This window comes from Pinus tabuliformis, chromosome Q (assembly GCF_031772625.1).
Source record: "Pinus tabuliformis cultivar Carrire ecotype Pingquan chromosome Q, CPIR1, whole genome shotgun sequence".
In the NCBI taxonomy this organism is placed as follows: domain Eukaryota; kingdom Viridiplantae; phylum Streptophyta; class Pinopsida; order Pinales; family Pinaceae; genus Pinus; species Pinus tabuliformis.
Window position 1 is genome coordinate 1,228,592,204 of NC_142296.1, and position 288,358 is coordinate 1,228,880,561.

At 39.2% G+C, this 288,358-nt stretch overlaps 2 protein-coding genes and 1 long non-coding RNA gene across 6 annotated transcripts; all 3 read right to left on the bottom strand.

Moving 5' to 3' along the window:
- Nucleotides 1–5,795: 5,795 nt before the first annotated feature.
- Nucleotides 5,796–193,510, bottom strand: WEB1 (WEAK CHLOROPLAST MOVEMENT UNDER BLUE LIGHT-like protein (DUF827)). Of its 3 annotated transcripts, none has more exons than XM_089386050.1 (4): nucleotides 193,121–193,510; nucleotides 173,597–173,907; nucleotides 83,443–84,084; nucleotides 5,796–7,768 (listed from the first exon to the last, which is right to left on the bottom strand). In XM_089386050.1, the coding sequence occupies exons 3-4, from the start codon at nucleotides 84,079–84,081 to the stop codon at nucleotides 5,828–5,830; spliced, it is 2,580 nt and encodes an 859-aa protein (XP_089242176.1). In that variant the 5' UTR covers nucleotides 84,082–84,084; nucleotides 173,597–173,907; nucleotides 193,121–193,510; the 3' UTR covers nucleotides 5,796–5,827. The 3 variants fall into 3 exon arrangements, with proteins under 3 accessions (XP_089242176.1, XP_089242175.1, XP_089242174.1); XM_089386049.1 differs by lacking the exon at nucleotides 173,597–173,907 and adding an exon at nucleotides 192,319–192,526; XM_089386048.1 differs by lacking the exon at nucleotides 173,597–173,907.
- LOC149224242 (uncharacterized) lies at nucleotides 180,767–181,653 on the bottom strand. 2 transcript variants are annotated; one of them, XR_016249054.1, is made up of 4 exons: nucleotides 181,589–181,653; nucleotides 181,402–181,459; nucleotides 181,163–181,296; nucleotides 180,767–181,051 (listed from the first exon to the last, which is right to left on the bottom strand). It is a non-coding gene; the product is annotated as an uncharacterized LOC149224242 (long non-coding RNA). The 2 variants fall into 2 exon arrangements; XR_016249053.1 differs by having other exon boundaries at nucleotides 180,767–181,296.
- A 17,677-nt stretch (nucleotides 193,511–211,187) lies between the features above and the next one.
- Nucleotides 211,188–211,925, bottom strand: LOC149224243 (uncharacterized). Its single transcript, XM_089388127.1, has one exon. The coding sequence runs from the start codon at nucleotides 211,923–211,925 to the stop codon at nucleotides 211,188–211,190; it is 738 nt and encodes a 245-aa protein (XP_089244253.1).
- Between the last annotated feature and the right edge of the window lie 76,433 nt (nucleotides 211,926–288,358).

Genomic DNA, 288,358 nt, shown 5'->3' on the forward strand with positions numbered 1-288,358 from the left:
AAGTCTGAAAAAGAAGAAGACCCTCGACAATGGATAACTTTGGGAGATGTGTTAACATGTATGTAGGATGTTGATACCCACATGAAGATGTCAAGATGAAGAGCCATCTCGTAAGGTACTATATGATTTAATGTTATGCTTTCATTTCTTGAATAATATCTGGATGAATTCATGCAGGGCCACTGGAACAAGAGTTATAAGTACAAGTAAACTAGCATTCATGTGGTGGATGAAAATCCTTCAAAAGAAACAATGATGAAGAAGTAGCCATATGACGAAGGTTCTAGATATGTATCAAGAAGGCCAGTTTCCATAAAGAAAGGAATGGCATGACAAACCACGAAGGAAAGTGATGGATGGCCTATGCCCTACAAGAAAGAAGCTCAACTGAATTTTATGCCATCAAGGAAAGAAGTTGATCAAGCAGTTGAAGGACCCATGAAGAAGAAGTTGTTGATGAAAAGGAGAATCCCTTGGTAAGAGGGAGCTCTGACAAGTCCCTGATCAAGAGGAGTTTGAATTAAGATCACCCCTAATTACAAAGGAGTGACAATTGTGTTTTTCCATGGCATGTGTCATGCACTAGACAAGGACTAATAGTCATAAGTCTAGATGAAGGCCATGAATGGAAATGTAGACATATGGTAGACACAACATTCTTGTCTTCACTTAGGAAGAAAGAATGGGAGGATTGGGTAATCATCTGCCATCTGATACTCTTTGAGGATGTGTAGGGCATCCACGACAAGAGTAGGCAAGAGGACCGATATTCTTTGAGGGCTAGGAACCCAAGATAAGAATAGTCTTAGAAGGTCATACTCAGTGAACTCCCGGGTGGGTATGTACCTTGAGAGACAATTATAAAGGTGCCTATAAATCATTGGTCTCACTAGCATTGTATCTCATGGTCTCATGGAGAGATGGAGTCGTTAGTCAAGGCCTTGCACTATGACAATGCTGATTGATATGATGCTATACAGATGGGGTTACCAATCTGATTCTTCTTATGAGAAATTCTTAAGATTGAGAATAACCAAGTACCATTATAAATACCTCCCTAGTTAAGAGGGAGTATTGAAGAAAGTATAACTAGGTTTGGTATTTAAAAATGTAACTTTGATCTTTGTACTTGTCAAGAAAAAGAAATATTATTTTTGTAAATTAAATGAGTGAGTTTCTTGCTCATTTCATAGGTCTAGAAAAGTCAAAGAGCCAAAGTCATATGTAAAGGAGCTCTTCTTGAGCCTTCATGTAATATATATGGGAGAACCAAATGTATAAGAATAGCCCTCCAAGACCAACACAATCCTCTTGAAGACAAGCAAGTAAAAACGTTGAAAAACACAGTCACATCGGCGAGCAAAAATGAATTTAAAGTCATGTCGATTCACCTGGTAATGTCGGCTTATTATGGAGGCACAACACCTATAAATAGGCGGCTAGGGTCATCACAGAACTGCGGTTTTACAGAAGTGCAGATTACAGAAGTGCGGATTACAGAGGTGTAGGATTGCTCTGAACTTTCAGTAACACAAAAATCGGGCAAGCACAATTCATGATCTCAGAGGTCTCTAAAGTTTCGTATGGAGTGCAAGGGTACACCATTTCGGATGAGCACACAGTGCTGTATTTCGGATGGGTACAAATCAACAACTTTGTGTGTTTCGAATGGGTACTCCAAAAGGAGAAAACACAGCCATGATATATTTGAAGATCCCTCAATGATGTACTCTCGGCATACTTCTGTCTTAGTATACATGTCTCGAATCACCGTCTCGAATTAATTATGATTCAACAGTGATATACTCTTGACATAACTAGACACAATGGAAACCATGGAATCAAGGTCAAGGTCCCAATGAAGATCCAAGTGAAGACAAGGTGATGATCTCAGTGAGAGTGCAGGTTATGATCTTGGTGAAGGTATATCTATAATAACACAACCATGATCTCGGAGGATCTAGATGCAGATCTCCTTCATAAATATATATATGGAGAACTTGTTCAAGAAGACCCTGGTGAAGGTGCAGAAATGGTGTTGTAACAGTAATGAAGATTTTGGTAGTGCAGTAGTGATGGCCTCAGTGGTGCAACAATGATGACGATCTTAGCAGTGACAAAGAGGAGGATTGGTGTCTTGGTCTTGGAGTGGCTAAGCAGGTCAAAGGTCATGGTCTTGGTGTTCGTCAATTGGAATCTCTATAAGAAGAATTACGTGTAGGTTTTCCTCTCCAAGAGGGAGAGGTTTTGGCCCTGGAAGAATGCCAACTCCTTTTGTTCTTATCTCTTTGTTTTGGTAGCAGTTTGATGAAGCAAACACACACACTAATAAGAAGAAGAAGGTCAAGCTAAGATAAATTGCAAAAGCACTTCACAAATTGTTATCAAGTCTAGAAAAATCACATTAATCCCACTTGCCCTAGATTCTTCAACAGGGAAAACTTGGGTTAATTGAAAATTACTCTTTGTCTATGTGGGTATTTTCAAAATGATGTGAAAATGAGCTTATCTTGCTAAAACCCTGATCAAGATGAGCACTTTATATACCACTTCAAAAGATGGTTAGTATTCTATTTTGATTCGGTCTTACCATACATTTTCAAACACTACATGTTGATCCATAGTCTAAAGAGGAAACGAATGTGTTATTGTCCTTTGGGCCATGGTGGTTAATGATAACTTAGGTAAATGATTACTTAGCATGTTCATAATCATCGTGGCCAATACAACAATAACACCTTGTGTTTGGTTACCGGAGTTGGGAAAAAAATTCTTGTCAAGTAAAAGCAGTGATTGCAACACCCTTTGTCCATCCATGTATTTTATCTACGTGAAAATACGTTGGATCAATGTAGTGTCTAAATACACTAACGTAGATCCATATTGTACCATATTTATTGAATAGTGAAAGGCTCGAGTTAGCAAAAATATTTTGATTTGTTTATTTTATATATTCATGGAGCTTTATTTTATTTTGAGTTGTTTTGATTGATCCTACTGGCATCTTCAAGCTAACATGAAATCAGAATGGTGTTTAGAGAACATAGCATAGATCCTAGACTTTTTTAGTTCACTAGTATCAAAATTATTTTGAAGTTCAAACCTATTTTTTTCCTTCATTCTTTGCAATGTGCTTTCCATTTAAGCTAAAATACCTTTACTAACATTGGAATTAGTAAACACTAGTTGGATTAAAGTTGTGGGAACCCTCAATGGTATTTCTGGATCTCTTTTATCACATGTTTACGTTAATTAAGTAGTTAATTTATTATTATTATTATTATTATTTTGCATTCTACTATATATATACTCCTCTTAACTATGGTAAACACTCATTGGGATAAAAGTTGTGGGAAACCTGATGCTCAATGATATTTCGGGAGCTCTTTTATCGTGTGTTTATGATATATATATATATATATATATATATATACCTCTTCTTGAAAGTAATTTACCTTAATCTTGATCCAAAGATAAGTTTAAAATGAGATTATGTTTTATTGGAATGGATTATTATCCAATCTTGTTTATGTTCATGTTTGATCTTACTCACAGATTATATATTCAAAGTTAACATTGATAGATCCAAGGTTGTTAAACTTGATATATAAAATTATATATTTTTATAACAATAATGTTTAGTATGTCATTTAATGTGTTAATAAACAGCAATAGCATCAGATTCAAAGTTAACATTGATAGATCCAAGGTTGTTAAAATTGATATATAAAATTATATATTTTTTTAACAATAATGTTTAGTATGTCATTTAAAGTGTTAATGAACAGAAATAGCATCAGATTATATTGACATTTCATTTTCACCCTAAATCTAAGTTAACATTGATAGATCCAAGGTTGTTAAAATTGATATATAAAATTATATATTTTTATAACAATACTGTTTAGTGTGTCATTTAAAGTGTTAATAAACAGAAATAGCATCAGATTATATTGACATTTCATTTTCACCCTAAACCTACGGTGCATTGTGATAGATAAAACAGTAAAGTTAATGATGAAAAGCTAATATTGATCAAATTTAAAGCTAATACACTTTATTTAATATGTTATTTAGTATGATAATATTGAACATTTAATTTGTTAGATAAAACAGTAAATTTAATGATTAAAAGCTAATATTGATCAAATTTAAAGCTAATATACTTTATTTAATATGTTATTTAGTATAATAATATTTAACATTTAACTTGTTATTTAAAGTGCTAACGGATACAAATTTACATTGATATATTTAAAGTTAATGTATTTTTACAATACCAATATTTAATATTTAGCATTTTATATAAAGTGTTAATGAATAGATATAACATCATTTTAAATTAATATTTTAGTATTACTTTGAATTTACTAGATTTTATGAGATAAAATATTAAAATTAATATTATTAGATTTGACATTGTAGATGTAAAATTAATATTGATAAATTTAAAATTAATGATTAATATATATTTTATAATAATATATGTAATGTTTAATTTGTTCTTTAAATAAATTAACAAAATAGACCTAACATTAAATTAGATTGACATTTTATTTTAACTTTTAACTCTATTCAGTTTTGAGAAAAATCAAATAATTTAAATATAACTATTTTGAATTTTCATAATCATATAATTATAAATTGCTTTCTAGTATTGAAAATGATAGTTTATATTTATTTATTTTATTGCACCAAGAGGCAGTATGATAAAGATGATGTAATATAATGTCATGTTTAACATTTTGACTTCGTCAAAAATAATAATAATAATAATAATTAAACGAGTCTAAATCCATCTTAACTCCGCATCTACCATGCACCCAGAGGGATCAAATGTCTTGAGATATAAATCTCTTTTAAAGTGAACAGAGATTTGATCCCTCTTGACGCTTGATAGATCCGGAGTTAGGATAGATCTAGGCTGGTTTACATACAATTGAGCACTACGAATTCAAATAAAGTGTATGCAAATTCAATGTTGTGAAAGCTTCCAATCAAGTGTTTTTATCGTGTACCAATAACATATGTGAACGACAAAACAGTATTACAGTAAAAAAATGTCTCCTAACACCCAAGGCAAAAATTGCAAAATTTGACAGTACAAAAATTGCATCAACTGCATCTTCAATAGGATTTTGAAAATGAAATCATAGTCACCATACTGATGAGTATGACTCACGCATACTTGTATGTATGGCCTTGTGATAAGTACTAGCTCAATACTCAGCCAAGTAGCATTGATTGAGTATTGGCCAGTCAATACTCACCATACATGCAGGTATTGGGGAGTATTGGCTGAGATGCCAAGAATCCCCAGTCCATACTCACCATACTCATGAGCAATATCTCCTGCAGTTGAACTTTTTTGTTTTTTGTTTACTGCAGCATGCCAAGTCACTTGCCTCAGCGATGAGTCAAAAATGAATATCGTAATTATGCATGAAAGTAAGCTTTTAACTCAACTATCCAAAAAATTGAGGAAAAATAGAAAACAACTTTCTTTCAAAGCCACAATCTCTTCCATAAAAATTCCACAAACAATTTGCATACTTATTGGAACCAATGATAGTGTACAGGATAGTTTACAAGTTTCGAAACTGAAACTAAACAAAAGGCTTCCCTATGTTGTTACCTCAAGTTACAAATGTGTCAGAGGCTCAACTACAAGACGTTACAATCTCAATGTATTACAAGCAAAACCAATAAATACTTCACCTTTTATTCACAATACAAAAGCAAAAATATAAACGCTCTATGGAAGGAAAAATATCACTTTAAACATGCATACTTACAAGTTATTTTTGAGGTTTCAGGTTACCATATTTCACTTTGCAATATCAGACTGCTTTAATAACTGGTTTTTTTTCCTCATCAAAAACATGACAATACGAGGAAAAAGAGATTTCTTCTTCCTCTTTGTAGCAAATTGACTATCTTGAGATTCTGTGTTTTCAAGCTTTTCTGCTGGCAAACTCTTTATGCTTTCCATCTGACTTGGTGAACCCAAGCTGACCTTTTGAGTGCCACCCTCTTCTTTAGTGTTAATCTGATCATTTTTATTCAAAGCTGTGAAATCTTTTCCATCATTGACTGGACTCCGCTGTCCAACAGAGTTTTTCACCCCAGCAACTGCATCACCAGTTTTCCTGCGCTGCTCGTGTTCTGCTCTCCATTTTCTAAGCTCATCCTCAACAGCCAATTTTCCTGCCTTGGCTTCACTTGCCTTTTTTAAGGCATCCTGCAATGCATCCTTCCTTGCATTTATTTCTTTGTTTGCATCCTCCAAGTTCTTCATAACCTTCCCTTGATTTTCCTTTGCAGCATCTACTTGGGCCATAGCAGCTGCCACTCGGCTGTTAGCAAGTTCCTCAGCTTCATGTGCCTTTTTGCTTAAGGCATAGTACTCTTCTAAAGTAAGTGTCACTCCGGATGGATTCTTTAACTCAGAAGATCCTCCTGCTGACTCACTTTCATTTAAAGCTTTGATTGCTTTAAGAGCTATTGTTTCTGAAGCCCGAGCAGCTTCTGTCTCCTTTATAGCTGCTTGCAACCTACTCTCAGCAGTGCTCACAGCAGCCTTAGCTTGTTCTGTTTCCTCCCTACATTTGCGCATATTCTCTCTAGCTGCTTCAGCTGCAATCTTGGCTTCCTCTGCCTCAGCAGCAGCATGTTGTAAAGCCTTTGGAAGCTCTGCCATGGTTTCCTTGGCCTGCCTTTCTCCAGCTTGCACTGATTCCAGTTCTTCATTTGCTTTCTTCAATTCAGCTTCCAAAGCTGCAACAGTTACAGATGCCATCCCTTCCCTTTGTCGCATTGTTGCCAATGCTGCCTTCTCTCTTTCCAATGCTTCTCTTAGAGATTCAACAGAAATTGTCAATTGAGATACATCTTCTGTGGCTTTTTTTAGACTTGCCTTCACCTCCTCCAGTTCTGCTTCAACTGGATCCAGAGTTGCAACTGCTTTTCCCTCTGCTATTTTGGCTTGTTCTAAGTCATCCATTGCTTTTGCAAGGCTTTCTTCAGCTTCAACCGAGTCTGCTGCTAATTTTGATTCACCTTCCTCATGAGAAGCAAGTTCCACTTTTAAGCTCTGCAACAAAGACTCTGCAGTTTGAAGCTTTGAGTTCAGGCTTTTGGCAAAAGAAAGGTGTTGTTGCAGCCTCTCAAGTTCCTCCTTTGCAATCTTCATTTCCTTAGCTCTCTCCTCAACCTCTCGCTCTTTGGCCATTGAAGCAGCCAATCGATGTTCCTCTGCCTCTTGGTGTGTAGCATGAGCCATATCCAAAGAGTCCTTTGTTGCAATCAGCTCTAGGGTGAGCTCATCAACCATTTTCTCTGTTTCTTCAGATGCATATAAGGCCTCCTCTGCTTTTTTTATCGCAATGTCTCTGGCCTTCATCAAATGCAAGTATTCTTCTTTCATGTTTTCTAATTCATTCTTCACAGCTTGCAATTCTGCAACAGCTGCTGCATGCCTCCCTTTTGCAACTTCCAGTTGTGTCTTCCAAGCAACACTTACTTCATCTGTCACACCTTTCTCCATCTCCTCAACTCTCAACCTTGCAAGTTCAGAGTCTTGTGTTGCTTGCTGTTCTGCAGTCTCTGCTCTCTCCAAATTCAGTATTAAATCATCTATGAGCTTCTTCTTGCTGTCCAGCTCCTTCAGAACTTCTGCCTTTGCATCTTCTGCTGCACTAAGTTGTTGTTTCAATTCAGGGAGCTCTTTTTGCAGCCTCTGAAGCTCAGCCTCAACAAACTGACGTTTCTATAGAAATAGATTCCATGTTAGTTTTCCAAATTGAAAACCCCAATACTGAGTTCCATTCTCTGTAAGCTGAGTACATACGGACAAATACATCCACCAAATAGATATAAAAATTTGGAAATCTACCCTTCAATAATTAATTAATGAATGCACAAAATACCCTTCCTTGAGAAAACATAAAATGAATTGTCACTCCCTCAAGAAATGGGAAATAAAAAAGGTTTTCCAATTTACAAGACATACAATCACGGATGCAAGAAAGTAGTAAACAGTCTAAAAGCTTCGAATAAATGAATGAGGTGAGCAAAATGCCTTTCCTTGAGAAAATATAAAATGAATTACCACTTCCCTCAAGAAATGGATAAAAAGGCTTTCCAATTTACAGGAACATAATCAAGGATGCAAGAAAGTAGCACACAGTCTAACAAAGCTTGTAAAATTAAGACAGATGAAAATGGGAACAATTTTTAAGACAGTCAAACAGAGATAAAGCTTGATAGATATTTAATAATAGATTCTCGCAGATTTACCTCTAAAGAAAAAGCAAGGGATTAATCTCCACACGTAATATATAGTGATTAACATTTGGGTAAGTACAATCAGCATAAATTTGTACTAAATTCAGACTTGCAAAAGGTAAGTTGTTTTCTCTAAATTCATTGGCAAATCCTTGTGATATGAGACAGAACATTCTGAGAGAAGATGCTGCATACAAACTTATCTGCATAATCATGCTAAATTTTATTGACTGGTGAAATCTCAGAAACAAAGTTACCAAAACTCAGAAGCAAAGTGAGGCAGTTTGATAGAGCTGAGAGAATTTATAATCGTTTAGCATCTAGATAGGTAAAATTAGGACCTTTCAACAGTGTATAAATAAACATTAGCAATTACTCACTACATATAAAAATAAAAATAGAAAATTACGGCCTAACAGATACGAAATTAATCAGGTTAACAGACTCAGAGTCATGGGATCAACATACGTCACGCTATCATAGATACAAAAAAAATGCAACCAGGTAAAGTAGAGGTGGAATAAGTTCCCAGCAGGGTTCATTGTTTAAATTAAATTATTAACATAATAGATTTACAGTTTTAGGTTAAGAAGGGTAAAGGTTTAGAAAAAGGAGAAAAATTAAAATAAAACAAGATGAAATAAGGAATTGACGAATTATTATATAGAACAAAATAGCATTTAATTAGAGGAGAATCAAGAGAGAATAAAAGTAAACGAGAAAGATCAAAAAAAGACGCGGGAGCGAGGGGGTTGAATAGATGGTAATAGGTATTAAACCAGAATTTAAGGGATGTGAAACTAGAATAGGCTAGGCTAGCAATAAACTATTAGATTAGAGTATTATAACAACAGTTATAATTAGAGGTAGTTTTAATTAAAATTAGGTAAGATTAGAGAAGGTGAGGAAGGGAGAGGAAACTAGGAGGATTACTGGGGGTAGGGGGGGGTTGTTTGGTGATGGGTAAGGGGGGCAAGGGGTATGGGGCTTAGAGGTCAGAAAATGGATCATGGGTTTCCAGGAATGGAGTGTTTTTCGATTTCTAAAGCTTCTCTAATGATATGGTTTGAGTGGAAGGGGCCGGAGGACAAGATTCAGGTTTTATCAAAACAAATTAAATGCTTGGTATTGTGGAAGTGCTTAGCAATGGCAGATTTGATGATGCGGTTATGGTAGGTGTCAACCATGTGCTCCTTAAGGTGGGCTTCGAAGGACCTCCCAGTTTGACCTATGTAAGACATTCCACAGGAACAGGGGATCTCATAGACATATGGACCTAGCATAGGGTCATTCTTGTCTTTTTCTGACCTAAAGAGCAGGCTAAGGGTAGTTTGGGGTTTGAACAAGGTTTTAATGTTCCTTTTTGAAAGGATTTTGGAAATATGATCGGTAAATCCTTGAATGTAGGGAAGGGAAATTTTGGCTAAGGGAAGATTGCTGGAAGGATTTTTAGGCTTAGGGTGGAGAGAAAAATGGAAAGCCTTTTTAATCTAAGATGAAGAGTAACCATTGGCTTTAAGGGCTTTGGTGAGATGAGATTTTTCGTTGGAAAAAGATTGAGAGGATGAAATTCGAATGGCACAAGTAACAGGGGTTTTAAGAACAATCGATTTTTTAGAAGGGTGGTGGTGAGAATTGGCATGGAGTTATCTATCGGTATGAGCCTTCTTACAAAAAACTTGGTGGGTAAGAGAGCCATCAAGGAGGTGAGAGACAAGAACGTCAAGAAAGGGAAGGGCTTGGTTAGCTTAAAGTTCCATAGTGAATAGGATGTGGGGGGAGATGTGATTAAGATGGGTGCGGAATCCCTGGAGTTCAAGCATACCATGGGACCAAATGACGAAGCTATCATCGATAAAACCATTTCCAGAATTTAGGCTTTAATTGGAAGCTTTCAAGTGTTAAGGTTTCAAAAGTGTTCCATAAAAATGTTGGCACTCACCTCATTCCTCTCTTCTCTCTTGTCACTCCTCTATCATTCTTTCTCAACCAAATTTTCCTGCAACCCTCCCCTCTTCCTCTCTCGTGGGCACCAGTAATAGCATCATCTTTGCGGTTCTCCCCTCTAGCTCTCATGTGGATACATGTAATAATACCTTTGCGCCCTCGTCTCTGTCTTTCACCCTCTTTTCTGCCTGTAACACTAAGACTCTTGTGCTTAATTCTCCTGGCTTAATCTCCTCGTTAGTGGAAGAGTCAACCATATCTCCTCCTTCAATCGACACCCCTCCCATTTCCTCACCATCCACATTGACCCCCATACCATTATCGATGGCCCCCAGACTCTTACCAATGGGTCCCTCGTTGGAGTGCTCGCTGCCCCCTTCCCCTCCGTTGACTTGTCCCCCACAAGCATCAATTCTTCCACTGTTGAAACATTGACCAATTCCCTTTCCTCAGTCAACTCTCCTCCAACCTACAATGTAGACATCCAACCTCTTATTGGTTGGTCCCTTCCCCTCAATCCGTGTGTTTCCCCCTCCCCCTCTGGTGACTTTCCTTCCCTCAATGTGAATGTTCATTCGCCAAACTCTATCGCTAACCCTTCCCCTGATCATTCTTCTCCATCCAGTAATGAAGCCCTTTTAACCCCCATCCTCAATTCTCCCTCTTCTAATTCTATTACTTCTCATCTTGAAACCTCAGCCCTTTCTATTTCGTATTCAATGTTCAATTCTAATTTTAATTCCAAATCTAACTCTTTTTCCCATTCCTTATCCCAACCCTCTAGCCCTTAAATTCATCCGTCCATCTCATTCCAATCCTAATCACATATCTTTCTCCTCTCCCAACCCCCATTCATCCATTCCCCCACCTCCTCCTCTTCCCCTCAATGCCAAAGTGGTCAACCTTTCTTCCATTGATCTTGATGGTCCTTCTTTAAGCCTTTTGGAAAAAGGATTCAACTATTCTCTTGTTCCTCGCAACATAGCCTATGAGGATATTATATGCTCCATTGAATCCATTTTCCACCACCACCCCTCCCATGTGACAGAGGAGCTTCGACTAGAATGTGGCCGCATTCTCCAGAGCTCCAAGCTCCCCAAGCCTAACCTTTCTAAAGATGAATTTATGGCCCTTTGTTAACTTAATTCCAACCCCAACATTCTCATTTTAAAAGTTGATAAAGGCAATGCGTTTGTCATTATGACTTCCTATGATTACCATTTTAAGATGCTTGATCTCCTTTCCTCTTCCTCATACAAACCCTTAACCAAGAACCCCCTAAAATCTATTACCACTAAAGTCACTAATGCCATTAAATCATCCTCCCTGGACCCTTCTATCGAAAAACTTCTTATCCCCCTTAACCCCATCACCCCTTGAATCAATGGTCAACCTAAAATCCACAAGAAGGATACCCTCCTTAGACCTATCATGAGCGCTATTGGTGGTCCCACCCATGCCCTTTCCCGCTTCCTTGCCAAAAAGCTTCGTCCCTTTTCTGACCACTCCTTCATTAAAGTCTCCCTTGATTTCATTGAGTCAATTAAGAACCTTAAGCTTGACGAAAATGGCATCATGGTCAGCTTTAATGTCATTTCCCTTTACACCAAGATCCTTGTCTTGAAAGCCATCGACATTATTTCCAAACTTGTTGACTCCAAAACCCTCAACCTTATCAAAACATGCCCGACCACCATCTTTCTCACCTTTCTATGAGCAAACTGAGGTCACAACCATGGGTTCCTCCAAGTCCCCCATTGTTGCCAACATTTTTATGACACCTATCATAACCACATCACCAAATCTGCCATTGCTGAGCGCTCCCATAATACCAAGCATTTAAATTGTTTTGATAAAACCAGAATCTTGACTTCTAACCTCTTCCACTCAAACTGTATCATTAGAGATGCTTTAGGAATCGAAAAGCACCCTATAACTTTAATTGGGAAGATGGATATCAATTAAGTCATTCTTGGAAACCCATATTCATTTTTTGACCTCTAAATCCTTCCTCGCCTTCTCTATTCTTATCCCTATTTCTAATCAAATATAATATAAAAAAAATTGGTTCTAATTTTATAATATTTTTACCTAATTTTAAATAAAACTAACTCTAATTATAATTGTTGCAATAAAACTCTAATCTAATAGTTTATTGCTAACCTATTCTAATTTCACATCCCTTAATTTCTGATTTAATACCAATTACGCTTTATTCAACCTTACACACCCCCCAACATTTTGTATTAAGATCCTCTAATCTCCCCCATCCTTTTTCATCTTTCTCATTTACTTTTATTCTCTCTTAATTCTCCTTTAATTAAATGCTATTTTGTTCTATATAATGATTCGTCAAATACTTATTTCATCTTGTTTTATTTTGATTTGTCGCCTTTTTCTAACTCTTTAACCTAACACTATAATCTATTATGTTAATAATTTATATTTTTCTTCTCAATAATTTAATTTAAACAATGAACACCCCCCTCCCCCCTGACGTTTTTCCTATTTATTTCAATTTATTATTTTATTTTATTATTTTATCCTTCTAAACAATTTAATAATCCTGATTTAATTAATTTCATTAATTTTCTTTTTAAGTCAATCTTTTTTAACTAATTAAACTTAAGCTCACTTTTCCCCTCCCTTAGTTTCTATTATTGTTATTTAATTATTACTTTATAATATATAATGACCTTAACATTCTCATTCTCAATGGTCATTTCTTTCCAAACTAAAAATTATTATTAAATTGTCATTTTAATATTTTAAATCTTCACTGGTCTCAGTCTCATTTCCTTTCCTAACGGCCATTTCCTCTCTCTATTTTTATGTGGTCTAGCACTCTTTGTATCATCATTCGAAGCTTTCTGTCCCTAAAGATGAGTTAAGTGTTCACCCGAAATGTCAGACCCCTCAATAATCTTACACAGTATTCCAAAAGTTCTCATCACTATATCACTAACTGTGAAAATCTACATGCTAAAATAACAAGTCATTTTTTGTTTTTCCCAGCATACTGTTTGACCTATTCGTCTATGGAAAAAAACACTCCAAAATATTCAATATTTCAATCTGATGAAAAATCACTTTTTAAAGTGCTATTCAGAAAAAATCAAATAGAGACACGTGCAATTCATGATGTTTTTATAAGGAAAAGCACCCAGTTATTAGAATTAACCAAAATATGGTAAAATTTGTTACACATTCAAAGTTATAACAGAAGCCAATTGCTATACTGACTGCTGCTATACCTCAAGTGCTATGCTTAGATACAGCAGCCGGTCAGCCTATCAGAACCAAGATGCTTCTGGGTCTGACCCATCCAGCTGACAGGTTTCACACTGAACTGGCCAGTTCGGCATCTGAACCTCCTGGTTCATGCCAGTTCAGTAGCTGAACTGGCCTTGGGAAGGTGCTATACCTGCTGCTGCTATGCATGTTATTATGTCAAATATCAATTGCTTGCAGGAAGAGATAAAAAAAGAGAGATTTTTCCATAAACAGAAATTACTTGAGTAGTGATCCCATATTCTGATTCATCATCTCTGTTGGGCTCACTACCCATTTTCCTTTGTCAGTCAGCAGCTGACACCAATCATTGCCAGGATGGACTGATCATGATTCTCGAGTCAATTGTGATGGTCTCAATTGATGGCAACATTGATAGCATCTTCTCTTGTTCCACTCACAAGGTCATTTCCTCTCCCTTATGATCAATCTCATTGCATTGTTGCATGAGAGCCTTAATTCACTACATTTTTTCAAGCATCAGATCCCAAATTTTATTGTCCTTGACGAGTTTTAGTTTAAGGACCTAAGCCAGGACAGAAATCTTCTTTCCATCTTCCTCCTTACTCTTAGTGTTTTCTTTCACCATACCCACCACCATATCTCTTACTACTCATTCCAAGCCCATGACTGCTTTAAAGACATTTTTCTTCCTTTGGCATTCTTCAGATCAATTGGTAAGAAGAAATAGGGGCATCCTGATCCTTCACTCTAGACATAGCTTTCTCTTCAGCTCCCATCCTAGATTCTTCTACTTTTGCACTTACAAAGGGAGGATGATGTTCCATATATGCAGATCTCTGAGCTTCCACTCGCTCGACAATCTTTTCTTTCACCACTGCCACCAATCATATAGCTTATTATACATTGTGAGCCTGTGACTGCTTTAAAGACATTCTTCTTGCTTCTGGTAAGATTCAGGTCCATTGTGAGTCTGTGACTGCTTTAAAGACATTCTTCTTGCTTCTGGTAAGATTCAAGTCCATAGTAAGAAGATATAGGAGCCTCCTGATCCTTCACCTCTAGACAAGGCACTCTTCAGTTCCCATCCTCCTGATTTCCTGGACCTTTTTTCTTACAATATATGCAGATCTGTGAGCTTCCACTCATTCAACATATCTTATACAAGGTGGCCCTTTTCTATCCTTCACTGGAATATTTCTTCCACTCTGAGACATCAGTCACATTTTCTTTGTCGAAGTTGGTCAATCCCCTCCAGCCACTCCTTAACACCATGGACAACTATATTCCCTGCCTATGCATCTAGGGCAACCTCTACCCAGAGGTCTCACCATTGATTCCTTGAAGGCAACTAGTGTTATTTCTCCCCAAATTAACTATCCAGGTCACATACCACTTGCCTCCCCTACGCCTCAACAACTGAGTATATTCACTCTATCAGTGTCAAATCTTAATATAACCTAGCTTTACATCTAATTGTATCACAACATTGTTTTGCCAGTTACAGGTGTTACCCCTTATACTAGCAGGGGTACCTATGCATTCATGCAGCATTTTTGCACCATTATAAGCCCAAAGTCACAAGTCAAAAGCCATGTAACTACCATGTGAGGCAATATGTCTGTATGTATCCTAGACCTTGTGTCATATTGTGTCAATGTCTTGGTTGGACCATGGCCGATCCCTTTGATTTCATCTCTGGTTCCTTTTGTCTTGGATAGGATTGGAGGACCTTTGATGGGCTTATATGAGGACTCATGGTTTTAGAGGAGCCTTGTTTTGTAGAGTTGATCATCAGTGTAGGGGGCAGTCTAGCACACATTGGGTGCACATATGTCGTACCACATGGTTATGAGTATATCGAGTATGTAGGTGGCCTTGCCTTTGGTGTAGTATCCCTCAAATATTTCTCAAACATGGTAGGCTCAGAGTCAATGACATTTCATGCTTCCCAATGCAAAGTGGTCCCGAAAATCAAAAAGTCAACAAGGTCTTAGATCGCAGAGCTTGACAAGAGGATGGCACTCTGGGTGGAATTTTTCCATTTGGATGAAACATTCTCAAGATATCACTGGTCAAAGCTAATCAAGCATCTGACACAAGTTTCCAAGGGGCAAATCAGGTGGAGCATTTGTTGAGAAATCTAGAGCATCAAGATTAGGTGATTTCTCTATAATGATAACTACTTGTGAATGCTTTTTCCTTCTTTAGATTAGGATCTTCTCTTTACTTAGATTATTATTGTGTTCTTCTTTATCAAACAGCTACCAATGCACAAACAATAAAGAGACGAAAGACACAAAATGTAGGCGATCATCCAAGGCCAAAACCTCTCCAACTTGAGAGGAAAACCCCAACGAATTTTTCTTCTTATAGAGACTTCAATTCACGAATACCAAGACCAAGACCCTTGACCTATTTTACCTCTCCAAGACCAAGTCACAAGGTTTCCTTGATGAGTTTCTTCTTCCTTGAGTCAATGATAGTCAAACTCCTTGCTTCTTCCTCCTTCACGGTTATCCTTCAAAATTTCGGTCCCTTGGAATAGATCTACAACTTTTGGCCTTAATTCAAAAACCCTAGATGAGGTATATGAGAGAGAGAAACATAGTGATACCCTTCACTCTAGATGGAGACCTTCTCTCCTTCAACTCGGCTTGAGAATCACTTTGTTTTTCTCCCAAAACTAGCCCCTCACTATGACTGTGGTATCTTGGTCCTCCTTGCAATAGACAGCCTTGGATCTTCGCATGTGTGGAGAGTACTAGCCCAAAAACAGATCAGAAGAACACTTTGGTGATGATCTTCCTTACTTCGTTTGGTGATGAGACACTTACTTGAGATCCTCGCACTTTTGTTCTCTTCTTCTTGCTTGACCGAAAATCTTGTCCTCAAATGGAGGTCGAGTTGCCCTATTTATAGTGTTTCATCCATCAATATAAGCCGACTTGAGAGATTTCTAGGCCGACATGACATTTGGTGTAGCTTCATTGCTCCATTTAAGGCCGACTTGTTGGAGGTTCTTGAGCTTGGTCTTGGAGGGTCTTTTGACTCTTTCAATGACTCACATACATATGTAACATGCCCAAGAAGGGTCTTTCATACATGACATTGACTCAATTGACTTTATGACCAATCCTAAGAGCTCACAATGGGAGCCTTAACTAAAAATAAAATTCCTTGCTCAGGAAACCCATGAGACAAGCATTACAAAAATAAATTTATTTTCTTCTTTTCGTCGATTACATAAAATCATAACTACACATGTCATTATGAAGACTGAACCTAGTTACACTTTTTAAAACTCCCTTTTAACTAGGTAGGTATTCATAATCCATACAAGGTACTTGGACATTCTCAATCTAAGGAATTCTCATAAGAAGAGTCAGATTGGTAACCCATTTGTATAGCATCATATCAACCAGCATTGTCACATAGCAAGTCCTTGACTAACAGCACTATCTCTCCACAAGTTCAGAGCTCAATGCTGGCGAGACCAATGATGTATGGACACCCTCATCATTGTCTCTCTCTAAACATACCTTACCCGGGTTCTCAGAGTGTGTTCCACCAAGACTATTCTTATCTTGGATTCCCAATCCTCAAAGACTATTGATCCTCTACGACTACTCTTATCTTGGATGCCCTAACTCATCCTCAAAGAGTATCGGATGTCAGATCCAATCCTCCATTCTATCTTCCCAACTGAAGACAAGAATGATGTGTTTATCTCTCCCTCTTAATTAGGGAGGATATATATATTCCAATGAAGGAATATACTCATTCCTATGGAAGGAATGTACCTAAGCACCCTCTCGGCTTAAAAATTTGCTTCCAAGTTTCTACCAAGTTAGAAACTTGTTTCCGGCCTCCCTCTTAATTAGCGACCTACAATAGCTCTTGAGGTGGAGATGATGGGACAACCAGCTACCTGAAGAACTACTCCTCACGATGTCATGAACTTCTTTTCTTTATTCAGGAATCTTCATGTTTTTGAGACTTCTTTGTAGGGCACAAACCATCCATCACTTTCATCCATGAGTCAGTCGTGTCATTATTCCTTTCATCAGAAAGTGATCCATCAGTTCCTATTTGGCCTTCCTTCATGCCATGTTGCCTTCTCATGCCATGTTTCCTTAAGGATCCTTCATCCTACCACATGGACATCGGAAGATATCCATTTCTCTTCCCTTGGCATCCTTGCATAAGCCCATCCAAATATCATTCAAAAATAAGGAATGAACAATAAATCAAAATTACCTTTGTGATGGTCTTTCATCATGACATCTTCTAGTTTGCATCAGCGTCTTGTATACACATTGACACATCTCCAAAAGATATACATTGTCAAGGGTCTCTTTCCTTTTCAGACTTCATCAAAGTCTTCATATCTTTCATGGAGATATCTGTGAAAATTCTGAAAACCGGAATCCTATTGCAGCAACTGGAAATTATTCTCCTAATTGTTAATTTAATTTAACAATTTATTTATTGTTTGCTACAGCAAATACTAAATAAATAACACTGCAACCTACACAAATAAAACTGCGGAAGAATAAACGTTGGAAGAAATGCTATAACACACATAAAATAACACAATTATTTTTGGACCAATGTCCTCGGAAAACCCCAACTTGGGAAAACAGGTGCAACAACTGAGGGTTTTAATATTAAAAAGCAATGAAAAATCTGAGTACAACTGGATGCTGAAACTGGTAATCCTACAGAGAAATATTGGCAAGAAAAACCTATAGGAAAATTCCTCACTCCACAAGCAAATCCAGGCTTTGGCCTCAACTCAAATTGAGTCGTCCAAACTGGCTCTGCGCAGCTACTGCATCACCCTAGCGCAATCCCTTCTGCACTCAGTTCAAACCAGCTTCTCCTCAAGTCGTCTGGTTTGTTGTTGTCTAGGAAAATGTCTCTTTTCGCCTTTGGAACCTCAGCCCAACTTCTGGCACTATAACTCATCTTTCCCCACCAAATTCGAAATTGCCTCTAGAGGCTATTGTGCTATTCTGCGTCAGCCTCACTGTGGCTCACTTGCCTCTCTACAAATGCACTCACTGGATCTGGAATCCTTTCTCCGGCTTCACTGTCTCTGCCCCAGTGTTACAGGAGTCTCCAATCACTCACGAGTACTCATGATTCTGACTCTGAACTTCAACCAAACGAGCCAATTTGAATCCCGGCGAGTCAAATTTGTGTTGACTGAGTTTGACTTGTGGTCAACACGCGTTTGACTTGCAATCTCGGCAATTTGTAGAGGACTTGGGGAGCCACTCGGATTCTTAGGTTAAAAGTTCGTGGGGTTTTATTTTGTGGTTCCGCTTTCACTTCTTGCCGCCAGTTGCGCTTGGAGTTTGCTTTCATTTCTTCTCGCCGCCCACCTATCAAGAGGCGCAGTGGGTCAAACGACACCATTGTCATATTTTTCCCTTGCTGCTCGCACTTTGGCTTCGATAAACCGGAACCCTTTCTCTAATTCGTCAAGGTCACGATGGGTTTTGTTGGTTAGCTTCATGTATACAGTGTTAGGTAGCCAGCTTCATGTATGAAGTAGCGGCTTTACCACTGGTCGGCTGACTTGACTTACTAGACTACACTACTTTCTCGGTTTTCTATGCCTTAGGTCTAGACACGCCACCCATCCCCCACCCAAAGAGCCACCTAAGTGAACTACGAGTCTGCTTACCAAACACAAACTACTTGCCCCGGTGCTCATGCCAATAGCTATTGACATGGTTGGTATAAGTACATATTTGTGGCTACTCCCTGATGGTCTAGCAACGTTTTTTCCTTTAAAAATATCATTTTGAATAAAAGAAATTGGTTGTAACATGTTAAAGTTCTATATTGTTTTGAATAAAAGCAAATCGCTATAGAATGTTGGAACTTTACAAGGACCTACAATAATGAAACAATTCCTTAAATTCATTTGTTGTCGCAGAGTGTATAAGTGATATACCAATGGGTATAATGCATTACCAATCCAAACTTAACCTAATTTAGAAGTCATGCTACTATAACCCCAAGTAAGATTTCAGCAGGTCCGCAGTGTTGGTTGACAAAAACTTGGAAGTTCCTTATCTTGTTCGAATCTTTGTACCTGTTTTTTAATGTTTTCCAATACTAAATATATTTTATACTTGAAGTATACACATTGTCCTCATGATTTTTTGCACATCTATTGATATTATGCTTTTTTTGGACATGGCTTTATTGAATATCAGTGAAAATTGTTTTTTAATTCAATATATTGTGTATATCTTTATTTATTGTATTCACCGATTTTTTCTCGATCCAATTAAAACTCTCTGCTCTTTTGCCTCGTCGATGTATTGCCAATTTTGAGTCTAGTAACATTGCTCTACCCCTCTCTCACTACTTCAATCTCACTAGCTCTCTCTCCGGCAACTAACTGTTGCTATTTTGGAAATCGAACTACTCAAGTGTATTCTCCATGTGCCCATTGACTTCTCCTTATAATCCTTTGTTGGGACTCCAACGGCCAAGATTAAATCTTAATCAATGGCTAGGATTAACTTAAATTCGATCCGTGTCACACCTTGACTTAATTAATACTGATTAATTAACCATATTCCTTAAGTTTAGACTTAGGAAATATTTAAAAACTGGCTAATAATCTAATTAAGTCATTTCTAGGCGGAATTTCCATAAACGATTTCTGGGTTTTGAAGATCTCATGTATTCTAGCCTCTCCACAAAATTTTGTGGCTAGAAAACACCAGATGCTACAAAAACTAACAATATCCTAGTCAAAACTCACAGTCCTTGGATGTTGATAGCCTTTTCCATAGTTGCATATTACATGATCTCTTCCTTTCTTTCTTCACACATTTCTTTCTAGTAACTTCCATTCATAGTTCCTCCAATTTTGTCAACCACCTCATATATCATATGAGAACATATTATGTTGATTTCATCTAGGCAATGTGTGACCCATGCCTTCCTGCATCCTTTCAAAGGAGGAGATCCTTTCTTTTGATCATGCTCTCGAGATAGAGCATTTATCCATGTTACCTGCAACCATATGACATGACTCTACAATATCGAATACAAGCATACATACTTCATTTTCCTTTATGTCATCTTAGACTTCCTTCAGCAGCTTCCTTGATTGAAAGAACTTCAATCCCTTGATCTGCTTCACCTCTTTTGTCATCATACCATCATCCCATGAATTCCCACAAGTTGGAATTCTTGATGAAACACTTGCTTCCTTTTGATTGGTGAACCTTCTGTTGAAAATTCCAATAGCGGATCTTGAGTATCCTCACCCAGCAGGTGTTTCCCTTTGACTGATGTATCATGAGCTTTGTATTAGATGATTTTTTCTTCTTTTTCCCATAATTACTACTTATGCTTCTAATGAGGTTACCAAAAGCTATATCTTTCCATGGGCGGTTGTCATAGACTTCTATTTCAGCAATTTTTCTCTATGATCACGAGCTCTTGCTTTTAATGCTTCTATGATGCCATGATGCTTCTTATCATTTTTCTTAGTGAATCATGATAGCCATATCTTACAACAGAAAAACTTGAAAAGAACTAAGTGAGGAAGACTATCTCAATCATAGTGGAGATCTCTTACTTCCTCTTTCTTGGACTTCTTTTCAGCTTCCTCCACTTCTTCGGTGATATGTGCTTCTTCTCTACCTCTTTTGTTATTGTCCTTCTTAAGCTTAGGACAATCTCTTTTGTAATGTCCATATTCTTGACATCCATAGCATTGAACCTTAGCCGAGTTCTTCATCTTTTTCTAATGACCAAATTTCCCAAACTTTATGTTTCTCTTTGTCATAATAGCATATGCTTGATTTTTCTCACTTGATCCCACATCAGTTTTAGCCTTCAGCCTGGTTTCTTCAATCTTGCATAGTGACCATAGATCCTGGAATGGAGTAGCTTCTTTCTTCCCATAAATACTTGAAGTAAAGTTACCCCACTCCTCTGGTAGTGCATTTAGTACTACAGTGGTCATCTCCTTGTCAGACATTATTTCACCCAAATCTTGAAGTTGATCCCTTATTTCAGATATCCTCATAAAGTATGAGGTTATCCCTTCTTCTTTTGATATCCTTAGCTTGTAGAGTTCTTGCCTTAGAGAGATAAATTCTCCTGTAATGCTTACAGAAAATAACTCTACCAATTTGTCATATATTTCTTTTGAGGTGTCGAGTTTAGATACATATGGAATGAGGGGATCCTTGATGGATTCTATGAGAATCCTTTGAGCCCTCACTTCCCCTTTCATAAACTTTGCAAGTGCTTGAGCATCTTCTTTTGCTGGTTTGGTGATAGATCCTTTGACATGATCCATAACCTTATTTTCAATGAGATTCAGATCTATCCTCTTCTTCCATGCAAGATAGTTTGAAGCCCCAACCAATTTGTTGCTTTCCTTGCAAAAAGATATTTTGATAGATTCAGACATAAATATACTTACTTGTGAAGATGCTTCTTCCACTTGTTGCCTCCTTGAATTTGATGATAATATAGATGATAGAGAACTTCTCCTTGATGAAGATAGATCTCTTCAAGAGTGATCCTTGACTCCACAAAGAAGGAGATCACTTTAGATCCTTTGATAGTGATGTCCTTGTTGATAATGATGACTTCTTGATGATCTTCTTCAAAGGTAAGGTCCTTGGTTCAACGAGAAGAAATTGCCTTAGAACTTTTGAAGATGGTGACAACATCCTTGATCTTGCTTCTCTAGGATGAATAGTCTTCAAGAAACTTGATTTATAAGTCCCTTTAACTTGAGTAGGGTCTTTGTGGTCTCTTGAGGATCCCAAGGCTTCTTCTGATGTAGACTTCTTCTTTGCTCTAGGGTTTTGACACTTCTTGACTTCACTTTGATATCCTTCAAGATTTTGATCCTTGAGTGCTTGTGTGTCCCTTGATGAGATGCCCTTTCCTTGAATTGTCACCTTAGCTTTGATACCATGTTGAGAAATATAGGGCATCAAGATTAGGTGATTTCTCTATAATGATAACTACTTGTGAATGCTTTTTACTTCTTTAGATTAGGATCTTCTCTTTACTTAGTTTATTATTGTGTTCTTCTTTATCAAACAACTACCAATGCATAAACAATAAAGAGACACAATATCTAGGCGATCAACCAAGGCCAAGACCTCTCCAACTTGAGAGGAAAACCCAAACGAATTCTTCTTCTTATAGAGACTTCAATTGACGAATACCAAGACCAAGACCATTGACCTATTTCACCTCTCCAAGACCAAGTCACAAGTTTTCCTTGATGAGTTTCTTCTTTCTTGAGTCAATGATAGTCAAACTCCTTGCTTCTTCCTCCTTCTTGGCTATCCTTCAGAATTTCAATCCCTTGGAACAAATCTGCAACTTTCGGCCCTAATTCAGAGACCCTAGTTGAGGTATATGAGAGAGAGAAACACCTTGATTCCCTTCACTCTAGATGGAGACCATCTCTCCTTCAACTCGACTTGAGAATCACTTTTTTTTCTCCCAAAACTGCCCTCTCACTATGACTCTAGTATCTTGGTCTTTCTTGTAGTAAACAACCTTGGATATTCGCACATGTGGAGAGTACTAGCCTGAAAACAGATCAGAAAAACACTTCGGTGATGATCTTCCTTACTTTGCTTGGTAATGAGACACTTACTTGAGAGTTCATTCTACCACCGGAATTGGAGCTCCCACGCACCTGCACCTCTGCATCCTGCGGCCCCTCGCAGGCCTATCGCCTGGCAGCGCTTGCTGTTGGGCCTTCCTCTGCCCTACCCGCCCCCTGCAGTCGGCCCCCCCCTGCTCAAGACCCCTCGCGCCTCTGTTTATTTCACCTCCTGCGGCCCTCCGCAGGGTTCCTACCTGGCAGCCCCCGCTGCTGGGCTCCCCTCCTTTCTCTTCGACTCCCCCGCTTTTGGACCCCGCCCCTCCTTTGGCCAGTGCCGAGACTAGCTCCCCCCAGTTCTTCTCATGGCTGGGCTCGATCCTTCTCAGTTGCAAGACAACGAAGACCAGGCTGAGATCTTCACCTCTCTTATTTCCGAAAATGCAACCTCTAGAATCAAACCTTCAGCCTCAAAGTTTGTTAAGAAGCTGGCCGACATTCCAGAAATCTCGCTTCCTCCTAGCCTTCCAAGGAAAGCAGCGATCTCTCTAGCTGAGAGAGGTCTGGTCGGACAATTTACTGGCCTATGGCCCTCTCCTAGAGTCGTTCAGAAATGGGTGGAGCGTAACTGGAACGCGAATATCCAAGGGAAAATCGCCATAAGATTTTGCGGAAGGGGTTACTATACTTTCCTCTTTGAAACCAAAGAAGACCGAAATCTCATCTTCAAAAATGGACCCTACTTCATGGACTCAAGAGGTCTCTACTTGAACAGATGGTCACCTAACTTCGACCCAGAAATGGATATCCCAAATGCAATCCCGGTCTGGGTTCACTTGCCTCACCTCCCTCTCCATTGCTGGGGAGATGAATCAGTTAAAGCCATTGGGAACGCTGTGGGAAAATACATTGACAGATGCAAACCAAAGGATAACATGCATGCTTGCGCAAGGATCTGTGTTGAAGTCAACCTAGGGAAGGGCCTACCGGAAGCCATCAAGATCAAAGTGGACCAATGGACCCATATTCAGCAGCTGGACTACGAACAAATCCCGTTCAAATGTAAGGTATGCCATGAATATGGTCATTTTGCTAATAGATGTAGTAAACTTAAAGAAAATGAAATGAGTGAAAACGCTGAAGCCAGTGAAGACACATGGGAGCAAGTAAAAAAAAAGAAAACAAACCCCAACCAGTCTGGCCCTAAACCAAAGCCTCCCCCTGTTTCTCAAGCCACTCCCCCACCCCTCCCTCCCATCTTGACTCAGCCCTTCCCTTCTTCAAACCCCTTCGAATCCCTAGTAGATGAGGACCCTTCCTCCCCCCCTTCTTCTCCCTCAGCCACTGCTCTAGCAGTCATTCACTCCCTTTCTCAAATCCTCCCCTCACCCCCCCACCATAGATCGTATCCTAACAAGAAACAAACTCAAAGAAGCAAGCACCAACTCAGAGCCACCAAAAAAAGCAGGCAGGAAATCAAATAAAGAAATAACAGATGAAACAGCAGCTAAAGAAATGGCCACAAGCACTCAACAACCGATGAACTCCTTTCTGGCCAAGCAAAGAGGAAGTGGGGAAAAGACAAAGGAGAAGAGCGGGGCTCACCAAAAACCCAGTAAGCAATGATTGTGGTCTCTTGGAACAGTAGGGGCCTGGGCTCCCCTCTAAAATCCAACGCAGCCTGGGATATAATCAGTCAAGAGCAGCCAGACTTTTTCTTGATCTAAGAGACCAAAATGTCCAACCAAGACTTTCAAAAAACTACAAAAAGATACAAAAGCTATGCAAGAACAACAACAGACTCTCACGGTGCCTCAGGAGGAATAGGCACATTGTGGAATAAGAGAAAATGGGACCTTATCAGTCAAAACTCAACTTACTGGTGGGTCAGAACTGACTTCAAAAATAAAACCACAAAAGAAGAATTTACTGTGCTCAACATTTATGCCCCAAATCATTACAGGGACAAAGCACATTGTTGGAATTCTATCAATTCAGAGCTGCAGACATGTCAAAATAGGAACAAAATTCTAGGTGGTGATCTGAACTTACTAAGAAACATAGAAGAAAAAATAGGAGGAAAATACCTTGCTGACCCTTCAAGAGATGCTCTGGAAGAAATAATTGAAACTCACAAGCTCATCGACATCCCCCCATGCAATGGGAAATTCACATGGAGTAATAAGAGAGCAGGAACACACAACATCAAAGAAAGACTCGACAGGATTTTAATCCATGAAGGTATAGCAGCATGCTTCTCCTCAATATAAAGTAAGATAGTCCATGCCACAGCTTCAGATCACAAGCCAGTGGTCTTGATCCTTGATAAAATAGGAAATCTCGGCCCAATCCCATTTAAATACAATAAAGCATGGGACAGCAAGGAGGACTTCCGCAAGATCATCAAAGAAAGTTGGGAGATGGAAGTCTTTGGATCCCCCCACTATGTCTGGGAATCCAAATTAAAATCAGCAAGATTAGCAATCAAAAAGTGGGCAAAAGAGAACGCAACAATAGAGAAAAATAAAAAAATTGAGCTACATAGAAAAATGGAACCAGGAAAAAGAGGATCAACAAACTTCAAAGGAAGAGCAATCTCAGGAAAACGAAATATTCAGGGAGATGTACAAGCAGAACAGAGTTGAGGAAGAGGAGCTACGACAAAAATTGAGGTGCCTCTAGCTCAATGCAGGAGACAAAAACACCTCTTTCTTCCACAACAACCTTAAGCTCAGAAAAGTTGGAAATCAAATCGACAAAATCACTGTTGAGGGTAAAGAATTAAGAGAACAAGAGGAAATCAAAGAAGTTGCCCATAATCACTTCAAATCTCTCTTAACCGCTGACTCCTAGTATATGGATAGCGTGGATTTCCTTCAACCAGTAGAATGTAAAATTAATGAGCAGCAAAACAGCGAGCTGGATCAGGAAGTCTCAGGGGAAGAAATCAGAGAAGCTGTGTACAGTATGCAGCTGGACAAGGCTCCCGAACTTGATGGCTTCACAATTGCATTCTACAAGACTCATTGGGATCTAATAAAGAAAAACTTCATCAGGATGGTCAAAAATATTTTCAAAAAAACCAAGATGGGAGAAAATACAAAAACTTCCCATTTGGCGCTTATCCCCAAGGAACCAAACCCCCTCTCCTTTGACCGCTACAGGCCCATCTCCCTCTGCAATGTCTCCTACAAAATAGTCACCAAAATCTTGGCAAATAGACTCAAAAAGCTCTTGCCCACTCTCATCTCAAAGAATCAAGGAGGATTTGTCCCTAAAAGACAAATTATGAACAATGTCATTCTAGTCCAAGAAGCAATTCACAGCAGTTTACATAGAAATGAAAGAGGTATGATCATAAAACTCGACATGGCAAATGCCTTCGATAGGGTCAACCACAAATTCCTAGCAACTATTCTTCGGAAGTTTGGAATATCCAACAAATTTATAAACATCATTATGGAATGCATATCAAACCCTTGGACAGCCCCCCTAATCAATGGCAGGCCCAGTTGCTACTTCAAAAGCTCCAGAGGTTTGAGACAAGGCTGCCCCCTCTCACCCTTCCTTTACATCATCATGGCGGAAACCTTGAGCATACATCTGGAAAATCTAAGGAAGCAAAAGGAGATAACAAGTATAAGCATAGCGAGAGGAATAAAAGAAATAAATCATTCGCTCTTTGCCGATGACACTCTCTTAATAGGAGGAGCCTCGAGCTTAATTGCAAGGAGATTCAAGAGAATCCTGGACTCTTTCCTGGCTGTCTCAGGGGATTCGCTTAACAACAAAAAGTGCAGAATTTACACATGGAATGTCTCACTCCAAGTAATGCAAAGAATTTCTATAATCATGGACATCCCAGTCCAAAGAAACTGGAGCCACTTCTCCTACCTGGGCCTTCCCTTGGCAAAAGAAGTTGTCAAGTCTGAGATTTGGAACAAACAGATTGAAAAAATGAGAGGGCTTCTTCAAAGTTGGGAGCTGTCATGGCTAAACCTAGCGGGTAGGACCATCCTCATAAAGGCTCTCCTTTCAGCCCTCCCCATTTATCAGTATGTTGTCACTTTGACCCCAGCAAGTATTCACAAACAATTGGAGTTAATTATGAGAGGCTTTCTCTGGCAGGGAGGGAAACAAGACACAAAAAAAATCAGTTTGGTTTGATGGGAACAGGTGATCCTCCCCTTCGAAAAAGTTGGCCTATCCATCAAAATTCCAAGCCTAACTAACAAAGCGATGGGCTTCAAACTTGTGTGGAGAATGCTAATGGAAAAAGGCAGCTGGTGGGTTGAGGCTCTCAAACAAAAATACCTCAATGGGCAGCACTCCAAGGTTCTCAATGATTTGATTGTGGAAAGATCATGCACTCCGGCATGGAGACTCATTAAAAAAATCATCCCCCAAATCAAAAACCATATCTCAAAGTCCCCTGGAAATGGAAAAGATATAAATATCTAGACAGATCGAATTATGGGATTGGAGCCAAGAAACCTTTTTCAGCAATTCAGTGCTCTGAAAACCTGGATGGAGACTAAAAGCATTCATTCCTTATTTGACATCTCGGCTTGGGATCACAACAGTTGGTCTGATTGGAGGGACCTTCCTCTTCCAATCCACCTTAGAAATCAGTGGGCAGATCTAAAGAAAACGTTGATGGGAGCAGCTCCAACAAATAAATACACTCAAGACAGCTTCGTCTGGGACCCAAGCGGTGGAAAGTTCACTGTGAAAGCTGGGTATCAACTCCTCCAATCTAGCAACAATCTAGATAACTGGAATCTTCGGTCAGCAGTGTGGAAGAATGAATGCCTCCCAAAGATAAAAAAATTTGCGTGGACCCTCCTCAAAGGGAAGATCCTCACTGCTGAAAATCTCAAAAAAAAGGGATTCAAAGTCCTTCAATTTGCTGCCACTTCTGCTTGGAGGAGAGCAGCCAACATTTATTCCTCGATTGCCCCTTCGCTCAACACTGCTGGTCCCAAATTACCAGCCCTTTGAGGCTTCCCAGAGAAAACTTCGATCAGCTCACAACTCTCAACAGAAACTGGGAAAAAAGCTACCCCCATGCAAGAAAAGGCAAAGCCAACATTACTCGATTATGGAAATGCATCCCTTCTGCTCTATGTTGGCAAATTTGGCTCTCCAGGAACAATTGCATCTTCAAAAACCAGAAACCTAACCCAGCTCGCACTCTGGCCAAAACTCTGGGTCTAGTAGCAGAAATGATAAGTGCCAACACTATATCAAAAACCGACCACTCCAATTGGCAGAAAGCTGAGGAAGAATGGTACAATAAATTTCAGTTGGTCTATTCAAACGAAAAACAATCTCCAACAAAGTCAGGTAAGGGGAAAAAATGGAAACTCAGGGGAACTCAACAAGAAATAGACCAGTGGATTCAAGAGCAAAAGACTTTCACTCTCCAGTTCGACGGCGTTTCTAAAAACAACCACGGCCAAGCAGGGGCAGGGGGAATAATCACAGACCAAAATGGGCAAGTCATCACCACTTATGAATAGGGATTGGGAAATATGACAAACAATATAGCGGAGGCCTATAGCATTCTCTTAGGTACCTAGATCCTGAAAAACTTCAAGCCAAAAATCCAGTCATAATTGGCGACTCGGCAATTGTGATTGCAGCTATGGTTTCAGGGGGTGACTTCAAAAATCAGGCCCTCAACAGAATCAAGCATAGGATCAAGGACAATTCTAATCAGCTGGGGACCATCCAATTCAAACATGTCATGAGAAACCACAATAGCAAGGCAGATTCTCTAGCCAATAGTGCAGTCACCAGACCCTCTGAGCAGGTCCGTGAGAACGACAATACTTATGATAAATCAATCCCATAAGACGCCCCTCATCCCTGTCGGGCTCGTGATCCAAGGCCCCAACAGTCATCTCAATAACAAGTCAGCCTCTCCCTCCATCTATTTCTGGATATCTGATCCCCTCCCCTCTGACAGCATCCTCTTCCTCATCATACCCTCTGTCAAAGAAATCCTCAGGCTTAAGGAGAATCTGTACCAGACTATGGAACAGGAAGAGTCTCGTGATAATATCACTCAGAAGTTAGGCTCCAGTCATTTCCCAATCCCCAGTGGCTGCTCAAGAAATCTCAGAAATGACATCCGGGACAGGATTCCCTCTGAGCAGCACGATCCGCATTCAGAGGCCCCGATGCTTGAGTGGGCTTATAAACAGCCCGAGGTCCTTCAGTTCAACCAGTTCAGTCCTTCAGTTGCGCTCTGCTCTCCTGGTAAAGGCTCGTGCTCCAGTTTCATTCAGCTCGTGGTTCTTTGGGTTAACAAGTTCAGCGCTGCAGTGGTCCCCTGCTTCCTTGTCAAAGGCTCGAAATCGCGTTGTTCGCTCACGGTGCTCATCAGTCGAAGAAGCTCAACAAAGCCTGCTTGGCGAGGTATAGATTGTGTCTGTCGGAATTATATTTTCTTTCACTCTAACATTCCTGTTGTTCTTGTGAATCAACTCCTCTCAACTTTGTTGGCCACTGTCACGCAGATCTCGGTTTCCCATTCCCTCTGTTCCTATCCTCGCGCTCTTCCCTCTGCTCCTATCTCCAGAAGTTGTTTTCTCCCTCTCTCTGCCACCCCCAACATCCCGCCCCCTCCCCGTGGAGTCCCGATCCTCTCTTCTCTGATCTGCTCCCCTCCTTCAACTCTCTGATCTGCCTGCCTCCTTCCTCCAATCTTCCAGTCAATCTTTTCTCTCTCCTCTGTAGCAATCTAACCAAGCTCTGCCTCAAGATCACCAAGACTACTCAAGACTCGACAACAATGTCTGAAAACCCTCTGGAACGTGTCATCTCCAACAACAGCTGCACCCTCTGCAAGGCGCATTGTTTCATGATTGCCCGCTTCATCAAGCACTTCAACGATCTCAAAGAAGAAGTTCATGCAGAGAATAAATCCAAGAAGAAGAAGCTAGAAAAACAGAGGGTGGAAATTGAAGGCCTCAAAGAAAAATGCAACCACTTGGAAGAAGCCATCAACCACATTAGATCTATGAATCAAAGCGTGCAAGGGGAGGCCTCAACAAAGAACAGTGACAAAAAAGAGCAGCCGCTTGATGATTCAGTAAACCAGTTCTAGTAAAGCCGTCTTATGCATTGTAAATGTTGTTTGCTCCTAGGTCAGTTCATACGGCAATATAGCCGTTATGCCTTCCAAGTTTTAAACTTCAAGCCTAGTGAATTGGATCGAGGGACTGCTTGCCCATTTTGGATCAATTCTGCTTCGCTTCCTCTACTATCTGTAACAGAACTTGTCTCTCTGCGGAAGTTTTTATAATATATCAGTATTCGATCGTGTTAAGAAAAAAAAAATGAGACACTTGAGATCCTCGCACTTTTGTTCTCTTGTTCTTGCTTGAGCGAAAATCTCATCCTCAAATGGAGGCCGAGCTACCCTATTTATATTGTTTCGTGTTGAAAAGTGTAACTAGGTTCGGTCTTCATAATGACATGTATAATTGTGATTTTATGTGATTGATGTAAACAAGAAAAATAAAATTATTATTGCAATCCATGTCTCATGGGTTTCATGAGCAAGGAATTTTATATTTAGTGATGGCTCCAATTGTGATCCTTTAAGATTTTTCATCTAGTCATAAAAGTCTATGTCATGTATGAAGGACCCTTCTTGGGCAAGTTACACATTTGTATAAGTCATTAAAAGAGTCAAAAGACCCTCCAAGACACGTACCAACATCTCCTAGCATGTCGGCTTCAAGATGGAATTAATAAACTCCTCCAACAGACATGTTGGCTCACCCTCTTCAAGTTGTTGAAATTTCTACGTTTAACCCGTTAGAAATCCCTACTGCATCCTCTGGTTTAAATTCTCCTACTTGTTTATTACATTTACAAGTTATTTATAAATATAAATACTGAAAATAAAAACACAGATGCAGCCTTAACTCATATACAGATCAGCAACTGAAATACTAGACCAACACACAAGGGACACTGTTATTTTTGGACAATCGTCCCCGGAAAAACCCAACTTGGGAAAACTGGTGCAGTAATTGTTAGGGTTTTATTATTAAGCAGCTTTCTTGAGTACAACTAGGGTGCCAAATTGGTTCACCCAACAGAGATATCTATCTAGTAGTAATACGGTAATACCTCTCTTCGAAAGCAAATATTCAGCAAGTCTACTCCACGAAAATCCTTCCAACACTTTTCTGAAGCTCTGTGTCAGCCCTCCTAGCCTCTGCGTAGCTCTGAAACCCCTTGCGTCAACCCTCTGTTGCTCTGCGTTGGCTCTCTGGCCTTCTGCGTCACCCACGCAGGCCCTACCACTCTCTGCGCAGTCTCTCTGGCCCTCTGCGTGGCTCCTGCTAGCTCTGTGTAGCCTCCTCAATCATTGCATTGATCCTCCAGCACTATCTCTACCTCTCTGTTATGCACTCACTGCCCCTCGCTGCAACTCAAATCACTTGTTCAAATTTTCTCAGCAAGCCCCGCTTGACTGATCAATCTTGGTGTATCTCCAACTGACCCTCAAGCCTCCTCTTATACTTTTTTTATTGAATCTTCAACGGTCGAGATTAAATCTCTAGTCAACGACTAAGATTAGATTTGGCTTGATCCATGTCATTTAGAACATTCTCACCCAGTTTTATATTAATACCCACTAATATTTTAATTTTCCTAAGTTTAGACTTAGGAACTCCATTAAAAATATTAATTGTTTTAATATCTCTCTAACCGGGTGGAATTTCCCCAAACCATTTATGGGTCTTGGAGATTTCTTATGCTTTAGGCTCTCCACCAATTTTCATGGCTAGAGCACATCCGATGCCACCCCAAATCAATACTCCCTCTTAGCAAGGAATGTGCTCTAGTAATGCTCCACCACTGAACATTACCCTGATCATCCAACACCGGTACTTGTGTTGATGCTTGCCCTGCTGCCCAACATCCTCTACAGTGCTGCCTCATGTATTGTTGCCAATGGCTCTACCACTGCCACTGCTACATCTATATTGCATCGCCCTCTGCATCTGTGCTACTGTTGATCCTTCCTCCTAACATTGCATTTGCACTACAGTTCTCTCTCATCATGCTACATCGTGTTGCCCATAGCACTACCACTGCTAATTGTTGCACTGCAACTCAGTTACTGAGAAGTAAGTAACTGATCTACCCAATTACTGACATCCTTGTCAAGTTAGAAGCCCCCCGATGCTGAAGCTACCTCTGCTGCTATCTTGTGCTCCCTCTGCTGCCTCTGTGCTGCTACAACATCTATGTGCCTCTCGCACTGCTGCAACCGTCTTTGTGCCTTTTTGCACTGTTGCAACCACCTTTGTGCCTCTCACACCGCTACAACCCTCACTGCGCTGCCAAAGACCACTGTCGTCTATCACTGCCTTGTCGCACCATCCGCATCTTGCTTCTACCGACATTCGTCATCCTGCTACTGTCTCTTGGGGCTCCAGTAGCCGTATATGATCCAAGAGTTTGGGTACCTCAAGGATCCTGCTCCACATCTTCTGTAGTCTTCCTGACTACAGCTCGATGTCTCCCCACCTCTTCTCTAGAGGTGCATGAGCGCTCGTGGCATAGTCGTCATCCGTCTCGACTTCTTTTTCCGCCTTAGCCACAACTACCTTGGAGTCAGAATCCTCTCCCTTGGTCTTCTTCCTGTGACACTAGGTTGCATAATGACCCAGCTCCCCACAATGGAAGCACTTTATCTTGGAGATGTCCTTCTTCTTTCTCTTCCCCTATTGTCCCGCAGATGCCAGAGCTGCATCCTCCTCCTCTTTCTTGATTCGACCTCCTTTGCTGCTACTCCCCGCCTTAGTCAGCCGTCTAATCTCTTCTTGGTGAAGAGTTGCCCACATCTCTTCCCATCCTGGAAGAGTCATTCCGCCCAAAATGCTTTGGACAAATGTCTCCCAATCCTCGCAGAATGCATTTAGGGCAGTCCTCACCATGAACTCCTGATTCGGTGTGGACCCTATGGAAGTAAGTTGGTCCCCAATCTCTTGCACCCTGTTGAGGTATAGATCTATCTTCTCCCCCTTCTGCATCTAATACGACTACAGTTGATTCTCTAGTAGCATCTTCCTCTGCATGGAAGTGCCCTGATACAATGTCGTCAAGGTATCCCACATCTCCTTTGTTGTGTTCTTCTCGACAATATGTTGTACTACATTATCCTTGACCGCATCAAGGATTATGCACCTTGCCTTGGCCATTGCATCCTCATACCTTTCATTATCAGCTAGGTTGACTGGGATAGCCACGATTCTCAAGGCGAAGCCCTTGATGCGATGCCTATCCAGAAGATACAGGATCCTGACCTTCCACATGACAAAGTTAGAGGCCCTGTCCAACCTGTCCTGGTCCTTGAATCTGTTCATTTCCATCTCCGCTCTTCTTCTCGACTCCCTCTGAGTCTCGACTTCCCTCCTAGAAGTTCTCTCCTAGACTCGCTCTGAGCCTTGATTTCCCTCCTGGAAATCCTCCTGCCAACTGTCGAACTGCTCCTCTCTGATCCTCTATGCACCTACAACATGGATCTGGATTTCTTGGCTAGAAATCCCTAAAGGCAGCGGCTCCCTCTACCTTGGTTTTGTCCCGTTAGGTACTGTTCTGCTTCAACAACGACAACACCCCACCAGCTTCCCAATCCACAATTCCAATGCTACCCCAAATCAACACAAGTCGGCTACTTTGAGGGGGAAACCGTTATAAATAGGCAACTCGGCTTTAGTTCAAAAGATAGATTTTTGGACAAGTGTAAGATTGCAGTAAGAAGTGCAAAGGGATCAAAGAAGAAGCCTCCCAACCAACGAAGTAAGAAGAAGGAAGAGTGAAGTCCTTAGGGTTATTTTTGAGTATATTTTAAGGGATGTAAACCTCCATACGTGCAAAGAAGAAAGAGGTTTGCTGCAGCAGTGGAAGCCGAGGAGAATTGCAGTCCTCCTAAGGAGTCGAAGTGAAAGTAGAGCTAGTCAAAAGAGAAGCCGAGACAAGACAAGAGGATACTCTATCATAAGCAAGGGTATCAAAGATATTTCTCTAGAAGAAGGTTCTGAATTAAGGTTAACGATTGTAGACCTAATTCAAGAAGGCCGAAGGTCTGAAGCAAAAGGAAGTCGAGGTTGAAGAAGAAGCCAAGAAGGAGGAAGGAGCAGAAGGTTGACTATCATTGACTAAGGATCTCAATGGAACTTGTGTCTTGGTCTTGGAGTGGAAAATAGGTCAAGGGTCTTGGTCTTCGTATTCGTCAATTGAAGTCTCTATAAAAAGAAGAATTTGTTCGGGTTTTCCTCTCAAGTGGGAAAGGTTTTGGCCCTGGCTAATATCCTATATTCTATGTCTCTTGTCTCTTTATGGTTGATGCATTGGTCATTGTTTGATGAAGAAGAACACTAATAATCTAAGAAGGAGAAGATCCTAATCTAAGAAAGTAAAAAGCATTCACACGCAGTTACCATAAGAAGAGAAATCACCTAACACTTGATGCCCTAGATTTCTTAACATTTTGTCCATCAATATAAGCCGACTTGAGAGAGTTCTAGGATGACATGACATTTGGTGTAACTTCATTGCTCCATTTAAGGCTGACTTGATGGAGGTTCTTAAGCTTGGTCTTGGAGGGTCTTTTGACTCTTTCAATGACTTACATATGTAACATGCCCAAGAAGTGTCTTTCATACATGGCATTGACTCAATTGACTTTATGACCAATCCTAAGAGCTCACAATGGGAGCCTTAACTAAAAATAAAATTCCTTGCTCATGAAACCCATAAGACCAGCATTACAAAAATAATTTTATTTGTTCTTTTCATCAATTACATAAAATCATAATTACACGTCATTATGAAAATTAAACCTAGGTACACTTTTCAATGACATTAAAGTGTTTTGGACATGCATTATGTCCAAAGTGGTCTACTTAGAAGAAAAGCCATTTCCTGGTTTTCATACTTCCTCAAGGGTGTTAGAGATACTCAGTTTAACCATGACTTATGGGGTTTAACGAAACTTATGTGGCAATTTTGTGGACTTTTAGAGTTGACAGATCATACTATAGGGCATGGTGTGGAAAATACTACGTATTTCAATGGAACACTTGACCAAGTAAGCAAGGGTGTTGGAGCAAGAGAGAAAGGTGGTAATTTCGACCTTCTTTGTGTCGAAAAGTGAAATCAAAGAAGAAATAACTGTTGGAAAATCAAGCTAGCCAATAGAGGTGTCTATTATCAAGAATATGAGGATAATGACGAAAAGAATCATTGTAAAGGCAAGTGATTAGTCTCCTTCAAGTGGAGTGAGTTCCCAAGGTGATCAAGCTCATTCCCAAGGCAAGTCGAGTTATGAAGGTGGACATTGAAGGCTTAAAGAAGGACGTTGGGAGAGATAAAGCTATTATTCATTAGTATGTGACCTTCCAGACCATTTAGCATTAGAATGTTGGACTTCCTAGGATATGGAAGTCAAGTCAAACCACCTTTGTGGGCAAACACTTTGTAATAAAATATTATTTTTCCATGAGATTGATTTAGTCTCCAAGTTTAATGTGGATGACAAATCAAGTTATTATTATTTTAATGAAAGGAGGAAACCAACCGTTAGCAATGAAAATTAAAAATCGCTAGCTCCTCCTCCCATTTGAGGTTGTATATGAGATCATTTGATGTCATACAATAATGAAACTAATTTGCAAAATGTTCTTGTGTACTGGAGTTGATTCTTCTATAGTTTTCCTTCGTCAATTTTTCCTATATTTAATGCATTATAGAACTTATCTACAAGCACATTTTTATCATCACAATGCTACCATAGCAATCCATCGAGGGACAGATGGTCACATGGAAGGGAAAACCAAGACCCAAGCCTTTAACTCACCCTTAGCTAGTGTCCAAAAATACACTTTCCAAGTGTTGGACAAGCCCTCTAGGGGGATCTCCAACCAAATTGTGAGCTATGGGTAGTGTTACCGCTCAAACTAGCAGGGGGTCCTAGAGAGGCACTTGCTAGGTCAAGAGTAACAATGAAGCTAAAGCCCACTGTCACCACAGCTAAAGCTTCCTAATCTTTACAAAGTTTCAGCGATGGGAGGAGACCCGATATATAGAGAATCACTTATAAAGGATAGATCAACTAAGATGGGTGTGAAGTGATCTCGAGGACCCTTTATTAGGGGAGGCTCAAGAATGGGATTTTACTTGCTCCTTAAGCAAGGTACAAAGCCTTCCAGGATAAGGGGATGGAGTTAAGGGCTAGGTTCAAGGAGTGTGAATTGTAAAGGAGCTTCCAAAACCCTAAAATCCTTATTGAACATGGTTTCCCAAGTGGGTTTTGAAGAATTGATTTTTCAAAGGTATGTGACCACACAGGACCAAGTAGACGTAGGTTAGGTTAAGGGGAGGGAGTTTAGCAACCAATGATGATCTTAACCTTAAAAAGGAAGGGGAAAGGATCAAAAAAAGGTGCCAAAATTGATCTTACGAGGTGCTAGCCTAGGAAACATCAGGGTAAAGTTTGGTCTCAGGACTAGGACTTGGGATATCTCACAATCCCACTGTCGGAATTTCTTCAAATTTGGAGGATACCTTGAGGACACACCAACGCTTTAGAGATCCGGAGCTCGAACATTTTCTATGGCTACTTCGTCGGGAAAAAAGATTCCCTAGGTAGCCCAATGTGGCTAAACCTAGAAAAGAGAGAAAAAGGTGAAGAAAAAGAGGTTTTAAGGTGATAATCTTATGGTGGATCAGTGCCTAATTCCTTTAGGGATATGGAGTCAAGTAGAATTATGAGAATGTATCTCGTTTCTAGCTCAAAGAGGCTTTAAGGGCAACTTCGTTTAGCATTAGGGAAAAAGGAGAGTGACCTTAAAGCGTTTATACTTCGTTTTGCAAATCAAGATGGCTTATCAAGATAACTTCAATCTCTAGGAAAATCCGTTCAACAAGCATGGCCCATACATCAATGTATGTGACAAAGTAATAGAAAATAGCATCAAATTTGTACTTACATGTAAGAGAATATCCAACCATCAATACATTTTCCATTTAAGAAGCTCCAAGATAAGAAAATGCAATCCAAACATCAAAATTCATCCATGTTCCAATTTCATCCACAAAGAAGGAAATGCGAAATTCTCAAGAGAGAATAAGCCAATACAAGTGATGATGAGAAATGAACTCTCATCATTTGTATTTATACAATCCTAATGAGTCCAATTTAGCTACTTGGGCCTATATTAGCCCCTAAAATAAAAATAATGTGCAAATAACTAGCTTTTGGTGACAAGCCCACCAAACTAGCTCATAAACAAAATAACAAGCCTCTCAAGAAGTCGAATGATCAATAAATTATAATACATGTCATTGGGCCCTTTAAGAAACCCGATGAAGTCCATAAGTGCAATAATCACGAATAGGACTCTCAAAAGTAATGGAAAAGGGCTGACCCCTTGATCTCCACATAATAAACCTGTGGTGCTCCTAATGGGTGTGAGGGCACACAAGTGACCTCATGGGTCTCCAAATAAGTCGAAGATGCATGTAGACCATATGCAAGGGCTTAGATGATGGTGTAAGTGATGCCACATCAGCATACAATTCCTAGGTCATATGCCAAGTGCATGGTACCACTGTGGGGTCAGTTGGGCAAAAGTCAACCAGGTGCATCTTCCTCTTCCAATAGGTGAATCTCGAGCAATCTCTGAAAATCTCTAGGGATCCATGGACTATGTCCACTACTATGGAGGCCTGTGGCTCTCAACACACACCCTACATGTGTCAATGTAGCCCTTTGGAGGGTTACGATCCCGTATAGGGAGACAAAACCCAAAATGAAGACCACCTGCAATCTTGCATAAGATCCAAAGCATCCCCTAGCCCTCCAGTACAACAAGTAATCAAGGAAATCGAGTAAAAAAGCTTACAAACCATAAACAACAGGTGGGCACTTCATAATGGCATGCCCCTTCCATAGTGGTCTTTGGCATGTGCTAATGTCTCCAAGCTCCAAATGGGGTTAACCAAGTATCCTATTAGGTGGTTTCTACTTCTAAAAGGGATATAGCATGTCCAAGGTACATCCTTTAAATGGTGGTGGCATGTGATAAAGAGATGAATGGAATAGGGGATGAAAAAGGGCATCCTTGGGCCACATGTTGGGGTACAAGAGTAGCTAATAAAAGAGAAGCCCACACTTGGGTATATAATGTATAAGAGGGAGAAATCATGGTACATGACTTGCCCCGACCTTGGTTTTTCCACCCTTCTTTATATGTCTTCTGCCTTTTCTGATTTTTCTTTAATTGACCGCTTGGGGCTCAAGAGATAAGAGCATGATGAGTGAGATATAGCAGTGGATACCCCCTTTAAGGTAGGGTGGTTCATTGCCCACCAGGGGTTGAGACAATCATGAGTTCCTGAATGAAAAAGGAGGCTCATCTAGGGCCTGTAGAAACCAAGGTGATGGCCACGATGATGGGGTAGAGCTCATGTATTAGATTTTGTCCACGTGCTAAATGTGTTTGTCTCGACCATCTTTTGCATTTTGTGATACATTTTCCTCTTGAATGTGGCCAATTATGCTTTTACTTTTGTTTTCAGTTGCATCAACCTCTGGGGTATCATTCCAAGCCTGACCCAAAGTGTGGGCAAGAGGAAGGGGAACGCTAAACCTATGTGGACCCAGTGGAGGAACGTGGACCCAGGTGGGAGAAATGAAGAATGGGGTTATAATGAGTGGAAGGGGAGTAATATATGTGGATAAGGGAGCAGGACCACGCAACCAAAATCAGGGTTTCCCATGTAGTACCATCCCTAAATCCCAAGGGTCAATAAAAGAGATACCACGGGACTAGGGTCCAAGGTTAACATCCAAAAGAGGTCTAGGGGACAAGAGCACAAACCTAGCCCACACTTTCCGCCAAACCCCCCATTAATCCATGCCCATAAGTGTCCAAGATAAGCAAACTACAATACTCAATTACCAAATGACAAGGCATGTCTTTAAATTCGAGAAGCCCACCTTCAAACATATGATCATAACAGATGGGTGATGGACAACATGGATGGCTCAGGTGGCGGACAGATGGCACAACGAGCTAGTTGGTGGCTAGAAGGGGTTGTTGGCTACCTACTGAGCACCATCTTGGAGAAAAAAATTATCCTAGGGATATCACCCACAAAATGGTGGGTAACATTTGGCTCCAACTAGGACGTGATCTCTCGAAGAAGTGCACGAGGCTACTCGAACGATAGGTCACGAGAACTCTAGCAATCTCTCGGTTACCGTAGACCTGTTACCTGCAAATATAATAGATGGGAAAAAAACATGGGGCAGCATGCTTTCACGACATCTCATGATCGCACATGCTTGGATTAGACCCATAAAATCGACTCATAGAAATAAACTTTCAAATGCAGTTTTTAAATCTAAGTGCAACTAATCTATCATGAGAAATATCATATGACATTAGTTCTAATGAAAAAATCAACATGCAATGCATCCTATCCTAACATGCATATAGTAAGGGAAATACTAAGTGTAATCATAAAGCCAGTGCAACCAACATATCATGATATCACTATACATATGCCTGCCAGTATGATTACTCATGAAACAAAACTCAAAGTGAATGTGGACATAATCACATGGAGGGTGAAGTGGGTGGGAGGTGGGAAAACATGATCTCCATTTGATGTAAAAGGAAGCCCTAAGAGCAGGGGGATAGGTCAATCTAGAAGTGCAGGGCTTTCCCTCTAAGTACACAATGATGGAATGAAAGATCACTCTCAAGAACTCCTTATCACAATCATTGCTTGTAATATCATGCTTTGAAGATGTCACAAGGTTGTGATGAGAGGGGAACGAAGGGTGAGGGAAAGAAGGAGTGCAACAAATAGGTTGCCTAATGTGATGGTCACATCGGAGAGGCGAAGTCATTGAATGATCAAAACCCTGAGGGTGTTTCCAAGAAGGTAAAGTATAATCAATGAGGGGTTCTTCCTCGACATTATACTTGGAAGGGGGAAGGGTTCACATTCACTTCAGGTCATATGACAAGGGGTGAGGGAATCAATTGATGACGAACAATAGAAATGGAAAAAGGGGAAGCTGAAATTTCAACGGGTTCCTGAAAATCCAACTCTAGAGGCTCAAGTGATTTGAATATACTCCTGAAATCATAAGGTAGGTAGGAGCCTTGATGCTTTCCTCATTATAAGCATCAAAGGTCGGGTTTCCCTTAAAAGGAGAATCGATTATTTCCAACTTTGTTTCTTCATGTAAGAGAAAATAATAATTTTCCGTCCCAGGGGTATTGATGGATATGTCATCACAAGTAATGCCTGGAAGAAAGGGAAAACTACTCTCAGCCTCATCCTCTTTGTCGATATCATAAATGGGAGCATAATCAAATTGAGGCCCAACAATTTCCCAATTCTCCTTCTCAATGCAGATATAGTCTCCATTGTCATCTTTCAAGGAGCCCATGGGATCACCTTCCTAACGGTTCTCAAAAGGCGAGTCGTCAGGAGTGATATCCTTAAGAAAGGTAAGGTCAACCTCAACTTTACTTTCTATAGCCTCATCATCACCACCACACGTGTTCTCAAAATCATCTCGTTCATCATGTGGACCTAACAAGGACTCATCTTCTTGCTTATCAAACAGTTCCTCAAGGGTATCTTCATCTTGGTTGGTTGACAAGCGGGGCGTCTCTTCTTCCCTCTTCTCTTGAAGAACAACTACTAAGGTATTTGTTACATGATTTTGGTAATATACTTCTTAGAGGAGAGTATTAGTCGGGTTTTCTTTATATTCACATTTCATCTTATGAAGCTTCACCTCTTCTTCATGCAAACAAAAGAATACTTCATTAGAATTACATTCCCTTACTAACCCCCTGCATGACCTACTATATTCATCCATTCTTTCTTGTGTGATTTGGAGGCTTAGAAGATCCAACTCTTCATCATCAGAGGAGATGTTCCTCTTCTCATTGACATAGTCTTTCAATTCTGATATTTGATCATCAACCTCACCCACAATTGAGCTTTCTTCAATGTCATCCAATTGATTACTCATTGTGGGACTTTGCGGTTGGCTATGACATTTATCATTGATTAGGTCAGCCAGAATATTCAAAGCATAGGTTAGGTGAGCAAGGTCAAAGAGGTGACTAGGATACTGCTTATAGAAATCCCTCGTTATGTCGAGTTGCACTTGTTGTGATCTATAAAACTCGAGCATGAGTTCCATATCCATACCTTCCAATACATTTTGATAAGATTCTGCATATTTATTCCCATTCTTTTGCAGTTCTCAAATGTCTTGGTCAGAGAGTTTTGCAAATGTAGAACCAAGATCAATCTTTCTTTTACTATAGTCCATTTTCTATGATCTTGCATATTAGGATTTGAAATGGAGTCGCCAGGGTGAATTAAAGTTCGTTGATAGTTGCTTCACCCTACAAGCATTAACCTTAAAGCTTGATGAAGAACTAGGGCTCCATTCTTCCAACGAATCGCCAATAATGATATGTCAATATGTCGTATAGGGAACACATGTTTTGTGTCCCCAGCAACAGCACCAAAATGTTACCGCTCAAACCAGCAGGGGGTCCTGGAGGGGCACTTGCTATGTCAAGAGCAACAATGAAGCTAAAGCCCACCGTCACCACAGCTAAAGCTTCCTACTCTTTATGGACTTTCACTGATGGGAGGAGACCCAATATATAGAGAATCACTTATAACGGATAGATCAACTAAGATGATGGGTGTGAAGTGATCTCGGGGACCCTTTCTTAGGGGAGGCTCAAGAATGGGATTTTGCTTGCTTCTTAAGCAAGGTACAAAGCCTTCTAGGATAAGGGGATGAGGATTTAAGGGCTAGGTTCAAAGAGTGTGAATTGCAAAGGAGCTTCCAAAACCCTAAAATCGTTATTGAACTTGATTTCCCAAGTGGCTTTTGAAGAATTGATTTTTCAAAGGTATGGGACCACATGAGACCAAGTGGACCCAAGTTAGATAAAAGGGAGGTAATTTAGCAACCAGTAATGATCTTAACCTAAAAAAGGAAGGGGAAAGGATCAAAACAAGAGTTCCACTTAGAGATGCCACATTGATCCTATGAGATGCTAGCCTAGGGAACATCAGGGCAACATTTGGTCTCAGGGCTAGGGCTTGGGATATCTCACAATCCCACCGTTGGAATTTCTTCAAATTTGGAAGAGACCTTGAGGACATACCAATGCATTAGAGGCCAAGAGATCGAAATTTTTCTATGCCTACTTTGTCGAGAAAATGATGACCTCGGTGGCCCAACGTGGCTAGAACTAGAAAAGAGGGAAAAGGTGAAGAAAAAGAGGTTTTAAGGTGATCACCTTATGGTGGATTAGTGCCTAATTCCTTTGGGGATATGGAGTCAAGTAGATGTATGAGAATGGATCTCGTTTCTAGCTCAAGGAGGCTTTAAGGGCAACTTCGTTTAGCATTAGGGCAAAAGGAGAGTGACCTTAAAGCGTTTATACTTCGTTTTGCAAATCAAGATGGCTTATCAAGATAACTTCAATCTCAAGGAAAATTCGTTAGACAAACATGGCCCATAGATAGAGATATGCTATATAAAAACATAATTCCACAATGAAGCAGTAAATGCATGCAACAATTAGCCCTAAAATAGCGAAAATCCAATGATCAATGTATGTGACAAAGTAAAAGAAAATAGCATCAAAATTGTACTTACATGTAAGAGAATATATCCAACCATCGATACTTTGCCAATTAAGAAGCTCCAAGATAAGAAAATGCAATCCAAACATCAAAATTCATCCATGCTTCAATTTCGTCTACCAAGGAAATGTGAAATTCTCAAGAAAGAGAATAATGCCATCCAAGTGATGATGAGAAATAAACTATCCCATGGCTCTCAACACAAACCCTACATGTGCCAATGTAGCCCTCTGGAGGTTTAGGACCCCGTATAGGGAGACCAAACCCAAAATGGAGACCACCTGCAATCCTGCATAAGATCCAATGCGACCCTAGCCCTCCAGTACAACAAGCAATCAAGGAAATCAAGTAAAAGAGCTTACAAACCATAGACAACAGGTGGGCACTTCATAATGGCATGCCCTTCCATAGTGGGCTTTGGCATGTGCTAATGTCTCCAAGCTCCAAATGGGGTTAACCAAGTATCCTATTAGGTGGTTTCTACTTCTAAAAGGGATAGTATGTCCAAGGTACATCCTTTAAATGGTGGTGGCATGTGATAAAGAGATGAATGGAATAGGGGATGAAAAGGGGAAGCCTTAGGCCACATGTTGGGATACAAGGGTAGCTTAAAAAAGGAAAGCCCACACTTGGGTATATAATGTATAGGAGGGAGCAATTGTGGTACATGAGGTGCCCCGACCTTGATTTTTCTACCCTTCTTTATATGCCTTCTTCCTTTTATGATTTTCTTTAATTGACTACTTGGGTCTCAGGGGATAAGAGCATGATGTGTGAGATATAGCAATGGATACCCCCTTTAAGGTAAGGTGGTTTATTGCCCACCAGGGGTTGGGGCATTCATGAGTTCCTGAATGAAAAAAGAGGCTCATCTAAGGCTTGTAGGAACAAGGGTGATGGCCATGATGATGGGGTTGAGCTCATGTATTGGCTTTTGCCCAAGTGTTAAATGTGTTTGTCCCAACCATCTTCTGCATTTTGTGGTACATTTTCTTGTTGAATTTTGTCAATTATGCTTTTACTTTTCTTTTCAGCTACATCAACCTCTGAGGTATCATTCTAGGCCCGATCCAAGGTGTGGGCAAGGGGAAGGGGAAAGCTAACCCTATGTGGACCCAGTGGAGGAATGTGGACCCAAGTGGGAGAAATGATGAATGGGGTTATAATAAGTTTAAGGGGAGTGATATATGTGGATGAAGAAGCAGGACCACACAACCAAAATCAGGGTTTCCCATGTAGTACCATCCCTAAAGCCCAAGGGTCTATAAAAGAGATCCCACAGGACTAGGGTCTAAGATTAACATCTAAAAGAGGTCTAGGGGGCAAGAGTACAAACCTAGCCCACTCTTTCCACCAAATCCCCCCATTAATCCATGCCCAGAAGTGTCCATGATAAGCAAACTACAATACTCAATTACCAAATGACAAGGCATACCTTTAGCTTCTAGAAGCCCACCTTCAAACATACAATCATAACAGATGGCTGAGGGACCACATGGTTGGCTCAAGTGGCAGAGAGATGCCACAATGAGCTAGTTCGTGTCTGCAAGGGGCTATCAGCTGAGGACCATCTTGGAGAAAAAAATTCTCCTAGGGATATCACCCACAAAATGGTGGGTAACAGGTAGTATGTTTGTTATAGTAATTGGGGCACCTTGAATGAGAAGATCCTTTTAGTTGTTGATGTTGATAGCTCGAACAAGTGCTTTTGCATGGGCTAGGTATCGAGCATGCAGAATGTTGAAGCGTGTGGTAACTTCGAAAGGTCTTTTGCATAGGCTTGGTGTCTTAGCATATAGAGGATGAGTTATTGCCTCTTTAGGTGCTTGCTTGGAGTAACTAATTTATGCCTTTTCTCCTCAGTTTAACTTAGGAAAAGTCAAATAATTATTGTGGACAATTAAGTCAATTTCCAAGGATAAATAATGAAATTAATTAAATGACTTAGAAATTATTTCAATCGTTGATCTCCTAGATCTTTTAGAAGGGAGATTAGGGTTGGGGATTTGGGCTAGATGAAGATTGTAAAATGATCCTAAGGGCAAGGTGAAGGCGCACAAGTGGAGAAAGCAATTTTCTCTAGAGCAAGATGCTCAGCTAGACTGTAGCGCGGAGGATGAAAAGTGTAGGTGGATTCAAGAGCATTCCCATGAGGCCAAATTGTTGGAGATTGTAGGGTAGAATTGCTAAAATGAGGAGGTCGAATTGTTGGAGCAATCAATTGTCAAGGCTGAATTTCTTGAGGCACAGAGGCTGTGTGAGGGGAAGGCGCAATGCCGAGTTGTTGGTGAGAGGTCGGCCAAAACTCTCCAAGCCAAATTTCTTTAGTGGCTAATTTCTAGTGGGTCGAATTCATCCAGTGGGGTTGAGTTACAAGTTCCATTCAATGCATATTTCCTTGTAATTTCTCTATACGTCAAAACCCTAATTTTCCTAAGATCAATTAATGGAGAATTTTTGTGAACATTTATCTGTTGTAATGTGTGATTGATCTCTCTCTGATTTTATTTTCACTCCACATAAATTTCCAGAAGTTAAAATACCAACGATTATATTTTTCAACAATTCGGAATTTATTTGGATAATAGAATAAATTTCTAGGAATAAATCATTGTTACGAGAAAATAAATTCGAGTTGGTTTTAGGAGATTTAACATGGCATCAGAGCTCTATAAAACTTTAAAGGAGAGATCCAAGATCACTAGGGCTTGCAGCTACGAATTTCTTCTTTTTACAGCAGCATAATTATTTTTTAATTTTGTAGTTGAGGTCTTTTGGCCAAGTTAACAACTCAACTTGTGAGATGGCATCAATGAGTAGTTTGAGATATGAAGACAGGTTGGATGGGACTACTAACATCAATCCCTGAAAGGAGTGGATAACCATAGTTTTAAAAACGAATGGTTTGTAAAAAAAAATTGAACAAAAATATCCAGGTTCTTTCAAATCCAAATCAAGCAACCAAGCACAATCAAAAGGATTTGAAGGTGATGGGTATAATTCCAGATGGTAAGGGATGTTATAATTCCTCACATATTAAGAAAGGGCACATCACATCAGATGTGGGTAGCCCTAACCGGTCTTTATCAAAGTACAAATGAAAACCGGAAGATGGTATTGCAGGAAAACTTAAACATCATCAACATGAACAAATCAGAGACCGTAACATATTAGGCCACAAGGATCGAGCGGGCTCATGATGAACTTTCAGTTGTTAGGGAAGGGTTGTGAATGATTCAGAGATTGTGAAAGTATCTCTGAAAGGATCTGCCAAGCATTGGACCACCTTTGTGGATGGAATCCTAGCTAGGCAACAGCTTCCTGATTGGGGCCTGTTGTGGGATGATTTCATGCAGAAGGAGATCTAGGAGAATCCATTAACCAGAGGACAACATAGGAATGGTGATGAGAAAGAGGAAATTGCTCTTGTTGCACAAGCGAAAAAAGAGCAAAGGGAAGGCCAAGCAAAACTAGAATAGAGGGAGATCTTCACTGATAAAAAGGAGGACATGAGAAAAGTCAAGTGTTTCCCATGTCACAAGTTTGGGCATTTTGCCAGTTAGTGTCCAAATAGGAAGAAGGGAAAGAGAAAGACAGCAACTACAACCATTGCACAAGTGGACGAGTTGGTTAAAAAGTTGACGAACAACTATGTCTTGGTATTATGTCATTTTGGGACCATCACAAAAGGTGTTTGCTTTGTGGACAATGGAGCATCTCGTCACATGACGGGATCTCGAGACATTTTCACCAACATGACTAAAAAGCCTAAAGGTATGAATGTTGAGCTTGGCGATAATACCAAGTATGCAGTTAAGGGCATTAGTAGCATTGAGTTTCAGATGGACTCAAGAGATATTATGGAGGTGAATGAAGTGTTTTTTGTACCAAATTTGGAGAAGAATCTAATATCAGTTTTGGCCATGGAGGACAGGGGACTAGAGGTTAGCTTCATGGGAGGTGAAGCAGTTGTCGAGCCAAAAGGAATTGATCCCCACAAGAGTCGAGTAATTGGGAGAAGAGAGAAGAATCTCTATCAGCTGAGAGGACATCTGGTGAAGGTTCTCATACATGAGAGTGATAACCAGAGCGAGCTTTGGCATAGGAGGATGGGACACCTACACTATAGGACTCTTCCTATGTTTCAAAGAATGGCTCTAGGTTTTCCAGAGATTAAGGTGGAGCAAAAGGGAGCGTACATGGGCTGCGCTTGGCAAGTACGCCAAGGTTGTGTTTCCCAACAACGAAACCAGATCCAAGGGTGTGTTGGACTTGGTGCATTCAGACATTTGTGGTCCTATGTCAGTTGAATCAATCACAAGGTCATTGTCCTTTGCGACATCATACATGATTTTTCTAAGAAGACTTGGATCTACTTCCTGAAGATAAAGGTGAGGCCTTCAGTCAATTTCATGAGTTTAAAGCTCCCAAGGAGAACCAGACTAGGAAGAGGATTAAGGTGTTGAGATCGAATAATGAGTTCTACGATTTTTGTAGGGAAACAAGCTCATCGTACCTTGAACCCTTAGCCAAATGGGTTGCAGAGAGGAAAAACAAGACAATAATGGAGGCAGCAAAGGCAATGACGTATGATTAGGAATCACCTATGTTTTTGTGGGTGGAGACCTACAATAAAGTTGTGTACCTACTGAATAGAAGTCCTCACATAGTGATGGAGGATATGACTCATGAGGAGATGTTCATAGGAGTGAAGCCAAAGGTAAGTCATCTACGCATCTTTGCTAGTCCAATTTATGTTCACACTCCTACGAAGAAAAGGACTAAGTTGGAGCCCATCAGAAAAGGGCATTTTTGTGGCCTATAGTGAGGTATCAAAGACCCACCAAGTCTACATTCCAGGACAAAACAGAGTTATCGCCAATCGGGATGTCATATTTGAGGAGGGCATGAACTTTGGGAGGTCTCATGAGAGACAACCATCAGGGATGGAGAATGGACCCTAAGGTTGGGCATGGACCAATAGCACAAACAGCAAGGACGCAACCTACAAATTTGGAGGCGCAAGATGTTCCTTCAAGCTCTACAAGAGACGGTCGAGATGGGCCAAGCAAACCTTGAGAGATGTTGAGGAGCATGTGGAATATTAAATCTCCTAATACCAACCCAGATTTATTTTCTCGCAACAATCATTTATTCCCAAAAATTTAATTTATTATCCAAATAAATTATGAATTGTTGAAAAATAAAATCACTGGTATTTTAAGTTTTAACTTCTAGAAATTTATATGCAGCGGAATGAAATCAAAGAAAGATCAATCACACATTACAATAGATAAACACCCACAACAATTTTCCTTCATTAATTATTGTCAGGAAAACCAGGGTTTCGATCCACAGAGAAATTAAAAGGACATACGCATTGATTGGAACTTGTAACTCAACCCCACCAGAAGAATTCGGGTGTACGAATTTCGGCCCACTGGAAATTAGCCACTAAAGAAAGAAATTTGCCCTGGAAATTTTCAGCCCACCTCTCACCAGCAACACAACCCTGTGCCTTTCCCTTAAATAACCTCTACACCTCAAGAAATTCAACCCTAGGAAATCAACCTCTCCAACAATTTGACCTCCTTGCTTCAACGATTAAGCCTTCCAATCTCCAACAAATCAACCTCATGGAAATACTCGTAAATCCATATGCACTCTTCCTCCTCTAAACTACAGTCTAGTTGGTCCTCTCACTCTAGAGAAAATCGCTTTCTCCATTTGTGCGTCTTCACCTCTACCTTATGCTTATTTTATAATCTTCATCAAGCTTAAATCCATAACCCTAATCTCCCCTCCAGATCTAAGAGATCAACAATTGAGATCATTTCTAAGTCATTTAAATAATTTAATTATTTATCCTTAGAAATTGACTTAATAGTCCACAATAATTAATTGACTTTACTTAATGTACTTTTCTTGAGTTAGACTTAGGAAAAAAGACATAAATCACTTACCCCATCAAGCAAGCACCAAAGAGGCAACAAATCATCTTCTACATGCTAAGACACCAAACCTATGTAGAAGACCTTTCAAAGCTACCACAAACTTCAACACTCCCTCGTAGCAAGGAAGGGATTCTCCACTACCCCCATCTTGTCTTTGTACTTCACAAACTTCCATTTCACTATAGGCTTTGTGAGAATATCTACAACTTGTGTTGAGAAATGCAGCAAGAAAGTCTCAATTTGACTTTGCCTTGGTCAAATTGAGAAAATTAGAATTTCCACATCAGTAGACAACTTGGATGTCGTTAACTTGTGTGACATGGCTCTTGTCACTCATTTAGCTCAGTGAATTCAAGTTAGAGGGCTTGGAGTTCAATTAAACATGTGTGATTGCTAAATTTTAGTAATCTAGTTCAGTTATATCTAGTTTTGTTTAGTTAAACTAGTTCTAACAGTTGGAGGAACTAGTGGAAGGTCAGTTGTGCAGTGGGACAACAATCTAACTCAGTTATCTAGTTAACTAATCAATTAGCATAAAATAACTAATGCATGCAAATAATTCGAGTTCCCAGTTGCAGTGGAGATTCCAAGGCAGTGTAACAAGTAGTTGTAAACTAGTTTGAGTGTACATGTGTTGCATGCAAGCAGATGATCAAACCTTGGGAATTGCGCAATCAATTGGAGGAAAATTCCTAAAAAATAGGGGCTAATTCTCTAGGAATTGTGCAAGGAAATAGGGGCTCAAGCAGAGGCAAAAATTGACTAAGTCTGGGTCAGAGATTCTCATTGAGCAGAGAGATAGGTTATTCACTTGCAGGTTGAGCTCAAACTGAGCTAGCAATTGTAATACATCTCTATTCATTTGATTAATGCAAAGAGGCTTGAGGGGTTTTTCCCAGTTGGGTTCCCCTAGAAAAAATATTGTGCATGTGTGTTATTTCTTATTGCATGTCTGAGATTGTTGTTCTAAATTGTGAATTGAATTCCGCAGATCAATAGAGTAGAATTGTGTCTCTTGATTTAGATTAAATTTCTTGAGCAATTGCAATTCTATCACCAAATTTCTACAACCTGCTCCTCTATGGAAATGTACTACAAGCTCACATTACCTCTCTAGACTTTGTATCTGATGAAGTGATATACGATCTTTGATATTCTTGGATTGATCATGAAACACAGGATTCCCAGAGAGCTTAATTGCAACTCTGATTGTCACAATGAAACATTGTTTGTCCCATCTCCAAACCAAATGATCCTACAAGCATCTTGTGAAGCCATACTGCCTCACAACTCACCATACTCGTTGCCATATACTCTCCTCTCCAAAACTAAGTGCCATTGGTTGTTGCTTCTTATTGTACCATGACATCATGGTTGATCCCAAGTTGAAAAAACATCCAAACATGGATTTTCTATCCACAACACTCCCAACTCAATTAGAATTTGTGTATCCCTGCAACTCCACTCAACCAACTTAAACATATATGAGCCCAAAGTCCAATGTTCATTGTAGGTATCTCAACACATGCTTTGTTGCCACCCAATGAACTTGTCTCAGCTCCACCATGAATTGGTTGTGTTCACAACAAAATAGATATATGGAGTCGTGTTGACCAGATACATCAAGGAACCCATCAATTGCCTATACAGTGTGGGATCCACCAACTCGCCCTCAAAAGCACTCAGCTTCTTTAATTTGGTGATCATAGGTGTAGACGTAGGCCTACAATCCTCCAAAGATATCAACTACAAACTTGCCCTACCCTAGAAAAATCTCTCTTGGTTATTGCCACACCTCCAATACCAAAAAGTAGTGCATCAAGCCGATGTCCTTCATTTCGAACTCCAAAACAAGATCCTCCTTGCACATCACTATGAGCTTCTCTGATACCATAAAAAAAATATCGTCAACATAAAGGACCAAGATGAGTGGCTCACCCTCAACAAGTGCATAATACAAGTTGGAGTCCACCTCACTCTTGGTGAAGCCCAAACCAAGAAGATATCCATCACTCCTGGTATACCATGTGCGCACAACCTGCTTCAGCTCATAAAGGGCCTTCTTCAATCTACACACATGAGACTCTCTCCCATACCTCAATGTCCTGAGGCTGCTCAACATACACCTCCTCCTCAATCACCACATTAAGGAAAGCAATCTTCACATCCATCTGATGTATCCTCCACCCCATCTTCGAAGCAATGGACATGACCGCTAGGATGGATGCATATATGGCGACAAGTGTGAATGTCTCCTCATAGTCCACTCCTTATGGGAGAACCCTCTCGCCACAAACTTCACTTTGTATTTCTTAACACTGCCATCAATTGCAAGTTTTATCACATAGATCCATCAAGAAGTGACCATTCATTTTCCCTTTGGCCTCGGTACTATTTCCCACACATCATTCCTCATAATGGAGATATACTCCATCATGGCATCCCTCCAGACCTGCTCATTTGCAACATCTTCACAAGTAGAAGGCTCATACTCACTTGATGTTGCTTGACAAGGCCAAATCCCTAGAAAATATCGTTGGTGGTATACTCTACCTAAAAGTGTTGCTAGTGACCTCCACATGCTCCTCAACATCTATCAAGGTTTTCTCAACCCATCTCAACTTGCTCCTGGTAGAGCTTGAAGGAACATCTCGCTCCTCTTGATCTACAGGTTGTATCTATACTATTGGTGTTGTTAGTCCATGCCCAACCTTAGGAGCCTCTCGCCCTAATCCTCTACCCCTGTTGGCTCTCTAACATGAGACCTCCTAAAGGTCTTTCCCTCATCGAATATGACATCCCAACTAATGATAACTCTCCTCTTAACTGGAATGTAAACTCGATAGGCCTTTGAGACCTCACTGTACCCCACAAATGTGTCGCTTTCTAATAAGGAGTCCAGATTAGTCCTTTTCTCCATAGGAGTGTGAACATAAACTAGACTACCAAAGATGTGCAAATGACTTACCTTTGGCTTCACTCCTGTGAACATATCCTCAGGAGTTATATCCTCCAACACTCTTTGAGGAGTTCTCTTTTATAGATACATAGATGTATTGCCCACAAAAACATAGGCAATTCCTAGTCATACATCACTACCCTCACTGCCTCCATTATGATTGTGTTTTTCCTCTCGACAACCCCATTCTATTAAGGGTTGTAAGGTAATGAGCTCCTTCTTGATTCTTGTTTCCCTGCAAAAATCCTAGAACTTGTTGGAGGTATACTCGCCCCATTATCCGATCTTGGCATCTTAATCCTCTTCTCAATCTAGTTCACCACAAGGACTTTAAACTCTTGAAAACGACAAAAGAACTAATCTTTGGTCTTCAGGAAGTAGATCCAAGACTTCCTAGAAGAATCATATATGAATGTCACAAAGTGCAATGACCTTGTGATTGATTCCACTAACATACGACAACAAATGTCTAAATGCACCAAGTCCAACACACCCTTGGACCTAGTTTCGCTGCGAGGAAACACAGCGTTGGCATACTTGCCAAGTGCACACCCCATGCACACTCCCTCTTGTTGCACCCTGATCTCCCTCTTGTTGCACCTTGATCTCCGAAAAACATGTAACCATTCTCTGTGACACAGGAAGAGTCTTGTAGTGTAGGTGTCCCACCCTCTTGTGCCAAAGCTCACTCTAGTTATCGCTGTCATGTATGAGAGCCTTCACCAATTGTCCTCTCAATAGATAAATATTCTTCTCCCTTCTCCCAGATACTCACCTCATGCTAGGATTAGCTCCTTTCGACACAATAGCCACTTCACCTTCACCTCCCATGAAGCTAAAGCTCTAGTCCTCTGGTTTCCATGGCTAAAACTAATAGGAGATTCTTCTCCAAACCCAGTACAAACAGCACTTATTCACCTCCATGATACCTCCTGAGTCCATCTAAAACTCAATGTTACTAATGCCCATTATTGCATACTTTGCATTATAACCAAGCACTACATGTATATCTCTAGGCTCCTTGGTCATGTTGGTGAAATGTCTCGAGATCTCAACATATGATGAGATGCTCAATTGTCTACAAACTATACACCTCTCGTGACAGTTCCAGAAAGGCATAATACCAAGGTGAAGTTCCTCTTCAACTTCTCATCCAACTCATCCATTTGTGCAATGGCTATCATGGATGTATTTCCTTTGCCCTTCTTCTAGTTTGGACACTAACTGGAAAAATGCTTGAACTTATGACATGCATAGCACTTGACTTTGCTCATGTTCTTCTCCTTTCCCTATGAATATCCACCTCCACTCTAGTTCTGGTTGCCCTTCACTTTGCCCTTTTTTGTGTGTGCAACAAGAGCAACCTCCTCTTTCTCCTCACCACTCCTTTGTCCTCCGACTAATGAATTATCCTAGATCTCCTTCTAGATGAAATCATCCCACAATCGGCCCCACTCACGAAGTTGTTTCCAAGCTGGGATTCCATCAACAAATGTGGTCCAATGCTTGTTGCATCCTTTCAAAGCTACTTTCACAAATCTCTTAATTATTCACAGCCTCCCCAACAGTTGTTAGCTCATTATGACCCTGTTGGATCCTTGTGAGGTAAGATGTTACGATCTCTGCTTTGTTCATCATGTTGTTTAATTTTTCCCCGCAGCACCATCTTCTTGTTTTCATTTGTGCTCTAATAAAGACCGTTTAGGGATACCCACATCTGATGTGTTATGTTATTCCCATATATGTGAGGTATTATATGATCCCTCACACGATCCAAAATTATCCCCATCACTTTCAAATCCTTCTGATTGTGCTCGGCTGCTTGATTTGGATCTAAAGGAACCTAGATATCTATATTCACAAAATTCCACAAAACCATTCGTTTTCAAAACTATGGTTATCCACTCCTTCCAGGGACTAAAGTTAGCAGCCCATCCAACCTGTCTTCATATCTCAAACTACACAGTGATGCCATCTCACAAATCGACCTGGTAACTTGGCCACAAAATCCCAACAAAAAAATTTTAAAAATAATTTTGTTGTCGTAAACTAAAAAAAAAAAATCAGCATTGCAATCCTTATTGATCTCAGATCTCTCCCTCAAAGTTTTCTAGAGCTATGATACCATGTTAAATATCCTATTACCAACCCAAATTTATTTTCTCGTGTTAAAATTGGCAACTAGGGCCAAAATCCATGTGGGTCATCTTATTCATGGCTGATAATATTTTTATTAGATTCCTCTCGTTGAGAGGTGTAGGGTTAATCTAAAGATCATCCAATTTCGATAAGTATTTGTGGAGATATGAATTTATTTTGATTATGGAATAATTATCAAGCCGACCTACAACTCATGTAGGCTTAGAAACACAACAGTCGCATCTATTCAAACATCAACAGATGTGTATAAATACAAGAGGACTTTTCCTCATTTGCAATCACTCATCTCATAACATCTCTCTCTCTCCTGTGCAGAAAAGAGGCTCTTCTCTACTGTGCAGAAAAGAGACTCTCTCACACATGTGGAAGGAAGCTACTGAACCTGAAGCTGCAACTACAGTCCTAAGTTTGACCAGCATTGACCATCAGATCTCCTCCTTTGAACTGCGTTGTAGGTCCATCTGGACCTCCTCTTAAGGCTGCATTTTTTGGTGGTGGAATCAAGCCGATCCGACGGTCGGTTTGCGAAATATCGACTGCCCTAGTTTTGAATGAAGCCACTAATACTGATGTTGCTGATCTAGGGTTTGCCACTGCTGATATAAATCAAATTTATTGTACTATTTCTCTCTGCTGAATTATTGAAGATAAAAGAAGATTTGATCAAAGGGTTTCCCCACACATTGTGGGGTTTGTCCCTGGCTAGCCGCCACATCTTGTGTCTCTTGTCTTGGCTTGTTTTCTGTTGATCGTTTAATGTTCTATCTGCACTTTACTTATGCACATGTGATTGCTAATATATGAATGAGAAAAGTAAATTGCTCAAGCATAAAACATATCATAACTTAACATGGTATCAGAACTGAGGTGAAGACAAATCCTGAGCAAGAGCAAGAGCAATCATCGAAGAGAAGATTGACAAGGCTATCCTAAAAGAACAATGGGGTCCTCAACACTCTTCCCTGCTGAAGACAAGCTCCGTGAGAAAGCTGACTATCACGGATGGAAGATTTCTATCGATCTAACCTTGGAAGATCAAGGAGTGTTGGACCATGTGAGAGGAGAGGCAATATTGTTGAGCCTCCATCAAATGCATCCGCTATTGCCAGGAACAAATGGAAAACCGGAGAAGTCAAAACAAAGAAGATCATCCAGGACTCTATCGACAAGCACTTGGTGGCCTACATCTCCGATCGGCACCCTTCCAAGGAAATCTATGATAGACTGGTGAGTTTATTTAAAGTTAATGATGCAAAACAAGTTTTGTTTCTGAGAAATAAGCAAGGTGAATATTATCTACCAGTTGCTCTATCTACCTCTGCTCCTTCGGATTCAATGGGAATTTGGCTCATTGATAGTGGTGCCTCAAGGCACTTCACTAGTTACAAAGAAGTCCTCCATACTCTGATAGAGAAAGAAACTAACTTGGAAATTTTTATTGGAGATAATATGAAATATCCCATGAAAGGTGTAAGCAATGTCTCTATCAAATTGAATCAAGGTAATACAATCCACTTATAGGATGTATTATATGTACCTGACCTCAAAAAGAACCTAGTGTCCATCTCGGCAATGGAAGACAAAGGCTACAAGGTAACCTTCAGCGATGGCAAGGTACGTATATGGAAAAATAATGTTAAAGATGCCTTCACTCTTGGGTTTCGAGTTGATTCATTATATCAGGTCAATGGAAGTCCGCTGGGTGTCATGTCTTGTGACACATCTCTTTAGTCCAAACTTTGGCATCAGAGGTTTGCCCACCTTCATTACAAAGCTCTACCCGATGTAAGACAAATGGTAACAGGGATGCCCGAATTCTGAGTAGAGAAAGAAGGTGTATGTCCAGCATTTGCCGAAGGAAAGCTCAAAAGGGGACCATTCCCCTCAAGCCAAAGCAAGACCTTCGATATATTACAACTAGTTCACTCAGATATCTGGTATGATGCCTGTGAACTCCTTAAGAGGATATCCATATTACCTTACTTTTACAAATGACTATTCTCGAAAGACGTGGATATACTTCTTGAAAAAGAAGGATGAAGTGTTCTCTTGGTTTCGACACTTCAAAGCCTTGATCGAGAATCAAACCGAAAAGAAGATCCAAATCTTAAGGACTGATAATGGGACTGAATATGAATCTAACAATTTCCATGATTTTTGTAAAGAGGTTGGCATCAAGAGGGAGACTACTACACCATATACTCCTGAACAAAATGGTGTGGCGGAAAGGAAGAACCGTACGATTGTGGAAGCGGTCCATGCCATGCTCCATGATCAAAGACTTCCAAAGTTTCTATGGGCCGACGCTGCAAACACCGTCGTATATGTACAAAACGGATGCCCTCATCAAGCATTGGGTTCCAAGACTCTTGAAGAAATGTTCACCGGTAAGAAACTTGACATATCTCATTTTAGAATTTTTGGAAGCCCTGTATATTTTCATGTGCCGAAAGAGAAAAGGAATAAATTGGGTGCATCTGGAAAGAAAGGAATCTTCGTGGGCTATGGAGAAAATACTAAGGGCTATAGAATCTATGTAGCCGGTCAAAGGGAAGTCGTGATTAGTCATGATGTCACCTTTGACGAAGATATGGCTCTCACCAAGGTGGACAATCTTTCGACTTTGAGGAGCTCCCAAGAAGCCAACACTAGGGAACCGAAAGAAAAGGATGATGAAACAATGCCTGATGTGGAAGAACCCATGGATCCAATTGATCCTCCTCCACATGAGCCTTCCTCTTCTAGGAAGAGGCCTTCATGGCTTAGGGGGCTACTTGATGATGCTGAAGGACATGCTGCACCCCAAGGAACGTTCCGTGAAAGTAAGAAACCTAACAGGTATCAGGGATACCTGATCATCATGAGCACGATCATACAAAATGAGCCTTCATCATTCTCAGATGCCGTCAAGCATCAAGTATGGAAGGATGCTATGACCGAAGAATATGAGTCTATTATGAAGAATGATGTCTGGGAAGTAGTTCCCAGACCCCAGGACAAGACAGTCGTCACTTCTAAATGGCTTTACAAGATAAAGCATGCAGCAGATGGAAGTACGGAAAAGTATAATGCTCGTTTTGTTGCTCGTGGCTTCTCCCAGAAGGAAGGTATAGACTATGATGAGATATTTGCACCTGTTGCCAGATATACGACCATCTGCTCGATCATAGCCCTTGCGGCTTCACAAGGTTGGAACCTACATCAGATGGATGTCAAGACTGCGTTCTTGCATGGTTTGATCAAAGAAGAGGTCTACATGGAGCAACCCGAAGGCTTTGAGATTTATGATCGAAAATCTCCTGTATGCAGGTTGAAGAAGGCTCTCTATGGGCTGAAGCAAGCACCCCGAGCATGGTATGAGAGAATTGATAGCTACTTGATGAAGTTGGGATTCACTAGGAGTGAAGCCGATCCTAACCTTTACTTTAAGGTTGAAGATGACAAACCTCTCATACTGGTGTTGTATGTGGATGACCTCTTTCTAACAGGTGCAGACCCTCTCATTCACAAATGTAAGAGGGAATTGGCTTCTGAATTTGAAATGAAGGACCTAGGACCGATGCACTATTCCCTAGGACTTGAAGTGTGGCAGAAGCCAGAGGAAATTTTCCTATCTCAAGGAAAATATGTGGTTAAGATATTGGAAAGATTAGGTATGGTGGACTGCAAGCTTGTAACTACCCCGATGGAGCTTGACTTCAAGAAGTTAAGCGGTAGTGTTGCTGGACCTGTTTTACGAAATGCTACAGAGTATCGGCAACTCGTCGGAGCATTAATTTTCTTAGTGAACTCTCGTCCAGATATATGCTTCGCAGTCAACATATGGTTGAACCTCACCACATACATTGGATTGGTGCCAAGAATCTGTTGAGATATCTTCGTGGCACAATTACTTATGGGTTAAGATACACTGCCGGAGATGTGAGACTACTTGGATACACTGATGCTAATTGGGCAGGCAATGTGGAGGACCGTAAGAGCACTTCCGGGTGTTGTTTCTCCTTGGGATCTGCTTCGATATCCTGGATGAGCAGGAAGCAGAAGTCAGTGGCTTTGAGCACCGCCGAAGCAGAGTATATTACTGCTAGCATGGCCTCCTGTGAGGCAATCTAGTTGCGAAAGCTCTTCAGTGAGCTATTTGGATTTACATTGGATACCACCGTGATCCTATGTGACAACCAAAGTGGGATTCGTTTGTCAGAGAATCTCGTATTTCATGATCGCTCCAAGCATATCGATATCATGTATCACTATATTCGAGATATGGTGCAGCAGGGAGCTATAAGGCTCCAACATATTGGTACAGATGAACAGGTCACCGACATTCTGACAAAGCCCCGAGGGAAAGTCAAATTCCTGACTTTCTGAGAACAACTTGGTGTTGTTCAAAGACCCTCTGATGAGGGTCCTGTATGATGGGAGCTCCGAGGGGATGTGGGGTACTTCTTGGAGCGACATATGACCATAGGGTGATTCACCATCCCCTGGTGGTATACATGTACACCCCGTGGTGACTATGTAGCAGGATGATTGGTCTGGATGATGTGTTCTACATGACAATTGTGTAGCAGGATGAATGGTTCTCCTGTGAGGTCTGGATGATGTGTTCTCCATGACAACTATGTAGCAGGTTGATTAGTTCTCCTGAGAGGCCTAGATGATGTGTTCTCCATGGTGTTTATGTAGCAGGATGATTAGTTCTTTTGTGAGGACAGCATTGATTAAGTTCTCCTATCAAGGCATCCTACCCATGCAGTGTGGGACTCATGGGAAGTACCTCTCATCTGATCAATGAGAAGGGAAATGAAGTTAGGGACCATAGTAGTACCGATGGACGCATCATTGTATCTACCGTACTCCCTACGCTAGGATGACCTTCATTGATTTGGGATCAATGACACTGGTCTGGGACCAGTGGTAGGAGTTGTACCCACTATGACGCTGACTTCGGGGCGGTTGAGACTGGTCTGGGACCAGTGGTACATACTCTGAGACTGACCTCGAGTCAGTGCAGGACTGGTCTGGGACCAGTGAGAGTGGTACATACTATGACACTGACTTCGGGTCGGTTGAGGTTGGTCTGGGACCAGTGGTACACTCTCTGAAACTGCGATACTGGTCTGGGACCAGTGGTAGGAGTGGTACATACTATGATGCTGACTTCGGGTCGGTTGAGACTGGTCTGGGACCAGTTGTACACACTCTGAGACTGACTTAGAATCAGTGGAGGATGATACTGGTCTGGGACCAGTGGTAGGAATTGTACTCACTATGACGCTGACTTCAGGTTGGTTGAGACTGGTCTGGGACTAGTGGTACATACTTTGAGATTGACTTTGAGTCAGTATGATACATCCTCGATCATTTCTTCTTCTTCATAATTTGGACAAAAGCAGAGCAGAACAGAACAAAGCAAAGCAGAGCAGTACAGATCAGTACAGGGCAGAACAAGACAAAGCAAAACAGGCAGAACAAAGCAGAGCAGTACAAATCAGTACAGGGCAGAACAAGACAAAGAAGAACAAGCAGAATAAAGCAGAGTAGAGCAAGGGTCAAGCCGTATAGGGCAATGGATTTGATGGATGAATAGTAGCGACCGACAGACAGATTGCAGATGGAGTTCTCCCTAGTTGAGAGGGAGTGTTAAAATTAGCAACTTAGGCCAAACTCCACGTGGGTCATCTTATTCATGGTTGATAATATTTTTATTAGATTCCTCTCGTTGAGAGATGTAGGATTGATCTAAAGATCATCCGATTCCGATAAGTATTTATGGAGATTTGAATTTATTTTGATTATGGAATAATATCAAGTCGGCCTACAACTCATGTAGGCTCAGAAGCCCAACAGTCGCATCTATTCAAACATCAACAGCTGTGTATAAATACAGGACTTTTCCTCATTTGCACTCACTCATCTCATCACATCTCTCTCTCTCTCTCCTGTGCAGAAAAGAGGCTCTTCTCTACTGCGCAGAAAAGAGACTCTCTCTCACACATGTGGAAGGAAGCTACTGAACCTGAAGCAGCAACTGCAGATCCTAAGTTTGACCAGCGTTGAGCATCAGATCTCTTCCTCTGAACTGCGTTGTAGGTCCATCTGGACCTCCTCTGAAGGCTACATTTTTTGGTGGTGGAATCAAGCCGATCCAACGGTCGGTTTGCGAGATATCGATTGCCCTAGTTTTAATGATGAAGCCGCTAACGTTGATGTTGCTGATCTAGGGTTTGCCACTGCTGATATAAATCAGATTTATTGTACTATTTCTCTCTGCTGAATTATTGAAGATAAAAGAAGATTTGATCAAAGGGTTTCCCCACATTATGGGGTTTGTCCCTAGCTAGCCGCCACATCTTGTGTCTCTTGTCTTGGCTTGTTTTCTATTAATCGTTTAATGTTCTATCTACGCTTTACTTATGCACATGTGATTGCTAATCTATGAATAATAATAAGAAAGAAAGTAAATTGCTCTAAGCATAGAACATACCATAACTTAGCATCTCGCAACAATTATTTATTCCTAAAAATTTATACTTTATCCAAATAAATTAGGAATTGTTGAAAAATAAAATCATTAGTATTTTAACTTCTAGAAATTTATATGCAACAGAAATAAAACAAGAGAGAGATCAAGCACACATTACAACAAATAAACACCCACAAAAATTCTCCTTCATTACTTATCCTCAGAAAAATCAGGGTTTCAACCCACAAAGAAATTGAAAGAAAATATGTATTGACTAGAACATGTAATTTGGCCCCACTGGAAGAATTTAGCCCTAGGAATTTCAGCCCACAAGAAATTAGCCACTGAAGGAATTTGGACTGAAGATTTTTGGCCCACTTATCACCAGTGACTCGACCCTGCAATTTCCCTTCAAACAACCTCTATGCCTTAGGAAATTCGGAGCAGGTAAGTCAGCCTATCCAACAATTTGACCTCCTTCTTGCTTCAGCAATTTGACCCTACAATCTCCAACAATTCAGCCTCCTAGAAAAGCTCTTGAATCCACCAGTACCCTTCCTCCCCTATGCTATAGTCTAGCTGAGCCTCTCGCTCTAGAGAAAATTGCTTTCTCCACTTGTGTGTCTCATCTCTCCCTTTGGCTTATTTATAATCTTCATCAAGCCCAAATCCTAACCCTAATTTCTCTTCTAAAAGATATAGGAGATCAATAGTTGAGATCATTTCGAAGTCACTTAAATAATTTCACTACATCCTTAGAAATTGACTTAATTGTCCACAATAATTCTTTAATTATTGTACTTTTCCTAAGTTAGACTTGGGAAAGGGCATAAATCACTTACTCCATCAGGCTTGCACCTAAAGAGGCAATGAATCATCTTCTACATGCTAAGACACCAAGACTATGTAGAAGACCTTCCGAAGCTACCACAAACTTCAACATGGAGGCACCTAGCAGCGCTTTCAGGCAAAGTAGACCACCAACAAAATTTTCTAGTTATTTGGCCTTGTCGAGGAGCATCAATCATTCCAAGCCTTCTACTGTTGAGGAGGTTGTAGATGAGTAGGTCTGGAGGGATGCCATGGTGGATAAGTATAGCTTCATCATGAGGAATGATGTGTGGGGACATAGTTTCGAGGCCAGAGGGAAAATCACTGGTCACTTCTTGACAGATCTATAAGATCAAACATGCAACCGATGGTAGTGTCGAGAAGTATAAAGTGAGGTTCCTGGCAAGAGAGTTCTCCCTAGAGGGAGTGGATTATGAAGAGATATTTGTTGTTGTCACCAAATCTGCATCTATTAGGGTGGTCATATCTATTACTTCAAAGATGAAGTGAAGGATAAATCAAATAGATGTGAAGACTGCTTTCCTCAATAGGGTGATTGAGGAAAGTCAAGTAAAAGGACCCTCCAAAACCTTGTCTAAGTGCTACAAAGAAGTCGACCTTCACAAAGGAGCAACTAGCCTATCAAAAGGACATGTCGACCTAAGGAAAAGGTCAAGACTGTTGAGAAATCTAGGGCATAGCATTTAAGTGATTTCTCTTCAATTAGTAACTACTTGTGAGTGCTTTTTACTTCTTCAGATTAGGATCTTCTTTTACTTAGGTTATTAATGTTCTTCTTCATCAAACAGTTACTAATGCATAAACCATAAAGAGATTAGAGACACAAAATATAGGCTATCAGCTAGGGCCAAAACCTCTCACTCTTTGAGAGGAAAACCCGAACAAATTCTTCTTATAGATATTCCAATTGACGAATACCAAGACCATGAACTAGACCCTTGACCAAAATGACCTCTCCAAGACAAAGTCAACTTCCTACAATTTAGCCTTCACTTCTCCAACTCAAATCTGAACTTTTCGGTCTCCTTGACTGTAGTCTTCGGCGTGCTGTAGTAGACTCTTCTTTCTTGCACATGTGACTGATAAAGGTTGAGTTTTGTCCCTTAATTCTTCGCTTTGGCTAGAGAGAGGCTTTATATTAACTTGAAATGCATCATAGACATCATACCTACCTTAACTGGGATTCTTATCTTCTGCAATATTGATATTTTTGCTCTCTCTTTTCCACGCACATGTCACAAACCTTGCCCACAAAACAGTCCTAAAATATCTTCAATCTTTCCTTCATTTGGATGTGAGGTTGCTATAGACCCTTAGATCGAACTCTTTACTACCTCTTCTTGAATTACCTTCTCTAAAATATTCACCGAAAATCTTGCTCTGAAATGACAGTCGAACTACCTATTTATAGTTGTTTCCTGTCAATATAATCTAATATGACTTGGCTGTGAGCCGACATGTCACTTGAGGAGATCATTTAATTCATCTTGAAGATGACTTGCATGAGGAGACTTTGCTTGGTCTTGGAGGGTTGTTTACACTTATCTGATGACTCATACAAATTATAGCATGCCCAAGAAGGGTCCTTCATACATGACATCGACTCAATTAGACTTTTATGACTACATGACTCAATCCTAAAGGCTTACAATGGGAGCCATCACTAAAATAAAATTCCTTACTCATGAAACCCATGAGACAAGCATTACAATAATAATTTTATTTTACTTCTTGTCATAAATTACATTTGTCATTATGAAGACCTAACCTAGTTACTTTTCAAGGGAGGTATTCATAAGGGTACTTGGTCATTCTCAATCTGAAGAATTTCTCATAAGAAGAATCGGATTGGTAAGCCATCTGTATAGCATCATATCAACCAGCATTGTCACATAGCAAGGCCTTGACTAACAGCTCTATCTCTCCATAAGATTTGAGCTCAATGCTAGTGAGAACAATATTTATAGACACCCTAATCATTGTCTCTCCTGGAACATACCCCACCCGGGTTCTCATGGTGTGTTCCACCAGGATTATTATTATCTTGGATTCCCATTCCTCAAATAATATCGGTCCTCTACAACTACTCTTATCTTGGATGCCCTAATACATCATCTAAGTGCATCGGATGTCAGATGCTTACTCAAACCTCCATTCTATCTTCCCAAGTGAAGACAAGAATGATGTGCCTATCTCTCCCTCTTAATTAGGAAGGACATATCTATTCCAATAAAGGGATGTACTCATTCCTATAGAAGGAATGCACCTAAGCTACCTCTTGGCTTAGGAATTTCCAAGTTTCTTCCAAGTAAGAAACTTGATTCCAGGCTCCCTCTTAATAGGGACCCACAGCAGCTCCTTAGGTGGAGATGATGGGACAACCAGCTGCTTAAGGAACACCTCCTCAAGATGTCATGAACTGCTTTTCGTTATCTAAGAATCTTCATGTTTGGGACTTCTACATAGGGAACCAACCATCCATCACTTTCAGCCGTGAGTCAGTTATGTCATCATTGGAAAGTGATCCATCAGTCCATATATGGCCTTTCTTTATGCTAAGCTACCTTCTTCATGCCATGTTTACTTAAGGATCTTTCATCCTACTACATGTGCATCGGTGGTGGAAGATATCCATAGATCTTCCATTGGTAGCCCTGCATAAACCCATCCAGATATTCAAAAATAAAGGAATGAACATTAAAATCAACATTATTTGTGAGGGTCTTTCATCATGACATCTTCTGGTTTGCATCAGCGTCTTGCATAGATATCGACACATCTCCCAAAGATATATATATTGTCAACAGTCTCTTTCTTTTTCAAACTCCATCAAAGTCTTCATATCTTCCGTGGAGATACTCTAGTCAAGTTTTCTTGGTCTTTCGGATGTTGATTGCCTTTACCATGGTTGCATATTCCATGATCTCTTATTTTCTTCACACATTTCATTCCCAGGAGCTTCCAATCAGATTTCCTCAATTGTAGTCAACCACCTCATACTTCATATGAGGACAGATTATGTTGATTTCACCTAGTGAATGCGTGACCCATGCATTCCTGCATCCCTTTGAGGGAGGAGATCCTTTCTTTTCATCATGCTCTCAAGATAGAGCATTGATCCATGTTACCTGCAACCATATGACATGACTTTTCAATATAGACTGTAAGCATACATACCTCATTTTTCCTTTGGGTCATCCAGACTTCCTGCAGCAGCTTCCTTTATTGAAAGAGCTTCAATCACTTGATCTACTTCTCCTTTGATGTCGTCATACCATCATCCCATGAATTCCACAAGTCTGGAATTCTAGATGAAACGCTTGCTTCCCCTCATGATCGATGAAACTTTCAATGAAGATTCAATCAGAGAATCTGGAGGATCTAAAGTATCCCCATCAACATATGTATGATAAACTTTGTACCAGATGACCTTGCCACTTATGTTTTCAATGAGATTCCCAAGAGCTATATTCTAACCATCTTCCATGCTTCTCTATGATGATGTCCCGAGCTCTTGCTTTCAATGCTTTTATGATGCCTTGATGCATCCCATTTAGCGAATCATGATAGCCATATCTTACAAAAGAAGATTTAGGAACTTGAAAAGAACTTAGGTGAGAAATATTATCTCAATAATGGAGATCTATTACTTCCTCCTCGAATTTCTTCTTTTCAACTTCCTCCACTCCTTCGGTGATATGAGCTTCTTCTCTTCCTCTTTTGTTATTGTCCTTCTTGAGCTTAGGACAGTCTCTTTTGTAGTGTCCATATTCTTGACATCCATAGCATTGGATTTTGGCCATGTTCTTTTTCTTTTTCTAAGGACCAAACTTTCCCCTCATGATCGGTGAACCTTTCAATGAAGATTCCATCAGAGAATCTAGAGGATCTAAAGTATTCCCATCAGCAGATGTATGATAAACTTTGTACTAGATGACCTTGCCACTTATGTTTTCAATGAGATTCCCAAGAGCTATATTCTAACCATCTTCCATGCTTCTCTATGATGATGTCCCAAGCTCTTGCTTTCAATGCTTTTATGATGCCTTGATGCATCCCATTTAGCGAATCATGATAGCCATATCTTACAACAGAAGACTTAGGAACTCAAAAAGAACTTAGGTGAGGAAGATTATCTCAATAGTGGAGATCTATTACTTCCTCCTTGAATTTGCTCTTTTCAACTTCCTCCACTTCTTCGGTGATATGAGCTTCTTCTCTTCCTCTTTTGTTATTGTCCTTCTTGAGGTTAGGACAGTCTCTTTTGTAATGTCCATATTCTTGACATCCATAGCATTGGATTCTCTGAGGACCAAACTTTCCAAATTTTCCCTTTCTTCTTGTCATTGCAGCATAAGCTTGATTTTTCTCACCTGCTCCCACATTAAATTTGGCTTTTAGTCTAGATTATTCAATCTTGCATAGTCACCTAGATCCTGGAATGGAGTAGCTTCTTTCTTCCCATAAATACTTGAAGTAAAGTTACCCCATTCCTCTGGTAGTGCATTTAATACCATTGTAGTCATTTCACTATCAAACATGACTTCTCCCAGTTCTAGTAGTTGATCCCAAATCTCAAATATCCTCATAAAGTATGAGGTTATTCCATCTTCCCCAGACATCTTCAGCTTGTAGAGTTCTTGCCTTCATGAGATGACTTCTCCAACAGTGCTTATGGAATACAACTCTACCAGTTTGTTATTGATTTCTTTTGAAGATTCGAGTTTAGATACATATGGGATGAGGGGATCCTTCATGGATTCTATGAGAATCCTTTGAGCCCTAACTTCCCCTTTCATATACTTGGCAAGAGCTTGAGCATCTTCCTCTCCAGGTTTTGTGATAGATCCTTTGACGTGATCCATGACTTCATTTTCAATGAGATTTAGATATGTCCTTTTCTTCCATGCAAGACAGTTTGAAACCCCAACCAATTTGTGCTTTCCTTGCAAAAAGACATTTTGACAGATTCAGATAAGGTCATATACTTACTTGATAGGATGCTCCTTTCTCCTTTCTGCTTTCTTGATGATGATAATGATATAAACAGTAGAAAACTTCTCATTAATGAAGGTAGTTTTCTTCAAGAATGATCCTTTGATGAAGATCAATGATGACTTCTTGGTGATGTCTTTAATGGTAAGGACCTTGATTCGTAGATCTCTTCAACTTGTCCTTCTTTTCTTGATGATGATCCCAATACTTCTTTGTAGACTTCTTTGATCTAGGGTTATGATGCTTCCTTTGACTTCAATATAATCTTTGCTTTGATGCCTTCCTTGAGATTTGATCCTTGAGTGTCCCTTGATAAGATGCCCTTCCTTGACTTGCCACCTTAGCTCTGATACCATGTTGGGAAACCTAGGGCATAGCATTTAAGTGATTTCTCTTCAATTAGTAACTGCTTGTGAGTGCTTTTTACTTCTTTAGATTAGGATCTTCTTTTACTTAGGTTATTAATGCTCTTCTTCATCAAACAGCTACCAATGCATAAACCATAAAGAGACAAGAGACACAGAATATAGGCTCTCAGCCAGGGCCAAAACCTCTCACTCTTTGAGAGGAAAACCCGAACAAAATCTTCTTCTTACATATATTCCAATTGACGAATACCAAGACCATGACCTAGACCCTTAACCAAGATGACCTCTCCAAGACCAAGTCAACTTCCTGCAATTTAGCCTTCACTTCTCCAACTCATATTTGAACTTTTCAGTCTCCTTGAATGTAGTCTTCGGCCTGCTAAAGTAGACTCTTCTTTCTTGCACATGCGACTGATAAGGGTTGAGTTATGTCTCGTACTTCTTCGCTTTGACTAGAGAGAGGCTCTATATTAACTCAGCATGTAGCATAGACATCATACCTACCTTAACTCAAATTCTTATCTTCTGCAATACTAATATTTATGCTCTTGCTTTTCCACGCACATGTGACAGACCTTGCCCAGAAAACAGTCCTGAAATATCTTCGATCTTTCCTTCAAACTTGTTCTCTTTCCTTCGCTTGGATGTGAGGTTGCTATAGACCCTTAGATCGAACTCTTTCCTACCTCTTCTCGAATTACCTTCTCTGAAATCTTCACCGAAAATCTTGCTCTGAAATGACAGTCGAGTTGCCTATTTATAGTTGTTTCCTGTCAATATAAGCCAACTTGACTTGGGTGTGAGTCGACATGTCACTTGAGGAGATCATTTAATTCATCTTGAAGCCGACTTGCATGAGGAGACTTTGCTTGGTCTTGGAGGGTTGTTTACACTTATCTAATGACTCATACAAATTATAACATGCCCAAGAAGGGTCCTTCATACATGACATAGACTCAATTAGACTTTTATGACTAGATGACTCAATCCTAAAGGCTCACAATGGGAGCCATCACTAAAATAAAATTCCTTGCTCATGAAACCCATGAGACAAGCGTTACAATAATAATTTTAATTTACTTCTTTTCATCAATCACATAAAATCACAATTACATATATCATTATGAAGACCGAACCTAGTTACTTTTCAACAAAGTCGGCCTATTTGCATGGGAGAGTAGACTATATAAAGGAGGTCTCGACCTCACTTGAAGCAGCATCGATCAAATATCAAGATAAAATTTGAAAAACGAAGAGGAAAGACAAGATGCCTATTAGACAGCAAAGAAGAAGAATCAAAAAGTTCGGAAATTGTTTTTGGGCCTCCTACTCTTCACATGTGTGAGGACTTTCAGAGCTGCAATCTGCTGTAAGGAATTTAAGTTGCAATGTTATCAAAGAATCAAGTGTTAATGCTAATAAGAATTGTTTTCAAGGACCGAGTTCACTAAAAAGGAGAAGAAGGTCAAGCAAACACAGATCTCACCATTTTCGTCATACTCATATGGTCTAGGGTTTCTGGGACAAGGGCCGAAAATTGTAGAAGCTTCAAATAGACCGAAATTGCAGTAAGAAGAAGTCAAAGTTTCAGTCAAGGTGTTGCAGTGTCAAAGTTGAAGGCAAGAAGAAGTTGTTTTGTTGACTTTACAAAACAAGGCAAGGTTTGACTTGGTCTTGGCGAAGTCTTGGTCAAGGATCTAGGTCTTGGAAATCATCAAATGAAGATTCTATAAGAAGAAGAATTTGTGTGGGTTTTCCACTCAATTGGGAGAGGTTTTGGCCCTGGCTGATCGCCTATAGCTTGTGTCATTTGTCTTATTGTTCTTTATGGTTTGGTAGTTGTTTGATGAAGAAAACACTAATAAGAATCAAATAAATGAAGAAGCTAAGAAAGGTAAAAATACATTACAAACAGCTATCATTATAAGAGAAATCACCTAAACTTGTTGCCCCCTGATTTCTCAACATGGTATCAGAGCTAAGGTGACATGTCAAGGAAGGGCAACTCAATAAAAGCACATTCAAGAACCAAAGCACGAATAGATCATCAAGGCACATCAATCAAGCATTGCAGAAATTCGATCAAGGGGCAAGAAAGAGCCTCATACCCTAGCAAAGGAAGGAGAAACATAAAAGAAGGAAAAACAAGAATTGTTTGAATCTATTTTGGGTATTCTCTCTCACACGTGCGGACTGTTGCTTGAGCACACTTCCAGCGACAGAAGAACGAAATCACAATCAAATCTAGAAGGTGTAATGAAGGTCAGAAAGCTTGAAATTGCAAGCCGAGTTGTTGTAATAGGAGCCTATATTCAAGCGAAGGAAAGAGGAGAAGAATTTGTCCATCTTCCAGTAACCTAGGGTTTCTGCAGTAGGGTTATATCAAAGCTTGAAGGAAGCCAACATAAGGGTCAAGAAGGAAGCATCAATCCAAAATTCATTAAGGATCACAATACCTGATCTAGGCATACTTAGATCAGATACTCATCTCTGTAAAATTTGAATTCATAAACAATATCACCCTCCAAACATACATATGGTTGCTTTCTGCCAAAAATTCAAAATTGCTAAAAGGTTGAAGAACAGATCACTCTATCTCTGTGATAGCATAGATCTCATCTTCAAGACATGTCCATATGACATCGCTACTCTACTCTACTTACAAGTTCAAAACCTGTGGACTGTTTGATTACAAATTTGGATTTTCTTTTGGACAGAATTGTGAGAGTGGGCTATCTACCATTGTGAGCTATCTTTTGAATAGAGCAGTGAGAGTGAGCTATCTACCATTGTGGATTATCTTTTGAACAGATCAGTGAGTGTGGACTATGGAGAGCTACAGTAACTTTGGTTGGGTGCATATATCATAATATAGTTGGTGTGGCAGTGAAAACTATGACCAATTTTTAAGAAGCAGATGTGAAGAAACCCTCACAGAGAAGGATTGGTGTCCTTGGGGTAGGTACCACTAAACTCAAGGCTGGAGCCTTGGTGAAGATAGGGTCGAAGCCCTAGAGGTCGAAGCCTCATCAAAACCAAGTTGGTTCTTGGGAATAATTATCATACATTGTATTTATCCTTTTATACTCAATAAAATTATTCTTATATGTTTCTCTGATTAAATTGTGAAGAATCTAACTGGTAATAATAACAATTGGAAGAAAATACTGATTCACCCCCCTCTCAGTATACCCAAACATCAAGTCATATAGTTACAGATAACAGGGATAGATATTCTACCCCATGAGTATGATCAAATAAAAATGGGTCTATTTCATTGAAAGAATGCATGAAGGCATGGGTCACATATTGTTTAAATGAAATCAACATAATATGTCCTCATATGGAATATGAGGTGGTTGACAAAGATGAAGGAACTATGATTAGGAGTTCGTGGGAAGCAATATGTGAAGAAAGTAAGAAGAGATCATGGAAAATGCAACTATGATCACATAAGAAGGTAATCAACATCCAATGACTAGAAGAACAGATTACGATATCTCCATGAGAATGATATGAAGCCAGTAATGTAGTTTGGAAAGAATGGAAACCCTTGACATTGAATATCTTGGAGATGTGTCAATATGAATGCAGGATGTTGATATTGCAACAAGCAGATGTCATGATGAAGGGCCATCACAAAAGGTAATTTTTTATTTGATGTTCATTTCTGATTTTTGAATAATATCTAGATGGGCTAATACAAGGCTACCTAAAGAGAAGTGTGGATGTCATCTACAATTGATACTCATGTGGAAGGATGGAAGATCCTGAAGGATACATGATGTGGAAAAGGTAGTTGTATGAGGAAAAGCCAGATATGGTCCAATGGATCACTCTCTGAGGAAAGGAAGGATGACATGACTGCCCTGATTCAAGAAGGAAAGTGATGGATGGCCAATGCCCTACATAGAAATCCCAAAGATGAAGACTCCATAATATTAAAAATGAAATTCATGACATCGAATGGAGGAGCTATACAAGCAGTTGAAGGTCCCATGATCTCCACCAATGAATAAAATAATTGTTGTTGGGAATAGGTCCCTAGTTAAGAGGGAGCCTGGAAGCAAGTTTCTGATTTAGTAGAAACTTGGAAGCAAGTCCCTAAGCTAAGAGGGAGCTTGGACAAGTCCCTGGTTAAGAGGGAGCTTAGGTACATTCCTTTTATAGGAATGGGTACATTCCTTCATTGGAATGGGTATATCCTCCCTAGTTGAGAGGGAGAGATAGACACATCATTCTTGTCTTCACTTGGGAAGAAAAGAATGGAGGATTGGGTAAGCATTTGGCATCTGATACTCTTTAAGGATGTGACAGGGCATCCAAGATAAGAGTAGTCGTAAAGGACCGATATTCTTTGAGGATTGGGAATCCAAGATAAGAATAGTCCTAGAAGGACATACCCTGTGAACACCCAGGTGGGGTATGTTCCTTGAGAGACAATGATAAAAGTGTCTATAAATCATTGGTCTCGCCAGCGTTGTGCTCTAATCTTGTGGAGAGATAGAGTTGTTAGTCAAGGCCTTGCTATGTGAAAATGCTAGATGATATGATGCTAAACAGATGGGTTACCAATCCAACTCTTCTTATGAGAATTCTTTAGATTGAGAATGTCCAAGTACCTTGTATGGATTATGAATACCTCCCTAGTTAAGAGGGAGTGTTGAAATATGTAACTAGGTTCGATCTTCATAATGACAGATGTAACCATGACTCTATTTAATAAAAAAAGAAAAATAAATTTATTATTGTAAGTCTTGAGGCATGGGTTTCATGCTCGAGAATTTATTTTTATAGGTCAAACACCCATTGAGTGCTTTTAGGTTTGTCATAAAGTCATTGAGTCATTGTCATGTATGAGAGACCCTTTTGGGAAAGTTACATATTGTATAAGGAAGATTATTTCAGTCAAAGTCAAGTAAAAGGACCCTCCAAGACCTTGTCTAAGTGCTACAAAGAAGTCAGCCTTCACAAAGGAGCAGCCAGCCTATCAAAAGGACATGTGAGCCTAAGGAAAAGGTCAAGTCAGCCTATTTGCACAGGAGAGTAGACTATATAAAGGAGGTCTCAGCCTCACTTGAAGCAGCATCGATCAAGCATCAAGATCAAACTAGAAGAACAAAGAAGAAAGACAAGAGACCTATTAGATAGCAAAGAAGAAGAACTGAAAAGTTTGGAAATTGTTTTTGGGCCTCCTACTCTTCACACATGCGAGGAATTTCAAAGATACAATCTACTATAAGGAATCAGAGTTACAGTATTATCAAAGAATCAAGTGTTAATGCTAATAAGAATTGTTTTCAAGGACCAAGTTCACTAGAAAGGAGAAGAAAGTCAAGCAAAGTCAGATCTCACCATTTTCATCATACTCATATGGTCTAGGGTTTTTGGGACAAAGGTCGAAAATTGTAGAAGCTTCAGATAGACCAAAGTTGCAGTAAGAAGAAGTCAAAGTTTCAGTCAAGGTGTTGCACTGTCAAAGTTGAAGGAAAGAAGAAGTTGTTCTGTTGACTTTACAAAATAAGGCAAGGTTTGACTTGGTCTTGGAGGAGTCTTGGTCAAGGGTCTATGTCTTGGAATTCGTCAATATCCAAGAAAGAGTTGGTAAACGTGCAAAGTTGAAGGAGGCTAAAAGGAGTGCGAGTTTGGTCAAGCAGGAAGGGAAGGACAAAATCAAAGTTTTGGGATCTCTCTCTCTCTCTCTCTCTCTCTCGTGTGGCCTACTTTAGGAGATCATCAAACAACTACCAAACCATAAAGAACAATGAGACAAAGTACACAAGATGTAGGCGATCAGCGAGGGCCAAAACCTCTCCAACTTGAGAGGAAAACCCACTAGAATTTTTCTTCTTATAGAATCTTCAATTGACAAATTCCAAGACCTAGACCCTTGACCACGAAGCCCTCCAAGACCAAGTCAATGAGTCCTCTTTAAATAGCTTCTCCTTTCAGCAACTTCGACCTACTCTGCAACTGCAACTTCAACTTGCCCAAAGACTGCAACTTCGACTTGTCCAGAAACTGCAACTTCGACTTGCCCAGAAACTGCAACTTCGACTTGCCCAGAAACTGCAATTTCAACTAGCCCAAAAACTGCAACTTCGACTGCAACTTTGACTTGCCTAGAAACTGCAACTTCTCTTCTTTGTCTGCGTAGATTCTCTCTCCTAGAGAACTCGGCTTCCAAAACAACTCTTCTAACTTCACTTTTGCAACTTGGTTTCACTGTGGCATGTTCTTTTGTTTCTTCATCTGATGAGTTATCCCCTCGATTGACACAAGGCGATGAGGTTGTCCATGATGAAATTGAAAATAGCCTAATCATAGAGTATCCTTCCCATTCCCCGTCATCTCTTCTTTTGCATGAAGACAAATCTTCAAATTAGCTTGCTCATGAGATCCGACCAATGCATTTATCTTTGAATGTGATATCAAAAGAGCCTCTTCAATTGAGTAATCCGATTGTTGTTCAAGCTGAAAAATCTGGTGAAACTTGTGACAGAGATGGTTGCCATCCAGAGAGCAGTTTTGAAATTAGCAACAGCAGCCACCCTCAAACCATGCATGATCTGGTTCAAGCTTCAAAATGTGATTCTACAATTCTGGAAAGTTTTGGGACCTGCCAGGGAGTCGAGGCACTTCAACTTCCGTTGATGGTTATGTCAGGATCTCACGACTCTAGTAAGCCCCCCGAACTAAATCAGATCTGGTTTCTCTAGCACAATTTGTCTATCTGAATGGTTTCATTCGATGTGAATGCCCGTGTAAAAAATGTTTGGTATTTCGGGTGTGATCTCTCAAATTTTCAAAATTTCACTTATGATCGAACTCAAAAATCTGTTACAGTTCATTCATCTTCATGCAAATCTCTCATATCAAACTCGGGTTGGGAATGTCCATCTCTCATGAAGTCATGGAATTGTGAAGTTGATCATCTCAAGAACTATCTTTGCCCGCAAGAATCATACTTATTGAATTTCCCCCTTAATGGTCAGCTCCTCGGTCTTCTTATGAATCTTGTATTGCAAATATGTCCTCTCATCACACCGAAATTCTCCCTGTGTGATAATGAACGAACAAGTTGTCACATGAATCAAGTTCTTCTCCACTCACCATGCCTCAACTAGTTTCATTCATTCGCAACGCAAGCATCCTTTTTGAACTCGTTTGATGGCTATGATGCTTGTACAATTGGTCACCAGTTGCAGGAAAGTGGTTTGTGAAAATTCCTAAACACGGAATCCCTATTGCAGCAAAATGATGTTACTTTTCCTACTTGTTAATCCATACAAGTTATTTATTGTGTTCTACAGTAAATATAGAAGTAAATACAACTGCAACATTCACTATTTTAAAATAATATGCCGAAACAAGAAATTGAACAAGAAAAAGATACAACACAATGACACAGTTGTTTTTGGACAAATGTCCCCGAAAAAAACCAATGTGGCAAAACTGATGCAGCAGATCTTAGGGTTTTATTATTATGCAATAGTAATTTCTGAATACAAACTCTGGATGCCTTGTTGGCTATCCAGTACAGAGAATATCACTTGGCAAAAGAAATTAGCGAGATTACCTCACTCTACAATGCAAGTCCCAATTGATACGGCAACTGAAACAATGAGTCCGCGACTACTCTGCGTCGTCCCTACGCAATCACTATGTGGGCCTACGCAACTGCCTATAAGGAACTGCGTCACTTCCTCTACTGGATCAATTTGCTCTCAGGAGCCTCGACTTCATCCCTCCTGACTCAGAACATCAAACTCCCAGCTAAATTTTGGACTTCTGCACTAAAGACACTGCGCTGCTCTGCGTGAGCCCTTCGTGGCTCTGCGTCACCCTCACTGGGCATTGCCTCCTCTGTGTCTTTCTATGCCTCTCTGTTGTGTATTCTTGGCTCAGGAGAAGATTCTCCAACCAAAACTATCTTTGCCCCTCTCTGCATGATCACCACGAAATCACTGCGCTACTCTAGCCTCAGCAATTCGATCTGACTGAGCAACTCTTTGTGTGTTCTCCAAGTGACAATCAAGCCTTCTCTTATAATCCTCTCGTTGATCAATTAATGGCTCAGATTAGATTCTAATCAATGGCTAGGATCATATAGACTTGATCTTCACCTTCTTCTAGAAGTTACACCCACAGTTTAGATTAATACCCATTAATTATTTTAATTTCCTAAGTTTACACTGAGGGTCCCATTAGAAATAATTAATTATTTTAATAAAATTGTCTCCAGTTGGAATTTCCCAAAATGATTTATGGGTATTGGAGAATACGTGTCTAAGCTTCCCTGCAAAATTTGAGACTTAGAGCACATCTGATGCCATCAGAAATCAACACCAATGGCAGTTGCTTCACACTCTGATCTTTATTGTTTAACATCTCTCTTTGGATTTTCGTCAAGCAGGTGAGGCACTTCAACCTTCGCTGATGGTTATCACAGATCCTCACTGTCTTGGCATGACTGCTGAGAATGATCAAATCCATTTTCCCATACAATATTCCCAGCGTGATCCCATCTCTCGAATCGAAAATTCATCCTTTCAAAGATCACGAGGCTTTCAAGACGACCATCATGAATTTTACGATCCAATCACTGAATGGTTGGAACAATCTTACTTGGCAAGCTCTGTTGCAGGCAGCAAGTTTCAATCCTTCCTCGCGCTTGCTAAGAAGCTCGGTGCAGATGAGGACACACTCACAAGAGGCTTCCAAGGTTTGTTGAAAAGTGGTATCCATCAAAAAGGTAAGCATGTGAATTGGGTGAGAATAGTGGTTATGACACATCTTTCTGCCCACAGGCAAGACCTTCCTTTCCTTGTGCAAGTTTTTCAAGTTTTTATATCTTATTTTGCACATCATTTTTTATCTGTTTTAATCCTTCGTATCTTTGTGGATGCAAGTCGGGAACGACTATGGTGGCTTTATTGGAAATTTCATTATACGTAACCCCGACCTTCTATATGTAAGGTTAGGAGTAGGATTAGCTGCATCATTAGCTTTCCCTGTCGTGCACTCATTCTGCACTCATTTTTCGTAGTCTGTTCTTGTTCCTTTGTCCTGATTCTACATCATGTTTGTTTTAGTCATTTTTTTCTCCTACCTTTTGATTTGGTTTCCTGGTTCTATGTCTTCTTTCTTTTTGATTTGTTTCCTTCCTTGTTGAGTTTTCCTTTCATTTCCATTACACGAATAAGTGTTGTGCCTGGACCTGTTGTGGCTTCCAAGTGTGTATGTGGCTGAAGTTCAAAGAGTCTTGTGACACTTCAACATTTGGCTAGTCCTGTCCGGCTTCCTTGTAATTGGTTGTATCTTTTGTTCGATGAAGTTCTGAAGGAAAATACGATCAATTCGTAAGGAGAACTTTGGTCCAACCATCAACCTGTGTCAAGTCTAGGAAACTCATGCCTAAACTCAATTTTCTGCTTTAGTGTTTTCAAGCTTATCCAACTAGTAGAAATGGAGAAGGGGAAAATCTAAATGAGAAAACCTAAATTAGAGGTCTCTATATGCTTCTCTGAAGGAACAACCTCTCCTACGCAAAGAGGTGAAGCACACAACTCCACCGGGGTACTGTCCAGGCTCGCTAGCAGTGGAGCAATGCTTGTGTTCCTACATGACTCCGTCGAAGTACTGTCCAGACCTGCTGGCAACAGAGCAACACCATAGATGAAAAACTATACTCTGAAAATCTTAATCTCGCGAGCTAAACCACCCTTCCCAATTCAAAACACTGTGATCCAGTTGAATCTTATGTTGTGTTCAACCGAGAAGGTACAAAGGGGACCATGACTGCCCATGGGGTAAGTGGGTTAAGACGAAGTAATCTGCACGATGAACCAATACTCCCTGAAGGACCAAGGCCCTGCACTAAAATGAACCAGGACAGAGAAGTTGGTATTCAACCAGTGTGTTGCCAAGTGTTGTAGCGGCTGCAACGCCCTCCAAAATTTTGGCCCACACTTAAATTTCAGAGCCTACTGCCGATCCAGTGATCGTTCGTTCCTTGGTCACTTATTGGTAAGATGATGATATCAAGCTCCCCTCTTCAATCTTAAGAGTCGTTTACGCTTTTATCCTTATATAGAATGCGTCATCTTTGGGCATGCGGATTATCACCTATCATGCAAAGGTAAGTTTGTTCTGCTTCAAGGGGAAATATTTGTGAGAATGGGTTGTCCTCATCACATAGACATGTTTCACACTCATTTCACGCACTCTTGCACAGGTGTCACCTTTATCCTCCCAAAGGCTATCATCGGAGTTGCAATTGTTGTAAGCTGCCACAAAGGTTGTTGCATTAAGCAAAGTATATGTTATATGTTTTGGATGGTCTATGTTGTATCACGAAGTGTTCAAGTGTGTGATCATAGTTAAGTTTTATCATTGTCTACATCAGTTCCACTGATCCCACATTTAACCAAATTCTGGAGTTCCCCTAGCAAACTAGCCTCATCGAGCTTTCCTGAATTGCGCACTTTGCATTTGCAACCCTCAAGCTTTTCCCTTGCCTGTTGGAACTGCGCAATGCGCAGAAAGCCCAGCCTCCCTTGGCATCCAAAACTGCACAGTGGCTTCCTCCAGTGTCCTTCCCTCAGCCGGAACCCACTGTCTCCAAAAAATGCGCAGTTTTGTCCCTCAGGCATCTCAGCTACCCAATCTACCTTGCATCCTGAAAATACGTAGATGTGTCCTCCCAGGGCCTCATCCCGCAGCATTCACTGCCCGCTTAAATTGCGCAATTGTCTCTTAGTGGCCACGAAGAAGGATGACATGCTAGATGACTCTCAAGGAGTTGAGGAGAAAGATAAGAAGACCAAGGAACCCAAGGTAAGATAAAAGATCGGACTGCATGAAGACTCCATCTGTTGCATAACCCTTTGGAGGGTAGGTATGGAAAACAAAGCACATCTTTTGAAATATGCCTCTTAGCATAGCTTGAAGGACCGCTTATCATTGTCATATCATTTTTTCTTCAAGGACATGCATGGTTGCAAGCAATGACAGTCATTACATGTGTTTCCTCTAAGTGCCTTGCTCCCTTTCGCTTGTTGGATCAATTGTCGTCTTTTGGCCTGTTTGGTTGTTGTGTCATGTTTGCGAGCCTTTCTGGTGACCTCGAATGTTGCTCTTTATGTATACAAGTTGTCCTAGCCATGTAAACATTTGTCACATTCATACAAAGTTTTAAGCATTGTCGCACAAGTGTCGTCACGATCGTCCTAAGGTCTGTCTCAAGTGTCGCACTTGTCACTTTTAGTTCTACACAGTCTCACAAATGTAATGCTTTATCTTGTTCTCCCAGTGGTCTACGTTGTCGGGTCGTCGAAGTATGCTAAGTGTGTGATCCCAATGTCAAGTTCCTCACAAGTTCACTTGCCACACACACTTAGCCATTTTCCTGACAAGCCTTTCGACCAGACAACTCTCTCTCACCAAAACCCGACTGAGCTACACACTGCATAGTCTTAGCCCTCAGTGATGTTGATCTGCTGCCTGGAACTGCACAGTGCACAGAGACTGTCCCCCAGGGCAGTTGCACTACGCAATCCCAAAGTTGAGCAGACTGCCTTCCTCCCCAGAATTACGTAGAAGATGCCTCAAGCCTGACCTGAACTACGCATTTCGCAAGATCATTCATCAAACCTCCTCCCTGCCTTCTGGAACCTCGCAATGCGCAGAGACCTAAACCTGCCTTGCCTCCCAGAACTACGTAGAGGTGTCCCCCCAGTGTCCTCCCTCAGCCAAGACCCACTAATCCCAAAACCTGCACAGATCTGTCCTCTCAGGTCCCTCTGCTACCCAGTCCTACCTTCCCTTGGAAAACTGTGTAGACCTGCCTCCCAGGGTCTCACCTTGCAGCTGCCACTGATGATCTCAACTGCGCAATCTTGCCTCCCAGTGGCCTCTACACAATTTTTCCCGATAGTGAAGACTGTGCTCAGGAGTTCCTCAACCAAGCCTGAGTTGCGCTCTGTGTAGTCTTAGTGACCAGTCTCCCTCCCTGTCAACTAGAACTGCGTAATGCACAGTTATTGGGCCCTCTTTCCCAGCCTATCACCTGTCCCGGGCTCAGTCCATGGATAACAGTGCATCATCTTAGACTAGGGAGTTTTTGGATTTGATGTCGTCCCGTCATGAGTGAATGTAGGAACAGGTACACTGTTAGATCATGGCGAGACGATGAAGAAGGAGGAGGAGCGAACATGCTAGAAGACTCACTTACAACTGGACGAACAAAGAAGCTTATCAAGCACAAGCAAAGAGAACACATGCATGCAACCACCACTCAAGACCAAAGATCATTGAAGACCCTGCATCATTAAGCTATGCGAAGGGGAAGAGAAAGCGCATCCAAGAGCACATCTATCATTCAGCAGCAATCGCAGGTTGATATCGCCACCTCAGCAAGCTAGTCATGTCAACAGTGTCATGTCAAGTCGTGTCATGAGTTGTCAAAGGCCACATCACTATTATGGGCCATGTCTATTGTAAATCAAATGTAATGTAAAGTGGAAGTCCAATGGACACACATGAATATGAAGAGTCATGTCAGTTGAAAAGTCATAGGAAGTTGAATAGTCATGAGGGTAGTCAAAGAGTCACAAGGGTCAAGCATCACCCTTGGTTATATATACCCCCTCATTGTATGAGCAAGGGACTTTTCACCTTGGCTCCTCCCACGAAGCATAGAGAGTTTTCAGTTAGTTCTTTGAGGAGCGAGGAGTGGCTCCAATGTCCCACTACTGGGGCTAGAGATGCATGATGTACATATGTGTCTTGGATCCTTTGCTTAATACAGAAGGTTGTTCAGGCCAACATGTTTTCATGCATGTCTTGTGGATGTTTGTAAGACTATTCTTTCGGCATTTGTAATTCATGTTTGTTTCACATGTACTAAGATAATTGAACTATTTCAGTTGTTTTAGTACTTACCTTGTTGGGAATGTGTTGTATTGGTTATCACTATTGTCTCATCCTTGTGGACTACTCCGCAGGATACTAGACAGACCTTCCTCGCTTATTGGTTATAACGACCATCACATTCGTTGTGGACTACTCCGTTGGATTGTGGACGGGTCTTCCCTTATACTTTGGTTTTAACGGCTTCCACATCTGTTGTGGACTATTTTGCTGGATGTTGGACAGGCATTCCTAGTTCGCGTGTCTCTTCCTGGGTGGTACTATTACCTCTCACTTAGAGGCTCACTTTTCTTCCTTTTTTTTGCAGTAAGAGAACCTTGACACAATTACGTTATGCACTCACCAAGCACACTTACCTTGTTGTTTGAAGATACCAGTGTAACACTCTCATGTGCTGACAGCTAGAGCCAACGCAGATCTCTAAGTATATGGCAACCGGGCCTTTACACTGCACAGGACTCCTACACCAAATGGTGTGAGGTCTAGTTGGGACTTCATATCAGGGAGGTCCCCTTGGTTGACGGATTTCCAGCACCGTCAACAAACTAATAAGAACTGTGTTTTGGGGCTGAAATTTTGTGTTTACTGCGCATGATCCAATAGCTGCTTTTAAAAGTTCCGTTGTGCTAAATTTGTTTCTGGTTAGACACAGCAGTGTGTTTCAGTTCATCAGCTGTGCAAAGTTAATAGGAAGCTGTTCCCAGATCTGGTCTGTCAGTGTGCACTAGGCCTAGTGCCCAAAATCTAATATTCTATTCTTTGCACTCAAGGAAAACCCACTTTGGTTATTGTCTTCAAGGGCTACCACCTCATCTTGCTTTCAACAATCACTGCCTACTGCCAGAATTAACAGTTCCTACTTGCAACACAAATACTCTTGAGCTGACTCAATACCACAGCGAACATTCTTAACCAACTAGACTTTTTACAACCAGTTTTTATGTTTTTGTGCCAACACATAAACATACATCTCCAATTTTTTTCATTTTGTTATAAATGCTGGTATGATTTTCATTTTCAAATAATTGCCCTGCCAATAATTCCTCCATCATTGCAATTTCACTCTATGATTTTTATGTATACAAAATTGTAATCAATACACTTATAAAACATTTTTTGCATGTTCAACAAAAAATGAATGTTACAACTCATTGGTCAGGATGCCCTGTTTCATTTCATGGCTGATGTTATCTCTTAAAGCTTGTTGATGACAAATGAAGATCGATGTTATAGTTATCATTTGATGACAATACTAAGTTATATAACTGCTATATATTTGACATTATTTGTGTACTAAATGGTTGATGCTTTAATGATTATCATTGATCTACTACAAAGATCTTTGTTTTAATATTTTCTACAACAAATTCAACATTTTGCATGTTTTTTTTAATATATATGCATTAAAATATATAAAAATATATATTATATGAAAAACACTCCGGAATGCTGTGCTCTCAGACTTTTGGAAACTAGTGTTTCATGGTCCTGCTTCCCACTTCACAATCCTGCTTCGCTCTCACCCTAAACAGACATGGTCTGAGCCTACCATGCCCTAGACATCTGATATGCCTCTCTTTCTAGTTTTATTCCGGGTATATTTTTGAATGAGTCAATTGTCTCAATGATGTTTTCTCCAAGTTAACCAAATGCATATTGTCTGGGTTTTGCAGGAGAAGCATCAGACTGAGTAGATCATGTTGCTTAGTCACTGTATCAACCACTGAGGGCTCCTTCTATTCTGGGTATATTGTTGAATGAGTCAACTGTCTCAATGATGTTTTTTCCAAGTTCACCAAATCCATGTCAGGGTTTTACAGGAGAAGCATCAGACTGAGAAGATCATGTTGCTTAGTCATTGTATCAACCATCGAACGTTCCTTCTTATCATGAGCATCCTCTGTTTTCTGCAAACAACTTTCTAGGGCATGCTTTCCAGTCTAAAAATTATTGCCCAACTGGATATGAACATCTGGTATGTTTTGCACATCTTACCTTTGTTGTCTGGTCGGTATCTCTTCCATCTATTCAGCATCAAGTCTTTTTTGTTTCCTACTCTAAGCATCACTGTAGACAGCCTTAGTTCTGACTTATTTATTTCTGATTGTTGGACTGAATCATTGGGATTTGAATATGCAAGGGTGCAGTCCCTTTTCTTGTACCCTCACTATGCTCAAGACATATGCAACAGCACAACCTACAGACGCATTCTAGCATGAACATCTGCATATACAGGCTCTGTTGTCAAAATCATGTCTTTGCCCAGGCATATGTTTTGTTGGGCCTTTCATTCACACAGATATCTGGGTTTCTTATTTCTTGCCTGATATTGTCTCTGCCTGGATTTGCTTCAATATATCTTTGATGTCTTCTAGTATATGAAGGGGTGCAATCCAAGCTCCAGGTCTCTTCAAATTCTTCAAAGTATTACACTTTAGAGCTGAAATCTTTGTATAAACTTTCCATATTTAACCTTTAAAAACATTTACAGTCGGCACCTTTTCAAAAGAATATTTTGCCCATACAAATTAATTAAATACTCAAACGGACTTGCCTTTTTATTTTTTCGTCTCTCCTTGGTAGGACCACTCCCAGGTGCAGTTGTCGATGACTCGATGCAAACACCCATTTAATGCTGGACTTTGTCAGCAGACATAGGCTCTAAACCAATATCGCTCTGATACCATGCTCATTTTTATCAATGCACCCATATTGATAGGACTACATAATTGGAGTGAATATGCAGCAAACATCACAAAAGGAGCTATCTTGAGGTTGGCCATCTGTGTACATCCCCGTGCACATCATGTCATAATACAATAACTAACACCATATGCCACTTAACCTTTAACCTTATCATGTTATAGTGGTAACATGTCACTAACCACTAACATTAAGAGTGGTCATATGAGATTGACACATAAGATAGGAACTTGTTTTCCCCTCGAACAATTTGTAATCAGCCCAGATACACCTTTACATCAAAAAATCTAGAACCAAGCCTATTGTATGATATATTGTTCTGTCAGTTTACATGCATTTCTTGTTCAAAGATGCAAGGATCTTGACTAGGATTGAAGGAAAGGGCAAATTCGAACAACATTTCCTTGCCATCTATGACCCTTTTAGATACTGGGCTGGCTGATGTAGCATGAAAGAGGATATCGTTCAGTGGACCTTTCTTTTTAATTTTTCTTATATTTGGGAACCAAAATTGTCTTTTTAACTCAGGTTCAACTTCTTGTTTGAGTGTTATTGCTGTTTACAAAGAACCTAGTAGCAATGAAAGACCTCTTGAAAGTTGACACAATCAAAAGTGCTCTCTAAAAAATGAGAATTTTAAGTTGACCAAGTTTGTTCAAAATCTCATTAACTGATTGGAGAGTAATACAAGTATTCACAGAAGAGCAGCCAACCTCAATCAACCACGATGCCCCAAGTCTAACTGGGGAAGGAGATAGCAAGGGATAACCAACAAGATATAGAACTAGACCTGGATAAGACCATGACCCCATTCCATTATTTGCGAGCTTAAACATTTTCATTTACCCTTTTTTACCACAATATTATTCCTTTTATGCAATCTTTCTTTTACCTGCAATTCTTCACTTTTCTCTTCTTCTAATATTTTATTCATTTTATTGATTTCTCCTTTAAAAAGATATTTGGTCTTGGGACCCATGAACAGAGCTGTTTTACAGTTCATCACTTGATAGTGTTATTATTTTTTACCTTTTCTGGAGCCTACCCACCAGAATTCAAACATAGGTCATCATTAAGATAAGCACTTAAATTTGACATGATATTCATTTATTGAACTTTTAACATGAACCACTGAGGGAAAAGTCCAAACAGTCAGAGAGAAAATTAAGTGTTCACAATTAAAACTCACAAAGTGTATGACATACCTCCATGTTCAAAATTCTTTGTGCTTTCCAATCAACTATTCCTCCAAACATGGTAACTGCCTCTTTGACTGATTCAAACGGTGCTGCAGTGTCTATTTCAGCTCTGTTTATGATCACAGTCTCTTCTGCATGATCATGCTGGGGAGGACCATTTTTCCCTTTTTCAGGCAGCACAGTTACTCTCTGTGTTTGAGAAACACTGGGTTGAGCAGTAACCAGCTCAACGTTATCTACTCCACCACTCTTTGTTTCATTCAGTGATGTGAATGGCTTAGCACTGTCCATCTGAGAATTTTGTACCTCAGTAATGATCTCTTCAATTTTAAGTTGTCTAGTGGCACCCATATCTGTAATATCATGGCTGATAGTTTCAACTCCATCAGATGAATTGGGGATAGAGCCAGGATCAGTATCTGTATTCTGAGATCCATTGATCATTACCTCCTTCAAAGACACATTTTCAAACTCTTTGCTTACATCTGATGGCAATACAGAGCTTGTTTCTGATACTTCCAAAGTATTCCCTTCTGATGATGAAGAAACATCAGGTACTAATGGCGACCCAACATCTACTTCATTTATGTTGCTTTCTTGAGAAGGTAAAGAAGATGAAGGTACAGTGGTCTCAGCCCCTTCCATATCCTGCACATACAGCATTAAATCTTTTTGAAATTTATACATTTTTTTGGAATGAAATCTAACAAGAGAAAAACAAAATCAAGGGAAAGAGAAGTAAAAATTAAAAATTGCAACATGATAATTATAGAAACAAAGGCACACTGGTTTAACAATTCACGTCCCCACTACATAACCATGTGTGTTAAGGAAAAAAAAAATAACAGGCAATAACACATATATCTCAAATGTCAAGCTACCAAACATCTCAAACAAACTAAGAGGGAAACTATTCTAATTATCATATAGTCTATTCAGGTTCTAAACCAAAAAGGATAAAAATCATATCACCTTTTGTAACCTCTAATCAGAAGATTTAGTTTAAAAAATGGCAGAAATACATTACCACTGGTCTATACTCCAAAACCAACCTTAATGACTAGAAAAAGCTGTCAGTAAAATTACCATCGATTAGCTGATCAGCATGTACATAACCTACTGCAATTAAAAGTTTGACCTATCATTCCATTCTGAAATACAGTTCCACATTTCCTCTATACACACTATAGTTTGTCATGTTATTATAAAGAGCTGCTATTCTTGAAGTCAATTTTTGTACATATACCTTGAAAGGAGCTGGTCTAGAATATGTCAGTGAAAAGGGCAGCCAAATCCCTGAGACTGTTTGTCATTGAAAAATGACTAAATACCTCCACTGCAATTTAATTGTTCATGTATGTGTACCTAAGAAAGAATAAGGAAGATCATCATATTTGCCCAATGTGTTAGTTTTTGATGGATATGGTAACATCAAACAAGTGTTCTAGTCTCAGATGATGCTAAGAGGCTAAGGAACACGAGATCTTCAAAATCTAGAAAGAGTTTCGCGAGATAAGATTTGGAAACACCTTAATTGAATTAATTTGCCATATTTAAAATATTTTCTAAATCTAACTAAGGAAAGGCAGTACATTAAAGTTAATTAATTAAGGATGTTCGAGATTGCTCTAGACTCTAGAGACTTCTATTGATGAAGTCTAATTAATCTTAGCCGTCGATGGAGATTAAATCGTGGTCGTCGACACTCCAACAAGAGACTATAAGAGCAGGTTGAAGGGCTTGGACATAGCATCAATGTGATCATTGTGAGCAAGACCGATCGAGCTACCCAGTTTGCAGTTTTCAGTGAGGGTGTAGTTCGAGCTAGGGAAAGAGCATCAGAGAGAGGAGGCAGTAGATATTTGGGAAAAGCAGGATTCCAAAGAGTTTCCCAATGATTTTCTAGTGTCATAGTGACAAGAGAAGGGAGGTCAAATTATTTGCAGAGAGGGCTGCTAAAGCTAGTCCAAATAGCCAGAAACCCGAGTGTGAGTTGTCGGAAGAGGATTTGCTCAGTTGTTGAAGGCCAAATCCAGTTCCAAAATGCAGAGTGAATTCATTTGAGAGGCAATGGGAGGTAGGACGGCTCACCCAGAATCACATTCCAAGTTGTACGAATTTCCCTTTAGCCAATAGTGTGCGTTTCAAGTGGCCAATGCACAAAGTCCGAGCAGGCCAAGGGAGACCGAGTTGATGGCAGAAGGAGATTTTATCTCTAGATATTTTTCAGTGCATTGACAAAGGATACTCAGTTGGGCATCCAATTGTAAATCTCTCAAATTGTTGCATATTAAAATAAACCCTCATCTACTCACCGGTTTTCCCCTCGAGGTTTTTCCAGGGACAATTGTCCAAAAATGACAGTGTCATTTTTATTGTGTGTGCGCTTTTATTTCTCAGTTCCTGTTTTATTCCCACAGCATAATTTTGTTGTGCAGAATTACAATGTGAATTATTCGCTATTTGTCATTAATAATCTAACAGAATACAAATAAACTTTTAAAGTTAGGAGAATAATTTCCAATTGCTGTAGTTCAAGGATTTTTCACACAATGGTACATTACAAAAAAAATGAATACTACAACTCAAAAGCTAACGACATTGACGAGTCCATCTGCATGCTTCCCATATCAATTTCCAAACATAGCAAGAGTTAACCTCCGGTTTGTCTTGATAGTGCTGTAAACTAGCGTCAATATTTATTTACATTTCATGGAATTCTCTACCTAAATGAAGATCACAGTAACTAATTATCAGTCAAGCACAACCCTTATAAGACTCTTGAAGACTAACAAGTCTTCACGAGTCAAATGCTAAAAAAGAGGCCAAGATCCTCCCATAAAACTCAGACCCTCCTAGACTCGTCCAAACTCTTCAAGACCCATGGACACGCATAAGACCCTCATAAGACTCGTATCGGACTTGTGGCAGACCAGTGCAGACCGAAATTTGATTTTTATAAATTTTTCTTTTTTTTTTTTAGACTCGGTGGAGGGAAAGGGAAATGGAGGGAATGAAATGCTTAATAAGCACCTCCCTCCCTCTCATTTCTCATTCACTTGTCATTTGACTCATTTTTCATTCATTGAGTGTTGACTGAAGGAGTTGAGTGACTCCATTGCACAATGAAGAAGCTCTTGCACGATGCTGAAGGAGGCTAAAGGAGGCTTCATCAGACCTAGCTTCATCACAACTGGGTAGGCCTTCATGAAGTTTGATTATTCATTTCAAAAAAAAACTGTTTTCATTTCAAATTTGTTTTGTTTCACTTTCAATTTTTTTTTGTTTCAGTTTCAAATTACAAAAACAACTGCAGCCAAAGGATCTAGATCCAATTTTATTGGATAGTATTGATTTAGAGTCTGGCGGTGTTGTGGAGTATTGATTTAGAGTCTGGCGGTGTTGTGGAGGAGTGTTGGGTCCCTATAATACTAGTGATTACCCCATTACTATTGTAGTTATACCCCTTATTTATATTGTTGTGCCCCTATTACCCCCATATTGTTATTTCTGTGCCCCATAGAATCCCTCTATTGTTATTTTTGTGGCTTTATATTATTATTGTTAGGTCGGCTGGATTATATTGTGACTCCTTAGACTCCTATATATAGAAAGGAGGTTTTGTCATTTATTCATTTATCATCCAAGAATTGTTCATTTATGTAATGTAAAGGAGGTTGCCCCCTCGAAGAGGCTGAATTCTAAGGCGTTGATCTATCTTTTCTATCTTTTCTTGAGCTGGTTTCATAACAAGGAGTCCCCTGATTTGAATTGGCCTGATGAAGAGATTGAAGATCTATCTAGTTTTCCATCTCAAATGGAAACTCCAAATACTCCTGCACACAGTTGTTTCAGCCTTCCCATGTTGGCACTAGCTCTTGAAGGGCTTATTATAGGTGTAGTCGTGCATGAGACTCAAGGTTGTTATGAGACTATGACTTATCATTTATGACATATGTATTTGAATTTTGAACTTGCTGCCATTTTTTATTTTGATTATGGAATCACGATTCCTTTTCCTATTCACTATCTAATTTTTTTGCTTACAAAAGTCGAATATGTTATGTTGTACTATTATAGCTATGAGATGATGTTATAAATTATTGCATATAATGTGGTTTTATAACTTATAAGGATTGGAAATGTCATTAATTTATCTTTTGTGCTTAAAATTTACCATATTATAATTTTTTTCTCCGAGTCTCATACGAGTCGTTCCTAATTCTTATATGAGTCATTCCTGATTCTTATACGAGTCGTCAAGTCAATAGCCAGACAACTCTTATACGAATTTGAGTCGCGCAACATTGCTAATGGTAGAAACTATTTTTAAGTTAACCATGGATGTTGAGCATGGATTTTGTTAGTTGTAAATTCAAGACACTGAGATCAACAGCAATTAAATCATTTAAACAGTACAAGAAAACAACCTAGTATGCACAAATTTCTTCATTGATAGAAGCACAGCATATACATACAAAATCTATGCCTAAACACTAGAATGACATATATGATACCCAATGCCATAATGAATCCAATGTTTTCTATGGAACCTCTATAAAATCTTCATCTAATGCCTCTTCACAATGGTTGAAGCCTTAGGGAAACTACCAACCAACTACCGGCTACGTCATCCTAATCAAACTTGTTAGTTTTTGTAGCATCGGAAGTGTTCTAGTCTTGAAACTTTGAGGAGAGGCTAAAACACAGGAGTTCTCCATAACCCATAAATCGTTTTTGGAAATTCCACCTAAAAATGTCTCAATTAGATTATTAACCAATTTTTAAATTTTTCCTAAATTTAGGAAAACTGGTTAATTAATCAGTATTAATTGAGAAAGGTGAGAATTCTCTAGAAACTCACACAGATCGACTAGGAAATAATCCCATTGATTAAGTTTTAATCTTGGTCGTTGGAGTCAAGAGGTCGATGGGTAGATGGAGAATACACCAATGCAAATACTCAGTGATCTAAACAGTTCGACTTTCAAATGCAAGTGATTCAGCAAGAGAGATCAAGTCAGAGATCGAGTAGCAGGTGGCAGATGAGTGAGGCAGCATTCTAGTGGAGGTTTCCAGAGTCAGAAGGGTCAGTTTGAGGGAGTGTGAATTTGCCCACATAGTGGTTACGCACGCAGCATGCAAAGGAAAATCGATCTAGCCAGAGGAGAGTTTGATTCGGTTGTTGGAGGTCGGGAGAATTTCGAAAGGGGCTAGCGAATCATCTCTAGAGGTTGAGACAGCAGCAGTGACAACAAACAACTGTTTCTGGAGGCAGAGCAAAAGGGCTTGGACAAGGCTTGCACAAAGGCTGGCGCAGGGGCTAAGAGGATGGCCTATAGAGCTCGTTTCGGGAGTCAATTTATGTCGTGGGGAGAGGAAAATTCCTCCCAAGAATTTTGCTAGTGATTCTCTCAGATTGGATCGATAGTTTGGCGTCCAATTTTTTGTACTCAGATTTATTACAACATAACAATAATAAAACCCTCATCCGTTGCACCAGTTTTCCTACATTTGGCTTTTTTGGGGACAATTGTCCAAAAATAATGGTGTCACTTTTATGTGTGTGTGCTAGTATTTCTCAATTTCTAGCGCTTTTATTTTTCTATAGTTTTATGTTGAAAAATTGCAGTGTGATTTATTCGTTATTTGTCGTAGCAAATAAACTGCATAATTATTTTACAGTTAGAACAATAAATTTCCAGTTGCTGCAATTAGACTTGTAAATTTTTACATGGTATCAGAGCGATTTTGATCAAACGGGGAAGCTCAGAAGCAGAGGAAGAAATTCATTATTCAGAGGGAGCAACAAGATGAATTTTTGGGGGTTGTGCAGAGCCTAAGCCAAGCAGCGCGAATTGTTGGGCAGTTCGATTTTTTAGTGCAAGATTGGCAGAAAAATTTGGCTTGTCAGTTCAAGTGATTCCAACAAGTAGAGGGAGCAGAAGTTCAGTATTTTTGCTAGGCAGATTCCTTGTTTGGGCACAGAAGGGTTTTGCAGCAATTGTTAGAGCAGAATTAGTGTCGAGTGGAAGAGAAAGCGCACACACAGAGGGAGATTTCTCTCAGAGGGTTTCTAGCCTAGAAATCCAAAATTCAAGTTGCAACCGACAGTAGCTGCAAGCAAATTTTCTCACTCCAAAAGGGAGTGTGAATAGCAAACTCAGCAATCGAACAGGTGAAAGAGGGAACTTTCCATTTCAGTTTCAAAAATGGCCACAGTTGGGCTTAGAGATTAGGATAGGTTGGAGGGGGCCTCCAACTATATTATCTGGAAGGTCAAGATGTCCTTCCTATTCAACCTGAAGACCTATGCAGATAATGTTGTGGTAGTAATGACTGATGCGGATCAGCTTTGAGAGTACAAGAAAGAGATGGCAAAAACAAAGCAGACGATTCTGGATGGAGTCTGGGACCATATAGCCTCGCATATATCTGGCAAAAACATTGCTAAAAAGAAGTGGGACACTCTCGCTCAACTACATCAAAATCCTTCTAAGTAGCGGAAGATGTTCCTGAAGGAGAAGCTGAGAAACCTCAGGATGTATAAGGGTGAAGACACTGATCCCTTTCTCACCAGAATTCAGAAGATCCAAGATCGGCTTGCTGCAATTGGGGAAGCACCACAGGACAGAGAGCTTGTACGTTTGGCACTAGACAATGTCTCAAAGGACTGGGGGATCTTCGTCCAAGGCATTTTGGGGTGAGATACCCTATCTAAGTGGGAGAAGATGTGGTCAGACTTGCAGCGGGAGGAAGTGAGGGGAGCACTTGTGAAGACCTCCATCAGCAGAAGTAGCAGTAAGGGTTCGAAGGGAGAAAAGGAGGAAGAGAATGTAGCCCTTGCATCAAAGGGTCCTAGTCGACGACAGGGGGAGAAAAAGAAAAAGAAGCACCTATCTAAGGTCAATTGCTTTAGGTGTGTCGAGTTTGGCCACTATAGTACTCAGTGTCCTCTCAAGAAGAAGGACAAGCGGGAGAAGCAAGATTGCGTAGCAGCATCCGCAGAGATAGACAAATTGTCCTCGAGGATAGAGGAATACTTTGTCGTGTTTGCAGCTATACCTCTAGGAGTGAGGTGGGGCGATGTGGAGCTATAGTCCCAAAGTTGTGCAGATTTGGATAGGGTCCATTGAGGTATCTTCCTCATGGATCATTGCCTTGCTACGGGGCCCACAATATTCAATAGCAGGATGGATCACTGTCAGTTGATGCAATCAGATTCCAGAGAGACAGTTGCAAACTAGTTGCAATCAGGCGTTGAGGAGCGCAGAGTAGAGTTGACAGCAGAGTAGGAGGCTCAGCAGCAGAGTCAGCAGCAGCGCAGATTCCCTAGTGGACAGTGTAGTGGCTAGTAGTAGTCAAATACTCAAGAGACATATGCAATATAGAGACAGTTGATTAAGTATTTCAAATGCTTCTCAATTGCAGTGGTTGCATTGGTAGCAGCAACAGATGAGAGGGAGTTGCAGTGCAGATGCAGAGTTGGTAGCAGTATAGTAGTGTCAGCAGCAGCACAGATGCAGTATCATAGTTGTGCAGTAGTTGGTGGGTAGTGGCAGGCAATCACAGTGGCTAGACATCAGCAGACGGTGATGCAGAGACAGGGTGTTGTAGCAATAGTGTGTTGATTTGGGGTAGCATCGGATGTGCTCTAGCCTCGAAAATTGGTGGAGAGGCTAAGGCACATGAGATCTCCAATACCCAGAAATGGTTTGGGCGGATTCTAAACAGTTTGAGAGATATTAAAATAAGTAATATTTTTAATGGAGTCCCCAAGTCTAAACTTAGGGAAAATAAAATATTAATATGAATTAATATAAACTGTGTTAGAAGGGTCCAAAAGTCATGGATCAAGCCAGATCTAATATTAGCCGTTGATTAGGGACTTAATCTCGGCCGTTGAATTGTCAATGAGAAAAGTATAAAAGGAGGCTTGAGGGTCACTTGGACAACACACCGAGTTGATCAAGATTTCCATTTTCTGGGGCAGGGTTTGCTAAGTAAGTCGAAAGAGTGATCAAAGTTGCAGCTGAGGGGCAGTGAATACAGAAGCAAAGAGGCAGAGATAGCACCAGGAGGATCAGCGCATAAGCTGGGAGAGAGGGACCTCGAGCCAACTAGAGGCTCACGCAGAGCCAGCCAAGGCCCACGCAAAGCCAGCCAGGAGCTGCACAGTGCCTCAGAAAGTCAGCATGGGTGACGCAAAGGCTCTAATGGTTGACGCAATGCCACCAGAGGCTGACGCAGGGCAAGCTAGGGTGACGGTGGGCTAAAAAGGGCTAACGCAGTCCCTAGAGGCTGACGTTGGGGATTTCGTGGGGCAGATTAGAGCTGGAAGTTGTCAGAGTGTTTATCTGGGGCTTCAGCTGGAATATCTGCTTCCGAGTAGAGCGGTACTACTGCCGAGATTATTCTCTGTTGGGTGAGACGATTTTGGCACCCAGATTGTATTCAAAACCCTCAGATAGCTACACCAGTTTTCCCGCATTGGGTTTTTCAAGGGACATTGGTCTAAAAACAGCAATGTCACTTGTGTGCTTGTTTTGTTTCCTTCAGTTGATGATCTGTAATGTGTTGAACATGTACTTGTATTTATTTTTAGTATTTACATGGTAAATAACTTGTTAATTAATCAGAACAAGTAGGCAGAAATAAATCAGAAAAGTACATGAAGGGTTTCTAACAGTTAGACTTAGAAATTCCAACATAGTGCAGCACTAGAACACCTTCGTCACTAAGAGGGAGTGTTGGTTTTTCTAGCATCAAAGGTGTTCTAGTCTTGAAAGTTTGAGGAGAGGCTAAAACACATGAGTTCTACATAACCCAAAAATCGTTTTTGAAAATTCCACCTAAAAATGTCTCAATTAGATTATTAACCAATTTTTAAATTCTAAACTTAGGAAAATTGGTTAATTAATCAGTATTAATTTTAATTGAGAAAAGTGAGAATTCTCTAGAAACTCACACGAGTCGACTAGGAAATAATCTCAGCTATTGATTAAGTTTTAATCTTGGCCGTTGGAATACCACAGGGAGATTATAAGAAGAGGTCAATGGGTAGATGGAGAATACACCAGTATAGATACTCAGTGATCTAAACAGTTCGATTTCCAGTGCAAGTGATTCAGCAGGAGAGATCAAGTCGGAGATCAAGTAGCAGGGGGCAGAGGAGTAAGGCAATATTCCGATGGAGGTTTCTAGAGCCGAAAGAGTCAGTTTGAAGGAATGTGAATTTGCCCACAGAGTGGTTGCGCATGCAACACACAAGGCAGTTTGATCTACCCAGAGGAGGGTTCAATTCAGTTGTTGGAAGCCAGGATAATTCCAAAGGGGCTAGCGAATCATCTCCAGAGGCTGAGACAGCAACAGCGACAGCAAACAATAGTTTCTAGAGGCAGAGCAGAAGGGCCTGCACAAAGGTTGACACATGGGCTGAGAGCACAGCCTGTAGAGACAATTTGGGAGTTGATTTCTGTCGTGGGGTGAGGGAAATTCCTCACAAGAATTTTGCCAGTGATTCTCTCAAATTGGATCGCTAGTTTGGAGCCCAAATTTTTGTCTCAGATTTATTGATGCATAATAATAAAACCCTCATATGTTGCACTAGTTTTCCTACATTGGGTTTTTTTGGGGACAATTGTCTAAAAATAAGTGTCATTTTTATGTGTGTGTGCTAGTATTTCTCAATTTCCAACGCTTTTATTTTTCCATAGTTTTATGGTGAAAAATTAAAATGTGATTTATTCGTTATTTGTCGTAGCAAATAAACTGCACAATTAATTTACAGTTAGAAGAATAAATTTCCAGTTGCTGCAATTAGACTTCTAAATTTTCACAAAACTTAGGAGGAACAAATAAAAAGGGCTTAGATTGTAATCAAATGCCAATAACTCTGTATAACATAAAATAAGTTATAGTAGATGACAAAACCTATATGGAAAAAACGAAAATCTTGACAAAACCTTGGACTAACAATGCCTCTGACATTATTCTTAAACATCCTGCGCAAAATTTGTGTTCCCCTACTAAAGTTCTAGACCCCTCGCTGAACTCAGAGATATCTTGCAGCACCAAGGCTTCCACCTATAATGGTGATATCCACTGCTGCATAAAAGATAAAGCTTACTACAATGAGTCTCACATTACCTCCTTTAGCTTCTTCTGCAAACTCTTTCTAGCATCATCCACCACCCCTGCTAGCCTTTGATGTTTCTTCTACTGTGCCAAGTTATCCATTGTAATACTATGTTTCTTTGTCCAATTTCTCTTTCATTGCCTTCTACCAGTAATGTTCTGCAGTTCTTCCTTAGTGACTTACAATCATATGAAGCTTCCTGAATCCTTACTCTATTTTTTCCATTGTTTTTGTTTTTTGTTTCATGTTCTTCCCAAACCTTTTCTCACTGGACATGCACCAACTGTGTATCAGAACTTGAGAAGGAAGAATATTCAGTTGAAAACTACAATATTCCCACCATGAGTTGGACATCCAGGAGGCATCATTGAAAGAAGCAACGCAGATTGACAATGAAATAACAAAAGTTTTTGATATAAAATTAAATAATGAACTTAAGGAAATTAAAAAACCCAAAAGGCCACTACTAAGAAGAATACTCTTAGAATTATTTGCAGATACAATTAAGAACCTGCCATCTCTGGAAAGTGTGAAAATTTATGAATCTAACACATCAGAAACCCCTACTGCATTTTTTGGTTTACTATCTCCTACTTGTTCTTTGCATTGACAAGTTATTTAAATGCATAAATAATGAAGTAAACACAAATGCAACGTTCACAAATATACAGATAAACAACTGAAATAACTGAGACAACACAAGGGACATCGTTAATTTTGGACGATCGTTCCCGGAAAAACCTAATGCAGAAAATTGGTGCAGCATATAGAGAGTTTTATTATTAAGCAGATTATGAATACAACTAGGGTACTAGAAATGGCTCACCCTTCAGAGAATTTCCTTAGCAGTAGAACCTCTCTCCGGAGACAGATATTCTAGCAAATCAGCAGCTGGATGAACAACCCAACAGTGATTCTGACTATTCCTTGTGCTGGACAGCGAAAGCTGCTCCACGCACTCCTCTAGAACTGCGTCACCCTCTCTGGAATTGCATCACCCTCTCCTGGCTAATCTGCTCTTAGTCTACCCCACAGACTTCCTCACCGCAGCCTCTTCAGCCCAGCGTTAGCCTCTACAGCCCTTTGCGCTATCTGCATTAGCCTCTGCGGCTTTTTGCGTCAACTTCTGCGTCCTCTGCGTCTGCCTCTGCAGCTTCTGCGTCCTTTGTGTTGGCCTCCATAGCCTCTGCGTCAGCGCTCTGAGCCTCTGCTCTAGCCTCCTTAGCCTCTGCATCAGCCCTCCGAGGCTCTGCACTGCCTCTCCTGGCTCTTTGTTGCCTCTCTGATATGTATTCTTCGACCTCCTTCCGAACTGCCCCTCACTGCAACTGATCACTTGTTCGATATCCTCAGCGAACCTTGCACCAGAAAATCGAACTGAGTGATCTCTCTTGGTATGTCTCCAACTGACCCTCAAGCCTCCTCTTATATTTTTCCTGTTGATGAATCAACGGCCGAAATTAAGTCCCTAATCAATGGCTAAGATTAGAACTAGCTTGATCCTCGTCACTTAGAACTTTCCCACCCATATTTTATTAATACACATTAATATTTTTATTTTCCTAAGTTTAGACTTAGGAGCCCATTAAAGATATTAATTATTTTAATATCACTTCATCCAGGTGGGATTTCTCCAAACGATTTCTGGATCTTGGAGATCTCATGTGCCTTAGCCTCTCCACCAAATTTCATGGCTAGAGCACATCAAATGCTACCCAAAATCAACAGAAAGAAGATCTTAACCATAACCATCCATTACTTAGTAGACGAGCTGGAACTTGGAAGATTGAATTTTGGGGGCCAGTGCGACTAGTGTTAAAACCAAATTGGTTAAGGTAATGTTATACATAGAATCTCAAACTAATAAATCCAGTTTTAATCAAATCCCTAAGGCAGAGACCATATTGCCAAGAGAGAATGTGTATAGTGAGTAGACTGGTAAAATAAGGCCAAGACATGACCCACACCCAAGAGAGCAGGATGTGTGGTGTGTTACCTCTCATGCTGTATGAGTTCTTACAAAAGAACAGTGATTTTCATCACAACCCAGTTCTATTTATGATCCTCATCTCACAACCAAAATTTGCAAGATGACAATTATGGAGTACTTGATAGATACAGGGGCATTATTATAGATGCACACAATTTCCCTGGCACTGCCCTTATGGCTTGTCTGACCATCACCAACAGTGGGTGTGCGGTGTTGTTGAAAATGGTACCAAGGAGGTGTTTCCTAGGCATTTCTCCTTTTGGCCTAGGGAGACACATAAATCACATTTTATCTAAGTGATATTATCAGTTTATTAATATCAAGGGGGCTAATGTACTTTTTATGTGGAGATCTACTAGGTACTTTAAGTTATTAAAGTCGCATGTGTTTTAAAAATCACTTTATGTGACAAAGTACTAAGTACACTTTAATAAGTGACTTTTATATTCTTAAAGTGACTTTATGAAGAAAAAGTGACCATGGTACTAAAACATTAAAAGTACTAGGAGTCTAATTAATAGAAAGGGGGACCACATGAGGAGGGTCAAGTAGGACTAATCTCCACCCTTGATCTAAATGGTTTGAGATTAAATCTCAACCATTAGATCTTACTATCTTAGGGATGGGGTTCCCATCTTATGGTGAAGACAAAAGGGACGAAAAAGGAGGAAGAGGCTCATTATTCTCATGAGTACGTTGAGAAGAGGAGAGGCCAGCAGCTTGAGAAAGGAGGAGAGCTTTGTGAAGAAATATTACAGCAGAGGCTAAGGAACTAAGGCTACTGTAGTTCGAACTTCTTAAAGGCCGAGCTGAAGACTTAAGGAGGGCACGAATTTTACTGTAGGTGCTACTGTCACCTGCACAAAGGTCGATATGATTTCAGATCTGCGTTTTGTCAAAAATCAGAGCTCAAGTAACTCTTCTTCCTACAGCCTATCACACTAAACCCGAGTTTCTCAGGCCTGATTTTTCGGGCTGTTCTGTGAGTAACCAGCAAGATTCTTGGGCCAGTTAGTAGTGTATGCTACAGCCAATTGTTAAGGAAGGAAACATTTATTACAGGTGTGTGTAATACCTGTTGTTTAGACTGAGTTGCAAGGCAGAGATAGTAACTGTTCAAGAGATTCGAATCCCTGTATATAAGGAGCAGCCCTTAGTCCGAGATTTTCACAGGCAGGAGAGAAAGGACTGTGTTAAGTGATTATAAGTTCAAAATTCCAGTGAAAAACGGACTTCAGAAAAGGCTTCTGCAAGGGAGAGATAAGTAGAATCTTTTATGTATTTTTTTGTTGTAAAATTTCCTTTAAAAGAAAAACAAAACTCCTCCTTAGAAGACTGGTTTTCCCCAAAATACTTGTGTCAAAATTGTGTGTGCTTGTTATCTTTCTTTAGTATCAGTTAGACAAAAATAAATAGTAGAAGCACTCTTTAAAAGTTTCAAATGATTGCTCAGAAAATTTATTAGCATGTCAAAATATGTGGGTTGGGCTTGAAAAACCTTTGCAAAATTTGTAAACTGGGAAAGGGTGCAGATCATTAAATTTTTCTACAAGTGTCTAGAGGAGAGTTGTGTTTGCACACCTATTTTCTTATTACCCTATGACATATCAGTAGGAGCAGCCCTTTCAGTGGATTATTATGGTACATCTTGGCCTGGTGATATTTATGTTCTTCATTGGTGGTTTAATGATAATGTTGTGAAAATTGCGAGCGGGATTAAATCGGCGCGGGGAGCGAATCGGAAAAAATCGGAAAAATCGAGAAAAAAGCGGAAAAAAGCTGGAAAAAATCGTTTGGTACAAAAATATTCATTTTTTTCAATTTTTTTAATATCTAAACCATCTACAACATAAAATAAATACATTGACACATAAATATGATAAAAAAACTAATATATAAGATGTTTAATATCATTTCTCGCGCTAAAATCACACATAACATTGAATAATGTCCTGAATAGTAAGTCCTGACTCCTGAGTCACAACTCAGCCTCAAAATATCAACAAAAAATATGATAATGTATCTCATCATGTCATAATGTCATATGCAATAAAATGAGGTCTAATCCTATTGATTTCCTATGCCCCTCTTGCGAGAAAATACCACAGCTTTCCCTTTCCCTCTAGATGTAGATGCTGGTGCCTGTGCTGGTGGAGATGGCAGTGGAGTCTGATGTGCTCTAGAAGCTGAAGAACTAGAAGTAGGAGCTATAGGAGGTAGACCACGTCCTCTACTGGTGGCAGGGGTAGCCCGAGCAGGTGGTGTCACCTAGAAACATTACAATCTCCCAATCCTGAAATCCTGAAAAACTGATAAGCCTGTTGGATTTGAAATGAAATCTAAAATTCTACTTTCTCCATATGAGATCCAATGAGGCTAGAACCACTCTCAAACATCCTGAGTCATTTCATGGTAATGTTAAAAATTTAAGTGAAAGGATGAAAATGAAGATTAAGGAGAATGTCACTTTTACTTTAAGAATTTAACATTACCATGAATAGCATATCCATACTAGGGCCTAGACTTGATCATTAAGCTGCCCCACTCAAAAATTATTTGTTTCTTTCAAAAAAAATTGCATGAAAAAACCCAAATGACCAAATGAAAAACCAAAATTTTTTTTATAAAATCGTGCTGTCCCGGCAACCACGAGCTTTTTTTGGGAAAAATCGCGCTTTTTTCGAAAAAAGCACGCTTTTTTCGGAAAAAAAAATCGGCAAAAAAATAGCCGATTTTTTCGTGTAAAAAGCGCAATTAAATCGACGCGGGGAAAAAAGAGCGATTTTTTCAAAAAAGCGCGATTTAATCGCGCTTTTCACAACACTCTTTAATCATCATGGTTAATGGTTGGTTCAGTTTAGAGCTATATGTATACACTACTTGTTGTCTAGCTTATCAAAGCCTATGGTAATACATTCATTGTTCTTCAATGGGGCAAATGCCCAAAGTGACTTCAGTAGTTTGGTACTAGCATGGCATCATTTGTATGAGTATTGATGAGATTGTCTAGAGTGTTCCCCTTTATGGACGTTGTTTCAGACATTTGGAGGCATATCAATATCATACATTGCATTTTTCCCTTTGGCACAAGTTTCCATGAGGAGGTAGCTAGCACCCTTGGACATGTGGATTCTTCTATTACTGGGATAGCACATGTGGCATGTATGCTCATCATTTGTGTTGAGCACTCTCCTCTATTTGGCACACAACTTGATAGTATATCCCTCCCAACAGCTACATCATGGATTTTTTACGTATATTCTCTAATGGATAGTAGTGCACCTTAGATCCCTATGCCCATTTTCAACCTTGGGATATCATCTTTGACTTAATTGGCATCTTATACTATGGAGCACTCCGTTGTTTCTTGCTGATGGTATATATATGGAGGTCCTTGTGTACACATGGCAGATTTTGAAGGGGCAGTCCCCTTACTCTTAGGATCTAGATCTTGTTTGATGATATGGTACGTGGATCCTTGCTGGCATATTGTTTTGTTGGTTCCCTATCCTATGGATCCAAAGTTTGTACCTTGTTTCACGGTGATTATACCTTGGATATTGAGCCTGTGCCCACAGTGAGGAGGTAAATGTAGCAGTTACACTATAGAATGGTTGGAATTTCACATTATTTTATGCACTTTATTGTTTGAACACTCCCTCCTTTGACCTATCCTTGCAGACATGTTGAGGTTGAACCCTAGGAGAAGGGTTTCAATGTTTGATTTGGACATTTATACTTGGTCAACCTTTCTGAGCAGGCATCCCATTGAGATATCGTGACAAGTGGCATTCCCACTTTGTCTTGCACATTGTTTACTATGTTTTCAACTTGTCATGTAGGTGTTAGTTGCTAGAAATTATTTGCTTATGGTTTTCTTGGAGGGACCCAGGATCTTATTTTGGATATTAATATTTTATGCAAAGGAAGCTCGAACTTGATCTCTATAAAATGGCAGTTCCTCCTATTTTAATTGTTCTTGGAATTTTTGAAGACACACTAGACTATCGCTTGTGATATTTTGGAGCTTATGGCTTGAGTATTGGACATCATTTGCTGAATACAGATGCTGAAAATTCAATTTCGTCAAGTACGCAATAAGGGCTTGATCTGAGTGACATGGTTCCTACTCTAGAAGAATTAATTTGTGGCTGATTTCCCTTTTAGTTTTTTTATGTTCGATGCTGGAAAATGTCAAAGAAAAACATGTTTTTTGATTAGGACTTGCCAGAAATTACTCCTTTTTTAAGTTGCAAGCATACCCTTATGCATACTTCTTAGTATTCCTTCATTAGGATCTGTATCATCATATTTTTGTGTTCCTAAACAAACATACAAGATTGTTGTAGCATGTTCATTTCAGCCATAGCACTGTCTTAATATTTGAGAAGAAAGCTCATAAGACCTAGCCATGTAGGCCCCATAAGCCCAATGGCATTAAAGCGCCTTTCTCACTTTCCAACTACCTAAAAATTCATAAAACCAATCTTTTCCTTTTGCTGTTACAAATCTGAAACTAATCCCACAGCTAAATCAGAATTCAGATTTGTAAACCCAGTCCTTTTCATTCCTTGCAATTATCTTTTAGCTGTTGTAGGGTTTCTTAGAGATACTCCCCTTGTGCTGGAGAAAAGCCGGCCACAAGTGTGTGAAGGTGTTATCATGGGTAAATTTGGTAGCCCTTCTTTAGTGGCCCTAGGGTCTTGCTTGAGCTTAGAACTTTCATCTCAAGAAGCAAGGGTTTGGTGGGAACATCATGTGAAGGACAACTCCAAACCCAAGAGAATTAAAAGCAATAAAAACAACCATGAACATGCAAAAAAAACAGCTATGACATCTGATTGCCAATTGAGGCAGAGATATAGTATTAAAGCTCTTCCATCAATCATCAAAATGGGGAAAATACATGATGGTACAACCAGCAAGGATGCAGAAATTGACAAATCAAATGTTCTAAGAAGCATTGTAAGACAAAATCATGTTCACTAGATGACTATATATTTAAAAGAGCAAACAAAATGTATATACAAGTATTTTATACAAATGCACCACTTGGTTACAGAAATAGTTGACCTTCCATAACAATCTTGGCAAATTGTTGGCATTTCATGTGACTATTGGCATTCCTAGTTATGGGAACACACACAGAACTATAAAGATCCCAGGCATGCACTGCAATTCGATGCACCAAACATTGTAGAGGTTTTATGGCGATAGAAGCCTTGCCCCTTCAATCCCCAGAGGAGCTCTACCCCTCAAACCCACCTAGCAACGACAACAAGATACCCCCAAGGGTACTCTCCCTTGGAACCTAAGCGGCACTACAATCTTGGGTTAGTCTAGACAGCTAGAGACAATGAGGTGGTCCATGCACAGTCGATTGGATCTACACTTAAATCATTCACCCCTTCTTCCAAAGAAGTGATCCCCATTGCATCACACATCGATAGTGGAAATTGTGCCTAGCATGGCTCAATGCATGTTTGTTAACTTAATTTGCATACTATCTGGCCTTGACAAAATTGAAATAGAAGGTGAGTTCCCTAGCGCATGCATGTCAAAGTCTAATCAATGATGGCATCCTTTGGCACAAGGGTCAAATGCTTAGGCGCCTAGTATGTTGAATGTGTGATTATCAATGGTTCAAGTAAACATGGTATGTAAGGCTTTAGTGACTCGATGTTGAACATTGGATGCACACCTAATTATGTAGGAAGACCAAGCACAAAAGTATTTTCTCCTGCTAATGGTAATATGGTATAAGGACGGTTACCCACCAAAATGTGGGTAACCCAATAGGAGAAAACTTTTCTCCTTCTTTGGACAACCAGACAGCCAACAGCCCTACGCTGCTCAGTACATGATATTATGCCACGATCCTCCACCATTTGCACCGATTAGACACCTTTCACCATCTAGCATTCCTCTTGATGGAAGGTGGGTAATCATTCGGCAGGTACTTTAACCATCTTGCAATCATGTGCTCTCACTTAATGTTATGGGCATTCTAACATGGATTAAGGGGTGATCTAGATGATTAACCGATCTTGAGTGTAAAATTGTTATCTCGCTTTACTAGGGAGGTTAGTTTTTTACACTAGTCCAGTGGGACCTCCTCAAAGACCTTAGCGTTAAAGGAGGGGCACTACTTAGGAGACTTGGATTGAAGTAGCCTGTCCATGACATTCCATACTTGCCACTTTCCATCATTTCCTAGTCTCCACTCTTCAAGCTTGTGGTCATTGGTTCATTGGGATTGGGCACCCTTTCATCCTCATCCTTGAGTCTAGGCTGAAAATGTTTCCTTGGAGGTTGATGCAACTAAAAGAATATTAAAAACATAAAATGGTCACAATGAAAGAAAAGAAAGTTAAAATGCAAAAGATGGCTAGGACAATAATTAGCGCATGGGAAAAATCATAGGATAAGCTCTACAACCTTCATTATCCATCACCTGGTTCCTTGAGCACTTTATGCTCCATCACATAATAAAGGAACTCTTGCAAGTTCCAACCCTAATGAGCGAGAAACTGACACATCATTAAGGGTAAATAAAATAAATCATTAAAAGCATGCTTGGTCTCCTAAGTTATGTTCTCATTCATAGTATTATCAAAAATAAGTAACAGGCACACCAGAGAGGTGGAAAAAGCAAACCAAAAAAAGGGGTAACTTATGCCTCCATGACTGCTCCCTCCTTACATCTATACACTTAGGATGATAGACCTCCATCAGCTAATACCATGGTCCAAGACCTATCACTTCCGCTTAAGGACTAGAAACAACTAATAGGATTGACCATCTAGCCATCCCTAACACAAGTACGGAACACTTTTAAAGGACTTGGTCTAGTTAGATATTTGAAGGTGATCTCATTTTGAAGTGTTATTATGCCCTTTACAATTAAGTATGGTCCACTATGATGCATCTATGGTCATTGTCCTAATGATTGGTAACTCTCATTTGATTTTGAGATGGTTTTGTCAAGTGGTTCTTCACACAGCAACAAAGACCTTTGAGGGAACCTTATATGGCTCCACTGCACAACATTGACTAAGCCATTTTTCACCATACAAAGAGCAGTGATGACCTCACAAATGCAGTGTTGCCCCTCAAGAGCAGAGCATTGGGCACTTTGACGGTTCCATATGATGAATGACACCTCGGAGTACCCCTAGATATTGAAACATTGACCCTAGATATTGAAACATTGAGCTCCTCTTGCCTGGTGTTGTATTTACTTGATATTGTACCTAGCGGACCCGAGACGCCCCCAGGCTAGCCTTGACACTATTTGATGGGTGTTGCTTGTTTCGAAGTCCAAATAATGATGGTCATCCCTGTTGATTTCTGGTAACATCGGATGTGCTCTAAGCCTCAAAATTTGCAGGGAGGCTACGACACATGTATTCTAGATTACCCATAAATTGTTTTGGGAAATTCCACCCAGAGACAGTTTTATTAAAATAATTAATTATTTTGAATGGATGCCTAAGTCTAAACTTAGGAAATTAAAATAATTAAAGGTATTAATTAAACTAGGGCTGAAACTTCTAGAAGAAGACGAGGATCAAGCAAAATGATCTGTAAAATCTAATCTTGCACGTTGATTAATCAACGAGAGGATTAAAAGAAGAGGCTTGATGAGCATTTGGAAGATACATCGGATAAGAGATCAGAGATTGATTTTCTCAAGAGAGCAGCGCAGCAGTTGCCGAAGAAGGTGATCGAGGAGATTTCTTGCAGTGAGGGGCAGGGATAATTTTCCAAAGGAAGTTTTCCTGATCCAGAGAGTGCAAGGCAGAGAGGGCAGAGAGTAGTCCGGAGAGGCAGCGCTGGGCCACGCAAAGGCAGTGTAGAGCTACGTTGTGGCAGCGCAGAGCTTCAAAAGGAGTCTGTATTTCTGCTACAGAACAGTCGAGATCTAGTGTCGGAGTCGGGGTGTGAGATCGGGAAGGCAGAGGGCCGAAATTTCCAGCAAGCATAGGATCAAGAGGAGGTGCAACACAGTCCGAGCAGCAGTGACGCAATAACTACGTGGGTGTGACGCAATACTGCAAAGAGACAGCGCAAAGCCTCATCTCCAGCGCAAATTAGTGTTGGATTTCCTAGTGACATGGTGAGATCATCTCACTATCTTTTTGTCCAATTAGATCTCTGTATAAGATTGCCAGTTTGGGCATCGAAGAATTGTACTCATAAATTACTGCATAATAATCCAAACCCTCAGCTGTTGCACTGGTTTTCCCACATTGGGTTTTTCCGATGACATTTGTCCAAAGCAACAGTGTCACTTGTGTGTGTTATTTCTTTCTTGCTCAATTCTTGTTTCAGCATATTATTTAGTTTTTGAAGGTCGCAGTTGTATTTATTTCGATGTTTACCATAAAATATTGTAAATAACTTAATTCAGTAGGAGAAATATAATTAGTTGTTGCAATAGTGATTCGGGGATTCCGAATTTTCACATGGTATCAAAGTGCAGGTAAACCAAGAGAGCAGATCAAAAGAGCCCAGCGTTGAAGAGGAGGGAGATTGAAGTGCTGCATAGGCAGCAAATCCAACCCCCAGAGGGATTCCGCAGTCCAGGCCAGGAGGGCAAGATTCTCGAGGAAAATCTCTCTCTGAGTGAGTTGACAAAGAAGTAAGATTTCCAGATCGAGAATTGTCAGCGGCAAAGGGAGCAGCGCAGAGCATTGTTCAGGTGAGACACAGTGTTCTGCAACAGTTGTTGGGGCAAAAAAACATCAGAAGAAGCAAGGAGACACTTTTTGAGGGAATTTCTTCCTTGGAGAATTCCGGGCCAGGGAATTTGATTTCTCAATTGCTGAGCAGTTGTAGAGAGGAGCAGATCTACTAACTCCAACAGGGACTGTGTAGGCCAACCTAGCAGCAGCGCAGAGGAGAGAGGAGGCAGTTCGACATTTTATTCGCAAAGATGGCAACTAATGGGTTGAGAGATCAAGATCGGTTGGATTGAGCATCCAACTATGTGATCTGGAAGGCTAGGATCTCTTGCCTTCGGGATGAGCATAATCTCAAGGTCTATGTCGATAGTGTGGTAGCTGATCCTGCAGATGCAGATCAACTCAAGAAGTACAAGGTTGAAATGGCGAAGGCCAAGCGGTTGATCCTCGATGGAATGAGGGATCATGTTGTATGTCACATTGCTGGCAGAGGGACTGCCAAGGACATGTGGGATGCTTTGGCTACGTTGTATCAAGGATCTTCCGGGTAGCGGAAGATGTACTTGGAGGAGAAAATGAGATCCACGATGATGCAGAAGGGGGAATGCATTGATTCGTTCCTATTGAAGCTTCAGGAGGTCCAAGACTCATTGGAAACTATAGGATCAGTGCCTCAGCCTACCGAGATGGTGAGGTTGGCCCTGAATTCAGTCTCAGAAGAATGGCAAGTGTTTGTCCAGAGTATCCTGGGCAGAGAGAGATTGTCGGATTGGGAAGGGATGTGGGTCGCTCTTCAGCAGGAAGAGATGAGGCGAGACTTAGTCAAGTGCAAACTTGATAGCAACAGCAGCAATGGGACGAAGCCCAAGGAGGAGGAAGAGAATGCAGCCCTTGCATCAAAGGGGCAGCAGGAGCAACGAAGGCAAAAGAAGGACATTTCAAATATCAAATGTTTCTGATGTGGTGAATTTGGTCACTACGCTACACAGTGTCCTCTCAAGAAGGACAAGGATGAGAAACATGATCTGTAGGCTACAACTGCAAAGATCGAGGAGGAGGAGTTTGCCATGATTGCCCAGATACCTCCAGGGGAGAGGTGGGGTGATCTAGTACTATAGTTCAAAACAATTGCAGATGGGCAAGATCATTGACGAGTCCACCTCTTGGATCAATACCTTGCAACGGAAGCCCATATCATAAGTAGCAGGATAGACTAGTGTCAGTTTGTGCAGAGGAGTGTCAGAGTGAGTTGCAGTGGCTAGGAGCGCTAGAGACTGAGCAGGACAGAGCAGAGTTGACAACAATGCAGTTGGCACAGTGCAAAGTCAGTAGTAACACAGAGGCTTCAGAGGGTCAGCGCAGAGACTAGCAGCAGTCAGAACTCCAACAATAGATGCATCAGGCTGGCCGCTGAACACTTGTTCAGTATTTTGGATGTTTTTCCATTGCAGTTGTTGCAGAAGGCAGTAACAGCAATTGGAGCAAAGTTGTAGTGCAGATGCAGTTGGCAACAACATGCAGAGTCAGCAGCAGCACGGATGCAACATTTGCGCAGTAGTTGGTGGGCATTGATATCAGACGTCAACAGTGCAGAGGGAGATGCTACAGAGTCAGGGTGATGCTTCAGCAAGTTGCATTACTAGAGCACATCCCTCGCTAAGAGGGAGTATTGATTTCTGGTAGCACCGAATGTGCTCTAAGCCTCAAAATTTGCAAGGAGGCTAGGACACATGTATTCCAGATTACCCAGAAATCGTTTTGGGAAATTCCACCCAAAGACAGCTTTATTAAAATAATTAATTATTTTTAATGGATGCGTAAGTCTTAACTTAGGAAATTAAAATAATTGAAGGGTATTAATTAAACTGGGGGTGAAACTTCTAGAAGAAGACGAGGATCAAGCCAAAATGATTTGAGCCATTGATTAGAATCTAATCTGGGCCATTGGAATAAATACAATAAGAAAACTGGGTGCTGAAGACTGAACTTACAATTTCATTGAAATGTAATATATATATATATATATATATATATATTAATCATTTTTGGATGCTTACAAGGCTATGGCAATGCTCCATAAATAGGAGTTGACTAGCCATGCCCATTCATAGAGACATGTCCGTTGGGACTGTTGTCTCTTCATTTAGAACAACTAATTTAATGATTCAAAATTAATTATTCATTTATTATTGCATTAATTAAAATAATATTTAAATATCTAATTTTTATGAATTTTAAATTCATAACATTGCCTTCCCCTTAAAAATGCTTTGTCCTCAAAGCATGGGTAATGCCGGGTGTTGTTGAAGAAAACGTTCTGACTCCCAGGACGAATCTTCCTCTAGTAATTTCTTCCATTTAATGAGGTACTCCTTTATTATCTTGGACTATAGTGCTTTCTCTCTGGTAGCGAGTATACCTTCAGGTTCTAAGATGATTCTTCCTTCTTCATCAGTCACTGGTATCTCATTTTGAGCTATTTGGTTTTGCCCTAGTACTTTCTTGAGATTCGATACATGGAAGGTATTATGAATTCAACACTTATCTCGCAGCTTCAATCCATAGGCTACAGTACTTATTTTTTTGATTATTTGATATGACCCATAATATTTAGGTGATATTTTTTTTTCCCTTGTTGTTTTAATGATAATTGCTTATAGGGTTGGAGTCTGACAAAGACCCAATCTCCTTCGAACTCTCTTTCAATGCGATGTCGACCGGCCTGTTGTTTCAATCTATTATGCGCCATCGTTAGATTTTCTTTTAATAAGTTAATGATTCTTTGGTTTTTTTCCAAGTGGTTTTTGACTGCTAGAACCCTAGAATCGAGCAGAGCCGAATCCTTCCATCTGGGTGGTTCATAACCATATAGAGCTTGGAAAGGTGTCATTTTAGCCGACGTATGGTAGGCAGTGTTATACCACCACTCCGTCATGTGTAGCCACTGGGTCCATTTATTTTGCTTATCAGTGACGAAGCAATGAAGATATGTTTCCAAGCATTTGTTTATGACTTCAGTTTGACCATATGTCTGGGGATGATAGGTTGTACTCATGTTGAGGGATATTCCTGCCTGGTGGCAAAATTCTCTCCAAAAATTGCCTTTGAACCTTGCGTCTCTATCACTTACTATGACCTTGGGAAACCCATGTAGTTTGTATATGCTTTTACAAAACATTTCCACAATTTGCTTGGCTGTGTCAGTTTTTTTGATAGCCATAAAATGGGCATATTTAGTGAGTCTATTGACTACAACAAATATCTTATCCTTACTATCAGATACAGGTAATCCTTCTATGAAATCCATCGAAATCTCTTCCCATTTTTGTTCGGTATGTGTAGCGGGTGTAACAACCCTGGGGTTGGGACTTTTTCACTCTTATTCCTTTGACACATATCACAATCTGCAACATACTTTTGAATTTTCTTGCTCATGCCCTTCCAATAGAATGATTGTTGAATGTTGTAGTAAGTCTTGTAGAATCTGACATGTCCAGCTGCAGGCGAGGTGTGAGATTCTTTTAGAAATTTCAACTTAAATTTGGATGCTAGTGTTAGGTAAATTCTACCTTTGTACCACATTATGTCATTCTTCCAATCAAAATTGGTATATTGATTGATATTCTTAATCATGGAATCACAATCCTCATCCTTGGCATACTCTGCTCGTATTTCGTCCAACCATTCCGGAACAATTATAATGGCGGCACATGTTAAAATTTTCAACTCAAATTTGGATGCTACTGTTAGGTAAATTCTACCTTTGTACCACATTATGTCATTCTTCCAATCAAAATTGGTATATTGATTGATATTCTTAATCATGGAATCACAATCCTCATCCTGGGCATACTCTGCTCGTATTTCATCCAACCATTCCGGAATAATTATCATGGCGCCACATGTTGTGTTGTCGTCATCCTTACGTGAGAGTGCATCAGCTACGACATTCTCCTTTCCTTTCTTCTGCAATATTCCTAGGTCGAAAACTAACAGCTTCTCCATCCACTTATGTTGTTCTATTGATAATGCATTTTGTTGAAGTAAGTATTGAAGACTGTTGTGGTCAGTTCGGATTGAAAATTTACTCCCAAGCAAGTATTGGTGCCACTTTGTTAAAGCATGTATGATGGCGAGCATCTCCTTTTGATATGTTGATTTCAAGTTTTCTCGTTTATTAAGTTTTCTGCTTTCAAATGCTATAGGGTGGTTGTCCTGCATTAACACGACTCCAATTCCAAACCCCAAAGCATCACATTCAACTATAAACGATTTGGAGAAGTCAGGAGTCGCTAGCACTGGCGTGGTTGACATTACTTCCTTTAAATTCTTAAAACACTTGTCTACTTGGTCATTCCACTGAAAAGCATTCTTCTTTTACAAACTGGTCAAGGGTGCTATCAGATGTGCATAGTTTTTTATAAATCTTTTGTAATACCTGGTTAGCCCTAGAAATCCTCTTAGCTTGGATACGTTCTTGGGTTTGGGCCATTCTTTGATTGCCTTGATTTTGTTGGGATCCACTTTGACTCCTTCCCTAGATATAACATGTCCTAGGTATACAACTTCCTTTTGCCCAAAGGTACAATTTGATAACTTGGCATATCATTGATTCTTCTTCAATACATGTAATACTTCTTCCAGATGCTTGAGATGTTCTTTCCATGTCTTACTGTAAACAAGAATATCATCAAAGAAAACTAATACAAACTTCCGCAAATATGGGTGAAAAAGTTCATTCATGGTTGCTTGGAAGGTGGTTGGCGCATTTGTTAATCCAAATGGCATAACTTTAAACTCATAATGCCCTTCGTGAGTTCTGAATGTTGTCTTTTCAATGTCTTCTAGTCTTACCCGTATTTGGTAGTACCTTGATCTTAGATCTAACTTTGAGAAGTATTCTGCACCGTGTAGTTCATCTAGCATTTCATCAATGAACAGAATCGGAAACTTATGTTTGATAGTGATTTTGTTTAAACCTCTGTAATCTATACACAAACAGAAAGACCCATCCTTCTTCCTAACCAATACTACGGGTGCAGCGTATGGACTTCTACTTTTCGTAATGATTCCATGCTTCAGCAGGTCTTGTATTAATCGCTCTACTTTGTCTTGTGGTGATGGGGATAACGATATGGTTTAACGTTTACTAGTGTCGAGTCTGGTTTGACTTCGATAATGTGTTCAATTTGCCTTTCAAGGGGTAATTTCATTGGTAGATCTTGAAAAACCTTCTCGTATTTCTGGATCAAGGATGAGATTTTTGAGTGTTGGTGAGTCCCTTCTATCAATAATAACTCCAATTGTTGACATTGTGTGACAAATGTTGGGGCTCCCTTGCGAATAAGTTTCTTCATCTACTGAGCGGAGATGACTTGAGTCGGTGAAGCTTGAAACCCAAATAGCTTATATTTCCTTCCATCCAATTTAAATTCAATGAACTGCTTCTGGTGATTTATTGAATACGTGCCTAGTGTTTGCAACCATTCTATCCCTAAAACGACGTCTACTCCCACTAGGGGGACTGTATAGAAACTGGACTCCATTTCATATTCATTTAGTTGCAACTTGACTTTATGGCACTTGCCTATTCCATCTATTCATTACCCATCTGCTAACATGAATTTTAAATATGCTGTGGGGTAGACAAAAATGTTAAAGTCTTTTCACAACATTGATATCTACGAAGTTGTGCGTACTCCCTAAGTCTATTAGAACGATAATGTTTTTCCTTTTCATGTGACCTTAAGCTTTAGTGTTTGCAGTTGAGCTATCCCTGTGATGGCTGCCAGAGAAATTCGTGGAATCGTGGCATATCCTCTTATGGTTCTAGATTAGGGTTTTCATTTTCTTCATTGTTTTCTTCGTCAGAGTTGTCTTCTAAAGATTCTTCTTCTTGTTCTACTTCGCAATTGTAAAGTATTTGCGTAGTGCATCTGTGTCCTGCATAATACTTGTCTCCGCATTTCCAGCATTTGCTATCCTTTTTTCTTTCAACACTAGTCTGTTGTCTCCCTTCATTGCGCATTGGTGGCAGAACGTACTTGCTAGTGTTCCCTGACGATGGTTTACCTGACTTCTCCTTGGAGTAGTTGTTTGTTTTCTCGTTATTGGCATATGGTGCCTTATGGAGTTTACATTTTCGTTCAATAATTATAGTTGTGTGTCTGGCATCTTCAATGTGTAGGAATTTACAGGGTAAGTTCCACAGAAGAATACCAAAAGGACACCGCTCACAACCAGATCTCAAATCAATACACCAGTATTTTTGACGTGGTTAAAACCCTCAGAGTGCAAGGAGGGAAACAGTCCACGGCCTGTCCCAACGTGGGTACAGACAATTTATTAATCAAAGAATGAAAATTTACATAAGCTTCTCTCATGCACGGATTACCCGAACAATGACCCTCCATGCGCTTTAAATAGAACTCATGGACCAATCGGGTGTCAAGCCACGGATCAAGTGTCGGTAATACCGAGGTGAGAGTGAACCGTCGGATCACTACATATCGTGACCGTCGGATTGTAAGTTACAAAATGTACAACGGTAAAGAAACACACTTTACCTAACTCTAACCTAACTCTATACTAGACCAAGTTGAACTTAACTATATCCTATGTGTCGGAATATCCTAACATCCCCCCTTAAGAACAACTTGGGATAGGATTGAAGGATTTACAAATATGACACAATAGGAGAAGGAAGGAGGCACTAGAGCCTATCCCCCCTTAGTGACAACTTCCTGAACTCCAAGCATATATCGAAGTTTAGTGAACTTCGCCTCTGTGAGAGCCTTTGTGAAGATGTCTGCAACCTGATCATCCGTTGGACAATATTGCACTTCAAGAACATGGTCAAGAATGAGCTTTCTGATGAAGTGCATGTGTAGTTCAATGTGTTTGCTGCGCTGATGCTGGACTGGATCTTTGCATAGCTGAATGGCACTTTGATTATCACACCAAAGTGTGGTTGGATGCTGCTGCTCAAAGCCAAACTCTGATAGGATCTGACGAAGCCACAAGGCTTCCTTACTAGCTTCCACGGCACCACGATACTCTGCTTCTGCTGACGAAAGAGAAATGGCAGCCTGTTTCTTACAAGCCCATGTAATAGGTCCTGAACCAAGAGTGAAGACATAACCGGCAGTAGACTTCCGATCATCAAGGTCACCAGCCCAATCAGAATCAGTGAAACCAACTAACAGAGGAGCTGCTTTGGCACTGTAATGAATCCCAAACTGTATTGTACCTCGAACATAACGAAGTATTCTTTTAGCTGCTTTCCAATGACTTTCACGGGGGTTTTGCATAAAACGAGCAACAAGGCCAACAACAAAGGAAAGATCAGGACGAGTATGGGTTAAATACAAGAGTTTTCCGACAAGTTGACGGTATAAGGTAGCATCAACTTCAGGAGAAGTACAAGAGACTGAAAGTTTGACTCCAGACTGAAAGGGAGAAGGGGCTGGCTTACAGTCTTCCATGTGAAAATGACGAAGAATATCACAAGCATACTTGGACTGGGAAAGGAAAATACCCTCTTGGGATTGCAAGACTTGAAGACCGAGAAAATAGTGTAAGTGTCCTAAGTCTGTCATTTCAAATTTCTTTTTAAGGTTGGACTTCACATGGTTTATAAGGTTGGGATCACTACCAGTAAGAATAAGATCATCAACATAAAGAACAAGGATGATGAGAGAGTTGCCCACTTTCTTGGTGTAGACAGTATTGTCAGAATGACACCTAGAAAAGCCAGATTCTAAAAGAAAGCTATCCATTTTGGCATACCAAGCTCGAGGAGCTTGCTTGAGGCCATAAAGGGATTTCTTAAGGCGACAAACGAGGCTGGAGTCTGTTTGTATGAAGCCAATGGGTTGTTCCATATAGATTTCTTCCTGCAAGTCCCCATGCAAGAAGGCAGATTTAACATCCATTTGATGTACTTCCCATTTTAAAGAGGCAGCAAGGGAAAGAACAAGGCGGATAGAGTTCATTTTGGCAACTGGAGAGAAGGTTTCAGTGTAGTCAATGCCTTCAACCTGTGAAAAGCCCTTAGCAACTAGACGAGCTTTATGTTTGTCAACTTTCCCATCTGGTCCATACTTGGTTCTGTAAACCCATTTGCATCTAACAAGTTTGCGTCCCTTTGGTAGAGGAACAAGATCCCATGTATCATTTGTCATCAATGAATGATATTCTTCATTCATAGCTGTTTCCCAATGTGGATGGCCTGAAGCTTCTGCAAAAGTGTCAGGATCATGATTCACTGGAGCTTGAGCCAGTAAAGAAGAGGCTCTTTCAAACTGAGAACGTGTACGTCGCTGATCTGTAGGATCACCGGCAAGATCACCTGCTGCATCCCGAGTAGCACGGACCCATCTTGGAAGTTGAGGATCCTGAGAAGGTGGGGAAGGATTATCATCCTCGCTTTCATCATCAGAAGAAGAAATGTTCTCAAAGATAGAAGAGATGGGAAGAGGTGGCACATCCGCCGGACTAGGCTCGCAGGCCGATTTATTTTCATCAAATTTTACATCTCTTCTAATGATAACATTTTTGGACTTAAATGGAATAAGTCTATAGCCTTTTACATCTTCAGAATATCCAACAAAAGTACATTTCTCACTCTTAGGTTCTAAGGCTTTATGCTTTTCATCTGGAATATGGGCCCATGCTTCACTTCCAAACACACGAAAGTGACTTACATCTGGTTTAATGGAACTCCAAGCTTCTTCTGGAGTGATATTTTCTAGAACCTTAGTAGGAGTGCGATTGATTATATAATTTGCACAATTAATTGCTTCGGCCCAAAAACTAAGACTGAGTCCTTTAGATTGCAGCATACAATTAGCCATTTCCTTTAAAGTGCGATTTTTCCTTTCAGCTACACCATTTTGTTGTGGAGTGTATGGAACAGTATGTTGCATTTGAATGCCATTTTCGGTGCAAAAGGTGATGAATGCATTTTTAACATATTCTCCACCATTATCAGTTCTTAGCTTAAGAATTTGATGTCCAGATTGTTTTTCAACGAATGCTTTGAAGGCCAAAAAGGTGGTAAATACTTCGCTCTTGAGTTTTAAGAAGTATACCCAAGTGCGTCTAGAGAAATCATCAATGAAAGTTAAGAAGTACTTGCAGCCAGAGAATGAAGCAACAGGAAGAGGACCACATAAATCACTGTGCACAAGCTGTAAAGGGGCTGAGGCGTGCCAAGAGGCACGTTTGTCAAAACTGTCCCGATGATGTTTTCCGAGTACACATCCGGAACAAACACCATCTTTGCAAGATACCATAGGAAGACCTGTCACCATGTTTTCTTTACATAGATGCTGAAGGGAGCGATAGTTTAAGTGACCATACCGCTCATGCCAAAGTTTGCTCACTTCATCATTATGAGCAACAAATACTGAGGGAAGATGGGATGACCCAAAGTTGTGAAACTTATACAACCTTTTGGAATCATCAGCAAGACCAGTAGCTAGAATCTGTTTAGGATCTTTTAGATCCTTGATTACAACATCATGAGGTGAAAATTCAACGATTTTACCTTCACCTGAATGAGTTATCTGATAGACAGATAGAAGGTTGCAGGATAAGTTTGGAACACATAATACATCATTGAACTGACCATTGTCTAGATGAACAGTTCCAGTCCCTACAACATTAAGAGATCTATCATCACCAACATATATATTTTTGGTGTTACAATCATTTAAAGAAGAAAACATGGCTTGGTTTTTGGCCATGTGACAAGAGGCTCCAGAATCAATGAGCCACTCATGAGAATGAGAAGAAGAAGAAGATACATTTAATGCATAACTAGACTGAGATGATTGACGATGACATGCAGAAAATGCCGTTCCGGAAGTTGAAGTTGAAGTAGGCTCCAGATGGATGTTATGTTTCTTCATTGCGGCTTCCAAGGCTTCCATCTTCTTAAAGCATTTAGATTCTAAGTGGCCATCTCGATTACAAAAGTTACAATGTCTTTCAGTCTTCTTCCATTTGTTTTTATTGGGCTTATCATATTGCTGAAATGATCTTTCATCTTGAGGCTGAGTTGGTTTAGGACCATTCCTTTGAGGATAAGACTTCTTAGGATTCTTTGAATTTGGATACTGCTGGGCGGCTAACGCTTTTGTGGAAGAGTTTCCAAGATTAAGAAGACCAAGGTGTAAGAGTTTTTCTTGTTCTCTTATTAAGGAATCACAAAAGGAGTCAAAGGAAGGGGGCTTGTAGTCTTTGCCTTGACAAATGAAAGCTTCCCTGGTAGAATGGAAAGTGGAAACAAATACAGAGTAGGCTGGCCCTAACTTAGTGAGGATGGAATAAATAAGGTTACCATCATCTTTCTTAACTTTAACACCTTCCAAGAGATATCTAAGGTTCTTGAATTTTGACAAGAAATCTTCAATGCAAGAAAAATTATTAGGATCCAAAGTAAGCAGCTCATTTTCAAGTTGATGGGATCTAATTTCATTTTTAATCCCAAAAACTTTAGCAAGTTTTTCTAATGCTTCATGAGGAGTTTCAATTTCTGCAATGTGGAATCTAAGATCAGGAGAAACAGACATTCCTATCAAGCCACGTGCTTGATCTTGTCGATTTTCCCATTTTTCGGCCTTGTCTTCATCTTTGGGTTTCTTCTCTTGGTCTGTGGCTATTCTGAAGAGACCTTTACTTCTAAGTAAATCTCCCATGTAGGCAACCCATTGGAAGTAGTTAGTGCTGTCAAGAATGACTTGGCATGGACTTTCCATTTTTGAAAAACAACTGAAGCTGAAGATGCTGAAAGTGAGTGGTCCAATGGATAGATCTCGAAAAAATAGGCGGTTTTAAAAAAAACGGCTCTGAAAAAGGCTTCCGGATGAAGAAGTTATGGCTTTTTGAAAAAAAATTGTTGACGTTGCCGGCAAAGTGCGCGAATGTGCGGGAATGAAAAAATCCGCCCCCACAAAATGGAGACTTGAACCCAAGACCTCTACTCTCTTAAAAGGTCTTTGAACCAATTGATCTATACAAAAGATTTGAGAGAGAGAGAGAGAGAGAGAGAGAGAGAGAGAGAGGGGGGGGGGGCCTCGATTTGCGTGCTTGCCTTAGGAAGACTCTTTTCCCCTACAAAACACAAAACACAAAACCCAACACGAATATCCAAAGAAAAACGAACCTTACGGCTCGAAGTTAGCTTTAGCCAAAAAACTAAATATTTTCCTCAATGTTTCTGATTTTCCGAGATCACACTAAGGTGCAGGGAAAAGAGCATACGCATGAGAAAAATCCTTTCTTTCTGTTTCTGATTTGCCCAGATCGCACAGAGTCGCAGGGCAAAGAGCATACGCAGAAATGAAAGGTATAGATCCGGGAAAAAAAAAAAAAAAAAAAAAAGGCTAAATAAACCGAAACCGAAATAAGCAGAGAGAAAATGACAGTAAACTGCAAAAAAAAAACACTGTATACCTCCCGATCTGAAAAATGACGCAGCTAGGGCTACCGGAAACCTTTTCGCGTGAAACGAAAGGGGTTCCTCACTGAAACAGATGCTCCGAATGCAACAGAGCAGTCCTCTCGGCCCGAAAGCAGTCAGAAACAGCAGATCTAGGAAACGACAGCCGCATGCAGTTCTACCGGCTTCAGATTTGGATCACCAACGGACGCGGCCCTCAAATAGCTTTGATACCATGTAGGAATTTACAGGGTAAGTTCCACAGAAGAATACCAAAAGGACACCGCTCACAACCAGATCTCAAATCAATACACCAGTATTTTTGACGTGGTTAAAACCCTCAGAGTGCAAGGAGGGAAACAGTCCACGGCCTGTCCCAACGTGGGTACAGACAATTTATTAATCAAAGAATGAAAATTTACATAAGCTTCTCTCATGCACGGATTACCCGAACAATGACCCTCCATGCGCTTTAAATAGAACTCATGGACCAATCGGGTGTCAAGCCACGGATCAAGTGTCGGTAATACCGAGGTGAGAGTGAACCGTCGGATCACTACATATCGTGACCGTCGGATTGTAAGTTACAAAATGTACAACGGTAAAGAAACACACTTTACCTAACTCTAACCTAACTCTATACTAGACCAAGTTGAACTTAACTATATCCTATGTGTCGGAATATCCTAACACAATGCTCTTGGGTTTATGTAATTTTAATTCCTCTCCAATATAATCTTTAAGGCCACAACGATACATTTTTAATAGTTCTTCATCTAAAAATCTTCTTTGCCTTGCCGCCAACACTTCCCATTCGTGAGTGTATTCACTCACCGTTCCTTTCTGTTTGAGGTGAATGAATCTCTCCTATACATCATCCTCTTCCTCAACATGAAATCTTTTCAACAAGGCATTTTTAAAGTTTTGCCAATTGAACGAGCAACATGTACATTTAGAAGACCACCATAGAAACCAATCATACGCTTCTACTTCTAGGTAGTTAGATGCAGTCATGACCCTTTCTTGCTTGCCGAGTGGTGGATTTGCAAAAAAAATGGCATCCATCTTATTTACCCATAATACGGTGCCTTTATGGTTCTTACCATCATACTTAGGTAATTTGTTTTTAATTTTAAGATGGTTCCTTCCGAAAGACATAGTATAATACTAGCTTCCTTCGAAGTGCAATTCTGGTATTCTCGGTTGCTTGTGCCTCAAGAATCCAAGGTTTGGAGAATTTTTGTCTTCTGGGGTCCAAGGACTTTGCGTGGCTGAGGGTGGATTGGCTCCTCTATTAGACTGGCTCACCATGTCTTTTATGGCTCGGATATTCTGTGCCATGTCGTTTTCAGTCTTCCCAAAATTATCTTGATTCCTTTCAACATCGTCAAGGTGTTTCTACAACCCGTCGAGTTCTTGAATTTTTTTCCAACTATCATCATGACCCAATTTGTTCTTTTTCTTCCTAGTGGACCCAATTTTTAATAATAATATTTTTTTTAATTTAAATAATTATATATAGATATATATATATATATATATATATATATATTAAATAAAATAATTATTATTATTTTTTAATTAAATAATTATTTTTTAATTAATTATATAATTATAAATTATATAAAATTTAACTATTTAACGCATTGTTGATAATATCGACGATATTCGAAAATATCGCGATATTTTCGGCAAAACGAAATATCGCCGAGAAAATATCACGATATTTTCTGTTTTCAAAATATCGGGATATATATATATATATATATATATTTGCCCACGGGACTTTGGATTGATGGTGAATGGGTGCACTATTAAGGCACTCCTTGAGATAGGTCACTGGTTCTAATCCCCCATGGGTGCTTATCTACCAAAAAAAAGAAACACGATATTTTCAAAATATCGGCTATGTTTAAAAATTTGAAAAAATTATTTTTTATACTTGCCGATATTTGCTAATATTTTGTCGATATTGCCGATAAGATGTTTTCTGGACCCTCGCCGATATTTTGCCAATACCGATATTTTCAACACTAGTTTAACGTATATCGACATATCAACTTGATTCGTAACGTTGTATACGTCACGACGTAACCTTTGATCTGTCTAATGTGGCAGTTGACCGTAACGTGAAAAGGGAGCTTCGGTCAAGCCTGGAACTCTAAGAACGTAGAGTCTGTGGTCTGGCAGCGTCGGGTGGCAGCTTGTTTAGTGAGCACGGTGGCGGTTTGTTTAGTTAGCATGAGCAGCGATCAACAACAGCAACACGGCATGACAACAGCGTTGACTTGCGGTTGGTCGGCAATGGCTTGAGTAGGTTGCGGATGTCGCAGGGGACCAGGAAAACATAAGGAAGGGGCTTGGGGCCTAGGCAGCAAGTGGGAGCATGACAAGGACGCAGGATGGTAGCGAGCAGGTGGAAGATAGCAACGGAGGTGTGGGAGCGTCGTAGGGCCTAACAGCCAGCAGGATGACGTGGGGGTGTCGCCAAGTGAATTTGGCTCTGATACCACTGGAATAAATACGATCAGAAAACTAGGTGCTGAAGGCTGAACTTACAATTTCATTGAAATGTAATTTTTTTTAATAATTTTTGGATGCTTACAAGGCTGTTGCAGTGCTCCATAAATAGGAGTTGACTGGCCATGCCCATTCAGAGAGACATGTCTGTTGGGACTATTGTCTCTTCATTTAGCAATCTAATTTAATGATTCAAAATTAATTATTCATTTATTATTTAATTAATTAAAATAATATTTAAATATCTAATTTTTATGACTTTTAAATTTGTAACAGTCGTTGATTGATCAACAAGAGGATTATAAGAAGAGGCTTGATGGGCATTTGCAAGATACATTGAGTAAGAGATCAAAGATCGATTTTCTCAAGAGAGCAGCACAGCAGTCGCCGGAGAAGGTGATCGAAGAGATTTCTTGCAGTGAGGGGCAGGGATAATTTTCCGAATGAAGTTTTCCTGATCTGGAGAGTGCAAGGAAGAGAGGCCAGAGAGTAGTCCAGAGAAGCAGCGCTGGGCCACGGAGAGGCAACGTAGAGCTATGTTGTGGCAACGCATAGCTTCAGAGGGAGTTTGTATTTTTGCTGCAGAACAATCGGGATCTAGTGTTGAAGCCAGGGTGTGAGATCAAGAGAGCAGAGGGCCAAAGTTTCCAGCGAGCAGAGGATCGAGAGGAGGTGCAACACAGTCCTAGCACTAGTGACGCAATAACTGCGTGGGTGTGATGCAGTACTGCACAAAGGCTCATCTGTAACGCAGATCAGTGTCGGATTTCCCAGTGACAGGGGGAGATCATCTCACTATCTTTTTGTCCAGTTAGATCTCTATATAGGAGTGCCAGTATGGGCATCCGAAGAGTTGTACTCAGAAATTACTACATAGTAATCCAAACCCTCGGCTTCTACATCGGTTTTCCCACATTGGGTTTTTCCAGGGACATTTGTCCAAAAACAACGGTGTCACTTGTGTGTGTTATTTCTTTCTTGCTCAGTTCTTGTTTCCGCATATTATTTAATTTGTTAAGGCTGCAATTGTATTTATTTCGATGTTTACCGTATGATAATGTAAATAACTTGATTCAGTAGGAGAAATATAATCAATTGTTGCAGTAGTGATTTGGGGATTCCAAATTTTCACAATCCCCCAGATGATAAGGGGGAACTTGTACGTATTTTTGGAGCACCAACACTAGAGAGAGATGATGCCACATCACCCATCTAGCCATTGAGAGGGTGACGTGGGGCACCCAAAGCATGGTTCCTTTTTAGGCACTTCTTGAGGCTTCTCCTTAGGACTTGGAGTTGATTACGATGATGGAGCATCTCCTTAGCCCATTCCACACCTTGGTATGGCATTACTGCTCAAAAAGGACATGATGTCATGCTTTTAGAAGATATCAACCCACATGTGTGGGCATTTATGGCATTATTTTACTTTTTTGAGCTATGAGGTTGCCTTATGACTTCTTGTCTTATCAAAAAATCAGATTCAAACTTATTTTAGGGCTTGTAGCCTTGTAGGCTTATTATTTTGTAAAAGTGAAGGGATAGACCTCGTATACCTAGAGGATCCCTCCACCTCTCTTTTTCATCATCACGCATGTGAATTTGACCTCCTTAGAGAAAGTGCGAGTTTCCTTTGCCTAATTTTCTATTTGGATGTGATTTTTATGGAGCATCTTTATATTGGAGATTGATCTTTGCATTGTAGACACTTTTTGGGATTGAAAGAAGGCTTTCTTCGTGGAATTTGTAAGTTTATTGTTGATTTTTCTATATTGTACATGTGAATGAATTTATGTTGGGGTTTCTAAATGTTCCATGACTAAATGCATATTGTTTATTGGAAATCTTAGTAAAATTTTCTTGCGTCTTCCTTTCTTGCTTGAGCATTGAGGTTGGGTGATGGCTAGAGGCTAAGATCTTGCCTTCCTAGGCCTAGATCTGCCTCAAAAACCTCACGAATTTCCTTAATAAGGCTAGACATCTCACTTGGCGGAGTGAAACTCTTCAAACCCTAGCCTTAGGGCTATTCTCTTCAGGAATTTTTGATTTCCTTGATGGCTTGAGGATTCACCTACAAAAAATGAATTAAAAGAATTTCCAAGACCCCAATATATATAAAAAATCAAAAATCCCAAAACCCCAAGTGCTATAAAATTGAAAATTTAAATTCTAGAATATAAGGGTTAGAATAATTTTCAAATATTTACAATATTTACAAAATAAAATTATTAGCTCTCATTTGTGAATTAAATCTTTGTAGCCCAAGATCAAATAAAAAAATTGAGATTTTTTTTAAATAAATTTCATGGATGAATAATTTCGAAAAAAATAACTGGCCAAAACCCTCCTACAAAATAATTCGTCAAAATGAAAGCCTGAAGCTCAAATCTGGTCGACCCTTCCCCATAATCTGTGAACTTGGAGCCCAAGGGCTAGTGTACCTGTAAATCTCTATTCAAACTTAACAAAAATTGTTAGATCATAGAGTGAATCAGATCACCTAAGATAACTCGTACCAATAGAATGTCCTTATCACCAACAAATGAAATAACAGTTGAAATATTCTGCACAATATAGAGTATAAACACATAAACTAGCACATACCGCAGATTTGCAGATAAAAGGACACCATGAACTGAAACCCCAAAGTCTTTCTATTATGAGAAAAATAATTCTAACATCATTTAAAATAAACTTTGCAGAAATTGGGTTTACAATGATAATATTGGAAGTTGCATGATGACATCGACTTGAAAAGGTTTGATTGTTGCTTTGCACTCTGCTTCTTGGACTGTTGACAAAGTGTGGTCAACAGGATCTAGTCATTTTCCTCTTAGATCTAGACATTTTCCACTTGAAGGGGATCTCCTCTCATTTTTTCTATAAATTCAAGCTCTAAGCTCCTCACTTGACATCATTGTAACATTGAACTACTGGATAGCGAAGCTCTGCAGAAGTTTGTATTCAAACATTTTTTGGATCTAATAAATAAGACTTTGGGGTTACATGCTTTATGATGTTATTCTTCTACTCTCCTCTCATTTTTTCTATAAATTTGAGCTCTAAGCTCCCCATTTGACATCATTGTAACATTGAGCAATTGAATAGCAAAGCTCTACAGAAGTTCATATTCAAACATTTTTTGGATCTAATAAAGAAAATTTTGGGGTTACATGGTTTATGGTGTTATTCTTCTACTCTTTATGGTAATATATTTTTGATTCGTTGTGCTTAATATTATACTTGTGCTTAACAAATTGTTAGTTTCATATGCCTTTGGGATTAATTTATACAAGTTATCTTGTATAATTTTCTAGATTAAAGAAATACTCTTGTTAGTTTCATATGCCTTTGGGATTAATTTATACAAGTTATCTTGTATAATTTTCTAGATTAAAGAAATAATCTAGATCTAAAAGCGCTAGTGGGTTTTCGGTTGAACTCATAGTCTTCTTCTTCATTGTGTTATCTATTCCCTTGTGATCTAACAATATCTTTTGGAATTGTGTAGAGATCTTTTATTTTCTGAATCAGATCTTGAGCGTTTGGGGAATTTTTTTGGTTAAACCAACCAACTCTCAAGGGATAAAGGTTGAAGAACCCATATTGAGTCTCCTCAAAGGCTTATCATGTTGGTAACACTAGGGGGGGTGAATCAGTGTTTCTTTTCAATTGTTACTTTTACCAATTAGATCACTTATATTTAGAACACAAAATGAACAATAAGAATAAATGTTTTTATTAATTTCTTCTTTACAATAAATCAAGCAGAATAGATGTAGGGCTCCAACCCTAGATAAAGACATCAATATTTAATCTCCCAAGCTCCAACCTGTATTTTCCAAGCACCGACTTGGACTTCCAAGGCTCCATCTGTGTCAATTTTGAAGCACCAACCTCAAGGGTTCCAACCCTATATCTGGTTCAGGCTCCGACCTAGTTTCTTGAGGACTCTGATCCTCTAGGGCTCCAACCCTATCCTCCAAGGCACCAACCTTGTCTTTTCAAGGCTCCAACCTCTTGGGCTCCAACCCTTACTTTACTTCATCAAGATGTATTTGGTTATACTTCACGGTCCCAATGTCTTCTTCAACGAGCCTTGTCAATCTTCAGTTATGCCTTCCCTTAGTCTCCACATCACATCATCAATTACAACCTTGTCTTCTTAGAAGATATCGCCACTGCTCTTCATGTCACCCAAACAAAATCTCCAAGGTTACCTCCTGATGGCTTCAATGCATCATGGTCTTCAATGATCTCCACAAATCTTCAATATGTTGCTTCACAAAATTCTCCAACTTTGCCCTATTTTGTTCTCAAGAGAAGACTTCAACAAGCTCTATTTGTCCAATCCCAATAAATCAACATTTCGACCACGGCAATTGCGACAACTTCAACTACGGCAGTTGCAACAGCTTCGACCACGGCAACTACAACAGCTTCAACTACAGCAGCTTCAACAGTTTCGACCATGGAAACTACGGCAACTTTGACCACGGTAGCTACGACCACGGCAACTATGGCAGCTACGACCACGACAACTATGGCAGCTTTGACCACGACAACTACGGCAGCTTTGACCACAACAACTACGGCAGCTTCGACCATGGCAACTACGGCAACTACAACAATTTCTCTGCTCCTAGCTCGAACCTGGGGGAGACTATTTAACCCATGAATAATTCTACAAACTTATCTTCCTTGCTTTTCTAGGGTACGACTGCTTCTCTACCTCTTGTCTCCACCGAAAAAACTGAGCTTGAATGGACGAATTTAGGTTTATATTTATAGTGGTTTTTCCATATTCTGAAGGGACATGTCTCTTTGCCAAGGGTTATGAGCCTACTCAAGTCGGCTGTAATAGATCTAACCTGCAAATATATGAAATGATACCAATATACCCAATAACTGTAAATAATCACCAAAAATAACAAGATCTAAATATAGAGAGAAATGTTTATTTATTGATCAAACCCTTAAGGTAGGGCAACACCATACATTCACTCCTTAAGGAAAGAAAACACTCCACAAGCCATATTGTCCAATATTCCTTGACATCCCTCAATGAGGAGGCTCTAGCCTCTATATAGGCCTCATACATACAATACCATGGGTCATTACCATGGTTCCCTCAATACCATCTATCTAATACAATGGGCTTATTACATTATTGCTAACTACTTGTGGTCCCTTACATGATACGAGTTAACCACTTTATTTATTACTATGGCCCATCTCATTATTACATTATTCCCTTGGGTACCTCCCTCTGTACCCCATACTATCCCCCCTAGGTATACTACATTCCACCCCCCTTAAACATGTTTCGTCCCCGAAACATAAGAAGAACACAAATAATAAGATCTACTCAAAAGAGTAGTCCACTGGTACCATGCACGTGCATCTAGCCATCCAAGAGAAAGGTGAACCCTCGATCTAGCTGGTGCCTCGCTCGCTTGAGATGGAAGTTGACCTTAGCGGCTCTTCTGTGTTGATGTGTTGTGGGTGGATCGTCGCCCCTCGCTATCTGTCATGCAGGGGTTGTTGTCCTTGTTGCTGATTCGTTGCCATCTTGTAGGTTGTTTTCTTGTGGGGTGATGTGGGTGGTGATATGCTGAAGTTTTAACCAACAGTGTATCTTTCTTTAATTCACCACCTAATGGAGCCTGATTGGTATCTGGTACATGTTGTGGCATCTGTTGTTGTTGCTTATCTTCCAATATTACTTCAACCACGGATTCCTCATCTGATGTATCCGTACCTGTAACATTTTTTGCTTCAGCCTCCTTGGACTCTACTTGTTTTTCTCATACTTGGTTTGATGTTTGTGTTTGGTTGTCGACCATCAAGGGCTCATCAGCGAATGTGTCAGTCCTTGGAACATCTACTTCAACCTCCGTGGACTCTACCTGTTTATTGATGGAAATATCCTATAATGTAATTTTCTTCTTTTTATACCAAAGCTTCAGGAATTTCTTCTGCACATTAATATTAATAGTACCCACAGATTCCATCCAAGGGTATCCCAAAACAACATCCACATTAGCCATATCTGAAGCATAAAAATCAGAATGCAATACATACTTGTCCATAGAAATCTTCAAATCTTTATAAACTTGCACCTGCTCATTATTAACCTGTGTGTGCTCCATTTGTTTAGCTGGAATTTACAATCTTTTTGTCAGATTAACATTTATAAAATGTTGTTTGCAACTAAGATTTATAGACACAATGATCTTCTTCTTCTGAATATATCCATGAACCTGTAATAAGGAGATACCAGTAGAAAATAACCCCTTACATGTCTCATTCCCCTATTTTCTAGTATGAGACCATTTGTCCAAAAGGACTTTTTCAAATTCTTCATCTGAAAATTTGAACACCTGGGTGCCAAGTGAGTGCCACCATATGGCAGCCTCTTCTTTCAAAGTAAGCCATAGGAAACTTGTCCAAGATTTCAGATGGTTTTTCTTAAGATCTTTTATGAATTCTTCAATAGTAGGACCATTATCTTTTCCTGTAAAAATAAGATCTTTGCTAGGTTTTTTGGTTGTCTTCTTTCCAGTATGAGACCATTTGTCCAACAATAGTTTTTCAATTTCATCAGCACTACATAACTTCAGAAACTCACTGTCAAGTGATTTCCACCATATAGCAGCCTCATCTTCCAAATAATACCCTATTTTGTCCTTCCAATACCCTGGAAAGTCACTCTTCTTCTCTCGTATAAATTTTTCAATAGTCGGCCCATCATTTTTTCCTAAAAACATATTGTTGGCGAAAATTTAAAATGGCCACAGTTCGGTCAATATTGCTCAGAATCCTTATTATGACCTATTTTCGGAAATGGAACGACCATTCTGCATCTACCCATGTGATAGAAATCCCGATCAAGGCGCTGGAATTTCCGATTTGAGCGACAACTTTCTCGTCGCCCCGAAAAATGTCTGCAACACAGCTGATTTTAAAATCAGCGATATCTCCCTCATCCGGACTCCAATTCGACCGATTTTTTTTTTAATTGGGTATTTTTTCGCAAAGAACCCAGATCTAAAATTAGATTCTGCAAATGTTGCCCAAGAACATATAGATCTGATCTGCAAACTCATCGCCCCGAAAAATGTCTGCAACACAGCTGATTTTTAAATCAGCGATATCTCCCTCATCCGGACTCCGATTCGGCCGATTTTTTTTCAAATTGGGTATTTTTTTGCAAACAACCTAGATCTACAATTAGATTCTGGAAATTTTGCACCAGAACGTACAAATCTGATCTGCAAACTTGCCGCCCCAAAAAGTTCCTACAAAAAATAAAAATAAAAATCCGCTTTGCCCAAGAAAGTGCTCTGATACCACTTGTAATAGATCTGACCTGCAAATATATGAAATGATACCAATATACCCAATAATTGTAAATAATCACCAAAAATAACAAGATCTAAATATAGAGAGAAATGCTTCTTTATTGATCAAACCCTTAAGGTAGGGCAACATCATACATTCACTCGTTAAAGAAGGAGAACACTCCACAAGCCATATGCTTGTCCCTACAATATTCCTTGGCATCCCTCAATGGGGATTCTCTAGCCTCTATATAGGCCTCATACATACAATACCATGGATCATTACCATCGTTCCCTCAATACCATCTATCTAATACAATGGGCTTATTACATTATTGCTAACTACTTGTGGTCCCTTACATGATACAGGTTAACCACTTTATTTATTACTATGGCCCATCCCATTATTACATTATTCCCTTGGGTACCTCCCTCTGTACCCCATACTATCCCCCCTAGATATACTACATCGGCTTGGGCAGTTTGACAATTTTTGACATATGTTGATTTCAAAAATTGATTTCTCCTCAACGGTAAGGAATTTGGGGGCATGTAATAGCTCATTAGAAAGAGGAAAAAATCTATACCAATCCCATCCTTAAATAGGGTCATTTTACCATCAATAAAATTATTTTTGTGAGATTGTCATTATTATTTTATTTAGGGCATCCATTAGGATTTTAGTTTTAGGCATCCAATGTTTAGGGCACCTTTATAGAATTAGGTCATCACGCTGATTAGGATTAGGGCTTCTTTAAAGGTATCATGGACATCAACAAGATTAGGGTGCCTTTTCAATATGTATTCATGGGCATCTTCATTTAAGGCTTCATCATCGATGATCTAAGGCCTTTCATGGACATTAGGGCAAGGGCTTCTTCATTAGGATTAGGGCTTCATACACATAGGCTTCCATTCATGTATCTTAAGGGCATCATAAGTATTAGGACTTGCATCAATGTGTTAGGGCTAAGGCATCTTCTAGAGTATTAAGGGAATTTAGATCATGCATCGCCAATCTAGGGCATAAATGTACTTAGGGTTTTCTCATGTAGTTAGGGAAACATCATGAAAGGGTTTAGGCATGTATCACAAGAATATTTGCCATCTCCAACAATGCCATATTGACATCAATGACAACCTTGACCAACATGTCAAACGATTTTCATTGAAAAGGGAGTTTCTTTGTCATAGCTTGCAAATATTATTAATATTGATTCAGATCTACTTATTTATATTAGATTTTATTGTCAAATCTAACTTTTTGAGAGCTTATTTTTGCTTGCACAAGAGCGAAGGTGTCCTCATACTCTTGTTGCCTGCAAAATTCGTAATTTTATGTATATATTCTAACCCTTTATACATATATTTTCCTTGTATATAAATCTTGTAAATATTTGGATCTCCTTGTCCATTTTTGCGCAGCACTGAAAGAGGATCAGGGATTTGGCTTGGAGATTTTGCATAAATCTTTCCTTGCAGGTGAACGCTTGAAGATTCAAGGAGACAAATAATTTTTGGAAGCTAAACCTACCATAGTCTGTGGATCAAACCATTCCCTTCAGCTCTCTCCCTTTCGCAGTTCCTCTTAGAGGCTAGACGAGTAGGGTTTTCGGTCAATTGTTTAAGGATTTATCACTTGGGCTTTTGAGAAATCTTTGATCGATATTTTTCAGGCCCTTTTCCTCTTGGTCGTGAGCATATAGGAGGATTTTTATTCTTCTTTTGCACATATCTTGCTCCTATAGGTTGCACATCCAACATTTTGAGCGAGTTTCATTGGAAGAGATAGCGAGTTCCCTTTTTGGGGAGCTTTCTCGTTGTAATTTCATCATGAATTTTGTAAATAATTTTTCCTAATTTTCTTAGCTACTTGAGGAAGGGTATTTGCTCTTAAAGCTCTATTTCTTTGTAAACCCTCCTGTAGATCTAAGCCCTTATTTCTCTCTAAGAGGGTTTCAATTGTAATAATAATAAAAGAGAATTTTCTTTGAAGGATCTTGGGCTTTTTCCCATGGTATCCCACTTCCTTATTTGGAAGGAGGGTCTTTTGATGGTAGTGACTGACTTGTTCATTTTGCATTGTTAGCTTAGATTAGTTTTCTTGCTCCTTTCATCATCTAGTTGCATTGGCATTGCTAGATCTAATTTCATTTTGCAAGTAGTTTAAATCACTCATTACTCGATCTAAATCACTTGTGTTCATTGAGCAGTTTCATTGGCTACTTGATATAATTTGCATTAAAATAACTTGCTTCATTGGTCAAAAACACAACTCTAATACATTAATTTGATCATTTAAAGTGGAATGGTAATTTTCTAATAGTGTACCTAAGGCATTTCACTCTTGAAGCATTTTTTCTAATTGTTAAATCTACATCTCACTTAGAGCACTAGTATTAATTTAGCATCTAATTTGCACTTTGCATTTCTATAAAATTTACCTCCAAGCATAAGCTTGGTTGACGGATATTTTAGACAACCTTCCTCACCTATCATTCAACTCCCTAAATTTGAGTTTGGAGCAAAGATTAAAACATGTGACCTCGCAATTCTCGTGGCCGAGTCCCTTGTAGGAACGAAGGCATGCAGGTTGTACTGAAGTCCTCGGGGTGTATCGTTAATGAGGCCTTAGCCTCCTCATCCAAGCCTTCTTGCAACAACCTCAATCCTTACCAAGTTGAAGGAATTGAGGGGAAGTCAAACCTTAGATTAGGCATATAATAAAATTTACCAAGGCCACTTGAGTTCACACACTCACTAATAACATTTTCTCATTTTGCATACAATTGGTTATTGTACAATTCAAATTGTGAGCTTATCATTTACTTGCAAGCACTATAATTTATATTTCTTGTACTTGTCTATTTCATGCTCATGATTAATTGTCCTTTGATGTTGTTATATCTTACTTGAGCATCTCTCTCTTTAAATACAAACTTTATTCTATTGCAAGATCTATTTTCATCTTATAGTTCATAATCAAAGTTGTATTGCTTTGATCTATTAACACTTTTTTTGCAGCTTGCCACTCTTGTAACATGAAAATCATTTCTTATTTGCAAGTATTGTGATCTCTTCTTTGAGCATCTATTTCTTGTATGTTATATTTAAAGGCACTGGTCTCTCACAATTTGTCTTGCAGGATATCTTGTTAAATTAATTGAATCCATATCGTTGTTATTTATATGCTCATAAACATTTGTACATGTTCATATAATCTCTAATTCCATTTCAAGTTATATTGAATAGTGATAGCGTTACTAGTTGTCTCCTAAAACTTGTTATCTTTAACAAGTTATCCTTTAGAGTTTTCCTTAGGACCACCCCCCATGACTTAGCTAGGAGTGAGTCTAAACGAAGAGAGTTGGGATCAAGTGACAACCCCTTCTCTAAGTGTTTTTCCTTTAAGGCCACACCTAGTGGGATTAGGTACTTTTCCCACATTAATCTAGGTGTGCATCCTAGGTGACAACAGGAGCTATAGCCTACACAAAGGTGCCACAAGCCATCCTTCTTTGGTGCAAGGACAATGGGTTCAAAAGGAGATGTGTGCTAACTTCTAAGTATTATCTTTCCCTATTTAATGAGTTATTGATTTTTGCCCTAGATCTTGTCATTCTCCCATATCAATATGCAATGGCGTAAGATGTTTGGCAGTGGAGAACCAAGAACCGGGTCAAATCAATGCTTGATTGAGTAGTGCATCAAGATGCCTTTAGGATCCTAGAAGAAGTTGTAATATTGTTGCAATAGTGAATCAAATTGGTTTTCCATCAAAGGTTGTGTCATCCATGTAGCGAGAGATTGAGTATTTTTTGGCCTAGGCATTACCTTCTCTGTGTAAACCATGAGGAGAACAAATTTCCTCGTGTGACAAATGACCTTTCCATAATACTTGAGTAAGTGGTGCATTGAGATGCCTTTGGGCTCTTAGAATAAGTCATCATCCATGTAACAAGAGACTGAGTATTTGTTGCGCTAGGCATTACCTTCTCTATGCAAACTATGAGAACAAACTTCCTCGTGTGCCAGAGGATCTTTCCATATTAATTTATTAAGTGGTGCATCAAGACGCCTTGGACTCCTAGAATATGTCATCATATTGTTGCAACAACACATCAAGTTGTTTTTCCTTCAAAGGTTGAATCATGCATGTAGTGAGAGACTATGTATATGTCAGGCTAGGCATTTGTCTTCTCTAAATAAACCATTTGAAGTTAGCATCTAAGATGAGCTTCCTACATTACTTCATAGACACTAACATAGTACTCTTCTTCAAAGGGGACTCCAAAATGTGGTTGACAATCTCATTGACCTTAAGAAACCAATGGTATGGGTTGGCGCGATAAGATATATCACATCAAAGATATATGGTCTTATAAGTAGCACATCACAAAGGCCTAGAGATGTGATTTCACAAGTGACATGGTCTTTGATAGGAGTGATAGTATCCCCATAAGTACACTTGCACATTACTTTCAAATTCTTGACTTGTTGAAGCCAACCAAGATAATATAATTTTATTAATGCCCAACAAATGACCACAAAAGTAGGTCAATGGTACTGTAGAAGAGTATAATTAGTATGAATATAATGTGGGAGTGCAAGCATAGATCCTAGAAAATGTTGAAAATAACGAAAGAAGAGATAGTGTTGCCACAACATGCATAATAAAAGATCGCGGCATGATACAAAATAATCAATAACCTACCAAGAAAGAATGAGTGAGATACGAAGACCAGGAAATGGAGCTAAATATGCCAAGGGCTCCTGAGTCTAATGACTGATGGCAAGGGAGGCGAACTGCGCATTGGCTAAATGTCAAACTCCCCTGGAACAAGTGATGATTTTGGTTGTATGATCCTAGGGGGGTGTAGGAGTGAAGGATGTTGCTAGCATCTAAGGTTGAAAGAAAGAAAATTTGTATAGATTTTTGGTTGCTCCTATGGAAGTTAGAACTGGGAGGTAATCAAATGGGCTAGGGGTACCCTGCTCTAGAACTATCTAAAGTTGGCCCCTCTAGTGCTCTGAGGACATCTAGACTGATGTGCAGTCTGACATCGTTGAACTAGACTTGGTGGTATCCATCGATCCCCCAATGGGGGATGTTGAGAAGAGACCCAAAATCTCACACTTCTATTATCTGGTCCATCCTAAACTTCTTCCTATCGCTTGTGGTTCTGATCTGATGGGTCCACATGAAAGTATCAGGTGATTGTCCTGGTCATCCCAAGGTAAAGCATGGCATGCAAGAACGAAGATTTGTGGCTAAAAATCTCCCTGATGAAGAGGGTTAAGCATTGCTAGTCCTAGTACCTGAAGAAGGTAGAGAAGGAACCTCTCAAATCCCAATATGGGCAATGATAGCGTCCTTTGATCTCATAGTATGTGGGGATCCTAAAATTGAGGTGTGTCTATCTCTGGCTCCTATAAGTGGCAGATTTGGCAGATCTTATCTGACCATGGTGTATAGTGATCTATCTCTATCTGGAATCTATGAGAACCAACTCTAAATTGTTCTAGCAAGATCCTAAATGAATGGATCCAATGTCTATGTGTAACGAGGGTGAACTATGATGCCATCCTGCAACTCATCTAATGAATCCACATGAAAGTATGAGGTGAGTGTCCTGGTCATCCCAAGGCAGTGCATGTTGTGCAGGAATGAAGATATGTGGCTAAAAATCTCCCTGATGAAGAGGGCTAAGCATCAGTAGTCCTAATACCTGAAGAAGGTAGAGAAGGAGCCTCTCAAATCCCAATATGGGCAATGATAGCATCCTTTGATCTCAAAGTATATGGGGATCCTACAATTTAGGTGTGTATCTATTTCTAGCTCCTGTAAGTGGCACATTTGGCAAATCCTATCTGATCATGGTATATGGTGGCTTGTCTCTATCTAGAGTTTATGAGAACCAACTCGAAACAATTACAACGAGATTCTACGTGAATGCGTCCAATGTTTGCATTGAAGACCAAAATCTTGATTTTACCTCGATTGGCCATCAATTGTTGAAGGTCACAAAAGTTGGACAGTCCATAGATTTGTCTTTGCAAGCCATCAGGGGTAGAAGCCAACAAGACCAAGTCATTAATGACAAGGAGGAACGAAATCAGCACCTAGTGTAGAAGACAACCATCCCCCTCGTGAATATGCTTATGTAGGAAAGACTCTAACTCATCAACATAGATTTTGAAAAGGGTTAGCAAGAGGGGGCATCCTTGTTTTACCCCAAAGGTACTATGGATGAAATTGGAAAGGCCATTTTCCATCCTAAGCTATCCCAAAACTAACTCGTAAAACCTCATAATGGCTGCTAAGAGGGTCCTGGATATGCCAATGTCGCAAAGCCTTTAGAACAATGCCTCCCACGAAACCAATGTCAAATGCTTTATGGAAATCTAAAAGCAATTGTAAACCTTTGAAGAGTGATGACAAACCTCCTCACTGATGGTGTGGAGTATGAAAATGTGATCAATCGTTTGGTAGTTTGGTCGGAACCTTAATCGTCCTAGAGCCCTAAGATGACGACTCTCCAAACTCCTCAGAGAGCCACTGTTGTAAAAATGTGGCATAAAGTTTGGAGAATGTATGACCCACCATGATAGTTTGGTAGTTGTTTGGATTATAACTACTTCCTAATTTGTGGATTGGATGAATAATGTCTCATCCATGAGGAGGGAAGCCTACACACACCACATAGTTAAATAAATCGACAATATAGAACTCAGGAGACCAAATGTTGTGTTGAAGGAATTCAACTTGAAGCCCTTCCTCATCTATCGCTCTATTAGTACTCATACCTCTAATTAATCACTCAATGTCCCTCTTAGCAAAAGGTGGCATCAAAGGGGGGGGGGATTCAGATAATAGGTTGTCTAGAAGAACCAGGACTAGGGGTCAAGGTCATGCGAGATGTCGTGGTGTCTAGGAAAGAGAGTATCTTGAATGGTGTTGTCATTGATGCCAACATCAAGCTTTGAACGCTTTTAATATTCATCTAAGGAAGCGTTGATTGGAAGTTCCATTGGTAAGGAAACCCTGGAAGGATGAGAAGCTCTGATGGCAGGGTCATGATGCCCCGCTTTTGATGAATAATTTGGATGAGAAGCTCAATGTTTCTGCAAGCAAGATCATCTTCATTTGATAGCACTGATCGTGTCGATTTTAACGATAGGTGGCATGCCTCATAACTCCTCACGGTTAAGGAGATATGCCTAATCAAAGTTTGTGCCCCAAAAGTGTGGTCGAAGTATTGTTAAAATATGTAACTAGGTTCGGTCTTCATAAATGTATTTGAAATGTACTTATCAAAAGGACGAAGAAAATATCTTTTATTATTATTATTATTATTATGACTTATTAAAGGATGGGTTTCATGTTTGGGTCATCTTGTTTTAGGTCAAAGTCCCCATTAAGGACTTCTAGGATTTATTCTAAGTCAATAGAGTCATTGCACATTTAAAGAGACCCTTCTTGGGCTTTTGAATCATGTAAAAAGAATTATTTTGAGTCAAAAATGAATTATGTCACCTCCACACCAAGTCGGCCTCAAGAAGATCAAGTCGACCTCAAGAAAGACAATTCGACCTCACTGGAAGGCTATACATACAACGCAGTTCGAATTCATTTGGAGAAATTCATTCTCTCACATAGTTCGATATCCTGAAGCTGGAAGTTGGGAAGTGCGAAGTTGGAAAAGAGTTGGAAGGATGCTGGAAAGGAGTGTGAGTTTTTGAAGGAATATAGACGGCACCAAGATCGAAATTTTGGGCCATCTCTCTCTCACTTATGAGGATTATCAAGGGAGTTCGAAGTTTTCTTTGTCTAATCGAAGTTGCTGCTACTGCATGTTGATGCTGCTAGGTCGAAGTTGCTTTGAAGAGTTATCGTCTGCAGGAAGGATTGAGGACTGACTTGGTGTGGAGGAAGTCTTTGTCTAAGTCAAGAGTCTTGGATTATCTCGAGAAACTATTGAAGGAAGAACTGTTGACTAGGCTTTCTCCTAGATAGGGGTTTTGCCCTGGCTGTCTACCTACATTTGTTTTCCTTGTGCTATTGTTTTGGTAATTGCTTGATGAATTAAAAGATAAAAGAATCACAAGTAATTATCTATATAAAAAAATCTTTCTACCTTTTTGATTTTCTAACATGGTATCTGAGCTAAGGTGAAGAAGGAAAAAGGCAGTCTTGAGAATCTACTAGAAGGAGTCTAAAAAATTGATCAAGGGATCGTATAAGGAGCTCTTATAAGGGAAGAAGCTCACTATCTTCAAGGACAATGTCTAATACAATAAAGAGTGAGAACAAATTCGAAGGATCATCAAATTACAGGGCATGGAAGAAGAAAATTGACCTCATCCTTGAAAAGAACAAGGTCTTGGATTTGGTTAAAGGAAAGATGAAGAAAGCTACCGAAGAATCCAGTGATGCAAACAAAGTGAAGTATAGAGAGTTAGAAATGTTGGCTATGACATTGATGGTAGAAAGCATAAAGGATAATCTAGTCCCATACATTTCCAATATAGATCATGCTCAAGAAATATATGAAGTTTTATCAAAATTGTTCACTATCAAGAACATCGGTTAAGTAGAAAGTTGGAAGAATGAATTAAGAACTACAAAAATAACAAAGGATGACACTATGGCTTCCTTCCTTGTAAGGATATCTAGAATTAGAGATGAAATTCAAGCCATAGATGAAATTATACCAGAGAAGGAGCTAGTAATCACTGCATTATTGGGATTGCCACCTACTTGGAGTTATTTTGCTTCAGGCTCAACAGTTGGAAAGAAGCTCCTACCTTCAAGCAATTATGGAATGCTTGTACCCAAGAAGAAATGAGAATCTTATTAGTATCCAACAATGAAGAAGAAAAGGTTTCAATGCATACTTTGCTTCTCACAAGAAAGGAAACCCCAAGAAGTCAAGAGGGAAGGAAGGTCAATATGTCCAAGATAGAATGCCACCAATGTCACAAAATGGGTCACTATAGAAGTGATTGTCCTGACAATCTGAAGAACAAGAAAAGAAGCGAGACCAAGCCAATGTTGCTGAAGAAGGATCTCCAAAGAAGAATAAGCTCGAAGAAATGGATATAAGGGACTTACATTACTAAGTCCTTTGATCTAAGCTTTAGTTATTTTATTTTTTATTTTTAGTATTTATAGGTTTAACATATTTTGGAAAAACGTTTTTTATTTTGTTCTTAAGGTTATAAGTATCCCTCATGTTGAAGAATCTAGGGCAAACAATAATAATGTGATTCTTCTTAACATGATAACAATTTGTGAAGTGTTTTTGCAATTTGTCTTAGCTTGATCTTCTTTGCATTATTAGTGTGTGTTTACTTCATCAAACTGCTACCAAAAACAAGAGACAAGAATACAAAATATTTGGCTTTCTGCCAGAGCCAAAAACCTTTCCCTCTTGGAGAGGAAAACCCGCACAAAATTCTTCTTACAGAGATTACAATTGACGAATACCAAGACCATGACCCTTGACACATTTTGCCACTCCAAGACCAAGACATCAATCCTTTTCTCTGTCACTACTAAGATCTTCATTACTGCTGCCATCATTGAGAACATCATTGTTGCACCATCACTGCTCCTTGAGATTATCATAGAGATGATCTCTGCACCTTCATCAAGATCATGATCTTCAAGAACAAGATCATGACTTATGATAGGATCATGATTGTACCTCATTGTAGGTTGATACAACGTGAGTCACTATGAGATATGTTCCTTGACACTCCTTATTAAGTTGAGACTGACCATCCTTGTCATTGTCATCATTGCCCCTTCCATTATGTCGATACTATAATACTAATCATTGTCATTACTGTTGGTAACTATTGTTACTACTCGTTATGCCTAGACTGCAGTAGTCACAGTTATCACCAAAATTCCTTCCAACATGATTATGTCGAGACAATGTTAGTAACTGAGGTAGTATATATATGTCGAGACTGTTCCATCCATAAGTGACTGCATTCTAGAATGAAATCCGAGATAGTGTGTTGTTGAAGGACCACCGAGATACATATACATATGTCTAGACTGCTTAGGAGATAGGTCCGAAGTTATGTCCTCCTGTAGTGCGAGTTGCAGAGACTTGTTTTTACTCTCTCTGCACCTCATCCGACACCTAGTTTGCCTGCACCTTATACCCATCCAAGGTGCAGTCAAACCCTTAAATAATTGCCTTCCTGTAATGTGGATCTGCTCCTTCATCCATACGAAATTCATAGAGAAAAATGCAAGTTCTGTTTTTTTTCATTTGCGGATACCCTAGACGGGTACTTATAGTGGTTTGAGCCTCCTATTTTGAGCCGACCATAACTAGTGAACCAACATGTCTTTTATCCAAGCCAACATGACATTTAAGCATATATTTAATTCATTTTTGAAGCCGACATGATGTCCTTTTTAATGTTTTGATTGCACTCTTCTGGCGCTTGCTTTTGGAGGATTGTTCTTGGTCTTGGAGGGTTGCTTTATCTTGAATACATTTTACATAAGCTCATGAAGAGCTTCTTCATACATGACTTGACTCTTTGACATATTAATAAATCCTAAAGACATCAAGAAGAAGTCTTTTGACCTAGTGACACTTCTTGCTCATGAAACCCATGCAGCAAGGCATACAAATAAATTTATTCTCTTTTATTACATCATTTACAAAGATCATGTCACTATAAAGTTATAAACACTGAACCTAGTTACACTTTCTTCAACACTCCCTCTTAACTAGGGAGGTATTCATAATGGTACTTGGTCATTCTCAATCTGAAGAATTTCTCATAAGAAGAATCGAATTTGCAATTCATCTGTTATAGCATCATTTCAACCAACATTGTTTTACATTTAGCAAGGCCTTAACTAACAGCGCTATCTCTCACTTAGATCAGAACACACAATGTCGGCGAGACCAATGACTGATAGACATGCATCATCATTGTCTCCCATAGGGTCATACTCACCCAGGTATTCTCCGAGTATGCCCTACTAGGACTATTCTCATCTTGGGTTCCGATCCCTCAAGAATATCAGTCCTCTTGCCCACTTTTGTCTTGGAAGCCCTACCACATCCTCAAAGAGTGTCGGATGCCAGATGATTACACAATCCTCCATTCTTTCTTCCAAACTGAAGACAAGAATGTCGTGTCTAACTCTCCCTCTTAACCAGGGATGAGTTCCAAGTTTCTCTTCACTCAGAAACTTACTCGAGTTCCTTTACTCATAGGAACCTTCCAGAGCTCCCTCTTAAACAGGGACTCTATCATCAGCACTTTATAGGGTCTTCTAGTTGCCTGATGATCCATAACCTCGATGTCATCAATTTTTCATATGTAGGGTCCAGCCATCCATCACTTTCCTTCATCATGTCATTCATTCTTTTTCCGGAAAGTATCCTCCTTGGCTTTACATCTAGGGCTTCCTTCATAAGGCCATCTATCTTCACTTTCCTTCAACAGTGATTAATCTGGATCACAAGGTACATAGTTATGACATCCTTCACAACTCTCCTTACTTTGGCCCCGCACACATAACCAAACTTTCTCCAAGAGGTCAGAAACCAAAAACAAATCACATATTACCTTTTTGGTGATGGCCTTTTCCAGTGACATCTTCTTGTAGGTATCAACACCCTGCATACATGTTGACATATCTCCCAAAAATATTTGTTGTCAAGGGTCTTCCTTTCCAGACTTTCATCGAAGTCTTCATATCTTTCTGGGAGATTTCCTGGTCAAATCTTCCTAATACTTTAGATGTTGATTGCCTTTATCATGGTTGCATATTTCATGATCTCTTCCATCCTCACACCTTCCATTCCCAGGAGCTTTCAATCAAAGTTTCTTTAATTGTAGTCAACCACCTCATACTTCATATGAGGACATATTATGTTGATTTCATCTAGTGTGACTTATGCCTTTCTGCATCCTTTCAGAGGAGGAGATCCTTTCCTTTTGATCATGCTCGATCCATGTTACCTGCAACCATATGACATGACATTACAATATTAAATACAAATACAAGCATACATACCTCATTTTACCTTTGCTTCTTCCAGCAGCTTCCTTGATTGAAAATATCTTCAATCCCTTGATCTGTTTCATTTCTCATGTCATCAGTCCTTCATCTCATGAATTCCATAAGTTGGATTTCCTGATGAAACACTTGTTGCCTTCCCAGACTAGGGGATCCTCTGTTGAGGTTTCTATCAGAGAATCTTCATGATCTTGCATATCCTCATCTGGAAAATATTTCCTTTAACCTGGATGACTTCTTCCTATCGTTTAATGTCTAATGAGATCCCCAAGAGCTATGTCCTTCATGTTTCTCCTGGTGACATCACGAGCTCTTATTTCTAATGCTTCCATGATGACATGATGCATCTTATTATCATGGTCATATCTGCAAGGAATTATGATAGGACCCTTTTGTGAGAGAGATACCATCTCATTCATAGTAGAGTTCTGCTACTCCCTCTTCCCTTGGCCCTTTTCTTTAGCTTCCTCCACCCTTCCGACGATATGAGCTCCTCTCCATAATCTTTCCATAGTACTATTCTGTCTTGTCAACCTTCCCTTTCCTTTCTGCACATATTTGAGTCCTTTCAACTTGTCTTTCTCTATCTGGCATAGAGACCACAAATTGTTGATTGAGGTAACCTTCTTGTTCATGGACATTTGTTACCTTGCTTATCAATATCAATATCAATGATGATTATCTTCTCATCATTTTTCCCAAATCTTGCAATTGAGATCTCATGAAGATATTCCTTCTTTACTGCATTTCACAGAGTACCTCTACTAGCATTTCATATATTTCTTATATGTCTCCTTTCTTGCTACTTAGAGACGAGAGGACTTTTAAGAGTTCCTTCTCATGAATTCAAAGGGGACTTGTTCACTGACTTCTCTTCTCCATAAGGATTTTGTCAATCCTTCTTATTCTATGCAAGGACCTTTGATGACCTATTCAACCTATAGATCTCCTTGCAATTATGAAGTCATTTTACTAAACTTGATTATAGAATGAAAAGATACTTACTTGATTGTGAAGATGAAGTCTTCACCTTGATTGCTTTGATGATGGTTGAAGAAGATGTACGAGGGCTTCTTCTTGAATGGCCTTCTTTTGATAAAGGATTTCCTTAATAGAATAGGTTGCCTCTTTTGATGAGGATGATTTTCTACTTCCTCTGATAATCTTCTTCTAGGGTGAGGAGATGATCTTTGATAGGAAGCTTGACTTCAAGCCTTCAAGCTAATTGACTTGTATACCCGATCCTTATGATTAGAGATGACACTGAATTGTTTCAGACCTTGTAGTATGTAGCATTAATATGTCATTGACCGAAACTATGGGAGGCATCAAAATTGTTGCCATAAACCAGAGTTCTGACTGCTTCATCTTCAGACTGTTGATCTCCACAACCCTTGTTGTTGTAGATTGTTGATGTAGACTGCTTTTTGGACTTCGACCTTCTTCGAGATGATGTAGTCTTCGCTTGCTTTGTGGTCATCTTGATGAGAGTCTTGGAGGCCTCTAGAGATAAGAGATCTTGTTGTTGTAGGTTGTCTCCTTGATTGCATAGACAGCAACCCTTGTTATTATATATTGTTGTTGTAGGTTGATCCTCTGACCTAAGGTTTGATCAAGATATAGATCTTGATGTTCTTCAGCTTGCTTTGATGCTCTGCTTGAAATTTGTCTCTTTTCTGCCCTTCCTTCTGACTTCTAAACTCCTCTGATACCATGTTGAAGAATCTAGGGCAAACAAAAATAAAGTGATTCTTCTTAACATGATAACAATTTGTAAAGTGATTCTTCTTAACATGATAACAATTTGTGAAGTGTTTTTGCAATTTATCTTAGCTTGATCTTTTTGCATTATTAGTGTGTGTTTACTTCATCAAACTGCTACCAAAAACAGAAGAGACAAGAATACAAAATATTTGGCTTTCTGTCAGGGCCAAAACCTCTCACTCTTGGAGAGGAAAACCCGCACAAAATTCTTCTTATAGAGATTCCAATTGACGAATACCAAGACCATGACCCTTGACACATTTTGCCACTCCAAGACCAAGACATCAATCCTTTTCTCTTTCACTGTTGAGATCTTCATTATTGCTGCCATCATTGAGAACATAATTGTTGCACCATCACTGCTTCTTGAGATTACCACAAAGATGATCTCTGCACCTTCATCAAGATCATGATCTTCAAGAACAAGATCATGACTTATGATAGGATCATGACTGTACCTCACTGTAGGTTGAGACAACGTGAGTCACTATGAGATCATGATCCTTGACACTCCTTTTTCTGTCGAGACTGACCATCCTTGTCATTGTCATCACTGCCCCTTCCATTATGCCGAGAATATAATACTAATCATTGTCATTACTACTAGTAACTATTGTTACTGCTCCTCGTTATGCTTAGACTACAGTAGTCACAGTTACCACTGAAATTCCTTCCAACATGATTATGCCGAGAATACATGTATGTCGAGACAGTGTTAGTAACTGAGGTAGTATATACTATATATATGCCGAGATTGTTCCATCCATAAGTGACTGTGTTCTGGAATGAAATTCAAGATAGTGTGTTGTTGAAGGATCACCAAGATACATATACATATGTCTAGACTGCTTAGGAGACAGGTCCGAAGTTATGTCCTCCTGTAGTGCTAGTTGCAGAGACTTGTTTTTACTCTCTCTCCGCCTCATCCGAAACCTAGTCTGCCTGCACCTTATACCCATCTGAGGTGCAGTCAAACCCTTAAATAATTGCCTTCCTGTAATGCGGATCTGCTCCATCCATACAAAATTCAGAGACAAAAATGCGAGTTTTGTTTTTTTTCATTTGCGGATACCCTAGACGAGTATTTATAGTGGTTTGAGCCTCCTATTTTGAGCCGACCATAACTAGTGAACCGACATATCTTTTATCCAAGCCAACATGACATTTAATTATATATTTAATTCATTTTTGAAGTCGACATGATGTCCTTCTTAACATTTTGCTTGCAGTCTTCTTGTGCTTGCTTTTGGAGGATTGTTCTTGGTCTTGGAGGGTTGCTTTATCTTGAATACATTTTACATAAGCTCATGAAGAGCTTCTTCATACATGACTTGACTCTTTGACATATTAATAAATCCTAAAGCCATCAAGAAGAAGTCTTTTGACCTAGTGACACTTCTTGCTCATGAAACCCATGCAGCAAGGCATACAAAATAAATTTATTCTCTTTTATTACATCATTTACAAAGATCATGTCATTATGAGGACCGGGCCTCGTTACACTTTCTTCAACACCTCAAGCTTGGAGGGAGCCCTCACCAACCTCCAAAGAAAAGTATCTTATTACCTTTTTCATTTTTAGTCTTCCCTGCCTATATAGTTTTGCTTGCATTACATACTAATCACATTTCAATTCATATTTTCCTTGTTTAGAAAAAACTTGTTGAAGACTCAAGGAAGAAGGCCTCACAAGACAAAGCATTGGAATTACAAGGTTTGTTAAGAAACAAGAGGTATGTTTTGGACTACAAGTTTTTGCTCTCTTCATATTCATTCTTAGTAAACTATTACTAACATCATTGTGTCTAGCTCTCTTGAATCTTAAAGATTCTTCATTGGGTCTTAAAGGAAGAAGGCCTCACAAGACAAAGCATTGGAATTCTTAAAGATTCTTCAAATATGTAACTAGGTTCAGTCTTCATAAATGTATTTGAAATGTACTTATCAAAAGGATGAAAAAAATATTTTTATTATTATTATGACTTATAAAAGCATGGGTTTCATGCTTGGGTCATCTTGTTTTCGGTCAAAGTCCCCATTGAAGACTTCTAGGATTTATTCTAAGTCAATAGAGTCATTGTACATTTCAAGAGACCCTTCTTGGGCTTTTGAATCATATAAAAAAAAAATTGAATGAAAAATGAATTATGTCACCTCCACACCATGTCAGCCTCAAGAAGGAAAATTCGACCTCACTGTATATACAAGGCAATTTGAATTCATTTGGAGCAATTCATTCTCTCTCACATAGTTCGATATCATGAAGCTGGAAGCTGGGAAGTGTGAAGTTGGAAAAGAGTTGGAAGGAGGATGGAAAGGAGTGTGAGTTTTTGAAGGAAGATAGAAGGCACCAAGATCGAAATTTTGGGCCATCTCTCTCTCACTTCTGAGGAGTATCAAGGGAGATTGAAGTTTTCTTTCTCTAGTCAAAGCTGTTGCTACTGGGCCAAAGCTACCACTGCATGTTGATGTTGCCAGGTCGAAGTTGCTTTTGACGAGTTATCATCTGCAAGAAGGATTGAGGGCTGACTTGGTGTGGAGGAAGTCTTTGTCTAGGCCAAGAGTCTTGGATTATCTCGAGGAACCATTGAAGGAAGAATTGTTGACAGGGTTTTCCCCTAGATAGGAGTTTTGCCCTGGCTTTCCGCCTACACCTGTTGTCCTTGTGCTATTGTTTTGGTAATTGCTTGATGAACTAAAAGATAAAAGAAGAACATAAAGATAAAAGAAACACAAGTAATTATCTATATAAGAAAATCTTTCTGCCTTTCTGATTTTCTAACAAGTCCCCAAAGTGATTTATGGAAGGCAGCTTAATGATTGGCTAAATATTGAAGAAAATTTTGATTAAATCATGACGGTCTTATCAGCCTTTAAAATAAGATTTTTCCTAGCCCAAATTGGTTGGCTAATGATTATTATTAAGGAAATCATTTAAAATTTGGAGGTTAAGTCGGCTTAAGTTTTTGGCTCCAAAATATTCAGATTTGAAAATTCAAATTTTGAATTATGAATGGTCAGCTCCATGAATTAAGGCCATGTCAGCCCCTCTAAATAGCCCCCTCCATCTCTATATATAGGGAACTCATTGCACTCAAATATGCATCAAATTATCAAACTATTATCTGAGTCAATTCATCTAAGTTCTAGGCCAGAGCAGATCGTTTATCTTGAGAGGCAGGACGAATTATTAAGGGTTTTTCTGGGCATAAATTTCTTACTTTTGTGATTGGTATTTTTGTGACTATTCTGAGGCAATTGCGATGGTACTCTGAGCCCTAATCTGAGCCTGTCTGAGGCTTATCCGAATTATTTTCTGAGGCTAAAATCCGTGCCTCTAAGGCTCTCATTCACTGACCTGAGGCCTAATTTTGGGCCTGAGGTAGGAGCATATCCACGCAGGCAAGGGTCATTTTTTCAATGGCTCACTCGCACTGATCTGAGAAGTTCTTCATCATTTAATTCTGGTCCCAGTTGGCCGATGAGACAAAAAAAATTGACAAGCAATATTGCAGCATTCAATCTGTAGCATGATCAAAGAAAAACGCATTGTCGACTCAGCTGCTAAAGTTTGTCTATCTCCCCGAATAGAGATGTTGAGATGCAAGCATTGAATTCCCCGGCTTTTTATTAGCCACTATGGTATCGCTCCCACGCATTAGCCACTATGAATAGTCCGCCTACCCAAATTTGACATATTTTGAAAGTTAGGTGCACAGATCGAGTCTTGTGTGGTTTAGACAAGAGTGCAACAGTTGATTGTCATTATGGAGGAATGGCATTATAGAATACGATGAGTTCTGGTTTGATCACTCATCATCTTGATAGGTGATATGTTTATCGGACCTGCGTTATATGCGATCTTAGATGATCTCTGCAGCTTGAGCATTTGACTCTGTGGATATATTTATATATACAAACTCTGCAACATCTTTTGAGCTCTGCAAAATTATTCGAGCTGTGCAAACTCTGTGGTACTATACAAGCTCTATGGTTGACATCTCATTTCTGTGGACGCATTGACCTTGATCACTTAGTATTTGGGATCGCAGTCAAATTTCTGTCCATAGGGTCTCGGAATGAAGGATTGGATAGATTGACATATTAATTGAATGATCAATCTCTGTCAAATATATCTGTCAGCGCTGTTGAGAGCTTGCTTCTAGCACAGGAAGAATTCAGTTCACAAGATCCTTATAATGACCATTTGCTGAAGATATTAAAGCAAGATAGACAACTTATCATGCAGAGCCGTTTGTATGAGCCAGAACTGATGCCATGACTATAAAGTCCACTGTTTGACAAGCTAAGTATGTTGTTGGTGCAATAATAAGCTCATAATCAGTATGATATAACAAAGACAAGTAATAAGCAATGGGCCAAGTAACAGTCAACTAAGTGTGTAGCGAAATAGATAATTAAGTTTGTATGAGTAATGATGTCTAACAAAATCTGAACCATTGCAAGGACAGTGTAGCTTGTAACAAGATTGGGTTATTGATATTGATGAATTCCATTTGAAGTCTGCTGCTGATCTGTCTGTTGAGCTAGCATAGATTTATCATTTGTTGTTCACTGAATCAGATTTGTCCATGGGGATTTGTGTACGGCTGAAGACTATTGCACAAATCACTGATTCATATTCTGATCTGAGTTATTGTATCTGTGAGGACATTGCAGTCGTGCCTTCAGAAATATGTTGTTGTTGGGGAGAGTTATTTATGCGGGGTTTGTCAGTAAGAATATATGTAGCAGCTGGTATTAGATAAAGATCATCCCTTGGGCTTACAATCAGAGTCATGTTGCCGCTATGACTGGACAGTGATATGCATGAGCAGAAAGTGTGTTTGATGTGCTGCTGATGTTTTGGGCAGACCTAGAGTTTGCACCCATTAGGGTTTGATATATATGTTGAACGGAGATTGGTGCTGCTGCCAGTTGTCATGATGAAGCATTTACAAAGGTTCTAATATATTGCTAGTATTATGTTAATGAGCATATGCACTTGTACTACTATTGGTCATATTGTTGATAATCATAATATTGTGAGGACATTGTTCCTAGGGTTTGGCTTGATATATTGTTAGTGCATACGCCGAGGATGTAGAGAAATGTACAGCTAGAGTGGGTTGCTGGTCAGAATAGAAAGATGACATGCTACTGATGCTAGGGTTATTGAAAATGAAATTAACTCAAACAGATTACAGAAAAACACACATTAAAAACTAGACAAAAATATAGGTGGAAAAGGCAGAAGCCTCAGGGATTCTGTCTCACATTTTCATTCATAAAAAAATTGAATATAGTGTTACAAATAAATAGATGAGAGATAGTGTTCTCAAGATAGTGTGTGCTATCTTAGACACTTTTGGTTGAGATAATTTCTCCTTTGGTTGAGATAATTTCTCACCAGACACACACCAATATAGGAGTTACCTAAACTAACTCCTATCTTAGAGGAACAACCCAAGAGTTAGGCACAAATTCCTAACTTGGAATATTTAATTTATTTATTTATTTTTGGATTTATTATTGTTTTATGAGAGGGGCTAACATTCCCCCCTTCAATGATAAATCCAAAATAAGAACGAGGAACCATCTTCCATGTTCTCATGTTGATCTTCAAAAACATTGCCTGAAAAAACCGCCAGATGTGGATGCTGAAGAAACTGCAATATGAAGAGACTGAGTCAGCTGCATGACTGATTCATCTCAGAAGGACGCTTGACAACTCCATCATGTGCCAAGCCGCAAAAGGATCCAACTGTCCTTTGCTTGAAAACAGCATCCGGTGTCCACTGACACAATTTGATGAACGCCCACTGGCGTATTTGCTAATGATGATTGCCCACTGGCTGAAGATGTCGAAAAACAACTCAATGTTGCTTTTGCTATGATGAAAGCTGCTTACTGCTGCTTTGGCTGTCGATGGCCCACTGGCGAATTTGCTGATGCTCACTGCTGATGACAAATGCCCACTGGCTGATGAAGATGCCCACTGGCTGCTTCGCTGATGTTGTCGAGACTTTCAGTCTGACAACCACTTGTCGATTTCATTGACATTTTCCCCCCTTTGTCAGCTGAAAGGAGAGACAATCTTCTCCAAAATATATTTGAACTCCCCCCCTTCAGGTGTAGGAGAGTTTCATTGTTGTACTCCCTCGTTCAACTGCATGAGAGTACCATCATCGGTTCACTACTGGCTGCACTATGTGTGATTGTAGTCTATTGTAGAACTGAGATAACCGTTTGACTATGGATGACCATTCCCAAGGATCGATCCATTCATAATGTATCTTCAATCTGGCTGATTTTTGTTGGTTGCTACATTTTTCTGATGAATGATTGGGCTTGCCACAATGGCAACAAGGATGGAGATCAAAACACTGATCTTCCATATGACCAGTTCTTTGACAATGAGAACATTTCGGTTGGACATTAACTTCAGGTTGCGTGCAATTCTGTTTGTCTGCAATTTTCTCAGAACCTACTGAGGTGAGTTGCTCAAGAAATCCTGCACTCACAAACTTAATTGGCTTGGAATAATCTAGGATATGTAAGTTGGTGTCATCAGTGACATATCCTAAGCCTCGTCGATTCTTGTTATTTTGAATCTCTTCCCAGGGCTTGATGATGGGTTTGGAAGATATTTGAATTTGATCATGAACAACTTCGACACTTGAAGTTGTTTGGATGAGTGATTTGGAATCAACATCTTTATCTTCATCTGTATGGTTGAATGACCTGGAAGAAGCACTCTTTTTTTGCAGCTCATCTCTTTGTAGTTGCGACTCTAGTTGAAGAAACTCAATGGTTTCATGTGTTTGTTGTAGATGCCGTGAAAGATCAGCAAGAGTTTCTTTGCTGATGTGCACCATGTCTTCATCATTGGAGATGATCAAACTGTGAAGAATGTTTAACCACTAAATATGTTGTGCCATCTGAACTTGCTCACTTGAAGTCAGGCTCCCTTGTCGTAGATGTCGTGCTTTGAACTGTTTCACTTGATTTTGTTACTTGAATGACAGGCTCGCTTGCTATGGGACTTGAATGGAACGCTCGCTTGATTTGTTGCTTATTGCACTTGCTGGGAACACTTGCTAGAGTTGTAGAACTTTCTTACTTAGACTCTGGAATTCACGCTCGCTTGATGACGATCGCGTTTGTGTGAACGCTCACTTGCCTTACTTGATGACTTCACGCTCACTTGAATGAATAGCCACGCTCGCTTGATGTCGATCTCAACTTGCTTGATTGGTGTTAGAGTTGAACTTGTTTGGTTGCTTTGATGGTTGCTGCAATGAACTTCACTCTGGCTCGCTTGAAGGTTTGAACTTTGTACTGTTTTGACGCAAATTGCTTGAATGAATACTCACGCTCGCTTGCAGGAGATGTGAACTTGTTGCTTGTTTGCTTTAGAGTTAAAATTTGTGCATTCACGTGATTCTGCTTAAAGGAAGGGTGTCGAACACTGTCGAAAATGCACCCAAAAAATGCTTAATGATTTTAATGACTCACATAAAACAAGGAATTCACTTTGACTCAATTCAAGACTTGGGTGTCGGTTTCAACCGAGAATGCACCCTTACAATTCAATGTAATTTGAGTTTGATTACAAGTTCAATAATGTTGATGTAGACTTTGCTTTGAAATGTTGGAGTTTGCAGATTCATGAACTTGATTGTATTGAGTGAATTTGTTTGTTGAGGTAGAATGCTGATGTTGAAAACTTTGGTTATTTGTTGTAGTGACGCAAATGCATGTGTTGAGCTTAATTATCCTTCCTTGTAGCTATTTTGTGACAAGTGTTGTGCTTGCTTGCATTGAACTTTATGTGTGTTAAATGAGATCATTTATGTGTCAAAACTACACACAAATCAAAAAGCAAAAACATGAAGCCATCAAACACATGCGCCATCAAACACACATAGTGTACCTTAGATCCCCTTATTCAATTTCGAGTGGATCTAGAACACATCAACACCAAAAAAAAATGATATCTTTATTAATCACTGAGTACATCTGAAGCAATGATAATGCCAAGCTAACAACCCTTTGAAACAACTTGCCTTCAAAATCTGAATGGATAGTGACACGATCCCTCTCAAAGTAAAACAATACTTTGAATTACAACAACTTTCCCTTATCACTCCAAATACAAAATCACTTCTTACTTCAAAAAAAAAAAACTTTATCACTCCAAAATATTAAAACATGCTCTCATTATCACAAACCACTCTTATTCCTCCAAAAACTTTACTTCAATATCACTTTATAAAAAAGTGAAAACATCACTTCAAACTTTGTGTTCAAACATGCACCATACGGTTCGTTCTGTTTTAATGGAATAATAAAATATTCCAAAAAAAGTTATGCATGTGAAGACAACCATATACCTTTCATAAAAATCCACATGACTCATTTTATGAAGTTACTTTTTCACTTTCTTGAAATTATCCACGTGAGCCTTATTCTTAAAAAGAATGAGTGGAAAACGCACATGGAAAATTATTTGCATGTGCAAAGAAATTGCGGGCACAACATAAGCTCAAACTTACCTCTGAACAAAGTAGAGCCTTGCGGATTCGAATCAATGATTTTTGGTTGGAATAGTTAATATCAATGGGAAAATCACACCTTTCACTCCAATTTCTTCTTGATGTTCATGTGGCAGAAACTCCTTCAGCGCAGCAATGTGAAGAGCCACGCAGGGATCATTCCACTGAAATATTCATGCTGTCACGATTTTCACCTTCAATCACAAGAAACCAGAATCTGTAGCCTTGGTCTCTAGCAGATCCATCCAGTCTTTGCTTTCATTTTCAATCAAATGCGCAAAGCTATATATCACATACAAGGAACGAAATTCAATGTGGAATTTAAATATGGGTAGTGAAATTTATTGCACAACAATCTGCCAGCCTTCGAATCTCGTTGCCAGAAAAATTCAGTGGTGGCGATTTGACATTGGAATCAGAAGCAAATTCTTTATTTTCCAGTCGTCTCTTGATCGAGATCTGTAAATTCTGGCATCGTTGCACCACTCGTCCCACTACTTCAGCGCTGCCACCTGCGCTATTCAGTGAAACACTCCAGCACTTCAATTGGATCTCTTCTATTTTGATCAGAAACAACCAACGGAGAATTTTTCATGTGGGACAGACTGATTGATGTGAAGGGCGATTGCTGGTGCAGCGCAGGAGGCCTCCATATGGGCGTCGATAAAATCGATCCAATACTCATAATCTGAATAAGATTTCATGCTGTAGTGGTATATTTGGTTTTCAATAGCATTTCCAGATTAGCACAATCGAGCTCTATCTTCTGGTGTTAAAACCCAGGTGTATTCTCTGCAAATAATATTATAATACTTGACAATTGTTCTTAATGAAAAACCTGAAACATTCATTTGACTATGCGGCTCAGTTTTGGTGAATTTGTATGTGAATGCAGTTTATTGTTGAATCATTTGGCGGTTAATCGCACCACTGGGGACGAACACAACAATATTACGAAGTGTATAGCTTAGCTGGAAAAGAATGCAACTGATTTGCATTACCCAGCGCCTCGACTTGACTCGGCTTCGATTCTGGCTGCCTCACAAAACTTGCGCTCCTCCTCCCTTCCTTTGCTGAGACAGAAATGGGGACGAACACAACGATATTACGAAGTGTATAGCTTAGCTGGAAAGAATGCAACTGATTTGCATTACCCAGCGCCTCGACTTGACTCGGCTTCGATTCTGGCTGCCTCACAATTTTCAGCGTCCTTCAATCGGATCTGAAACTTCAAATAAAATGATGCAACTGAACACGCACATATGATGAACCTCAATGGGAAAATTAAAAGTTACTGTAAGGCAAAGGATATGCCATGCATTTAAATGATACATGTGCCAGAATTGACAGTTATTTATACGCCCAAAGCCTCTAATTTTAGATCCGACCAGTCCAGTCATTCTACTCCTTGCTTTTCGTTTACCCACTCACAACCACACCATTCCAGATCTATTTCATATGCAGCAAAATCATAAAAATGGTGCTCCAACACCGACAACAGCAGCTCCACTAAGCAACGGAGGCTGCAACACAATTGCTCCTTTACCCACGCTCATAATTCTTAGACTTTTCTTCAGGTCCCTCAATGATGTCCCATGCACAAGGTGACAACAACAAATATTCTCAACGCAAATTCTCTTACGCAACTCCACAACACTGGTCTCCACGCTTAAAGAAACATCAAATGCACTTCACCACTTCTGCAAGTTCATTATGAGGCCGTGTTTGCTCCAAAATTGCTTATGCTGGTCGCACTACCAACATTCTTGAGCATCGCTCCAATGCTTGCCCAAGATTACACAATCTGGGCATCAATTATGCAGATCCATAAGAACTTCACACTTATTCATATGTTGGCCTCACGAGAAACGAATGCTCACTAACCATCCCCTCATTTGTCTCATGGTTGTCAGGCACTCACATTAGAAAAAAATGGCCAATAGTTTATTGCATTCGGAAAATAAACTACTAGATTCTAATGTATACCAAAAACCATGCTTCAATGGAATTAACCAATAGTTTATTGCAGTCAAATACAGCTACCGAAGGTGCAATTGAGTGTCAGCAGCTTCGACCTCCTCTTCAAAAAACAAAAATTGGAAAATCTCCAATGACAACAATCAATTAAAGGATCAAATTGTTGATCTGCAACAACCTTGGAGTCTGTGCACTTAATTCAATTTGCAGTCTCCTTTGTCCATTCAAAAAATAAATCATTCTCCACGCATTATCATCCACAAACTCCTACCATTCTCAATTCCCTCGCACGAGAAAGTAATGAACATCTTCATTGCCTTCATTGTGTTGGGTTCATTGTTTTGAACACGTACAGGTATTCACTTCCTTACAATCAACAACACAACTGCAAATAAAGCTTCTCACTCTCTTAATCCCAAAGAGTGAACCGTGCGCTCTGATACCATATATTGAAAATGAAATTAACTCAAACAGATTACAGAAAAACACACATAAAAAACTAGACAAAAATATAGGTGGAAAAGGCAGAAGCCTCAGGGATTCTGTCTCACATTTTCATTCATAAAAAAATTGAATATAGTGTTACAAATAAATAGATGAGAGATAGTGTTCTCAAGATAGTGCGTGCTATCTTAGACACTTTTGGTTGAGATAATTTCTCCTTTGGTTGAGATAATTTCTCACCAGACACACACCAATATAGGAGTTACCTAAACTAACTCCTATCTTAGAGGAACAACCCAAGAGTTAGGCACAAATTCCTAACTTGGAATATTTAATTTATTTATTTATATTTGGATTTATTATTGTTTTATGAGAGGGGCTAACAAGGGTTCTGTCATTGATGATAGAGACAGTGTTGTTGATCAGAGATACGCTGCCCCGAGTATGCATTGTTTCTAGATATATTGTTTATAATGCTAGCCAGTGAGAGTATGATGTTGAATTGATAAGCTAGTGTTTTCATGCACAGACCTTGTACATGCTTATTGTGGGCAACAGTATTGAGTAGTGATATTGAAGAATATGTTGTCGGTCTACTGACAACCTTGTGCCAGTATTGCAGATCAACAAAGTCAGCAGATTCTTTTGATACTATTTATTTTAACATTGAGCACAGATGGATCCAGTCTAAAAATTGTGAAATGTGGTCCACTGTGGTGAATTGAAGGTCAGAGCCTTCAAGGCAAGTGGTGGCCTGCTGAGGAGGGTGGCAGTGTGGTGCAAGGTGGAGCTTGGAGTCTCCTTCAAGTTGGAGCCTAAGAACACTTCATGGTGGCAAGGTAGTGTTAGGGCAGGTTGGATCCTGTGCAGAGTATTGGAGCATCCTTCCAGTTGAAGCTGGTAAATCAAGGTATCCATGCATCCTTTTAGTTGGAGCTGATAAATCACGGGGTTAGAGCCTCCTTCCAGTTTGTTGACCACTACGTGTCAACTACCCATAGCAGTACACCCCCTTTTTCACAAAAGGGATAGTGCTTGATCGACGTGTCCGTGCCATTCGACTGTCATCATCAGCCCGATCATATTGTTTTGTAAACCCAGCCTGCATGTGTAAATTGTAAATAATCTTAGCAGATCTGAGTCATGTATGTAAATTGCCTAGGCAAACCTAATTTTCTAGTGATAATCTACGTTCCGGAAGGTTTTTTGTCTCACCGATCCATGATCGGCAGAGTTTTCCTTTAGCCTAACCCCAAAGCCGGAATGAATTTTATCATTAGAATCTTAGGGGAATCCTAGTGTGCTTCGAGTTTATGTAAAAGTAATTTGGAAATAATTCTAACTATTTGGTTAGGTTATTACAAATTGCTTGATCTGCTAGATTATATTTGTGTCGCAGAACTGGGTGGTCTATGAGGGTCTATGTCAAATGGGTTTTCCCCCTTGAGATGTAAAATTGTAAAAGTCATGATGTATAAAGTGTCTTGAGGGTTATAAAATGTTTTATCCCCTCATAAGTCCTAGGTCCTAGGTGATTTTTCCAAAGGCTAAGTTCGAGGATCCAATAAAAATAATAAAAAATAAAATAAAATAAAATTTAAAAATAAATATTAAATAAATAATTATAAAAATAATAAGAAGTCAAAGTTTTGAGAAAATAAATGCAAAATCTTAATTTCTAATATATTAAAATGCATTTAAAATTTCGACGGATGAGATTAAAAGGGACTTTGATCCTCTTTGATGGTCGAGATTAGTTTGACATGGATCACTCGAACTAGCCGTTGGGAATTTTTCCTTTAAATAAGGTGTCAAGGGTCATTTGAGATCATTCGATCTGTGAGTCTTGTGCTGAAGAAAGCTCTCTTGTAATCTTTTTCTTGTGCAATAAAGAAATACTTTGGGGTTGAAAATCTTGCTGGTGTTACTCTTCTGAAATGTTGTAAGATGTTTCATTTTTCTGCATAAATTTAACTTCAGCCATTGGTAATAGCTTGATGAAGAGTGATGCTGAACACAGGTATCTTGTTTAGTCACTAAGGTTTGAAAGGTAATAGAATTTCTGAAAATAATGGCAGGTATCTCCATTGGATTTGGATTCTAGTACTGTTTTTTCCCTCTATTGATAGTTGAAGTGAGCTATGCAGGAAATCTAGATTGTGAAGATCAACGGGCGTTTGGGGAAGTTCTCAGCTGAACCAACCAGCTCCCGAAAAGCATTTTCTTGAAGAGCCCAGCCAGTTTTGATCCTGGATTTATCATTTAAATTTATATTTTGAATGCATCAGAGGTTTTCTGAAGTATCTCATAGTAAATCTAAAATTCTGAAAATATTTCTGTGGATTATTGACAAATCTGGCTACTTAGAGTCGTAAATCTGTAAATATTGTAATTGATTTGTAGGGTTTTAGTTTTAATCCTTGCATATATTATTTCTGGGTATTTTTGCTTTTGCTGTTACAGGTTTTGGAGCTGAGGATATAATCTTGTCCTGAAGCCAGATCTAGGCCCTGGAGGGTAAGATCTGGCCTCAGCATCATTTTTGCAGGGATAATCTTCAGCAGATTTTCAAATTTTCTGAGGGAATTTGAGGGTTTATCAAAGCTTTTTTGCTGCTCGGGGTTTATTTTTATTTGCAGGAAAAAATTTCGAAATTATTTTTAAAGAGCAGGTTGTGGGATTGTTGCTTCAATTCCACGCAGTTTTCTCCCACTGGCAGCATTTTCTCTCTCTCCTTGCAACCCTCATTCTGCTATCTTGGCGTTCTGCTTATCCTGGAAACCCCATTACGCTGCCATCGCCTAATCCGCAGCTCCATTGCCTTCCACGGAAACCATCCCACGATGCCGCTATTTCATTCGTTGCTTTGCCAGCTCCATCTGCATCGTAGCTCTATATTTCTTCTTTCAAATGCTGCAATCACAATCACCATTGCACGGCCCCTCTTCCAAGTTATTACTCCAGCTTGTCTTTTCCTCTCACTTCTCTTAAAACCTACGTTGTCGACAAGCATTGAAACCCTGCCTCTCACGCAGCTTCCCTCCTTACGCTGCAGCGTTCTCCCTCTTCCACCACCGTCCAAGCTTCTGCGTCCATATTTCATCGCTGCCACTCCCACGCAGCTCCCTCATACCGTCATCCGTTGTTATACCTGCACGCTGGTTTTTGTCCAACCCATCAAGTCTTCTTCCCTCAAATCACTCTCCCTTTCAATGTGTCGAGCTGCTCTCAAACGTTGCCATTCTCCTCACCCTGTACGCTGCTTGCTCGTTCTCGCTGCAGCAACCATTTTTCTTCCTGTGTATCTCCTATGTGCCTCACGCCAACCTTTCTCTGAACCTGTGCAGCAAACGACAAACAAAACTCAATTAATTATTTTCATATGTTATACGACTAGGTTTCAGATAGGCCTGTTTTGATTTTCATTTATGCGTATGGTGGCTTAGTTTTGGGATAGGTTAGATTTTATTTGATTTATATTTAGAACTAAGTTTTGTTTAGTTAGGATTTAGTTTTAATAAATTTTCATTTGGTTATATAGCTTTAGAGTTAGACTTTTTTTTTTTACTTTTGATTCTGTAGTTTTAGTTTTAGAATTAGATTTATTTTATTTAATAAATACTATTAAAAAATACAAAAAAGCATAAAAAGGTCCCTTTTAGTTTCTTTTGATTGGGTTTTAGTTTAGTTTAGATTAGATTTTAATTTTATTAGGACTTTAGTTTTGTTTTATTTTAAACTTTTAATTTTTATAAAACTTAAAAAAATTTGAAAAAGATTAACTAAAAATTTGAAAATTCATTTTTGTCTTTTGTGGTATTCATGTTCCACTTCTCTATAGTTAAATGCGCTTAAATTTTTGTTTAAGGATTAACTATTGAAAAGTGGTGAATCATTGTGTGAACTGGTCAGCATTTAAATTTTATGGTCATTTAAAGCATTTGATTTTTTGAAGTTTAATTGCTAGAACATTGTTAAAGCATTGTGCATTTATTGAATATCTTGCATTGCTTGGGTTATTTGATGATAAATGATTGTTTTACAAGGTTCATATTTCTACAACATATAATAAATAATCATTTAATCATTAACTCCATAAGGCACTAGTACATTAATTTATAAAATCAATCAGGTGCTAAATTGCCTTGATGTGTCTCCCAACCCAACTGGTCCACAATTGGTCTTCCTTTATCCCATAGGATCTACCCCCCTTAGCCTCGGGAGACGACTTAAACGGAGAGATCAGGAATCAGGGTGACAGCCCCTGGTCTGAGCGTTGTCGCGTTGCCCAGACAATCTGTGCGACAACACAGTTGTTGCTGGAGAACCTTGGAAGTCGGAGCTTCCTATTGATGTAACCATTAGAGACCCATATTAAAAGTGTTCGGTGGTTTTTCTCCTTGAAATGTTTCCACCTAAAAATCTCTAGTGCACTGCCTTTGATGTTGTGTATTGTTGAATGGTGTTGCTGATGAAGTTAAAATTAACTAACTAAAGTAAAATACCGACTCACCCCCCTCTCAACATTTCCAACAAAATACGTCAGAAGACTTTCAGGGAATGTCAGAGGGACTCACAAAGTTCCCATCTCCTCTAGGAGAGACAGGTTCGCGTTTTATGGCAAAGTTGTTGACAGTAGGTTTTGTGGAGTCGAGGGGAGGAAGAGGGGTCATGAGTAAGGGTGAGACAATTTGTTTGTGAACGGATTTACATTCATTGTTAAACCAGCAGCTCATGGAACAAAAGCTAGCGAAAGGTTTATGTTCATGTTGACTAGTAGAGTGGGGGCAAGAATTAGTGGTTTCCTCCATTGTACCCAATGACTTGAAGTAGGAAATTGAGAGGAGCAACACCTTGAGGCGGGTGGTGTAGGAGTCGGCATAATCTCTATCAAAAGGGAAGGTAGGATGAGGTGTTGGTAGGGTGGACAAGAGGGTGGGAAGAGAAGGAGAAGAGGTAGAGAGGGAGAAGGTGAGGACAGAGTGATCTTCCTAGCGGAGACGAGAGACTAAGAAGTGCTAGATATGTGGGAGAAGATCTTGCTTGGCTAAGACATGGTCAACAAAGTGGCCCCCAACCCCCGGCCCCCACCCCCTGGCCCCCGCCCCTCTCCCCCAACACTATGGGGGAAACAAGTCACAAATAGCCAAAAAGCAAGGACTCCCATTCAAAATCTATAAACCATGGGATTCGCCTAGCTACAAGAAACGTCTCCTGCAACCTGTGAGGGGCCCATCCATGTCTTGCAAACTCCTATTATGGCCCACAAATTCTCATTCCAACTCCTAGAAGAAAAGTGCATATGTGTTGCGTCTTGAAGGGCAACCTGCCAAATTCTGATATAAGCATTAAATTCACCTAGAAGAATGGCATCGCCACAAGTGGCGTAGTGGGAGATATATGCATAAAGATTAGGCAAATGATTGACCCAATACTCCATGTGAAATGCAAAGTGTAATTAGGCTAGGGGAAAGTAGCAAATTGCAACATAGTTGTCTTGAAGAAGGGAGCTGTGCCGACATCTTGCGCGATGATGTTCTTTTACTCCTATCATTGATAACGACATGGACAAGTTGCTCTTTGATCAAGCACTTGGTAAGAAACATGCATTATCATCCTTCTAACATAGTAGTGATTGTATTAGTGGTTCTTCCAATGGCTAAGCATTAAATTCACCTAGAAGAATGGCATCACCACAAGTGGCGTAGTGGGAGATATATGCATAAAGATTAAGGAAATGATTGACCCAATACTCCATGTGAAATGCAAAGTGTAATTAGGCTAGGGAAAAGTAGCAAACTGCAACGTAGTTGTCTTGAAGAAGGGAGTTGCGCCGAAATCTTGCGCGATGATGTTATTTTACTCCTATCATTGATAACTACATGGACAAGTTGCTCTCTGATCAAGCACTTGGTATGAAACAAGCATTACCATCCTTCTAACATAGTAGTGATTGTATTAGTGGGTCTTCCAATGGCATTCAAATAGGTGGTGATGTTAGGCATGATTAAAATCTCTTGGATTTGATTGAGCATAGACTAAACCATCAAAGCAAGGATTATGCAACATTGCCCACAATATTTCCCACTTTGCCTGTGATTTCCTTTCTCTTCCATTTGAGAAAAGGCACATTAGGCTATTAGGGTGCAGGGGGCTGATGTTTTTGTTAGAATTGATGTTTACTCAATTGTTTCCCCTAAGGCATGGAGGTGTTCTACACATTTCTACAAGAAAATCCCAACTTGATTAGCACTCATCTACTTCAACTTCTTTTTGAACTCTTCCTAGATCCTAGAGGCATGTTCATATGCTTGACTCCATGTCATGAAGTTGAAAAACTCCAATTTGAGAAAAATCTAATGTAGAAGACAATTAATATCATCCAAGACCTTGTTATTTTATTATGTGGCAGAAGCGGTACAACAAACCATCATAGAATGTAACTCGTCGGAGTTGTCTTAAACAATCTAGTCATTTTGTTGGTGCCACAATAGCTACTTGATATATCAATCATTACAATGCTTGAGAAAAGAGAACTCCTCATGCATAACATCCACAACGTTGGAACATGTAAGAATTGGTCTGCCAACCTCGACATGTCATTAGTTGAGTGACTCCCACTATTAAGGCAATAAAGAGGACATCTCCACATTGCAAAGAGAATCTTTTCTTCATAATGAAGTGATTGACAAAGAATGACTAGTTGCTATGGCCAATAATCCAATGCATGTTGAAATTTGGGCGGCTTTAGGATGAATTTCCACGAAGGGAAAACCTTCCTACCCCAAAGGAAAAACCATTACACCCCAAGTCAAATTCAATTTGGTCACAAGAAGAATTCAATTTGAATAAAGAAATTAATATTTAATATGTCAAAATTAAACAAGCAAAAAAATATATATTTTTATGAGCGATAGTTTTGGTCAGCCCTCAAATAGATCATGTTGGCTAGCTCCATCAATCGTGCCCCTTCGCTTGAATAAACCTCTGTATATTGGCACATCTCTTCCTCCATTTGGCAGATGAGCTTTTCTTTTGAATCTTTTGTAGGTCGCTTGGATTACACCTACGGCTAAATTCATTTGACTTTTGTGGCTCAAATCATATGGAATCTGTGGCTAAATTCAGATTACACTTGCGGCTAAATTCGTTTGACATTTGTATGGAATCTGTTTGGTATTTGTGGTCTTTGTTGCTCGCACTCATTCTCTGAGATGGCACATCTTTGCTTTCAGTGTTGACTCGCACTTATTCTCTGAGATTGCTCGCACTCATTCTCTGAGATGGCATGCCTTTTCTTTCAGTATTGACTCGCACTTATTCTCTGAGATTGCTCACAATCATTTTCTGAGATTGCACACCTTTGCTTTCAGTGTTGACTCGCACTTATTCTCTAAGATTGATCGCACTTATTCTCTGAGATGGCACGCCTTTATTTTCAGTATTGACTCATGCACATGGTATCTCTCTGAATCATATATTTACAATGATGACTCACAGGTATTTCTTTGTGATTCGTATAATTATTATATCTTGAACATGTTTGTAAGGTTCGTTGGCTCACAAATATAATCTCAGTGATTGGGTTTGCATATGTGGGTTGCACCTTGTTCTTCTATGGCTCGCACTTTTTGGCTTTGTTGTTTTAGTAACAAACGTGATTTTTGGCAATGGTTATAACCTTCACCTTGGATAGAAATTGACAGAGTAACCTTATGATATAACCATGTTTGCCTGTAATCTTTAATCTTTAATATGGCAGAAATCGAATATGGTAGTGATCTAATATACATGACAGAGACTTTGTCATAACAGTGACCTATGATATGGTAATGAACTAATATGACAGTAATCTGATGTGACATAAACTTGATGGTAGCAACTATGATGTTTGATGGGAGTAACTATATGTTGACAGTGTCAAAGATACATAACAGTGACTATGATGCATGATGACAGAGTTTTTGTTTATATGATGCCAGAGACCTAGCTACATGATCTTGCTTCTATGTGACTATGATCTTGTTCTGATGATACAAACAACATGGACCTTGCTATTTGATTTATGACGACAATGAATGAGTTTGACATTGATAGCTGCAACCTTTCACATGACTGTGATAACATGTTCAATGACAGCTATGACAATTCCTCTATGACAGATGTGACTCGGCATGATGATGAACACTTATCTTCATGCCATGGATATTGTTTCTTTTGGCAGTGATGACAGTGCTCCTATGGCAGTGATAACAATGCTCCTATGACAGTGATGACAGTGCATCTATGTGTCAGTGTATCTATGGTAGATGTGAGATATGATAGCAGTTCTCCTGATCCTGTTTCGTTCAGTTAACAAACGTAGTTGTGAACTGACATGGATTAGCCCTAGGAGGCCCAACGTAGTAATGTAGCTCAATATGGATATACTCTGTATCTCAGCTGAACAATTGATGAATATATAATAGAAGAAGAGTTAAATTCCGTGTTTTCCCCCTTGTGGGGTTTTGCCCTAGCCTCCAACCAAATCCTGGTGTCTCTATTGAGCATGCTTTTCTTCTGTTGATGTTTTCTGTTCCAATGTTTATTGTTCTCTCTACATTAATTGCTAATGTTGATAATGATGTTATGAGGATGTAATCAGTAAATATTGAAATTGTTTAAATGCAATTATCTATAGCAAAGAATAATGTAGCCCTAAGAAAAAACAATTAACATGGTATCAAAGTTAGGCTGAAGAAAAATCACTGAGGTTACCCTTGGGAGATGCCAATGGGTCAAGTAGAGTGAACAAGATCAAGATCACAGAGACCTAAAAAGAATGCCAGGGTTTGAAGGAAACCCTAGGAGACCTTATTGTAAGTACAAGCTATGGTTTTGGAGAAAGCCTAGGAGTGGCCTTGATATGAAAAAGGCCTGGTATGATTCAGAATTATTCATGATATGATATGAACTATAACATGTCTTTCAGTTATTCAAGTACCTAATAGACTCAACAAAACCCTAGTGTGAAACTTCTCGATATGACATGATCAATGAGAATCCCATGATAGATTCAAAGAAACCCTAGGAGTAGGGTATGCTACAGTTTCAATGGTCAGCATATACACTGATGGTTGATGTTGGCTTTCGATGAAAGAAGATAAAGGATACAAGTGGTGCTCATGGCATATGGATGATGGACAGTGCTGACCCATGGAGGCTAGATCAAGAAGGAGCTAACAGCTTCCTTCAAACCTCATTAAAGATAAGCATTTTTTCAAGGCTTACGTTATAACGCTACTCTTGTTTAGATTTTTCATTTTTGGACAATTGTTTATTCCTCCTGCACAATATTTGCATACTTCTTTTACTAACATCTTAATAAGGAACGTTGATCCTTCTTAAAGATCATCGTGATGTGGAGCATTGCAAGAAGGGATGGCACTCAAAGGGAGCTGAGAGCCTCCTACAATCTATATTAAAGTTAAGTGTTTTCTAGTCTTATGTCATCTCTTTGTGTCACTATTCTTGTTAATTTATTCATTTTGGTTATTGGTGATTCTTCCTGCATGAGTATTTTATTTATTTCACTAAATTCTTATATGAGGATGTAATGTCCCCATTTTTATTTTCCTCCATAGTACAGCTAGGGTGGATTTCCAGGGCAGGGGATGGCCAGGTCAGTGGAGCAAGTTTATGTCATCAGGGGTTCTGATGGAGTTTTGAGGAGTTTTTATGGGATCTGATGGCATTCGCTTGGCATATTCATCATCATGAGCAGTTCTGCACATCTTGTTTTTAGTTTCGTGACTTTCTGATAATTCCTGTAAAACGAGGTTATTATTGGGCATAACTTAATTAATTATGCTCAAGGTGGCATTCCAAGAGGAATATTTGATAGAACACCTTAGTGTAATAGCTCGTTGGAACCGAAATGAAAAGATCTATGAGATGGGATGCTGAGAAGTAATTTCTAGTGGCCGAAGAGAGTATGGTGGGAAATTTACCATTTTCCTTAATTAAAATGGTTTTAATTAGTTATTTAATTAAGGAAAAATAATTAATTGGAGGAAAAGGCGCAAAAGTAACTTAAATGAAATAAAATTAAATTAAAAAAATCGATTAAGATAAAGTCAATGGAGGAGCTTCTAGAATAATAATAAAATAAGATGCTTCTAGAGGCTTGGAGATCTGCCCATCAAATCTATAAAGAGGAAGAGGAGGTCATTTGGAGACATCTTGGATTTGTGTATTGTCTTTGTGGTGAGGTTTTGAGAACCCGGTTCTCTAATTCAGCAGTAGCCCCAAGACGGAAACCCTCGGGTGATTAGGTGAGAGTGAGCGAGCACCCATCTCTTCCCTTAGTGGATCCATTCAGGGTTCACCGGTTGCAGTTTATTGATTTTCAATTTGTTTTCGAAGCCAATTGGGCCATTATTGGATATCTATTTGGGGCCATCATCTCAGCGATATTCCTGCTCTTGTACTAGCTTATTTACATATTAATAAAATAAGGTTGAGATCTTCTGCATGTTTATATTGTCTATTATTCAGTTGCAGATTCTATTTCTCGTTTTTGCCGTAGATTTCATGGTTTAATTTGAGCAAATTGTTTATGGTATTGACAACTTAAATTTCTGAAGTATTACTAAGTTGGAATTTCAAGAAAAGCCCAAATTGTACCATTTGGGACATTACAGTGGTAACAAAGTTGGTTTTCCTGCCAGCTTGAGGGTTTTAATTGCAGATTATTCGAGGGTTTATGTTGGAGGTGGTGAAAGAAAATTATTTCCAAATGAAGCAAGATTAAATTCATCTATTAGTTGAAGTTGTGATTTTGCTGCAATAAAATATGTTTTGTTGGAGAAACAAGCTATTATTGTTTGTGGATTAAAATTGCTAATCTATTTGTCGGAGGATAGTTGTTGCAGGTGTGTCAAAAAAAAAATGTTGGACCAGATTTAGTGCAGGGCTGAAATTATTCTGCTAGGCCGAAATCATTTTGTTGGGCCGAAATTATTCTACTAGATCAAATTTATATTTTTGGACCAAGATTATTTTGCTGGGTCGAATTTATCTTTCTATAACGAGATTATTTTGCAGGGCCAAATTTATCTTGCAGAGCCAAAATTATTCAACTATGGGGAAATTCTCTTGGTGGGACAAAATTATTTGTTGGAGCCCAATTTATTTGCCCGAGCCTAGTTTATTTGCCAAAGCCAATTTTATCTATCGGGGCTAAGTTTATTTGTTACACCCAATTTATCTTCCATATCCCACTTTATTTACCGAAGGTTTTGCAAGAGATTTCTCTCATTTGAGTCTGTGGTTGGGACTTTCTAGGTCAACCAGAATTTGCCCAAAAATTTTCTGAGTTATTCTGGGTTTTATGAGAGGAGTTTGTGGTTAAAATTTCAGAATTTTCCAAGAAGTATTTGGGTTGTAAATCAACATTCCTTCAGCAGGGTGTTTTATTGGTAAATTGAGTAATTCAAACCACTTGATGGACTTAATCTTGGTTTGGATTTAAGCCAAACCATTTATGAGTTTTTATGGATTTGGTGTGAGGAGCTCCAGGTTAAATTTTCAAAATTTTTGTAGTATTGAGGTCAGAAACACCAATTCATCTTCAACAACAGCAACATAATGTCTGGGCAATGCGAAATAATTATTTGGGTTATTTTGTTGGATCAAAATTATTTTGTTGGGCCAAATTTATCTTGTTGTACTGAATTTCTCTTGCAGGGCTGAAATTATTCTGGGATGAATTCATCTTGTTGTGCGGAAATTATTTTGCTAGAGCTCAATTTATTTACTGGAGCCTAGTTTATTTACTGGGGCCCAATTTATTTGCTAGAGCCTAATTTATTTGCCAGAGCTAGATTTATCTATTGGGGCAGGGTATTGTTGTGAGCAGTGTGAGGTTGTATGTGTTGGTTGAATGATTATATTGGTATGTTATAGTAGCCCTGCACTGCTATGTGCGTTGTATAGTCATAGTCTGAGTATGTTGATTATTGATGCCATGTAAAGTTGAGTAGAGGTTGAGTCAAATTTTGTACAACATTGTCACTCTTGCTGCAAAATGATGGGATTTGAGGAGACTTTTGAAAATCTCAAAAAAACCTTTAATGACTTCGAAAGAAGTCAATACCAGCTACAGTTTGAAAAATCACTTGCACTAGGTGCTTGGAGCTGCAATGCTTCCTTGGATCAAAGAGCAAAATCGAACAACAAACCCTTTTCAAGGGGATACATGCCATCCTACAGCTAGAGCAGATAAGGGATTTGCAGAAAGAGCTGGAGGTAGGGAATTGGCTCTTTGCACTTGGATCTGATTTGAAGAACCTAAAGATGACCGCAAAAACTTTCCTTAATTTGGAGAAGCTGGATTCACATCTTTCTAAAGTGAGCCAATCAGATTTGAGGGTCCTAAATTGGGCACTCAAAAAAACAATGCTTGCTTTGATTCAGCCAAGATTCTTGGAGCATCCTTGTGAAGGAGTCAGACTTATAGTAGCTTCTTGTCTCAGTGAGATTATCAGAATAGCTTCACCTATGCTTCCTTATAATGATGACATTATGGGGAAAGTTTTCCAGCTAATAGAAGAGAATCTTCAGGATCTACATAACATCTTAGGTCTTGCCATTGAGAAGAGGCTCAAGATCTTAGATAATATGGCTAAAGTGATGGGTAACCATGATGACATTTGCAAGATGTTGCAGTCCAGGTTGTTGGACATTTTGAGGAAGGAACAGTTTATCTCACAGGTTGCTTACGAACTAGCCGAAAGGTTGGTTAAGAAAAATTTAAAATTGTTCAGGAGGCAATTGACCAAGGAGGAACTGGAGAGAATGCGAATTAGAGAAGAACAAGGTGTCAAGGCTCAAACATGCAACAAAAATGAATTGAGGAGGAAAGGTCTTTGCTTCATTTGCAAGGAACCTTGGTGACCTGACCACTCATGCTTGAGTGACACTGAGGAGATGACAGAGGTAGAGCAAGTGGAGATTCCTTCTGACCTTCAGGGTGAGGATTCTTCTTTGGACGAGTCCATGGGTTCATACGAGGACGCCTCCGAGGAGCATGAGTCATGTAGAGTAATTGACAGCAGGCCAGATTCATATGATGAGCAGTCAATGGACCATATGGGAGACATTCAGGATGATGAGTCACCAGTGGTGATTCAACATGAGCAGCATATGGTGGAGCATAGTCAGATCAAGAGGAGATTCCTTCTAACTTTCAGGATGACGATTCTTCTTCTATAGTTGAGTCCTTGGACACCTCTGAGGAGCATGAGCAGTCAAGGGAGGTTGTTGGCAGTGGCTCAGCGATGCGGCCATGTTTGGTGGAGATCACTGCACCCACTGAGTTGGTGAGGATTGCTTTGAATGGTGTTCCCAAGACGGGAGAATTTTGTGGATGGCATTGTTGCACAGGAAAACCTTCCCGAGTGGGAGAGGTTGTGGGATGATTGCATTCAGAATGAGATCAGAAAGAACAATCTTGGGGCAGCCAAATGGGTGGAGGAGGATGACAGTGTGGCATTGTTAGCAAGAGGCAAGAAGGGCAGAGCAAAGCAGCAAGCTTCCAATAGTGGAGGCAAAGGAAAAGGTAAAGGCAAGCAGCAAAACAAGGAGAAGGACTATTCCAAAGTCAAATGTTGGAATTGTGAAAAGTTGGGACATTATGCTGTTGTGTGCCCAGAGAAGAAGAACAAGAAAGGGAGAGACAAACCCATGGCAGCTTCTGCAGAGATAGAGAGCTTCTCAAAGAGCCTTGATCGAGAGTTTGGGTTCATAGCTTGTGAGGCCACTACTGCAGGATCACTTGCCATACAGGTTCAGAGGGAGTGTGCATTCCCCGCCACTAGTAGAGCATCTTCTAGCATTTGGTATGTTGATAGTGGTGCTTCCCGCCACATGACAGGGGCCAGAGAGTACTTCTCAGAGCTTTCAAAGGGTGATATTGATATGGAGGTAGTAACCACTTAGATAGGCAACCAGTTCAAAACCCAGTTCTCGTTTTTAAAACTATGATCTCAATTATGTGGCCTACAAGGGGCACACATAGGTTGTTTGCAAGGGCTTAGGACTATACGATACTATTGCCCTTCCTTACCTCTCATATAAATAGAGAAGGAAAGAGTCTTTCCAAAACATATCCATTCACTCACTTGCATCCACTCTTACGATGAGATGTGACTAAGAGAAAGTGCTCTACCTTCCTCACCTCTCATATAAATAGAGGAAGGAAAAAACTTTTCCACAACATATTCATTCACTCACTTATACTCAATCTTGTGATGAGATGTGACTAAGAGAAGAGTGCTCTCTCTCTCTCTCTCTCTAGACTTCATTTGTACTTGTACTCTCTCTCTCTAAAGTCTTCACTTGTATTCTCGTTATCTCTTGAGGCGCTAGAGTTTCTTGGTCTTCTTGGAGTTTCTTGGAGCATCTTGGAGTTCTAGGGTTAGGGATTATCCCTTGGAGATGGGAGATTAGGATTTTGACAGAAAACCCTAGTGTGGATATATGAGGAAGAGATAATGAGCCACTCATCTTGCACATCCTTCTCCTAGACTACTTCTTCATTCTTTGGAGTTGGCCATCTAGGGTTTTAGATTAGTATGCTCTTTTAATTCCTTATTTATATAGGAGCCACTTTAGCGCTCCCATTGTGTATCGATATCATTGTATCTATCACAGTCTCATTGACCTACTTTTGTGGTCATTGGTTGGACATTAATATATTAATCTTATCTTAACTTGTCTACATCTTTGTTTATCTCCCATTTATAAGGTGTTGAAAATAATCCTTCGAGATTTTTGTCCTTGTAAATAAATTTGCAAATAATTAGGAGAGAATGAAGATAAACAAACTCATGGACAATGAAATTAAGAGTCACTTGATGGTATAAATTTGATTACACAGATGTGGATTTAAATCTTTACCAAAGACATGTTGAGCTTTGAAGAGGTCGAGATGGCGAAGCAGGGAGGAAACTCGAACCCAGGCCAAATCTCTGATCATAGAACAGGTTTCGGGTAGTTAGCCGAGGCCAGCTCCAGCATAGATGCCGTCACGGGAGCCTCACACTCAGCCCTAGAAACTGGCATATGGCGGTCAATGCGCGTTACGTTTTTCCCTAAGGCGGTAAAGTTTATTTTATTACTGTAACTGTCAGTTGTTTTCCGTTTCTCCCGGACTGTCGGTGGTATACCCCCTTTGTAAGCATCAACATGGTTAAGCCCACGGAGTTTCTAGCACTGGACCCAGAAGTAGAGGACATTCTGTCCATGTGGGGTAAAGATATAAACTCTCAAAATGTGGATTATTACTTTGGTTCTGTAGATATTCCCTGCCTGGAGTCTGCATCGCAGTTGGAAACCACTCATCATTTTGGCCATGACAAGGTATCGGACAGAGAGTTCCAGTTCGAAGGATTAGCTTCTGACCCTCCTCAACCAGCGACAGAACCAGCTCTGTGCGGGATTATCGCGGCTTCAAAGTCCCAGGAGCCAAAGGGTTTTCTTCCGAAACCCCGGTTTCCAAACCCTAAGGGGCTCGAGGAAATCTCGCAGCTAGGGTCTTCAGCTGAAGCGGAGCTTCCCAGATCTATTGGCGCTCCTGGTTCGCTCACGAGGGTTTCTCTCCCTCGTGACCCACAAGGCTTACCTGGGATTCAGCCTAGCACCCAAGGTACCTCTGCTGCTGATGGGTCGACAGAAAATGGTGGCCAGGGGGCAGATCCATTGCTTGAAGAGAACGTCAATCTGGATCATTCTGGTATCAGACCGGAAGGGGAGAACTCAAGGCTAAGGAGTGCGAATAGGAAGCAAAAAAGGCCGATTGGATCACAGGTAATATCGGAAAATCTTGTGCTAGGGATGGAGGTATCGATGAGAGAAGCCCTAGCGATGGCAGACTGCACTTTGGTCGGCAGAGCCAGAGGTAAGCCAATTTCTTCTGCCTTTCTTCAAGAATGGGGTGCAAATAGTTTCACATTTGAAAGAATCGTAAATTTCGAAGCACAAACATTAGCAAAAGGATGGTTCAAATTTAAGTTCGAGGACAGAGAATCGGCGGATTGGGTACTGCAGCAAATATGGCATATTGACAACATCCCCGTTCTCTTCAAAAAATGGTCTCCATTGTTCGATGCTATTAAGGAAAGCACAGATACCTTCCCGGTCTGGGTGCGTGCTCCGGGTCTCCCCTCCCTTCTGTGGACTGAGGAGGTCTTCAGAACAATTGGTAACAGGTTGGGTGTATATATGACTGCGGACATGTCCTTTCTAACAACAAATAATTTGGCAACCGCACGCATCCTTGTCATGCTCAGACCAAGTGGAGGCTTGGCACAAAAGATAAATCTACAATTTGACGAATATGTCCATGAACAACTTTTAGATTATGAATACCTTCCCTTCAGATGCCACTGGTGCCATGAGCATGGACATTTAGCAAAGGATTGTCCCCACAAAAGAAGACGGAGACATTTTCGTCGAAATCCGGCTCACAGAACAACTGTTCAATCGGTCGATCAGACGAGGATGGAACCGGATATGCCAGAGAATCAGGAACATATGAATATGGAGGCAGAGGAGACCGAGAATGACCCTACATATACAAGCACACAGGCCACAGATTTGGAAGCAGAAAATGATACAGACCAGGTTACTGTGGAAGAGACGGCCGTGGAAACTGTCAAAATTCCGGAAGCGGAGATTGGTCTGACTGAAGAAACTCCACAACTTCAATCCGTCGATCCGGAAAAGGGTAAGTGCTTGGAGCCCCCATCCTCTTTTTTTTCCCCTGAGCCAACATTTGAAAATCATCATATTGCTTCATTGTCAATTTATGAGCAAGATAATTTAATAGCTGAACATAAGGTTGGCCTCATATCTGTACCGAATGTGGAAACCTTAACAGAATCTTTGCCCCATCTGGATATTAACAGTGAAGACCTTTGGCCCCCTCTCCCACATCCTATTCCCCGAACCCCTTGTCCATACAATTTGAGGTCACAGGGTGGGAACCTAACGATTCAGGGGTCTTTAGGTGGCCTGGGATCTAATCCTCCTCAATTAAAAACCAGAAACAAACGAGGTAGGAAATCAGATCTCTTTAAAGCAAAACTAAAAGCAAAGCTGGATGTAGCAGATGGAAAACAACTCTCCATTCAGGGGGTCCTTAGAGCAGCCCACAACCCCGAAGAATTTATAAAATGATCTTAACTTCCTGGAACTGCAGAGGTTTGGCCAGCAAACCTAAAAAACTGGCCCTGAAAGAATGGATCGTTAACTCTAATGTAGATGTTATCCTACTGCAAGAAACCTTGGGGAAGGCGGTTGATATTGAATCTATGCTTAAGGCCCTTCTTCCAGGGTGGTCCTTCAGTGCAATGGATGCTTTTGGACACTCAGGGGGGTTAGCAATCGGGTGCAAAGAAGGGAGAGTCAAAGTACTCAACACCTGGGGAATGAAGAATGTTATGGGAATGGAAATATTATCCCCTGATTTCCAATTTCCCATATCTTTGATAAATGTCTATGGGCCTTGTCAAGGCAGGGAGTCATTCTGGGATACCTTGATGACAACATCTGTTCTGAAAGCTCCTGTCATGATTCTGGGGGGTGACCTTAACTTCTCCCTTGGTCGTGCTGAAGCCTGGGGCCCCTCAGCGAGAGAAGATCCTCTATCTGATTTCTTCCTAAACCTCATTTCAGAAAATAATTTGATTGATCCTCTTCCAATAAAGCTACAGCCCACATGGCGGAATCGAAGAGTTGGCGCAGACAGGATTGCAAAGAGGCTTGATCGTTTCCTGCTTTCTGAATTGATATCTGCCAAAATTCCCCTAATCAGGCAGTGGGTTGAAGAAATTGGGAACTCAGATCATTTCCCAATCTTCCTAGATCTTTCTTCTCCTCCTCATAAGCCCCCCGCACCTTTTAAATTTAATCCTGCATGGCTGCAAGACCCTTCTCTCAATGATTTGTTCAGAAAATTTTGGATCCATCCAGACCAAAATGCAGGAGAGGAGAAATGCTTCTTGTTTATGGAAAATTTAAAAAGAATGAAATCTGCTACAATCACCTGGGCAAGAAATAGGAAATTGAATCAAAATGAGGAGCTAACTCGTATAAGGGAAGACTTGAAGAACCTGGAAAGTCCGGAATCAGATGGTTACTCATCCCAAGAATCCAAGGATAGAATTCTACTCTTGGAGAAGCATCAAACTCGAATTCTGTTGGATAGGGAAGAGGAATGGAGATTAAAGAGCAGGGCAGTTTGGCTTAAATCTGGGGATGAAAACACCAAATTCTTTCATAACTTTGCAAAAGGAAGAAAATCAATAAATACCATTTGGAGCCTTAAAAATGAAGATGGAAGAGATGTCAAGTCTTTTTCTGATCTTTCAGGCCTAGGGATCCGACATTTTCATAAATTATTCTCCGAGCAGAGAGAAGCCACTATTGTGGAAGTTCTCAATACTGTGCAAGGTTTTCCCAGATTTATAGAGGAAGAAGACTCCGACAATCTCTCAATCCCGGTCTCGAAGGCGGAGACAGAAGCAGCTATGAAGCTTTTAGGCAAAGACAAAAGCCCAGGCCCTGATGGCTGGACTATTGAATTTTTTCTTCATTTTTTTGACCAAATTGGAGATGAAATAACTGAAGTTGTAGAGGAATCCAGAATAAAAGGAGATATTTATAGACCTTTTAATTCAACATTTATTGCTCTCATTCCTAAAAAGAATGAGCCTGAGAGCTTCGAAGATTTTAGACCTATTTCATTGTGCAATTGTATTTATAAGATTATTTCAAAGGTTATTGCTCTCAGATTAGCTCCAATACTTTCAAGGAATATCTCCATGGAACAATTTGGCTTCCTTGATGGTAGACAAATTCATGAAGCAATTGGGGTTGCTCAGGAGGCAATTCATAGCATCAAGGTAAAGAAAAAAAAAGGAGCTGTTCTCAAAATCGACCTCTCCAAAGCTTTTGATAGGGTAAATTGGCTCTATCTTCGAATGCTCCTTACTCATGTGGGATTCAGCTACCCTTTTGTAAGTTGGATCATGGGATGCATATCAAATGTCAGCTTTGCCGTTTTGGTCAATGGAGCTGCTTCTCCATTTTTCTCCAGTCAGAGGGGCCTCAGACAAGGGTGTCCATTATCTCCACTTCTGTTTCTCCTTGTGGCGGAAGGTCTTAGCAGGCTGATCCATAAAGCCAGAAGTGCGGACAAGGTAAAAGGTATAGAGGTAGCTACAAATCTCTTTATCACACATCTTCTTTTCGTGGATGACATTTTAATATTCACAAATGGAAATTACAGCGAAATAAAGGAGTTAAAAAGTATCTTTGATCTTTTTCTTAAAGCAACGGGAATGCAGATAAACGCTATGAAATCTCAAGTTTGTATTGCTGAAATGGACAGAAGGGAAAGAAGCATTATAGCTGATCTGTTTCCGTTTCCTAGTCAATCTTTGGAGGTTCCTTTCAAATATTTGGGGTTTTGGCTAAAACCTGTGGCCTACAGAAAAGCAGATTGGAACTGGATTATAGCAAAAATTGAAGCTAGAATATCACACTGGAGTTATAAATGGCTCTCCAGAGCGGGCAGACTAACTCTCATTAAGTCGGTCTTGCTAGCTATTCCGGTCTATTGGGCAGCTCTCACCTGGATCCCCAAAGGTGTAATGGAAAAAATCAGAAGAATCTGCTGCAGATTTCTTTGGGCTGGTTCAAAGGATCTCACGGTGTTACCATGGGTGGCATGGGATAAAGTGGCCAGATCAAAAGAATGGGGAGGCTGGGGGATCAAAAGGCTTCCTGATTTCAGCACTTCCTTGGCTGCAAAGTCGGGCTGGAGGCTCATCACCATAGAAAATCTATGGACAAGGGTGATTAAAAGAAAATATATCGACCCTATGCCTTTGGAAGATTGGATTCGGAGCCAGAATAAGAAGACAAAAAACTCTTCTGTCATTTGGAAGGCCACAGTGGATGCTTTCTCAGTGATTGAACAAGGATTAGCTTGGAAAGTGGGAGATGGCAGACAAATCAAGATTGGCAGAGATCCTTGGATTGGATGCAATGAAGCCTTCGCCTTATCGCCCGGGTTTATTCGCCATCTTGAGTCCAAAAATATTACAACACTAAATCAGGTGGCAAGAGATGGACAGTTCTCCATTTGGGGTCAGGTATGGAAGGATGATGAAGAATTAGGGATAAATATTAGATGGAAGAACGAATGGACAGGTTTCACAAAAGAACTTAAACGATCCAATGTTAGGATAAGGGAGGAACCTGACAGGCTAATGTGGGCTCACAGTAAATCGGGGGGTTATACACCAAAGGAGGGCTACTCTTTTCTCTTGGGCAAAAAAGGATGGGGAGAGCCGGATTGGTGGTCCAAAGCACTATGGAAACTTAAGAGCCCAGCTAAAGCAAAGCTCTTCATATGGTGTATTCTTAAAAAGAAGGCTCCAACATGGGAAATCCTTCAATCCAGGTTTCTCTTTGGTCCAGGACGTTGCCCCCTGTGCAAGGATGATGAGGAAACCTCAAATCATCTCTTCATCTCCTGCCTTTTCTCTCGGCAGATTTGGGGGGAGGTCTCGGGGCTTCTCAAGATTACTGCACAATGGGGAAATGAGCCGCTCGCCGAGTCATGGAGGAAATGGTGGCACACATACACAGAAGGGAATTTAAGGAACCTGCCTATCATTTTTTGCTGGGGAGTATGGCTTGCGAGAAATAAAAGTTTGTTCCAAGACCTTATGACTCCGCCCTCAGCTATAGCCTCTAACATCGCAGCCATCTATCTTTCTCTACCTCCCCCTGAAACTAAGAAAACCAGATCTGCTCAAAACAATCTCATAATCCAGGAGGATATTCCATGTGGTTTTTTTGATGGAGCCTCTCAAAATAATCGGGCTGGTGCAGGCATAAGCATTCACATCAACTCAGAAAACATTCTAAAAGCCTCTGTTGGGCTTGGATCGGGAACAAACAATTATGCAGAACTCTCCTCTTTGCGCCTCCTTCTCTGTTGGCTCCTTCACAAACATATCAATTCAATTCAGTTATTTGGAGACTCTCTAAATGTTATTAATTGGATCAATGGTTTAGCTGCTTGCCAGAATCAAATTTTAATGACTATTGTTGAAGAGATATTACACCTGAAGACTCTCTTTAACAGGTTCTCACTATGTCATATTTACAGGGAAAGAAACGAAGAAGCCGATCAGCTATCTAAGGCAGGTTTACTACAGGATCAGGACAGCTGGGAGATAGAAGAAATTTTACAGGGGCAGTCTGTCAGATCAAACCAGCCTCCATATGTTCAGTAGCTCTATCAACAGTCAGCTTTTTCCGCCCTTTTTTGTCGGCATTTCTCCAGTTTTACTAAATTTTTGCTGTTCACACTCATATACTTTTTTCTTATATACTGTCTCTCGGCAAATATTTCTCGGGGTCAGCTCTGATCTCTCGGCATATACTCTCGGCTATCTCACTCGGCATTTACTCTCGGAACATATTTCAGTTTTCTCCACTTTTGAATATCAAATTTTGTATATGTAACACAGTGATGGAGGACTATTTCTCACTGCTTTCACAGGATTTATGTCTTTCCATGTTGGAGACTCCAAATTTTTTTGAAATTTCCTGTATAAATTTGTTTTTATATCCTCCTCTTGGAGGATGAATGTATCAGGTATCAAACTCGAAAAATAGCTCCCCGCGGGTTGAGCTGTATCTGCACATTTAAGCCCTGTGCGGCTTATGAACTACTGGAACAAAACTTTTATTTCACTAATAAAAAGTTGCTTTTTTCCCCGGAAAAAAAAAATAAATTTGATTACACAATAATAGAAGACACATTGTGGAATCACTCATCCTGGTCTAACATGGTATCAGAGGCAGTCCATTCAACTCCATGCTTCTCCCTTTGGCATGTAGAAATGCGCCCTATTTAGCATCAAATCTAAGCTTTGTAATTAGGACCTTTACCTACTTGTGGCAATAACACATCTCAAAGTGTTTGTTTCCTCTGCTCCCCACATGCCCATATCCTCCTTCCTCCACTTAGTCTCGACTATGAATAAGGGTTTACCTAGTGTAGCCACATTGATGTGCCCTTGCTCTTCTACCCATTCTCTCTATCTGCATGCACCCTTTGTATTCGCTAAGAATTTTAAATTAGCATGGATATCATTAGTGGTTGTTGTGGATAGGGTTTGTAAACCTCTTTTTTCTTTTTTAACTAGAGTGCCCCCTAGTGTATGTTGGTGTTGTAGTTATCATTTGGTATCACTCTTCCTCGAACCATTCAAATGAGCCTTGTTCTTTGGTAACTCAATAGAATATGAAAGGTTTGTGTTGAAGCTTTTCTTCTTATAGCTTGATCCATTCTCCAAGTGATTGGTTTCTTCATTTTTCAATTTCATATTGTTGACAATGTCCTTCACAATGCTTATGTAGGGGGTAGCTCCAATGTCTAATCCCACAAGAAGAAGGACATCATATTTCTTGTAACCTTGGGTTGGTGTTGTAGTTCTTGTAATATATCAAGGCAGCCATAGATGATTCGGAGCATCAAACACTCTGCAATAAATCCAAAATAAGATTTTTCTTGAAGAAAAGCATTTAGTAATCTTATCTAATTATGTGCTCAAAAAAATGGAAATGTGCTCAACTTGGATAGTTGCTCATGATAATGTAAGATACATAAGCTTCATGAACATATAAGATTGTAAGTTACTCAAAATAATTTCTTTGACAAATGATAAACAAATAACCAACTAAACCAATGAAGCTTAAACTTTATGTGCTTGCAAAATGAGCAAATAACTTAAATAAATGAGCATGTAAAAAATGAGCCTATTGTGAGGCCAACATGAAGCAAATGGTTAAACTTTGCTACTCAAAATTAGATGCCTTGCATAAAATAAATTGCTTCCAAAAGTAAGATTTAGAATTGTACTTGAAAGCTAAACTTGAAATGGCAAAGCATGAAAATAAGTAACAAAAAGCAAATTCAGGAAATTAGCTTGCGAAGGTGATGTGTTAATTTTAAGGCATGCAAGATGAAAAATTTATAAAACAAGCTCAAAATCAAACTACCCACATGTTCCTCGTTTTGCAAAAAATGAGAGAATGATGTCTTGGGTGAAAACCCAAGCTCCCACAAGAAAAACTAAGCTTTTATTAGATGTTACAACTTACAAGATGAGAAACCCTGAAGAGGTCTCAAGTAAATCTTCAAGATGAGTCTTTACAATTAACGAGGTTTCTCAAACTCTAGATCTCCTTCTTGAAACTCAAATTCAAAAAATGAAGTATAATGAGAAAGCTCTCAAGATTGAAGAAGTGAAGTGTCTCTTGGTGCCCCAAGGCTTAGCCTGCAAAGGTGAATGAAATGTTGCACAAAACAAGGAGTCAATCCTCCTCAAAAGCCCACGGCCTTGCCAAATAGCAGCCCTCCTCTTTATCCACGACCTCCTCAAAAATATCAACTTTGAAAGGGTAGAGAGGTCCTACAAGGAAAAGTGTTAGAGTTTGTGTGATCCTTCCTTGATGCTCTTGTCACCAACACTCTACCTATGGGCTGCAAGATCAAGAAACAAATTATTGTAGAGAGAATATGAAAACAATTAAATAAAATACAAATAATATACAAGAAACCAAATCAAGTGATGGGAGTGAACCCCATCACTTGGTTTAGTTTAAAAAAACTCTCAAATAGCTAATATGAATCAATGAAGCATTATTTCAAAGATTTAAATTTTTTAAAATAATTGCTTGTATACAAGCTATGCCCAAACGAATCTCTACAAGACACTTTTCGTAAGATAAACTAAGTGAATCCAAATAACAAATGAGATTTCATTTAAATGGTGCTCCAAAAGTGAGTTGGTCTCCCAAAGACTTCCCCTCATGCTTGATCCAACAAAAATTCTTCTAAAATACTCAAATCAAACATCAGTCCATATAGATTTAGATAAGTAAACAATGAATTGAAACTTCTAGAAATTCCTTTGAAAATAAACTAGAACTTTCAAACTCTAGAGCCTACTTTCAAATCAAATGCTAATACAAGATAGTTGTGCACTAGCAAGTTTACAAGAATATATGGAAAATGAAATAATTCAAAGCATAGAAAGATTATATCAATAGCTCACAATGCACAATGCTCCAAAGGAAGAACACCCATGAATGGACCCCCAAAGTTTTTTTTATTGATATTCATGAAAAGTGTACAAGGTAGTAGCGCTTCCACAAGCACAAGAGCTAGTAGACAATGATTAATATGAGAGCCCATGGCTCTATTATATAGAGAGTTGAGAGCAAATCCCAATGTAGAAGTGATTAAACAAGTGGCATGAGTTGACAATCCTAAAGAGAAATTCGAATTTGTTGAATGGGGCTCCAATGCCAAGTCTAAAAATCGAATTCTAGCAAGTGGACATCATTTTCTTCTTCCCTTATATGTCGAATTCGAATTTTATGGTGGAATGACAAGTGTAGATGGGGGGTAACCCATGTGGGGACAATTTCCCACAAAAACCTGCACCAAATATTCTCTCAAATCCTCACAAATGTGCATTAACTTCACAAATTCGAATTTCCAAGTAAGCAGCGTTCTCATTTAATGCCAGAAATTCGATTTTATTTGAGCACATACCCTTTCCTTCATTTTATGAGTCCACATCACCTTGGGACTTCACTTAAACTCCCCCATAATTTTCCACTTCATTTCCACAACATTTAGCATGTGTGGATATTTATTTTTCTCCATTTATTTAATTTTTGGCTTAATTAATTGTCAGATTTCCCACTAAACTTAGGAAAAATGGGTTTTGAAGGTTCAAAACACATTTTTAACCCCTCAAAGTGTGTCATAGTAGAAAGTTGAGGGTGAGAGGTGCAAATTTTATTAATGATACCCCATACAACTTCTCTATACATCACTTATTACATTACAAATACAATTTTTATTGCAATTTCCGCAATGTGGAAAATCTAAAAAATTAAAAAATAACTACCTAGACCTAACCAAATTCCATGAATTTTTTTGTGTGATCTAGTATGGTAATATACATCGATTTTAGACACTAAGATGTGTTAGGGGCTCAACCTTCAAACCGTCACCCTGGCTATGGGGTATAAAATGAGTGAAAAATTATTCGCCTCTAAAAAAGAATGTATAGTTAACCAGATAAAAAAACACTCCAAGGAGTACTCGTTTGTTGATCAAGTCCCAACATCCTAAGCCTGTTACAGTCTCAAAACTAATCATTACTAGTATCACTTATTACAATTCCCCGCAGGGTGTGGAATCTAAGTATAAGAAAGATGATGAGAAATAGATGTAGAGTTTAAAAACTCTATTGACTGATGATATTTGATGGTACAAGTGCCCTTCAAATCATCCTTGGGCATGGAGCCTTCATATAATCATCAGGTACCACTCCAGTGGTCAACAGATCCCTAAGGCATGCTCTCTTCAAGAAAATAGCCATCTTTGGTAGGTGGGCATTTACAGATGGATATATCTTATGCTAACATACCCACCTCAAACAAAAGGTCATTTATCCTTTATAGAGAACCAAACCTTCCATATCATGTTGAAAACATCAAGGAACCTAGCAATCATATATCTGACATTGATCATGGATCGGTGGATGAATATGCCCCCACCAATCTAAAGACATCAATAGAGGATCAATATAATGACTTCCCCCTCTTTCCTTTTTCATTTGAAGATTTTGTAGGGAAAGAGGAGCACTTTGAAGTTTGAACCCTTGAAACCCTAAGTAGATTGGAAACATTTTGAGATTCAAATCTTCAGGAAGCAAAAGGTTGATGAAGAGGTTGACAGAATTATTTGTCAAGTAAACTCTTTACCTTCTTCAAAACTAGTTGAGCAAAAGATCAAAAAGAAAAAGAAGTGATCGGTCAAGAAGAAAAGTAATGATTTCCAAGTAGGAGAGCTTGTCCTTGTTGAAGATGACCCTTATCCTTATAGGATCCATAAAAAGGTAGGAATATGCTATCTCTATCCAACCTTGAAGGAGTGAAATTGCCATTCCCAGTAGATCGCAACCTTCTTTAACTTTATACTGGGAATTGATGCACTTTAGAATGATAGGTTAGAGTAGAAATGTGTGCATTGCATTCACGTGTTTGAGTCCTTCCTTGATTATCTTCATATTGATTTTCTTGCATAATTAAATAGATTTCAAATTTTACTTTAGCTAAGGTTATTGCTAGTTTTATTATTCTCCTATATTGCAAGGGTGACAATCGGCACCCTGCTCGATTGTTATCAACCATTTGCTTCAAGTGTACAAGTAACAGGCCTACAAGCACCAGGGATCACTAGGATTCCTATACGCTCCTCATTCAAGGACATGGATGATGTGCTCTATACGGAGCACATTCCCGAGTGGGAGCTAGATGTTACCCACCCAAGTGGGTAACCTCTAGTAGAAAATTTTCTCCTATTTGATCAACTTAACAGCCAATGACCCTATGATGATCCATAGATGACTACGCCTCAAAGCTCTCCACATATGCTTTGATCAATGCTTTCTTCCATCTAACATACTTCTTGAAGGAAGGTGAGTCATCCACTGTAAGGTACACTAACCATTTATGTAATCATATGCTTTCATATAATGTTAAAGGCATTCTAATATGAATCACAGGTGGAGTTGGATGTTTGACCACTCTTGATTGTATACTTGTTCCCACACTTCACACGGGTGGTTATCCCTTGCAACTGGTCCAGTGTGACCTTCCTTTAGGCCTTTTCTTTCTACTATCTAGAAGGGGCACAACTAGGAGGCACTAATTAACATAGGTTGCCCAAGATAATCCATACTTATCACTTTCAATCTATCCCTTTTACCCACCTCCATTCTTCATGTTTATTGTCATTGGTCATCATTGTTGGTTGTCCTTTATCCTCATCTTTGAGTAAGAGCCCAGAAACTTTTCCCTTAAGAGGTTGATGCAGTTGAAAGAAATATAAAAGCATATATAAAAATGAGAGAAAATATAAAAAGCAAAAGATGGTTGTGATAATTGATAGTGCATGGTAAAAAGCCTATCTTGAGCTCTACCCCTCTCATTAACCCTCACCTGACTCCTAGCATATCATGCTCCATCTAAATAAAAGTAACTTATGAATGTCCCAACACCAATGAGTGATAAACTACTACATCTTTAAGGGATCTTGGTATGTGTTAAGCAAGTTGGTTACCCAAGCTATGCAAGAAAGAAAGAAAAAATCATTGAAGTAAAAGGTGCACCAGAGGGGTGGTAAAAATACGGCGAGGAAAGGGGTAACTCGGGTCCTATGATTGCTCCCTCTTCACATCATTACACTTAAGATGTTGGACCTCATTCAGCTAGTACGAAGACAATGGCATCTTCCTTGAAGTCAATCCCCTTCCATGATCACCTTTATCACATGCACCTTTGGATTGATGTGTCAACCTAGGAACTATCCTTTCCCTTGGGGTTGGAAGCACCTAATAGAACCTTTACATAACCATCCCAGAGATAAGTGTGGTAACTTGTTTACAAATCATCAGCTAGAAAAACATTTGAAGACAAGTCTTGTGTGTAGTACTTTTGTGCCTCTAGCATTAGATATGGTCCACTATGATACCTTTGTGGTTTCTTTACCTAATGATGTTGATCTCACCCAATCTTGAGAGTATATCTCAAATGTTCATTCATAGGTACATTGGATATCCCTTGGAGGGATGGTGTTAATTTTCTTGAAACTCTGCAACTACTTAGATGAATTACTAAAAACAAGGCAACTGAAAATTGAAACCAAATTTACTTTCACCAAGATACAGAGTTTCTTAACAATTTATAAGCAACGGAAAAACACCATAGATTAAAAAAAAAAAGAAACATGCACACAAATTGGCACACTTGATTTACCTAGGAAACCCAAAAGGGAAAACCTACTTTCTTTGTTGTGGTATTTTATTGATTGTTCTTTAAGCAATTGGATCTATTACAATTCACATTGCTACTGCAGCCAACAATTTGTCTCTGAGAACACAATTGTTCTCCTGTTGAATAGCCTTGACTTGCTCTGAGAATCTTTGATCCCTACTCCACAATCCTTACGCACTTGAGCCCCTATTTCCTTGTGCACAAGCTCCTCAATTCTACACGCTTCACACACAAAGAATTGATCTTGGGTCGTCGTCCTTCTCTTTATAAATAGAATTCAAGCTGCAAAGAGGCCTAGTCTTTACTTGTGATTGCGAATTAACTGAGAGTTCAACTTGTTCTATCTCCAATCAACACTGGCATCTTAACTCGTTCTCCTTCAAATCAACATTGAAGGCTTAACTCATTCTAACTGAACTTGTAACTGCCACCTCATCCTGTAGTCAAACTGAAGAAGACTCCATGTAACTGAAGCTCCAACACTAAGCATGCAACCCTGATAACCATTCCACTAAACTAGAAATCAACTCATTGTAACTGAAGTCTATCTCATGAACTCGTACTCGTGCTAGAGAAAGACAAATTTTTGGTCTTCACTGACTAAGGCACAAGCTAGAAGACCTTCCATCACTATAGTTTCAACACTCCCTCTTAGCGAGGAAGGGATTTTGTACAACTCGCAACTTATCTCTAAAATAAACGAAATTTCCTCTTGTCAATGCCTTGCTTAAGATATTTGTTGTATGCTCCTCTATTGGAATGTATAGTAGCTTCAGTATCCCTTTCTGCACAGTCCCTGAGATGATGATACTTGATCTCAATATGCTTGGAGCGATCATGAAACACAACATTCTCAGAGAGCTTGATGCAAGTGTGATTGTCAGTGTATCATAGTGGGCTCCATCCTCTGCCTGAAATGTCCCACAAGCAACTTCCTCATCAAGATAGTTTCACACGCTACCAAATTGGTAGCCATGTACTCGACCTCTGTTGAACTGAGTGCAACTGATCTTTGCTTCCTGCTGAACCAAGAAACAGCACTGAACTAATGTTGAAAACGCAACCTGAAGTACTCTTTTGATCTGTAGAGCTCCTTGCCCAATCTACATCTGTGAAGCCCTCAAGCCTCACTCCATCAACCTGTTTGTACCATAATCCATAATCTATCGTGCCTCTAAGATACCTCAAAGCATGCTTCATAACAACCCAGTGAACTCTAGTAGGATCCATCATAAGCTGGCTCAACTACAAAACATATATCAGGCCGTGTGTTGACTAAGTACATCAATGACCCGATGAGTTGCCTGTACAATGTAGCATCTACTCGCTCTGCTCTACTAGCGTCCACCTTCCTCCAGTTTGTGACTAGAGGCATGGTCATGGGCCTGCAATCTTGCATATGAAACCTCTTGAGAATCTTTGTAGTGTACTTCCCCTACCCCAAGAATATTTCCCCATCACCCTGCCATACCTCCAGCCCAAGGAAATAGTGCATAAGCCCTATGTCCTTCATCTCAAACTCTCTTGCAAGATCTGCCTTGCAATCTTGAATCAAGTTCTTTGCTCCAATCAAGATAAGATTGCCAACATACAGCACTAGAATGAGAAAAAGCCCTCCAAATATGATGTAGTATAGGTTGGCATCCACCTCACTCTTAGTGAAGCCCAATCCCTGAAGGTAGTTATCAATGCGAGTGTACCATGCTCTCGGTGCCTGTTTGAGCCCATAAAGAGCTCTCTTTAACAAACAAACATGAGTGTCTTTGCTGAAGGTCTCAAACCCCTCTGGTTGCTCCATATAAATCTCTTCCTCAACCACCCCGTTGAGGAATTATGCAATGTTCCACCAAGGTTCCGGGACGAGGGGGCGAGGGAGCGAGGGGGCGCGGGAGCGGCCTATGCAAAAGCTCCCTACCATTTTTTAGGAAACGTGGGGGAGCGTCAGGGTCTTAAAAATTTATAAATATAAAATATAATTTATTAATTGAGTCCACTATGACAATTTGGTTTGAATTGAAAAGCTGCAAAGCATGATCATTGATATGAATATCATTTGACATTATCCAAATTTATAAAAGATTAAAGTCAAGTCTGATACATCAAGAGTCATCATTGGCAAAAAATGCCAAATGCTAAAGGCTCCCATATGCTCTAAATTTTTATAGAAAACAATTTTATATTATTAGGCACGGCTGAAATTACCCTGAAAAAGCCACATTTTGCAGCTATAGAAACTTTCTTTAATTTGAAATGAACGTTACACTGAGCTTCCAATAGTTATAAGTGTATCTAACTGCAATGATATGTTTCATGCAATATAAACTTCAATCTTTAACAGCATCACAAGACAAATAGTTAGTAGTAGATAAATATGGACATGATTAAAACTATAAGCGTAAAACATATAAATCTCCAATTTATTATAATTATCTTGTTCGAATATAGCCTGACTGCACCATAAAACCTTCCAGGGAGCCTGAGATGTTCTGAACTGTAACATAGCTTTTTTAGTATTTACAATACTTGTACAGTGCTTCTCCCATTGTGGATCCCTGGTTTGTCCACTCTGACCATTGTCGATGTGAAATGATTCACTCAAAATAAGCATATGATTTTTATTTCCGGCAAGAAATGAAAAGTAACATGATATATTATGGATATCTTTTCATGAAGCCAACCTAATATGGGCCCTCACTTCACCTGGAGAGAGAAATAAGCATATGATTTTATTTCCAGCGCGAAATGAAAAGTAACATGATATACTATGGATCTCTTTTCATGAAGCCAACCAAATAAGGACCCTCGCTTCACCTGGAGAGAGAGAAATAAGCATATGATTTTTATTTCCAGCAAGAAATGAAACGCAACATGATATATTATGGATCTCTTTTCATGAAGGCAACCTAATAATGGGCCCTCACTTCACCTGGAGAGAGAGAGATAGACTGCACAAACAGAATATGGTCAACTTTTATGCAGAATTATATTATATCTCTGAAACACCCGCAAATTTGCAAATCTGAAAATATGAAAGTTGGGCTTTACTCCACCTTGCAAATCTTCTGTTCAGAAAGAGCCTCGATAAACATCAACCAGTACAGACGAGACCTTAACTTGGAGAAGTTAGATATTTGCTCCAAGTTCAACACAGAAAAACAGAATAAAGTGATCATATGTGCAAATATATATTTTAGATAAATTGAACTGAATTTAAAATTCTTATGTATATATGAATACCTGGCCTTACTCAAGTATGCCAGTTGGCTGTTAGATATTCACATGAGATGAAATCAGCTCCCTCTGGAATGATGAATCCAAACAATGAAATCCAACGCTGTGAGTGGAGCGCTCAGCAAACTTGCAAAGGCTGTGCCGCTGTGAGTGTGTTGTTCATGGTTAAGGGTGCCAGTTTTATAACATGAAACAATGATTTTCCAAAACCCTAAACGTAATTAACTCTTAATTAAAGATTAAGTTCAGTGTTTAGTTAATTAAAAATTTAAAATGGTTTTTAATGCATTAAAAGTGTGCCACGTCCCCCCTCGTCCCCCCACGTCCCCTCTCGCCCCCCCACGTCCCCCCACGCCCCCCCAAGTCCCCTCTCGCCCCCCCACGTCCCTCCACGTCCCCCTTTCCGGAAACGCCCCCTCAGGGAAGGGAAACGTTTCCCTGGCACGTCCCCCTGAGTTTCCTCCATTTTGGGAGCGTGGGGAAACGTCCCCTACTCGTCCCCAAGTCCCCGGAGCGCGGGGGAGCGAGGAAACTAGACCCCTAGGTGGGGGGACGAGTCCCCGTGGAACACTGGAATTATGTCTTCACGTCCATCTAGTGGATCTTCCACCCCATCTCAGCTGCAAGTGCTAGAATCGTCTTGATGGATGAATAGCTAGCCACTGAGGCAAACATCTCATCATAGTTGATGCCCTCAAGCTACAAGAAGAAGCCCTTGGCCACAAACCTAGCCTTGTACTTCTTCACACTGCCATCTGCTCCATGCCTCACCTTGTACACCCAACATGAGCCTACTACTGATTTGCCTTCTGGCCATGCCACAATCCACCAGACATCGTTCTTCATGATGGAGGATACACCCAACATGAGCCTAATACTGATTTGCCTTCTGGCCATGCCACAATCTACCAGACATCGTTCTTCATGATGGAGGAATATTCCCCCACCATAACATTCTGCCAAACCTACTAAGAGGTTGCCTCCTCATAACAAGAAGGCTTTGTGTCCAACAACTCAATCATCAATGCCATATATCTGGTGTACCTCTGTGGTTGCTTGCTCTGCCTAAACATAGAGTTAGGAGTCTCAACTCGCTCTCGGGCCTCCTGAATCAACCTCTCAGCCCACTTGGTTCTCTTCCTCCCTGCACTGGGAGTCACTCACTGAGTGGCTACCTCCACTCGTCCTGGTCTCTCCTCCTCATCTTGCAATGACTCCTTGTCATCCTCTTGTACGACCTACTTGCCACCTAGTTAAGACTCAATTTGTGACACTGGCTAAGGAGTAGCTCCTTCTCAGCACTCCATCCTGCTCTTGCTCCAAGGATTCCCTCAGAGCTCTATCCTCCTCAAACCTCAAGTCCCACCTGATAATTGTCTTCTTGAGTGATGGTATATACACCCTATACACCTAAGATATCTCACTATAACCCACGAAAATTCCTTTTTCAGCTGTGGGCTCCAACTTCTTCCTGCTCTCTTTGGACACATGGCAGTGACCTTTTGTCCCAAAGATGCAGAAGTGAGAAACATCAGGCTTCTTTCTTATGAAAGTCGCCTCCAATGTAACTCGTCCAAGCACCCTGTGTGGACTCCTGTTCTACAAAAATACTGCAATGTTGCATGCCTCTACCCACAAGAACATGGGCAGCCCCTGGTCATGCAACATGGCCTTGGCCACTCCAACTATGCTACGATTCTTCCTCTCGGCCACCCCATTTTGCTGAGGATTATGGGGTGTTGTAAGCTCTCTCCTAATGCCCTTCTTGGCACACACGTCCCTAAAGGCATTGGAGACATATTCCCTACCATTATCACTCCTCAATGCTTTGATTCTTCCTAGTGTAGTTTTCTACCAAGACCTTGAACTCCATGTACTTGGAGAAGACCTCCTCCTCCTTCTTCATAAAGAAGATTCACGTCTTCCAAGAATAGTCATCTATGAAAGTGACATAGTACCTGTGTCTCATGAGTGATGGAGAAGAGAAGGGCCCACATACGTCTGAATGTACCAACTCCAAAATCCCTTTGGCTCTATTGTCTCGGCCCTGAAAATATGACTTGGCATATTTTCCAAGTGTGCACCCCTTCAACACATCATGCTGGTCAAATGCGAACTGTGGTAGTCCTATGACTATTTTCTAAAAGATCTCCAATGCCCCACGATACAAATGCCCCATGCGTTTGTGCCAAAGCTCCCCTAAGTCTCTACTCTACGCACTTCTTGCCTTGTTGCTCAAGGTTGTGTATGTCTCAACCTGCAGCCTGTAAATATTCTTCATCCTCACACCAATCTGCTTCATGGATCCAGAAGCTAAGTGCTTGAGGTAAGCCTTACCTCTGCTAAAGATGACATCATAACCCTTGTCCTCTAGGGTAGCAACAGAAACAAGGTTCTTCTTAAGGCCTGGAACATAGAGGACATCCCTGAGATGGAGAGAGCTACCAAACTCCCTCTCAAAATTGACAATACCTACTCCCCTAGTCAAGTACTTTCCATCATCTCCTAGCTCAATATGAAACTACATGTCCTTCTCCTTTAGTTGGCTAAAATATTCCTTGTTTCCGATCATGTGGAAGGATGCTCCAGAATCAATGTACCATACATTGTTGCCTACTAAGCTTGCCATGCAAGCTATCAATGAGAAGTCTTTCTCGAACTGAGAAGAAAACGCATCTACCTTAGCTGATGCAACCACATGGTCCTTATTGGACCCCTTCTTCCAATTAGGACACTTAGTGGCATAGTGCCTGAACTGGTGGCAATGGAAGCATTTGATCTTGCTCAGATCTTTCTTCTTCTTCTCACCCTTCTGATTGGACTCGACCTTTCCTTGGGCCTTCTTGCTCTTGGCTTTGCAGGCAAAGTTCTCATCCTCTGTCTTCCCTAATCTTCCATCTGTCGTCCTCCTTTGGATTTCTTCTTGGCCGCAGTCTGACCATAGCCTTTCCCAGTTGGGAACATTCTCTTTACCACTAACTACATCCTAGAAATTCTCCCAAGACTTATGAAGTCCCACTAGCACAAGACTCACAAGGTCATTGTCTACTACAGTCTCACCCACTCCAGCTAGCTCATCCCAAACCTGAATAAATTAGGAAAGGTACGTAATGATGGGTTGTCCTTTGCTCATTTGAAGATTTCTTAACTTGCCCTTTGATGTAAATTTCCTAGCATCATTGGAACCCTGATACAACTCTAAGATGACTTTCCACATCTCGTATGTTGTCTACTTCCCATGGAGATATGATAATATGGTCATTGACCCCCTCAAGAATGATCCTCCTGGCCTTGGTGTCATTCTTGTTATGTTGGATTAATTGTTGGGGATCTACGGATGGAACTATTTGATTTGCCACAAATTCTAACACTCCATTATCTCCAACACCACTGAGATCCTCTCCCTCCATGAGCAGAAGTTAGAGGCTCCCTCTAAACAATGATTTGCCCTTAGTCCTTGGAACGACATCCTGCTATCCAAAAACTGTTATTCAAAAACTCTAGTGCAAGTCTTCAAACTCAACTGCGCTCTTGAGTCTTGACCGACTGATCAATTTGGTGTTGGTCTTTATGCAGAACTCTACTCTGATACCATGTTAATTTTCTTGAAACTTTGCAACTACTTAGATGAATTACTGAAAGCAAGGCAATTGAAAATAGAAACCAAATTTACTTTAACCAAGATATAGAGTTTCTTAATAATTTATAAGCAGCGGAAAAATACCAGAGATAAAAACACATTCACACAAATTGACACGCTTGATTTACCCAGGAAACCCAAAAGGGAAAACTTGATTTCTTTGTTGTGATATTTTATTGATTGTTCTTTGAGTAATTTAATCTATTACAATTCACGTTGCTACTGCAGCCAACAATTTAAGAACACAATTATTCTCATGTTCAATAGCCTTGACTTTCCCTGAGAATCTATGATCCCTGCTCCACAATCCTTGCACACTTGTGCCCTTATTTCCTTGTGCACTTGCTCCTATTTCCTAGCGCACAATTGGGCTCCTATTTTCTAGCGAACAAGCTCTTGTTTCCTTGTGCACTTGTGGCCTCCTATTTCCTTGCGCACAAGCCTCCTAAATCCTTGAACACAAGCTCCTTAATTTTGCGCACTCCACACAAAGAATTGATCTCTCGCCCCTATTTCCTCGCGTGCTCACTCCCATTTCCTAGTGCACAATTGGGCTCCTATTTTCTAGCACACGAGCTCTTATTTCCTTGTGTACTTGTGGCCTCCTATTTCCTTGCACACAAGCTCCTCAATTTTGCAAACACCACACACAAAAGAATTGATCTTTCAAGAATGATCGATCTTGTGCCTTCGTCCTTCTCTTTATAGATAGAATTCGAGCATGCAAGGAGGCTTAGCCTTTACTAGTGATTGCAAGTTAACTAAGAGTTCAACTTGTTCTCTCTCCAATCAACATTGATGTCTTAACTCGTTCTCTTTCCAATCAACACTGAAGACTTAACTCATTCTAACTAAACTTGTAACTGCCACCTTGTCCTGTAGTCAAACTGAAGAAGACTTCACGTAACTGAAGCTCCAACACTAAGCATGCAACCTTGATGACCATTCCAGTAAACCAGAAATCAACTCATCGTAACTAAAGTCTATCTCATGAACTTGTTCTCATGCTAGAGAAAGACAAATTTGTGGTCTTCACTAGCAAAGGCACAAGCCAAAAGACCTTCCATCGTTACATTTTCAACAGATGGCTTCACACTTCTCCAACCCCTTGAAGAAGACGTCTAGCCCAACATGAGAGCACTTATGATCTTGCAGCCTCAACATTGCCTCATAAAGATGAGTGTTGGCTACTAACAAAGCCTCACACTGATGTATGACACCTTCCACACCCCAGGAGTTGAAACACTGAGCATAAAAGCTAGGACATCGCCAGAAGCTATGGTGTATTCCACTAGACCCTGAACACCCCCAAGTTGGCCTTGCACCTACTTGATGGACATTACCTTCTTCCAAAGCCCTGATAATGATAATGGTGACTTGAGATTCTTTTAGAGGGTTGGTACACTCCATGATGATGACTTCACGTCGTAAGCTTGCAATGTCACCCTTGCATGCCTTAAAGTGATGATGTGGGCCTTCTTGATAATGGCGTATGGATGAGGAGTTGTAGGTTGGAGACGCACCCTTTCATATTGATGAACTGACTTGGAGCGAGGAGCACTCTTGGACCCTTCTTGGCACATTTCTTAATGGAGATACTCAATTTATGAGGTTGGTGTCATGTTGGAGAGCTTCTTTTCCCACACATGTGGAGAAAAAGGAGGGATTTATTGTGTTTTACCATTATGAGAGCTATCTTATAGGTCTGCTTGTGACTTATTGACCTTGTGAACACTTAAAGTCATCTTTTTAGGGATTTACTTGTAAACTAACCCAACTCGACATGGTTACCCTCCTATAAATAGCGGGGAGTCAAATTGAGTGAATCATTGTCACACATACTCAAATATTTCGCTTGCAAAGAATGCACACTAGTTTCTCTTCTTTCTGAGGAGAATATGTTTTGCATGGAGAGACTTTCTTGGATTGATGAAGTGGTGCTTGAATGAATGGCACAAGTTTAATACTATTTTTCTTCCATTTGATATAATTGTTGGAATTAGGGTTTATGTTATGCCATATTAATAAATGCTATATCTCTTATGAACTCTTGTTTCTTCATATGTGAAACCAAGTATCCATCAAGGGAACTAGATTGCATCCCTTGACCTTAAATCTCCTTAAAAGTGAAAGTCACTAAGGATTGGTAGACTCTAGAGAGCTCGTTTCTCTTCCCCTCTCTATCCAAGGTCCTCTTCCTTTGACCTTGTCTTCTTGACTCCATATGCCCAATTGATTGGAAGCACTAGGCCTTGTCTATCAATCAAATTAAATTTTCCATATTTTAATTTTATGGTAAATTAAGGTCATGGTTTGGCAAAATCTACATTTTGTAGCTTAATTTTACCTATATGTTATTACTCTAAAATTTGGCATCGCATCTATTAAATTTAAAAAGGAAAGTTCCATGCATTTTTCAGCTCTGCTTTTAGGGTTGACATCTAGGGTTTGTTGTTTTGTGCATTTTCAACCATTAATTTCCTTGAGTTGGCCTCCCTCTTGTTTACCCCTCAATAGACTTCAACCTTTTGTTAACAATAGCCTTAATAGGGTATTTTAAAGTTATTGTTGTAAGTTTGGCATGCTCCAAAAAGTGTATTGTCCTAAAAACCTAATTTATAACTCTAATCGTAAATTGATGGTGGCTAGCAGGAAAGCTAACTTGAAAATCTATAGAACTTACCTCAGCCTCTTAGGCTTAAGCTAGTAGTTTCCTTTGATCCATCATCTCTTTCTCTCACCTAATCCTTTTGTTATTTAAGACCTTTCTAGAGTGTATAAATTAACAAGTTCCTTACATAGCCATTCTTCTTAGGATTCTTTAGTCATCAAACCTCTAAGACTTGTTGCAGAAGCCTCACTTGTGGGGTTAGTATCCGACCAAAAAACAGCAAGGGAGAAGCCATTGAGATGACATTATGGTTGATCTCATTATTGCCCTAGACCCAGAGTGCTTAGTGAGGCTTTGCACTAGGCTACTAGATTTTGCAGTAACAAGCCCCATGAGGAGAAACTTCTATAAACATAAGAAATGAAAATCTCTACCAAAATGATGGGCTGGAAAAAGAAGCAAAACTTTGAAACATCAAACTCTAGTTATCTTCTAACAACATTATCATCTTGCGGAGCTACAATCAAGTCAGAGGGTGGTCATTATTGGATAAGATAAAAGCAGGAAAAAGACTTCCCAGATTCCCTCCCCAGTTATCTGATGACCTAAGATGCCTCTCAAAATCTTTTAAGGTACCTTTCCAGGTCCAAAAATCCTTAGAAGACACTAGAGCATGGAGAACTAAATGAGAATATTTTGTGAAAGAAGGATATGCAAAATTGTAGGAGTAGAGGAACCAAGTCAAACTCCATGGCTACAATTGGAGAAAAATCTAGACAAAGCCTCAATCCCAAACATTAGTGCCTCTTTTGGCTCCTAGCCCATAACAAGTTTGTAACTGCTCAAAATCTCCAAAAGCAACAAATCCAAGGCCCTTAAGGCATTGTATGTATAAAAGACAAACATAATCCTCCTCCCAACTTTTTTTTGCCAACAAGTTCTTTATAGAAATTAAGCTCCAAAGTCTAACAAAAGCAAATCTCCATATTAAGTAAGAAACAACTTCAAGTGAATCAATGTAGCACTGACCACCCTAGATCTCCGAGGAAAAAACCGTTAGGAGCTCCTCCAAATATTGGTTTTGTTGCACAGAAATAGAAATGTCTCGAATGATAAGGAATCGTCTCCATCCTTAGTTATGGAGTCAAAAAGTAATTTGCTCAAAAGAACCAATAATACAATACTTATGAGTTCCAAAATTAGTGGAATGTTTGAAAGAAAAGAAAGAATTGTGACTCAAGACAAAGCTTGCTAAAATGGGCCTCAATGTCTCATAAAGCAACATGAAAGAAAGACGTTAAAAACGCCAACATAAGAAAATGGATAAAAATAGGAGATGTCACACTTTGTTCTTCAATGGAAGTACTATGGGAAATCCAAGGCCAATAGGCACTGGGGGGATAATCTGTGACCTAGCAAGAGCTATATGTTCAAAATTTGCTTAGGTATTAGCTTCTCTCTACAAACAATATTGTTGAGGCCTTGACTATCTAGAAGGGACTTCAACTAGTTTGCTCTGAGAGAATCAATAATCACAAACTTAAATGTTCAAAAATTAATGTGTTGTTTGAAAGAAAAAAAATGTGACTCCTAAGTGATACAACTAGTGGAATGTTTGAAAGAAAAGAAAGAATTGTGACTCAAGACAAAGCTTGCTAAAATGGGCCTCAATGTCTCATAAAGCAACATGAAAGAAAGACGTTAAAAACGCCAACATAAGAAAATGGATAAAAATAGGAGATGTCACACTTTGTTCTTCAATGGAAGTACTATGGGAAATCCAAGGCCAATAGGCACTGGGGGGATAATCTGTGACCTAGCAAGAGCTATATGTTCAAAATTTGCTTAGGTATTAGCTTCTCTCTACAAACAATATTGTTGAGGCCTTGACTATCTAGAAGGGACTTCAACTAGTTTGCTCTGAGAGAATCAATAATCACAAACTTAAATGTTCAAAAATTAATGTGTTGTTTGAAAGAAAAAAAATGTGACTCCTAAGTGATACAACTTGCTTAAATGGGCCTCAAACCCTCATAAATCAACATGAAGTAAACATCCTAAAGATGTCAATATAAGAAAATGGATAAAGTTTAAACAATAGGAGATCACACCATGTTCTTCAACAAATACGCTAAGGGAAATCCAATGTCGATAGTCATTGGAGGGATAATATTTAACCTAAAAGGAGCTCCATGTGCAAAATTTGCTTAGGGTATTGGTTCCTCTACAAACAACATTGATGAGGCCTTGCTTGTCTAGAAGGGGCTTCAGTGAGTTTGCTCTCTCACTCAGGGACTCAACCCTCATTGTGGATGTGCTCAAAGAAGAGTGTTTCCCAAAAATCCAAAATTAAAAGGATAGTTAAGAGATGTTTCTTCTAATCAGCTCCTCCCAAGAGGTAGCCACGAGGGGGCAACTCAATTGGCAAGTGTTGTGAAAATGAAATGTTATGTACCAAAGAGATTCGAGATTCAAATCCCCTCGACTTACTCGTGTCTACGAAAGAGGCATACGTAGGCACTTAGAGGTTATAATGGTAGCGGCTAGAATCAACCCCATGTCACACGAGTACAAAACCGGCCAAGTTGCCAATTCCTCTAGTCACAAATATAAAAATTAAAACTAAATAAACAAATAAACTCCTCCCATGAGTTATAGAAAATTCAATGCAAAAGCAAATGACAAAGCCAATTAAGCAATACACTTGCTAAAAGGTAGGCTAAAAATTTGACTCAATGGAAACTTGTTGGAGGAATTAATGGCACCATCCCTTAGAAAACCTACAAGCAACTACAAGAGACAACTTAGTTCATCGATGCTCATAGAATAGGTAATACCTCTTCAAATTCCAAGGAGACACCTCTCAAGAGTCAAGTCAAATCCCCTCAAAAAGCTCAATTCATGACTCATGAGACCTAATTTTTGGGGTCCAAAGGTAGCTTGCTTAGATTTTTGGTGGTCCAATGTCCCAAATGGATCCCATGCGTCTAGAGCCCAACAAGTTTCAACACTATAGGGGCTTTCCTTTTGTTTCCCTCTCGTTGCTCTACTACCCTACTATATCCCACCAAGAGACCGAGGTATCCAAAAGGAGAATGCCCCTTTTTCTTTCATGACCCTTCACTATCCCGGATGGACCTTAAGCAACAGCAAAATTATCAAAACCAGAACAGCGAGAGAACCAGCCAAATGTCAAACTGAGACAAGACCATAATTGACCAAAAAACTAGGTTGAAGAACCCATTGACTTAAAATACAAATATGCAAACTTTTTACAATATACATATATTTATGTACATCAACGTAAATCCAAAACATTAGACACCAAATATGCAAGTTTGTTCATGTAAAAAACATGTAAAGCCTTTTTTCTCTTTTTTATGCATGATTTCTTTTTGGCATGATGGCACATGAGTGGGACAGTGCTCTCATTACAAATAACAGCCAATTCAGGACGAAACTAGCCTACAGATCCAGTTCAGCCCTCTCCAATGTGAACCAATACAAACCGGGCAGTTCTGATAACACTGTGAATCATCAAGGGACCAGAGCCCATGAAGGCTTGTTTCCACATCCTCACTAGGTCCGATCCACTAGAGGAATGGAGAACTTGAATGATGGGCATATCATTTACTCTACAAAGTTTCCAGTGCTCTCAATGGACTCTACCCACCAGCGAACCAGAACCTCGAGGAAGCTTTTTCAATGAGTTTGTTTCAATGTTCCATGGTCTGGTGAGTCCTACGTTACTCAACACATGACCAAAGCTCTTATTCTAACCAATTGTTCATCATTGCTCCCAGGCTCCAGTCGACTGGTGGGTTCTACCTCACTGAGAGGCCGAGGCACCAAAGGTTACTAGATATGCTGTAAGACCAGGGTTCAATTAAATAAACAGACAAAGGGAAGACCCAAATCAAACTAGCCCTGGAATTCGATATATGGAACTTACAAACTAGAGTTAAATGGTAACTGATCTTGATTTTGAGCTGGAAGAGCTTGGGATTCAAAAAAACAAGAATCACATGACTCGGACTCGGCGATGACTTAGCAAACCTAAAAATGGAGTGTCCGTTCAACAACATGGCAAAACTCAACAATAACTTCACTTAATGAAAAGATATAAAATATTTGCCATTTTGCACTCTTTTAAGGATGGTTTATGGGAAATTTTAAAAATAACAAAATACACTAACTTTCTGTGGCATTTTAAGGAACACCAGAAAAACAAAATACAATAAATAAAATATCCTTCAAAAACCTTCAATATTGTCTGCCCTAGTTGCTTTAATGTTGTATCAATTTTCCAATGTGCTTGCCAATATAGCACCGGTAAAGTTCTAATCTCAAAAATGAGACTGTCTTCTTCCTAGCAAATTTTCACACCAATTTATCAAAAATTCTTTTAAACCACTTGGTTTACGCCTTTAAAGTTCAAATGCAGTGTATACGTTTTCAAGGCAGAAAACGTATACAAGTTCTCACCATGGCTTAGAAATAGCCACTGAATGCTTCAAATTAAAAGTTCCAATCATCATGCCTTAACCCTTTACACTTTTCCTCATAGCCATCACCATAACCCGAATGGTTGGCATATCGTACTTCACTGTAACCAACTATGGGAATCCACACATCGGGCAGCACCTGTCATGAACTCGTGTACGAAACACATGCTGAACAGTCATGATTACCCCTACAAGTTGGAAATAATAAGATACAGTTATCTGTGTTCCAGTTCCATAAGTGCAGTGTATTGGAGGGGGGATCCGCAAACAAAAAAAAAAAAGTAGCCTAAAGTTTTTAAGATGAAAAATACTTTGATACAAGAAAAACTGTTAAACATTTTACAAATCTTAAAACTTCAACCATCCTTCGACGAAACAAAAACACTCAATTCGAAATCAAAGATAGGCTAATTCGAAAATTTAAAGATTTTAGCATAAAACCACCATCGTATCACAGAGAACAAATCTCAAAATGCCTTAACAAAAGGCGAATATTTTAATTCCTCAGAGGCATCGATCCCATCTAGACCTCATACCCATTTTCCCAGCATTTCCGCCGGAAAATTAGCAGGAAAACATGTTTATTCTACCATTAAAATCAACAAAACCCTTAGCTTTCATATGGCCCAAGTGGATGCAAAAATTTAATTTGCTCTATGCATTAAATCGTTTAGAACAGGAAACTACATCGGTTCATTCTCGGTTTTTGTCAAATTCTGACTAGAATAAACAAAATTACGTGAAATTGTTGCCTGAACGCGGAGATCGGGGCCAAAAATTACCTCTAATCCCATGAAACTTCACTCTAATAGCCCCCGATGTTGTTCTCTGTTGAAATAGGAGAAATAAGCAACAGGCTTCTAGAAGGATTAAATGGCATCACAAGCTCGGCCCTTGGTAAATACAAATGATTTGAAGTAACCCACAAAATTCGACTCGCAGATACCAGAATCTCCCAATTCTCTGAGCGTCAGCAGCGGGAGAGGAAGGAAAGTGTATCCTTTTTGGGTGTCCTGCTCGTCCACGCCATTCAGAAAAGGTATTATGAGGCATCCATGTTGGTGTTTTGTATTGTATTTTCTAATCATTTTCGACCTTAAATTACAGCTCGATGCCAACCATCACTGCCACCACCACAAATCACCTGCTCCCATATACGGGATGGATATATAAAAAATGGATGGAATACATATAACTGAAGGGTAAATAGCATTTAATCCAGATATGTTGAACATTGACAATTCACTTACAATTTAAAGATTCCTTTTCAATATTGACAACTGACAAAACAGAAAAGGTTTACTATCTAAAGATTTTTTGGGTTTAAGATTGAAATTTATGAAGAGATCAACGATTTAGAAATACGTAAAAAGATTTTCAATTTGATTAGTTTTTATGTTTTCTAAATTTAAATGAAGGTGGATATATCATATTATTAAGAGTTAATAACTGTTGTTTTGAACAGAGAATATTTATTTATTTCATTAAATTTGTCTATAATTTAATTTATTTTTTATTTTATTTAAGTTAAATATATTTTATTTAATAATTTGTCTATGGTTTATTTTTTATTTTATTTAAGTTAAATATATTTTATTTAATTGGTTATAAGTATAATATTTTTAAAATTATATTTTTGGATTAATCATATCATTATTTATTTATTTTTAATTGTTCTTATTTTGAATAAAATAATTGACTGAAATATTTAAAATTAGCTTTAATAGTTTTTGTTAATTAAAATATTTTTATTTTTAATGGCTAACTCTGGACCCTATGCATAGCTGCTATTTATTCTCATTGTTGTTATTTATTCCTAATGATAGATCGATTTTTTCATCTTGGTCCCATTGATGAACTTCATTAGAGGAAACGTTGACCAACAAATAATTACGATGTGATAAATCCGAAAATTATAGTTATGATGTGATTAATCCGAAATTTATAATTATGATGTGATTCATCTTCAACAACATCATACAACAAGGGCTCCCCACAGATTGGACAACTAGTCTGGCAATACCTCTATTCAAGAGCGGTGACATCAATAATCCCTCCAATTATAGGACCATCATGATAAACCCTTTGTTTGCAAAGCTATTTGGAAGCATGCTAGAAAACAAAATTAACAAGTGGGCAGAAGAAAGAGATAAGCGTGCTAAAGGGAAAGCAAGTTTTAGACCTAAACATTCCACAGTTGATCATTGTATAAATTTAAGGCACATCATTGAAAAAGTTTGGGAGAAAAAGGAAGAAGTCTTTTGTTGATTCCAGAAAAGCATTTGACTCGGTTCCTAGGGATAAGCTTTGGCACATAATGGAGGAACTTGGGGTTCCTAAACATTTGAGAGCAGTTGTGCATAGGCTGTATGAAGAGGTGAAAGTCAAAATTAGAACTTCAGCAGGCATTTCTGAAAGTTTTAGAAGCGATATCGGGGTCAAACAAGGTTGTCCACTGTCTCCTACCGTTTTTTGTTTATATATCGACAAGCCTGAGGAGTGGTTAAATTTGCAAGGGGGTGATGGTATCTATTTGGGCAAGTTTGTTATAAGGCTTCTTTTGTATGCAGATGACTTTATTCTGATTGCTAAATCGGCTATGGGTTTGCAAGAGCACTTACTGTCCCTTGAGAATTTTTGTAGAAGTGTGGGGATGCAAGTCAATATCAGCAAAATGAAAGTAGTGGTCTTCTCTAAGAAAAGAAAACATAAACAGCATAAGTTCTACTTTGAAGGCAACATTCTGGAAGAAGTTGTTGGTTACAAATACCTCGGAATTGACTTCAACAAAAATCTAAGCTGGAATGGTTGTAGACAGAAAAGAACTTTGGGGGGTTGGAAAGCATTTTATGCTTTTCAAAATAGGTGTAGAGAGGCAGAGTTATGGGGCTGGAAAACCACTCAAACTCTTTTTGGGCTTCTAGTGATTCCGGTGATTCTCTATGGTTGTGAACTATGGGCCAGCAGTACATCCGACATGCAGTGGAGACAAATTAAGAAAATTCAGAAGCGTTTGATTACAAACAAATTTAAGATTAAAAGTTGAGTTCCTTATGATATCTTGTTAAGTGAAATGGGGACTACTCATATTGAAACAATTGCTATGGTGCGAGTGATAAGATATTTAAAAAACTTGAGCAAATGGAAGAGGGTGGCTAGCCTAAGGTTGTCTTTAATGATAGATTGTGCAAGAACAAAAAAACTTGGATGTAGCAAAATAACAAATGGTTTAGTAAATAGGGTATTTGCTTGAATGTGTGTCCCATAAACAACAAAGAGATAAAAGCTTTTGTTATGGAAAAGTTCCACAAGCGTACTTGGGATAAGGAGCTAGAAAGAAAGAAAAATTACAATATTGAAGTGTTTAATCCACTCATAGTCATCAACCAAAAGCATACATAGAGGCCAATATCTCTTAGAGAGCCAAAATTCTTATTGCTCAGTTAAGGACTAATTCTCATCAACTCCGTTGTGAAACAAGGCATTGGAAAAGGCCAAAGTGGGAGGAAAAAGTATGCATTTTTTGTTCTTCCGGAAAAGTGGAAAAAGAAAAACATTTCATTTTAGAATGTGAGGTCTTCAAAGACAACAGGGAAAGTCATGCAGATACGCTGGCAACTAGCTCTTGGGATAATCTATTTAGCGAGGGGTTTGTCGAGAAGCTAGGAGCATTTATTTTGAAGCTTCACAGAAAAAGGGCCAAATACATCAAGCAGATGAAGAAGCAATCTATCCCATATGCTATCTTTAGCCTCGTAAACGTTAAAATATTTTTTTTCTTTTTTTCTTTCTATAAATTTAAAGATCGATATGGATCACCTAAGCAAGATCAAAAAGTATAATATTTTATTAATTTTGTTATGGAAATTTAATTAAATTGAATATTTTTACTCAATTATAAATATAATAATATTTTAATTTTATTATAAATATAATAATGTTTTCTATTTTATTATAATAAAATAAATAATGTAAATTAATTTAAATAAATGGTAATATGATTTAAATTAAAAATAATAATAATAATAATAAAAGAATTTTATTAGTAAATTAACTAATTAAAATTCAAAACATTTTGAAAAAAAAGGAAAATTGTGAATTTTTTTAAATTCCCTTCCATGAATGTAAATAAATAAATAAATATTTTTTTAAATGTTATTGTTAAATTATTTTTTTTTAATTTCAAAAAATAATTGAATGAGGGCAAATTTGCGTATCTTATTTAAAATATATTTGGATTTCATCCTAAAAGAGAGATTTCCCTTATTTTAAAATGTATTTTTATTATTATAATTATGTTTACATATGTTATGTAAATTTATGGAGTTAAATTATGTAGATTTTTTGAAATGTTTGACATTATTCACTCACCCATCATCAAACATGCATAAAACTTATAATGAAGATGAAAAAGTGTTAGACCAAGAATATAAATCTGTTAAATTAAATTCGTTGGAGGAAATAGTTGGTATTGGTTCTCTTGACGGTGTTGGACCCGCCAACATTCAAGGGATCTCCCCGGTATGAAGTCCCAACTAGACCTCACACTGTTTGGTGTAAGAGTCACATCTGGTATGATGACCCGATTTCCATTATCTTAAAGATATGCCTTAGCTCTTGCTTGTCAACTCATGAGAGTGGTATACTTAGTCTTCAAACAGCGAGGTTTGTGTGCTTGGTGTGTGCTTAGTGTAACTTGTGTTGAAGTTCTTTCACTGCAGAGGGAGAGGGTGAGGTGAGTCTCAAGTCGAAAGGGAATAGTCCCAACTCTATTAGAGACACACAACACAGCAGGACATGCACAACTTCCGGTGGAGTAGTCCACACGGATGCAGTAGTCACAAACACAAAGTGAATAGATAGCGCATACAACACCTAGCAGAATAGTCCACATGAGTGCGATGGTCGTTATGAAAGGTTTACAAGAATGACTCTGTCGAGTGTCCGGCGAAATAGTCCACACGGGCGAGACAACATTAACAACTAATACAACACATTTCCAACATCATATGCACTAAAACAATCGAAAAAGTTCAAGTATCTTAATACAAATTAAAGCAACATGCATTACAAGCGTCCAAAGAATAGTCTTACAAAAAAATACAATACATGTGCGAAAACGTGTTGGCTTGTTAACATGATTCTAAATTAAGCAAAAGTTCCAAGACACATCCGTACACCATACATCACTAACCCTGATAGGGGTGCATTGGAGCCATTGCTCGCTCCTCAAAGAAAATATTACAGACTCTCAAGGCTTTATGGGAGGAGCCAATGTGAAAAGTATTTTGCATGTACAAATGAGGGATATATATAGCCAAGGGTAAAACTTACCCTTGTGACTGTTCGACTTCCTGCATGATTGTTTGAATTACATGACTCTTCCACTTACATGACTTTTTGACTTCATCTGTGGGTCTCTTGCACTTCCACGTTACATTACATTGATTACACAGTTATGACCAAAGTAGTGATGTGACCGAGGCGACTCATGACACAACTCAACATGAAATTATTGGTATGCACATGTTGGCTATGTTGTTCGTGTCGAGTTGTTGTGTTGCCGAGTGATGAGTGTCCTCGTGGTGTACCATAGCTTCACCTCCGCATGGAGGAGTGTGCAGAGTCTTCAATGAACTTGGTGTACGCTTGATAGTTCATGCATACGCATGTGTCTCCTTCGCTTGCTACTTGGTATGCTTCATGTGTTTGTCTGACCGCAAGCAAGTCTTCTAGCATGTGCTCCTTGTTCATCCTGTTCATCGTCGTGCCATGTCTCATCCATGTACCTATTTTTGCAATCACTCGTGATGAAATGACATCAAATCCAGAAATCCCTTAGTCTACCATGATGCATTGTCTTTCGTTTCCGGGTGCAGGTGACCAGGAGAGAGGGCAAGGCTTTGAAACATCGCATAGCACATGTCAGGTCAAGATGCGAGGCTCCGGGGCACTGTGCAAAAAAATTGTGCAAAGGTCACTTGGAGGCTAGTATGAGCAGTCTGGAACAACAGTGACATTCTACGGGATCTAGCTCAACTAGGAGGCAGAACTGTGCAATTTTCCCGGGAAGGCAGTGCGGGCAGCACAGGACAATGCGGGAGCACTGTGCGACAAGAAAATACTTTAGAGGAACATAAATATTCAAAAGATTAGAGGCTGAAAGGTATGGTGATTCACTCAAAACCCTGCATAGTAAAATTTTTAATTTTTTTTGTTTATTTTACTCATAATTTTTTTTTACAATTTATGTTAGGGTTTAATTAAAAGAGAGATCATTTGCAAGAGAGACATACTGGGAGCACTGTGGAGTAGAAAAATATTTTGGAACCACAAAAATATCAAAATTTGAAAGGTATGGTGATTCACTCAAAACCCTGCATAGCAATATTCTTAATTTTACTGTTAAATATTTTTACAATTTCTGTTAGATTTATTCAAAATTTGGAAAAAAAATTAAAAACCCTGCATAATAAAAAATTTACTATTGATTTTACTAGTAAATTTTCTTACGATCTTTGTTCCTATTTAGATTTAATTAAAATTTAGAAGAAAAAAAAATCAATACTTACCTTAAACCCTAGCTTCTTCTTACTTATGTGACTGTAAAACTCCACCTTAGGGCTTAACTCCCTCTACCACTTCACAATTAGGTTTTTTTTTTTTTTTTTTTTTTTTTTTTTTTAACATTTTTCGCATGTCAAGTAGAGGGATCACTTATTGAATTAGATCCAAACTCTGTCAACCCTATCCGTTTTTGTTTTTAAACAACGTGTGTTTCATGGTGCACCGTGTGTAATATAACGCACTAGTGCTAGCGGTGCTTCTATTGTTACATTTCACACCGAATCTTATCGACCCTATCCAATTTGTTTATCAGTGTACCCAGTGTAATATAATGCACTAGCACGCCTCTGCCAAATAGAACCATTAAGTGATGGCATTAGTTTTATTGTTACAAATTGGACTGTCTAATTTAAAATTATTTAAAAAATAATAATTTTCGTTATCGGATTTGAATAATTAAACACCTAGTGTGTTTAGTATATTAAATGCAACGGGGCATTTATTCAAATAACCACACCAATTACTAGACCTCTTTTTGTATGTGTAAAATATATTTAATGACTTCTTTATTGAACGAAACAGGTTATATACTAACAAAAAATGTGTGAAATGTTGTCAAGTAACAAAAACACTGACTGACACAATTATTGCACATTAAAAAAAGCAAAAAATACAAGTTCTTTGTAAATTTTTTACAAAATTAATATGTTTGAACTATATGTAAGTTTAACTAACATGTATTGGTTTGTGTGTGTCATGCAGAGCCACAAATGAAGAAGGTCAATACGATTATTTCTAATCTAAGTGGAAAAGAGCGTAAAAGCATGATAGAAAAATTGTAGAAGGATGAATCAAATGAACGAAAAAATACAATTCAATATGAGTTTTTTTTTTTTTCATTAATAATATACTTAAGAATATTAGACAACATGTTTCAAACAATATATTAATTCATATATGTTTAATGTCCTATAAGGAGAAACAATGAAGGAAAAGATCAATGTTGTTCTAAGAAAATAAAAATTATAGAACATGAAAATGAGGATGAATTGATCCTTAGTTCGTATGGAGTGGCGTTGGAGGTTAATGGAAGGGTTTTTTTTTTTTTTTAAACAAAACTATAAGGTATATAGTGGAACGAACGTATAGACATACTTTCAACTTACAATACAAAATCAATCCAATGATTCCAAGAACCAAATTATATGTAAACTACAGGAAGCGTTTCGAGAGCAATGGTCAATGAGACCTGTGAGACTTGCAATAACAAAAATATACAACAACAAAAGAGAATCATTCAATAGGTAATATTCCCAATAAGAATGATTTTCTAGAATTATATGTATATATTACTACTAACCATCCATTTATTAATATCAATTTTGTTATATTTAGTTTTTATATATCAATATAAAAATAGTTTACTACTTTTTTCAGGAAGATTATGAATATCCCAAAGGGTCAATGGGTTGATATGTGAAACATGCCAGTAAGAATGTCCAAAAAAGTGTACAAGGAGATGGTCAAAGAAATGGACATAATTGCATCACAGGAGAAGCCATCCCAACAACAACGTGCTTCAAATGTTTGTAATCATGATTGACTTTGTACATATAAACAAATAATTTAGCATTAAATATTAATTTTCAAGTATTTTCTTGTAAAAAACAAAACAAAATGGAACTCATTCAACACATAAAACAATACGATAAGGAAGAAAATGATTGATATCAAAGTTTGTGAGTAATTGTTAATATTTCCTTATAACAACCCAAGGTTTCATTTTTTTTATATTTTAAGTTGTTTTATAACAACGATCATTGAATGTATTCAAATAGGTGCTAACATACAAAGAAGAGGCATTAGAAGAATTGATTGACATTGGGTTAAATATGGTTTGTGAATATGTGTTGGCATATCAAAAATTAATTGTGGAATTTGCAAATGTCTATGTTGTTTTACTTCTTTGAGTTTATAATTAATAGAACAAAAAAATCCTTTATATTAAATCTATGATTTATAATGGGATATAAAACTTGCAGGAAACAAAGTATGGAACTATGCCAACATAAGAGTTGTTGCAACAAGGCATGAGACTTGGTTTTGAAACAATGTGTACAGTTCATGAGTCACTTCTTGCTATGGTACATTGTTGTTCGATTTACATTGATGTATATTATTTATTTCAATTTTCATTATTCTCACTAATCTAGATACACTTATTACACTTTATTTTCATGTTTGCAGAAGGAACAATATCAAGAAGACGAAAACAATCGATACAATCAACAAAACATTCATCCAAATAACCTAAGTCATGGAAGTAGCTTGAGCACTGACAACAGTTCCAGTGAAGAATGATGATCTATTTGGATATCAATACAAGCTGTTGTATTTTTTGAAATAATTATATGTGAAAATCAAACATTTTGTTTAATGTAATGGATATAGTGTCCAAATTGAAAGACAAGGTGTTACCAATAACAATTCCATTTTGTATGGCAAAGAGCCTCTTATTGATATATAACAAAATACATTTTAATTTATACTATTGTGTTATCCAATGTAGCTGTGAAATTTTACACCACTCATTAAATATATGGGTGATTAAATATTATAATGAAGAGATGCGAAATCTGATAATATAAAAAAGTAATCCAAACATCATATACAAATGCATTAATCAAAATTTAATTTATATTAATATTGTTATAAGATATATATTGACTTTTTGATGAATAGCGAATTTTAAAAATCACAATAATTTCACTGTCATAGGTCAATGTTTCTAAAAAGGAGAAAATATCATATAGAAAACCGATGCATCCATAACATAAACACGCACCAATACGTTATGTTATCTAAAAGCACCATTGCGACAATTTTTTTGCATGACTGATGCCTTTGTTGAAAATGACAACATTGAGGCATTATATTCTTCAAGCACTGGTATTGTTTGCAATTAACGCCCCAGTGCATTGTAATTCTTAAAGCACCAATGCTTTCATAGAACTAACGCCCTAGTGCTACAAAATATTATTTCTAGCCCCAGTGCATTATTCAAATTAATAGCACTAGATCTTTTATATCAGTAGTGCACCGATGCTTTTATACAAATCATACGCATCGAAACTATGAGTTTAAATAAAAGCACCAGGTCTGCAATATTTTTTTGCCTGCCCTGGTGCCTTTCCTAAAAAGAATGCCCCAGAGCATTTTTTTAATATATACGCACTGGGCGGTATACATTTCAGGCACTGATGTTCTTTGCATTCAATGCCTTGGTTCTTTTAGTTATGTATTTAAACCCATTGCTTTTACATATTTACACACCGATGTTATTTTCCATTAAGCACACCACTAAAAGAACATGCGCTGAAACCTCCGACCGCCTAGATTATTTTAGTTGTGATGAAGTTCCGTTATAATCTCCGCTAAAACATTTGCTACTGCAAACAAATGTTTTAACATATGTTTTTTTGACAATTTTTGTCAATTTTATAACACTAAAACCCTCTGTTATAACCTCTGCTAGAAGGTATTTTCCTCGTAGAGTGCACAACCCTTGCACACTCCATGCTGCTTGACCATGAACTTTGGAAGCCCTATCAAAATCTCCTTGAGCACATTGAGTGCTCCATTATGAAAATGGGCCATCCTCATGTGCTATAACTCCCTCAACACTTAGTTTCACCTTACTAGGGCTTGTGATGGCTCAAACTATAGTTTGAATAGGTTTCCCTTTCAAATTCCTATCACTTTGGCCATTTGGGAATTCTAGGTCAGATGTATACTTTGCCTCCTCAAAGGTCATATTGTAACCCTTTTCCTCCAAGGTATCCACTGAAATCACATTCTTAGCCATGCCCAAAATGTATAACACGTCCTCAATGAAAAAGGGTTGACTCGACTCCCTTTGAAACTTAATAATGCCAACTCTCGTTGCTTGGTACTTAGGATTGTCCCCCAGTTCTATATAGAATTCCATGTCTTTCTCCTTCATACTAGTGAAGAACTCCTTAACTCCCATCATGTGGCAAGAAGCCCCACTATCAATGTACCACACACTAGTGGTTACTAAGGTCAAGGGAGAAGCAATGAGTGATAACTCATTTCCAAACCTTTCTCTAAATTCGTCCACTTCAGTTGAGGTTGCAACTTGCTTCTTATGTTTGTGATTTTTCTTGTTAGGGAATTAATTGGCAAAGTGTCTTGGTTGATGGCAAGAAAAACACTTTATCTTTCTTAGTTATTTATTCTTCTCACCATTAGAAGTAAACCCATCACTTGACCCCTTCTTGTTCTTAGACTTTCCCTTGATTGCTAGGGCAAGACACTCCTCCTCAAATCTCTTCTTCTAGTCACCACATTGACTTCCTTCTTTGATTTCCTCCTGAAAGAAATCGTCCCACATTCTCTCTGAGGAGGGCAAGTGCTCTCGACCAACAATACAGTTCATGAACACCTCCCACTGCTTCGTAAAGGAATTTAAGGCTATACACATATGCTCTTATTTAGGGATTGTATCCCCAATAACCACCATCTCATCCCTCATCTGTGTGATATTGGTCAAATAGGAAGCCATGCCTTCACTGTTGGACATTCTTATGCTATGAAGCTTGTATGTCAACACCATTTTATGACTCTGATAGTCACTTTGGTACAACTTGGTGAGTGTATCCCACTTCTTTTTAGTATATCCTTCTTTCAAATATGGGGTATCAATTGGTCTTTCACCCCATCTAGAACAATTCTTTGTGCCTTAGCCTATTTAACCTCATGAAGATCTAGGGAAATGAGATTTGAAGTTGGTGGAGCCACCTTTGTGTTGACAAAGTTCCACAACTTGTTCTCCTTGAGAACTATTATGATTCAAACCTTCCTCTAAAGATAGTTTGAAGAGCCTTCTAAGTTGTCTTTGTACCAAACATTGGTAGCCATGGTAGAATAAACCCTAGAAAATTCTTGTTCACTTAACTCTTGATCACTTGAGCTGGTATCTGTGTCAAATTGCTTGGATTCATACTCAAAGTGTTATTGTTTGTATACCATATTAGTTTCTTTTGAACCTAGATTCAGATTTAGTGCCTAATAAAATATGCTCAAAACATAAAGTAAAATCCATATCATATTTTTTATACACTAAACACATTAGGTTCCTAACTTAACATGCACGACAAAAGCAAAAACAACAATGAAACCAAACACCTAAACAATATGACAGTTTTACCGTGAAAAACTTGATGAGGGGAAAACTAGCAAACTTGGTCTCTATTCAACGTATGAAAATGGTGATTAGAACAAGGGAATTTTTCCTTAAAATTATAGTAGCAGAAAACTCAAAATTTTCCCTATACAACCTTGCCCAAAATAGCTCGCACAACTTAGAGAATCTGTGGTACAACCTAACAAATTTGGCCTATTTGACCCTACAAATTCATTGTTGTACAATTTGATATTTTCACCTTGTTAGCTATTCCTAAAGTCAACGTGTGTCTTGTTCCTCTTTTGAAGTGAGTTCAACGCTTTAATTTTTAGTTGAATGCCCAATCTCTCTTATGCCAAATCGAATACCCCCTCTACAGTTCAGTTTCCTCTTCATATAAAGGCTGACTTAATCTCCAAAGAGATGGACTGCCGAGATTGCTTCTCCACTCTTAAGATCAATGACCATGGCTTAATCTATAATTAACCTCTTTTTTGTTACTTTATAAAATGTTGGCAAGTAAAGAATAATTAAATAATTGACTTTATCCTAAGGTTTGGACTTAGGAAATATTTAATTTTAGTTGTAGAAGTGAATTTAGGTGATTGACTACATGTCATAGCACCTAACCAATGCATAATCGCCTTCCAAGCTATAGTTTCAACACATCTAGCACTAGACGTGGTTATCTGCTTTGTTTCTCCTCTAAAATGTTTGTTATGAGTGCGTTTTTTAGAATGATGCCAACTCTTTCTCAGTGTTTTGTAATTTATGGAGGAATGAACTATACATACAACCATGAACTAAAGATATTTTTGCTTATCAAGTATGCCAAATTGTTAGAACCTTATATATACAAACAATTTATTTATGCTTTAATAACATTGATGAATAAAATACAAATACCATTGTATATACCTTTAACTATCTCTATATATATTTTATGATAAATGTTTTTATATTCTATATGAGAAATATACATAATTTCGTCTTTTGAGAACTTAGCAAACAAAGTTTAAAACTACTAAAAAAATACTCATTACAAACTTGAGAATTAAGTTTGAGTGAAAAAAAAATCACTTTCTAACCACCCAAACCGATTTCATTTAATATATTATATTTATGAAAATATAAAATTTAACCAAGTAAAATAAAATAAAATAAAAAATATATATATATTTTTAATATATTATAAAGAAATTACTTAATTAAATATTTTATTTATTCTTTCACTATATTTTCACTTTATTTTTAAATCGCTCCGCGAGATATTCCTTTTCTTTTTACAGGAACATGGAAAACCACTTAAAACTAGACGTCTATAAACTAAAAACATATATATATATTTTATTTTTACTTCATTTTAAAGCTTTAAACATTAAATTTAAAATAATAATATTCCGTTCATATCATTTCTTATGATTACCATGCCTAATAAATAAAGGAAACCGTGAATATGGATATCGAATTATGTTCATTTCTAAATCTTGAGTGAGTTGTCAAACCGACAAAGAGCCACATTGACTCCCAAGTTTGACAAGTTGATAATTAATATATGGTTGTTTGGAAGAAGCTATAATTTGATATGAGTTGTCAAACCGACAAAGAGCCACATTGACTCCCAAGTTTGACAAGTTGATAATTAATATATGGTTGTTTGGAAGAAGCTATAATTTGATAATTAATATATAATTGTTTTTAAGAAGCTAAAAGGAATTTGGAAGAATAAAATTATGGATATTTATTTGGCATAATTTAATTAACCGATAGGATGGTTTTTGGTCATTAATAATATAATTTTTAATTTCTAAGGAGGTTGTGATTTTTGTTGTTATATAAAATATATTTGTGAATGTATCAATGGATTTAGCGCCTTAAAAATTTTGAGACATTTAATTTTTTATAAATTAATTAACTTAAATTTATGATTTTTAAAAATTTGTATTGGAATTTGAAAAAAATGACACGAAAAAATGCTTGGAAAACAACCATTTTATTGACTAGTTAAACTAGAATTTATTTTATTTATGATTTTTTATTAAGAGTTGGGATGTACAATGTTTCGGGTGAATACTGCATTGATTTTTAGAGATAGAAAGCTCAATAATGAAGCTACCAAGTGTAAATGGAAAAAAGATCTAAAGAATTTGACCATGAGAGCGAAAAATGATTGTGAACATTAAAATGAATTAATAATTATTAACTAAATTAAGAGAAAGAAAAAGTAAACATGAAAAATAATTATGAATAATGTTTTTTTTTTTTACAGAAATGATTATATTGTATTTATATTCCTCTTGGCTTGAATGCCAAATTTCTGAGTACAATGAGGATGTCTGGATCCTGGGAAGTCTCACTTATGGAAGTGAGGCTGTTATTTTGACTTGAGATTTTTCCCGTAGCATGAAGTTCTGTAGTTTCTATATCCTCTATTTTCCCCCACTTGGATATACAGACAATTTTTTTTTGGATCAAGCAATAAAACACGGCGGTCCGCGAGTTAAGGGATGGCTTCCCATGATTCTTTTCCTTCTTTCAGCTTGACCCCGACAGATAGGAGAGCTGCTTTATTTGCTTCGTTGTCCGCTTCTTTATTGTGGGCTCTCAAAACATGATAGTAGTTCAGCTTCTGGAAATCACTTTCAAGGGCCTTGATTCTGAAGATCATTCTGGCTAGTTTAAGGTCTGCTGCAGGGGAATTAGAGATCATTGCACTTATTATGATTTGAGAATCTCCTATAACCGTTGCTTCCCTTATTTCCAGCTCCTTTAGGGTCTTGAGGCCTTGCAGGAGGGCCAAGGCCTCAGCTTGAGTGCTGGTCATGTGTCCAAGCCCCCAAGCAAATGAGTGGAATTTTTTTCCTGTTGGGTTTAGGATGACACCTCCAGCACCTGCTCTTCCCGGGTTGCCCTTAGTTGCTCCATCGACAAAAGGAAGTAGCTTGATTGTATTTTGAGCCAGTCTTGGAAGTCAGCTTCCGTTTTCCTAATTTGCCATTCTTTGAGTGGAGGTGCTTTTCTGATTGCTGGGAGAAATTGTAATCCCAGGAAGGAGCTCCAAACGTTGTCTTGGTGGGTGAGATTTGCATCATCTTTTATTTGGGACAAACTTTCCTTTATTTGGCACTTGATCTTGACTTCAATGATTTTATGGTGTTGTCTGTCATTCCTGAAGGTTCTTCTATTGCGTTCTAGCCACAGCTGCCAGCAAATGACCTTTGGGAGAATGGCCCAGGCTGATTTGATTAACTGATTTTGAGGAGGAGGCCCAGGATAATTGGATGCCCAGCTAGCGAAGAGATCAGCCATTGTATGCGGAAGTTGGAAGGAGGGATCCAAGACATACAACAGGGCGCTCCATATCTGTTTGGCGAAGCTGCAATCCAGGAAAAGATGCGCAACTGATTCTTCACTGTTGCTGCACAGGAGGCAGATGGAGGGTCCGTTGTATCCCAGCTTCTGCAAACGATCAAAGGTGAGGATTCTGCCATGACACAGCATCCACGCAAACGTGTCTATTTTGGGCCAAGCCTGTATTCGCCAGATCGCTTGCCATGGCGCTGGGTTTATGGGGACGTGCGGTCTCTCTCTGTGCTTAGCGTAACCTTCAGCAACTGTATACCCTTTAGATTTATTTCCCCAACCGATTGCGTCCTGTGTATGCCTGCTCAAGGGTGCAAGGCCGTGGAGGAGACCGGTCATCATGGCCCAGTCAGCGACCAGGCGATCTGGCAAATCCACAGACTTCCAGCCTGTCCATTCGCTGCCTTTCCAAAGGGAGATATCCCAAAGCGTATGAAGCTTGTTCCTTTCCATCCACTCCTGTAGCTCGCCCAAATGCACTCTGTCGCTGAGCGGATATGTGGATAGGATTATATCAGTCCATAGTTTTGTTTTCTTGCCGTTACCCAGGATACAATAACAGTGGTTTTTGATCAGGGAGGCGGCCTTATCATAGAGTTTAAGGAAAGGCGAATTAGGCAGGCGGATTACTTGGTCTAAGCAGCTGGAGCGAGGGCCTCGGAAATATTTTTTCCTGAGAGTTGTTTGGGCCCAACCAGGATTGGGCGCGACAACTCTCCAGATGACCTTTGCAGCCATTGCTACATTCAGATGGCCTAAATTTTTAAAATTAAGACCTCCCTCCCACAGAGGCTTAGAAATTACTTCCCAACTGATGAGGGGGATTTTTCTTTCGTTCTGCTTTCCACCTTTCCAGAAGAATCTCCGACTATGCTCGTCCATTTTTTTTAGAATGATTGATGGAGCACTCATACCTGCAAATTGGAAAATAGGAAAACTAGTGAGCACTAATTTGATGAGAACGGATTTGCCAGCATAGTTGAGCCAGGTAAAGCCCCAGGCCTGAATTTTTTATTGAAATTTTTCAAGCTCGGGAAGCCAATCTTTGCTTGAGATTCTTTTGTGTACAACCGGGGGCCCAGATATTTGAAGGAGGTCCATGAAGCGGAGGCTGCGTATCCAAGGCACCTGGAGATAGCAAAGAGAAGTCTGGGCGGGGTATTCCAACTGTAGATGTGGGACTTGTTCTTATTAACAACGCTGCCAGAGGCCATGCTGAATTCTTCCAGGGCAGCTTTGAATTTGGAGGCAGTGGAGAGGGAGGCAGCGCCCAGAAGCAGGGTGTCATCCGCGAACAAAGCGTGATTAATGTTCTTGACTCCTCTTGCTATACGCAGTCCCATAAGATCTTGATCTTGCATTTTTTTTTTTCCAGGAGAAAACTGAGAGCCGAGGCTTGAATGACAAATAGCAGAGTGGAGAGAGGGCACCCCTGCCTGAGCCCTCTTGAAGCTTTAAAGAAGTCTGTGGCTCTTCCATTCACAAGAGGGGCAATCCATGGCTCCGAAACGCAAGCCCAGATCCAGTTAATGAAGTTTGATCCAAACCCAAACCTGTTCATAACTTTTAACAAAAAACTGTGATTTACACGATCAAATGCATTTGCTAGATCAAGTTTAATTACCATACCTTGCTCTTTACGATGGAGACTTGAGTGGATTGCCTCCTGAACAAGGGTGAAGTTGTCCACTATCTGCCTCCCTTGGATGAAGCCGCCTTGATTCTCCGAGATTATTTTAGGTAGTAAGTGCTTCAATCGATTTGCTATGACTTTTGTGATTAGCTTATACCCAATGTTACATTGATTATACCCAATGTTACATTGATTAAGTGCTTCATTTCTAAATCTTGAGTGAGTTGTCAAACCGACAAAGAGCCACATTGACTCCCAAGTTTGACAAGTTGATAATTAATATATGGTTGTTTGAAAGAAGCTATAATTTGATATGAGTTGTCAAACCGACAAAGAGCCACATTGACTCCCAAGTTTGACAAGTTGATAATTAATATATGGTTGTTTGGAAGAAGCTATAATTTGATAATTAATATATAATTGTTTTTAAGAAGCTAAAAGGAATTTGGAAGAATAAAATTATGGATATTTATTTGGCATAATTTAATTAACAGATAGAATGGTTTTTGGTCATTGATAATATAATTTTTAATTTTTAAGGAGGTTGTGATTTTTGTTGTTATATAAAATATATTTGTAAATGTATCAATGGATTTAGGGCTTTAAAAATTTTGAGACATTCAATTTAAATTTATGATTTTGAAAAATTTGTATTGGAATTTGAAAAAAATGACACGAAAAAATGCTTGGAAAACAACCATTTCATTGACTAGTTAAACCAGAATTTATTTTATTTATGATTTTTTATTAAGAGTTGGGATGTACAATGTTTCGGGTGAATACTTCATTGATTCTTAGAGATAGAAAGCTCAATAATGAAGCTAAGAGTGCCAAACCAAGTGTAAATGGAAAAAAGATCTAAAGAGTTTGACCATGAGAGAGAAAAATGATTCTGAACATTAAAATAAATTAATAATTATTAACTAAATTAAGAGAAAGAAAAAGTAAACATGAAAAATAATTATGAATAATGTTTTTTTTTTACAGAAACGGTTATATTGTATTTATATTCCTCCTGGCTTGAATGCCAAATTTCTGAGTACAATGAGGATGTCTGGATCCTGGGAAGTCTCACTTATGGAAGTGAGGCTGTTATTTTGACTTGAGATTTTTCCTGTAGCATGAAGTTCTGTAGTTTCTATATCCTCTATTTTCCCCCACTTGGATATACAGACAATTTTTTTTTGGATCAAGCAGTAAAACATGGCGGTCCGCGAGTTAAGGGATGGCTTCCCATGATTCTTTTCCTTCTTTCAGCTTGACCCCGGCAGATAGGAGAGCTGCTTTATTTGCTTCGCTGTCCGCTTCTTTATTGTGGGCCCTCAGAACATGATAGTAGTTCAGCTTCTGGAAATCACTTTCAAGGGCCTTGATTCTGAAGATCATTTTGGCTAGTTTAAGGTCTGTTGCAGGGGAATTAGAGATCATTGCACTTATTATGATTTGAGAATCTCCTATAACTGTTGCTTCCCTTATTTCCAGCTCCTTTAGGGTCTTGAGGCCTTGCAGGAGGGCCAAGGTCTCAGCTTGAGTGCTGGTCATGTGTCCAAGCCCCCAAGCAAATGAGTGGAATTTTTTTCCTGTTGGGTTTAGGATGACAACTCCAGCACCTGCTCTGCCCGGGTTGCCCTTAGCTGCTCCATCGAAAAAAGGAAGTAGCTTGATTGTATTTTGAGCCAGTCTTGGAAGTCAGCTTCCGTTTTCCTAATTGTCATTCTTTGAGTGGAGGTGCTTTTCTGATTGCTGGGAGAAATTGTAATCCCAGGAAGGAGCTCCAAACGTTGTCTTGGTGGGTGAGATTTGCATCATCTTTTATTTGGGACAGACATTCCTTTATTTGGCACTTGATCTTGACTTCAATGATTTTATGGTGTTGTCTGTCATTCCTGAAGGTTCTTCTATTGCGTTCTAGCCACAGCTGCCAGCAAATGACCTTTGGGAGAATGGCCCAAGCTGATTTGATTAACTGATTTTGAGGAGGAGGCCCAGGATAATTGGATGCCTAGCTAGCAAAGAGATCAACCATTGTATGTGGAAGTTGGAAGGAGGGATCCAAGACATACAACAGGGCGCTCCATATCTATTTGGCGAAGCTGCAATCCAGGAAAAGATGCGCAGCTAATTCTTCACTGTTGCCGCACAGGAGGCAGATGGAGGGTCCGTTGTATCCCAGCTTCTGCAAACGATCAAAGGTGAGGATTTTGCCATGACACAGCATCCACGCAAATGTGTCTATTTTGGGCCAAGCCTGTATTCGCCAGATCGCTTGCCATGGCGCTGGGTTTATGGGGACGTGCGGTCTCTCTCTGTGCTTAGCGTAACCTTCATCAACTGTATACCCTTTAGATTTATTTCCCCAACCGATTGTGTCTTGTGTATGCCTGCTCAAGGGCGCAAGGCCGTGGAGGAGACCGGTCATCGTGGCCCAGTCAACGACCAGGCGATCTGGCAAATCCACAGACTTCCAACCTATCCATTCGCTGCCTTTCCAAAGGGAGATATCCCAAAGCGTATGAAGCTTGTTCCTTTCCATCCACTCCTGTAGCTTGCCCAAATGCACTCTGTCGCTGAGCGGATCTGTCGATAGGATTCTATCAGTCCATAGTTTTGTTTTCTTGCTGTTACCCAGGATACAATAAGAGTGGTTTTTGATCAGGGAGGCGGCCTTATCATAGAGTTTAAGGAAAGGCGAATTAGGCAGGCGGATTACTTGGTCTACGCAGCTGGAGCGAGGGCCTCGGAAATATTTTTTCCTGAGAGCTGTTTGGGCGCAACCAGGATTGGGCGCGACAACTCTCCAGATGACCTTTGCAGCCATTGCTACATTCAGATGGCCTAAATTTTTAAAATTAAGACCTCCCTCCCACAGAGGCTTAGAAATCACTTCCCAACTGATGAGGGGGATTTTTCTTTCGTTTTGCTTTCCACCTTTCTAGAAGAATCTCCGGCTATGCTCGTCCATTTTTTTTAGAATGATTGATGGAGTAATCATACCTGCAAATTGAAAAATAGGAAAACTAGTGAGCACTGATTTGATGAGAACGGATTTGCCAGCATAGTTGAGCCAGGTAAAGCCCTAGGCCTGAATTTTTGCTTGAAATTTTTCAAGTTGGGGAAGCCAATCTTTGCTTGAGATTCTTTTGTGTACAACCGGGAGGCCCAGATATTTGAAGGAGGTCCATGAAGCGAAGGCTGCGTATCCAAGGCACCTGGAGATAGCAGAGAGAAGTCTGGGCGGGGTATTCCAATTGTAGATGTGGGACTTGTTCTTATTAACAACGCTGCCAGAGGCCATGCTGAATTCTTCCAGGGCAACTTTTAATTTGGAGGCGGTGGAGAGGGAGGCAGCGCCCAGAAGCAGGGTGTCATCCGCGAACAAAGCGTGATTAATGTTCTTGACTCCTCTTGCTATACGCAGTCCCATAAGATCTTGATCTTGCATTTTTTTTTTCCAGGAGGAAACTGAGAGCTGAGGCTTGAATGACAAATAGCAGAGGGGAGAGAGGGAACCCCTGCCTGAGCCCTCTTGAAGCTTTAAAGAAGTCCGTGGCTCTTCCATTCACAAGAGGGGCAATGCATGGCTCTGAAACGCAAGCCCGGATCCAGTTAATGAAGTTTGATCCAAACCCAAACTTGTTCATAACTTTTAACAAAAAACTGTGATTTACATGATCAAATGCATTTGCTAGATCAAGTTTAATTACCATACCTTGCTCTTTATGATGGAGACTTGAGTGGATTGCCTCCTGAACAAGGGTGAAGTTGTCCACTATCTGCCTCCCTTGGATGAAGCCGCCTTGATTCTCCGGGATTATTTTAGGTAGTAAGTGCTTCAATCGATTTGCTATGACTTTTGTGATTAGCTTATACCCAATGTTACATTGAGAGATCGGCCGGAATCTGCTGAAGTTGTTGGCCCCTTTTTCCTTGGGAATGAGGGCTAAGAAGGCAGAATTTGTGCTCCCTCCTATTTTTTGGGAGTTCTGAGATTTTTGGATCATTTTAATCAGATCTTTTTCAATAATGGGCCAGCATGTTTGGAGAAATCTGGCAGAGAATCCATCCGGCCCAGGGGCCTTGTCCGGATCCATGTCATATAATGCTTTTTTGACTTCATCTTTGGTTATTTTGGCCTCCAAGATTTCATTCATATCTGGGGAAATTGTAGCTGGGATCATATCTAAAAGATTTGTAGCATGGTACTGTACCTTTTCTTCGCTATACAGCTTTAGAAAGTGGGCGTGGGCTGCGTTCTTTATGTCTGCAAACTCCTTGAATGTTTCGCTGTCCACCTTGATCTCGGAAACGGTGTTATGGCATTTTCTGCTTTGCGCTTGTTTATGGAAAAAAGTTGTGTTTCTGTCCCCTGATTTGAGCCAGAGACTTCTAGATTTTAATCACCAGTATTCCTCTTCAGCAAGACAGGCTTTATTATAGGGTTGTTGGAGATGGGCTTCTTGGTCAAGCAAATCTTTGGTGACTGGAGTATCTTCCATATGAGATTGATGATTGACAAGGGCGACTTTGATATTTTTTCTTTCTGTATCCGGTTTGGGTAGACTTTTGGCCCAATGTTTTAGAGCTCTTTTTACCCTTCTGAGCTTTTCTTCCCATATGTAGAAGGGGGATCCTTTAATAGATTGGTTCCAGCATTCCTTAACAAGCTGCATGAAATCTGGTTCCTTGATCCAGTTTGGGCTGAATCTGAAGGGAATAGGACCCAGGTCAAGGTGAGCTAGTAATTCTAGCTTTATGGGTTTATGGTCCGAGATACTGTTGGGGAGAATGTGCATTCTTGGTTCTAATCCCAGCAACAAATAAGAACTTTGCATGAAGAATCTGTCTAATCTAGCAGCTATATGACCTGGGCCTATTCTTTTATTGGTCCAAGAGTACTTACTGGAGGAGGGTTTGATGTCAAGCAAATCCCAGTCTTGCATGAGATCCTCAGCCCATTCTCTTGCCGGATCACGAACAGCGCTACCACCTCTTTTTTCAGACGAGCTGAGGGTAAGATTGAGATCTCCGGCAATGATAGTATTCTCCAGATTCATGAGGTCTGCTTGAAGTCTTATTGAATCCCAGCATGCTTTTTTTTCCCCAACATTGACTGGGGAGTAGACATTGAAAATGCAATGAGTTTCTTTAGTGTTCAGATTCTGTATTTTCAGCAGCAACCAGTGGGTGTTGCTGGCTTCACTGATGACTGCAAATTTGTTATCATTCCAAAGAGTACCAATACCTTCCGAGGTTCCCCTAGCGGAGACTGCTCTTGCTTCACTTTTGAACCATAGTTTCTTGCTTGTTTGCTGGAAGACAGAGTCTTCCAGCTTAGCCTCCTGGATGAGAAGTATGTCTGGGGTCTCTGTTCTTATCAGACTTCGCATGGCTTCTTCCTTGACCTTGCTCCCCATACCTCTGCAATTCCAGGAGATGATCTTCATTATTTATGTTTCTGATGGGCTCCCTTGGAGCCGTGAGGCTGGCTTTTCGGCATCCTGGGCTTTGAGGCTAGCAATTTTTCCAGAGTGGGCTGGCTGCCTTGTAGTTTTTCTTTATACGTCTCCTCCTCTCTTTTTTCTCTGTCCATTTTTCGGCCTCTCGTGGATCTTCTTACCGAGGCTTGGGACTCACCTATTTCTCCTTCCTCTTCTGAGTCATCTGTGATCTGCTCTTCTTCATTGTCTTCATCATTCTTGCTTTTGGGGTTTTCATCATTTGTGTCTTTGTTGGAGGCTGAAGGAGTGCCTTTGCTTGAAGAATCAGGGTTTTGTTTCCCAATCTCCTCTGTGGGTTCGGACTCCTTTTGGATCCCTGCATCTTGAGTTTTCTCTTGTTGAGAGCTGAGAGGATCATACCGATTTCCTGAGGGTGGTGAAGTATGTTGAACAAGTGGCTGTCCTTTGCTGCTAGGTCCTCCCATCTTCCTGGGTTTGTGGCGCTTGGTTTGATTCCATCCGTCATCCTTTCCCTGCGCGGCCTCGGCGTTGAATGGGCAGCCTCTGGCGAAGTGGCCATACTTGTGGCATTTCCGGCATTTGAAGGGCAACTGCTCATAGTCCAGCTTCTGCAGATGCGTCCAGCTTCCAACATTTATTGTAATGGCCTTAGGGAGCCCTACCTCCAGATCTACTTCTACGTAGATCCGGGCGCAGTCGTATTGGTCCTTATTGTTCGCTTGGTCAATAAATTTCCCTAGAGCATTTCCAATATGACGCAGAGAGTCCCAATTCCAACAATGGACCGGGAGATTGGGGAGTCTAACCCACACAGGGACTTCGTTAGGAACATTGACTGCTGGATCAAAGTCCGGGGTCCATTTGTTAAGGTACAGACCCCGAGGACCCATAAAGTAGGGGCCGTTTCGGAAGATCAGTTCTTTGTCCTCCTTTGGTGTAAATTCAAAGAGGAAGTAGCCTCTCCCCAGGAAGTAAGAGGTGACACTTTCTCTGATCAGCGGCGCCCAGTTTCTGGAAACCCAGATCTCCGTGGATTTGGGGGACGACCAGAGCCCCATAAACTGACCGACGAGGGCTTGTTCGGACAGCGACAAAGCAACTTGCATCGGGGTTTCAGGCGGAAGGGAAATCGCTGGGATATCCTCCAATTTTTTCACAAATTTCGAAGGTTCAGGGGCTTCCTTCTTAGGGAGCCCTGCCAGAAGCTGCATGAAGGCCTCCGAAGGCGAAAGGGGTGGTGGAGTAGATGGGGAGCCCTGGTGATCCGGATTTAAACAGGAACACAACAAATTACAGAGATAACCATATACACAAAGATGCAGCGGAAATAATACTTCATTTCATTAATGGAAAATACTGAAATATGCTTACAAAGAGAAATGGAAATAAACTAGCTAGGGCGATGGTAGCTTATCTCTGAGAAGAGATGTGATGGCTACATGCCTCTGAACTGTGTTACAATGAGGCTCGAAGGCCTATTTATTGTTGAGAAACAATGGAAAACCCTTAACATTCCAAAACCTAACCCTAGGAGATGAAACGCCAAACTGTGGGCCCCGTTTGGGGGTAAGTTGGTACATCAACTTCCCGGGGTCGTAACTTTGGCATATGATCTCCGTTTGACGCGTACAATAGCTCATTAGAAAGATCTATCCGAGCACTATCATTGTTGGAACGGGCAACACCAGTTCATTCCATGGACTCGTGTTGCCCCCGGATTCCCCAAAAAACGTCGTTTAGGGCCTCAAAACGGCTCCGGAAGTTCAGGACCCGAAAAACTGCTAAAAATAGTAAGTTGTGCTACAATTAAGGAAACTGAAAATGCTGAGAAAGACAATGGTGGGGGTCCAGGTGGACTTGGCAGGTGGCCACCAATATCCACCTGGATCATTCCTCCCCCCTTAGGAAGCAATGGTCCCCATTGCGTTGAGCTCCTCCATGAGATGAGGAAACTTCTGCTGAACTTGTTCCCTGGTGAGCCACTTGCCCTGCTGAAGGAGTTGGCCCGCTTTGACAACTCGATACAGTTGGATATTCTGTTGGCGAGTGTTCTTGATCTGTGTGTCCATGATCCGATCAGTTGCAGCTTGTTCCATGCAATCTGGATTTAATTCTGTGGGTTTGAGCTGTTCTGCAATGTCGGATGTGTCTAGCAATGGTGGAAAGTATGGCCGAAGGCGGTCCACATTAAATACTGGGTGCAGGCCAAGGAATGGGGGAATGCTGAGCTCAAATGCATTGTCTCCCATAGCCTTAGTAATGGTGTAAGGACCATATCGGAGTGGTCTCAATTTTCGATAGGCTCCAGTAAGGCGTTCCTTTTGCAAATGCAACCAGACTTTGTCGCCCACCTGAAACTTGTGTGGCACCCGATGTTGATCATGTCGCTGCTTGTACTTGGCATTTGATTTCTCAAGAATGTCATGGACCTGCTGGCGAATATGTTGGATGCGCTCAATGAAGCTGGTGGCCTTATCTGTTTCGGACTGGACATGAGCTGAATTCATGTGAGTAGCTGCAAGTGGCATGGCCACATCAATGGGGCATAGTGGCTGGAATCCCAAACCCACCTGAAAAGGGCTATGGCCAGTGGAGCTGTGAAGAGCTCGGTTGTAGCTGTGCTGAACGTAGGGGAGGCTCTCGTCCCATGTGCGTGGATGCTTTGAGTTATACATGCGCAGAATGTGCACAATCATCCTATTGACAACCTCTGTCTGGCCATCAGTTTGAGGATGGAAGGCTGTGGACTTCGTGAGTTTGGTGTCCAGCATTGACCAGAGACTGGACCAAAAGGTGCTGAGAAACCGACTGTCCCGATCTGAGATGATAGACTGTGGGATCCCAAAGTGCACCCACACTCGTTCAAAGAAGAGTTTAGCAGTGGCTTCTGCTGTGATATTCTTCTTGCAGGCCATCATAATGGCCATTTTGAGAACCTGTCGACGACCACAAAAACACAGTCATTTCCATGCTTAGTGGAAGGAAGGCCTGACATGTAATCCATGGAGATGGATTCCCAAGGTCGACTAGGGGTAGGCAACGGGGTATAGAGGCCTTGCTTCTTAATGGTCGGTTTGGCAATGGCACAGGCAGTACATGATCGGATGTACTTCCCAACATCCTGTCGAAGATTCGGCCAATAGAAATAGTTTTGCAGTACTGCCACTGTTTTCTCGACCCCAAAATGCCCAGCAGCCCGACTGTAGTGTGCTTCCCAAATCATCTTGGCACGCTCGCTTGAAGGAACACAGAGGTGACCGAGGTGGCATAATAGGGCATCCTGGAGGTGAAAATCTGCAACCTGCCGACCCTCCAAGAGTGTCTGGTATGTGTGGCCGAATTCTGGGTCGCTTTTGTAGAGAAGTGGCCAATCAGAAGTCTCGTGCCCGCAAGAGTTGAGCACGGTGGTTAGCGCCATGATCGGTGGTCGACTGAGGCAATCTGCAACATTATTGGTGCTGCCCTTTTTATACTTGATATTCAAGTGAAACTGTTGCAGGTATGTAGACCACTTCTGATGGCGATCATTCTGCAATTTCCCTTGGGTCTGTATGAACTGCAGAGGTCGGTGGTCTGTGTGGATGACCGTTTCCTTCCCCAAAATGTAATGCTTCCATTGTCGGCAGGCCTGTACAATGGAATACATCTCTTTATCATAAGTGGGGTACTTCCGGACTGTGTCTGAAAGTGTTTCACTGTGATATGCCACTGGATGTCCATGTTGAGTAAGGACTGCCCCAATAGCATAGTCAGAGGCATCTGTCTCGACCTCAAATGGTTGTTGTAAATCTGGTAACGCGAGCACTGGTGCCGTGCAGAGGCGATCCTTCAACTCCCTGAATGCCTTCTGTTGAGATTCAGACCAAAAGAATTTTGCTTTCGCCCCGCCCTTGGTGACTTGACTCAAGGGCCAAGAAATATGAGAAAATCCAACACAAACCTGCGGTAGAAGTTGGCAAGACCTAGAAAGCTGCGGAGCTCTGTTAGAGTGGTTGGAGAGGGCCAATCCCGAATGACTTGGACCTTGGCTGGATCGACATGCACCCCCTGTTCATCAATGATGTATCCCAGATACTGAACCTCGGTCATGCCAAAAGTGCATTTCTCCAAATTGGCACATAGCTTGTGTTGCCGCAGTGTTTGGAGAACCTGTCGGATGTGGTGGAGGTGCTCTTCCCAACTCTGGCTGAAGATCAGAATGTCATCCAAGTATACTACTACAAAGGAGTTGGTGAATGGCCGCAAGATGTCATCCATTAGCCTCATAAAGGTTGCAGGAGCATTCGTCAATCCGAAAGGCATGACCAACCATTCGAAGAGGCCCTCCTTGGATTTGAAGGCAGTCTTCCACACATCTGAGGGTTCAATTGGTACCTGGTGATATCCTGACTTCAGATCGATCTTGCTGAAATATTTCGCCCCCTTTAGTTGGTCTAGGAGGTCATCAATCCGCGGGATCGGGTACCTATTACGGACAGTGATCTTGTTCAGCGCCCGATAGTCAATACAGAGTCTCCACGTCCCATCCTTCTTCTGTACCAACACTATCGGGCTCCCACAGGGCGAAGAACTCGGACGGATGTGACCTTTCTGCAGGAGCTCCTGAATCTGCCTCTTGATTTCATTGTTCTCCAGAACGGAGCGCCGATAAATTGGTCCATTGGGTAGCGGCGCACCTGGGGTCAGATCGATGGAGTGCTTGACTTGACAGTGCAGAGGAACCCCTGCCGGGGAGGTGAAGATGTCTTCGTACTCCTCCACAATCTTGTCCATCTGTAGCTTCCGTGCAGAGGGACCCCGTTTGGAGGCCGCGGCCACTGTCTTCTTCTTCCCTTGAGGGCGTATCATCAGGAAAACAAATTTCCTGGTTTTGGAAATGATCTTACTGCATTGTTTTGCAGTAATCAAAGAGATGGCGGCAGGTGGTGCTACCTCTGGTATCCTGAACAACTTATTTCCCAATGTAATAATAACAGCACGGGGCCTTGATTCATACACAGCATGTCGCTTCCACAAGTATGGTTGTCCTAGTAATACATCACAAACTTCAAGGGGAGCAATGTCACACAATACCTCATCCGTGAAGGGCTTGATGTTGTATGGAAGGCGACACTGCTGGCTCACGCGAAGATCTCGCCCTTGGTGAAGCCACCCAATGGTGTATGGTTGTGGATGTGCTGTGGTCGGTAAGCCCAACCGCTTCACGACCTCTGCCGAAATGAGGTTCTTTTGACTCCCGCTATCAACAATGAACTGTATCGGGGAGCCCTTTACCCACATCTGGGAGTGGAAGAGACGCTCCTCCTCCTCTGGATCTTCGGGTTCATTTTTCTGGATCTTTGCGGTAGCAACAGTGGCGCTGGGATCCGCATCAATGATCTGCTTCCCTTTTTCATACCCCTTATCGGGTTCTGACTCAGAGTCGGAACATGCATCTGATTCTGAAACCTTTAGCTCAGCCACCAGTGACTGCTTGGCCCGACACTCACTTGTGTTGTGAGTGGAGCTCTTATGGAACTCGCACCATTTTCCAGTGTCCTTTCTCGGCTTCGCGGCGTTGCTCTTTGCTTGCAGCTTCGGCTGGTTGTCTTGGGCTGTCCCGCCTTGGCTTTGTCCTTTGTTCTGTGGTTTAGGGGCACCTTTCCCCTGCTTTGGATTCGCAGATCCAAAGTCTCGCTTCTTTTGTTTAAACTTCTGCTCGACCTTGACGGCATACCGGTATGCTGCGCCGAGCGAGGGGATGTTTAGGAACTGTATTTCTTCCTGGATGTACTTGTGCAGGCAGCCACGGTATTTGAGTATCAAATGTTGCTCCGAATCCTTGATACCCAACTTTGTGCGAAGGGTATGGAAAAGATTGGTGAACTCCGGCACGTCTTGGTCCCTTCCCTGCCGCAGCGTGGTCCACTTTATGTATTCATCCTCATAGCTTCCGACAGGGTAGTACTGCTCCTTGATGGCATCCCGGAACGAATCCCAGGTGGGTGCGGCTGAAAATAGTGAGCCAGTACTTTCATCCTTCTGCTCGCAGTAGGTTTCCCACCAGTCCTTGACGTGGGGGGCTGCTTTGAGAAGAGCAAAAACAATCTTTTCCCGACTCGAAAATTCATGAACAGAAAAATAACCCTCTAGCAGATTTAACCATTTATCTACGGCATCGGCGTCTATCTGACCCTCGAATATGGGGATTTCAAAATTAACTTGTACCTTAAAGGGTGTGGCGTTTCCAGAGGAGCTGCTGGAAGCCGATGCGCCGCTTCTGGGTAGCCGCTGAAGGATCTGCGCAAAGCTGTCCATCATCGCGTTCCGTTGTCGCTCGAGCGCTTCTTCGAGCAAGATTTTGATGGGATCTCCTGCCCCCTCGTCTTTCTTCTCGTCCGCCATGGGAGGCCGTCGGGATTTGCGAGGCTGGTCTTGCAAAGGTTCAACCAGTTCAAGCCCTAACTCCTTATATCCCGACCTTGTTGGGGACATGCAAAGAAAAACAGAGAAAAAGCAGACCGCTCTGATACCACTGATCCGGATTTAAACAGGAACGCAACAAATTACAGAGATAACCATATACACAAAGATGCAGCGGAAATAATACTTCATTTCATTAATGGAAAATACTGAAATATGCTTACAAACAGAAATGGCAATAAACTAGCTAGGGCGATGGTAGCTTATCTCTGAGAAGAGATGTGATGGCTACATGCCTCTGAACTGTGTTACAATGAGGCTCGAAGGCCTATTTATTGTTGAGAAACAATGGAAAAACCCTTAACATTCCAAAACCTAACCCTAGGAGATGAAACGCCAAACTGTGGGCCCCGTTTGGGGGTAAGTTGGTACATCAACTTCCCGGGGTCGTAACTTTGGCATATGATCTCCGTTTGACGCGTACAATAGCTCATTAGAAAGATCTATCCGAGCACTATCATTGTTGGAACGGGCAACACCAGTCCATTCCATGGACTCGTGTTGCCCCCGGATTTCCCAAAAAAACGTCGTTTAGGGCCTCAAAACGGCTCCGGAAGTTCAGGACCCGAAAAACTGCTAAAAATAGTAAGTTGTGCTACAATTAAGGAAACTGAAAATGCTGAGAAAGACAATGGTGGGGGTCCAGGTGGACTTGGCAGGTGGCCACCAATATCCACCTGGATCATTCCTCCCCCCTTAGGAAGCAATGGTCCCCATTGCGTTGAGCTCCTCCATGAGATGAGGAAACTTCTGCTGAACTTGTTCCCTGGTGAGCCACTTGCCCTGCTGAAGGAGTTGGCCCGCTTTGACAACTCGATACAGTTGGATATTCTGTTGGCGAGTGTTCTTGATCTGTGTGTCCATGATCCGATCAGTTGCAGCTTGTTCCATGCAATCTGGATTTAATTCTGTGGGTTTGAGCTGTTCTGCAATGTCGGATGTGTCTAGCAATGGTGGAAAGTATGGCCGAAGGCGGTCCACATTAAATACTGGGTGCAGGCCAAGGAATGGGGGAATGCTGAGCTCAAATGCATTGTCTCCCATAGCCTTAGTAATGGTGTAAGGACCATATCGGAGTGGTCTCAATTTCCGATAGGCTCCAGTAAGGCGTTCCTTTTGCAAATGCAACCAGACTTTGTCGCCCACCTGAAACTTGTGTGGCACCCGATGTTGATCATGTCGCTGCTTGTACTTGGCATTTGATTTCTCAAGAATGTCATGGACCTGCTGGCGAATATGTTGGATGCGCTCAATGAAGCTGGTGGCCTTATCTGTTTCGGACTGGACATGAGCTGAATTCATGTGAGTAGCTGCAAGTGGCATGGCCACATCAATGGGGCATAGTGGCTGGAATCCCAAACCCACCTGAAAAGGGCTATGGCCAGTGGAGCTGTGAAGAGCTCGGTTGTAGCTGTGCTGAACGTAGGGGAGGCTCTCGTCCCATGTGCGTGGATGCTTTGAGTTATACATGCGCAGAATGTGCACAATCATCCTATTGACAACCTCTGTCTGGCCATCAGTTTGAGGATGGAAGGCTGTGGACTTCGTGAGTTTGGTGTCCAGCATTGACCAGAGACTGGACCAAAAGGTGCTGAGAAACCGACTGTCCCGATCTGAGATGATAGACTGTGGGATCCCAAAGTGCACCCACACTCGTTCAAAGAAGAGTTTAGCAGTGGCTTCTGCTGTGATATTCTTCTTGCAGGCCATCATAATGGCCATCTTTGAGAACCTGTCGACGACCACAAAAACACAGTCATTTCCATGCTTAGTGGAAGGAAGGCCTGACATGTAATCCATGGAGATGGATTCCCAAGGTCGACTAGGGGTAGGCAACGGGGTATAGAGGCCTTGCTTCTTAATGGTCGGTTTGGCAATGGCACAGGCAGTACATGATCGGATGTACTTCCCAACATCCTGTCGAAGATTCGGCCAATAGAAATAGTTTTGCAGTACTGCCACTGTTTTCTCGACCCCGAAATGCCCAGCAGCCCGACTGTAGTGTGCTTCCCAAATCATCTTGGCACGCTCGCTTGAAGGAACACAGAGGTGACCGAGGTGGCATAATAGGGCATCCTGGAGGTGAAAATCTGCAACCTGCCGACCCTCCAAGAGTGTCTGGTATGTGTGGCCGAATTCTGGGTCGCTTTTGTAGAGAAGTGGCCAATCAGAAGTCTCGTGCCCGCAAGAGTTGAGCACGGTGGTTAGCGCCATGATCGGTGGTCGACTGAGGCAATCTGCAACATTATTGGTGCTGCCCTTTTTATACTTGATATTCAAGTGAAACTGTTGCAGGTATGTAGACCACTTCTGATGGCGATCATTCTGCAATTTCCCTTGGGTCTGTATGAACTGCAGAGGTCGGTGGTCTGTGTGGATGACCGTTTCCTTCCCCAAAATGTAATGCTTCCATTGTCGGCAGGCCTGTACAATGGAATACATCTCTTTATCATAAGTGGGGTACTTCCGGACTGTGTCTGAAAGTGTTTCACTGTGATATGCCACTGGATGTCCATGTTGAGTAAGGACTGCCCCAATAGCATAGTCAGAGGCATCTGTCTCGACCTCAAATGGTTGTTGTAAATCTGGTAACGCGAGCACTGGTGCCGTGCAGAGGCGATCCTTCAACTCCCTGAATGCCTTCTGTTGAGATTCAGACCAAAAGAATTTTGCTTTCGCCCCGCCCTTGGTGACTTGACTCAAGGGCCAAGAAATATGAGAAAATCCCAACACAAACCTGCGGTAGAAGTTGGCAAGACCTAGAAAGCTGCGGAGCTCTGTTAGAGTGGTTGGAGAGGGCCAATCCCGAATGACTTGGACCTTGGCTGGATCGACATGCACCCCCTGTTCATCAATGATGTATCCCAGATACTGAACCTCGGTCATGCCAAAAGTGCATTTCTCCAAATTGGCACATAGCTTGTGTTGCCGCAGTGTTTGGAGAACCTGTCGGATGTGGTGGAGGTGCTCTTCCCAACTCTGGCTGAAGATCAGAATGTCATCCAAGTATACTACTACAAAGGAGTTGGTGAATGGCCGCAAGATGTCATCCATTAGCCTCATAAAGGTTGCAGGAGCATTCGTCAATCCGAAAGGCATGACCAACCATTCGAAGAGGCCCTCCTTGGATTTGAAGGCAGTCTTCCACACATCTGAGGGTTCAATTGGTACCTGGTGATATCCTGACTTCAGATCGATCTTGCTGAAATATTTCGCCCCCTTTAGTTGGTCTAGGAGGTCATCAATCCGCGGGATCGGGTACCTATTACGGACAGTGATCTTGTTCAGCGCCCGATAGTCAATACAGAGTCTCCACGTCCCATCCTTCTTCTGTACCAACACTATCGGGCTCCCACAGGGCGAAGAACTCGGACGGATGTGACCTTTCTGCAGGAGCTCCTGAATCTGCCTCTTGATTTCATTGTTCTCCAGAACGGAGCGCCGATAAATTGGTCCATTGGGTAGCGGCGCACCTGGGGTCAGATCGATGGAGTGCTTGACTTGACAGTGCAGAGGAACCCCTGCCGGGGAGGTGAAGATGTCTTCGTACTCCTCCACAATCTTGTCCATCTGTAGCTGCCGTGCAGAGGGACCCCGTTTGGAGGCCGCGGCCACTGTCTTCTTCTTCCCTTGAGGGCGTATCATCAGGAAAACAAATTTCCTGGTTTTGGAAATGATCTTACTGCATTGTTTTGCAGTAATCAAAGAGATGGCGGCAGGTGGTGCTACCTCTGGTATCCTGAACAACTTATTTCCCAATGTAATAATAACAGCACGGGGCCTTGATTCATACACAGCATGTCGCTTCCACAAGTATGGTTGTCCTAGTAATACATCACAAACTTCAAGGGGAGCAATGTCACACAATACCTCATCCGTGAAGGGCTTGATGTTGTATGGAAGGCGACACTGCTGGCTCACGCGAAGATCTCGCCCTTGGTGAAGCCACCCAATGGTGTATGGTTGTGGATGTGCTGTGGTCGGTAAGCCCAACCGCTTCACGACCTCTGCCGAAATGAGGTTCTTTTGACTCCCGCTATCAACAATGAACTGTATCGGGGAGCCTTTTACCCACATCTGGGAGTGGAAGAGACGCTCCTCCTCCTCTGGATCTTCGGGTTCATTTTTCTGGATCTTTGCGGTAGCAACAGTGGCGCTGGGATCCGCATCAATGATCTGCTTCCCTTTTTCATACCCCTTATCGGGTTCTGACTCAGAGTCGGAACATGCATCTGATTCTGAAACCTTTAGCTCAGCCACCAGTGACTGCTTGGCCCGACACTCACTTGTGTTGTGAGTGGAGCTCTTATGGAACTCGCACCATTTTCCAGTGTCCTTTCTCGGCTTCGCGGCGTTGCTCTTTGCTTGCAGCTTCGGCTGGTTGTCTTGGGCTGTCCCGCCTTGGCTTTGTCCTTTGTTCTGTGGTTTAGGGGCACCTTTCCCCTGCTTTGGATTCGCAGATCCAAAGTCTCGCTTCTTTTGTTTAAACTTCTGCTCGACCTTGACGGCATACCGGTATGCTGCGCCGAGCGAGGGGATGTTTAGGAACTTTATTTCTTCCTGGATGTACTTGTGCAGGCAGCCACGGTATTTGAGTATCAAATGTTGCTCCGAATCCTTGATACCCAACTTTGTGCGAAGGGTATGGAAAAGATTGGTGAACTCCGGCACGTCTTGGTCCCTTCCCTGCCGCAGCGTGGTCCACTTTATGTATTCATCCTCATAGCTTCCGACAGGGTAGTACTGCTCCTTGATGGCATCCCGAACGAATCCCAGGTGGGTGCGGCTGAAAATAGTGAGCCAGTACTTTCATCCTTCTGCTCGCAGTAGGTTTCCCACCAGTCCTTGACGTGGGGGGCTGCTTTGAGAAGAGCAAAAACAATCTTTTCCCGACTCGAAAATTCATGAACAGAAAAATAACCCTCTAGCAGATTTAACCATTTATCTACGGCATCGGCGTCTATCTGACCCTCGAATATGGGGATTTCAAAATTAACTTGTACCTTAAAGGGTGTGGCGTTTCCAGAGGAGCTGCTGGAAGCCGATGCGCCGCTTCTGGGTAGCCGCTGAAGGATCTGCGCAAAGCTGTCCATCATCGCGTTCCGTTGTCGCTCGAGCGCTTCTTCGAGCAAGATTTTGATGGGATCTCCTGCCCCCTCGTCTTTCTTCTCGTCCGCCATGGGAGGCCGTCGGGATTTGCGAGGCTGGTCTTGCAAAGGTTCAACCAGTTCAAGCCCTAACTCCTTATATCCCGACCTTGTTGGGGACATGCAAAGAAAAACAGAGAAAAAGCAGACCGCTCTGATACCACTGATCCGGATTTAAACAGGAACGCAACAAATTACAGAGATAACCATATACACAAAGATGCAGCGGAAATAATACTTCATTTCATTAATGGAAAATACTGAAATATGCTTACAAAGAGAAATGGCAATAAACTAGCTAGGGCGATGGTAGCTTATCTCTGAGAAGAGATGTGATGGCTACATGCCTCTGAACTGTGTTACAATGAGGCTCGAAGGCCTATTTATTGTTGAGAAACAATGGAAAAACCCTTAACATTCCAAAACCTAACCCTAGGAGATGAAACGCCAAACTGTGGGCCCCGTTTGGGGGTAAGTTGGTACATCAACTTCCCGGGGTCGTAACTTTGGCATATGATCTCCGTTTGACGCGTACAATAGCTCATTAGAAAGATCTATCCGAGCACTATCGTTGTTGGAACGGGCAACACCAGTCAGTCCATTCCATGGACTCGTGTTGCCCCCAGATTCCCCAAAAAACGTCGTTTAGGGCCTCAAAACGGCTGCGGAAGTTCAGGACCCGAAAAACTGCTAAAAATAGTAAGTTGTGCTACAATTAAGGAAACTGAAAATGCTGAGAAAGACAATGGTGGGGGTCCAGGTGGACTTGGAAGGTGGCCACCAATATCCACCTGGATCACCTGGGGGGAGCCCAGAGTCTCCATGATCTCAAGATTAAACGAGACTGGATCCTGCCCAGAACTCCATAAACACCCTTAGACTCAATCGGATCCGCCCTCAGGGCCTCGGCGCGCGCATAGAGAATGGGGCCTCCAAGTCCGGCGATCCGGATCTGCGCAATCCATTGAGAAAATCAGATCTAGGAGAGATCGACGCTCTCGCTCAGCAGAAGAAGTCAAAAAAACCAATGTTCTGGATCTGCTCAATCCGCTGGGAGAGCAGATTGTGCAGGGAGGCAGACTGCAAGGGCCGAGGCAGCTCGACGATCTCGCTTTCAGACTCGGCCACGATCAACACATGAATTATTTTTCTCCATTATGAATAATGTTAAGTTCAATTAATAATAAATATTAATCAGATTAAATTAACAATAAAAACTAGAAATTAGATTTTACAATAAAAGTTTTAAGTATATTTATAGATAATGTTAAGTCAAATTAATAATAAATATTAGTCAAATTAAATTAACAATAAAGTGATTAGAAATCAAATTTCATAATAAAAAAGAAAATTCTTATTAATATAAAAATTGAATGAAAAAAATTATATATAATATTTATTTGAATTAAAATAAAATTTAAAAGACAATAATATAAATAAATAAAAGAAAAGAACCAAATTTTAATATATAATAGTAATATTTAAATGTTTTATTTTATTTCTTTCTTGCATTATTTTAAATTTTATTTTAATTATAACCAATATTATATATATATTTTTTTGTTGAATTCTTATATTAATATAAAATTTAAAGAAAAAAATGATGATGATGGTGGTGGTTAACGTCCACTGAGACCAAATTTTGGTTCATCGGACCTAAAGAAACAAATTATTTAGTTTGATTTAAGATTTTATTCACATGCTCAAAAAGGTTGGAGAGAATCCTCCCGAGCTCACTGTAATTTTGACAACGTAAAAGGCTAGAAAGGTCAGTATTGCAACAGAGATTTTGAAACTGAGATCTAATGTGGTTGTACGCAGGGCACTCTAAGAGGAAGTGATTTTCATCCTTGATGTTCGTATTCTCATAGAGATGGAAAAACCTTCTCATCAATGGTGTTTTAGGAACTGCCCAACGACCTGTTTCACTATGGAGCTCATGAGAGTTCGTTCTAATCTTGGCTATATTAATTTTCTTCTTTGAGCTAGTCAAAATAGAGAGATACAGTGATGTGTGGTTTACGGTAAGTCACTTGGGCGAAGCCCGGCAGACCGAAGTTCAAATCTCATTGAGTACACTGACCTGTTGTGGTGGAAGCTAAAGGGGCGGATTCCCCAATCCCGTCTTGGCAGCACGTGAGTCTGCTCTTGCTAAAATCATAGGAACTTAGTATAGCCGACTTGCAGGTGGTTGGCTATGCTCTTGGTGTTATAGAGGCAGCTACGAGGATTGATCCCGAGTCTCCCATAGATTAGGACTAGCAGTTACCGATTCATCATGTGGTTAAAAAAAAAACAGAGAGATACTTTTGTTCTTCTAGGGTGGGGTTGATGACCTCTTTATAATATCTTAATTTTCTTTAGCTGCTAAATCTTTCTCACACCACATTTTTCTTTGAACTTAGAAGTAACAATATTTTTAATGTTATTAATGTTTTGCAATGCAACATTCTCGTAGACCTCCCAATGGTTTAACCGGGCCCTAGTGTCTTTATACCAACCTCGTTTGAGCCTTAAGTAGTTTTGGCTGGAATTTAAAACTAGCTTAGAAAATATATGGTCTCATATATATACTATTTATTACAATTAAAATAAAATTTAAAAGAAAATAATAGAAATTTTTTTTAATATATAATAGTAATATTTAAAAATTTTGTTTTATTTCTTTCCATTGTATTTTTTTTTTAATTTTTTTTTAATTATAACGAATAGTATACTTAATTCTTTTTGCTGAATTCTTATATTAATAAAAATTATATTTTGTTATTGTAAAATGTGATTTCTAATTATTTTATTGTTAATTTAATTTGACTAATATTTATTATTAATTTGATTAAATATTAATTTGATTTAACATTATTAATTATATTTGGCTAAAACCTTTATTGTAAAATTCTATTTCTAATTATTTTATTGTTAATTTAATTTGACTAACATTTAATATGAATTTGACTTATATTATTTACAATTATTTTTCATTAAAACCTTTATTTTACCTCTCCTTTCTCTTAATTTAATTAAAAAATAATAATTATTAATTTACTCTAATGTTCACCATCCTTTTTTTTAATGGTCAAATTTCTTACTTAGGTATTTCCTCCATTTCCTTAGATCTTTCGTCCATTTATACTTGGTATGATACTCTTGGCTTCATCATTTGAGCTTTCTAACAATGGGCGAAGTGTTCACCCGAAACATGGGATGTTATTACCATGTTTCCTAACTATGAAAATCTACATGCTAACATTTAATATATTTTAGTTGTTAGTTAGTAGTAAGGATAATTATTACCAACTTTTATTAGTGAATGTAAGTTGACTCATCACTACTATTATAAAAAAATATGTTATTAGAAATAATATGCTAGTGGTTTGTAAGGGAGTAGACTTTCACCCTTGCCAAATTCTTCTAGGTCTTGGATCATTAGATAATTTCTTTATGTGTGTGGAAAACAATCTCTTAGCTAACAAGAAGTTTTAGGTCTTACTCTAAGGAAAAATGGTGGTTTCAACCAAGATAACATCCACAAGAAACCTAGTATCCCTTTTTGTCATCACCAAGGCTATAATAAAGGGGTCACACAACTTTAAGTAGCACCTTGCCTTAATCATATTATACACAAAACTATATACTAACCCCAATTACAATTCAACCTTTTATCCAAAAAATTAATACATTACTCCAATAAACAATTTATTAATTTTATTTATTTATTAATTTATTTTTTTAACTGAAACGGGTATGATTTATTTATTTGGAGAAAAGATTGGACTTACGCCATGGCAGCCATCATTACATTGCTTCTGATTCTGTTTCTTGTGCTATTACAATGTGCATGTTCCTCATGGATTACAGGGATAGAATGAGCTTTCATCATTTATGAGGAGTTGTCCTTTCCCAAGAGTGCAGCCTCTGTTCGCCATTAGATCTGCTTCACTATTCAAGCTTCTGAGGATATGGAGGAATTTGTAGGAGTCGAAGTCGAGCAGGACTCTCTTTAATCTGTTCAGAGTTTTGTTGAGACTTGCATTGTTGAACAATTTGCCCGTATTTAATTTTTTTATTAAGATCTATGAGTCTCCAAAAGCTTGGAATTCTTTGTCTCCCTTGTCTCTGGCTATTTGACAAGCTTTGAGGAGGCCTTGGATCTCTGCTTGATTGTTGGTTTTCTGCCCGATGCCCCAGCAAAAGCTGTTCCTTCTTGATCTGTCCGAGGCATAAATGACCCCTCCAGCTCCTGTTGTCCCAGGATTGCCTTTGGAGGCTCCATCGAAGAAAATCGTGGTTATTTTTTGTTTTCGCCACCATTCTTGAATGGTGGCTTTGGAATCTCTTTTGCGCCATTCCGGATTCACTGCATGAGGGGCTGATAACTGCTTCCGAGGGTAGGGGGAGAGGGGGCCCAACCACCTCTCTTCTTCAGGTAGAAGCAAAGAGTCATCTGAAAAATATTGTTGTTGGACTGCTTGAGGGAGGATGGATTTGGCCTTTACCGCTGCCGAGAAAGGAGCTTGCAACTTTTCATTGAATATCAGGTCATTCCGAGTCAGCCAGATCTGCCAGCATACAAATTTGGGGATAGCGTTCCAGACTTTTCTCCATAAAGATTTGCTGGGGATTTTGTTGGGATAGCATTGATTCCATGAGTCAAATAGATCAGCAACAGAGTTAAAAGGGGGGACTGTGATTTGTAGCTCGTGTAGTATGAGTCCCCAAACTTCTTTGGCAAACTTGCACTCCATGAAGAGGTGCTTGGCAGTTTCTAAGTTGCTTCTACACAGCTCACATGTATGTGGCCCAGCTATGCTTTTTTTCATAAGATTGTCTCCTGTTAACAACTTGTTGTGAACCAATGTCCAAAAGAAAAAGTTTACTTTAAGGAGAGCTAGCGGTTCCCAGACTTTCTTCCAAAAATCCGGTGGTTTATTGCAATTCTTGTTTGGCTGGAGGGCGTTATAAGTTGTTGTTGTTGTGTAGCTTCCATATTGCCCCCATCCCCAGCTATCCTTCATTTTTCTGTTCACTGGGGCCGCTTCTTCCAACAATTCTTCAAGGGTGCACTTCTGCTGTTTTAGCCGATCTGGATCTCCAAAAAAATCCCAGCCTTGCCAGTCGTCGTGACAATCCCAATTGGACAGATCATAAATGGTGTTTATCTGTGCACGTTCCAACCAGTTTTTTAGCTCTGCGATTTCATCAATTTCCGCGAGGGGATCACGATCCATTATTCTATCATGCCACAGATTTGTATGTTTGTCGTTCCCTGGGATCCTGTACGCCTTACCTATGAAGAAATTCAAACTTTTACTGCATAATTTCCAGACCTAAGTGTTGTTGTTTGTTTGAGCTGCCTGTAGACTTCTGAGCGGCATCTTGTGGGCGTATTTTGATTTCAACGTATCGCAGACAGGGTGCTTGGGATCTTTGAATAGCTTCCACATAATTTTGCCTCCCAACGCCAGGTTGACTAATGCCGGATCATGGATTTGTAGTCCTCCCTCAGTAGTTGGACGCTTGACCACGTCCCATTTCACTAAGTGAAATTTATTTTGATTTCCTTTCCCCCCCTGCCAGAGGAAGTCACGAAGGATTTTGGAGATTTGGTCCGTAACACTTTTTGGGGCAAGGAGGAAGGCTGCTTGATAAATCGGAAGCGCAGATAACACAGTCTTGATCAGGATGACCTTGCCTCCTTTTGTGAGCCAATATCCTCCCCAGACTGTAATTTTTGTTTTAATTTTGCTGATGATTTCAGTCCACAATGACCTCTTATTGCAACCGTTTGTGATGGGGAGGCCAAGTTATTTTATCTTCTCCCAATGGTCATGTCCGTTAAAGCCTAGAACGTTAGAGATACTTGTGAGCTCTTGTTGCCCAATGTTCCAGCCATAGACTTCACTTTTTATTTCATTGATAGAGGCTCCTGAGACCCTGCAATAGCTTTTGAGGACAGAGTCAAAGGATTTGGCTATTCTAACAGAGGCGCCTCCCAGGAGGAGAGAGTCATCCGCAAAGAGAGAGTGGTTCTGAGCTAGAGAGGTAATGGAGGGTTTGAGGCCAGGAAGGGAACCTGAAACTTTTTTAGCTGATAGCTTTCTACTAAGGGAGTCCGCCATCAGGATGTACAGGAAGGGAGAGAGCGGGCATCCTTGCCTGAGTCCTCTCTGGGCTTGGAAAAAAGAGGTAGGACGACCGTTTACAAGAGGGGCAATCCAGGGGTTGTGAGTGCAGGCAGCGATGAGATTGACAAAATGGGGGGAGAAGCCAAAGGAATGGAGGACTTTGTAAAGGAAGGAGTGATTGACTCGGTCAAAAGCATTGGCCATGTCAAGTTTTATCAGCATACCTTTTTCTTTTTGCTGTTTGCTTGAGTGAATTATCTCCTGCACTTGGATGACATTATCCAGGATGTGCCTGCCTTCTACAAAGCCACCTTGATTACTGGAGATCAGCTTGTTGAGCAGTGGCTTTATCCTGTTAGCAAGAAGCTTTGCCAGAATTTTATAGGAGGCATTACAAAGCGATATAGGCTTGAATCTGGCGAAGGTTTCGGGGTTCGATTCTTTAGGGATACAGGCGAGGTAGGTGGAATTAGTTCCTCCTCCTACCTTAGCTTTTTTCATGAATCCTTTTGCCATCTTTAAAAGTTCCGCTTTGATGATGTCCCAGCAAGTCTTATAAAAGTGTATAGTGAATCCATCAGGCCCAGGGGCCTTGTTCGAATCCATAGACCAGATGACTTTAGTGATTTCTTCTTTAGTGATGGGGTTAATGAGAGCGAAATTGTCTTCAGGGCTGACCAGGAGAGGAATGTTGGAGAGGAGATCAGCAGTTTCCTCCTTGTTGGCTTGATTACCTGTGGTGTATAGATGTCTGAAATGTCTTTCAGCCGCCTCTTTTATCTGGCTGAACCCTTTGCAGATCTGCCCCTCTATTGTTGTTATTTCAGAGATATGGTTTCTGGAGAGTCTTGCTCGATATTGGTGGTGGAAGAAGGAGGTGTTCTGATCGCCAACCTTCAGCCACAGACTTTGAGATTTGATTCTCCAGTACTCTTCCTCCATCTGGAAGGATCGAAATGTTGAACATTGAATTTTAACTTCTTTGTCAAGCAGTGTTGGAGTGATATCTCTACTTTCCATTTCGACTTGCAGAGCCTCTAAAGACTGAACAATTTCTTTTCTTTGGATGGTTGGATTTGGGGCAGGTTTCTTTATCCATTGATCCAGGTGGATATTGGTGGCCACCTGCCAAGTCCACCTGGACCCCCACCATTGTCTTTCTCAGCATTTTCAGTTTCCTTAATTGTAGCACAACTTACTATTTTTAGCAGTTTTTCGGGTCCTGAACTTCCGGAGCCGTTTTGAGGCCCTAAACGACGTTTTTTGGGGAATCCGGGGGCAACACGAGTCGGTGGAATGGACTGGTGTTGCCCGTTCCAACAATGATAGTGCTCGGATAGATCTTTCTAATGAGCTATTGTACGCGTCAAACGGAGATCATATGCCAAAGTTACGACCCCGGGAAGTTGATGTACCAACTTACCCCCAAACGGGGCCCACAGTTTGGCGTTTCATCTCCTAGGGTTAGGTTTTGGAATGTTAAGGGTTTTTCAGTGTTTCTCAACAATAAATAGGCCTTCGAGCCTCATTGTAACACAGTTCAGAGGCATGTAGCCATCACATCTCTTCTCAGAGATAAGCTACCATCGCCCTAGCTAGTTTATTTCCATTTCTGATTGTAAGCATATTTCAGTATTTCCTATTAATGAAATGAAGTATTATTTCCGCTGCATCTTTGTGTATATGGTTATCTCTGTAATTTGTTGCGTTCCTGTTTAAATCCAGATCAGTGGTATCAGAGCGGTCTGCTTTTTCTCTGTTTTTCTTTGCATGTCCCCAACAAGGTCGGGATATAAGGAGTTAGGGCTCGAACTGGTTGAACCTTTGCAAGACCAGCCTCGCAAATCCCGACGGCCTCCCATGACGGACGAGAAGAAAGACGAGGGGGCAGGAGATCCCATCAAAATCTTGCTCGAAGAAGCGCTCGAGCGACAACGGAACGCGATGATGGACAACTTTGCGCAGATCCTTCAGCGGCTACCCAGAAGCGGCGCATCGGCTTCCAGCAGCTCCTCTGGAAACGCCACACCCTTTAAGGTACAAGTTAATTTTGAAATCCCCATATTCGAGGGTCAGATAGACGCCGATGCCGTAGATAAATGGTTAAATCTGCTAGAGGGTTATTTTTCTGTTCATGAATTTTCGATTCGGGAAAAGATTGTTTTTGCTCTTCTCAAAGCAGCCCCCCACGTCAAGGACTGGTGGGAAACCTACTGCGAGCAGAAGGATGAAAGTACTGGCTCACTATTTTCAGCCGCACCCACCTGGGATTCGTTCTGGGATGCCATCAAGGAGCAGTACTACCCTGTCGGGAGCTATGAGGATGAATACATAAAGTGGACCACGCTGCGGCAGGGAAGGGACCAAGACGTGCCGGAGTTCACCAATCTTTTCCATACCCTTCGCACAAAGTTGGGTATCAGGGATTCGGAGCAACATTTGATACTCAAATACCGTGGCTGCCTGCACAAGTACATTCAGGAAGAAATACAGTTCCTAAACATCCCCTCAATCGGCGCAGCATACCGGTATGCCGTCAAGGTCGAGCAGAAGTTTAAACAAAAGAAGCGAGACTTTGGATCTGTGAATCCAAAGCAGGGGAAAGGTGCCCCTAAACCACAGAACAAAGGACAAAGCCAAGGCGGGACAGCCCAAGACAACCAGCCGAAGCTACAAGCAAAGAACAGCACCGCGAAGCCGAGAAAGGACACTGGAAAATGGTGCGAGTTCCATAAGAGCTCCACTCACAACACAAGTGAGTGTCGGGCCAAGCAGTCACTGGTGGCTGAGCTAAAGGTTTCAGAATCAGATGCATGTTCCGACTCTGAGTCAGAACCCGATAAGGGGTATGAAAAAGGGAAGCAGATCATTGATGCGGACCCCAGCGCCACTGTTGCTACCGCAAAGATCCAGAAAAATGAACCCGAAGATCCAGAGGAGGAGGAGCGTCTCTTTCACTCCCAGATGTGGGTAAAGGGCTCCCCGATACAGTTCATTGTTGATAGCGGGAGTCAAAAGAACCTCATTTCGGCAGAGGTCGTGAAGCAGTTGGGCTTACCGACCACAGCACATCCACAGCCATACACCATTGGGTGGCTTCACCAAGGACGAGATCTTCGCGTGAGCCAGCAGTGTCGCCTTCCATACAACATCAAGCCCTTCACGGATGAGGTATTGTGTGACATTGCTCCCCTTGAAGTTTGTGATGTATTACTAGGACAACCATACTTGTGGAAGCGACATGCTGTGTATGAATCAAGGCCCCGTGCTGTTATTATCACATTGGGAAATAAGATGTTCAGGATACCAGACGTAGCACCACCTGCCGCCATCTCTTTGATTACTGCAAAACAATGCAGTAAGATCATTTCCAAAACCAGGAAATTTGTTTTCCTGATGATACGCCCTCAAGGGAAGAGGAAGACAGTGGCCGCGGCCTCCAAACGGGGTCCCTCTGCACGACAGCTGCAGATGGACAAGATTGTGGAGGAGTACGAAGACATCTTCACCTCCCCGGCAGGGGTTCCTCTGCACTGTCAGGTCAAGCACTCCATCGATCTGACCCCAGGTGCGCCGCTACCCAATGGACCAATTTATCGGCGCTCCGTTCTGGAGAACAATGAAATCAAGAGGCAGACTCAGGAGCTCCTGCAGAAAGGTCGCATCCGTCCGAGTTCTTCGCCCTGTGGGAGCCCGATAGTGTTGGTACAGAAGAAGGATGGGACGTGGAGACTCTGTATTGACTATCGGGCGCTGAACAAGATCACTGTCCGTAATAGGTACCCGATCCCGCGGATTGATGACCTCCTAGACCAACTAAAGGGGGCGAAATATTTCAGCAAGATCGATCTGAAGTCAGGATATCACCAGGTACCAATCGAACCCTCAGATGTGTGGAAGACTGCCTTCAAATCCAAGGAGGGTCTCTTCGAATGGTTGGTCATGCCTTTCGGATTGACGAATGCTCCTGCAACCTTTATGAGGCTAATGGATGACATCTTGCGGCCATTCACCAACTCCTTTGTAGTAGTATACTTGGATGACATTCTGATCTTCAGCCAAGTTGGGAAGAGCACCTCCACCACATCCGACAGGTTCTCCAAACACTGCGGCAACACAAGCTATGTGCCAATTTGGAGAAATGCACTTTTGGCATGACCGAGGTTCAGTATCTGGGATACATCATTGATGAACAGGGGGTGCATGTCGATCCAGCCAAGGTCCAAGTCATTCGGGATTGGCCCTCTCCAACCACTCTAACAGAGCTCCGCAGCTTTCTAGGTCTTGCCAACTTCTACCGCAGGTTTGTGTTGGGGTTTTCTCATATTTCTTGGCCCTTGAGTCAAGTCACCAAGGGCGGGGCGAAAGCAAAATTCTTTTGGTCTGAATCTCAACAGAAGGCATTCAGGGAGTTGAAGGATCGCCTCTGCACGGCACCAGTGCTCGCGTTACCAGATTTACAACAACCATTTGAGGTCGAGACAGATGCCTCTGACTATGCTATTGGGGCAGTCCTTACTCAACATGGACATCCAGTGGCATATCACAGTGAAACACTTTCAGACACAGTCCGGAAGTACCCCACTTATGATAAAGAGATGTATTCCATTGAATAGGCCTGCCGACAATGGAAGCATTACATTTTGGGGAAGGAAACGGTCATCCACACAGACCACCGACCTCTGCAGTTCATACAGACCCAAGGGAAATTGCAGAATGATCGCCATCAAAAGTGGTCTACATACCTGCAACAGTTTCACTTGAATATCAAGTATAAAAAGGGCAGCACCAATAATGTTGCAGATTGCCTCAGTCGACCACCGATCATGGCGCTAACCACCGTGCTCAACTCTTGCGGGCACGAGACTTCGGATTGGCCACTTCTCTACAAGAGCGACCCAGAATTCAGCCACACATACCAGACACTCTTGGAGGGTCGGCAGGTTGCAGATTTTCACCTCCAGGATGCCCTATTATGCCACCTCGGTCACCTTTGTGTTCCTTCAAGCGAGCGTGCCAAGATGATTTGGGAAGCACACTACAGTCGGGCTGCTGGGCATTTCGGGGTTGAGAAAACAGTGGCAGTACTGCAAAATTATTTCTATTGGCCGAATCTTCAACAGGATGTTGGGAAGTACATCCGATCATGTACTGCCTGTGCCATTGCCAAACCGACCATTAAGAAGCAAGGCCTCTATACCCCGTTGCCTACCCCTAGTCGACCTTGGGAATCCATCTCCATGGATTACATGTCAGGCCTCCCTTCCACTAAGCATGGAAATGACTGTGTTTTTGTGGTCGTCGACAGGTTCTCAAAGATGGCCATTATGATGGCCTGCAAGAAGAATATCACAGCAGAAGCCACTGCTAAACTCTTCTTCGAATGAGTGTGGGTGCACTTTGGGATCCCATAGTCTATCATCTCAGATCGGGACAGTCGGTTTCTTAGCACATTTTGGTCCAGTCTCTGGTCAATGCTGGACACCAAACTCACGAAGTCCACAGCCTTCCATCCTCAAACTGATGGCCAGACAGAGGTTGTCAATAGGATGATTGTGCACATTCTGCGCATGTATAATTCAAAGCATCCACGCACATGGGATGAGAGCCTCCCTATGTTCAGCACAGCTACAACCAAGCTCTTCATAGCTCCACTGGCCATAGCCCTTTTCAGGTGGGTTTGGGATTCCAACCACTATGTCCCATTGATGTGGCCATGCCACTTGCAGCTACTCACATGAATTCAGCTCATGTCCAGTCCAAAACAGATAAGGCCACCGGCTTCATTGAGCGCATCCAACATATTCGCCAGCAGGTCCATGACATTCTTGAGAAATCAAATGCCAAGTACAAGCAGCGACATGATCAACATCGGGTGCCACACAAGTTTCAGGTGGGCGACAAAGTCTGGTTGCATTTGCAAAAGGAACGCCTTACTGGAGCCTATCGGAAATTGCGACCACTCCGATATGGTCCTTACACCATTACTAAGGCTATGGGAGACAATGCATTTGAGCTCAGCATTCCCCCATTCCTTGGCCTGCACCCAGTGTTTAATGTGGACCGCCTTCGGCCATACTTTCCACCATTGCTAGACACATCCGACATTGCAGAACAGCTCAAACCCACAGAATTAAATCCAGATTGCATGGAACAAGCTGCAACTGATCGGATCATGGACACACAGATCAAGAACACTCGCCAACAGAATATCCAACTGTATCGAGTTGTCAAAGCAGGCCAACTCCTTCAGCAGGGCAAGTGGCTCACCAGGGAACAAGTTCAGCAAAAGTTTCCTCATCTCATGGAGGAGCTCAACGCAATGGGGACCATTGCTTCCTAAGGGGGGATGAATGATCCAGGTGGATATTGGTGGCCACCTGCCAAGTCCACCTGGACCCCCACCATTGTCTTTCTCAGCATTTTCAGTTTCCTTAATTGTAGCACAACTTACTATTTTTAGCAGTTTTTCGGGTCCTGAACTTCCAGAGCCGTTTTGAGGCCCTAAACGACGTTTTTTGGGGAATCCGGGGGCAACACGAGTCGATGGAATGGATTGGTGTTGCCCGTTCCAACAATGATAGTGCTCGGATAGATCTTTCTAATGAGCTATTGTACGCGTCAAACGGAGATCATATGCCAAAGTTACGACCCCGGGAAGTTGATATACCAACTTACCCCCAAACGGGGCCCACAGTTTGGCGTTTCATCTCCTAGGGTTAGGTTTTGGAATGTTAAGGGTTTTTCAGTGTTTCTCAACAATAAATAGGCCTTCGAGCCTCATTGTAACACAGTTCAGAGGCATGTAGCCATCACATCTCTTCTCAGAGATAAGCTACCATCGCCCTAGCTAGTTTATTTCCATTTCTGATTGTAAGCATATTTCAGTATTTCCTATTAATGAAATGAAGTATTATTTCCGCTGCATCTTTGTGTATATGGTTATCTCTGTAATTTGTTGCGTTCCTGTTTAAATCCGGATCATCCATTCCTTCAGGGCTTGCTCTATGGCTTTGAGCTTTTGTTCCCACACATAACTAGAGGACCCTGTGACGGGTTTGGCCCATGCTGTTTTCACTTTGTCTATGAAATCGTCCCTTTCTGTCCAAAGAGGGCTGAATCGAAAGGGGATTGGACCAAGGTTTTCTTCATCTTCCAGAATTTTCTTCATCTTCCAGAATGAGCTGGACTGATTTATGATCTGAGGTCAGTTTGGGTAGGATTTTGGTGATAATTATCTTCTTGTTCATCATCAGTGCATCTTGGACTAGGAAACGATCCAGACGAGCAGAAATATGATCCTCACCCACTCTGTTGTTGGACCATGTGTAGAGCCCTTTGACCGGAGTGAAATCGAGAAGTTCCCACTGCTGTATGAGGTCTTCCACCGTGGGAAGCATGGGGTCTTTGCTATTAGTTCCTCCCCTTTTTTCTTTGGATTTTAAAACAATGTTTAGATCCCCAGCAAGAATAATATTGCTAGGGGACTGCTGCTCAAGGAATTCAATAAGGGAGTTCCAACAGTCTCTCTTTTCAGAATACAGGACAGGTACATAAAGATTGAAAAGGGAGATGGTTAACTTACTTGTACAATGCGTTAGTTCCGTGAAGATCCAGTGTTGGGTCTCATGGTATTTGTTCAGCTGGAAGAGATCTTATGTCCAAAGAGTTGCAAGCCCTCTGGATGAGCCTCTTGAGCTGACTGCTCTTCCTGTGCTTTTCTTCCATTTCTTCTTGCTGATGTCTAGGAGGGCTTTCCTCTCTATCTTAGTCTCTTGGAGCATTAGAATGTTTGAGGGTTCTATTTTGAGAAGATCCTTGACCGCTTCTGCTTTCGAGGGGTTACCTAGACCTCTGCAGTTCCAAGAGATGAGGCACATTATTTACCAGGGGTGGGGTGGGAGCCTCCCTTAGGGGGCCTGTTCCTGGAGTTTCTCCCGATAGACATCTCTATTGTGGGTTGGCTTCCTTGGGTTTTGAGCCTTTCCGCCTCCTCTTCCCTTGCTTCTCTGCGAGATTTCCTGCTGACTTTTCTTGTGGACTGCTCATAGGTTTCCTCCTCTGAGGAGTCGGAGCTATCAATTGGTTTTTTCCTTGCTACATCTGCATATGGTGGATTGGAAGGACTTCCTTGGGAGGCTTCCAGATGAGCCATTTCTTCATCTTCTTTGTTAGTGATAGGAGAAACAGTCTGATCCAAATTTTCCGGGGCTATTGTGGCTGACTTGCTCTGACTGTTTTCTTTGCCATTTGAGTTCTTTTCTTGGGTGGGGTTGGAGCTGCTTGGTGTCTCTTTCGGAGTGCCTTTCCCGTTGCCTTTTTTATGATTGGTGGTTTTTTGTATTTGAGTCCATTGCTCGCCATTCTGTTTGTCTGGCTGTTCTTCCGCCTTTTTCTTGCAATGTTTGGCGAAGTGGCCGTAGCCATGGCAGTGTCTGCATTTAAATGGGAGTTGTTCATAATCCAACTCTTGGACATGCATCCATCCTGCGACTGTAAGATTAATGGCTTCCAGCAAACCCTCCTCCAGGTCAACTTCGACACAGATGCGTGCACATGAATATTGATCTTTTCTTACGGCTTGATGTATGTATTTTCCTAAGCCATTTCCGATGATTTGAAGAGACTTCTGATTCCAACAGTGGAGGGGGAGATGGGGAAGTCGCACCCACACCGGTACAACGGATGGGACATCCTGGGTGGGTCAAAATCTGGCGACCATTTGTTAAGATATAGACCTTGGGGTCCCCTAAAATAAGGTCCGTTTATGAAGATTAAGCTTATATCCTCTGCACTTTCAAAGACGAAGACGAAAAAACCTTTGCCTATGAAGTAGCTTTTTATTCCTTCTTTGATTAACGGCTTCCAATTCCTTTGTGTCCAGTCCTCTACCGACTTGGGAGAGGGCCAGAGGCCTGTGAACTGGCCTATGAGACCTCTCTCAGCAAGATTCAGAGCTGCTTTGCAGGTTTCTTCTTCAGGAAGGGCTACCGTGGGGATGGATTCCATCTTCTTGACGAACTTCTGTTGATTGGCTGAGGGCAGGCGCTTGCAGCTCGAGGCGATCATTGCTTTGAATGCGATCACCTCTGGGGGAGGGGGCAGGGGAGGGTCCAATGGATCCGGGCCCCCAGAGGGCGGCATGGCTGGGTGGCTGATCGCAGCAGGTCAGGAGCCTGTTCAAATGCTGGCACAAGCGCTCAGCAGGGGATCGCTTCGCACAACAAGAGAAGGCTGCCGAGAGGGTGGAAGCGGCCCAGATCAAGGGGATCGAGAGCGGGCGGCCCAACAGCAGGAGGCTGCCAGGCGAGGAGGCCACAGGAGGCAGCACAGGGGAGCTGATCGGGCTGACTAGGTTAGTTGCGTTCTCGCTTTAACAATTTATTAAATTTGAATGTATTAATAAAATGCCTATTTTCAATAACTTTATGGTACATAATAATAAAAAAACCACCAAAGGCTTCATTTAATATGTCTAAAAATTAAAATTCACATTAGTTTTATATGTTCAAATAGTCAAATATTAATAAATATTTTCTTTTATAATTTATTAGTCAACCTAGGGTTTGTACAAACTTTTGAGGCATTGTGCATTATATATGCAAGACACATCTATTTGCTTTATTCATGCACCTATCTAATTCCTTGGGAGCATATGTAGTAATTGGGACTTGCAATATCATATGTTTTACTCTAAGTACTTCAATAAAGGGAAAAACAATAAGCAATGGAAGTAATGTATCACTAAAAACATAACTACTGGAAGTTAAACTAAGTACTGGTAAATGATGTAAACCAAAGCAAACTCCAATGGCTAAGAATTAAACTACATATTGAATGTTGTAAACCAACTGAAAGTACACTAATTAAAAGGAATTGAGAACAAAGCATTGGTGTCTAGATTATTCCATAGAAGAAACATAGTATTGAGCTTTTACAAAAAAATGCAATGCTTGTTGAATTGAAATTGAAACTAACTACAAAAAGAATTCAGGTTCATAACTAATCTCATATCCCCTATGAATCACCCCATTGTTGGGATAACTAGCAAGCACCCATCGCTGTGTGAAAAATGCATTAAAAAACAAAATTGTGCTATTCTACAAGAATTATTACAGTACCACAAAAGAACCTATAGAATGCACAATGAATTAAAAAGAACGTTAGGAAGGGAAAATTTCCCTCTTATTCATGCAATATTGATGAAATTCATTAAGTCAAACCATGTCTACAAGACATGTCCCTGCCATGGACGGAAAAAATATGCTATGAAAATATCAATATGGATGTGCTAAAACAATTTTTATATAAATACAAATGATGAGAAATGAAAGTACAAGAAGTCACTGACGGTGTTCTTGTGTGGGACCTACCCAAGGTCCTCAAGGAACTTAGGAAGACTACTAATAACCCACTAAGGGAAAGGTATTTTTCATTGAAAGATCATCAAAGTCAAGTACAATATCCAGTTGTGTAAAAGACCAACACAATCACTCAAATGCATTGGAAGACTAAAATAGATTCCAAAAGCTAATTTGAGGCTAATCCTAGAACCCTCTTTTTATACAAAATAGCCATGAACACAAACACCTTAGTCATCCCTTGATTGAAGGATAACGTTTCACTCTAAGCCTTGAGATTTTAGGGCCTTGATTCTAGGAACTAAACCCTTTAGCAAGTTTTGTCTTATGAGTCTTAGAGTTTAGCCAAGTGGATTAGAGATGCATTGGAAGATGTGCTAGCTTAACAATGGGACATGACCCCTAATTTCTATCATAGTTCTTGTGAAAATACCTATCATGAATTCGACTTATAGAGTATAATAAATGCACACCTCACAGAATCAAAAATTAATAATCAAGGATAATCACCCAATTATCCATGTTCACTCATTAACGCTCAATTACAAAACAACCACACTTTATATTTTCTAGGATTAAAAAGGTGAGTTTGTTGAGCACGATGACAACCAAAAATGGGATTTACATGGGCGTTATGATCTAAATCATGTGTTCCCATCAATAGGAATCCAAAGAAATATGGATTTCTTTGACATCTATTCAATTGGAGATTCTTATCAATATGCCATCAAAATCAAGCAAAAATTTAAGCAGAGGAAAAAGTGAGAGCTTAGTCTATAAATTTGTCATAATAAAAGCATGGTAAAGGTATCCTTAACCCATAAAATAAAGGGCAAATCAAGGAGACCTAACCTCAAGGAAACTAGTTCAAGCGGCATGGACATAAGGGTAGTGGGAAGTCAAAGAAAGACATTGGAAAGTGGTGTGATTTTCACAAAATCCCCTTGCACAACACTTATAAATGTCACTTAAAGCATTTTTTGTTAATGAAGCTTAAAGTAAAAGAATCCCACTCTAGATTGAACTCTCATCTATGGTTGGATAAGAGAAACCAAATCATTGACGCAGAACCTAGTGTTATTATTGAAACCACAAAGATTGAACCAAGAGATTTTGAGCAAATTGAGGAAGGGAAGCACCTTTTCCATTCATAGATGTGGATAAAAGGGACTCCACTATATCTCTTTGTTGGAAGTGGTAGTCTAAAATGCTTGATCTCACCTTAGTTCATTAATAGATTGAAGTTGCTGACAATGCCACACCCTCAACCATGCATCATTTATTGGTTGAGCCAGGGATGAGACATCCATGTGATGTTTCCCCACTTGAAGTTTGTGATGTTCTTTTAATGTCATGCTATTTATGAATCCAAGCCTTAAAGTGTCATTGTTACTTTGGGAGGCCAAATATACAAGGTACCATAGGTAGTTCTGACTACTAAAATTTCCTTGGCCTTGGAAAATCAGTGTTAAAAGGTAGTCTCTTTACACAACAAAAACACATGGACAAGATTGTAAAGGAATAAAAAGTTATATTTGCCTCACCTGTAGAGGTGTCTGTGCACTGCCAGGTCAAACATTCAATTGATTTTATCCTAGTGCTCCTTCACCTAATGGCCCAATATACAAATGCCCCTTATGGAGAACGAGGGAATAAAAATGACAAATTCATGAGCTCATCCAAAAGGACACATTTGACCAAGCTCCAAACCCTATGAAAACCTAGTTGTGTTGGTGTAAAATAAGGATGGGATATGATGACTCAATATTGGATATAGAGTCTGAAAAAAGAATTATTAAGAATCAATACTTTATCCCTTAGTTTGATGATCTTCTTGATCAATTTAAGGGTGACAAGTTCTTTAGTAAGATTAATCAGATCAACTACCACCAAGTTTTGATTGAACAATTTGATGTAAGGAAGACAACCTTCAAGTCTAAACAAGGCCTTTTTGAGTGGTTGGTCATGCCTTTTGGCATCACTAATGATCCAGTAACATTCATGAGGATGATGGATGATATCTTCCAATTGTTCATGAACTCTTTTGTGGTCATATATTTAGATGAAATCATCATATGCAAGAGAATGTGGGAAGATAATTTGTAGAACATTTAGTAGGTGTTAAGCATCCTGCAATAATGCAAGTTATATGCCAATCTAGAGAAATTATCGTTTGGCATGTAGAGAATCTAGTCTTTGGGATACATCATGGATGACCATGGGGTGCATATGGACCTAGCTAATATCAAATTCATCCTTGATAGGCCAACCTCAATGACCTTAATAGAGTTCTAAAGCTTCTTAGTCTTTTCCAACTTCTACCATTGGTTCATGTTGTGATTCTCTCATATTGCTTGGGCCTTAATTCAAGTGACCAAGGGTGGAGCTGAAACCAATTTTTCCTAGTATAAGCCACATTAGAAAGCATTTGAGGATCTAAAACACTGCCACTACTCCACACTATTCCTCACTCTGCTAAGCCTGCAACAACCATTTGAGATTGAGAAATATTCCTCTGACTATGCTAACAATGCAATCCTCACTAACATGGATATCCAATGGCTTATTATAGTGAAACATTATTTAATGTTGTTCAAAGATATACCACATATGATTAGGGGATGTATTCCATTATGTAGGCATGCCAACAATGGAAGCATTATATTATAGGAAAGGAAACAATCATCGAGACTAATCACAAGCCCTTTCAATTCATGCATGCGTAGCAAAATTTGTAGAATGGAAAAATAGACCATGTTGTAGAATACCTCAACTAACCCCTAGTTTTCATGCTAACCCTTATTCTTACCTCATGTGGGCATGAGACCTCTAAGTGGAAATAATTATACAATAATGGCCCTAACTTCCTTGCTACATATCATACACTAGGCACTAGTAAAAAATTTCCAAACTTTCACCTCTAGGATGCACTTTTGATCTACCTTGGTCATCTTTGTGTTCCTTCAAGTGAGTGTATAAGGCTAATATTGAGGCACATTATAGTTAGGTGGTAGGGTACCTTAATGTGGAGAAGAGAATACATGTTCTTTAGAAATATATCTACAAGCCATGGATCTAGTAGGATGCCAACATGTATATTCGATCATGCACTACCTATGTCATTGCTAACCAACTATTAAGAAATAAGAGCTATGCACTCCTCCACCTACCCCAGATAAGCCATGGGAGTCAATATCCATGGATTACATTTCAGGTTTTCCCTCCTCCAAGCATGGAAATGATTGTGTCTACGTTGTTGTCGATCAGTTCTCTAGGATGACCATTTTGGTACTCTCTAAGAATAATATCATAGATGAAGCCACTATTAAGCTCTTTTTTAGCGTGTTTAGATTCATTTTGGGTTAGTGCAAACCATTATTTTAGATAGGGATAGTAGGTTCCTCTGATCTATGTGGATATTGGTGGCCACCCACCTCTTTCACTGATTTAATGGTTTTGTATATTATTTGCAATTTTTATATGTTTTTTTTCCTCAGGTCCCAAACTTTTGGGGTCATTTGAGGCCCTAAACGATGTTTTTTGGCAATTCGGGGTGCCAACAGTAGCCATGAAATATCAAAACCCTAGCCAAAAGTTTTAATCCTTGGATAGTTCTTTCCAATGGGCTACTGTGCACCTCGAACAAACATTGTATACAAAATTTGTGCGCGTAGGAAGTTGATGTACTAATTAATAGCCTCAGGGCCCATAAACCAAGTGGTATTTCATCTTCTAGAGTTAGGTTTTGGACCTTTAGGGTTATTTATTTATGTTAAAAGGCCATTCTTTTAGCCTATTGTAACAACTTTTTGCAAGTGCATGTAGCCACCATCTCTCTCCTTTTAGAGATAACTACCACCATTATGGCCAAGTTGTGTTCTACAATGTTTTGTTATTTTATTTATCAATAGAAGTTGGGGTTTTAATAAATTATTGTGCTCTCTGTTATATTTGTGTGCGTGTGTTACATTTCATTTGATTCTTTTAATTTTGTTCCTTGCACAACCTATATCATCCTCACTACCTTCTAGTCCAAATTGTGGTCTCTCATGGACACCAAGTTAATCAAATGAACTTCCTTACACCCCCAAACAGATGGAAAAGCAAAATTGGTTAATAGGTTGGTTTTGCACATCCCATGCATGTACAAATCCAAGCATCCATGTACATGGGATGAGAGCCACCCATATGTTCAACATAGTTACAATAGAGTTGTCCACAACTCCATTGGCCATATCCCTTTTAGTATGTGTTTGGGGTTCCATCTATTCGCCCCTATTACTGTAGCTCTACCAATTATGTCTTCATAGAAAGAGTCTTCCCATGCTCAAAATTAGGTAAATATAACAACCAATTTTGTTGAATAGATCCAACATTCCAACAACAAGTTCATGATATCTTACGAACTCAATGCTAAGTATAAGCAACAACAAGGCTCACATTAAGCTTCACACAAGTTTTAGTTTGGTGATAAGGCATGGTTGCATTTGAAGAAAGAGGGTTTCATAGTACCCCAAAAGAAACTCAAACCACTTCGATATGGGCCTTGCACCATCATGAAGGCTAAGGGTGAAAATGCTTGTAATGCCCCCTAATAATAATACATAAATAAATAAAATAATATAATAATAAAATATAAGTAAATAAATAATAAACAACAGAAAAAAGATAATATTAATAACTAAATAGTAAATAATAAAGAAAATATAATAAGAGTAAATAATAAAGAAAAAATAATAATAGTAAATAAATAATAAATAATAAAGAGAATATAATAATAAATAAATAAAATAATAAATTGGAGTTTTAAATAAATATATATAACCCTAAACTATAAAAATAATAAGAATAAGTAAAGTTAAGAAATAAAAGTTGGCATGTTGACATATGGAATGTGTGCATGTAGTTTCCGTTCCATTTTTTGGTCTATCTAATGGATGATGAGGATGACGAGATTCATTCATCCATCTATTCTCTAGGAAGAAAAATGTTGTGAGACAAAGGATTCCGTGGCAGTAGTACGTTGATTGAGGGCTTGGGGTGGCCAACTGTAGAAATATAATGTCCAATCGAGCCTATGGTTGGGTGGAGAGTCGTCCCCAAAACTTTCTTATGGCTAGCGGAATTCAAATAACATTCAACTCCAAAACCACAAGTAAGGAATATCATTGATATAGGTAAGTTGTTTTGGCTCACTTTTTGGAAATTCTATGTTAATTAGTGGAATAGTTGTGTGTTGATTTTTTTTTTTGTAAACTCGGTGAGACTACATCTTCATCATGTCCAATATATCACCTTGATCAAGGCAGGGAATTGAACCTGTGACTTCACATCAAGGGGTGTCTTAATAGAACACCCGATCACCGTCTATCCAAGACCCCGTAGATAGTTGTGTATTGATTATTAATCACATGTTTGATCTAATTAGTTGGATATTTTAATATTGAGGTTGTCACATATGGTATCGGAGTGAAGTTTCAACTCTATTGGACCTTTGGGATTTTATGTTCTTGTTCATTAAGCTCAATTAAAACTTAGTTGAACGGACAATATATTTTCTCAAACAATTTGTATCTATAACCCTTGTAAAATTTCCATGAAATTTCAAAGATTTCAATGAAATTTTAAAAATTTCATGCATATTAATTTTGAGTTAAATAGATTATTAAGTTTGTCTCACTGTCATCAATTTTAATTATTATTTTTTTAATTAAAAATTTCACGCAACTCCCAAATTGAAATTTACTTAAATTAAATTATTTATTTATTTAATATAGTTATTTATTTGATGAGTTTAAAATAGCTATTTTTTTTTGTAAGCTTAGGTAGAGCCTCATTTTCTATTTATATAAAAGCAAACTGAAACCACATATCGTTAATAGGTGGTCTCAACTTGCCCATTGGGAAACCAAGTCTGTTGGCCACCTATGCATATTGTAAGCCATCCAAATGATAAGTTATCAGTTTTTCTACCCAAGCGATATATACATAACTATTTAAAAACCAGTCTATAGTCTTAGATCCCATAAGCATGCATGTAAAAGAAAGCTAGCCGCTAAAAAAACAAAAACCTGAGTTATCATTGTGCTCAACTATTCTTTGAGGTCTTCCAGTTCTGACTCAACTGTCGCTGGATCTTCAGCAAAATCTCCAGGTGCTAGTGTCATTTCAATAATACATGGAATGTGTCACTGTATACGATCCAGTCTTATGTCCTGCTTGCAGAGCTAGAACTGGATAGTTTGCAGGTCCTTTTTATAGTCTGGCATGTCTCTGATGATCAAAGCCATCCCCATGGACACTTGTTCCATTGCTTTTCCTACCAGTCTTTTCATGAGCCAATACAAATGCAGGGTATGTTTGAATTGGGATAGTCTCCCTCTGATGTCGTTAGGATCTGGAAGGTGGTCTTTCCATTCCTCCATTTAGTCCTCGAAGTCCTCTTCCATAATTTTTTTTTTTCATTTAATTTAAAATAATTATTTTATTAAAACTAAAAAAATAAAAAAACATGTTAAATAAAAGTTAATCTATTCCTAACTAATTAGTTTCATTGTTTAGAGGAAAAAGTAGTATATATATTTAAAAATTTAATTTGAATTTATTTTAATAATAATAAAAAAATTGAGTAATGTGAAGGAATTAATTTCTAAGGAATTTTCTTGATTCGATCATTAATTCACGTTTCTCCAAACAAACCCTTGGCATTTTCGGTGGCAATCCGACCTATTACACACTCGGAACCGATGGCTTCGAGATCGTAGATAATGCAGAGATCTCAATTGTAATTCGAAATCTATGAGAGAATTATGTGCTTCTGCGATCGTTAAGCGGGCTTCCGTTGGTAGATGGCAATGGTCGTCCACCCTATCGTGCTCTGCTTGGACGTTAAGGAACTTTACCTGTTCAAAAATAAAAACAATTTAATATTTTTTTTTTACAAGTGAGCTTGAGCCATAAACGAACCGATGTTTTGGTCCACGTGTTGGGCTCGTTTAAATGAGTATTTTCCTATATAATAAGCCTGACTTCCTTAATAATATGACTTCCTTAATAATAAGATTTCTAATCAGAAAGGAAATAGATAGGTGAATATAATAAGGGTTTAATAAATTTCGGTCATTTTATGAAATAGTTATTTTTATTACAGTTATGTTAATCAATTATTTAATATCAAATTAAACGAGTATAATATGCAACGTTGTTATTTTATGCAACGTTGTTATTTAGTACTCGCCTCTTAGGTAAACAATAATTGATAGCAGAAGTATAAAAAATCCCCTAATATTTATACATAAAAATCTTGAAAAAATTTAATTATTAAAACTCATAATTTTAAGTTTCTATTTTGTAAGTGACATTATAAGTTAGATCTTCTTCAATTTTTGAATTTAGATTTCTACTTTAGAATATTAAAACAAATAAAATTGTTAAAGTTTTTAAGTAGGGAGATTTTTATAATTGAATTTACAAAGTTAAGATTTAATAAGTGTTTAGTTAAAACAATGAAATTTTTATTTTGCATTAAAATAATTTATAACAAAAAAATACACAAAAAAATTGCATCAATTGACTTTTGTTGTTGTCTATATTCTTAAATAACTAATGCATCTACAAATGCTTATAAGTCTTTACCTTGCATTATTTGACAACTTGATATTTCAAGGCCTTATATGACTCCTACACAAGTTGCCCATAAAATCAAGCTAGCTATTAAAGGTAGGTAAAAATGTTTGAAAGAAAAATATTTAATATCATAAAATCAAGCTAGCTATTAAAAGTAGGTAAAAATGTTTGAAAGAAAAACATTATATAATATTAAAAGAACACATAATTAATTATGAAAAAACATGTTGACTTAGGGGCATACCAAAGAGCTATAAAGATTTATAATGGAGGGGACATTGTTTTTTCTTATCAATACATTATATTATTTTGAAATATGTTGTTAGTAAATGAATAATTAAGTTTTAGGCATTTTATATTTTTATGAAAAAAATAGAATTTTTTTAAGTATTGGAAGACTTTAAGTTATTAATAGATTAGAACTGAGACTATAATATTAGTTTCAATTAGAAAATAATTTATGAAGGTAAAATGTAATTTCAATATATATATATTTTTTTCATATATATATATATATATATATATATATAATTCAACTCAAATGTTGATTATTTATCTAACTCAAACACAACAAGAATTTAGAGGAAGAACTTAGACTGCATTTTCAAAAATATCTTTATATTGATATAGAAAGTAATAGAAAATAAAAAATGTGTTTGTTGGAATTTTTTGTAATTGTTGCAATAGTATTGGAGTCTTACTAGTAGGACTTAAAAGAGATTTGGTTAAAGATTTCCCATTATAACTTAGGAATATTTTATTTAAGTAGTGAGATAATATTTTTAGTTGTTTTATTTATTTATTTTTATATATGGTAAATTATATATCTTAATATTATATATAAAAGTGAATCTATATATAAAGTATTTTCACATTTAATATATATATAACCACAAAAAAATAATATCATAAAATAAAATGTGATTGTTAAAATTTTTCAAAAACTTGAGCAAACTTTGTAAATTATTTTCAAAAGTTATACATTAATTAAAAGTCAAACATGAGTTTGATACACTTACTTAGAAATGAAATTTTCATAAATATTGAGATTTGATGTGTGTACTATTTTTCATAAATATTGAGATTTGATGTGTGTATTATTATGACACTTGGTGACATATAATTTTTTTTTTTTTTTTTTTTAATTTTTAATTTTTAATTTTTATAAATAATGATTTTTTCATAAATATTTAGATTTCATGTGTGTACTATTTTTCAATAATATTGAGATTTGATTTGTGTATTATTATAACACTTAGTGGCATATATATATATATATATATATTAAATATTTTTTATTACAAATTTTATTTATAACTCCATAAAATTAATCATTTCATCTATATGAGCCAATAAGAAAATAGAGATTCAAATTTCAAAAATTATTTTTTATTTTCAAAATATTGAGTTTAATAGTTAATTTTTTCAAAACTTTAATAAAATTTATAAAATATTTTTTAATTTTTTAGAACTAATTGAAATTCAAAACATTTTGACTATAAAATGATTACAATATAACTTGCCTAGGGTAAGTATAATAAATAAATTATTTTGAGTTATTTATTTTAATCACATTGTAATATTATACTTCAATTTTTATTTGGATATGAATTTTTTTTTTTGTGTTAGAGGGTAATACCCCGTGTAACAAATTCGGGAGTGCATAATCCCAAGTTCGTACTTCGAAATCAATCCTTATAATTTGGCAGAGATTTATTAAATAACTTTATACATAATTCTTGTTATGACATATGGGATAATAATCATGTACTATTCACTCATTGGTGTTAGTAAATTTATTGAAATATATAGAGTTTATTATTATTTATACTATATTTTTGGGTTGCATTTATACTTTATTGTAAATGCTAGAAATTTCAACTATTAAATCCAAATTGTGACAACATAGGGGAGGGACGCCAATACCTGCGTGCCCTCCGTGCCACGATGGCTAGCCACATGCTCCGCCACCTCACGGCTGTATGACAAGCATCCAACATGCTCGTCCACGTGTCCTGGTGGGTGGGCACATTAAAAAAATTGGGTTCCTATTCGTCTAGGATGTACGAAATGTTGCTTTCAAAGGGTTATTTGATGCCTTGTGCATTCTTGTTCGAACCAGGTGTGTGGTCATTGAGCCACCCCAATTGTTGTTCATCCATCTGCAGATTCTTGTTCACCTGTGCATGCTTGTCTGCACTCCTCGAGGGTCATTGTTGTGTGGATAGGTTTGAACGGGGTTTATCATTGTGTTTGTCATTGTTATACCTGGTTCATGGGCAGTTTACCATTCCACTTGAGGTTGTTTCGCCTGGTTCATGGGGGGGTTTTGTTGTTACTGATGTTGTTGTTTTGTCTGGTTCGAGGGGGGTTCACGCATCCACCTGCCGTTGTTTCACTTGGTTTACTGGGGGTTTACAGTTGGGCCTATCCTCTAAGTCAATTGAGCAAGCTATGGACTACGATGAAGCCTCCAAGATATTTAGGTAATGTGTTGTTTCCATAGTTTTATGTCTAAAATTGCTACAAATTTAAGGTACCGGGTGCTCCAAAACTAATTTTGTGGTGTTTATGTTGTAGGTAATCGCTCTATCTGTTGCATAAGTGCTATGGTGAGGTTTGCAATGGTGTTTGGGCATGGTGGTGGCTTCTCCAACACTCTTGTAGGATACATTTTCCTACCAGTCACACTTTGTGTTTTTCAACACATTCAATCCACTATTGGGAATTTTAGCTCGTTCTTTGGGTATTTTAGCAGGGTTTTACAAAATGTGGTTCTTTGTGTTTTTCAACACATTCAATCCACTATTCAATTGAGAAATTTATCTTGTTATTTGGGTATTTTAGTTTGGTTTTAATTTTTTTGGATATTTTAGTAGGGTATCTAAAAAATGTTTTGGGTATTTTAGTAGGGTTTTAGAAAACAAAATTTTATGCTTTGTGTATTTTGGGTTTTGGGTAGGGTTCCCAAAACCCTAACCAAAAATGTATTTTATGCTTTGTGTATTTTAGTAGGGTTTTAGAAAAAATAAATTATATGCTCTGTGTATTTAGGGTTTTGGGTAGGGTTCTGAATTTTTCATTTTGAAATCAAGTTCTGGGGATCGGGCTTCTTCTTTGCCATGTCAGTGGTCTCGACATGTGCATATTCAATCAAAATTGAAACATTGTTGCCAATGCATCATATTCTTACTAGGTGTAGCAATATAGAAGCAAGGGTAAATCAATTAATAATTGTTGCAAGTTGATTTGCTACCAAAGCGTGGATTTGCAGCATAGATTCAATGGAACAATCTCAGTGATTACTACCAAAGCATGGATTTGTTGTACGAATCAATGAAGCAATCATAGTAAGTTGTGTTAAGTTTCTTTTCTTTCCATATAAATTGATGATTATGAGGAGATTTGTATGTAGTGAGAAGGGACCATATCTTTAACCCAACAAGAAGCTCTTTATAATTCTTCAAGTTTATTTCCTCCTCGTGCTACCCATGCCATGTTGTCGCTTGCTTCATCTTCCTCCCTTGTTTAGAGAATGTCCTCATGTGTCTCTGAGATGTCCTACATGGATTGTCTCTAGGCATGTCTAGACCAGAGGGATCATGTGATCGACCTCATTTATGAATTCTCTCCCAAGCTAGCATACGATTGAGCATCTTCCCAATCCTTTGAATATTGGATTATCACAAGTAAGAACTCTAGAAATTTTTTCTCTTTTAGGGCATCTATATGGACACAAGAATTACAAAAGTAAGGCTTTTGTTTTCCCCCTCGCCAAGACAAATGTTATTACGTATATAAGATAACTCTTCGAGACCGCTTGCTAATGCCCTGCTATTATTAATTGCAAGTTGGACTAGGACCAAAGGAACATCTTTGACTAGTAGATTCAACAACAGGAAGTTCAACACCACTGGGTTTTGCAGCACCAAAGCTCACAACATTCCTTCCAATCATGGTTAATATACTAGTTGCCTGATAAGACGTGGTTCTTTATAAAAGAGCAACAATTGTAGCTTGAGATCCCGTTCCATCATCTTAGCCCACATCTTAGCTATTTTAGCCTGCGACATCTTCTCCATTTCTAGATTCAGAGCTAACAAAAATTTCCAGGGTCAAGTAAGAACTCTAGAAACTTACTTAATATTACCACAGTTATCCCTAACAAGGTCAGGGTATAAAGAGTTCAACTTATAGTGAATAGGCTAATATGCAGGTCACGGGTCTCAACATGCTTCAAAAACAAGTTGTGGAACTACTGTTGTTTTACATTATCTTAAATTATTATCATCTTGTTAGCTTTTATTATTCTTATTCAAGTTTATATGTAGAATGAGATGTAGCTTCAAGTTTATCTGTGATTTGAGTAGCTTTTTCTTTATTAAGTTTACTTTTGACAAGAGTAACTTCAAGTTTATCTGTGATGAGAGTAGCTTCAAGCTGTAATTATGCTTCAATCTGTGATGAAATTACAAGGCTTTTTTTAATTGCAAACTTTGAACCATTACTTGTTGTTTTGAAGGAAAATAAATATTTGTTCATGACCATGTAGAATTGACTCTTAGTGACACCATCTTTGAATAACATTAATATATTAGTGTCGATAAATTCTATGATGATAATAGCATATTATTTATCAAGTTTATCTGTGATGAGAGTGGCTTCAAGTTTATTTGTGATGAGAGTAGCTTGAAGTTGTATTTTTCATACAATTTGTGATGAAATTGCAGGGTTATTTTTTTTAATTACAATCTTTGAACCAATAATTCGTTGTTCATGACCATGTAGAATTGTCTCTCTCAAACCATATTCAAATAACATTAATATATTAGTGTCGATAAACTATGTGAGGAGAGTATCTTATTCCTTATTAAGTTTATCTGAGATGAGAGTCATCATTCAAGTTGTATTTTTCTTCGATCTGTAATGAAATTGTAGGGTTTCTTTTGATTACATTCTTTGAACCAATCATTACCAATTTGAAGGAAAATAATTCTTTGTTCATGACCATGTAGAATTGACTAGAATTGACTCTCACTGACATCATCTTCATGTAACATCAATATATTAGTGTTGATAAATTAGACCCTATTACATGAATATGTATACAGTTTCCTGCAAGTTCAAAAAAAAATCATTAAACAAATCTTGATCTTGAATATCAGTAATAGTGTCGGGCGAAGGTGAAACTTAAATATAATTAAATTTCATCATCCTGCAAAGTCAATTGCTTGTCAAACTGTAAACATCTAGTAGTTGGTTACAGGAGAGAACATCCTATGTGGATGCATGAGAGAACATTCTATATGTTACCGAAATCAGTGATATACATATTATATCGGTATACAAAATGGTAATCCTTACAAAAATCCACATCCTAATGTGGTTACACCAAAAAAAACATGACACCCCTTTTCTTGATGGCCTCCAGATTCTTCATTGATTGTGTGGTATGCTTTCATGTCATCCACTGTGTTTTGATCACATTTTGTTCTCTGTTGATAACAAGACAATTGTGAATTTGTTTGATTATTTTTTTTTGAAAATGTTTGGTTCAATGGAGTCATTAAATATCAACAAAATCCACAACATAATGTGGATACAACAAAAAAACATATCACACCCTATTCTTGATGGCCACCAAAATCTTTAGTGCCCAAACTTTTTGAGTTCCTTGCTTGATCAGAGTAGGTTGTCCTACTTAATAGTGGCTAATTAGGATGTGTTGCATTCTTGCCATAATTTAACATTATAGATTGAAGTTTATCCATAATTTAATATTATAGATTGAAGTTTATGATTTTTTTATAAATATTTGAATTTATTTTTCTGCAATATAATTAGTTTGACTCTTATTATTTAATGATTATATTTTGTGTAATGACTACACATAAATAATCCAGTTTTAGAAAAATTCAAGGAAAAATATTTAGTTTTTGGAATTTTGATGTTTGAAATCAATTTACAGTAGTCCCACCCTTCGATCTCACATATTCATAACATTATAACATTATGATAATAACTGTACATATTCATAGCATTATGATAATAACTGCAATGACGAGGTTCAGTGTGGCCATGCACTTGCTAGAACCAAGTACCAAAATCATCAAGTTGAATCCCACGAGGTTCATCCTGTTTTTCGCAACCTTGCTGTGGGCGTTGTAGTCATTGTAAGTTGCTGCAGACGCCATGATTGCTGCATCCTTGGCACAATATTAAATTTATTATCATGCCGGAAATTTAGTTGGCTTGTTTGGAAAACAATATACATAAATTCCAAGAGGAAATTATTCACATGGACAGTAAGCGTCTGACAATATTTCATTAGAAGTTGTTGACCACTGCAAATGGATAAAATAGTGGACACCTTTGAAAAGTTTAGTTCATTCTTATACCTTATTCACATAAACCATATATATTTTGGTTTTAATGTGTGGCTTTCAAATAAAATTATGGAGAATTTAATGACGTTTGGTTTTTATAAATTAGGTAATTTTTGTGGACAAAAATTGCTTGACCTGTGGCTTGAGAAACCAAAACATCTAAGTCCTCAAAATCACTTGAGGATTGTATCAACTTGGGCCACACCAACCCTTAACACGACTGGATTTTTGACCATGAAGTTTTGAACTGGTGACTTAACAATACACCCCATCACCATCTATTCTACACCTTGTGGGCAATTTCGCTTTAATTAGTTATTAAAAAATTTAGCTTTTTAAAATAAAAAATTAATCAACAAATTTCTTTTTTATTTTAAAAAAGTCATATAACAATACACCCCATCACCATCTATTCCACACCTTGTGGGCAATTTCGCTTTCATTAGTTAATTAAATAATTAGTTTTTTAAAATAAAAAATTAGTTAGTGAAATTATTTTTTATTTTAAAAAATCATATAATTGCATGTTGCGATTAAAAAAAACAAAATGTCATACCCATCAAATTGATTGGCTTGTACCTACTTCATCAATAATTTTCAAAGTTTATCATAATTCGATATGACTTAACTTATACATTCACCACAATCACATACATTGCATCAAACATTTTATGATGATACATTGCTATTTGGATATAGATTATTATTTGTATTTTTTTTTGTAAGTTTGTTGGCACTACATCTTCATCATGTTCAATATATCATCCCTATAGGGGTGGAGAATTGAACCTGTGACTTCACATCAAGGAGTGCCTTAAGAAAGCTATGGATTGTATTTTATTATTTTTAATTAAATATAATTTATTAAAACTTCTGCAATATAAAAAAAATAAAAAAAATTGTAGTATGTATAATAAATTTTTAAAAAGTATTATAAACATATAATAGTTTTTTAAGTCAATATAAAAAATAATAATATTTGTAATAAACATTGTAATGATATACATTTATTAAGCTAGCCCAACTATAGCGATTACATAGACAAGATTTTTAAGAATGACAATTAGACTCTCTTTCTCTTAAGGTTGGATAGAGGACATTGGTCTTAGTGGATGTTAATCATCATCATCATCATGTAAGAATTTAAATCATAAATTTATTTTTAAAATTTATTTTAAATATTTTATATTAAATATGGATTGTTTTATTTATTTTGTTTTCCATAAAACTTTAATATTTTTAATATTAATTTATTGGTTAATTTGTTGTAAAATTTAATATTACTTTTTAAAATTGTGATTAACCTTTTATATGCAATTTTGACAATTTCATAATTTATCAATATTTTACAAAAAAAAAAAAAAAATCATAATTTATCAATATTTTACAAAAAAAATAAAAATAAAAATAAAAATAAAAACAAAATACATTGTTTAAATTGTACGGTTTCCTCTCAAACATCAATATTTTACACAAGAAAAAATACCATTATCATCTTTGTTTTTTATTTTAATTCAATTATATTTAAACCAAGCTATAGATATACTAACTACTATGTAATTAGTGAAAGTTTTAAGTAAGTATACATTTTTATTTGGCAAATTTAAATTAAATGTAACTCGAGTCTATTTTGTTTAAAAAACAATTTATGAATAAAGATAGCCATTTTATTAAATAAATTATTATAATATAATAATCTTAAATATAATTTTTATATTAGTAAATTTTTAAGTTAATATTTAAAATTGTTGAAAGAAATAGAAGCAAAGGTGGTAACAAAACGAGACACCCTATTCGAGGAGCAAATCAAGGAATACATGAGGATTGAGTCACGGACCCCATGAGGATTGAGACATCAAATCTTACAAAGTCTCGGAGCTATATTAATATTCCAAGCATTAGAGAAAATTCAAGCCCTTTTAGGGGTGAGCTGAGTGAGTTTGACAATAGCAACAAGAGGAAGAACCAATAAAGGGTACTCCCGGCTAATACTATTATGTTGGAGGAGGACCAAACAACCCAAGGCCCGAAGATGACATGCGAAGACTCCACTGGAAAGCTAGAGACAATAGCACAATTATACACCTCACTGGAAGAGTAGCCTAGTTTGAGTTTCATTTTCTTTCATACATGGTTTCCTTCTCAAAGATGGACACTAGTTATAGGTTGCCTAGTTTGGGTTTTATTTTCTTTCATACCTGGTTTCCTTCTCAAAGATGGACACTAGAACCAAAGATGGACACTAGTTATAGGTTGTTTCCTTGTGAAAGATGGACACTAGTTATAGGTTGTTTGTCAAATGTCAAACAATATTATGTAACTTAAGTGTTTTGAATCACTATCAATCTAATATTTTTTTTGGAAAAACTCTAAGCTAATGGCACTAGTTTCTTTGATGGCATTCAACCAACACTCTATCCATGTACTTCGCGTTTTGTCCGTAGTGTGAATTTATAGCAAAAATAAATTTTATATTATTCTAATTTTTAAAATAAATTTAAAAAATAATATAATATATTAAAAATCAAACTTTAATGGATTATAATATGTTTTCACAAAATTCTTATTACTAAAAATAAAAAGGCAATTTAGTAATAAAAAGGCAATCCGTTAACAAAAAAGTTTATATAAAAATTATGTCTATTTATTTTTTTAATTGTAGTAAAATTTATTATAATTCAGTTATTAACTAGCACAACCATATATATTAAATAGTTGGTAAATGTTGATAAATATCAAAATACTTATTTCATAATACATCTCATATTGCTAAAATTATAAAGATTATAAAAATTAATTAAATTATAACTTTATTATTATTATTATTATTAAAAAATCAATACGAATTAAATATTTATATATTTCAAAATATATGTAACTAGATTCTTAACTACCTAAATTCACTCTTACTTTACCTTTGAGCTTCTCAACATGTAAATAGGCTTTGTTATAATACCATAGGCCAATACCATGGCTTATCAATACCACATGTAGAAAAAACCATAACTGATTTTATATGACATTTGTTCATATACCAATTTTGTTCAAATTAATCAATTTAATTAAAAGAGTAGAAAGCCCATAACTACTTAAATCTAAGTCTTTGCTATGTGACTACTATTAAGAATATTCTATAATATTTTGTAAAAGTTAAATACCTACCATCCATTTAATAATTATTTATAATTAAATTAGAATTCAGGAAGTCGTTTTCTAAAATAAACACGCCTATCAATCTAACTAGAAACGAGAACAATCGAAAGAACAATAAACATTGTTGCTATTCACAAAATGGAGGCTAATTCATCACTATTCTTTAAAAAAAACAACCCACCTAAAATCATATGTTAGTGGTTTATAAAGAAACATATTTTCACTTTTACTAAATATCTTTAAATCTTAAAATCTGGATCTACCAAGAGCTGGATCACCTCTCTTCTCACTCTAAAAGAGGTTTGTATCTCAAGAGATTTGAGTCCTCTATGTGTTTGGTAGATGGGGAGTTAAGGTGGATCTAGGTTGAGTTATTTTCACCCTTCAAGTGGGTTATATTCACCCTTTAAAATCATATGTTAGTGATTTACAAAGAAACATATTTTCACTTTTACTAAATATCTTTAAATCTTAAATCTGGATCTACCAAGAGTTGGATCAACTCTCTTTTCACTCTAAAAGAGGTTTGTATCTCAAGAGATTTGAGTCCTCTATGTGTTTGGTAGATGGGGAGTTAAGGTGGATCTAGGTTGGTTTATTTTCACTCTTTAAATGGGTTATATTCCACATGAATACCATGGGTCCATAACATGAAGTTATTTTTATTTTAATGTTAATTTTTATTATTTTTATTTTATTTTGATTATGTAAAAAAAATTTCACTCATAATTTTTTTTATTTTTATAGTTAAACAAGACATTACATTACAACATCTCTAACATATTAGAATAGAAAATACCTAATCACAATTAAAAATAAAATCTTTAACAAATTAAAATTATACTTCTAAACTAAAAAACAAATTCATCTTAAATAAAATTAAAAAAAATCCATAAACTTATCAAAATAATTATTTACAATAAAACCATGTACTTTGAGTTATATTTAATCTATAATTAAAAAACAAACAAAATAATCATTTTATTAATGAAAAAATTACACAATAATAATATATATATTTTAAACTAGACCTTAGCCCTCATTTTATAAAACAACAACACCATCCCTCACTTTATTAATGGAAAAAATTACACAATAATAATATTTTTTAAAAAACTAGACCGTATCCCTCCTTTTATTGAAGGTAAGAATTACATAATAATACTAATTTCTTAATAATACCGATGATAAATATAATCCCATGAAAACCATAAACAACACCAAATAAAATATTAATATAACATTAAATCACATTATTTCTCATAAACAACACCAATTAAAATTCCAAATAAAAAATTAATATAACCTTAAATCACATTATTTCTCTTAAGACATTGGATACATAATGATCATAGTCTATGTCTTCATATAATATAATTTATTCTTATATCAATAAAGTTTAATTGCAGTCGGCCATGCATGAAGTACGCGGGTAGTGGACACAAGCATAAGAGACAACACAACTGGCCACTCGACGGAGTGGCGATAATCCTAGTTGTTATGCCTATGTGACCATATAATTTTAGATAGAAAGAATAATTTATTAAATGTTATAATTAAAATATTTTATTAAAAATAAAAATTCTAGTTATATTTTAGTGATTTTGTTAAATATTTTATATAAATTTATATAGAAATTAGGATGAATATATTTTCATTTTTAATTGATCAAGTAATAATAGATGTACGGGGATTAAGATTAAAATGATTATATATATATATTTATATTAAAAATGTTTTTAATGATTTTTTTTTTCAAATTTAGTTCTCTATATTATTTAGTATAAAATATTACATGTTTTCATTATTATTATGGTTGGATGTTATTTTTTTTTCCTTTATAGATGTTAACAAAAAATGGTGTTTTTTTCTTTACTTTAGAATAATACATTTGCTCCTATTAATGTTGTTTCCTATGAGGCACATTAGTATTGATGACACCACCTTCATATGCCTTTGTTTTAGAGTAGGCAATTGTTTCATATGTTTTGGATAAGATGTCAACCCCAAGAGGAGGTGCTAGTTTGCACGGTCTCTAAAGACACTTCCTCCTCCTCCATCCATTGAAGAGATTGCATGTTCAAGTCGCACTCGTAGAGGTTAGGGCATAATTTGAGCTCAATTGACAAAATTCCATTTATTTTAGAATTCATTGTTTTTTTGTTTAGCTACATGCATACCTGAATTTAGTGTAATTACATGTAACCCAACGTTGGTCTACCCTCAGAGGTTTCTAAAGGATGTGGCAAGGTTGGTCCTAGTGTTAATTTCCTTGCCTTTTTCTTTATGCTCCAGATCTCATATCCATGAATGTTCTTCTACTCCCTGTGTTCTTCTACTCCTCCAACATGGAACTTAAATTAGAACTCTATTACAGTCATTTAAATTCAAGCACAATTCATAAATTATGGACATATGTGTAGACCCCTTTGTGTAAATTATAAGCTCAGGTCTAGGACAAGAAATAAGAATAGAGAATTTAAAATACTTAACTAAACTTTTATAGAACCTCTCATCAAACAAATAGGTCTCATTCTTGAACTTGAAGGAAATTGTAGATTTCATGTGCATATTTACTACAATATGCAAACCCTCAATTCTACATATTACAAATGGTAGAAGTGTCCATACAATCAAGGGATTCCATTAGTACTAAAACAAGCTAGTTGAGGGAGTAAGTAAACACTCTGAGATGTTTCTTGGGAACTTCCTATGAGGAGATTAATTCAAATATTGTGTAGCATATTCCATTTTAAGGAAAGAAAACCATAGAAGAGAAAAATAGAATGAGAATAGAAGATAGAAAAGTAGAGTAGTTGTTGGACTTCTTGCAAATAATTTCCACCCCTTCCTAATTAGTAGAGGATTGGTTTATGCAAGGAAGGATAATAAATACAAGAGTAAGAGAGAATCTAGTGTTGATACCCTCCCTAAAACCTACAAAATTCCTTAACATCTAAAAATTCCCATGAAGATGATTGGATAAAAAATACGAGATCTAAAAATCATGAAATAGTAAAAATAGAATAGAGGCCTCATAAAGAGCTACGGCAACATCTTTTTCAACTAGTTGGTGTTTGTCAGCAGTAGAATCAAGTGCTCAAGCATGGATGAAAATCCAAGTGTAAATGAAGAAATCTCCACAAAAAAATAATAACATATTACGAAAGTGTTTTAGAGAGAAATATTATAAATATGATTTAAATGATGATTATAATTTCATTGAATTAGCAAATTTTAAAGTATAATGGCATGATTTCTTCGCTTTGTATAATTAAGATAAGTCATGGGGGAGGAACAAACTCCCAGTACCACCCTTAGTTGCATCGTTATATAGCTTCTATTAAATCATCGGTAGAAAAGGGAGCCTCATGTAACACAAAATTCTTCATTAGTAAGAAGGCCATGGAAACCTTGAGGAAGTGGAGGCTACACACCCCTCGAACACAAGTGCCCTCCATCTCCAATGAATCATGGAACCTACCAAAAGAAGCAGGCTAATAAACATTTTAAAATACAAAGAAAACACGTGAAGAGAAAATGGTAGTTTAGTCATGAGAAAATTCTTAGTTAAAATGGAACAAATTAGATAACGTCAACAATTTCTTGAAACTCCAAATCTTGATTAGGCTGAAAAATCAAGCCCTAGACTTTAACAAATCAACATGAAAGTAGCACCCTAAATAGGAAAATAGAGAAACAAAAATACCATTATAGTTATGGATGAAGAAGGGTTGAGATCACCAATATTGTTGTTGCAACTCGTCTTCTTCATCTTGCTTTTAGTACTTGGGAAAATTTTCCATTTCATGATCAATTCAAAAAAAAAATGAACTCACCTAGTTTTAAGACAAGAGAGAAAGGATTCCAAGAAGAATTTAAGATAAATAGAAAACATTTGCCTTTATGAAATGAAAACATTGCACATATTAAAATAATGGAACGTAAAACTTTTAAGTTTAAAATATTAAATTCATCACAAGTATTGGAGGTTTGGTGAGTAATTTAATAGTTCAATTAATAATTGATGTCAAACTTTATGCACCTAGCAACAAAGTAATTAATATTATATAATTGGGACATATACCATCCCACCTGATATGCTTTCAAATCAAACAATGTATATCTCAACTTATACAACATTAATTTTTATTGCAAAATGCATATTAAACGTCTAAAATAATAATTAGAATTCCTTACCCATCTATTAAATGAAATGAAGTAATTGGTTTTATATTTGATGAGAGCCTAGTTTGTAAATGTAAATAGAACAATTGTTCCTAGTGTTAGCTTTGATAATCGAGATTTCATAATCCATGTAGGCCTTGTTACCCATAAGATTGTTGGGATAAATATTGGGTTCGAGGAGATTAAGCACGATTTGGTTTTGTCTAATTCATCATTGTTGAAATGAAAATGAAAGACCAATAGAATGAACCCTTTGGACCTGATAGAAGATGGGTTTATGGATACATTGTACTAGCCAAGTATGAACATTCTATGCAAGTCATTTTTTTGAAAATAATAATATTCATGCAAGTCTCTTAAATGTAACAGATTATGTACTTGTGTATGAGGACAATGAAGGAGATCACATGCTCGTTAGAGATGTACCATGGGACATGTTTGTGAATATATTGAAGAAATTGAATGTAAGGAAGAGTTTAGATAGTCATTGTCTAGTAAATAGAACCTAGTGATATCGATTGTATAATATTGTTGGAATTAAGAGACCCTAACAAGATATCTCACAATAACACAAAAAAGGGAGATGAGTCCAAGGTTTCTTTTCTCTAAGAGAGTTCATGAGTTATTTTATCCTCTTATGTTGTGGACTAAAACTTGAGAGAAATTTTTGGAGCATACATTGAACAAAGGAAGTTAAATAGGTATGTGTTGAATGATAAAGTTAATTGAGAGATAAGTGAGACAAATTGATCAAAATAAAATAAGAAAATGGTGTAGAGTTGGCTGGTTTGGTCTAGTGAGACCTCATTTCATTTTTCCTAGTGTTGGTTGTATTACCTTGTTCAACTATTGGGTATTCATGCCTCCGTTAAATGTTTGTTGTTCAAGATATTGTGCTTTACTCAACAACTCTATGACATTCCAAGGCTTCATAATGATTTATAAATTATAACGACTCTAGTAAGAGCACATTTATGGAGTGCCTTCCAATTTGAGTTGGAGTGAATATCCACCTATTTTTTTATGTTCTCGACCATCTTTCCTAAAACTAGACATTTTAAGGGGATGAATCTATGGTTAAAAGGGAAAGTTTGTTGAATTGGTGGGAGAATGCTTCAAAGCATCGATAAATTATGTAATTTGGTAACTAGAGAATTGCCAAATAATGGTGTTGACATGATATAAAGATGTTGCAGAGACAACACATTTATACTATAAGTGTGTAAAGAATAAAAGTTGTAGATATGAAGGTGTATGAGAGGGGGTAGGAACAAGTTTAGCAACACATTAATATCCTCCCTATATTTAAATTTGAGGAGCAACATTTTAAGTCCCTCTTTCATGGTGATGGAAATGTATATATTAGTTTATTCAACAAATTTTTGAAAAAGGATGATGAGGTGACCAATATTAACTTGGAATTGACCTAAACTTATGATTTAAGTTGACTTAAAAGTGTGTGAAAAAGAGGCGGGTTGACCTTTACTTGAGCTTGTCAATTAGTTTTTAAAATGGTTGTCTCACCAATGAGTGGTGCCTTGTTGTTTGAAGATTGAGAAATCTACTTTGGGAGTCCACCTATATTGTAGAAGAAGGCTTGAAGAACCTTATAAGTTTGGTAGAACACCAATTTGTCTTAGGGTTCACTTGCATAATTGTGGAGGGGACAAGCTACTTGTAAAAGGTACTTGTGTGTTAATATGGCCCTTCTCAAATGATGTTGTGAATGTTGGTGGGCTTGTGCCACCCACATTTGAAGCAAGCTTAAAGTATGGTTGATGGTATGTTTATTTAAGGATTTATGAATGTTGAAGGGCCTTTAGAGGATGGATTATATGTTGGGAAACCCTTTTTAAGATGTGTTTCAACTTTCAAGGCTCATGCCCCTTACATTTTGTACACTTAGACTAAAAATCCCCCACATTGTAATATTGTAGGTTAATTAATTGTACAATATGTTTTTAACCTCTCCTTAGGACAGATTAGAGGATTTCACTTATGAAATTAGTTTTTAATTGTAAGAGAAAGTCGAGTCTTTCTCCCTATAAATAGAGATACACTCCCTCTCAATTTATCATGGTTAGATAGGGGAGAAAATCTCTTAGCAAGCCAAAAATTTGGGTGATTTTATCTTCTTATAATTCTGATATGGATGGACAAGTTGAGGGACCTCTTGGAGAAGCCTTATTGATGTGAATTGCACTCTTCTCTTGGATGGATATTGGTGAAGCTTGGATGAGTGCATGAGCCGGTGGCCACAATATTTTATTTTTTCACTATCCCTCTTAAAATAATCCTTCTTCCAAGACTTTTAAGGAAGGAGCAAGGGGGCTTCTTCATTTATCCCATCCTTGAATATTGAAAAGACTAAGGATAGTGACTGGAATTACCCTAGCATAGTGAACCTAAATCTACTCCAATCTTCTTCAATCGTACTGATTCTTGACCCCATATACCTCCAAAAATATATTGGCAAACTAAGGCATTGATCTTCTATCCTCCATTACCTTTTTCATTTTAAAATATTTTCAAACATTTTGTTGGGGTTTACTATCTAAAATCACCTTGTAATTTCTTGATTACATGTATTTGGGGACCTTCCCTTTGAACTCAAAAATGGAATTACCCTAAAAACCCTAGGAACCTATCCTCAATGTCCTACTTAAACCCTAATTGTACAATCCTTTGATTGATGGTGATTGAAATAGAAGCCTTATATGTATCTTGACTTGGTTTGACTTGGTCATTAGATCCATAAGATCTACTAGTGAGAACCCCCCATTGAGTTATAGAAGGGATGGTAGAAGTGTGAAGAGGGTTGGAGAATTATGCAGGGCCTCACACTTGACATTTAAGACTTTATCTCAAGAAATTCAATATTTTATTGTAACATCTTGTCATCGTTGTTGGGAATAAATTCCACTTCTTGGAAGACAACATTGGAAAATATTTCATATTGAGATCTCCTCTTAGTGACTCCATTGGAAGAACAAATATCTAGTTATTTGAATATTTCTAAGAGTTGATGCTTGTGAAGTGAGAAAACAATGAAGACGTTGACTTCTCCCCTTGTTGAGGCTATTGATGTCAACAGTATCCATGGATAGCCAAATCCTTACAATGTTGATTGGATGAAAGAAAGTCCAAAACATGATGGTGATCCTTTTTCTGTTATTCTCCATGTTGTAAAATTTCTTATATTCACATCAAAATTCATTATGGTACATGAGGACATGTAGATGGTGATATTTACCTATTTTCTTCAAGCAAGGCAAAAATAATGGCTCAAGTGCTCCTATAGTCTAAGGAACATATATTCTATCAAATTTGAAGTATTTCTCAAACATTAAGGCCCAAGAATTTAGAAGTTCAAAGACACCTACCATGGCATATTGGAAGTCCTAAAAGGCATCATGGAAGAGAAAAATACCACAAAACTGCACAAAACTCATCTCCATGATCCTTTGGAATAATATGGTTGTAATAAGGATGAAACATTTTTGGAACAACATGTTTCACCTTTCTTGGAAGATGATAGATCCACTGCTTTAGAATAAAATTTCTACCTAGAAATTGAAAGTGGTAGCATTTCCACCTACACATGCAATAGCCAGTGAAGAAAGGGATCTAAATGTGGTTATGGGAAACGATTTTTAAGAAGTACGAATTTGAAACCAAGGTCATTTTTTGTGCATTTTGATGGAAGTCAAATCTATGATAGTTATAATTATAAAGGAAACAATGTGAATCTAAGTTGTTATGAAGAGAATCAACAAGATGTCATAGACATAATAAAAGGAGAACATTCTATTGGCTTTGAAGAATCACTTTCTAACTGTTTATAAGGAAGGGTAAAAAAGGAATATGATAGTGTTCAAGTACATGGAATGCATGAAGGAAAAAAGGGATATTTGTGATTTTGGTGGAAAATGGAGAAAGGGAATTTTGAGAATAGCTCAATGTCACAATAAAACTAAGCATTTTCTCTAGAATGGGTGAAACCCTATAACATAAAGAGTGCCAATATTACCTTGTAATTTTTTAATACCCTCTAATATCTGGTGCTGAAAGAGAGTATGGGTGTGTTGTTGATTTTATGTCTTCTATGGATAGATTCTTCTATGTTATTGCTAAGTAAATTGTACAAAAACCCACCATCATGAGAGGGTTTCTCTTGATATGCTGCAAGATTAAACTATATATCTATGGCCAAGGGAAGCCTTCTTGTTTCTACCTCGGGAAATCAACTATACAACAAATTTGATTTTACAATAAATTCATCTTATGGAGTAAAAATGTAAATGTGCTATCATTTGGTCATTGCCACTTTTCCAAAAGGAAATAATTCTTAACATTTTGATGAAAATAAGAGTTTCCAATAGAGGAAAAAGGATCATGGTTGGAATTTGAAGAACAAGTATTAGATAAAGGACATAGTTGTATGGCATCACCACCTTGTTTGGTAGCATAATTTGAAATAATGTTTTGATGGTTTCTAGACGAAAATTGGGAGTTGTAAAGGGTAAAGAAGACACTTTCAGTTTTCAGGTTCATAAGCTTAACCAAAAAACTATAGGGATACCAACATAGATACACCTGAACTTTAACATTGATTTGTTCCATATGATGATTAAAATAGAGGAAATGGGTCACAATACTTTTTTGTTGGGATAGGTGGATATGAAAGTTGTTCTATAAGTGCGATTATGGGATTCTCAAGTGCTCCCAAGGAGACTTGTGCATAAATTGGAGCCATATGTTACCCATAATATTGTTGGGAAAAATAATAGGTTCTAGGAGGTAAAACTCTATTTGGTTTGGCCCGCACATTGTTGTTGAAATGAAAATTGAAAGACCTATAGGAGCAACCATTTCAGAAGTTGAATTGTAGGGGTTTATGGATAAATTATATTGTATAAAGCATGAGTATCTAATGCAATTCCTTTGCCTAAAAATATTAATAATCATGCAACTTTATTGAATGAAAGGGACTATAGTTATGTGCGAGGGGATAATGAAGGATTCACGTGCTCATTGTAGATGTAACTTGAGAGTTCTTTGTGAATACTATGAAGAGAATTAATGTAATGAAGAGTTGAGACGCATGCCATCTAGAATACAAGACATAACAATATTGACTATCTAATATGGCTAGAATCAAGAGGCCATAATGTGATTATCTTATAGTAACACTGAGAAGGGAGATGAGCCCGAGGTTCATTTTGTCTGAGACAATTGATAAGCTATTTTATCCACCTACGTTGTGGATTGAAAACTTGCGAGGAATTTTTGGAGCATATGTCAGAAATATATATATATATATATATATATATATATATATATATATATATATATATATATATATATATATATATATATATATATATATATATATAAGTGTTGAATTATTGAGTTCATTGAGAGAGAAATAAAATAGGTTGGGCAAAATAAAATAGAAAATCGCGTAAAGATGGCTAGTTTGGCCTAGTGAGACTTTTTTTCATTTCCCTTGGTGTTGATTGTAAACTCTTATTCAAGTATTAGGTATTAATGCCTCCATTAAATGTTTATTGTTCAAGATACCATGATTTTCTCTTCAACTCTATGACATCAACCATTTTCCTTGAATCTAAACATTTTAAAGTGATGGGTTTACAGTTAGAAGGGTTAATTTGTTAAATTTATGGGAGAACACTTTAGGGCATGCAAAAATTCTGCAATGTGGTAAATGAAGAATTTGAAAAATAGTGTTGTTGATATGATATCAAATGTTGTAGAGACAACACATGTGTACTATACAATGTACAAAGAATAAGGTCTGCATATTTGAAGAAGTAAGAAAGGGCATAGGAACAAGTTTGGTAGTGAATTACAATCCTTCCTATATTTACATTTTAGGAGTAACATTTTAAGTCCCTTCTTCAAGGTGGTTGACATATATATACCTAAACTTATGATATGAGCCAACTTCAAGTATGTGGCAAAGAGGAGGACTAACTTTTGTTTAAGCTTGCCATTTAATTTGTGAAATGGTTGTCCACTAAGGGGTGTCTTGTTGTTTGAGGAGCAAGTAGTATACTTTGGGAGTCCACCTCTACCTTAGAAGAAGGCGTGAAGAACATTATTGATCTAGTTGAAGACCTGTTTTTCTTAGGGTTTCACTTGCACTATTTATGGACGAGACAAGCTACTTCTAAGGGGTATTTTTGTGTTAGGACAACCATTTCTCATATGATGTTGTGGATGTTGGTGGCCTTGCACACCCACATTTGAAGCCGACCTAGAGGATGGTTGATGGCAGATTTATTTAAGGCTCCATGCATGCTAAAGGGCCCTTGGAGGTTGGATGCTACACTTGGAATCTCTTTTTATGATGTGTTTCAACTTTTAGGGTTCATGCCCCTTATATTTGTATAATTGGCTTGGACATCCCCTACTTTTAATATTTTAGATTAATTACTTGTACAAGAGGGATTTTTACCCTTTCTAATGCCATATTAGTGGCTTTCACTGAGAAAATTAATTTTTAGTTGTAAGAATAAGTTGAATCTCTCTCCCTATAAATAGAGAGACATATCTTCTCATTTTCTTAAGGTTGGATTGTGGGAGAAATACCTTAGCAAGTTTGGAATTTCTATGATTTTATCTTCCTATAATTTGGTTATGGATGGATGGGTTGAGCAACCTCTTGGAGAGGCCCTATTAATATGTATTGCACTCTTTTATTGGATGGGTATTGGTGAATATTGGATGAATTCATGGTAATATAAGTAAGTGGAATTTATTTGTCTTCATCATGTTTATGGATGATGGAAATTAAGTATTAAGTAGGTAGTCATGGTATTTCTTTTTCATTATCCCTCTTAAATTCACCCTTCTTCAAGACTTTGTGGAAGGAGCAGGTGGGCTCTTTCCCTTGTCATGTACTTAATATTAAAAATCCTAGGATAGTGAGTGGACTTACCCTAGCTTAGTGAACCTAAATCTACTTGAATCCTCTTCAATTATGTTGATTTTGACCCCACAAGCCCCCAAAAATATATAGGCAAGCGAAGGCACTAATATTCTATCCTCCATCACTCTTTTTCCTTTTAAAATATTTTAAATCATTTCACTAGGATTTACCCTTCAAAAGCTCCTTGTAATTCCTTGATTGTGTCTTTTTGGGGACCTTCCCTTTGAACTCAAACCCAGAAAGTACCCTAAAAACCCTATAAATCATATCTTCAAGATCCACCTTAAACCATAATTATTTAATCCTTTGATTAATAGTAACAAAAGTATAATCCTTAGGGGGATCTTTTCTTGGTTTGATTGGTATATCCTTATGATATACTATGGAGAACCCTCATTTAGTGATAACAGGGCCAATTGAAAGTGAGAATAGGGTTGGAGAGGTGACAATAGTTCCCCTCGTAATTAAGAAAGGTCCAACATTTGAGGTTTAGAACTTTATCTTGAGCAATGTGAGATGTTGTTGTATCGAGCCTTAGGTCACTTTATTTGGAGATTATTTAAAGGTTGTTGGATTCAATAGGTTGATGTATCATGCCATGTACATTGATGTTGGCCAAGTTAATAATTTAAGAGACTAATATCTAGTCTACTACTAAAATTCTCTTCCTTCAAGTGTGAAGGTTGTGAAGTCCTTTAGTGTACTTAGTGTCCATGCACATGTATATCTAGATCTATGTTTGGGAACATGATAAGCATGGAATTTTATGAGCATCATTGATAAAGATGACCCTTATTATTTTGTATGGAGTGAAGCCATATATGTATCCTACGCTTTTGGAAACTATGGTTGGTATTGTCAAGAGATGACTAAAAAAGAAGTTGATCAGTTGGAGTATTTAGAGATATATGCTCTAGCATTAAATAATGGTGTGATAGGTAATTTTGGAATTCCTTCACTATTGTTGTAACCTTGCAAAGTACCTTCTACTAAGAGGATCACGCTGCAACCCAACTTTGGTTTTGCCACTTACTAACATACCTCAAGAACATAAGTACACAACAATAAGATTGCAATATCCTTTAATCCTAAATAAGTAGATCACTCTCTAATAATAGATGGTAAGGAATTTGATGCATCCACACACCTTTTTGTAATAATATTTTGGTCTAATAACATAATAGGCAAATGCTTTTGGCATTGGGCAAGCCAATATCACATCACATCACAAAATGTATTAGGCATAGTGTCTGTAACAAATACGCTGACCACTTATTGGACCAAAGAATACTTTTATGTATTAACTAACATGTCATGCTAAAACACAATTTTTGGATCCATGCAGGATCGATTAAAGGAGCACTAAGAAAGGTCACGTAAATTTCCTACCCACAAGGATTGGTACCTCTAAACTTACTAACATAAGTTGTTGTAGAATTTGATAGATATATTGACCCACCATGGGACCAAATCAAACAAAACAATATGCCAATCCCATCCATAATGTGTGGCAACAACGAAAAGTTCCACCCTTAAAATGGCATAGGCCTTGATTATACATCAATACCAAGGCCTAACCCTATACAATGCAACCATAGATATTGGAAAGCTTGAATGTTAAGAGTTAGCGTTCATAATAATATCATGTATCAAATCATTAGTATGATATCACCTTATTCCTTATTTACAAATTTGTGCAAAAATGAAGGAGAATTTTAGCAATGCCTTGAGAAATAAAGAAGAGTCATGTTTAGATGCTTTGGAAATTTCACACATTTTAACTCTTCTCATATCAACATAGTTATTCCATATACCTTTTTGCATGACTAGATAGTCCATATGTGCATGAACTTCGTGACTATATACATTTAGATCAACAAACTCATGCTCAAAGTATTAGATCTATGATCCCATGACTTAACATTTAATGGTTGATCTAAATTTAGTCATTTCAAACTTTTAAATAAATATAAATCTTTTTAACATTTAATGCTACTAGATACTACATAACATTTACCTTTAATAAAAAGTAAAATTTCATTACTCAACCGATATATATATTCAAATTGCATTACTAAACTCTATAAATATATAAGTTGATATCCTCTTCTTTAGTAAATAAATTGGGTGTAGCTAGTATTAATAGCGTAATCCAATACTAACAATAACTTATGGTTTGGAAAGGGTTGAGACGTTCAGAAACACTCCATTAGTGACAATTTGGGGATCCATGCTAGTGAGACGTTTACCCCTCGAGCCTCATCACAACATGCCAATATTAAGTAGTCAACATGTACAAACTCTACCCAACTCCGGTTTTGAATCCATGATCTCCTAGGAGGAAGCACATGTTCTTAACCATTAGGCCCAATCAAGTTTGCGCATGTTTGACATCCTATTAAATTAATAAGAGGCACATTCGAAGACAACAAAGATTCCACGGAGATAATAATTTATCATATTATAGGTCAATATCAAAAATGGCAAAAATGGTTGAGAGCTATTGGGTTTAGAATAAATATAAGAATAGTTTTAAATTTGGAATAAACTCTTAAGGTTATTTAATTATTGTATGTATAAAAAGGTTGGGTATCATTAGCGTGCATGTTTCTTTAGGCGCTTTTCCAATTCTCTTTGATAGGAATTGAAGTAGAGCATTCTATATAATTCTAAGTATGAATAAAAGTAGTGTGCATCATGAAGTATGATGGGCTAGTTTAAGTGCTTGAGTGCTTTGAGATTTTTGGAGGAGGTCTCATGGTCAATGCTCAAGTTGATTGCCTTTATCGCATGCCTTACTTGATGTCCTCACTAGATTAGGCATCATAAACAATATTGATGCATTTACATTGGGTATCATCCAGAAAACAGAGGGAAGGGATTGGGGGAATCCATGTAAAGTTTTCCTTAAAAAACTAAGGTAGTGAGTGTCACAAAGAATTAAGAATGAAAGTTATAAGAAGACTCGTGACGATTGGTAGAGGAGGAACATAATAAACAAAACAAATTGGATATGTATAAGCATAAAATAATGTCAAGTACTACTATGGCACTGAGGAAAGAAGTACATGATAAGTGAGAATGGAGTATGAATGGTGGCTTAGGAAGGAACATGACAAACATAGGGCATAAAGAACAAATTCATGTGATAGAGATTGAGTGTGAGCTAGATAATGACTTCAAATGGCCAAGGTATACAAGAATACACTAAAGTAAGATGAAAGGTCATGAGTTAGAAGAACATGAATCTAACCGATGGAATGTAATTAAAAAAATAGACATGAGAACAAATACTATGATAAACATCGGAGTTGGGTAAATTAATTTAGCCAATGATTATATTGGGGTTAGAGGGTCCAACTAAATCAAGATTGGGCTAAGAATCAACTAAGGATAAGAGAGTCAAGAGATCTAAAGTTCTAAAATGTAATCAATGTACTATGAGCATTAATAAATGAGTAGTTTATAGCATAATAATGTGGTTGAAATATACTATGAAGTGGGTTGTAAGTGGATAACACCAAAGCATCATAAGAAACAAGAGGAATACATGACATCTAGAGTACATAGACATGGTCTATAATGTATATAGTCATGGAGTTCATGCACATATGGAGTATATAGTCATGAAAAAGGTATATGGAAGAAATATGTTGATATGATCAAAGTTAAAATGTGTAAAATTTTCAGAGCATTTAAACATGAATCTTCTTTATTTTTAAAAGCAATGTAAGAAATATCAAACTTGAATAGGTTAATCAATAAATTTGTGATCCCATGATTTATACTTAAATTTAATGTAAGAAACACCTTTATTTATTTTATAAAGGATATATTTTACATCATGACTATGAAGATGTATATACTCCATTGTCCTTAAAATATAATTTTTTTAATATATATATATATATATATATTATTTATTTACCATAAAATTATTATTAAAATTGAAATTTTTAGTTGTAAAAAAAGAAAACACATATTTATAGTAATTAAATCTATGTATAATAAAAATATTAAAAAATACAAACTAATTTCAACATGTATATTATTTTAAATTTATCATTAATAAACTATAATACATTTCATTAATTATTATACTGTAAGTAACATGGTATTCACCATACTAATATGGTCTTTGACCAACTATTCCAATTTCTAAAATATAAACATTATATTGATGATTATAATTTTGAAAATACTTCTATTAAGGAACCATTTTTATAGAATAGTAATTAAATTGATTTCTAATTTTATATTTTTTTCCAGGATTTTGCAGTATTACCTGTTCGAGCTTCCAATATTTAATTCTTAGAGACTTTGGAAGGATCTGATCCGCATTGGATGTTTTAGAAGATATTGATAATGGTCTTCGAATCTCTTTTAATAATGAGCTTGTGAAATTGTTTGTGGATAACAATTGAGATATCCTGCTTTAGTGCCTAGATTTCAACAACATTATTAGCATCCAGGTCTATGGCACCTACATAATTAACATATATAATATGTCCATTAGTGTTACGAAATACTCCACCCTAACTGGCTTGGCCTGGATTTCCTTTCAAATCCACGCTAAAGTATGGCTTGATGAATTCCTCTAGAGGGGGGTACCAGAAGGAAGGGACGAAAGGGAAGAAATTGGGGAGAGATGGAATCTACCATATGGGATAAGGAAAGAGACCCATTTTGGTTAGAATGACTTTTTTAGGTTAATTGCATTCCTAATATTTGGAGGACCAAGGAAAAGAAGAAATTGTTTCCCTTATTTTATTTAGGATAGCTTGTCAAATAAAGTATGTGGAGTCCCCAATCTTCTTAAGTGTTCATTTTTTGCGCTCCTTCCAAATCTCCCATAAAATGAATCCTGGGATGAGTTGCCATGCTCTATTGAAAATGGGATTAGTGAAAGGGGAGTCACACTAGAATTGAAGAGTGGAGAGGACATTATTTTGTATATAGTCGGTCTGTCACACTAGAATTGAAGAGTGAAGAGGACATTATTTTGTATATAGTTGGTCTGTCGAAAGAGCATAGCAAGGCAGTCCCAAATGGAAGAAAAGGAACTGCAACTACTAAGCAAATTATTGACATTTTCTAAATTGGAGAAACAAAGAAGAGAGATTGAGGGGCCCTAAAAACCACAACTTTGAAGCTCGTACCATGTAAAATTTTTGTTCCATAATAGAAGCCACAAACAAATGAGTAATTTTGGGCTAGTGTTTGAGATTACATATTTTATGCAATTTGCTTTAATCATCCTTTTTGTTGTTTCTTGTGAGAATACTGCATGCTTCAGAGAGGTTAAAATTTCCTGAAGGATGATAATTCCAATGAAGAATATATTTTCCCTATTGAACCACAATTTTTTTATTTGTTAATTCTTGCTTAAGAATTGTGCTTTCATTTTGGAAGGGAGGCTCAATCCATTCTTCACATTGTAACAACCTCAGGTTAAAAGATCATGTAATAAAGTTAATAAAGGCAAAATAAGACCAAGAGTCATGGGACACATATTTCAAGCTGAATATTGGGCAAGCCATCCTAGCAGGTGTTCATTTGGTTTATTATGGCAAAGGGGAAATTGGCAAAGGCAACGACAAAGGTGTTGAAAAGGAAAAGAAGCATTAATTGGAATTCTATTTATGAAAATTAGGGAAATTAGGAGAAAAGGAAGGTGAAAGGTCACAGGTTGCATGTGAGGAGGAAAATGAAGGAAAATAATGAAAAATGAAGAAATTAGAGGCCTCATTAATAAACAGGCTTTTGAGGACTAGTTCACAACCTTTTTCCAGTTTTAACTTGGAGCTCTCTCTGTTCTCTCTCATATACTGGCATACACTTGGAGTATTCTTGGAGCACTCTAGCATTGGAAGAAAGAAGGAAAAGGAAAGGCAAGGAGACAAAGGGAAGCGAAGATAAAACAAGGAAGAGTTAGATCAAGTGGCTACAACATGATTACTTGCAGGTATCAATTTGCATGTATGATTTCCTTGTAATTTTTGGAATTCATGGTACATGCATGTTTGTATGTGGTTCTCTTGCTGTCATTTTCATGGTTTTTGCCAGGTGTGAAAGTGGTTTTCAACCTTGCCTTGAAATTTTTTGATAGCCATGATGTGATGGGGTTCTTTTACTTGGTTGAGTTGGATTGTCAGATGGTTTCAAAACTGAGTGGGGTGGTCTCAAGAAAATTCCCAAAGGCCTAGGAATCCCTTGACCTATAATGGCAGGATATGCAGTAAATCCTGAGGGTGGAGACAGACATATTCGTCATGGTTTAGGTGGATATATATGGAGGTATCCATGATTATTCAGGGCCTAGTGATCCCTTGACCTGTATATGGCGGGATTATGGTAAATCCTGTAGTGTATGTTTCTTTGTTTGGGCCTAGGAATCCCTTGACCGATAATGGCGAGATACACGGTAAACCCTGGTGGTATAGATGAGGGTTTCGGGCCTAGGAATCCCTTGACCTGTAATGCAGGGATACATAGTAAATCCTGAGAAGCCATAGCTATTTTTGTTGTGAGTCCCACATTCATGCTTGGAATATGGCACGAGGGTGATTGGGCAAAAGAAAGATTTGGTACATCCCAATCTATGGTCAGGTGGTGTGTGGAAGTCCCTGACTTGGTTGGATTTTGCATATGTTAATAAAACTTATTTTCCTATTGTATTTCATGAGTAAATGTGCTTGTTATTATGTGGCTTTGACGGTTGTTCTATCATTGTTATTATGTTGGTTATATGTTGGTTATATGCATGGTTTTATGACAGACTTTGGTTATTTCTCGCATCATGTTTTGTTTAGTAAAAGAAATTTTAATGAATGTATGAGCTAATAGATGATAATCTAGATATTGTGAGAGGGAATCAGACCTTCTTGACGAATCTCAGATAAGTATGAGGTCCCTATGTTCATATATGTTTATATGACCTTTACATTACATGTTTATGATCTGTTTGACGAAATTCCTGTCATGGTTAGGATGAGTCTAGTTAGTTTCTGGTTCAAGTTTTTCATTAGAGGCCTTGTCTTCCTGTTATTTATCATTTCTGCGAATTTCATCAAGTTTTGGGCAGAAGCCTGAGTCCTAGATTTGAAAAAGTGGCCCAAATTTTGGGACCGTTAGCACAAAATTTCCTGGAAAAGGCTGTAGTCACATGGAGGCCTTGCCATGGGAACGATTGGAGGATTTCAGTCACATGGAGGGCTTGGCATGGGAGAGACTAGAGGTTTAGGTGAGTAAAAAATAATCTAACTCAGGGGTTGGGAACTTGGAGTGGTTACTTAGCCATTGAGGGGTCCTGTAGCTCATGAGGAAGGTAATTTGGTTTTGGTTTGTCAATTCTACTTCCTTAATTGTACTTGGGGAGTTGAATCATATCATAGTAACTCTTCATCACATGTTTACCCCAGTGGACTGGTTAGCTTGGGTAAATGTGGGAGGAGGGTGTTATAGAGTGGTATCAGAGAAAGTTTTGTTCTCTTTGGGCGGTGTCTGGTTTATGTTCTCTTTGGGTGATATCTGATACCATAGAGTGGTAACAGAGCATGGTTCACTGCTTGGAATGGATGGGAAAAATATGGTAGTCATGCATGCATGTCGGTTGAATATATATTTTTTGTGTATGTTTGTTGTCTATGTGGATGTATGCATTCATTGCCATGTTTATAGTTGTCGTGCTTGGGGTCATGGTATGTGGTTGGTATGGTCATGCATGGTAACTAGATGATGATTGAGATGATGTCTATATATTGCTACAATTATGTTTATACATGTATAGTGCTAGCCTAGTTGATCTTACAGACGAGATATCCTCCCCTCAACTTTATTAAGGTATGTTAATTATGTTTATATTTTGGTTTAGCTGACATGGTATACTTTCATGAAGAAGATCAAAGATGACTAGAAAAATGGCGGATTATAGTTCATGAGACTCTCCTTATAAATCAAATGAGCAGCATGGTGATGAGTACTCTCCTCACATATAAGACACTGAGAAATTTGAAGGTAGAAATAATGAGTTGCGAAGTGGATAATGACAGGATAATTCAATCACAAGAGAGACTTGTTAGGGCATAGGAGAAATAAGCAAAGGTTAATGCACTAATTCTTCAAAGCTTGTTAGACTTGCAGAGGCAATGACCTCTTAGGATCAATCGTGGACAAGAGGACAAGACTAATGGAGCCTATGGTAGAAAATCTCAAGATGGACACATGTTGGACAAGGATGATACCATCAAGGATGGTAGATTCTTGGATACACCTGATAAGAGAGGTAGTGGACATGGGAAATATTCTAGTTATGGTTCAGACAAGTACCATGCTCATTATAAACGTCATCCATATAGGAGGAGTGACATGGGATATTTTTAAGATGAGTTCAAGAAAGCCAAGCCATCTACAATTAATGGATAAATGAAGAAGTCACAAGATGCAGGAGCTTGGTTACTTGGAATGAATAAGTTCTTCAGATTTCATGATTACTTAGAGAACATGAAGGCCATAATAGCTACATTCAACCTTAAAGGTAAAGCAAATATTTGGTGGGAAGACATGAAGAATGTCAGAGGCATGTGGGAAGAGGAGTTGACTTGGAGGGAGTTTGAAAGACTTTTCATGAAGAAGTATCTATCAGAGAGATACTATGATGACAAGTTGAAGGAGTTCTATGAGTTGAAGATGAGATCTATGATCGATGAGGAGTATACCAGGAGATTCTTGGAGTTGTCGAGTCATGTGCCTTATTTGAAGGAGAAGGCGCAGATTTAGAGATTCATTAGTGGGTTTTTGGTAGCATTCAAAGACATGATCAAGTTTGATGAGCCTAGATCATTGGAGGAAGCCATCATAAAGTTGAAACACTGTTATGAGAAATCGAAGCATAAGACAAAGCCTCAACAAGGTTGGAGAGGGAAAGAAAAAGCTAAAGGTAAGTGACCATCAAAGCGAACAAAACCTCAGGATGTAGGTGAAAAAGAGAATGTGGTTCCTTATGAGAAGTTTAATAGATTCTAGTAGCGATATGGGTCACAACCTAGAGGGCAACAGAATAAAGGTGATGGTAAGGGATAAATGCAGTATTGAATATGTGGTAAGGAGCATCTCAAGAAGGATTGTCCGTTGTATTAGGGAGGTAGGCCTCATATATACAATTCACATGAAGTGCAAACAATTTGGGATGTTGGACTAAGCATTCCTCGAATCTATGCGACATTGGATAACAGTCACGCGAATCACCGGGCATATTTTATTGATATGGACAATAAGGTTTATGATCAAGTTGTTTCTATTTTGATTGATCCTGGATCTAATTATATTTATGTTAAACCTAACCTGGTGGATAAGTGTGGTTTGAATAAAGAAGTACATGTAGAATCTTGGTTAGTGCAGTTGGCTACAGGTACAAAGAAAAGAGTTCACCACTGGGTAAGAGCTTGTGCTTCCATTGGGATCATATAGTATGTTGGTTGGTACGGACTGGTTGTATCTTCATAGGATCAAGATGGATTGTTATGACAAGGCTATTGAGTGTTTGGATGACAATGGAGAACAAAGGATCTTGCAAGGTAAGAAGAAGGCAACATCAATTAGAATGGTTACAACTATGCAGGCGAAGCGTAGTCTTAGAAAAGGACGTGTATTTTTTGCAATGCATATTTATAGTGATAAAGTTAAGGATGTTGAGGACGCATAAGTTTTGAAGAGGTACCTGATCTTACAGTAGTTTCAAGATGTGTTGCCAGCAAATATTTTAGAGTTATCACTTCACAGGGAAGTGGAATTTTCTATTGAGTTGGTACCAGGGGCAGCATTAGCATCAAAGGCACCATACCGGATGAGCACACTAGAGTTAGTGGACTTGAAATTGCAGTTGAAGGAAACACTTGACAAAACATGCATTAGGCCAAGTGTATCACCATGGGATGCACCATTATTGTTTGCGAAGAAGAAGGATGGTACTCTCAGGTTGTGCATTGATTATAAGCAGTTGAACAAGGTAACCATCATGAATAGGTATTCGTTGCCGAGGATTGATGACTTGTTTGACCAGTTGAAGGGAGAAACGATGTTCTCAAATATTGATTTGAGATCAGGACACCATCATGTACACATTAAAGAAGAGGACATCTGCAACACTGCTTTCCGAACCAGGTATGGGAACTTCTCACGAATTGCATATCTTATTACATCATTGCAGTGAAAAGGTAATAAATTTGAATAGACAGAGGAATGTGCAGCAAGTTTTGAGTAGTTTAAACAACTGTTTACAAATGCTCCAGTTCTAAAAATTACAGATCTAGATAAAGAGTTTGTGGTTTATACATATTCTTGTAAGAGAGGACTTGGTGGATTCTTGATGCAAGAGGAACAAGTGGTATGTTATGAATCAAGGAAATTGAATGAGCACATGCATAATTTTGTTACGCATGATCTTGAGTTGGCAATGATCGTACATGCATTGAAGATGTGGCGACACTACCTTCTTTGTAGGAGGTTTGTACTGATGAGCGACCATAGTGTATTGAGATACTTGTTTGACCAACTGAATCTGAATGCTAGGCAAGCTAGATGGTTGGCCACGATCAATGAGTTTGAATTTGAGATCAGGTACATTAATGGAAAGGAGAACAAGGTTTCAGATACTCTAAGCAGGCAGTGTTATGCTCTTAACCTGTAAGACGATACCAGAATATAGAATATGCGAAGAAATATACCCAGAACATAGAATAGTGAGAAACAACAGCAAGTATTTTATTATTTAGAAATCAATGTTCACTTGCCTCTTCGAGGTGGAAACCTCCAATAGAGTAGAGCTCGATTACAAAATAAGACACGATGCTCCTCACAGGGAGTCTCTATCCTTTATATATGAATCATACATGCAATACCATGGATCAATACCATGGTTCTTATTAATACCATCTATATAATACCATGGCCCATTTGCAACTAACTGTGGTCCCGTCATTAATTGCGGGTTAACCACTTACAATTATTAATATGGGCTTTATTGACTCCTTACTTAACTATAATTGTGACTCGATCCTACTACATAAATAAGGGGGTTAGGGTGGGACCCTAACATGACCTCCCCCTTAAGAATAGCCTTTTCCTCAAGGCTGAAGCTGCGGAAACTGCTGAAGAATAGTGGCTGGTTCCTAGGTTGCATCTTCCGGAGAGGTGTCTTTCCACTTGACGAGGACTTCCCTGATCATGCGGCCACGCAGGTGCCATTCTCGTGTGTCTAGGACCTGTTCAGGTTGGAGCCAGATTGACCCTTCTTCATCCAATTCAGGTAGACTGGTTTGAATTCTGCAATTTTTCCCAATCACTTTCTTGAGGCATGAGACATGGAAAACTGGATGGATTTTTGCAGTGGGTGGCAAAGCTAGCTTGTAGGCCACTTCTCCAATGCGCTGAAGTACTTGATATGGTCCGTAGAATTTTGGAGATAGTTTATGACAACCCTTGTCTTTGAGTGAAGTTTTCTTATATGGTTGCAGCCTAAAAAATACCTGATCCCCTTCTTGAAATTGGCGCTCTGAGCAATGCTGATCTACCTGTTGCTTCATGCGGTTTTGAGCTTGATGAAGATTCTCTCTAAGATGGGCGAGCATGGTTGTGCAATTTTGTAGGAGTTGATCCACTGCTTGTACCTTGGAGCACCCCTTGATATAAGAAGCAGGGGAAGGAGGGAGTTGACCATAAACTGCTTCATAGGGAGTCACTTTGGTGGTGGCATGATAGTTGGTGTTATACAACCATTCAGCTAGAGGCAACCACTGTACCCATAGATGTTGCTTTTATGAAGTGAAACACCTAAGGTAGGTTTCCAGACATTTGTTGATGGCTTCAGTTTGACCATATATTTGTGGATGATAGGAAGTACTGAGTTTTAGTTGGGTGCCTTGTAGCCTAAAGAGTTCCTGCCAAAAATTATTGGTGAAGATCGGGTCACGATCAGACACAATAGAAGTGGGCATGCCATGCAATTTGAAGATCTGATCCATGAAATATTGAGCGACCAAAGTAGGTGTAAACGGGTGGGGTAGGTCGCAGAAATGAGCATACTTAGAAAGTCGGTCCATAACCACCATGATGACTGACTTGTTTCCTGACTTTGGAAGACTTGTAATGAAATCCATAGAAACCTCCATCCATATAGATGCCGGGATGAGCAACGGTTGTAATGTGCCTGGTGCTTTGACTGTCTCCCCTTTGTGGCGTTGACAAACATCACATTCCGCTACAAAATTAAGGATGTCCTTTTTCATGCCTGTCCAAAAAAATGATCTTCTAGTGCAAGCATATGTCTTCTAAAAGCCTGAATGTCCTGCAATGGGGGATGAGTGCAATTCTACCAAAATGCGGCTTTTGAGGGTGGATGTTGGTGATATTACGACTCTGTCCTTGTAGCGAAGAATCTCATCCTGCCACGAGTAGCCCTTGGTGGAATTTGGATCCGCCTGCAATTGAGTAATGAGTTGGGAGAGCCAAGGATGTGAAAACCATTCCCTGCGAGCCTCTTCAATCCATTCTGGAATGGGAAGGGAAATTGCGAGCAAGGTACTTTCCTCCTCAAATTGGAAAGATAATGCATCTGCTACACTATTTTCGTGCCCTTTCTTGTAAATGATCTCATAATCATATCCCAGCATTTTGGCGAGCCATTTATTTTGTTGTGGGGAGGATAGGCGTTGCTCCAAAAAATATTTAAGACTGTGATGGTCTGTGCGGATTTGGAAACGTCGCCCCAGTAAGTAAGGTCGCCAGGTATCTACTACATGTAAGATGGCCATCATTTCCTTCTCATAGGTAGATTGTCCCAGATTCCTCCCACTTAGTTGTTAGCTTGTGAAGGCCAAGGGTCAACCTTCCTACATTAAGACCGCCCCAATACCCGTACCCGAAGCATCACATTCAATGAAAAAAGATTTGGTGAAATCAGGTAGTGCTAAGACTGGAGTGGAACACATGGCATTTTTGAGAGTTGTAAATGCCTGTTGTGCATCATCATTCTAGAAGAATGATTTTTTCTTAAGGAGTTGAGTGAGGGGATTCGCAATGCAACCATAATTGCGGACAAATTTGCGATAATAGCCTGTGAGACCCAAAAATCCTCTTAGGCTCTTGAAGGTCTTAGGTTGAGGCCAATCCTGCATTGCCTGGATCTTTTTGGGGTCCACCTTGACACCTTCACGCCCCACAATGTGGCCCAAATACTCAACTTCTTCCATGCCAAAAGAACATTTGGACATCTTAACAAATAATTTATGCTTGCGGAGCAGTTGCAAGAGCAGATATACATGCTGAAGATGTGTGGCCCAAGTGCAACTATAGATGAGGATGTCATCGAAGAAGACAAGGACAAATTTCCTGAGATATGGTTTGAGAAGGTGGTTCATAAGGCTCTGAAAAGTAGATGGGGCATTACAAAAACCGAATTGCATGACCAGGAACTCATAATGGCCTTCATGAGTTCTGAAAGCAGTCTTTGGAATGTCATCTTCCTTCATGCGAATTTGGTGGTAGCTTGAGCGAAGATCCAACTTAGTGAAGAATTGAGCCCCATTGAGTTCATCCAGCAAATCATCAACAACCGGGATGGGAAATTTGTCTTTGAATGTCAACTTATTGAGGACCTGAAGTCTGGACACATCTGCCATTCCCCATCTTTCTTGAGCACCATGACCACCGGTGATGAATAAGGACTAATGTTGGGACGAATGACACCTGCTTCCAAAAGTTCCTTGATTATTTTTTCTATTTCATTCTTTTGGGTGAACGGATATCTGTATGGGCACACATTTGGTGGTTGGGCCCCTGGAACCAAGGTGATGCTATGATCATGTTCCCCTTGCTAGGGTGGAAGCTCATGAGGCTTGTCAAAGACTAGCAGATGATTATTTAAAATTTGTTGCATCTCAGGATGAATCGGCAAAGAATTGGGTTCGACGGCCTGGATGGCATTAAATTGAGCTATAACTCCATGATGGCCCTTTTTTAGCAATTTTTCCATCCTATGTGAGCTGATGACAGAGGGAGCTCCCGCCTACAGTCCACGGAGGGTATGTGTGGAGTTGTTCTGCTTAAAGATCATATATAACTCCTGGAAATCCATTGGGATTGGCCCAAGAGTGCGAAGCCATTCAGCACCGAGGACAATGTCGCACCCTCCCATGTGTATGGCAAACATGTGGGTCTTCAATTGATAATCCCCCATTTGAAGTTTGACATTTTCACAGTGGCCTTCACATTTCATTGTTCCCCCATCCGCAATTTGGACTTGGAAGTTAGAAACTGCTCGTACAAAACAATGCACTACTTCCACGACTTTTTGATGGATGAAATTATGTGTACTTCCACTATCAATCAAGACTACTACTGGGCGATGTTTAATAAAACCTTTGATTTTGAGAGATTGAGGTGAAGAAATCCCTGCCAAAGCATGCTGCGAAATAATTGGTTCGTCAGGGACATTGTCCTTCTAGTTGTCCTCTTCTACCTCCTCCGGTTCCTCAAGTGGTGGGGCTTCCTCCGATGAGCTGTAATCAATGGCATCAATTTGAAAAAATTTAGGCTCCTTGCATTTATGACCTAGGGAGTATTTTTCATCACAGTAGTAACATAATCCCTGTTTTCTTCTTTCGGCCATTTCTGCAGGTGACACCTTTTGAACCTTAAGTGTTTGAGTCGTGATGTGAGGTTGTGGGGGGCGACCCTTGGCGGTGACATTTGGGTGAATGGATTGGGCTGCTAACGCACGTTCCACGTTACGAGCTACCTTGCAAGCCTCCGACCATGTGGGAGGGTGGTGTAGTCGGACGTTGGCTTGTATGGCCTCTTTAAGACCGTTGATAAAACATTCCGTGTAGAACGCATCTAAGAGATCCCTAGTGCGCAAAGCTAAGGCTTCAAAGGCTGTAACATATTCATCCACTGTGCTAGTCTATCGGAGCTTATTGAGATGACCCAAAAAAGAAGATTCCTGGTCAAAGCACTCTGTAAGAGCTTTTTTGAAGGTGGCCCAAGTCAGAAAAATTCCATTGCAACGTTGATGCCATTCCCACCATTGCCATCTTTCATTGTCCAAGTACATGCTCCCCACCATAAGCTGAGTCTCATTATCTAAGATGTTATTCAGATTGAAATACTGATCCATTTGTGCTATCCATGCGGCCGGGTGAGAACCATCAAATTTATGCATATCCAACTTGGGAGGTCGCGGACAGGATTGTTGGTAGGTGCCCCAGAGTTGAAGACAGCGGATAGACTCACCCTCACTATGTCCATTGCCAATATACGCCTCCTTGCCCTTAAAGAGTGTGTCAGTTAGTCTGTCAAGCTGAGCTTGGATGGCTTGCAAGGATTGTTCAAGTTTTTCGATCTTCTCATTGGCCATAGCTTGCACTCTAGTTTCTACCATGCACCGATCTGATGTACTTGAAATTTGGGACCACCCGAATTTTTTTCACTAACAATTGAATGGTACCACCTTGCTCAGCTCGTCGTCCTGATTCTTATGGGCTAGATCACCAATAAGCGCCCCGGGGGGTCTCAGACTCCTAACGGAGTTTTACTCCTTGCTTAGGAATACTGCAGTAGCCGAATCCCCAAAATGTCAATGCTGCCAAAAGTCCTGCGAAAATCACGCCCCGGTATAGGAACCCCACACAACTACTCAGATCTGGTGGATCTGAGAGATCTGAATGGCTGATCGGATAGCTCTGAGCGGCGGCACCGATTGCTGCTGCGGATCTGATGGATCAGAAAGGCTGGTCTGCTAACTCGGAACTGTGGGACTGATGTCTGCTGCTGCTGCAACCCCACTTGTGAGATCTAATCTAGCAGAGATTATGCGTGATCCTGAGATAGAAAAGGGAACTATGGTCTCGAGGAGTGTCAGGTGCTACAGATCGCAATATACATAAGGGTCTGACAGTAGTACTCGACCCAATGTTTCAGGGCTCTAACTAAGGAGGATCAACCGTACCCTTAGCCGTACAACCCGACTACCCTATCGTACGGGCAAGTAATCTCTTCGAGTGTTGTTCTCGATGTACAGCAGCAGCAAGACGGCCGACGGTTTATCTATGGCGAGGTATCAAAGGAGCTAGGGGGCTTCCGATATACCCAGAGGGTACTTGGAAGACAGTCCGTGCGTGGTTCTGTCTAATGCGCTACTACTCGAAGGGGTACCCACAGGGGTTACAAGGGAGTCCAACAAGCGTGACCACCTCTTGTATTTCCTGCATGCATGCCTCCCCAAATCCACAGGTTTATGCGCTCAACGACAGATCCCGTGGTTTAAAAATGTCGGAACATGTCTCTAGCCAAAAAAAAAAAATTGCTAAGAAATGGAGATCCCATCGGCCTTGGAAAGAGCTCTGATACCACTTGTTATGCTCTTAACCTGCAAGACGATACCAGAATACAAAATATGCGAAGAAATATACCCAGAACATAGAATAGTGAGAAACAACAGCAAGTATTTTATTATTTAGAAAGTAATGTTCACTTGCCTCTTCGAGGGGTAACCTCTAATAGAGCAGAGCTTGATTACAAAATAAGACATGATGCTCCTCGCAGGGAGTCTCTATCCTTTATATATGACTCATACATGCAATACCATGGATTAATACCATGGTTCTTATTAATACCATCTATCTAATACCATGGCCCATTTGCAACTAACTGTGGTCCCATCATTAATTGCGGGTTAACCACTTACAATTATTAATATGGGCTTTATTGACTCCTTACTTAACTATAACTATGACTCGATCCTACTACATAAATAAGGGGGTTAGGGTGGGACCCTAATAGGCAGATACGGGTAAATCACATTTCAACCATGTGTTCTTATGGGACGACTTTACAGGATCAGATTTTACAGGCAGGTTAGCAGGATGACAGGTACAGGGAGCTTAGGCACAAGTTATAGTAGCAGAGTACAAGTGATTAGGATGTGGACTATAGTCTCACAAGAGATGGTTTGGTCAGATTTAGGGACATGATCTATGTGCAAACAAAAATGATCTCAAGAAGCTTATCCTGAGAGAATTTCATGCTAAGTCGTATTCAGTTCACCCAGGATCTCAAAAGACGTTGATAGTGGTGAAGAAGTTCTATTATTGGTAAAATTTGAAGAAGGAAGTGACAGAGTTTGTGGCTAGATGTTTAGATTGTCAACAGGTAAAAGCAGAGTGCAAGCATCCAATTGGTCTATTACAACTGATTCTGATTCCATAGTGGAAATGGGAGGTCATTTCCATGGATTTCATTATAGGTTTCTCGAGGACATCCAAACTGTAGGATTCTACTATGGTTGTCGTTGACAGGTTGACAAAGGTAGCACATTTCATTCCAGTGAAGTCAACTT

Excerpts from the sequence above, each read along its gene's own strand:
- WEB1 (XM_089386048.1), bottom strand. Across the intron at positions 7,769-83,442 it reads AAAGAATTTTGAACATGGAG|AAACGTCAGTTTGTTGAGGC; the intron begins GTATGTCATACA and ends CTATTTCTATAG.
- LOC149224243 (XM_089388127.1), bottom strand. The coding sequence starts at position 211,925 with ATGGCTGCAAAGGTCATCTGGAGAGTTGTCGCGCCCAATCCTGGTTGC.